This window comes from Rhamphochromis sp. 'chilingali', assembly GCF_963969265.1.
Source record: "Rhamphochromis sp. 'chilingali' genome assembly, chromosome: 22".
NCBI lineage: Eukaryota > Metazoa > Chordata > Actinopteri > Cichliformes > Cichlidae > Rhamphochromis > Rhamphochromis sp. 'chilingali'.
In genome coordinates this window covers 1,998,205-2,286,014 of record NC_137950.1, presented here as the reverse complement: position 1 = coordinate 2,286,014, position 287,810 = coordinate 1,998,205, and the positions used below count along the sequence as shown (strand labels likewise).

General features: G+C 42.6%; 6 protein-coding genes and 2 long non-coding RNA genes across 14 annotated transcripts; 3 read left to right on the top strand and 5 right to left on the bottom strand.

Annotated features, from left to right (window-relative positions):
* Positions 1-44,583: 44,583 nt before the first annotated feature.
* On the bottom strand, positions 44,584-46,172 carry LOC308391030. The gene is made up of 3 exons (XR_013970552.1): positions 46,045-46,172; positions 45,091-45,154; positions 44,584-44,811 (listed from the first exon to the last, which is right to left on the bottom strand). It is a non-coding gene; the product is annotated as an uncharacterized lncRNA (long non-coding RNA).
* A 1,032-nt stretch (positions 46,173-47,204) lies between these two features.
* Positions 47,205-53,658, bottom strand: LOC308390817 (NHL repeat-containing protein 3-like). Its single transcript, XM_080873112.1, has 3 exons — positions 53,127-53,658; positions 50,967-51,169; positions 47,205-50,873 (listed from the first exon to the last, which is right to left on the bottom strand). Exons 1-3 carry the CDS (start codon positions 53,413-53,415, stop codon positions 50,274-50,276), a joined length of 1,092 nt encoding a protein of 363 aa, XP_080729238.1. The 5' UTR covers positions 53,416-53,658; the 3' UTR covers positions 47,205-50,273.
* A 2,424-nt stretch (positions 53,659-56,082) lies between these two features.
* On the top strand, positions 56,083-62,116 carry nrbf2b (nuclear receptor binding factor 2b). Its single transcript, XM_080872793.1, has 4 exons — positions 56,083-56,296; positions 57,649-57,733; positions 58,288-58,328; positions 59,720-62,116. The coding sequence occupies exons 1-4, from the start codon at positions 56,204-56,206 to the stop codon at positions 60,419-60,421; spliced, it is 921 nt and encodes a 306-aa protein (XP_080728919.1). The 5' UTR covers positions 56,083-56,203; the 3' UTR covers positions 60,422-62,116.
* Positions 62,117-68,224: 6,108 nt separating this feature from the next.
* reep3b (receptor accessory protein 3b) lies at positions 68,225-102,704 on the bottom strand. 2 transcript variants are annotated; one of them, XM_080872614.1, is made up of 8 exons: positions 102,381-102,703; positions 90,637-90,709; positions 83,996-84,072; positions 83,142-83,262; positions 82,934-83,047; positions 76,298-76,460; positions 70,190-70,323; positions 68,225-70,082 (listed from the first exon to the last, which is right to left on the bottom strand). In XM_080872614.1, exons 1-8 carry the CDS (start codon positions 102,410-102,412, stop codon positions 70,011-70,013), a joined length of 786 nt encoding a protein of 261 aa, XP_080728740.1. In that variant the 5' UTR covers positions 102,413-102,703; the 3' UTR covers positions 68,225-70,010. The 2 variants fall into 2 exon arrangements, with proteins under 2 accessions (XP_080728740.1, XP_080728741.1); XM_080872615.1 differs by lacking the exon at positions 90,637-90,709 and having other exon boundaries at positions 102,381-102,704.
* A 5,156-nt stretch (positions 102,705-107,860) lies between these two features.
* LOC308390860 (uncharacterized protein) lies at positions 107,861-110,063 on the bottom strand. 3 transcript variants are annotated; one of them, XM_080873190.1, is made up of 6 exons: positions 109,670-110,063; positions 109,292-109,353; positions 108,923-109,013; positions 108,711-108,845; positions 108,477-108,554; positions 107,861-108,295 (listed from the first exon to the last, which is right to left on the bottom strand). In XM_080873190.1, exons 3-6 carry the CDS (start codon positions 109,002-109,004, stop codon positions 108,120-108,122), a joined length of 471 nt encoding a protein of 156 aa, XP_080729316.1. In that variant the 5' UTR covers positions 109,005-109,013; positions 109,292-109,353; positions 109,670-110,063; the 3' UTR covers positions 107,861-108,119. The 3 variants fall into 3 exon arrangements, with proteins under 3 accessions (XP_080729316.1, XP_080729314.1, XP_080729315.1); XM_080873188.1 differs by lacking the exon at positions 109,292-109,353 and having other exon boundaries at positions 109,670-110,062; XM_080873189.1 differs by lacking the exons at positions 109,292-109,353; positions 109,670-110,063 and adding an exon at positions 109,122-109,272.
* Positions 110,064-122,011: 11,948 nt separating this feature from the next.
* On the top strand, positions 122,012-242,457 carry jmjd1cb (jumonji domain containing 1Cb). 3 transcript variants are annotated; one of them, XM_080872433.1, is made up of 31 exons: positions 122,012-122,479; positions 179,100-179,291; positions 204,135-204,248; positions 212,790-212,895; positions 213,053-213,177; positions 213,736-213,879; positions 214,660-214,701; positions 217,506-217,776; positions 218,597-219,148; positions 219,218-219,560; positions 221,029-221,941; positions 222,045-222,245; positions 225,182-225,345; positions 227,044-227,206; positions 227,618-230,042; positions 231,063-231,264; positions 231,874-232,088; positions 232,172-232,324; positions 232,470-232,559; positions 232,685-232,809; positions 234,330-234,564; positions 234,679-234,896; positions 236,443-236,781; positions 236,879-237,047; positions 237,135-237,225; positions 237,336-237,466; positions 238,187-238,309; positions 238,566-238,705; positions 238,809-238,985; positions 240,278-240,409; positions 241,016-242,457. In XM_080872433.1, the coding sequence occupies exons 1-31, from the start codon at positions 122,324-122,326 to the stop codon at positions 241,106-241,108; spliced, it is 8,544 nt and encodes a 2,847-aa protein (XP_080728559.1). In that variant the 5' UTR covers positions 122,012-122,323; the 3' UTR covers positions 241,109-242,457. The 3 variants fall into 3 exon arrangements, with proteins under 3 accessions (XP_080728559.1, XP_080728560.1, XP_080728561.1); XM_080872434.1 differs by lacking the exon at positions 214,660-214,701; XM_080872435.1 differs by lacking the exons at positions 122,012-122,479; positions 179,100-179,291 and adding an exon at positions 197,372-197,526.
* A 16,392-nt stretch (positions 242,458-258,849) lies between these two features.
* On the top strand, positions 258,850-267,789 carry LOC308390982. 2 transcript variants are annotated; one of them, XR_013970539.1, is made up of 3 exons: positions 258,850-259,028; positions 265,189-265,315; positions 265,881-267,789. It is a non-coding gene; the product is annotated as an uncharacterized lncRNA (long non-coding RNA). The 2 variants fall into 2 exon arrangements; XR_013970540.1 differs by lacking the exon at positions 258,850-259,028 and having other exon boundaries at positions 263,602-265,315; positions 265,881-266,000; positions 266,667-267,789.
* A 6,649-nt stretch (positions 267,790-274,438) lies between these two features.
* Positions 274,439-280,984, bottom strand: cyp26a1 (cytochrome P450, family 26, subfamily A, polypeptide 1). The gene is made up of 7 exons (XM_080873016.1): positions 279,958-280,984; positions 279,527-279,751; positions 277,411-277,692; positions 277,104-277,253; positions 276,882-277,016; positions 275,508-275,654; positions 274,439-275,412 (listed from the first exon to the last, which is right to left on the bottom strand). The coding sequence occupies exons 1-7, from the start codon at positions 280,144-280,146 to the stop codon at positions 275,074-275,076; spliced, it is 1,467 nt and encodes a 488-aa protein (XP_080729142.1). The 5' UTR covers positions 280,147-280,984; the 3' UTR covers positions 274,439-275,073.
* Between the last annotated feature and the right edge of the window lie 6,826 nt (positions 280,985-287,810).

Genomic DNA, 287,810 nt, shown 5'->3' with positions numbered 1-287,810 from the left:
CATCTTTAAAATGTTCTTTGTCTCTTTTCAGACTAGTCTGGGTAAACCAGCAACATAGCTCACACACTGAAGTCCAATCTTACAATGAGCAGCATGTTTTTACCTGTCCTGCCCAAAGTCACTTCTACAGCCTTTCTAACCATTACACCATTGCCCACCAGGACACACACTCATCCATTTTTTCTGAGGTGGAAGTTCATTGCCCTCCTTTTTTCCCTGAGAGTCACCACTCTTAAATCCATAATTCTTCTTGTAAAGCTTTTAAAACTCCATGACTGTTAGCCTTTTGCACTCTCGACTGACAGCTTTCATCGCCTGCAGTGTGAAACATGAAAGCAAGTGGAAATGCTCTGATATCAGTCCAAAGCAGAAAAGAAGGGAAAGAGAGAACCCATACCAGTGGATAAAAGAAGAAAGCTCCAGTCTGCTGTTACACAGAGACATGCCTTGTCTCAAACAGCCTAGAACAGGAGCTTGGCTGGGATGAATTTGTCTGGGCTGGAATCGTACTGTCCTGATACTTCCTAATATTATTCAACACACCTAGGCCCATGTTTACTGAATGCTGCCACAATAACAAAAACTGATGGAAGAGAAAAACTGCTCAGATAATAGTCACCAATAAACTAACATAGAAACAGCAGCCAGTTCATTTTCTCTGCTGACAACTCACATCATTGAGAAGCATCTGATATCCCAGGCACAGTAGCTCTGTGGCTACTGAAACTTTGTTAGTGGTGCTGTTGAACCACCACTCCTCTATGCAAAACCCAGATACCAATAACGTTTTTGTTGTGTCCCAATTTCCACTTTTTGAGCATCTTTAATAACAACAACATTTTATGGTGGGTTGCCCTGCTGCATCTTTTAACCCAATGTTCACACAAAAACATTATCATGGTCTGAACGTCCTATTGATTACATTTGAGGTGTCAGTGAGTGGAAAACTTCTTGTTGTAACCAAGCCGTCACAGTGTGTATGTTTCTTTTACATATATACAAAGTCTCAAAGAATCAGGTCCCATCTTATCGGACCTCATAGTGCCATATCACCCCAACACTTCGCTCTCACACTTGTGTCACCCTCAGTGCCAGAGCCGACCTGTTCAGTATGCCTGCAGTAAACATAAGAGCAGACTGTAAGTAAATGTGGCCTTGATATTACATTGATATTCAATTCTGGATAGAAATATTTATTTATTTATGACTTTTATATAAATCTAACTTGAGTGACTAATTCAACTTTTGGAAACGTTGAAATCCTGGATGTTTTCAGATTTTCTTAAAAATAACAGGTGAACTGTTGTTTCTTCTTAACACTGGATTAACATGGCATGCTACTGGCTTTCTAACAGTGCACGTTAGAAAGTAAAAGAAGCGAACAAAGCAGAGATCACAAGTTTGTTGTATTTCGGTTTGTGCATGTATAGTCTGAGCAAAAATGATTAAATTAGTGTCATTGATCACAACAGGAGTTACATTGATGTTGGCCTGTTCATGCACTGTTCTTGACCAGAAGAATGTTGGAAACCACTTAGCAAATCCACACAGATCAAAGTCTAAACACAAAACCTATTGATTCTCTTATCAGTTCTCATTGGCTCCAATTTAGGAGCCACCACAACATAGTAAAGACATTACAGCCAAATTAACTGCACGTTGTGTGGTCAAATGTTTGTACATGTTGGAGCTACAACAAAACAGCAGGTAGAAACGGGGACTCCAGCCTGACTGCTCATCAGTTACCTGCTGAAGTCCTGGGTCTGGCTGCTGGACTGGGGTCACTCATCCCAGCAGAACATCATCACTCTGGGTTCTTGGCTAGCTTGACGTTAGCATGTTGTCTGTGCAGCTGCTTGCAAAGAGCCAAAGTTGTGTTAGCAACATAATGCAGTTGTTACCATGGCGCTCTCGTCTTTTTGTGCAATAGAAATAGTCATGTCCATATCAATAATTTGAAATGAAACATTAACAGTCCCATGAGTCTTTGAACAAAGCTGTTCCATCCTCAAGTACGCACAGTTACACTCAATACGCAGCAGAAATTTACACATCACTCAATATAAGAGTCATGACAAAATTCCTAGTAAGTAACTAGAATCCATAACAGCCACAATTATTTAATTATTTCATCTCATAAGAGTTCAGTCAGTAAATTAACTTAAATGTTTCATATTTGCGTACCCCTGGTTCAGACAATAGCTGTAACATTTTGTGAATGCAGGTTGGATGGTTGCTGCAGGGTTGACAAAACAGAAAGACTAGCAAAGCACAATCTCACGTGTGCTGTTTAGGAAACACGTAATTACAGACTCCATGGATGTAAACCCAAACACGAGGGTTGCCTTCAAAGTTGCATTTTATAAGCCAGCATGTATGAGAAATAAACCATAAATCAAATCTGTTCGATGTGAGATTCGTCCTCTTGCATGCTGCCTTCCTCTTGGGCACTTTCTGTTTAAACACCCATGTGGCAAAGGTTCAACATGATGCATACACATAACCCACAAGTTCACCACAAGAACACACAAAGGCATAACCAGACACACAGTGCACGGCTCCGCTTTATGTTTCTTTTACTTTCATGTTTCAGTTCATTGAAAAACTGCTAATAAAACTCTACCATTCACAATTTAAAACACTAATTATACCATGAACATAATCCGCTCAGCACAACAGCTGTTCATAGTCGACTGTAAGCTCTGTGTCAGTGATGACAGTATATGTGCTGGATTTAAGCATAGCTACAAGCCTCCCACCTTACTAATACAAACATGATGCCGCCCCTGTAAAGTTCCAGAAAGCGTACAGTCATTGTCCCCATCACCATCCACCTCTGCTGCACACTACACTGCAGTGCTGCTGTGGTCTGGCTCACTGTTCCACTGTGGAAACACTGCAGTCTGCCTTCTGTCCAGTCCTGTTTGGTAATGAATGTGTGCTTCGCACTCTGATAAGAAAATATATCGCTGAATAGATGGTGACACTTTGTCATTACTTTGTCTCAGTATCACTTTCTTGTCTCTTAGGAAATCAACCCTGAAATGAAGATGGCCAAACCTCAACCAGTGTGTAAGTGTGTCAGTGGCAAAAGCGATTCCTCAGGGCCTGAACAGATATTAATGAGACACACATGCTTTAAACATATACACATACATATATAGTTCCAGTGAAACGGTGGAAGGATGGCACATTAGCACACTGACACATACTGCCGTGCCATAATGAAAGCTGTGACTAATGAGGCTGGTCCACATTTTATAGGTTGGATTTATTGTGTCCCTCGTCACTAGCCATAGATCTCTGGCTGCCTGTGCTTGACCCTGGAGATGATCACCGCGGGGAAATTAACTGCCTGTTAACGTGTTCATTCGTAAACCCATGCACTGAGTGTATGCATGTGTCTCCGTACCACGGCCCAGGCAGCCTAATGTGGAGATGATCACTGGACAATTAGGTCGTTCAGTTCTATAAAGTTGGAAAACTTGGAATATAATTGGAATACTTGCCTGTGTCATATCCAGGCAACATTCAGTTAGTTTTGCTGCTAGTTTTCACAGTACTGATCCATCCAAGAAGCTCAGATTATGAGCAGAAGAGCTCCTACAGTTTATTAAAAGTGATCTTTCAGTGCTCAATTTAGGGAAGTGAAAAAAGTTGATGGGAAGCAAATCTGGTGAGTAACTGACAAGTTTATTAGTGCACTTTGTGGGAATATGCTGACATGCATGACAATTCAGTTTGTGATTGTTTTCTCTCAGATGACTCATCTGTCAAACTGCCTTAAAATTGCTTAAACCTTAATCATCACAGATGATGGCACAAACTCGTTTGAAACAGAACTTGATGTTTGGTGTCTGCAGAACCTTTCCTTTCTGGTGGGGGTGTTCTTGCCCTTTTTATTGGGTAGTGGTACAGTGGACAGCGAGGACATGCAGCAAAGGGCCCTGGATGGGACTCAAACCCCGGTCGCTGCATCTCAGCCATGCGGCCGAGTGTTTGCCTGCTAACAGACTGATGCTCAGGACCTTTCATTGCACAGTGGAATTACGTAGTGCATAGTTAGAACAGGACCTCCAGAAACTGTAATAACCGAATGCTGAGGTCAGTTTTTGTGTTTTTGCCCATGAAAATGTAATCGGGCTGTTCTGTAATTTAATCATTTTTGGTTATAATGTGCTTCATCAGCCTGGACAGACCTGGGCAGTACTCATCATTATACATGTACATTCCCTTCACAGGTACATAATAAATGAACAGACCAACAGGCCGTCATGTTTATGTAACTTTGGTTTTTGTATTTTTTCATCCTTTACTACTTTTCTCCTCTGTTCTGGCTCTTGATCACAGTTACAGATGTCCACACGATGCATTTAAAATGCAGCTTTTTTTGTTGCTCTGTAATATGTACGGGGACAAAGTAGTCACCAAACAATATATTAGTATACACATTATGATGACAGTTGTACGTGTAAGGCAGTATTGTTCGCCGTTCTGTTTGGCCCGAAAGCTGATGTAACTGTCATGAATGACTGAGGAAGAAGAACTCCTCATCCTCATCCGGGTCCTTCGTGGCAGTGTGGAGCTCATTTTCAGACAGCTGGGCAGTATTATTAGTTTGTATTCAAAAGATTGAATTTTTACCAGTTATTACATGATGCACTGATTTCTTAGACATATTTACACCAGTTTACACAATTTTGAATCTCCTGTGGACCATAAGGCTGGAGTCTGGTCATTAGGGAAATCAAGGGTCTAATATAACATTGTAAAAATCATTTTCAAAGAGATCCTGTTGAATATTGGACAAATCACCTTGCAAGCACTGCACACATCTCAATAAATGATCAATACCAGCCCAGATCATTCTGCCAGCACACAGTAAAGCCCTGGGAGTTCTGCTTACATGATAATATTTGACAAGCTCTAATTCACCAGAGGTACCCAGCCAATGCTGGGCTTCCTTTAACACATTTTCAAACATCTTTACTTTTTTCTCTGTTTTAGGGGGTGTTCAGGAAATTATCGACAGCTGTCTTAATCCGGTAGGTGAGAGAGGCAGAAACTGAAAATATCACATGTTCCACCAGCTCCAGTCACTTTATATTCTTCTGATACATCAATAGCTCTCTTTTTATTTTCTTTTTTTCTCCTTGTGAACATGTGTCCAACATCCCAATCCCAACACCCCACAGGGGAGAATGGACCACAATAAGATCCAGAAACCAAACACTCAAGCAAGGACAGAGAACAGGCAGTATGCTGGTTCATCTGGTGAGGATAATACCTTCTATACGTATCTATACACTATTATTAGTTTTACCTCTTGTATTTCTTTGTTCTCCCTCCTCGGTGATTGTCTGCCTCACACTAATTATGTGTATGTTTGTGAATAACATATTTGTTTAATATGTGCAATGAAGGACACATCCTGGTCAAACATGACTCCAAACTTCCAGGTTTCCACTTTGGAAACTTCTAAACACAAACTGCATCATTTAGCACTCTTTTGTCAGCGAGGAACTCTGACCTTTAAAGTGCAATACATTTCTGCCCTCATCCCCAACTGTTCACGGGAGATGGCTCTTTGTGCCTCAGAGTTCTTCCTTATAAAAGGAGTTTTTCCTTCTCACAGTTAATGCATAAGTAAAAGAAATTCCTATACATGCCCCTTCCTGATTGCTTATGTTTTAACATGTTTGTTACACTTACATGTTTCCAAATGTTAACACAGATGTTCAGAGTAAATACAGATTGTAGTTTTTTAAATGATGGTTTCATTTAGTTTGGGGAAACAGCTCCAACTTTACCTCATGTAGAAAAAGTCATTTCCTTCTAAACCTAATAAGTGGTTTTGTCATCTAGCAAGAACTGCAATCGAGCATTTGCAATAACTAATAAAAAAGCACTTGGGACAATTGTGTTGGTGACAGCTTTTGTTATAATATCAATAATATTCATATGAATATGGGATACTGTTACATGTTTGCACAGACTTTTGTGGAATATGGAGACACTCCTGGCATTATATGAGCAAAGTGAGACTCATTTATTAGGGTTGGTGGAGATGAGTGTGAAGATGCAAACAATCCCTGTCAGTGATGGAGAAGCTTTGATGGAAATATTTGGTAAAAAGTTCACCAGCATGAAGGAAATGAAGTTTCAAACTTTCCTTAGGAGGAGCCCAGCACGCCTGCTTAAAGAAAAGTGAGTGTGGCGATGTGGATGCTTGCAGTGACTGCTGTATAGAGGCCATCCTGCTACACATGAAACACATCAGAGTCATAATTGTTATTTTAGTCACGTGTTTGTTTATTATCCTTATTGTTTTATCTGGGACTGTTTGCAGACATCTCAGAGAGAGGAGACACCAGCATCTGAACAGAGACTCAAACCAGCAACCTGCAGCTCCCTGCTTGGCTGCTCCAGTTTTCTCCTCACTCATGTTGCCCACCAGTGATTTCTAGCTGCCCACCCACACAGCAGGCTAGAATATGCGCTGAGCCTCAGCACCCAGTACTTGGACATGTTTTCTTTATTAAATAATGAACCAGACCCCAAAAGTAAACAGCTGTTATTGCTAGGCAACGGGAGCAACATTTGGTGATGCAGCACCTGACATTCCTGACCATGTGGGCGGAGCATGCATGAAATGGAATGTTTAGTAGAACTGTGCAACACAAGCACTTAGTTCCAGCATGTTTCATTGTATCCAGACACAGCTAGAGACACATCTACAGCAGCATCTCTGTGCAGGACAAACGACAGTTGACGAAGAAACATCGAAAACTTCACTTCACTCCTCTACAAAACGTTGGCTCCTTTGTTTAAAAGGCCAAAATGAATCGAGGGAGAACGAGAAGAGGATCGGCGAGTGCTTCACCATGCATTACAGTACAGCTGATTCATTTTAAATTTCAAATGATACAGGCTGAAAATGTCAAATTAAAAGAAGAGGCAGAAAAATCAAGAGGAGAAGCTAAAGATTCAAAGTTTGAAACTGAAGTAGTATTGCAGGAATTACTGCATGTGGGTCTCAAACTTAAAGGAGAGAAAATGGGAAAACAACAGGCAGAAAAGGAGAATGAAAAGATGAAGAAAGAACTGTTGGAAGCTCAAAAAGCATTGGAGGAAGAGAAAAGCACAGCACAAGAAGCCAACAATAAATATCAAACTGCAAAGAAGGAGGCAGGAAATGTGATGCAGGAATTACAGGAGGTGCAGGAAGCTTTTGAAGAGGAAAGAAGGAAAATGCAGTTGGCAACTCAAGAAGCTGCAAATGTAACGGCTGAAGCTGAAACACTAAGGAAGGAATTACTGCATGTAAAGCAACAACTTGAAGAGGAGAAAAAACGTAAACATGAGGCAGAAAATGAGATTGAAAATATGAAGAAAGAATTGTTGGAAGTTCAAAAAGTGTTGGAGGAAGAGAAAATTAAAATACAGGAAGCAAAGAAAGAAATGGAAGATACAAAGAGTTACACTCAAAACATGAAGAAGGAACTGATGAAAGTGCAAGAAGAACTTGCAGAAGAGAAAATTGAGGTGAAGGTATTGAAGAAAGAAATGACGGTGACCAAGAAAGACTGCAGAGACGCACTGAAAGAAATGCGAAAGCACAAAAAGGAAGCTAAAGAGCTCCTCAAACACAAAGGGAAACTGGCCAAACAGCAGCTGAAAGAAACATTTAAAGATGCCGAGGAGCAGCTCAACAAAACCTTAAACGAACTGAAGGCAAAAGAAAAGCAAGGCGAGGACAGGAGGGGATTCTGGAGCAGACTGCTGAGGAAGAACTGACCCAGCAGCATCAATAGTTTCTTCCTCCTCTCTCCACCTTTCTTTCTCCCCATCCTTCTTCTTGGGACGTTTGTTTGTTTTTTAAAAACTCTAATCTAAATACATGCACTGAAACACACAAATAAAATTGCCATAACTTGACCTCATGTTGCCTGCTTCTTTTCTTGTGTGTCTGTGGATGTAAAACAGTAACACACCTCCTGCTCTGTGTCTTTAATTGTAAATAAATGCAATATGTTTTCATTTTAAAATGCAGTGCAAAAAACTTCTGCTCTAAATCTTTTTTTTAGCAAAAAGCTTTTTTTTGCCTGCTGTGGAAGTTTTCCATTCAAATAAAGCTGCAGACGAGCGGTGAGCGGTAGCTAACATTCTTTAATCAAACACACAAAGAACAGACAACCAAGCTTGATGAAGTCCCTGCATGACCGCGGGACAGACGGTCAGCAGAGTCTGAGCCCAGCATGGCTCTCAGTTAAATATCTCCAGGAACAAAAGGCTGTACACAGCTGTTTCACACCTTAAGCTTCACACTCCCTTGCTGCCTCCCAGAGTCCTCGAAGACACAAAAGACTCTTCCTGTGGAGTTCTGCTTCCCCCAGCTTCCTTACTACACCCCCACCATTTGTCTTACTGTATGAGTGTGAGACATGTTAAAATCCAGTGGCACCAAGGTATCATACAATAAAATAATGTGATTAAAAGAAGCACTTAGAATTTGCTAAGGGAAAAAATCACATAAACAGGAAGTAAACAAACGTCAGCTGGTCTACTGACGTTTTCTGCAAAATCCTGAACTCACTGTCACCTCAACAACATTATAATGAATGTGAAACATTACAGATCTGAGTTGTCTGAGTAACAGATGCATTTTCATTTGTCACTTTACTACAGGGAGTGCAGAATTATTAGGCAAATGAGTATTTTGTCCACATCATCCTCTTCATGCATGTTGTCTTACTCCAAGCTGTATAGGCTCGAAAGCCTACTACCAATTAAGCATATTAGGTGATGTGCATCTCTGTAATGAGAAGGGGTGTGGTCTAATGACATCAACACCCTATATCAGGTGTGCATAATTATTAGGCAACGTCCTTTCCTTTGGCAAAATGGGTCAAAAGAAGGACTTGACAGGCTCAGAAAAGTCAAAAATAGTGAGATATCTTGCAGAGGGATGCAGCAGTCTCAAAATTGCAAAGCTTCTGAAGCGTGATCATCGAACAATCAAGTGTTTCATTCAAAATAGTCAACAGGGTCGCAAGAAGCGTGTGGAAAAACCAAGGCGCAAAATAACTGCCCATGAACTGAGAAAAGTCAAGCGTGCAGCTGCCAAGATGCCACTTGCCACCAGTTTGGCCATATTTCAGAGCTGCAACATCACTGGAGTGCCCAAAAGCACAAGGTGTGCAATACTCAGAGACATGGCCAAGGTAAGAAAGGCTGAAAGACGACCACCACTGAACAAGACACACAAGCTGAAACGTCAAGACTGGGCCAAGAAATATCTCAAGACTGGTTTTTCTAAGGTTTTATGGACTGATGAAATGAGAGTGAGTCTTGATGGGCCAGATGGATGGGCCCGTGGCTGGATTGGTAAAGGGCAGAGAGCTCCAGTCCCACTCAGACGCCAGCAAGGTGGAGGTGGAGTACTGGTTTGGGCTGGTATCATCAAAGATGAGCTTGTGGGGCCTTTTCAGGTTGAGGATGGAGTCAAGCTCAACTCCCAGTCCTACTGCCAGTTTCTGGAAGACACCTTCTTCAAGCAGTGGTACAGGAAGAAGTCTGCATCCTTCAAGAAAAACATGATTTTCATGCAGGACAATGCTCCATCACACGCGTCCAAGTACTCCACAGCGTGGCTGGCAAGAAAGGGTATAAAAGAAGAAAAACTAATGACATGGCCTCCTTGTTCACCTGATCTGAACCCCATTGAGAACCTGTGGTCCATCATCAAATGTGAGATTTACAAGGAGGGAAAACAGTACACCTCTGAACAGTGTCTGGGAGGCTGTGGTTGCTGCTGCACGCAATGTTGATGGTGAACAGATCAAAACACTGACAGAATCCATGGATGGCAGGCTTTTGAGTGTCCTTGCAAAGAAAGGTGGCTATATTGGTCGCTGATTTGTTTTTGTTTTGTTTTTGAATGTCAGAAATGTATATTTGTGAATGTGGAGATGTTATATTGGTTTCACTGGTAAAAATAAATAATTGAAATGGGTATATATTTGTTTTTTGTTAAGTTGCCTAATAATTATGCACAGTAATAGTCACCTGCACACACAGATATCCCCCTAAAATAGCTCAAACTAAAAACAAACTAAAAACTACTTCCAGAAACATTCAGCTTTGATATTAATGAGTTTTTTGGGTTCATTGAAAACATGGTTGTTGTTCAATAATAAAATTATTCCTCAAAAATACAACTTGCCTGATAATTCTGCACTCCCTGTAGGTGGAAGATTCTGCGCGAAAGTTTTATTTTCATTTGATTTCTGTGAAGAAGACTGCAGTAAAAAGTAAACTGCCTAATGTCAGACCACTGCTCTGAATCCAGCCCAGCCCCTCCCACACCCACTCCTTATATATCACATAGTAAGTGTTTTCTCAAATTGTAACTTTAAATATGAAAATGAGTTCGCTGTAAACAAAGTAAGATACACACATCTGTGTTCTTTTCTTTCCTTTGATCTGAAAGAAAATGTTTTCTTCTAGAAATTAGAATCAAATGAATGAAAAAAGATATTTTTTATCTGAACATTTATTTTAAGAATATTTAAATTTATCTTTGTGTTACTTTTGAAGTACATTTTTTAAGGCACGACTTTTACTTTAAAAAGAATGATGGGGTTTACCACGAGTTCCACTTAACAAATAAAATTCAGTCATTTCAGTTTTAATGATTTCCAGATTGGCCATCTGTGAATGAGCCCCTGTCTAATTCCCATTAAGACTCAACCTTTCAACAATGAAACCACATGTATGAGCCCACAATAACAAACATCATATCACGAGCAGTGTATACGTGAGGTCAGTGACAGCAGCATACATCAGGACAAACATATAAGATGTGATTGTGTGAGCAGTATGCTGACAATAGCTCAGCCACCACAAAAGCTCCTAAGATTCTGCAAAACACTGAAAGCATTTGAAAAGCCCCAGCGTTATTAAGCCTCATCTGAATGTTTCGCATTTTCAGGAATGTTTCTCATCCGCCCCCACGAACTCAGATGAGGAAACCGTTTGGCTGTGGGGACGTCCTCAGATAATGCTGCCTGTTTTTCTCTTGTCTCGCCCACAGACGCAAAAATGTTTGCACACTGTGGCAGAGAAGCAAGCAAGCACTAAAAGCTATGCCAGATAAGGGAGAAGGAGAGGAAGAAGATGGAGCATTGTGAGGATGGAGGAGTAAATACAGAAAAACAGCAGAAAAGGAAGAAGAGGTTAGAATCACAAAGACATTCATCAGGAGAGACAAAAAAGGGGAAGGAAAAAAGTGAACTGAGCAAAATTGGGTTACAAGAAAGAGAAGAGAAAATTCCAGTTTCTCTTGGTAGGGCGCAGGAAGCCAAGGAAAAACAGGGAGCAAGAGGTAGTAAAAGAAAATACTGATGCAGATGTGCCGTAAAGAGAAGGAATGATCTGACAAGGAGTGACAGTATGGCAGGAGCAAAGGAAGAAGAAGGAAATGGAGAAGGCAAAGAAAGAATGACACAAAGGACAGTAAGACAACCAGAGGGCAGGACGGGACAGAAGTAGAGCGAGACGGGGGGTGTCATGGCTGAACACATGGCACACCCACACCTCGCAGGGCCTTCATTACCACTTTTGTTTCAACATCAGGTCCAGACTGAGTCAGAGGAGAACGCAGAACAAGTGCCTAGCTCTCCCTTATCACCACATCAATCAACATTTGTCTGCTGCTGCACCAGCTTACATAATCCCTCTGTGTTCAACTCTTTCTCTTTTTAACATCAAATGCAGTTCCAAAGCCCACTTGGAAATCTGGCCCCATATCTGCACGAACTTTATGTTATTTTATCTTTGTGCTGTTTCATCTTTCTTCTAAAACCCACTATGGGTGATGAAGTTATAAATTAAAGTAACAAGGCAAATTGTGCTTTATATTTAATGGGGAACTTGGGGATCAGAACGAACTGTTGTTCTGACACAACAGAGAAATGAAGTTAAACCGAACTTTGTATCAAATTGTTACTTCTATGTTTTCATTTAGTAATAGTTAGTGGACAAACACTCCACATACCAAGCGGATCGATTTTTTACTCCACAGCAGTGAAGAAAAATACTGACGTAAATGATTAGTATCTGCTTCTTATCTGTTATCTACTATTTCACGTATCAACACAGGCAACCATCCAGTGTCACAGAGCGTTTGCAACAAACTGCTTTAAAATCTCTTCAAAATACAGTGAATTGTGATCATTTTTTAATCTACCTCTGCTTTCATGGACATTTCCATTCTTTCCATGAAAATACTAAACACAGTTATCAGTCACACATCAGTCAAAACACAAACAGTAAAGTTAATCTTGAAAAGTCCAACGTTAAAAGTAGAAATAACACTTTCTGTTTTTCATCATCATCATAATTATGACCATTTATTATGAGCCAGTCATTTGTTTCATTTCCAAGTCAGACTCTGAAGATGCATTAAAACAAGACACTCAGGAGTGAACCATTAAATTCTTTGGATTCTTCTAAAGATTCACCCGAGAGCGCTGCACAGACCAGGAGATTTCAGCTTTTTAAGGTTATGCTATTTCAGATATTGGGGGAAACAAACACAACAAATTCTCTAACTCTAACTAAGCTTCAGCACAGTTCCTTTCCATCTTAAAAATGAGGCTGACATGTGCACGCTAAAATATTAACTAAAAATTTCTAAAGAAGTTTCCTAGAATGAAGCGTTAAATTTAGTCCAAACCACAGACAAAACAGGAAAACGGCGACAGCTTACATTTTCTGTATAATTAATACCAAATGATGTCACCATTTCCCAGAAACATGGTAGAGCTTCAGTGACTCTATGAAGTTAAAGAGAGCTGTATATAGGGCCCTCGTAAGTGTTACCACAGCAAAGAATCAAATAAACTGGAATTTTTAAAAGTTAAATAAGGAAAGTGCTGACAGTAAGTACAGTGTTGAAATCATTGCTTGCCACTTCTCCTTACCCCTCATTGTCTGTTTACCTTAATGCAACCCGTCACTGTCCGCCCACATCCTCAAATTCCCCCTGTCACCCCGCACTGTTAGAGTACCCCTAAGTTACACACACACTTGCAAAGAAAGCGGTGAGGGTGACCATGTGGGAGACGGCTGCCTGTTTGGCTCTTTCTTCTACCTTTTCTGTGGGAGGTTTCTATTTTTCTTTGTAAATTGGTGTAGGTGGCTTTTTCCTCATTGAGACTGACCATCAAAGGAATCGAAGAAGGAGGGCACTGAAATGATGTGACAGTGGAGAGGAGCGCACTCATTTTGTTGTGGCTATTTTAGAATATTGCTTTACTGAACTCATTCCTCTGATGGAATTAATGGTGAAATCCAGATGATCAAAGTACTTTTGGTGAAAGTGACGGTGGAGCTTTGTTTCTGTTTTACAGGTGGTCATCAAATTTACACCCAAACTGCGTAACACGCACGCAGCACTTTTTGATTTTGATAGTTGAAAAACAAGAACAATAGAATTTTTTTCTGCTCCTGATGACATGTTTAATTAATCTTATTACCCTGAATTTGAAAAAAGGTTCCCTAAATAAAATGCTAAAAAAACAGCAACCCAAAAGCTTTAAACCCACATAAGAATTTAAAAGAAAAGAATAATCTCATCTTTGCAGAGTTGTTGTAATCCAGCCACACTGGGAGCTTTTCAATCATGAACCACCTTTTAAAGCTACAGCAGCTCAGTCAGATTCAGCTCAGGACTTTGACTGGGCCACTCCAAAGTCTTCATTTTGCTTTTTTGCTCATCCGGACATTCTCCTTCAGGATGTTTTGGTAAACAGCAGAATTCCTGGTTCCATTTACACAGCCAGTCTTTCTGAGCAGCCAAACAGCCCCAGACCGTCACCACCACCATATTTTACTGCTGGTACGATGTTCCTGTCCTGAAACGCTGAGTTACCCCAGATGTAACGGGACACACACCTTCAGTTCAGCCTTTGTCTCGTCAGTCCACAGAGTATTTTCCAAGCATCTCGGGATCATCAAGATGTTTCCTGAAACTGAGACGAGCCAGCCCATTGTTGCCCAGTCTCTTTCTTATGGTGGAGTCATGACACTAACTGGATGTTGTTCTGGGTCTTTTATCACCTCTTGGATGAGTCCTTGCTGGGGTTCACCACTGTTCCAGGTTTCTGCCATTTGTGGGTAACGGCTCTCACTGTGGTTCGCTGGAGTCCCACAGCTTTAGAAATGGCTTTCTAACCTTTCCCAGACTGAGAGATCCCAGTTACTTTGTTTCTCATTTGTTCCTGGGGCAATCACTTTTTCACACAGGACCATGTAGGTCTGGATTTTCCCCCTTAGTAATAAATACCTTCATTTAAAAACTGCATTTGTGTTTACTTGTGTCATCTCTGTCTAATATTTCAATTTGTTTGTTGATCTTAAACATTTAAGTGTGACAAACATAACCAGTAAAGGGCCAAACACTTTTTCACACCACTGCATGTGTGAATATTATTGAGGTACAAGATAAAAATCTCCCTTTTCTGCCCATTCTGCGACCCACTCCATTAAAATGAGCCTCCCACTCCTCCAAAAGAGAAAATTTCCATTTGTTCTGCTCTCTGCACACCGATAACATACAGAATGTTAATACTAACAAAATCTTGAAATCTGCACTGATAAAGGAGAAAAAGTGAGCGAGAGAGAAAGATAAACTAATCATCTGACTGTAATTAATATTATTTATTAATGAAGAAATCTATATAAAAATATAAATGTATGTTTTAGATCACAGGAGATATGATTTTACAAAGGATACAGAACTGTACAGTCCACATAAAGAAACCAGTGCTTTCACTTTGACTGTCTATAAAGGATTTAATTACCACTGTCCCCTCTGTTAATTGCCATCTTAAACCATTGTGGGGATCTGTGTGTACCAGTGATCCCAACAACTATGTTGTCAGGGCTGTTTACCTCTGGTTGGGTCTCCCAAGACAAACCGGTGAGGGGCAGACAAGGAGTGATTCAGAAAATTCCTGTGAGGAAAATCTAGACAAGATACCGGCTCACCCTGTCCCCCACCTGGAGCACGGCCTGGGGAGGAGGTTTGAGGGACAGTGCCTGGTCGGGCTCAGCCCGGAGAAGCAGCACCGGCCTGTGGGCCAGCTGCAGGAGGCAGCATAGGGGCTGGAATGGGCCGGTCTTATTTTTGAGAAAAAGAGCATCCCTGACAAATCTTACGGCTGTATATCTTTAATGAGGGGCTGGTGAATATGAGGATATTTAAGTTCTAGCCTCACTCCTATTTTTAAATGCTACATAAAATATAAAAGGTAAAAGAAATTCCTTTTTTTAACTAAAAAATAAACGGATAATAAACAGTTTAAATAAATAGAGTGGTAAGTAACTCAATGAAAAGTATAAATTAAAATAAAATATAAAGAAACAATATATAAATTATATTAGTTACATGTGATGAGCCGTGTGCCTGACATGAGAATACGTTTTTCATTCATACCTAAAGCCATTTAAATAATTGCAGATGTGATATAAGAAACAAAAAGTCTGTTTATAGTTTTAGGATATTTCCTTTTCAAAGCTCTGGGGCAGATAGGATTTCTCACATATGAGGATCCCATTTTTTTAAGTGATGGCTTTACAATTTTGAAATGAATGCACTGGTTCCCATTTGTCATCCACCGCATGTGTGGAGGATCACCAGGGAGCAGCCAAAGATCAGCAGGTCAGACTTTATCGGCTTCCACTCATTAAAGCGATCCCCTGCCTCACTCATTAGACCAAGCTGGGCTCCACCATTGACATTTGACTTCTGGTCCATCATCAGAAAACATTAATGATAATGTTTTGTAACAGCAATAAAGCGTTTAAAAAAAGTCATTAGACAGCTATGGAGACAGCGCTAATGTGTGTCTGTTGTAAGCACGTATGAATGTAGGTACGGGCATCTGCATCTATATCGTGTGTGTGTGTGTGTGTGTGTGTGTGTGTGTGTGTGTGTGTGTGTGTGTGTGTGTGTGTGTGTGTGTGTGAGACAGAGAGAGAGTTAGGGAGAGAGAGAGAGTTGCTTGTTGTGCTTATGTTATTGGAAACACCTCATATTCAGTTCAATTCAATTTCACTTATACAGCTTCAAATCAAACAGACGCCTCAAGTTGCTTTTTATTGTGAGGTTTACAGAGAAAACCCCAACAACCATATGACCCACTATGACCAAGCACTTTGGTGATAGTGGGAAGATACAAGAGGGGCATCTGCCCCGACCAGTTGGGAGTGAGACGAGGGATGTGGAAGAGCGCCAGAGAGAAATAATAACTCATAATTAAACACAGAGAGTGAAGAAGAAACAATCAGGGGGGGGTTTAGGGTAACCTGATCAGGTGCTAACTATGTGTAAAAGAAAAGATTTAAACCTAATCTTAGAAGTGGAGATGGTGCATCCAAGCTGGGACCTGGTTCCAAAGAAGAGGAGCCTGAAAACTGAACCCTCTGCCTCCCATTCTAGGAACCACAAGCAAATCAGCAGTCTGAGAGCATGTGAGGTCTTTAAGATAAGATGGGGCCTGACTATTAATGACTTTCATATGATTAGAAGGATTTCAAATTCATTTCTGGATTTAAGGGAAGCAAAAACAGGAGAAATCTGCTCTCTCTTTCTAGTCCCTGTCAGGACTCTTGCTGCAGCATTTTGGATTAGCTGAAGGCTTTTCAGTGAGTTTTTTGGACATCCTGATAATAATGAATTACAGTCGTCCAGCCTGGAAGTAATAAATGCATGAACTAGTTTTTCAGTGTCACTCTGAGACAGGATATTTCTAACTTTAGAGATGTTGCACAAATGGAAGAAAGCAGTCTTACATATGTGTTTAATATGTGCGTTGAAGGACATGTCCTGGTCAAAAATGACTCCAAGGTTCCTCACAGTGTTACTGGAGGCCAAGGTAATGCCATCCAGAGTAAGAATCTGCTTAGATACCATATTTCTAAGCTTTTCAGGGCCGAGTACAATAACCTCAGTTTGATCTGAATTAAGAAGCAGAAAGTTAGCGGCCATCCAGGTCTTTATGTCTTTAAGACATTCCTGCAGTTTAACTCATTGGTGTGTGTTATCTGGCTTCATGGACAGATAGAGCTGGGTGTCATCAGCATAGCAGTGTAAATGTATGCTATGTCTTCTAATGATGCTGCCTAAGGGAAGCATGTATAATGTAAACAGAATTGGTCCTAGCACTGAACCCTGTGGAACTCCATAATTAACCTCAGTGTGTGAAGAGGACTCTCCATTTACATGCACAAACTGGAGTCTATTAGATAGATATGATACAAACCACTGCAGCGCAGTACCTGTAATACCTACAGCATGTTCTAATCGCTCTAATAGGATATTATGGTCGACAGTATCGAACGCTGCACTGAGGTCTAGCAGGACAAGCACAGAGATGAGTCCACTGTCAGAGGCCATAAGAAGATCATTTGTAACCTTCACTAAAGCTGTTTCTGTGCTGTGATGAGCTCTGAAACCTGACTGAAACTCTTCAAATAAGCCTCTGCAGATGATCTGTTAGCTGTTTGACAACTACTCTTTCAAGGATGTTTGATATAAAGGAAGGTTGGAGATTGGCCTATAATTAGCTAAGACTGCTGGGTCTAGAGATGCTTTTTGAGTAAAGGTTTAACTACAGCCAGCTTGAAGGCCTGTGGTACATAGCCGATTATTAGACGCTAATCATATTTAAGATTTAAGGTTGAAGCATTGATTAATGGTAGGACCACTTGGAGCAGTTTTGTAGGAATGGGGTCTAAAATGTTGATGGTTTAGAGGAAGTAATTACTGAAGTTAACTCAGAAAGATTAGTTGAAGAGAGTCTAAATAAATATCACTGTATTAAAAGTAGCTGTACATATTATTGATATGTACAGCTACTTTTATGGGGTGGCTGTGGCTCAGGTGGTAGAGCCGATCAGCTATTGATCAGGAGGTTGGTGGTTCGATCCCAGGCTTCCCCAGTCTGCATGTCAAGTGTCCTTGGGCAAGATACTAACCCCTAGTTGCCCTCCGATGCGTTTATCGGAGTGTGACTGTAGATTAAGTTTGCACTTGCATTTAGAAGTGCTTGTGTGAATGAGGCGTGTTGTATACAGCACTTTGAGTACTCTGGGAGAGTAGAAAGGCGCTATATAAGAATCAGTCCCTTCACCTGTAAGATGGTTAGGAATATTTTTTTTCTCTAATGGTTAAAATTTTATTTGTGAAGAAATTCACTCAGTTATTACTAGTTAAGATTAAATGAATGCTTTGCTCAACAGAGCGCTGGCTTTTTATCAGCCTGGCTACAGTGCTGAAGCGAAACCTCGGGTTTTTCTTATTTTCTTTTTAAAAAATAGAGCTGCAAACTATTTCTCTAGGCTAAATGATGATCTTTAAACAGAAACATTAACAAGTGGAGCCTGCAGATAGTCTCCTCGAGGTAAAGCAAATACGTCTGGCACTACAAAGCATTCAGAATTCTGCTGGACAGGACAGGCTTAAAGAAAAAAATAGGGACACACCATTTCCTCTTCACCTTACGATTATCTGCTTTAAGGCACCCATTTGAAATTTATACCAAGAAGTCAAGTACTTGCGATTTGAGGCGTTTTCAGCTACAGTATCCAGAGTCGTATGCAGTGAAGATGTACAATTATTAACAAGATATTCAACCTCTGTGGGAGTTCAGGTAGCTGCTCTGTATCGGCACAGGGCAGTGAAGAAGATAACAGTGGAGGAATTATATCCATAAACTTAGTTACAGCACTTTCACATCTACTGTGAAGAAAAGTATTTCCCAATTCTGTGTAATCGATTACTGCAAACTGAAATGTTATTTAGAAAATGATCAAACAAAGAGGGTTTACAGTCAGTCAGTGATCAGTCTGTAGTTAGTAAACGCTCCATCGCCAAGCGTGCGATACAAGGGACAAAGACACTAATAGACTTTTAATAGAAGCTTATGTTACAAGACTTACAAAGCAACACGTAGCCATTTCGCTGGTGGATAAATCACAATGATTAAGAAAAACCAACTGATAAAATAATCAAAATAAAGAATAAAAACAATAAAACATTTTGGGGGTTTTGAATCGATGCTGTTCTCGACTATACTCTGAATTTTCCTAATTTTTCCCAATTCTCCCCACACTTTACTTTCTTTGTGGTGAAAACACAGACAGCGAAGTAGACAGAAAGAAAACAGCAAATACATTAAGCAAATGGCATCATTAAAGCCAGTTAATCTTCACCTGTTGACTTCGTACTCGTGGAGCGCTCCATTCGTCTTCCAGGACCTCCCGAGAGCCGGTCAGGTGTCAGACAGGCAAACAAATGACTTCAACTAATCGCTATTTAATTTACTACCTGTAGTCACATAGAGACATAAGGGCTAGATCGAGTCCAGCTAACCATCGGGGTGTTTGTGTGTTGATTTGTGTACATTCTAAACAAGGTGGAACTTTCTCCATTAGTCAGTGCGAGCATTAATCATAGTATCAGGTTTCTCAGCAATAGCTTGTTGTCTGTTGAAATTATTTACCACTATAGTAGCCTTACTTAATGTTGGACATCAGCTTTATGTCTTCACTTGTCTTCTGCGTTGCTGCTGTTGCTGCTGTTGTTTGGAAACTAATGACTACTGGCAACGCAAGGGTTCAATCAAAATCAGGTTTTTAAAGACCCCCGCACATCATACGGGTCAATATCTGCCAGTTCATTAACATTAATGCGAAAAACCAGTGCGTGCTGCATTTAATGACATCCACTGGCTTCAGACTGATACATGAAGCTAATTTGTGGTCTTTTGTTCTGTTCCAAAGTAAATTATCCATCACAATCAGCAGCATTAGGGTCATTACTACAATAAAGGCAATATTACTCATTGCTCAGATAAAGTAATTTGTTATTCTACTCGTATTACTTTCACATTACCCTGTAACGTAAACTGAAATGCTGGATTGCATAATTATCAGTTAATAATATAAACTTGTAGCTACAGTCCCACAAGACCAGCTCATAGGCATGTTGTAATGAGGGCACACATGCAATCTATGTAACTGCAAAGTGATCATCACAGTGATTCTACTGTAAAAATATGTAGGCACAGAAATGAAGGTTACCGGCCCGACTGCTCATCACTGTCACAGCCAAACTGACCAAACTGCAGCACTAAAATAGGCAGTTTCATAGCTGTTGTTACAAATTCAAAGAAAATACTACAATGTAAAACTCAGGCAATGCGTGAGATTGGAAACTATCAAAATAAACAGAAAGCAACGCACAACACTGAGACCCAGACAGTGAACTTGACACTAGGACTGATTGAAGAACACGTCTGATGATGTGACCCGACTGATCTGTACGAACACAGACGCACACATCGACTGTACGTGTAGATCCTCGTCCAGTGAACTCGAATCATAAAATTTTACAGCCCTGATAATGGCAGACTGGCATTCAGGCATTATTAAACGTGTATCTCCATCATTCGATGACTTCAATGTTTTTATGAAAACTGATCATCTTCATTAACTTTTACTTTCACAATTTCATGCTGTGTTAAAATGTAAGATTTGCTTTTTAATTTGAAATATGACATCCTGTTCCTGTGTGTGTGTGTGTGTGTGTGTGTGTGTGTGTGTGTGTGTGTGTGTGTGTGTGTGTGTGTGTGTGTGTGTGTGTGTGTGTTCATGTAGGAGGGTGTCAAAAAGATGAATGACCCCGCTGTCATGCAAGAGTCCTGTCATTAGCAAACAAAGCAGAGAATTAAGTGTGTGTTTGTTTTACCTTTACTGCGTTGCTCCTTCAGTAATTCATGCATTTCCTTACAGTTCATTGTGACCAGGAGATGTCATTTAATATGCACAATATTTCGTTGGCTTTCTTTCTTCTGCGTAAAACTTGAAACAGTTTGTCTCAGAGTTAAAAAATTGGTTCATACAGTTTTTCATACTAGACTAGTACAGACATCTCCACTCTTACGATTAGACGAAAGCTTTCCTTCCTGATACATTTAGGACTGGATCAGGTGACTGGATCAGGTGACTGTCTCGTGCCAGACTGTGAGGAAACACTGAGCATCCCTGTTTCACTCCCCGACTTCAGCTATACATTTGTGGTCAACTTTAAAAGCGCTGATCAAAGGCATCAATATTGTGCTCATTTTGTACTTAAAACCCTTTAAAGTTAAAGGAAACAAGTTAAAACTAATATATTCAAATTAATATTTAATTTCGTTGTTTTTTTTTTGTCAGAAGGTTCAATAAAAATACAAATAAAAACCAGGGCTGAATGAATATTGTTTTTAAAGTCATCTTTAATGAGTTAGAAAAAGATGTTTTGGATTTTCTTTCATCCACACAGGTTCAGAACCAGAGATGGGCAGTAACGCGTTACTTGTATCTGATTACTTTTTTAAGTAATCAGTAAAGTAACTGGATTACTTTTGGGGGGAAGTAATCAGTAATTAGTTACTGATTACTTTTTTCAAGTAACTTGACCAACACTGCTCAGATCTGTACATTTACAGAAACCTCGCCACTAGTTTGGTCATATGTCTCCTAGCAAGTTACAGCTCAGCCACAAGCTTCTGGCATAATTGTTGGTGGATATTTGGTCAATCTGCTGAATTGGTTCATTTAAACTGGTTGGTTTTTAAGAAGGAATTTTCCATAAGGGTGAGGACAGACCTGCTTTATCAAGTCCCAAACCAGCTTTGATATGTAGCATTGTTCTGCTAATCTCCAGGTTTTAAAGTTGAAGAATTTTTAGGTACTTTTCCTTCTTCATTATTACAACAACCCTTTGTGCAGTCTCAGCCTCGGCGCATGGCGCTACCACCACCACGCTTGACAGTTTTCTTAGGTTTCAAAGCCTCACCTTTACTCCTTCAAATACACCTCCTGTTCAGTCTTTGTCTCATCTAACCATAAAACACTGGGCTTGTTCATGCACACAGTTGCAGTAAGATTTCGATTTTAGTCACAAAATATTCACTTCACTGTGGAGACTGAACATCACAACCCTTCCTCTCATCTCAGGGTAACACTTTGGGTCTTTTCCTGAGTTTGGCAAAGTATTGACACATCTGAATATGTTGTACTAACACAGAATTGTTGGAACTGATGATCAGACGTTGGCCTTATCAAGTTAAACAGCAGTGCAGAACATGGTACAGTGTAGATATGAATGACTCCAGCTGAGTGAGTCGAATCAGGAATGAGAGCTGGCAGACACCAAAAGGCTGTCATGTCACACCACACAGTCAAAGCTTCCACACACCAAGATCATGATTCGAACTATTCATAGAGGCATGATAGATAGTATCTACGCGTCCACCCTTTTCCAGACAATTTTCACTGTTTGGTTCTGTAGAACAAACCATGCACTACCACAGATACATTACACTTAACATTTATGAGTAATTCTTCTATTATACAACACAGTCAGTGTTTAAAGAAGGGATGTAAGATGTTTACTTTGTTTACATCAACAGCAGTCTTTGAGCGCTGGTAACCTGAGACTGAATCAAAGAAAAACATGATCCACCAGGTCCCAGGCCAAATGGGCCAATCAGCCAATTAAGTCTACTTATTAGCTATGTTAATGGACTTGTTGAGCAGAGTGAGTCACAGCAATAACATACTGATTGGATTAGACTCATTTGCAGGGAGGCAAAAAGAGGGGGAGGCTAGATTTGAATCAATGCTTGGAGCAAACTGAGGATCACAATTACCACCTCGCATTTTTATTATGTTGCAAATAGTTAATAATAATGTTTAGTCTTTAAACAAAAGCTTCAAACGGTCAGACCTGCTGAGAGCTGACGTTTTTTATGATCGTAACATGATAACAAATGTCTCTTAAGACTATTTCAAAGCCTCATCGGCCTTTCCAAGATAAACTACAAAATAAAGTCTTTTTTAATCCAACCAAACCTTGAGCACAATGTGGTTAAATGTCACCAGAATTATGCTAATAGTTCTTACTTTTAAAATGCACTTAGCAATGATGTTAGCATTTCAAAGTCCAAAGACAATTATTTGAAAGAGAGACAGAAACAAAGTCTGCCCCAAACCTGAAAACAAGCTTCTTAGTGTTTGTTTATAACTCAGACCTCCACCGTTTTCCTGCCAGTACTCCTTCACAGGATGTGCTGGGAACATTGTGAGTACTGGGAGTCTCAGACAAGTTATCTGACATTAGCCGTTTAATGCAGGGCTGTACGCCTTGACCAAGCTACGGTGTCATAAGCTGCACAGTTGACCAACACTGATTGGTGAATAACAGAAATGAGTTATTCCACCCTATTAATGATTACCTTTATCAAAATGATGATACAGGAGACTGTTAATGTAAAATGTGAAATTTGCATCTCATAAGATACGTCTACTGGGTCATGGATGCAGGTCGTGTTGTCGTCTGAGACCTTTTATTTAATAAAGACAACACGCTCTGTTTGAATATGTTAGCAGGGACAATTGAACGTTAAGGTCAAAGGTTAACTCTGATCTTCTTTGACCCCCAGAACTAAACCTCCAACCCTTGTTTGTCAAAAGCGGCCTAGACTGCTGCCCGAACCATATGTCAGAGCTTCTCACTGTCAGGCCCCCAGTATTGACCATCCATCAACATTACAACATGGCTGCTTTTTTTCCAATTTCCATCTTCGGGGAGGCCGGGCGGTTCAGCATAAATCAATTAGTCTCAGTTGATAAAATGACAAATCAAATTCACAGGCCTCATTGTGCAGTTAAATGATATGAATGAGAGAAATAAAGATAATATTATGAACTCTGATTGTGTGCCAATTTCTGGCATAAATCATATTTGTGAACAAAGCTGAGAGACAGGGAGAGACCACGATGACAAGCTGACAGAGGGTGGTGGAAGGGCTGTTTCTATGCAAAGAAAATAATCCATCCCAATTCTACGGTTCATCTTTATCAGGATGAATGTTCAGAAATATTAATATAAAGATATTATTCTACTAAACTAAATAATATGACATTTGTCATGAAAACTGGGACTTATTTCTGTCTGTAAATGTGGCTTCATTTACATTCCCCTCACAATCTGCTTTAGAAAAAGGCTCCAAGAACAAATGCAGCCTAAAACTGCCGCATGTGTGGAAACAGGCCGGATCAAAATCTATGAACAAATTTCAGCTCAGCTTACAATTACAGAAAACCATCCACATTTTACCAACAGCAAAAAAGTATCTTACAGAAACGCGTTAACATGAGGGGATAATTTGCACAGAGGTGAAAGCGTTCTGTGCGCTCAGTGTTTGTCTGTTTTAATCTGAACTTGAGAAAATATGGAAACGTTAAATTATCACTTTCAGTGCCGATGTGGGATCACAGCCACAGGGTTACGTTAATCTCTTATCTGATTTGAACCAGCTGAGCCAGCCTTGACAAACCCAGCCTCAGTTCTCAAAAACAAAGCCAATATAATTATGTCAATCAAGTGTCTAACAGGACGAAATGATGACACTTTGTGAGATGACAACCTGTAAAACCACTTTTCTGGCCATTATGAAGCACGATAGTGATGGACAGAAAAAACATATTGACATGCACAAGCATATTTTTAGCATCTTTGCTGCAACTGTTGCATTTGAAGTACTGGAACTGCTAAAACTTACTGATCTACCAGAATCAGCTTTATTGAAAGTAAACAGGCTTTCAATAAATACTTAATAATAAATTAAGATAAAAAATAAATAAATTCAATACTTTGGACCAGTGCTATGTCTAGGTTTAAAAAGTCTAACAATGGCCTTTTAAAATAAAGATAACACACTTAGTATGAGTAATAGTTTTATTTTGATAGGACTCTGGATGCTTCCTTCACCTACTCATTTAGTGTGATATACAGTATTTGGCTCATTTTTTCGGTTTCAGGGCAGATTTTGTGTTCTTTAAGATTTATTTGTTTTGTTCTTTGCTCACATGTCTGTCATGTGCTGCGTTAAAGCACCGTTTTGCACGAATAAAGCCTTGTTTAGCTTGTAAGCTAAGTATAGATGTGAAAACATGCATATGCATTCTCCACCCCCAGTTTACCTTTAATTCACTGCTTCGTATTACTGGAGGCCTACACCAAACTAAATGTCAATTTCAAGACACAGAAATGTGTGGATGCTCCTGTGCAACCACACAAACAACTGCACACGCGCACGCACACACACGTAAAGTTGTGGGTGGGAAAGGAAATCCCCTCTGCGTATTTGTTAGCTTCAGCTATGAGTGTGTGTCTGACATTAAGGCCATCGGTTCAGCAGCGTCTGGTCCAAGCTCGGGATTTTCCTTTCTGTTCACCAACATTACCGGACTTATCATTTATTAACATGTCATTTGGTGAAATAAGCAAATATAGAATTATACTGACAACTGAAGAGCCAATTAAAATAAGCTGTGCTTTAAGTGTAATCCTACTAAAAGAATTCCTCTACATTACATACTGTATATATAGTATCTGTAGCATCTACCAGAAGCTCTAAACTAATAAAGAAGAACCTGGAGGCCTTTTCAGCAGAACACCGACCTGAGCTGACCTGATTGAAATGTTACGTTTATCTCATATGAGCTTTATGAAACTGAGGCAGGCCTTCAAATGAAGTGAGCGAAGTTGAAAATGAATGTGAAAATGATTCGTTAACTTCTAACGTTTAATCGTGGGCCTCCAGAATGTTTTCATGGGGGTGGACGTATACGGCCTGCTAAAAATATTGGGTGGCACAGAAAACCAGAATTTCCAGTTTCATTATGCTGTTGTATACACACATGGGTGAATGTGGGTTACTTAAAAATATGGCAAATTACCAGGCATATAGTTCTTTTCTTATTCTCTAATTTCAGATGATATCACTGAACACATGACAAACAAATAAGAGTTTGAAATCCATAATAACTGATTGATTGATTGATTGATTGATTGCCAGAGTCCCAACCATCACTTTAATGATTCTCAGCAGAACCAGCTCTCCCAGAATGGGACAGTCTTGGGGGCTGGCAAATTTTGGTCACCCGTCTTGGTGTCGCCCCTGATCTTGTGTGTATGTGTGTGTGTGTGTGTGTGTGTGTGTGTGTGTGTGTGTGTGTGTGTGTGTGTGTGTGTGTGTGTGTGCGTGTCCCTGTATATAGGGCTGCCCCGTGCATAAATAAAGACAACAAAACAGATCTGGGGTCACTTATGCTGTATTGATCCTCCATCAATAAAGTCCTGACACACAGGAACATTTAGACCAACTCGTGTTACTTGTGATCCATTAGTTTCCTCACATTGATTCTGTCCTGACGTTAAAATGCTTTTCCTTTCTTCTCTGCCTCAGACTCTCTCGTTTACCAGGAGAGAAACCTTCACAGCTACACTTTTTATTTTTACATACATACTGCTTATGTATGTTCTATATATTTCATTGTGTTCATTTAGACGTTATTTTAATGCATTTTCACGCCTCATGTGCCGCATTTATTGTCATCGTCTTGTTGTTAAAAGGTGCTATAAAAATGAAAATGTCTCTTCATGAAGAAGATGAACTTCATATTTTAATGATTTGCCATTAATTATTTAATGAGCTAACGAGCAGACATATTTTTACATTTATCTTAAAAACACAAAAGTAAACAGAGTGCATAAAAGGACACGTCTGTGAACTGCTGACTGCCCTTCTTTATAGTCAGGGCCAACCAGGTGACCTGCACACTCTTCCTTAGTTATGTTGCAGTAGGCATGGGCTCCACTGACCTCTTTTTACTCTACATGTATTTAAACCACTGCTGGATTGAATCATTAGTTATTCATTTTAAACTCTGGCTTTCTTCCACGTGTTTCTTTTGTCATGTTCCCCTTCACTGTGTTCAAGAGCGTGGTTCAGCTGGAGGCTTCCTCGGGTTAAAGGGAGTTTTTCCATCCTAATGTTACCAAGTGCTTATGGGGGGGTTAATCTGATAAATGCAAACATATAATATAAAATTCTGATTTGGCACTATATAAATGTTTTTCAATTGAACTGAATTGGAAGTTTCCTGTTAAAATACAGAACATCTACAAATAAAACAAATATTACCAAAAAAATCTGAGTGCGTCTCAGTACCTGTACTATATAGTACTATTTAGTGCTAAATAGTACTATATAGTACTATTTAGTGCTAAATAGTACTATATAGTACTAAATAGTACTATATAGTACTAAATAGTACTAAATAGTACTATATAGTACTATTTAGCACTAAATAGTACTATATAGCAATAAATAGTACTAAATAGTACTATATAGTACTATATAGTACTATATAGTACTATTTAGCACTAAATAGTACTATATAGCAATAAATAGTACTAAATAGTACTATATAGTACTATATAGTACTATGTAGTACTAATACTATATAGTATGTGTTAGAGTGCTTCCAGCACTGCTGCTGTTTTAGATTGCTCTCAGTCCTGTTCTGACCACTTTTGTGAGGACAGGGTGCATATTTGTTGTTGTGTTACATATTTGATACACAATTACTGTCTTTTCGTTTTCCTAATACTTATAATGATGTTGTCTATGTTACCTGTTTATTAATGTTTACTCCTTTATTTTTGGCTTAGTAGTTGGCACTTTGCGTTAGCTCTGGGATGAAATGGTGACCTGAACATGGAGTACCCCCCCCCCCCCCCCCCCCCCCCCCCCCATCAGGGGCAGCAGGCTCCAGCAGCTCCTGAAACGGTGTGATAGGTGCTAGAGTTGCAACTTGAAAGCAGCAATTTGAATGTAATTGTTAGTAAGTGGAAAAATGTTGCAGGAAGTCAAACATGGCAAGCATTGTGTTGGTGTGAAAGAAAAGAAAAGAAAAGAAAGAAAACTAATTTATAAAATGTCTGGCTCAAAAAAATGTACACGGCAGCAGCCAAAGGCTGATGTTGAAGCTTCATGATGCAGAGTCTCAAACAAATGACTGTCACGGTGACTACTTCCACCATGATAGTTATGCTGTGTGCTGGTGACATTGCAGATTGAAAGTCAACATGGTCTCCTGGCCATAGCTTGAAATCAACTGATATCTGTTCTATATGTATGAATATTAGAAGCAGGCCATTTACAGGAAGTGGGGTCAGTCTGGCTACACATCCAATCATGTCGCTGATCAGGTCTCCTTTTTAAGTCAGGTATGGGCTCAACACCAGCAGTCGTGGGAGGATTATCTGAAACAATGTCTGTGTTCAATATCTGAGTCATAGACAACTCTATCTCCTCCACACATGTAGCAGCTTCATGTTGACCTGTGAACATGGACCATCTGACTCATGTCATATTTAATGCAAATAAACAGTGATATGAGTGAGTTAATGGAGCTTATCAGCGACGCACAACCACAGGGACAAAAGAGCCAGAGTACAAAATTGCAGTATGAACATGTGAACTGCAAACAGCCCTCTTCTGCAGACACACACACACACACACACACACACACACACATACACACACACACACACACACACACACACACACACACACACACACACACACACACACACACAGAGAGAGAGAATGGGGAGCATAATGGTGCATTGGAAGGATTTTTATGTATTATGACCTAATGCATCACACATAAAGAGGCTCTCCACTTTTGGTCACGCTTACCCTCTTTTCTTTCCTCTTCACACCTTTTTTTCTCCTCTTTCATGTCATAATTTTTCCTCATTTCCACTCCTCTCCATTTCTTGTACATTTTCAGTTCTCCCATTTCCTGTCCTCCTCAACACTTCCCCCTTCTGCTTTGTTTTCACTCCTATTTTGCTGTTCCTCCTCTTTTTGTCTTCTTTTCTAACTGGCCCTTTGTCCTGTTTACCTGTGTTCAGCCACCGTTCATCTCTTTTTCTTACTCATGTTTTATTCATCTCTCTTTCATTCATCCTGTTTTCATTTTTGCTTCCTTTCCTCTTCTAATTTCCTGCTTAGTCTTTCAGCTTCATCATAGCTGCCCCGTTCCTCTTTGTTTCTGACATCTATGATTCTTGTCCTGTCGTCTTTGCTTTCTTTCTCTTTGTTTTCAGTTAGAAGTGACTACTTCCACTCCCGTTTTTCTTCTGATTTCATGTTTTCACTTTTTTACATTTGTCACCCTTTTTGACGAAATAACTCAAAACATGTTTTACATTTCAGATTCTTTAAAATATCCACCCTTAGCTTTGATTACTGAAATGGTTTTCCAAAAGTCTTGGAGTTCCCAGAGATGCTGAGCACCTGTTGGTCCTTTTGCCTTCACTCTGCGCTCCATCTCATCCCAAACAGTCACAGTGACCTAAACCCAATGGTTTAGGTCACTGTGACTGTGGAGGCCAGGCTGTCTGGTGCAGCACTCCATCACTGTCCTTCTTGGTCAAACAGCCCTCACACAGCCTGGAGGTGTGTTTGGGCTCATTGTGCTGTTGGAAAATAAATGATGGTCCAACTAAACACAAACTGGATGAGGTGGCATGTCGCTGCAGGATGCTGTGGCAGCCATGAAAAACTGAAAGCTTGTCTTCCTTCTTCCAATATTGTCCTGTTGCTTTTCTCCTTTCATCATCGACTTGGTTTTTTGGTGCCTGTTTCTTTCCTTTTGTTTCCCATTTGGTCATTTTCCCAGCCTTTATTCTCTGTCGTCAGCTCATTTATAGTCCTACTTTCTCGTGCATTTCATCCTCTTTTTAGTTTACTTTTATTTATCCTTTGTTTGTTTGTCACTCGGCTAACTGCCACCTTGCTGTGATAAATGTGTGACCTCTGACCTTCAATCCCCTTGATGTCCAGGTCTTAAAACAGAAACGTCAACCTTAGATTAACAGGGCTGAGGATAAAACACACAGAGATCATAATGGGAAAAGTCCAAAAAGTTCACTTTTAATAATCGCTGCTGTGTAATATGTAATATAGGCCTATCAACCCCCTTGCCAAGCACACACAAGCACACATCTTCTTGGTCATGAGTGATTACATTATGTCTGCTCACTAATGATGCCGGTGAGTCTCGTGTTTCCTGCTGAATAAAACTGATAGGAAATCGTACCTGCCCCAACACTTTAATGCTGTTAAAGCAGCGTAGGAGCAGCTCATTCGCTCCCTGCTTTCATTTAGCTGGTGATGAGTTAGTGGGGGGTGGGGAGCAGAGGAGGTGGGGTAGACATCATTATCAGGTATTATTATCAGATTGCCAATGTGTGTAGTTTAGATAAAAGAGGAGAAAACAGTGGGCTGCGGGGGGGCAGGGGGGGTCTTAATGTTGTGACAACAGAGTAGGAGTGAATTAGACAGGGCTCTAACCTCCAGGCTGATAATAGCGCTTATAATTGAATGCCACTCAGTTGTACAGACACTAGTTAAACAACCAGCCCTGTCACAGAAGAGAAGAGGAGGAGAGGAGAGGAGAGAGAGGAGAGAAGAGAAGAGAAGAGAAGAGAAGAGAAGAGAAGAGAAGAGAAGAGGAGAGGAGAGGAGAGGAGAGGAGAGAGGAGAGAGAGAGAGAAGAGAGAAGAGAGAGAGAGAGAAGAGAAGAGAAGAGGAGAGGAGAGGAGAGGAGAGGAGAGGAGAGGAGAGGAGAGGAGAGGAGAGAGGAGAGAAGAGAGAAGAGAGAAGAGAGAAGAGAGAAGAGAAGAGAAGAGGAGAGGAGAGGAGAGGAGAGAGGAGAGAGTAGAGAAGAGAGAAGAGAGAAGAGAAGAGAGAAGAGAAGAGAAGAGGAGAGGAGAGGAGAGGAGAGGAGAGGAGAGGAGAGGAGAGGAGAGAAGAGAAGAGAGGAGGAGAGGAGAGGAGAGGAGAGGAGAGGAGAGGAGAGGAGAGGAGAGGAGAGAGGAGAGAGGAGAGAAGAGGAGAGGAGAGGAGAGGAGAGGAGAGGAGAGGAGAAAGGAGAGAGAAGAGAGGAGAAGAGGAGAGAGAAGAGAGGAGAAGAGGAGAGAGGAGAGGAGAGGAGAGGAGAGGAGAGAGGAGAGAGGAGAAAGGAGAGAGAAGAGAGGAGAAGAGGAGAGAGGAGAGGAGAGGAGAGGAGAGAAGAGGAGAGAGGAGAGGAGAGGAGAAGAGGAGAGAGGAGACAGGAGAAGAGAGGAGAGGAGAGGAGAGAGGAGAGAGGAGAGAGGAGAGAAGAGGAGAGGAGAGGAGAGGAGAGGAGAGGAGAGGAGAGGAGAGGAGAGGAGAGGAGAGGAGAAAGGAGAGAGAAGAGAGGAGAAGAGGAGAGAGGAGAGGAGAGGAGAGGAGAGGAGAGGAGAGAGGAGAGAGGAGAAAGGAGAGAGAAGAGAGGAGAAGAGGAGAGAGGAGAGGAGAGGAGAGGAGAGGAGAGGAGAGGAGAGGAGAGGAGAGGAGAGGAGAGGAGAGAAGAGGAGAGAGGAGAGGAGAGGAGAGGAGAAGAGGAGAGAGGAGACAGGAGAAGAGAGGAGAGAGGAGAGAGGAGAAGAGAGGCGAGGGGAGGAGAGGAGAAGAGAGGAGAGGAGAGAAGAGGAGAGAGGAGACAGGAGAAGAGAGGAGAGGAGAGGAGAGAGGAGAAGAGAGGCGAGGGGAGGAGAGGAGAAGAGAGGAGAGGAGAGGAGAGAGGAGAGGAGAGGAGAGGAGAGGGGAGAGAGAAGAGAAGAGAAGAGAAGAGGAGAGGAGAGGAGAGGAGAGGAGAGGAGAGGAGAGAAGAGGAGAGGAGAGGAGAGGAGAGGAGAGGAGAGGAGAGGAGAGAGGAGAGGAGAGGAGAGGAGAGGAGAGAGAAGAGAGGAGAGGAGAGAAGAGAAGAGAAGAGAAGAGAAGAGGAGAGAAGAGGAGAGGAGAGAGGAGAAGAGAGGCGAGGGGAGGAGAGGAGAAGAGAGGAGAGGAGAGGAGAGAGGAGAGGAGAGGAGAGGAGAGGGGAGAGAGAAGAGAAGAGAAGAGAAGAGAAGAGAAGAGAAGAGGAGAGAAGAGAAGAGAAGAGAAGAGAAGAGAAGAGAAGAGAAGAGAAGAGGAGAGGAGAGGAGAGAGGAGAAGAGAGGCGAGGGGAGGAGAGGAGAAGAGAGGAGAGGAGAGGAGAGGAGAGAGGAGAGAGAGGAGAGGAGAGGGAGAGGGAGAGAGAAGAGAAGAGAAGAGAAGAGAAGAGAAGAGAAGAGAAGAGGAGAGGAGAGGAGAGGAGGAGAGAAGAGAAGAGGAGAGAAGAGGAGAGAAGAGAAGAGAAGAGAAGAGAAGAGAAGAGAAGAGAAGAGAGGAGAGAGGAGAGGAGAGGAGAGGAGAGGGGAGAGAGAAGAGAAGAGAAGAGAAGAGAAGAGAAGAGAAGAGGAGAGGAGAGGAGAGGAGAGGAGAGGAGAGGAGAGGAGAGGAGAGGAGAGGAGAGGAGAGGAGAGGAGAGGATAGGATAGGAGAGAAGAGAAGAGAAGAGAAGAGAAGAGAAGAGGAGAGGAGAGGAGAGGAGAGGAGAGGATAGGATAGGATAGGATAGGAGAGAAGAGGAGAGGAGAGGAGAGGAGAGGATAGGAGAGGAGAGGGGAGAAATCTTCAGAGTTACTGTGATAGTAATCACAAGCATTTCTTTTTTGACTTTATAAATTTGACTTTAATTTTACATGTAGAATATAATATATAAACGTGCATCGTGTACTGATTGTGCTCTTGTCCCCCTCCACACTCTGAGTTTGGCTTTAGTAGATGAGGCTTTGTTTTCAGTGGTGAAGTAAAGCTGTTAAAAAATGTGTAAATTGTTTTTGTGAATTTTTTGTGAATGTCTCTTTTTTATGTTATTATTAAAAGTAAACCATTTAAAATGCATTTAGATGTTAACATTAAAGCTGGTATGACTCAAATGATTTATAAACTGATTAAATTAATTAAACTAACCAATTAAACTTAACTTGTGCAGACACTTCCTGGAAGTTATAGTGTTTCAACTAATTACTAATCACACCTTTTGCGTAGTAAATTACTGCAATAAATAAACTTCATCAAGTGCCAGTTATTCATTGTATTGATTATTTCTATTTAACAATCAAATATTGAGAGAAATAGATGTAATACCCATTCATAGGTAATAGTTTACGAAGGCGTCTGTTTTATTTTTGTTAAAAATCAGAGGCATGTGTTGACTTTTACAGCGACAAGCAGACAGAGTGTCTGCCCTGTGCCAGGTGAGTTTTTACAAATCAGCAAACAAAATCGTTAATCAAAGCCAGAAACACAAGACACAGGAATAACTACTTGGCAGGAACGCTCAGAGGTAATATGATGAGAAGAACCTGGCAGAGACCCAGAGTCACAGCTGAGCTTACATCCACAGCCTCCTGATGAGCAGACGACTCGGAGGGTGCAGGTGAGGCAAGACCCGCCCACCGATCCACCTGCAGGGGAAAATACACCCTGACATATACTAATGAGCATTACTGCTGAAGATGTTTAATGCTTGTCATGATCCTGGGTGTGTGAGCTAGCATTTTGGAGTTTTCTCATTTTACGTTCTTTTTCTGTTATTTAATGCTTCTGTCTGATTCTTAGTTTGTTGTAGTGTTTGCAGAGGAAAAAGACCCACTTGCTTTGTGCTCCTGTGGTCTGAGTTTTCCTGTGGTCACCTGGTTCACGCAGTACAGTTGTTCTTTGGGTTTTCCATCTTTTCCTGGGGTTGCAGGTCACACAGCAGACTGTGACAAGGCTCCGCTTATTTTAAACATTTCACACTTTTTTTACAGCTCATTGAACTTTGCACGTCAAGTCAACAAAGGGATTTCTCAAACACACGAACATATGAACTGTGATGTGATACAAAGTGTAAGATATTTAAAGTGCTGCGTTGTTTTCACTCGACATGATTTGTGACTCTTCCTTGCCTCAGTTGTAACTTTGTCACCTTCATTATGCAACAGTTAGGTGCAGTTAGGCACCACCAAGACACGTAGCTGTGTACGTGCACTCTGAGCACAAGAAAAACAAAACATGAGCAGAGTGATCTGCAAGGGAGAAACATTCCCAGCCTGAAACACTGTTACTAGTTCAGTGCGCTCCTGTTAAAGGCCTATAAGATTACAGAGAATAGTGTGAATAATATGATTCCTGATGAACAAGACGTTGGAGATGCTGGGGAGGAAAAACACGAGGCAGACATCTAACAGGTTGGCATCGGTCAGGAAAGGGCACAGGGATGTTTGTGTCCAGCATAAAGAACACAACAGGGAATTGAAATATATCTTCACCGTCTCAAAAGCCCGTTTTGCATACATCTCCATTTTTTCAATTAGATCCTCCAAATATTAAAATTGTAAATATACAGTCTTTAAATGTTGTTTTTTTGTTGTAGTGCTGATTTCTGGGTCATTCCTTATATTCAAACCTCCACACATAATCTTCAAGTCAGTGTCTTTTTCTGTAGCAATTAAGCAACTTTTTTTTTGTCTCGCATAAATTTTATGGCGCTCGCCAAATCAAGAAAAACAAATCACCCTGCACCTGTGTCTTGTCATTAAGGAAGCACAATTATAGCATTTATTGGATTTCAGCGCCACTGGAGGACGAATCAAAAACCACAACAGTGGCATTAAGCAGAACTCGATCCAGCTGTCTTTATGCTCTTTAGCAAGTTTTAATTGGTGGGGAACACGAGAGAGGAGTGAGGCAAAAACATCATTACAGCTGAAAGTACCACAACAGGGTATTGCTGAGATTTAATTACACTAGGCTATTGTTTAATTTGCCTCTCAATGCTTCAATTAAACAAAAAAGGGAATGTGAGGGTTCAGGTTTCAGGCTCATCTGGGCAGGAGAGCAGAGAGTTTCCCCAGTGAAGTTCATATAACATCACACAGTGGAGATCAAATGGATTTGTCATCGTTTGACTAATGACAGGAAAGAGGAATAAACCTGATTAGAAAATCATCAAGAATCCCTCTGTCTCTGCTGATCATCTTTGTGTGTGTTGTGTTTCTGCTGTAGAGAGGCCTCGGAGCCCGTGCTGATGTATTTACTGTTTTATTGAATGGTGCAAATGATGTGATCTGAGGTTGATGGAAGCCAAATATAGCAAAAGCTCTCCCTCTCTTCATAAGAAGGGAATGTAAAGAAACTCCTCAAACCATTTCCCTTATTAGTTTTGTAGTTATTCAATCTCCATTCCCCTTTCTTGTGAATAATACCCTTTAATCTGCATGCAAAGAAACAAATTCACTCAGGGAGTAATAGGAGAGAAACTTTTAGTTCTGTTGTGTGAAAGTGAAATTTCAAGAATCTTGCACTCGGAGTCACTTTGCTCATTTTCTGCTCAGCGCCGTCTTGTTTGCTCAGTGAATTTGTTTGGAACAATGGGGCCATCGTTCGTTTGTTTCTGTGCCATTAAAACAGCACGCAAGTCAACACCTTTAACTCCCAACTGCTTTAATCACAGCTGTAGATAAGAGTAGTATGTGGTGCAGTGCTGTCACCTCACACCAAACAGATTGTGGGTTTAGATTTGCTGCTACGGTAGAGTCTCTGTTCTCACAGTCCAAAGCAGGTATGTCAGTGATTATAAACTAGTAGATTTACCTGTGGTCAGAGATGTGAAGAAGAGAGACAAGTATACGAGTGATATGTGACAGAAAGATCTAGAAGATGGTAGTGAAGTCAGCATTTTGGACATAAATATTGTTTTTGTAGTGGTTGTATTAAAAAAGACTGAGGATGTTAACATTTTCATTGGGAGTGACCGGGTTAGGCAGCATTGAGCACGTTAGAGCGACAGGCTGAGGAGTTTGAGGAAAGAAGGAATAACACAGATGAGGTCATGAGAAGGCTTGGTGAGGATGCCAAGGCTAGGGCGAGTTAGAGGCAGATCATCTGCTGCGCCAAACCCGAGAGCAAGTAGCCAAGAGAAGAACGAGTACTCTGTGTATGTGAGTGCAAAGACAGACATGGGTAACGGTTTAAGTCAGAGTTTGGCCTTGTTAGTCTGCTGCCACATAAAGGACCCATACAGAGGAGACTTTAGGTTTTTCCCGTCTTAATCACCAAACAGATGGTCCTCCAGTTCATGCTTTGACGTTGTGCAGTACCTGTATGCTAAAATGACCACATAACACAGCCTGGCTTTGGGTGATACATGGTAGACAGTTACAGAAAGTTGTGCCATAGTTCAAGACTCAGTCTTCTCTTTAAATTGTCGACATCACTGCTTAAGAAGGATTTTAAATTCATACGTTCCAGGAAACTCTCAGACGAGCTTCACAGCGACGAGAAACAAATGCATTGGCTAGTTTTACATTTTAGCAACATCATGATATAAGTTTAATGTGTTTGTTACATATCCTGATCAAAATGACTGTAAGATGGGGTTCTCTTTCAGACGGGCCTTTAGTTCAAATCTAGCAGGGCATATAGAGACGCGTCTACTGTCAGACGCCACGAGAACTTCATTAATTACATTGAAAAGAATTGTCCAAGCTATTGTCCAAGAGCCAAGGGCAACTCGTGGAGACCTGGAACCAGCAGGTACAGTAGTAATGCATTCAGCCACCATCACCATGCAAGACTCCAGTGCTTAAGGAAAAACATGTTGTTGCTGCACAACATTTAAACAAGTCTGTGAAATACTGGGAGAATCTAGTTTGGATGCTATAACACACACCATGTGAGCCCCAAAGGCCTCGCCCCAACAAAGTGGACGTTTCAGCGAGGCAGTGATCCCAAACGCCAATAAAAATGCCAGTCACCTGACCTGAATCCAGCTGAAAATCTGTGGAAAGACCTAAAGCTCACAGAAGGGTCCCACGGAGCATGCAGAAGACTGTTTGTGTGGAGCATGGTCCCTGTCTCTGACCCAGGGTTTGGGGCGTTTACAGGGTTTCGCTTTTTGTTCTTTATTCTGTATTGTTGTCGTTCAGGCTCTTTGTGTCAGTGTTAGTGTTATGTTGCAGTAATCTGTGTATTATCTGTTCATATCCTGTACATAGCTTGTACTCACTACAGCCTGTACATACTTATAGTTATAGAATATTCACAACATACTTCATACCGTGTACATTATAACATACCATAATAGACCCATTTCTGTAATATACTCACATATCTATATTATTGCTAATATATATTGTAATATATCTATATCACTAAAGCACTTCTGGATGGATGCAAACTGCATTTCGTTGCCCTGTACCTGTGCATGTGCAATGACAATAAAGTTGAATTCTATTCTATTCTATTCTATTCTATTACCTTTATATCCCATTCTGTTCCCTCAGTCTGTGTTTCAGCTTCTGTGGGTCAAGCCGTGCACGTTGGCCACTTGTGCTTCATCTGTCCCTTTAGTCTTCAGTTAGTGTCGGCTGTGTTTGCATCTGTGGTCTGTTCCCTCATTATTCTCTTTGTGTGTCTGTGGTCTCAGTCTTCCCTGGTGGCTGTGTCCTTCCTTGTGAGTGTTTCCTGTGAAGAATGATCGTTTGGTTTTTTCCTCGCTGGTTTTCCTTGTGAAGAGATCAGCAATAAAACTGTTTCACCTTGTGTTTGTGGAGTCCTGTGTTTGGATTCTACCTGCCAGTCTCACAGTTTCACCGTACAGGAGGCCTCTTCAAACTGACAAGTATTAAATACATTTAAATAACCGTGTTCAGTATTTTCCCCTCATGTGATTTCTCATTATTACACATAACTTTTTCATGACTTACCAACAACATCACTTCCAGCTGCTGAACTCTAAGCACTGTACCATTGGTCAAATATTCTAAATCACAGTTTTGCAAATCTCTGAACACAAATTGCATCATTTAGCACATTTTGTTCACTTGCCTTCAAAATGCAACCCATCCATGACCACTTAGTGTTGTTGCACCTGTTCAAACTCAGTTGTGAGAATAATCCGATCGTGTGTCGTGTGCCCTCGAGCTCTGCGCTCATTTTCTGCGCTCCTCAGATGGAGATCGGCAGGAACACTGAAGAAAAGCAAGAGCGACGCTAAGAGGCGGCCTGGGCAGCACCTGACAGACGAGCACTTTGTATTACAGAAACAAAGATTTCTTTTCCAACTTTTTCTGTGTGCAGTGAGTTGTTTCCTATTATTCTAACATTGCATGGCTGGACTTATTCTACATACTTTATAAAACAGGTATATACAACATATACATATCATACAGTAAATGTTATTTCAGACAAAAAACAAACATGACATTTTATAGCTGTGTGTGTTTGTTTGGCTTCTCGAGTCATTTTAACCATTTATAATCCACATCATGCAGAGGGATAAGAAAATAACTTTGTCAGGTTTAAATTCAAGTTGAGGAGCACCAAAAAATCCCATGCCAGTCCCACTGATGAAGGTGAGTTACTCAGTAAGGAGCAGAGATAAAGGTGGAAATGTTTACCTGCTATAACTCCGACCAAAATGAGTGCAATGCTCAAGAACACACCGGCGAGCAGCAGGACGGAGACAACGGTGTCATTTCTGCAGGAGCTTCGCTCATAAAGATCAAACTGCAGATGAAAAATGCGGTGTGTGGGTGCTCTGTAATCACAGCACATTTTCAGTAACGTGGTGATGTTACATGTTACATGTACTAAGCTGTAATAGTAATAGTACATAATTTCCTCAGCGAGTAATAAAGTCTTCTGATTCTAATTACATTAAAGCTACCCTTATGCTGCGACTTGTGTTACTCTGGTTCTTCAGCTGTCGGTGCCCTGGGTGAATAGAAAGAAGGGAACATGCTTTTTCTCGTCCTGCACACTTGCACTATAACAGTCTGATTTCAGTTCGTGTCCATGGAAAACAGCGCACACGATGTGTCCTTTGGTTACGTGATGCACCAGTGCGGGCAGCAGTGAATATGGCTGTCTGTCAGCAACCCTTGGCTTAACCTTTAAATGCATTGGGTGCTCTTAAACATGATGTTTCAGTGTGTAGGGTTAATGTTGTCAAAGGCGTATTTTAGCCCAAACCATTAATACCATTACAGGCTAACAGCAGGTTCACAGCTGGTTTATAGTTTTACTTGTTTTAACATGTTTACTCTAAATATCAGTGGAAACTTTACAGCAACCCTCAAGACACAAACCACGCATTAACCATTTAGTAAGCTTAGAATTTAAATATCAGTCTATTAAGTAAATTAAGGCCACGTATGTAAATATATGAATTGAATTACATTCAAATGTACGATTGTTTGATTTTCTTGTTTTTTATTTAAATTTTACACAGTTTCTTACAAACACTAAGCAGGTAGAAAGCAGTCAGAGTTGGTTCAGTGTTAGGTAAAATCCTCCCAGAGAGCCAAGACTGCATCAGTGCCACGTCCTCTGAACTCACACAGGTTTGTTTTTTATTCTCTAAGCAGATTCATTATATGACTTGTTGGTGTCAACGGTTATTAAAAAGGCGAGTTTGCACCAAGAGCTTTTTAGGATTTTCAGAAATTACACTTGTCAGGCTGTGATGTTTCACTGAAAAGCCTAAAAGGCCCTGTATATGAAATTATATGTATATGTGTATGTATATATACAGTGCTTTCAATTGTCTTGTTTACTGTCACCATCAGCTTTCATTTTGTGTGTCATAATGTAACACTCTTTGTAGACAGACATGAAAAGGACTGTAGTTAATGTAGCCTAGTCCGCAGTGTTAATTGTTATTATTATGTTATTACTATGTTATTACATCATCTCTGGTGCTGGATTGTGAGCAGTCCACTAATAGATTGGCAGTGTGTGCTCTGTCCCTCCTACAGTCCTGTCCTGCCTTCCTCATGTATCTACCACACTGTTGAAACTGTGCTTGGAGACACAGAAAACCTTCTTGCAAACTGCACCTCTGAACGTGCCATCCTGATAGACTTCCTGTGAAGCGTTTCACAGTGAACCTAAACGTTGTCAAGCGCACCAAGACTGAAACGTAACTCTGCTGTTTAAACGTATCCAAACATCTTTAGGTCTGAAGCACCAGGGAAACATGCTCTGTGTGAGGGAACCCTTCATTTGATCACTGGCAGTTTTGATTTTAACTCTGTTATTTATGGCTCATTAAAATCAGAGCATGTTTGTTTTCACAACAAACTGGTTAAAGTTTTCTGTTTCTGTCTATTTGTTAACAGAATTAAAAGTTGAGGCACAGAAAGTAAGTGTGTCTTTACCGTTTAAGATTTGTCATTGCAAAATGAATCTCGTCGTTCTCTAAATTATGTCATTATATAAAAAGATAAAGTCTCTCAGCTGCAGCAGTGTTATAGCATTACCACACAAAATAAAGCCCCTCCATCAGGATGCACTTGATAAGCTCTGTGTTTGTCATTATATTGTAATTATAACAGTGAGTGTTCTGACGTTTGCTTAATGAATCAGATTATTACATTATTATTACACTTATTGAATTTTCACATGAAATAGAAAATAAAGCCAAACTAATAACAGCACTGATTAATTATATTAGAACAGCTGACCATGTTATTAGGTCATTTTATTGTTTTTACACATGTAACTACATTTTATTTCATATAGAAAAAATATGTTAAAACACATTAGATTTTATGTCAGTTAAAAACAACTAGGGTATTTTCATTTACTATTTATCATTTTACTATTTATTTGTATTAACTTTTACATTATTCATTATTACGTAAACTTTTTGTTTTTAGATCATGGAGAAAATTCTTTATTTTTATGGGATGGTACATTTCCAGTATAATTCTGGTGGCCCATGTGCCAGAATATTACAGGTTTTTGCAGTGTGGCGCATCAATGTGGGAGGGACTACGAGGCTGATTCTAAACATTTTAACGTCTATTATTCTCCAATGAGCAGTAAAGGAAAACATTCAGAATTCCCAGGAGTGGACATTCCAGTAAATCTATCCAAAGATCAGACGGCAATGATCAGAGAAACTGCAAAATCACAAGAGGTCTCAGACTCAACAGACTTCAGTTAGCATGCCACATGTTTAAGTTCTGACTGAACAGGTATGATGTGTTTGGAAGGCCTGCCACTTCTCTCTACAAAGCACAAAGTTGCATTTGAACAAAGGACCAAACGTCTGCAACGATGTTGTTTGGACAGCTCACACCAAAGTTTGTCCGTGATGCACGGCTGCATGTTTGGAGGAAACCAAACAGCACGTCAGCAGAAACACCTTAAACCAATACCGTGCACACAGATGATGATTTGGACTTGTTTTGCAGCACCTGGGCACCATGCAGTCGCTGAGTCAATCATGAACTCCTCTGCAAAGCACTTAAGAGGAAAATATAAAGACATGGCTCTGTGAGCTACAGCGTGGCTGAAACTGCATCATGTAATAGGATGTAAATCCCAGGCACACAAATCTACAAGAGAATGTCTAAAGAAAAGAAAAGCAACAAGGTGCAATGGCCCAGTCAGCCCAGTTGAAATGTGGTGGTGGGTCGTCAGCAGAGCAGTGGAAAAACAAATTGTGACAACAAGCATCTTGATGGAACGAGTCTAAAAGCTCAGCATAATGCTTCTCATCTGCCTCCCTGCTTCCTCTGTCACAGCCAGCCGCTGACTGAGTTCCTGCTATAGCAGAAAACTACAAACCAGGCTATTATGGCTGACATGTTGTCATCACTGTCTTGTCCTGTCCGGACAAACAAAGACGGATGTGGCTGAAGGGCTCAGTGGTGTCGAGACACCAGCAGTGTCCTGTCTCTCTCAGCAGGGCCTCAGGATGCAGCAGAAGAGCAGGAGCTACATTCAGTCCTATTCACAGCCTGTTAATGTTCAACCACAGACAGGAACTGATGCAGTGTTTCTGCCGGGGAACGATACTGTACCCGTTTCATTTGTGTGCTCATCACTGGGTAATCCGAGTGGACAGAAGATCTGAACAGGATCAGTGTTTTATTCTATTTGACAAACACAAATCAAAATCTGGTGTTTCTGTGTTCACAATTCATCACTTTGGCCAAAAACCAAAGCGCGACAGTCTCATACACACTGGCAATATAGAGCATCCAGAGCAGGTCGGACAGGCTCCTGTCTCCTCACAGAATCCTGGTAGTTTATTTAATCAACTGAAGTCTGATCTGTTTACTAAAGTCATCATTTATTTTCAAGTTTAACAGGAAATTTTACAAAAACTATTGAGACCATTATGATTACTAATGAAATGATAACTTTATGGTACCGGACCAAATCGCTAGATCTTTAGATATCATTATGCATCAATAGAACTTTATGAACCAGGAAATAATGAATAAAATAGGCTGTAATCACGAGCAGCTAATTGTTTTGATTTTTCAGGCACAAGTGAAAAACTCTCTGCCTCCTGTTTAAAGAGCCCACCGAAACATTAAAGCTTTTCTGAAAAAGTCAGCATCATACTGTAATACAAAGATAATCCTTTGGTACTAAACCTGTGAAACAGAAGCCATGAACCGTCTGTAATGAAGGTCAGGAAGCTCTCTGCAGGTGAAAGAATGATTACGAGGTTTACATACATGCTGAAAAAAATGTGTCACGGGTCTCATAAACTAAACCGACACAGCACATTTTCTGCACATGCCGTGCACTCTTTTAATGTGCCGGTGCTACGCTACAAAACTGCAGGTATCCATCTCCAAGGTGATGGTCAGTACACCCAGCCTCCGCACGGCCGGTAGCTCCATACGATCTGTCAGCCCCGACTGCTCCTTCTTTCTTCTGTCGGAGGTGATTTGTCCATCGTGTAGAACCAGATACCATTTCTGATGATATTTAGATATCGATGATTTACAGAGAACAGTTCACGTCTGCAGTTACGTAGACTGTCGTGTTATTACTGTCGGCTTGAGCAAGAGCTGGATCTCATTGCTCTGTTTAGTTTTGGAGTTTAGTTTCTTTGTGGCTCTGATGATAGTGTTGATCACTAAAAGCTTAATGTATTTACTGTGTGTGTGTGTGTGTGTGTGTGCGTGCGTGCGTGCGTGCGTGCGCGTGCGTGTGCGTGTGTGTGTGTGTGTGTGTCCAGACAGTCACCAGTGTACTCTTTTACCCCCTGCTGTTTCTTTTGTCCCCAGCCCCTCAGGACTGCTATTCCCAGGCTTTACATAAGTAAATTCAGACATCTCATTTCTCTGTGTCAAAGAAACTCTGTCAGTTTAACTTTTGTTCTGCTTTTAATCATTTAAACGATCTTCCTGAGCTCAGCTGACGTGTGCTGTGATTTTCCAGGATTTTTGCCCACAGTTGATCCAAAGTAATGTGTAAGACTGATTAAAGAACCAGCAGTATGTCTGCCTGCAGTTATCTGATATTTGTTTACCTCCTTAAGTGTAGAAAGAGCGCCATCAGTGTGCCATCACATGTACAATGCCACAGCTCATCCATCTTCCCGTGTCTTTGTGTATTTGACAGGACATGACAGGACTGACGACACAGCAGCAGTAATGTCCATGCATGCCTTTAGCTTTCTGCTACAGTGAGAAGTCAGTGAGTGGGTGTGAAGTGATGGGAAAAATAATCTGCATTTTCAAGATGACTTTATCGGAGCTCGTCGTGCTGTGTGTCAGGAGGTAGAGCAGGTGGCTCGATCCTTTGCTGCTCCAGTTCTACGCGTCCAAGAACAAGATACCGAAGCCAGAGTTGGTCACTGGAGACGCCGATAAAATGTGTGTGAAGGTTTAATAAACTGCATGTGTGGATGGGGGAATGAAAGCGCTTTGAGTGCTCGTGCAGAGCAGAAAAGTGCTTACCACAGACAACTTTTGTATGTAATAACATGAATAATGTCCCACTGCATCACACAGTGTGCTGAATTCAATGCAGTGTCAATACAACCTCCACATTCTACTGCAGATACATGTACAGGTAGAAATGGAGTTCACACTGCTATAAACTCATCACTGCTTTTGTTAGCAGGCTGCATTAGTGTGCTGTCTGTACAGATGCTTGCAAAGAGCTGCAGCTGTGTTAGTGATATAGCTGTTCCTGCCCTGCACACGGTTTGCACACATTTCTATCTGCACAATGGGCAGATAGAAGCTGTCTAATATTTAACTGAGTGAAAACAGGTAATGTTTGAATTCCTCAAAGTCTTCATTAGGCAAAGAGTGAGGCAGACATGTGGCATTTAAGTAAATTACTTTCCGTTTTAAATTCATGTCACATCTGTCAAATCAAGACGATAAAAACAAAGAAAGAAACCCACATACAGCTGTCCTGCATGGCCCTGATGCATCCAGCGCACGTTTCAGCAACTGAAAATAATTTGTCACACCATCAGAAATGATTACACCACACATATATACAAAATAGATTTTTAAAAAAGTAAAAATGGATGTTCTTTCTACCCTCTGCGAGATTAAGACATGAGCAACTTCATATTGTATCAATTGTAAAACTTTATAATAATGAATGCAAATTATATAAAAGTTTAGTTACTAGTTTTTACTGTTAGACGAGGAAATGATAAGAATAATGTTCACTAATAGATGTGAACCATTTATGATCATTATCTGGATGTTTTTAAGTTAATAATAGTCATTTAACACTCAGACACAAGCGTTTGGCAGGATTCTGATGAAGTTGTGTTTGATCCTGGTTACAAGATGCAGCCGCAGAGCTGAGCGCCACTGCTGTCACTGAAACATCAAACTAAACACTTTGATTTTAACTTGGTAACATTTTTATTCATTTTCCTGACCAGGTTTTTAAAAAGAGGGTGGAGGGGGGACTGCTCAGTCCTTAATATGACACGTTTAACAAATGAATAGCTCTAACAGGGAAGTGCCCTTTGTGGTGAGTGGAATCCCTCCTGGGTGTGCGTGGAAGGTGTGTGGGTGAACTGTGTGGGCTTTCCCCATACAGAAGGCCTCTAAAGACCAACCTACACACTCAGGATCCCGCCTCTCTCCGAGCCATGACATCCAGCTGGAGCCTGTCAGCAAAACAGCCAACGAGGCAGAAACCATAAAAGAAGAGGAGAACAAGGAGAACAAAAGCTGTATGAGAGTGAGAATGCCAAGCAAAAAGAAACGTGCATGATAAGGAAAGTGTGATGCAGACGCAGATGCACAAAGTGTGTGTCGGTGGGACCATCCTGGTGTGCAGAATAGGACAACTCCTACACTCACATTCCTTTATATTATATGGAAGTCAACAGGAACGACACACACATCCCCGACAGCTGCACGCTGATCGGGAAAAGCAGAAGTACCTGTCGCAGGAAGATACTCGCAGGGGGCGTGAAGCTTCCCCCGAGTGAGAATGCAGCGAGAAACCTGAGGAGCAGCAGCAGAGAGCGTTGTGTTTACTCGTCAGGCCGAGGTGGTCACGGGGCAAGAGCAGCAACGAGACTCGTCCACAGAGGATCGAAGAAATCCCACACACTCTCTTTCATGTTATTAAATGCATATTTCAAATACTGTCAAATTATATATTATACTTCATGTTTCTATTTACTTTACTAGATTCCAGAGTTTCAGGGTTGAACGTTTTCTTTTTGTTTTGTTTTTCAAAAGAAAAACAACAAAGACAACAATAATAAACCATAAAAATCCTCCCTGTGTGTCCTGTGTTTGTGCTCATTGTTCCACTGAACACAACATTAATTAGTGCATGCAGTCCTTTGTATTCTATGACTAGCTTGATGACACTGTAGAATTGTATGTATTCTATCAAATTAGCAGTTGTTTAAGTTAATAAAACCAACAGCATTACTAGCACTAGGATTACTAGTTAGCGCTGTGAGACGATTGTCCAAACTACTGAACTAGCAGACAGATCATATAGACTAGCAGGATGAAATATTAATATTACCCTGAAGAAAGCCAGCTGAGTTACATGAAGATCAAGAAATGAATGCAATAGCTCGTATAATTACCTGGCAGGGTAATTATACAAATTTTGAGCATTTACTGAGACTGAGATGCTTGACTGGAAATGAGGTCAGAAGGATGAGCTTTGTAGTTGCCTTCAAAGAGCTGTGTTTGTCCCAGAGGGAGAGGATAGGTCAGATGGCAGGGTCTGCAGCCTGCCACAGTCTTTATTTAAAATGTGCCGCGAACGAGACGTTGTCTATACATGTAGAAAATGTAATATCTAAATAAATTAAGATGAAATGATCAAAGTGAATCAAAGGAATTGAGACTCATGATTTCTGAACCCTGACCTTGCTGAGACGCTCTGGCTCTCCTCTGCGGTACCATCACAGTGCCCAGTGCACAGCTCCTAGCGCGGGGCTGCTACATCTCTCTGCGCTCTCCTCGCCCGTCTTCTCTTCTTTCATTAGTGCTCCTGTGTTGAGAGGCCACTACAACGGGGCAACAATGACCCCACTGTGTTACCAAGCTTTGTGTGGTATTTTATTCATCTGTACCCCTTCATCTTCCTATCCATGTGACCCCGTTCCCTCTCACACACATCTCGGTATAGTTCCCCTTTCTTCCCCGAGTCCTCCCATCTTTCTCTGCTCTTTTCCTGAATCTCTCTCGCTTCTCTCTTTTTATTCAATGAGGCATTAGTCAATTCACATTTTTCTGTTGTTTGCATGGACGCCTACAGAGTTCCTCTAAGACACTGGCGAGGGCAGAACAGTACAGAGAGCACTGTTCCTTATAGGTCAGGCTGTTATTCTGAACACTAACCTCAATTAACCTTTTTAAAGAATTAAACAGCCTGAACTTGGACTTTTACTGTTTGGCATGTTCTTTGTTTGTTTGAAAGTATTTTAGTTGAGCACACTGAGCACCGAGGCTCCAACAGCCCCGGGTTTGCTGCTGTTTGCAGAATGTAATTACAAATATTGCCAGCACCTTTATGTCCCTGTGTTTTATGTCCCCAATCATATTTTGAAACTTTTAACAACGTTGACATTACGTTGGTGAAACCAACAGTTATTTTCATTGAAAGTTTCTCTTACAAATAATTTTAATAACTGAGGATGAAATCAGTTGGGAAATAAGCCCAAATGAGCATTAAGGCTGAGGTTAGCACATTTTAATAAAATCAGCATTGTTCAGTTTGACCTACACGAGGTGCTTCTACCTCTCCTTTGATATCACATGTCCTGTTGCAGCTGAACAGTGTCTGTTCATTCAATGCGTCACACACCCATTCCTGTTTCTAACAGATTCCAGGCCCAACACAAAAAACCTTGCAAACGTGCTTAAACTGACCCCAGGACAGCTTCCTCGTTACTGAGAGACTCTCGTGTGTTATTCAGTCAGAGGAAAAAGGTTGTTTACAGGCCAGAGTGTGGACATGAATATGTTAGTTAGTTCCTTCCTTTCAAAGTGAATCAATAACATTAATGAAGGATGAAGAGATTCATCATGCTGTATTTCTTTATTGGCGTTCAGCTGTAGAAGCAGGAGAGACGTACAAACTATGTGGATACAGCTCCACCTAGTGGTAGCACCTAAACACAGTCCACCAAAATAAAAGCGCCTCAGACAGACAGACAGGGACCCTTACTGGATGCTACTTAAAGTGACCTGACACCTTTGTGTGTTGTTTGATGTGTTGATATTCTGCAAATCAATTTCCCAAATACGGACTATTATTGAACGTAAAGGATTTAAATTGTAGTTGCATTTAGAGCAGACAGTAATACATGTTTGGATGAACTCAGTATTGGAAAATGATCTTTTGAAACTACACAGACCGACTGTTTACATATTACAGCAGTCTCCAACAAGTCTGAAAATGTGCCTCATGGGATCACAGATTAATGTCGTAAACCAGTGAGTGGCAACGGTTCTTAAACACAATGAATATAAACAATGATTGACATTTATAATGAAATTATGGAAGAAACATAGGTGATCTACGAGTAACCAAAGCAGTAGAGGCTGAGATATTCTGACTAAGATTCAGACGCACTGATAGGTTTGTAGCTTGAACCCATCCGCTGGAACGTTGAAGGCAATATAATTACACTGCAAAGCAAGACACAAGTAGGCAAAGTTCTTCATGTTTCTCGTGCACGGGAGAGAACCGGACAGGCACCGTTCCTTCGCTTGACCCCAGTTGCTCTCGTCCGTTCTCCCGTACCACTGTTCTTTTATTGAGGTTACATGAATATGCATAGGTTCATTAACATATGACGTCTACATACACACAAAGAGTACCTTGTGTGTGTGTGTGTGTGTGTGTGTGTGTGTGTGTGTGTGTGTGTGTGTGTGTGTGTACTGCTGATCAAAGGGTCAAACATCGTTGGTCAGGAAGAGGGTAGCCTCCCCCTCCCCCTAGATGGTTCATCCTAGATAACACGGTGAGGAAGTCCTGCAGTTCATCTAAACAAAGAGCACTTAGACTAGAACAGACGCAACTACGTTAATCCTACCATAAAACAATAAGACACGGTATGACCTCTCATGCTCCCAAAGTGCTGTCTAATACACACAAAGTTTGCAGACTATCAAGGATCAAAACCTCTACCAATCTACAACTAATTACAAAACTCTAAGCATATATAAGTAAATATTTCTAAGCATAAATGACAATCAACAATACAAATCTAACACGCACTAAATCTGATTTCTGACCCTGCTCAGTAAACGTGTTCTGCCTGTTTGTCAGCCATGTGACTGTAGTCACCTGACTTATGCAGTCACCTGTTCCTCATTCCCCCGCTGCTCAGCAGTGTATGTTATAAGGCTCTTCCCATAACCAGACCCTTGTTATGGATCTGCATTATCAGGCTTCATACTTTAGGCTGATTTTCCTGATCAAATCCCGACTGCTGTCACGTTCTAATGTATCATTGAGTTGTTACTGGAAGAAGCCAAACAAACAAAGTCAGAACGTTAAACTGCCCATAAATCGTATTCCATTGCACTGATGTACAAGCCTCCACAAACAGCTGCGGTCGATGAATTTTATGAGGGGAGAATATATACAACAATCCCGTTACTCTAAACACTAAAGCATGTCTCATCTGAGCAAAGCAGATTCTTGCACTGCACGGTGATGATGGTGGCGGGTGACTATTACCGTGCAAAGCACAGCATAACTCAAAGTGAATGACTGTGGAGAAAAGTCTTTCACAACATTTAGCCAAGTCAGAAACTACAGTTAGGAAACACCTTGATTCTAGATGTACAATCCTGTTTCCAACAACATGCAAACCACTCGTTGTGCTCAAGGAACAGAGGCCAGATTAGACTCTGACCACGTGATGGACACAGCTTTATGGCTGCTCGTGTTCAATGATGAGTGCTGACAGCATTAGGATGGATTTTAATGTAAATATTTTGCAGCATTTTACACATCTGCTGTGTCAAAAAACACAAATCAATCATACATGAATTAACAACATTATCAGATGATATTATCAGAACAGCTCCAGCCTTTTGCCTGAACCAGATTCTGGTTCAGGCAAAACACACAAACTTAAAGTGTCTGCAGCAAAGAAGGAACACATCTCAGAGAGGCTCTGATCTGCTGAAACAGTGCAAAATCAGAACATTACAAATGGCACGTGACTACAGCGAGGACCGACAACAACAGCCTGATAAAACAAATCACCATGATACTCTGTTTCACCTTTATCTTATTTTGACAAAAGACAAAATCTGAAAAGTAGCTGAAAGAACAAGACGTTGTTGTAACGCAGGATCTAATCATCAGTGATTAACTCTGGCTCGAGTTTGTCTCTTTGCTCTCTTCTCCTTCAGCCGCCGGGCCGGAGGGGCCTGGTTCTGCCTGCTCAGAGGGGTTTCTGTCTATTACTGTCATATCGTTTTTACATCACAATATAAAACACTCTGAGGCAACTGCTGTTGTAGATTGGCACTATGTAAATACAACTGAATTCAACTGAAGTGAATCTGAGACCAGTCTTTGCTTAAAGGAGACCTCATTTCATCTCCCCTCTTCGTGCGTGTCTACAAGACTAAACTGTTTGTTCACATTTAATGAGGACAGGCTTCAACTAAGGAGGTAAAATTAACTCCACTGAGCAAAAGGCTGTGAAATTGTACTACTTTTCAGTTTTAAAGTTCACTTTAAAATAAAGGGCAGTTTCTTTAACCCTCTATTAGTGATTGGACCCCAAGTCTAGCCCTATATTCTAGAGAACGTGTTAGTTTGTTTTTGGTGAGTGGTTTGTTCCCTGATACTCAGCAGAACATTTTCTAAACCACAGAAATATCCGGACTGTCTCCGGTTAGAGTTTAAAGTTGGGGCTGTCATGGATTAAACTTGGGCCTCAGTGGGCTTACTGTGATCATGCAAAGCTGCTGTAGTGGAGTCCCAGAAAGAAAAAGAGTTGTAAAGTACACAATAGAGCCCCTTTTGATTTTTGATTCAAGCCAGCTAATTAAAAGGATTAAACATCCTGTTTGTTGACGCTCGATCATAAACCGTTTATGATCAGTCAGGCTGTTTTAGCTTGTGTCACAGGAAGTTTTCACCCAGACTAAAGGGGGTGAACTTCTGTGCTTGTTGAGCTCCGATCTCAGCCACATACAGAGCCCCAGTTTTCAGGTCTAGGTCTACCAAGTGGGGCTTCACATCATCAGCCAACTGGATCACACTGACCACTCTGCACTGGCCAATCATGCCTACAGGCGGCGCATCCAGCAGTGAAATCTGATTGGTGTTGAGCTGGACAACAACAAAGTACTTTTTGTCTGGGGTAAGGCGCACAGAATAGGGTGCATCTTCAGTAAAGCAGCTCCCCCACGTCCCCAGCCACTCCCCGGTGACAGAATTAAAAACCTGGATCCTCTTGTTTCCTCTGTCAGCCACCCACACCCTCTGGGCCGTGTCCACGGTCACGCTGTGTGGGATGTAGAACTGAGCTAGGCCTTGTCCTTTCTCTCCATGCATCCACATCACCTTCTGCTCTTTGGACAGCTTAATGAGGCGGTTGTTCATCCCTCCATCACCGTCCACAATATAAATTTCCCCAGAGTCGTGGACAAATATCTCGGCGGGCTGATCAAACTGCAGGGGGTCCAGTCCAGAACCTGCTTTTCCTGGCGTTCCAAGCACCTGAGACGAACAAATCGAGAATCAACAGGATGTTTTCTATTCCTAGAATCACACTAGATACTTCAGAAACAGCTTTACTTAGCACCAAATCACCTGTAGCAACTTTCCTGATGGCGTGTAACGTTTGATGCAGTGACCATACGGGCCGTTCCCCACATCTGTGATCCACACGGTGGGGTTCGATGAAGCTGCATCTGCTAGAAATATTCCATGAGGCTTCTCCAGGGTGGTTGTATTCCAGGACATGAGGTAATCTCCGTCTGTAGTGAACACCAGCACCTTCGGAGCGTTGTCACCTAAAGGAAAGTAAATGCAAGCACAGTGACATATATGCTGCACTGCATCAGACTCCACATGCAGCCAGCATTTAACAAAGCTTGGTGTCCTTTAGTTTTAGTCCCTGCTGAGGACGTATGGCTGTAAAAGGTCAATGATGTGAGCTGGTGTTTGTCCATGAGGAGCTCTACAAGTCAGCTTGATGCAGCGACTCTCTTACTAACAAGATCTGCATGTGAACTGTATGATGCTGTGCATGTGTGAGAGAGGGAGAGGTCGCAGCGGTGTGGGATAAGCTGAAAGATGTGCTGACATGCTGGGTTAAATGGACTGAGAGCTGACATGTGCTTCATTTAAAGGAGGAGAAGAGAAATAACTGCTGATTATTACACGACTGACTCCTGACCACAAAACTGTGACACTGCAGAATTTGTTTGTCCACAAACTGATGCACTTGTTAAACAGAGAACTGCAGCACAATGTCAAACCCCTCGTGTGTACTGACGTTTTGTAATTTTCTGAGTGATTTTTTCTTTTTTAAAATCATCTTCTTCTTTCGGTGTATCTACTCAGATTACAGATACCTTGATAATACATTCACAGATTCAAAACTGCGCTGTATCATGTACTAAATACCACACACAGATGTCCCTCCACACCACAGCTGACCAGCCTTCGGCCGATGGTGATTTTTCGTTTTTACGGGCCAAGGTTTTTTGGTTTTTGCTTATTTTGTAATGGCATAAACAATGAAAGGTGGTTGATTGGACAATGTGCCATGATCAATTCTGAAATGGACCAATTACAGCCGAGGAGGTCAGATGCACCCGCCCCCTTGTCTTATCACAGATACACAGAAGAAAATAGTATTGATTTGTCCCAGACTTCAGCTACAAAGCTGGAGTTATTCTGTGTCTTTACACTGTCAGCTGCCTCTTCTTCTCTCATTCTCCCCCCTCCCTCTCCTGTTGCTACTTCAATCATGAAACTGATCAATGATCAGCTGATCGGCTTTTCTCTCTTGTTTGTTTATCGCCCACTCTGTGCCAGAAAGAGGAAACCAGCGGATGTCGCGGTAAACAACAGCAGCACGTTTAAGCTTGATCAGCTGTTGTTAGAATTTATTTAATATTAATTTCTAGTATCAGCTGATGTTTGCTGGAGCCACAGCTGTAAAGCTGCTGGTCATGATATGGTTTGGTTATCTGGTGAGAGGGAAACATGAAGATGAAACCAGGAGATGTCCTTACTGGATCATCAGAGCTGTGATGGAGAAACAGGTTTACCTTTTAGGTGACATGAATGAGTTGAAGTTATGAGCTGTTTCTGAGAGACAAATAACACCAGGATCCTTTTCTAAGTAGCTGACAGCTGGTAACTGTGCAGGGGCGGGTCTAGCAAAGTTTTGCTAGGGGGGCAGGTAGGGCATTAACAGGGAGAGGGGGGCACAAAGAAATACTTTTCTGTCTTATTCTTATTTAAAATGTCTCACTTTTAATAAATATTTATCTGAATCTTTAAACTAAAGTGGTCATCTGATGTAACCTGTATAGAAATCATACATATACCAACAAGACTGTACATCACTGTCACTGCAGTGTTTCATTCAAAGGCTTTGTAGCTTTTCCTACAATACCTGGGGGCTCTACTCAAAATGCCTGGGCCCATTTTGTGTCCCAGTCCAGCCCTGCTCCACACTGGGTTGCGTTGGCAACATCTATAAAAGCATCGCTGCCACCTGGTGCCCTTACACTCTGATACAGTGAGCTACTTCATCTGACCTCAGCAGCACTGTTTTACTACCTTTATTATATTTGTTGTGTTTAAATTAACTTCTGTAATGAAGCAGTTTCCAAATGTCGACCTTATCGTAACAGATAACAATTAAGATCATCTTCATCTGCACTGACACACTGATGACGCAGTCACCATTATGATGTTTGACTCTGAAGTACTTTACCAACAGAGTGTGATTACCTCTCTGAGCCACATACACCACCCCAGCATACTGGTTGACTGCCACTCCAAACACGTCTCCGGTGTAGAGCTCCGGGTTCTTGGGCCAGCTCAGATCCAGTTTGTACAGGGGTCTGCCCAGCAGCTGGTAGTCGTGTCTGAGGCTCGAGCCGCCCGGCTGCTGGCTGCTCATGGTCCCGTAAAGCACCATCATGAGCAGGACCAAAGAGGCCATGCTGGAAACTATCAAACACGTATGACTTGTCTTTGTCATCAGCATCAGTGGTTTTGCTGTTGGCGTGTACTTCATTTAACACTCTCGTTTTAAAGCTGCCAGGATGCTGCGTACGTGTCCGCGCAGGACGCACAGGCGGAAGTCGGCTTAGCTACACGGGCTACGGAACAAGCAGAACCTTCGTACGATACCTGCTAAGATATTATACGGTTAAAAGCTCGCGATTGTCTTATATATTTGAATCCCACCGACCAAACAGAAAGACACTTCCTCTTCAGCACTAAACGAAAACAAAACAGGCTGTCACGTGAGACAAGCACGCGAAGCATTTCTGTTTATTATGTCGCAATAAAACCGCGTGAAGAAAAAGAAAAGAAAAAACTAGATTCATTCGAGTTCAGAAATAACCACTGAATAAAGATGAATTTAAAAAATAGACCCATGAGATTTAATATATAACGTAGCATAAACAAGCTAACATATGAATATCGTTGAGGTTTTATTTTTACAGAAACATTTCTATTTCCGGTCGCTTGAATCAGCAGCAGGAGGAGGAGGATGCTCGGTGATGCCTGTGTTTCCCTGTCTGGTTTTATGTGTAATGAATGAGCTGTAGTCAGCGGGATTTACAGACAGCGTTAAAGAAATGACCTCTTTTGCGTGTATCTTTATGACTCTGCGTTATTTACATATCTGTGTTACAGCAACAGAAGACCACAGTGGGGCCCCCACAGTGGGGGGCACAACTGTCAGCTAAGAACAGGAAACTGACGCCACACTTCGGACTCACCAAAAAGAAACAGAAGATTGAAAAACACTCAAAAGGCCTCCGCAGTAAACAGATCCGTGGGATGTGCTCGGAAGAGCAGCTCTCACACAAAACTGTGACTGTTTGTTGCAAGGAAACCGGGTGTTACTGTATTTGCTGTTACTGTTTAAGACAGGAAAAAACAATACAATTATTATCTAAGGACTACACTGTGAAACAGTAGAAGAATGTTAAATTCCAGAAATACTAACTTTCTGTCAAGGTCTGATGGCTCTTCGTGTATTCACTGTGGAATTCAATGAGTCTTGAAGCCAATGGACAAGAATTTTACAAAATTGTTTCAGAATTGTTAGAAACGCCTAATTTAATATGTATTCAAGAAATATGGTTGAAATGACAGTTTGATTGTGTCAGATATTGGTATACAATCAGGAGTCACAGACAGACTAGAAAGGTGAAGAATAGGACATACATGTGGTATGTCTTATCCCAGAATAGGACATGGTATAATATTATGAATGTAATCAAGGTATGGACAGATAAACATAGTGTGACGATATCATGTCATTGTGTGGTCTATTATCATAATCCTAGCAACACACCGAGAACTGATATACTGAATGACGTTGGTGTCCCCATCAGAGGAAATGTGATGTGGGGAGTCGTAGCAGAACTCGTTCATGTGAATGAAGAGATTGAAAAAGTTCATAAATGATCATGATTGTGTGTATATTAGTAAAGGGCACAAGCTATCCCAATCCCCTCAATCAAACCAAGCAGTTATAGTGTAAATAGTCAATTCAGGTAAAGACCCAACAAATCTGTTAAGCTATAGATCCATGGCATTAAGATCAGGGAGCATAGAGTTGATGATAACAGAGGCTCCTCATCAAATGTGGTGAGGGACTTCTGCAACTCAGAAAACAAGCAGTAAATAGCAAATTGTAAAAGTTGACATTAGAATTCCTGTTTGGTAGGACAAAAGAAGTAAAAATAGGTGCCGACTGTCGTATGATGTGTCGTATATTACTTAACATAAAGAATAATGACGTTTTTGAAAAGACTGAACAAATGTAGGAAAATTGCGTTATGCTAAAGATGGGGCGCACTGGGTAGAAAAATGGAATGTCTCTGAAATAAAATGCAGCCTGCAGGAAAGGAAGTAGAAGACTGTGCAAATAAGTCGGGATTTATCCTATATTTATTTATTTTATCAGTTAAAAAAATCATGTCTTTTTAAAAAAAATACTAAAAATCAGTACATTCATGGTTACAGGTGCACGTGGTGAGATTTCTACATGCTTGTTTGATGAGAAGCTAAACTGGTGTTAAAGAAAGTTAGACACAAGTCTAGTTTCTGCTTTGTGTGTCTCTCAAGTCGAAGTAGACGGGAGGAAAGAAGAGCTTATCTGCCCGTACGTGTATGTGTTCAGGGAATATAAAGGTGGACTTGTTGGCAAAAATGAATTCAGTTTATAGAAAATTAGCACCAAAGGAAAAAATATAATTCATAATCATATGCAGAAGATTTGATATGAATGTTGAGATAGTGGACACACAAATACATCTACAGAGAATCCATTAAGTAGTAAGTAGTTTTGAACAGCATGCAGGGCAGGAACCCAAAGCAGGAGATCATATAGGACTGACCCATACACTACACCCATTAACACCCCGTCTTTACTCTATTATGACAGAAAGTGTTAAAAATGCAATAAGTGCGAGTGGGGAGAGATTTAGTAGCGTGATTGAAAGGATCGTAATCAGAACTTTACATGTTAGAGGAAGCACCACAGATTATGTTATTATTACAGGAGCATCTTTGAACTACAGGATTGAGAATACAGCTCGTTTCCTCTGCTAATCTGTCCACACGCCAGTGCAGGCGGTGATGCTGCTGCATGCTTTACCGACGCCGTTAAAATAATTAACAGAAGAAGAAGAAAGCCGACCCAGCACCACAGTTGACCAATCAAGATGCAAGCTAGCTGTGATGTCACGACGCTGCTGTGGCTGTGCAGCGAGGCGACTCGTGCTTCCTTTACAGTAATTTTCTTGTAATTATTTTATTCGAGCTTTTGAATCTCAGTGCGAATGACAGTCAGTGAGGGACAGAGGCGCGTTTCATGTAGTGTAAGCCGTCGAAGGATCGACTCCATGGAGGTCGTGGACAGCCCGCTCAACCTTGTAAGTTTGATGTTGCAATAAGAGGCTATCTTTACAGCAGCTAGGAGCTAGCGGCTAGCCGCTTTGTTGTTAGCTTTGCTGCTGTTGTGCTGCGACCCATTTGCTTCGTAAGTCAGATGTTGGAGCAGAGACTGGCGTTACTCTCAAGGCGTAAAGTCGGGAAAAACAAGAATATATGGATCTGTTTTACTCGTTAGCAGAGCCATTCAGGCATCACTAGCAACATAGCGCAATGCTTTTATGCCTCATAACACACCGCTGCAGTCCGTTCACGAACAGAGGCTAACCAGCGCTCTGCGCATGGTTTATTTAGTCGGTGACAAATACACAACCGTGGCCGAACAGACCGGCACGGTTGGGTTGCTGTTTACACTCATTGGTGGAGCTACTTCGACTTTCTGAGTTGGAAATCCAATTTATGGGAACGTTTCAGTTACCTCGGAAATCAGAACCAGAGCCGCGTCATCCCCATTCACTCCAACGGAACGTTTCGTTTTTTACAGCAATGGCGGATCATGCAATAGTTAGCAATATACGCTAACCGCACCATAGAGATGCAGAAGTGAAAGAGAAGATGTTTAAAAAATAAAGTGCACCCAGGTCAAATTTACTCGTGGGGCACAAATCATCAGGAGATGTAGGTGCTGTATGTACACAAAGGATATATATCAGGATACTGAAGCAGTGGACAGAGCCTGGTCAGTTTCCTTCGTATGGTTTATGTAGTGAGTCACAAATACAATAGTGGGATTACAGATTAAAATCTTTACCTTCATTGTCACGATCCTTGTTTGTTAACTTAAGGTTCTTGTGGCTTCTCCGACTTTCCAAGTATAAATTGGTTGAGGAGGCGTTCCAGATGAAAACGGCACCTTCTGACGTCAGCTGGATGCTGACTCTGGCCCGCTTGTCAGCATTTAGCAGACACATCCATGTCAGCAATGCACAGTCAGGGTTTTAGATGATTGATCAGGAGCATGTCTGCGACACATGAAACCCTTCTCCATTTGATCTTAATATTTCCTCCTAACTTAGCTACAGCTCTGAAACTCGGTCATCCAGGATTACAGTAGAACTACCAGCTAGTGTAACATGTCAAGAACAAAAAACACAGTAAATCACATAAAATCCAATTTATCGGATCTGAAGACTTAAAGTCTTCAGATTCTATCGGATCATCAGTCTCATTTTCATAGCATTAATGTTCATGTATGACAAGAAGTTTTCTTACAGTAAAGAGGGGAAGCTAGTCTCTGTTTCGTATTTTTGCTTCATATATTATCCCTGGTTTCATTCCACCACCTCTTTAACATTCTCGTAACACATTGCATTCCCTGTCTTACGTTCTTCAGGCTCACCAGCAGTGCAGACAGGCTGACCGTTTGGTAGCTGCTGGGAAGTATGAAGAGGCCATCTCCTGCCATGGAAAAGCAGCAGGTAGTCTCAGTTTCACACACACACTCCTTACAGTCTTCTTCGACCACAGTCTTTCTCCTTACAGTCCTGCCATGTAGTGCATTGCTCCTCTGTAGATGCTCTGCAGAGCGGAGGTCGTTCACTGAATGTGCTTTGGACTCTTTCTGGACTTGATCTGCTTTTATGCAGAATCAGGAAGTAACCAAACAACGAGTAGAACGTTACAGTGCTGACTCTCCTCACATAAGCAAACTGCATTTCACTTCCTATATACTTTTATGTTGTAGCCATGGTAACATCTTATAAGAAAGCGTCTGAGGAAGGGTGGTGTTGTTGGGTTTGGGGTTTTTTACTACATCCACTTCACTCCAATCCAGCGCAACAAATACTGTCCCTGTCTTATTGTGATGACCATACATTAAACTGATGTTTAATCCAATATACTGTGTGTGTGTTAGGTGTGTATTCTGTCTCATCTCTCTCTCTCTCTCTCTCTCTCTCACACACACACACACACACACACACACACACACACACACACACACACACACACACACACACTGTCTCACTACCAGATTTTCTGACTGAGGCAATGAAGGCACCCGTGTGTGAGCAGGTGAGACACTCAGTTTTATCTTTTTATCTCTCTGTGTTTGATCAGTGATGGAGTGAAACATATTCTCTGTCATGTAAACATGCTGATTCAGATTCACACACAGTTCTAACACCACCTGTAGCATGCTGTAGATCATCTAGACCAGCGGTCCCCAACCTCTGGGCCGCGGACCGGTCCGTGAGTCGTTTGGTACCGGGCAGCGAGAGTTGAGGCTCGGGTGTGAAATTTATGGTTTTCAGGGTTTTTATCGTTAACTCTGTTTCCCCGGGTCTTTTCCCGTGTTGTAGTTGTGTCTTATTTTGAAAGAAATATTTACATGTTACCATAGCGACCAGAGAGCATTAAGGGGCAGAGAGGAGGATGTTACTCTCAATGTTGTTGGCGCATTTCAGGAGGACGCTGCTAAAAAAGTTACACAATTACACAGTGAATTCATGTTTATTATTATATTTACCAAATACCAGTTTTTGTCTCGGTCGTGTCATTTTATTTTGTTCTATTTATCCGCGACACCTTGAAGGCCGATGAGTGAAAATATTGTCTGACATTAAACCGGTCTGTGGCCCAAAAAAGGTTGGGGACCGCTGACGTAGACCCCAGAGGAAAACTGAAGCCATGACAACTCAAGTTTGTTTGTTTTTTTTAAAGCAGCAGCTGAAGTTAAGGGTCACTTCCTCTAAAATGTCCATCTTATCATCAAAGAAAAATTTAAGGGGAAAATAAACTTAATGTAATGTTGAACATGTAACATCAGGAAGACAGCGAGACAGTGGGTGAGGTGTAAAAGCAGGAATGACAGACGGAGTTTCAGGCAGGAGTACATCAGTAGCTCTGATGGTCAGTGGTCATGTTGACAGTTGAAGAAGAGCAATGAAAATCAGTAGACGTGAGACAGAATGCATGTGTGAATGAGACGGGTGTAACCGCAGACCCTGTACATCACACTGCTGTGATGTATGGTTTGGAGACAGCAGCACAAACAAAAAGAGTTGAAGATGCTAAGACTTCTCATTAGGCCTGACCAGGACGGACAGGATTAGACATGAGGGTGTCAGAGGGGCAGAGCAGGACCACAGAGCAGATTCAGGGGTGTAGTGACAGAGGTGACCTGCACATGTCTGCTGTAAATAAAAACTACATTGACATGTGGTCTCCGTGGCCTCTTCTTGGTTGGATATGCTGAGGATTTTTTTTATTAGCACTACTACTGTTAATCAGTCTCTGTGCAAATCTCAATAAGTAGTAATCTGTAGTAGTCTTAAAAACAGACAAATCTTAAACGTAGGAAAGTCAGAAGTCACTCACCCACCTGCCTGATCGTCAGAGTTTCAGAGCTGATTGTTTGTGTATGTCTTGTATCAGGAGAGTGATTGTTTGTTCCTTGGCTGTAGGCTCGTTTGTCCATGGAGCTGCAGAGGGACAGTCACATTAAACAGCAACGGTTAATCCAAGAGCGCTGGAAGAGAGAAGCTCGGCGAGAGGCGGTTAAGACACAACTTGGTCTAGTGCAGGCTACCGGGCCAGGGTTCTTTTCAAAATCTCCGTCCACGGGCAGCAGCCGGCCCTATGCCTCTCCAGGCGCCTCAGCTGCAGAGCTTGGAAGCGTCGGGGAGAGGGAGTATGACACCTTACTATACCAGCTTCAGACTCGGCAGACTGGAGGAACACAGATTTTAACTCCAGTGTGTTCGGGATCTAAGACCACCAAAGATGACAAAACGCGCCTGGAAGAACAACAGACGACCATCGAGAACTTGCGACTCCTGGTTGACGGCCTGACGAACGAAAACCAGCAGCTGAGAGCCGAGAACGAGCGGCTACGACTGGAAAACATGAGGCTGCACTCGGAGGCAGCCGACTTTGTGGAGCGCTCCGAGCTCTGGGTGCTCCCACAAGCAGGTGGTCCTATGGGAACCGGAGTTGGACAGGGAGGGGAGAGTAAAAGGAAGGGAAAGGAGATCGCAATCCCTCAGCTGCCACCGTTGGAAATGCCAGCTCAGGAAGACCTGTGTCTGGATGACCTGCCTCCTCTGGAGCTGCCAGAGGACATCCAGAATGAACTGCAGGAGCTACTAGACAGGGATAAGCTGTAATAGAACACATCACACACACATACATGTGGTTCAACCAGTACGACTTTGAGTTCAGATGCCAAAACGTTATACAGTGAAAGCTACCGGCTCGACCCACGAGGCCTCTGCTCAGGTGGAATCAGACGACAAACGGGAACATCAGAGAGGGAGGAAGTGATAACGCTACTATCACTGGTGCAAGGCAGTCCAAGCCACAGATAAAGGAAACGTTCACTAATCTGTGAGAACAGCAGCGAGGCTGTGTGTCAGCATGACAGGAATACGGGCAAGGTTCAAGGTTTTCCCAAAACTTTCACTTATGTCTCAGACTTCTACTGTGTTATCACATGACCCAGATCTCATACAGCATTCAACGACAGCTTAGTTCTGTCAGCAGCAGATCAGCTGATGTTTCCCACAGATTTAGACTTTATTTAAGGTGTTGTGGAAGCGGGGGTGTGTGCAAGTGTGTGCATTATTATGAAAGGACACACACACACACAGCTTTCCTACAAGAGTTATGACATAATTCTGTGTATGTGTGCTTTGTGGCTCCAAACTCAGCTGTTCTCAGAATAACTGGTCCTGCGGATGAACTCCGTCCTGGACGTTTTGTTCCAGGTGTTCGGCACCGCAGGCCTGAGCTGGATTTTAAGTGACATGAGAGGTAAAGACTGAGTGTCGATTGTCTGGATGAACTGCTCCTAAAATTCTTTTGTATCCACACAGATGCATTCAGATCATGTGTAACTTAATTATAAGAAAGCATACTGGTGTTAGGGAAAAGCTTGTAATAGACTCATTGATGTTTTTCTGAGCAGATACTTGAAGGCTTATAAAACAAACAAGCCTTCTGATGTTCTTCTTATTCCCCACCAGAAATGTAGAGACACACGGGTTATCAATGGGTGTCAGTGGGGATCAATAGGAATGAGGGCTGACGCGCACACAGTGTCATCAGCGAGCAGATATGTTGATCTATTCTGAAGAGTTGATACATTAAGGTTTCCAACAAACACCATGTGAATAATGACAGTGTTCTTCAAAGGTCAAAGGGCAGAGTCCATCAGATGCTTCACACAGTTCTTCAAAAACAAGTGTAGTTGTGGGTTGTTGTGTCTCAGGATCTTCATGTCTGTACTGTTTATGATGTTGACGTCATTCATCGTGTCTTGTTGACTCTGCTAACAAACTGTAGTCTGCATTTTATTTCCTGTTTTGAAACCAAGTAATTATTCATTAATGGAAATGTTTAGTCCTGAGCGTTTGCAGTACCATATCATCTGGTGGTCACGCATACATTAAACTACAGTGTGCTCTAATGGTAACATCAGCTGTGTTTACTGTAGACCACATGTGAATACAGTCAGAATACTTGACTTCTTGGACGGGTGCATCTCAGCAGGCCTGGTTTCCAACACACAAAGAGCATGAAGGCAGCAGAGCACTCAGCTCAAATAAACTCATCTTGACTGGGGTGAGCAGACGGTGACGGGCTGACTCTGTGTCAAGCCCCAAAGTTAAGCCTCACCAGTATCCAAATAGCAGAGGCATGAAAGGCTGCTCACCCTCCTTATAGCTGTGGCAGGGTAAAACTATTGTTTGAGGCCAGTGAACATGCTTTCTAAGATAAGATAACCTTTATTAGTCCCACACGTGGGAAATTTGTTTTCTAATGTGGGTAGCTGGGCATTGTAACGTGAGTCTAAGGGGAAAGAGTCTCTCTTGGCGCGAGCTTCAAGTGGCCGGTGGAGGAACTACAATTTATGTCAGTTACACGTTTTTAGTCCCAAATGTGGCAGTTTGTACATTACCTGCAAAGCCAAAAGAAGCACCTTCGGTAATCTGAAGCTCTCTTAAATGTTTGGCTCACAGTCATCCCAGGATGTGACTTTGTGAATTTCTTTTTGTTTGGATGCCTCAAATAACTGAAGATATTTTGATCCACATCATAAAATCTGATCACAAACATCCATGATAACAGAAGGAGCAGAATGCAGCATAAACTGCAGGCAGGGCACGTTTATATTATCATAGGCCGTCAGTGAACATCCAGCGAGGCTAGTCCAGCTTAATCACAAAGCCATCCCTTTAAAAGATTCTTATTGATGGATCATTGACGTCCCGACACTCACCGGCTCCTGAACTGAAGCTGTGGTGCAGCTTTAACCGAGCTGAGCAAGCGTTTAGTCCAGCATGTCTACGAGCAAAGCTGATCGTTTATGTCGGCACAACAGAATAAAGAGGACTCGAGGCAACTTGTTTACTGTGTTGCTTGCAGTCTAATGCATGCAGCACGTGCAGCACGTGCATGCATACTATCACATATTTCGAGGCACTTGTACAAACTCGTGTATTCACTTAAGAGAGTGCATTTCCTTCCTGGATCCACTATGATGAAGATGAAGACGTGGCTACACACAGGACACTTTGCTGCATTTCCCAGCTATGCAAAACTCATTCATTGTAAGCCACGTGTTTGGCTTAGCTGGCCTTTAAATCGATGGTGATGTGAACAGTTGTACAAAATGATGTTCTGTTTTTGAATAAAGCTAACTGACTGTCAGTCTCAGAGTGTCATTTGGACTTCATGTTATTCATGTGTTTTTGAAATGAGCTTTACAGAAGCTGCTTTATCATTCTCACAGGGCATGAATGCAGCATGACAAACCTGCCAGATGGTCAGCTATCAGAATCACAGCGGCTGAAAAAGCTTCAAGTTGTCTTGTTTTTGGACAAGTTTTTGACTCATTGACTGAAAGCAGCAGCTCTAAAACCACCTCAGTTCTTCCAAATGCCCAAGCGCTTAACTAAGGCCCACACATCTGTGTCCCAGCTCGCCACTTGTGGCCGGTTGGATCAGAGATTTGTTAAAACACCACTGAAGACATTCTTACTGCTGATGCTTCACTTTAAGGGTTTCACTTGCAAACCACCTAGAGCTGTCGAAGCAACTACAGGGAAATGTCAAGTAGTATTTGAGCAGTTCAGTAAGCACTGGTTCTGAGAATGGGCCACCAATATAGGTAAGTTAGTTGAGCAGGTGGCTCATATGCTGCTACTACAGAGGCCTGGGACCACACTGGGCCATTTTCAAATCAAATCACTTTTTATTGTCACATCACATGTGCAGGCACACTGGCACAGCACATGCGAGTGAAATTCTTGTGTGCGAGCCCCACAAGCAACAGAGATGTGCAAACACAACAACACAAACGAGCAAAATACAAGAATGGCCAACCTGAACCTAATAAATATATGTACAATATATAATAGTGTATGCATTTCTGGATGTGTATACTAAATATTTTCCTACGTGTGTGTGTGTGTGTGTGTGTGTGTGTATACACATTTTTACAAATTAAATAGTAAAAAAATAAAATAATAATAATAATAATAAAATATACAGAGTTGAATATGTGCAAAACAGTGGCGTTACTGTACAGTATGGAGTGCATAATGTTGAAGTTCCAGTAGTGAAGCTGAGGTGTCTATGACGTGTTCAGCAGTCTGATGGCCTGATGGAAAAAGCTGTCTCTCAGTCTGCTGGTACGGGACCGGATGCTGCAGAACCTCCTTCCTGATGGAAGCAGTCTGAACAGTTTATGGCTGGGGTGACTGTTTTTCCTGCAAGTCATTAAGCCCATCTATAAAGGCTTAAAGCCAGAAATAAAAATCTTATTTTAAATCTGGCTGATCTCCTTTTCAAGATCAGTGAACAGAAGCACATCTTCTAGAGCTCTGTGTGTAATCTCATTTGGTTCCATTGTTCTTGCAGCTTTGTAACTGATGTCATAAGGAGGCAGTTCTGGAGTGTCGTCCAGGTGCTGCATGCTCGCTGCATGCTCAATCATCCAGGTAAGTAAATCCTAAAAGACTGATTCTGTTCATCTGGACGTTTTCAATGACAGAAATGTTTCGTCACTCATCCAAGTGACTTCTCTGGCTTTTCAACCCCAAAACACGCTGCACCAAAAGCTGGTCCACCCCAAGGATCGGGTCCCCGACACAGACAGAGTAACATAGTGTACGCTGTTAAGTGCCAGGATTTATACATCGGGGAAACCAAACAACCTCTGGCTAAGAGGACGGCACAACACAGCAGAGCCACCTCGTCAGGCCAGGACTCTGCAGCCTATTTACACCTACAGGCCAGTGGACACTCGTTCAGTGATGAGGATGTAACATCCTGGACAGGGAGGGACGCTGGTTTTAGGGCGGAGTCAAGGAGGGAAAGACCATCTCTGAATGGAGGAGGGGGCCTGAGGGTACATCTGTCACCATCTTACAATGCTGTGATTGCAGACATTCCCCAACTCTCTGCGAATGGGACTCATGGCCATTGATCAGTGGTTGTTGATCAATGGTCATCAATTTGCATGATTAAGATTAAGGACCTGACCTCCCAGCCCATTGTTCCATCAGTGGGCTGGTTTCAGTCATTATGCAAATGTCCTGTTTATAAGATTGGAACCTGCAGTCAGCTGAGACTGAAGACGTCACCTGATGATGAAAGTTTCTCCCTCTGAAAACGTCCAGATGAACAGAATCAGCCTTTGGGATCAGACTCTTGGCTTTACTGCTGTCAGTGACGGGCAGTGTTCTTATATTGACAGAACCACATTCATGTGCTGTTGTCAGATTCATCTTAGCCCTATACAAACTCTGTACTGTGTGATTTGCACACACTTCTAATTGCTGTTGGTGTGAACTCTGAGCAGAGCAGCTCTGGCAAAACGGGTTTTTCTGGCAAAGGGAGAAGTCCAAAAGCTGCTCTGTGGGCGGCTTCAAGCATCAGCTTCTACGTAGTTTATTACAGTTTTTCTCAGTTGCTTTGGTGCATTTCTCACAACCGAATTAAACTTTGCACAATAGTCAGTTCAACCTCCACAACATGTAGTCGTTTTGGCACAACCTTGTGGCAGTTTCATGTTCATTTCGTCCAAAGGCAAATGCCTTTGGACATGAAGCAGTTGAATAAGTACAAATATCTAAAGAATGGTCACTTTTGACTTGCTGTTCATCACTATCTCCTTGCTTTGATCATGAATGTCACAATTATTTATACTTGTGCCGGCTGAATAGTCATTGTCCTTACAACTAATAGTCTTCATTTCATTGCTTGTGTCAGTGCACTCAAAATTGTTGAACATCTTGTCAAACAATTTGTACACCCATTTTGAAAACCCTATTTTTAAGGAGTTTCCATGAAAATCTCCATAAATTACTTTTCTCAGGTGAACCTTATCTCACACTAGTGAATATTGGTGTGTGTTACTCTTACTTGCAACCAATGAAAAGCCTCTTCTACCCAGTCACAGGTGAATCGCGTTACAGGATCCCCTACTCTACAAGTATATATATAATGTAAACCAACAGACAGGATTGGCATGAGGTGCATACTGAATCTACAAAACTGCAGAACATGGAACGTCAGCCTTGTGGAAGAGGGGTGAGGATCGGTGGAGGACGAGGACAAAACCGGGCAAGAAGAGGCCAACCACATAGACACGTCCCTGACGAAATCAGGGCAACACTTGTGGGTCATGTGATAAACCATGGCCTCACAATGGCCGAGGCTGGTCGAAGGGTGCAGCCAAATGTTGGGAGAACTACTGTAAGTTCCATTATTCAGACATTTCGTCGGGAAAACAGGTGAGCATACTGTAATGTAGTTATTCAGCACAAACTAATTTGCTCTGCACTTTCATAGTCATACAGGAGATTTGCATTAGGACATGACCTTATAGATCTTTACATATAGACGTACTGTAACTGAAGCGCAGACTTGGTGTGGCATAGTGTGCTGTGGTACAATACAGTAATGCTGTAAAGAAAGGAGTTTAGAATGATAGTCCTGTAACCATTACTGTAAGCGTGTTTGCGTTTAAAGGACTGCTAGACAACCTAGAAGAGGTGGACGAGGTCCACTTTTGACTCCGCAGCAAGAGGAAAGAATTTGTGCAATGGTGGCTGCAAACAACGCTTTGAGACTGAGAGAAATACAAAGAGCTGTCGTAGAAGATGACACCATCTTTGGAAATATTCAGTCAATATCAATGCCCACCATAGACGGAGTCCTCAGACGGAATGAAATGTCCATGAAGCAATTGTGCAAAGTACCATTTGAACGGAACAGTGAAGGAGCTCCGTCACCAGTATGTACAGGTAAAACATGTTTGCATATGTACCTCTGTTTACTGTAAAAGTTTAGGCCATGTACTGCACTTACATTTATGCATGTTACTGTAATCCTATTCACAGTTCAAACTGTACAATCTGTTGTGCCAAATGCACCATTACAGACTTTTTTTATTCTCATCCTTTGGATAGCGTATCCTGGAATTGGAGGCCAGGGAACCCCTGCACACGTTTGTATATCTTGACGAAGCGGGATTCAATCTCACAAAAGGCAGACGGCGTGGACGAAAGAGCCACCATTGATGTCCCAGGCCAACGAGGAGGAAATATTACAATGTGTGCAGCAATCTCAGAAAATGGCGTTCACACCCATATTCCTCACATTGGTGCATACAATACACAACACCTGTTGGCTTTTCTGGACGCTCTTTATCGGGCCCTAATCCCACAAAATGAAAGGGATGATCCTGGTGACAATCGGACAATGTATGCAGTGGTTTGGGATAATGTTAGCTTCCATCACTCTGCTGTAGTCGGGCAGTGGTTTGCAGCACACGACAGGATGCTTATGGAGTTTCTTCCTCCTTACAGTCCATTCCTAAATCCAATTGAGGAGTTTTTCTCTTCCTGGAGGTGGAGGGTATATGACAGGCATCCACGTACCCAAATGACCCTGCTAGCAGCTATGGATGCAGCTTGTGATGACATCACAGCAGAGTCCTGCAGAGGGTGGATTCGACACTCCAGAAGATGCTTTCATAGATGCATCGATAGAGCTGACATTCGCTGCGATGTTGATGCAAATATGTGGGCAGACAGACGGGAGCGTCTAGATATCAATGATTGATATGCAGCAGTGTCTGTTTTTCAGGTTTTTGTTTCATGACTACTGCAGTAAGGTTTACTGTCTAAGTGAGTTTATGTTTGCTGTAAAATGTTTGATTTGCTGTATTTCCCCAGTTGCACAAAGCTGTGAACAGTTTCAATTAAATATTATCAAGAGTGCAGAGGAAGTGTCTTGATTTTCCTTTACAATTTCTGGTTTTCAACATGCCGTGCATGCTGTCCAGACTTGACATGTCATTGGGAAGCACCTACAAAGAACTCCGTCACAATGAGAACATGTTCAAACCATTTGATTTTGTGAGCAAAGGTGCTGGTGTAGTGACTTGTAATTGTGACGCCCTGACACTTTGATATAAGTACTTGCTTTGGATGGATATATTTGTTTTGATGAAGTGACTCGCTTTTGCAAGTTATCCACCATGTTTTGCAGTTTGCACTAATTGTTTTGAGAAGAGCCTTAGTAGTGGTGCAGAGATCAATTCTGTTGTGAGAAATGCACCAAAGCAACTGAGAAAAACTGTAATAGTAGCAAATGAAAAATGATCTGTCCACACTTTGCTCCTGAAAAAGCCCGAGTGGCACCACACACTGAAATATGAATTATGACCATGGGCCAGAGTACTGTTACAGCGCCCAACACCACAGGAGTACAGTTCATACATTTGTATAATTTTGTAATAAAATGAATTGTCTGTTTCACCTGCGGTTCTTCTGTAATATTAACACTGTACAGTATTGTTTCATAGTCTCACACAAAGATTTTAACAGGAAATATGGGCGCTACATTAGATCCACTGCAAACTCTCAGAACTGAATAATAATGGACAGACCACAGGATCTGTTGGCCTGACTGCAGTCAGACAAACTTTCTTTTATTACACCTCCACACACCAGGTATCTTCCCCACAAAGGTCATACAGCCACAGTGCTTTGTGTGGATACATAAAGCTTTGGTATCATTAGTCAGTTACAATGGTTACATGGACCCGCTGATGTGAATACGTTTGGCTTGTTGTTGCATCAAAGCAAATAAAAACAGGCTGAAAATTCCTCTGCTTTAGGACGACCTGCTGAACCAGGAGCACGATGACACATCGACATCGTTTCTGCCAGAGAAACGCAGAAATCACAACGTCGCTCAACCAGCAGTGTGCGAGGAAACTAATGCTACGAGCAGCTGTTATCAGCATCCATCAGCCACCTCGTGCTCTGCATCCTCTCACAGCTAGTTACATTAAAATTGAGATGACAAGCAAGGACAGCATAAAGATAAAAAAGTATAAGAGGAGGTATATGTGCAAAACATGTGGTTGCATACAAAACACCTTTTGATCACCTCACAAAAAAAACACCATTCAGAAAGCAAAACTTGAGTAATAGCACAAAACACGACTTGAAATTTACAACCAGGGAGTGATCGGGACACAGTACAAAGTGCACCAATAAAAAACAGAAAATAATCATCAAGAGTGGGAGCTGCAGGCCTGCACAAGTGCTGACACTCTCTCTTATTCACGTTGTTTCCCCCCGACAGAAGAGTCTGAATATCAGCTCTGTCAGGCCTGCTCTCCTCAAATGTTCATGCTTTCACATTGCTCTCCACTGGTACTGTAAGTGGGTACCAATTAGGCCACAAGTCCAGACTCCAACAATAGTGGTACGAGCAGGTAAAACAGCTAAAAGGCAGCAAAAGCAGAACTAATGCCAAACTTTTCGAATAGAGTTTGAAGCTGAACTGCTAAATAAATCATAAAAACATATATAATAAAAACAACTTTGGTTATTCTAAATGCAAGTTCAACATTTTATATTCCACCACGAGAACAGTGATTTTTCACTCTGAGCTGAAAGTTGGAATGAAGTTCAATCCAAATCAGGATGATTTACTCCTGAATGCACTTAGTAACACAACTGTGTTGTTGTTGTGTAGCTGAATGTGCAGCTCGCTCATGTTTGCTAATAAGACAGACGTGTTATTAGACATTCGCCCTTCTTCTGCTGCTCTTACAACAACTGCCTGATAAAGCTTTAATTAAGATTTTTAACAAGCTATTTTAAAAGCAATGCAAATGTCTATGTAGAGTATGAGTGTTAGCCATTAGTGTCACGTGACTCCAGCCAAGCACACAATAGTTGAAGGTTCACTCAAACTTTGAGATTTTGGTCTTTTGCACAAGAAAAATCATTGATGCAAAAAGTTGACAATAGTGGAGAAACCAAAGCTTGTGCCTGTTGAGGGGTTACTGTTATGCTGTGATGCAACAGCATGAAAACTAGTGAAGCATGACTTTATGAACTCCTCACAGAGGACGCCTTAGGTGGCATGTGTCCTGTAAAATTACAAACAAATCAACAGCTCATCTAAAATCTAGACACACATAGAAACATGTCTACAATGCTAACGAAGAAAGAAACAAATCACACGTCCCACAACAAAGTCAGCCCGTGTTCGCTGAGAGCGAGCGCTCTTTGAGCCACTGCGTGTAATAAATATGTCAGCAGAAAGGTGATTGTCAAAGAGCTCAGCAGAGTGAAAAGTCAGAGCTAAAAACAAGCTGACAGTACCATCCACCAACCAGCAGCCTGCTCAGCTGTGTGTATGTATGTGACAGCAGTAATGTCTTCAGACTCCGTAGTTAACGGCGCTCAGCGCTGGTCTCTTCTTGCCTTTAATCTTCAGTGATCCGTAACGAGCCTGGTGACAACGTTTAAGAAAAACACTCAGAGATTCAGCACTACTGACTGTGGCAGAAGGATGTATCGACACACTAATGTGCGTACTCAGTGGAACAGAACACTCACGTCTTTGCGAACTCTGGATCGAGACAGTTTGACGCTCTGCGATCGCCTCAGTCCTTTCTGACTCACAGCCTCGTCTTCAGAGAAGGTTGGCTCGGCCTCTTCGTCCGTCCTTTCCTCCTGATCATAATAGTACTCTGGAGAACAGAAACACATACAGACGCGTCAGGAATCACCAAGACACACAATGTTTGCATCCATCTGTTCTCCTCCACTTAAGAGGTTCACCCTGCACAGGTGCCCAGTGCTAACACACAGAGATTAAGACGCTCACATTCACAGCTGTGACAGACTCAGAGTTGCATGTTTGGGACTCTGGGCGGAGCTGGAGTGCCCGGATTTGAACCCAGGACCTTCTTGCTGTGAGGCGTCCGTGCTGACCAACACGTCTGAGTTTCAACAATGATCACCAAATTCAACGTAAGACTTTTTATACTGTTCTTACTATTAAAAGGGCCCACAGTCAATAAGCACACTCAAACTGAAATATTCAGTACAGTAATATAAACAGGAAACAGAAGCACAAATCAAATACACAACGATACTAAAACAACAACGAGACACAAAACCATCACAAACTGGTGAGGTCCTGTGAGGACCAACAACAGGAAAACTGTAACACTGAAGAGTGTGAGCGATGACTGTGAGGCGCATGTGTCCCAGCAGAGGGCAGCACACACCAGAAGTGCCGCCTCTCTCTGGCTCCACTGTCATAAACACACAACAGCACAAGCTCATTATTAATAACATCTGCAGCTTCACTGCACTGAGCTTATCATTACGAGCTCGTGGACATCACATCATGGACAGGACTGCCTCACACTATCGCACTCTTGTATCCAGGGATAAATATCGATACATTGGAATATTGCGATGTTTCGTGTTACGATACTGAATCGATATTCAAAAGCAGTGTTATCGATTTTTTTATTGAGAATTTACTTGCATTTACTGTGTATTTCTTTTATGTGTAGCAATTCAAACTCCGGCCGCTAGTGTTTACCGCTTTCACTATGATGGAAAAACAAGGTCTCGCGATAACACTGGATGTGCCGTAGAAGCGTCTATTTTACCAAACCTAAGAAGTGGACCAGCGGACGTGTGGCAAACTGTGCTAGCTCACTGATGACAGAAGAGGAGAGGACACAGCAGCTTTCAAAGCAGATGTGTGGACTTCTTTTGGATTTAGGACAAAACAAGGCAGTAAAACTTTGACAAGAGCTACGAAGTCCGTAAAATCTGCACCGCCACAGTCAAATACTCAGGTAACACAAATTTACGAGTACCATAGCAACGTAGCATCAAATGCTAACCTTAAAACTACCAGCAACTGACTCGTGCAACAAAACCAGCGCAGTCGGTACTTGTTTCTATTTGCGCTGTCTGAGCGCAGTAGAGAATAAAGGATTCGGTGATATGATTACAACGCTGGAGCCCCGTTACACCGTTTCTCCGGACAACATATCGCAGACATCGCTCTCCAAAGTTGTACCAAGAAGTCACAGCGACAGTCCTGGACTCCCAGCTCAGCAGACAGCTGCTTGGACTTCGAGATCACAGCTCATCACATACTGATCCGTGGAACCTTCAGTCACAGACGAACAAACTCCTTTTCAGGTTGCACAAAAAGTGTTCCACTGGTGGACATGGCAGGGCTTCTTTTATTAGCACTTTATATTGTTTACTTGGATGAATTCTTCAAGCAATTTCATTTTTCATGTATAGTTGTTTATGTTAAGGTCACATAAAAGTGCTTCTTTTTGATGCTGCAGAGAGCAGTTTTTGGATTAGTATTTTAAAATGATAGTACTCACTAAGTAAGACCTCAGTGTTACATTGTTTACTTCTATCAGTAAAGTGGTTTTTGTTTATCTTCTGATAAGACATTTCTCCATTCATTTTGAACTTGGAGAGTGAAACGTATCCCTCTGTTTTAGTTAACAGCTCATTTAACACTTTGGACTGTTTACTGTGAGTTCTCATACAATCAACACAAACACAAATATCGTCTGGCTTTTAGTATCCCAATATATTGTATCGTGACACATATTGTATCGCCAGATTCTCGCCAATACACACTCCTACTTGTATCAACTGTATGCACTATACTTGAATATTAGTATGACGACAAAGTTGATTTGGACTGGATGAATGAATCGTTACCAAACACACTCACAATCAGTTACTAGCAGAAAGAAGAAACCACATCATGTGTTGTGACAGAGAACGACACTCACGACTGCACAGCACGGCTCCGGCGCTCGCACAGAAACATCCTGCAGAGCCTTCAGTTTTCAGGAACCAGCTTCCAGTTTGGATTCGGGAGACAGACACTATCTCTACTTTTAAAGCTTCAAACTTTCCTTTTTGCTAAAGCATATAGTTAGGGCTGGACCAGGTCACCCTGAATCCTCCCTTAGTTATGCTGCAATAGGTGTAGACTGCTGGGGATTCCCATGATGCACTGGGTGCATCATGGGAATCAAACACCCTAACCCTGTGGTCAGTGCAGATCCAGAACAGTGCACCATGCCTCAGCAGTGCTCTGATCTGTAGACTGTCCAGTGGAACATGTTCCCTGCTCTTCAATTAACTGACAGCAATTTTCATAGCAATGATGTCATCCTCAATTCTTCTTGTCGACCTTGTTGTTATTTCTATTGTGTTTTTGTGGCAAAGAACCACAGACAGTACAAACCGAGGCTGTGACTTCTGTAACCTGCATTCTTCCATAAAGACGATGGTTACACAAAGACTTCCAGTCATGAAGACGTCAGTGAGAAAAACCTGGCTTCTTATGGTCTCAGTCACTATTTTGGGTCATACACAGTTTGTGTACAGTTTACAGTCACAAACCATCCCTCCCCGTCCATATCTTTGCATCCTTCCAACAATGGAAACCAGTGGGTGATGCCACAGAAGCTCCACCCATCTTTTATACTGTGTAGGCTCTTAACACAGGACTGAAAGCTTTCAAAGTATGGACAGCTACATGCATTTTCCATCTGGGTGGGTCAATGTGAAGAAGGTGAAAACAGGTATTATTCATCGTTAAAGCAAAATTAAGTGTTACATAGCTGGTTTAAACAAACTACCACAAATCTTATGTTTTGTTGACTTGGACAGTGCAGGACCAGCTCTGGTAGTGTTCTCGTTTGTCACCCGATGTCGGGTAAACTGTTCCTATAGTTTACATGAGCCGCCACTGACAGCCGGGTCGCTGTGGAGAAGCAGGGATTGGTGCGAGCCTATAACGCAGGGTTAGGGGAGGTGTGTTCACGTGCTGGTACCGTACTCGACGCTCTCGTGGCAGCTTTAAGTAAAGGCTGATTAGTACGTCTCACACAGCAACTGTCTGGTATTTTGCTTAAGGTAAACTCAAAGATATTCAAAGGATGGCTGGAAGGCAAAGGGCCGCAGTACCGCAGCTCTCGAATCACGTGAAAACTATGGCTCAAGGTATTCAAGCTCATTCACCTCTACATCCCCGACTCCGTGCGTCTCATCCACACGTGGTCGTAACAACACAAAGGTTCTATGCAGGATTTATTAAGCATCAGATCTGTTAATAGTAAAATGAATGTGCAGTAGGGCTGTGCCCTTTGACCACAATCTCATATCCTGATATTAGACATTTATCGTCCCGACAACGATAGAAATCACAAAAACATTTTCAATTCTGTGAATCTCGGGCAGCTGAAGTATTTCCAGCCGGGCGTCGTGTACCTGGAGCTGAATGTTTTGACTGATGCATGAAACTATATATTTTTACACATAACTTATAACGGCCGTCATTTTCTTTGTGAGCATTTATCAGACGGCGTGCTCTAACGTTTAGTCTAAGGTTTATGTTGAGCACCTGACGGCTCTTCGTTGCTTCTCATCCGTAAACTCTCTCCACACTGTTTCACGTGATCCTTGCGTGGGTGGTAGAGGTTTGTCGTGTTTGAGTCTGAGGTGGGGACCTCAGTACGCTTTTCTGGTCCGTGTCAGACTTTTCATAACCAAACCATGTCCATGCTACAGAGGTAGCCCCTCGTTTTCACTGGTCCTTCTGTTTGTCATCACTTCAGTTTATTTTGAAAAATCTCAACAGGATCTTCAGCTTTATTGTGAAAGGTTTATGTGGAAAATAAACAAGCGGAGCCAAATGCAGGGTTTACCATTGCTGTGGCTAACGACGACGCGTAAAAACAGTCGCTTATCTGTCCGTAGTGTGGTTATTTTAAATATAAGCGAAAGAGAGAACCTTAAGAAATTAATACAGTCACTATAGCGACCATCAAAACCATGAGAAAATAAACCATAAACAGTTTATTTTGTGACACCACAAAACAAACGATAGTAATATTAAACGATAGACGTTTTCATATCGTCATCAGATATACACCGTTATATCGAACAGCCCTAATGTGCATCATCACCGGTCATTTTTAAGTCTGTTAAAAGGATGACAGACATATGAAGCCTCAGAGGCAGCGAGGAGCACACACAAAAGAGAGTTGTTAGGCATAAACATCTCCGTCTTCATCTCTCTGTAGCTCCTCCTTGTCGTCTGAGCTGAATACATAATACAGTCTCTCTCTCAGTATCCTGATGCTGTGTAGCAGCCTTTCTCCCTTACATCCACCCATCCGTCTCTACATCTCCATTCATCTTTGTCCTCGCCTCCTTCATCTCACCCCCCATTCTGTCTCTTTCCACACCTCACCTACTTGCTGTGTGTGTGTGTGTGTGTGTGTGTGTGTGTGTGTGTGTGTGTGTGTGTGTGTGTGTGTGTGTGTGTGTGTGTGTGTGAGAGAGAGAGAGCGCGAGCAGGAGAGTGTGTTTGACATTCCACTGGCATCCCACACAGCCTTATCTCATCCCCTGTGTCTGCTGGGAAGTCATCTCACACAGTGTTTTCATTGAAATCCAACCAGCCTGCAGTTGTCATCACGCTGAGGACAAACACACACAGAGAAGTGCAAAGGTAACAATGTAGCTGTCTAACAAAGTCCTGCTCATGTGTGCCTTATTGTTCTCTTCTGACCATCATCATCATCATTATTTATGATGGTTGTCATTATTCTTAATTATTATTAGTCAACATTGTAATAAAATAATGTTCTCTCATTCATCACCAGCGTCAGTCTTCATGGATTACTGCTTTGGCGTTTTTTGCCAAACTCATAATAAAATAAAAACGTAATATCACTGGAAAGAGTTTCACTGATATCTTTCCAGGAGTCATGTTTGGGATTCATCCCTTCATGGCATGTGTGAGGTTTGCATGTGCTTACATGACTGAGTGTTGAGCACATGTGCTCACTGCGCACATCGTTGCTCACACAACAGTCTAAACGCTGAGCTCAGGCTCTTCAGGGTCCTGGTTGGTTTTGAACTGTGCACAGCAGGGAGACACTTTTCAGGGGGAACATAAAGGTCCAGTCACCGGCTCACTGCAAAGCTCCAAACCCCAGCAGGCTTCCTCAGATACGAGACGTTTTGTAGTTGTCATGGAGACTGTGGCGAGAACCAGTGACAGACAGAACGACGCCACCTTCATCCACCACGAAGGACTGACCTTTGGCTGGAAATCTCATCTTAGCATTGTTTAGAAAAAGCTACCATATCAAACATGTTATCAATCAGCTGTCAGGGTTCTAGTCAAACCTCTAATCACAGATTTTATTCTTTTAGGTTTCTGTTTACGAACTGTTTTCTCTTTCTGTTTCCATCCATCCATCTTCATCCGCTTTATCCGAGGCCGGGTCGCGGGGGCAGCAGCCTAAGCAAAGAGGCCCAGACCGCCCTCTCCCCAGCCACCTCCTCCAGCTTATCCGGGGGAACACCAAGGCGTTCCCAGGCCAGCCGAGAGATATAATCTCTCCAGCGTGTCCTGGGTCTGCCCCGGGGCCTCCTCCCGGTGGGACATGCCTGGAACACCTCACCCAGGAGGCGCCCAGGGGGCATCCTTGTCAGATGCCCGAACCACCTCAGCTGGCTCCTTTCGATGTGGAGCAGCAGCTGCTCTACTCTTTCTGTTTCCTTTACCATGAATTGTTGTGATTGAGAAGTTGTGTTACGTTTATGAGAGAAGCGCACGAGTGTGTGTGAGTGTGTGTGTACCATCTCCATCCGGAGCGTCACTGCTGCGAGACCTCCTGACAGCAGGGTTGGAAGAATGGGAGCTGTACTGGTACAGCTGGTTTCCTCTGTCGTCCTGCTGGTCTATCTGTGTGAGGTCATGCATACTCAGGCTGCGCAGCTTCTCAGTAATGGCCCCCTGACCCTGCAGCACACACAACACTCAGCATTACACCACAAAAACATCTCAGAGATCAGCAGTGCTGATGTGTTACAATCACAGAAAGAGCCTGTAGTTTATCAATAATCTGAATCATGTGGTGATGCTTTTGTTTCCAGGTGTGGCAGTCATCTTTCACGTGAATGGCTACAGTCATACAGGTGTCCTGTTCCTGATCCCATCAGTTGTTATAACAGACACTGTAGACTTTAATTTGTCTAAATTAAAAGCAGACGTATTTGTGTGCTTGCAACTAGTGTCAGATATCTAGAGTTCATTACTCACCAATCAAAATCCTCATAATAACTATTTTGTATAATTGGAAATATTTCTTTGCTTATCTGTACCTTAGACACACGTCACATCTAAACAGCTACAATTCAAATTTGATGCATTATAATTCCACATATTTATGCATCATTGTATCCAGAATGTCATCGTGTAGCTGTGACTGATTAATATCAACACTGAGCTGTTCAGATTTTACTAGTTCACTGGGAACACTATGATATATTAATACAGGACAGATATTATTGGAACGGCAGAAATCTGACAGTAAAAACAGACACTGCAAACTACAGCACTGTGAGCTGCTGTTGAGCAACCCTTCACTTCTGGAAATAGATCCAAGTTTACTGAAGTATGGAGGTGGAGGAGATCGTTCATATGTTGGACTATCAGTATCTTACATGAAGAAGAGAATATTTACATTAGAGAAAACTAAACTTCAGTCCGCACTGCTGCGCTGTTACTGTACAGGGCTTCATGCAGCTTTAAAGACCTGTGAGACAAACCGACGGTGGAGCACAGAAATGCAAACATGTCGTTTAAATGACTTTGCTGTGACAACATTTTTACATTAAAAAGTTTAAGAAGCATTACATGTTTTTCCACAACACTCATTTCTTGTTGTGCTGCCGATCTGTGTTTGTCCTTCATCATTCATCAGTATTGCTTGAAATACTGGGAGACATCATGAAAGGAACCTTCTGCATTAAAGGATTAGTTCACTTGTTTTTCAAGCCTCAGGAACAAAGAAAGCCTGAAACAGGCTTCGTTTGCCTTCGTGATGCCTCTCATCCACACTGGACTCTCAGAGAGGGTGCAGAGTCATTAACAAGGCCCAAAGCCACAGTCACAGCACCACAGCTTCAACAGCAACAGGCTTCAGCACTCTGAAGCTGCATTTCCACTGTAACTAGACCCACTAGTGTAAATGATACCTAATGGAATTGATTAAATGATACCGTCTGCTTCAGATCTGGGAATTAAAGCTTAAATCAATTAAACATATAACGAATAATTGATGATGACAAGAATACGCTAACTGTGAATAACGAGGTACAGAATACATTCAGATCAGGGATGCTACTGAATGATGATGAAGATGTTACCACGGAAACACTTCACAAAGAACATGAACAGCAGGGGGGGGGGGGGGGGGGGGGGGTATTGTTGTAATGTACAGCAGTATATTTGGGCTATTACAGGTAAACGCTAATACGAACAAAATGATGAAGTCAGACATTCACAGGGACATTTTCACCCTGTAGCACCAATGTAAGCTCATTTATTATTATTCTTAGAGCTTTGTGATTTAGAAGGTTTTGATACATAATTCTTAATTTCTTTTTGTTTGTTGTTTGTAAACATAAAGCCCCGGCATGCTGCTGTAACAATGAAATTAATGTCAAACACATTAAGGGACATACAATGAAAAACAAACCGTGTCGTAAATAATGAGTGACATGTATCTGCAACACCACCAAGTCCATGTCAAAACCAAAACCAAAAAGAAGAATCAAATTAAAACTGATGTTCTCAAGCAGCAGGTCTGGACACAGACGATAATCAAAGGGTGGATGCTGAGCTGTACGAAACAGAACATTCTGTCCATGCTGCTTACACTGACTGGTTTTTACCTCCCAGAGCAGCCTGCTGAACCACCGAAACCCTGAAGACACAAGGATGTTAGTGCAGACAGAAAAGAAACAAACGTCAGAGGGAAGACAGGAGGCAAGTTGGTGCAGATGCAGAAAACATCATCTCAAAAGCAAACGTCCAGCTGAGATCTGCAGTGTTCCCCCAGGATCCAAAACATTCACAACCCTGCATGCTGATGACCAACAAACACACAATATCAACTCATATTTAGTCGAGTTTGTTACACTTGCAATCAGCAAATTCTTAAAAACACAACCACAGAGGAGGACCCTTTAATCTGGACAGTGGTTGGGTTTCTCTGGGGCACTCCGAGTTAACAATAATACAGTGAAGCAATTATTCTGCTTACATTTCGGGTCAATGATGCTACATTTTCATACTACAGTGTTTTCAACTTAAATGCATGTTTACTGCGTGTCTGCACCATCCTGATAGCAGTGACAGGAACATCAAAATAGTCCCTGTTTATATTGTTTGCATCTGCTTAAAACTAGCAAATTGTTAACCAAGAGTTGCCTAGATGATGGTTAGAAAGTACTCGGATCTAATCTGCTGTGATGTGACCTTCATTACCTGTTCAAAGCTAAACTATGTTTATGTGATCTTATTAGCAATAAGTTCTTCAGTCCCGTAGTTACCAAGAGCAATGCAAATGTTTTTATCAATTATCAGTGTGGATACAGACACATCTCACAAAAGGAGCACTGCGAGCTGTAATACTCATTTGGTAAACTGGTTGGTTACCAAACCAGCCAGGACTGCAAGCTTCCACATTACAACACATTTTAGATTTTACTTTGTTTGCTATGACTTCATTTATTGAATCTTGGTCCCATGCTGTGAGATGGACAAAGAAGCAGCTTTGAACTGTAAACTGGACGGAGGAAAAGCTCTGAAATGTCTTTTCTTCTCAGTCTGTGACAGCAGGTACATGTGGTGTAGGTGCCAGGTTTGCATGTCTAACCACAGCTCTAGGCTCAGCTAAAATATTTCAGACAGATTGATTTTATGTGCATTTCAGATGGTTTTACTGTAAAAGCCAAGGTCAATCAAATTCCTAGTAAGATGCAAGCCTATTTTAAAGAAATGAAAAACTGCTACTAACCCTGTGATGACAAAACATGCATGCGGAGAAAAGAAGAGAGACTGTAAAGACAAACGGGGAACACAAAGATGAAATATGTAAGAAGATCTTCATGTCAAGGAGGAACCATAGGAGACTCAAAGTGAGGCAGCGAGAGAGAAGTGAGATGCAGGGCAGTGACAGAGGCATCGCTTTGATTAACAGGGTGTTTCAGGTAAGTGGAGACAGGAGGCTGCACTGACACAGCAAGGACACAAAAACAACCAGACCTGTCGTTGATCCTGCTGAGTGCTGCCTCTTTGTGTTAGAATATGCACACCTGACCTCGTTCATTATGTGAAAAAGCAGGTGCTCTTTCTCTAAAACAGAACATAACACTGTTACTCAGCTGAAGTCAGCCACAAACTAATCCCACTGAAGAACTTCAGTTACGCTTAAATGAAGTATGGCCTGTTAAAAACTCCATTCAGAGTCGATGGGTAGCACGGTCAGCAGAACCTTGTTCAATGCAGTCGTGGAAATACCACTCAAGAACTCAACTTCCTTCAGTTTGAACTCATTAACAACATTCAAGTTGTTTAGTTTGACACGGCCGACACCGCTCCACAGGCTAAAGTGTTAGCAAGCACTGGATAAATGCTTAGGCTAAGGTAACATAGCTAATGTCATCTTATAGTAACACTAACAGAGACCATCCTAACATAATGTTAACATTTTCTGATACTTGAACTTTGCACCTGCTAAATCCTGGCTGAGCGGTCCAATCAATTCAGATTAATTCTGAGTCTTTATTTATTTACACACACAAACACACAATAGAATTGTATTATAGTTCGATATTATAATAACTACATACTATTAATCATTAATAATGTACTAGTTAGTCATTATTCCTCCATTTCTGAACATGGGCTTCAATTGTTCAGTCTTGCTTAATAAAGCTGCTTTCAGCTGCTCCCATAAACAAATAAAATTACTTAATACCAGACTAATCCTTGATCATCATCAGCATCATAATAATAATGTGAGCAGTTATTAATTTGTTACAGGGGTTCACTGTTTTGTAGTGTCTCACAGTTAAATACTGCTGTACTACTGTGGATCTAACCTGACACCATTCGCTTTTTCTTTGTAGTGCATCCCCACTGCTCAGGTGCTGTGAAGCGTGAGATCAACTGGGCGTATCTGAATCACTCAGGTATTCAAGAAATGCTGAAGAAACCAGTTCAAATGTCATTTATTTATACTGGCTCTGCAGGAAGACCATCTGAGGCACAGACATGCACAGAGGATGTGTGAGCATGTGCAAAGGCTATCAGACACATCGTCAAGTGAAGATCTCGTACAGGCTATCGATTCATCTCCTATGCACTCAGTCATGCACCAATGCCACAGTGACTGTCTATATCGGGGTCAGCAACCTCAACACCCAAAGAGCCATTTGGAGCCGGTTTCCACGCAAAAGAAAATACTTGTTGACATCTAAAATGAAGATAACACTGTGTATATTGTTTTTTACCTTTATGCTTTGTGTGAACAACTAAGGCGTGTTGCTTATGACATCCATGAAGTGCTACAGAGAAAACTACATTTTATTCATGTAATGAACACATTTTGAACTCTTAAAGAAATACAACAAAAGCTGAACTAAAATAATCCAGCAAACAAAAACTGCTGTGAGCCGCCCCCCTCATATCGCCTTTGTGCTTTTGGAGCCTTGACCTGACTTTTAATAAATAACTGGGGAAATAAGCACTATGCTGCTAAAAAATGAAAAATAGATATTTGCAAAATTCTGCCTAAATATGTATTTTACCTGGTTAATGTGTGTGGCGGGGCGTGGTCTGCAGCGCCGCTGCAGGGGAGGCGGACGCACCTGAGCTGCACCCGCAATCAGGCCTCGCCGCCTTAACGTCTGGTGGTATGTGTGGGGCTGTGAGCTGCAAAGCTACAGCCGGCTGTGTGTGTACAGCAAGCGTGTGTGTAAAGTGGTCAATAAAGAGAAGCTGAAAAGCGCGTTCATGCAAACATCGTCGGGTCTGCTGTGATATGTTTACAACGGGACTTCTGCTCCTGAACCTCTGCGCACAGCGTCTGCAGGTCGGGGCTGTACGAAGTCACTTTATCTCTACAGGACTGTAAGCTGTCGTCTGTGGGGCGTGAGCGTGTTTGTTTTAACATAGTTCACGGTGGAGCTGCTGACATAATGTGGATCCGAAGGTCCATAACTGGCCTACGTGGGGCTGAAAGTCTCGATAAATGCACGCCGTTTCAGCTTCCACGAGTGTGACGCTTATTTTGAGCGATGAAAAAAATAATAGAATTTTATTTTTATATTTCAATATCACAATAATCTTCCAATTTAGAACTACAAGTTAAAAAAGAACTAATATAAATAAAATACACTTCATCTAAACACTTCTAATTTATTTTCCCAAACCACGCGGAGCCGCACTGTAAGGACTAAAGAGCCGCAGGTTGCCGACCCCTGGTCTGTATGCTCTTACGTCTGATTTAGCACGCTAAATAAGGACATTCAGTGCCCACAGGCGCTACTGTAGAACACAGACAAAGGAAGCTGTTGCAAGCAAAGAGAGCTGAAGCCGCAGACTGGTATTTTATTCCTCTGTAGTAGGGCTGTTCGATATAACGATATGTATCGGATGACGATATAAAAACGTGTATCGTTTCATTTTACGCTATCGTTTGTTTCGTAGTGTCGCAAAATAAACTGTTTACAGCCATATTTGTTCATGGTTCTGATGTCACTGTAGAGGCTATGTTCATTTCTTAAAGTTCTCTCTCTAATATTTAATATAACCACACTACAGACGGACAAGCGCCTGTTTTTATGCGTTGTCGTTAGCAACAACGACGGTAACACCATCGTGTGTCCGTTTGTTTATGTTCCACTTAAACCTTTCACAATAAAGCTCAAGATCCTGTTGAGACCTTTCAAAATAAACTGAATCACATGAAAGAGCAGATTATTTACGGATGAGAAGTAAAAAAGACGCCAGGTGCTAAAAAATAAAGCTTAGACTCAAACGTTAGAACAGGCTTTTCCCCGCAGCACGCCGTGTAATAAATACTCAAAGAAAACGGCGCCGTTACAACTTAAGTCTAAAAATGTATCGTTTCATGCATCGTTAAAACACTCTGCTCCAGCTACACGACGCCCAGCAGGAAACACTTCACACAAGTCGAGCTGCCCGAGATTCACAGACTTTACAGAAAATGTTACATTTTTGTGATTTATATCGTTATCGGACGATAAACGTCTGATATCGGGATATGAGATTTTGGTCATATCGCACAGCCCTACTCTGTAGCAACGTAGTGAGAAAGAAGATGAAAACTGACTTAGCCATGCTATCTAACATAAAACTGTAGTGCACTCACGTGAAAAATTAAAAAAAGAATAACTTGCCTTGACGGCTGCAGTGACCGCAGCGGTGGCTGCAATGCTCAGGCCCTGCTTGCCAAAGTTCACCATGGTCTCATAGCTTCTCTCTTTGGCCTGCACAATGTACTCATCTATTTCCTAAAGGAAGACAACAATTACATTTTAGAACACAGTTGAACTGGGCACAAAGCAGTGTGACCTGCATTACACGTGGATGTACGGATGAATGTACCCTTTCTCTGGAGGACAGCAAAGGATGCAGACACTTCCTGTAAATAAGACTTGCTCCTCTGGTGTAAGGGGACAGCAGCCAGACCACAAAAGCTATCTTTAGCTCGTAGTAGAGAGGAAACCTGGATATGGAGACACACACGGTAAGTTTAACCCATGGTACATAATGATGCTTTCCACTGCAGAAAAACAGGTTAAGAGATATGCACCCACTCCCACTCCTGTTGTCAAGTTTTTGTTGCACACAGCTCTGAAGGTTTATTATGGTTTTTTGGACTGCACCGACATGTTCCAGCACTTTCTGTGACTGTCTGATAAAACATCAGCTGTAGGGCTGCAGGTATCGATTATTTTATTAATGGACTAATCTATCGAATATTCTATCGATTAATCGAGTAACCGGGTAAGAAATTATTTTCTCTTATTAATGAGTAATAATAAATATTCAAAAACTTCTCATTGGTTTTAGAAATGTCAGCGTTTTAAAGTTTAACTGCATATAACATCTGTAAAAAAAAAAAAAACATCGTTCTCCATCAATTCCTCAAAATCGTTACATTGTTCCTTCGAGCTAAATGTTGCCACATGAGAGATTCATAAAATCACTGAAACTCGACCTGAAGTTCCTGCAAATGTGACTCTGTTCCTACACAGTGCACATCCACATTACCACAAGTTTATTTTAGTTACACTAGGAAAGAGTACATTTCTATCATTATTATTCAGGGTAGCGAGGAAAACAACTTCTTCCACTCACACAGTCAGTGTAGATGTATCTGTACGACATGTGAGTTCACGAGGTTTACATAATGTTTGATTCACTGCGTTTGTGTTTAACATTCATGGCAAACTCACCATGCCAGTGTTAGGTCAGTGATCGTCTCCACGACAGTGTAGAGGGCAAATACAATCCAGTACATCATCCATCGCACCTACAGGCAGAGAGACATGAATCATCGTTTAAAAGGCTGGCTGAGCATTAAACCATGCATCACCTCTTAACATTACTAATATTAACACTAACATTAAAAATCTTTGTTATACGAGGAGGACAGAGAGGGAGCATGTCCACCGAGAGCAGCAGCGTCTGAACCAGCATGCTGATCATGAAGAAATGATGACATCATCCGTTTGTTTTAATTCAACTGTAATCTAAGCACCTCTGTCTGTTAGGATTTTTGAGATTTACTAAAATAAAAATAAAATCAGATTAACATCTGATTGTGTGGGGCGTGCTTTTTTATGTCACGTTACGTTTCACTGTTAGAAACTATGAAACACATCACACACTTCCAGAAGGAAACTAATACGACTGAAGGCAAGAAGGATACGAGCACCTACAGACTCATATCACAGTTTATAATACAGCCTCGCAGCAGCCCAAAGCAATGGGTGTGACTTCAGCACTAACCCCGCCCCTGACTTTGATGGGCTGAAATTCATTCATGAACAGCCACAGGGCCAGGACTGCCAAAATGAATGACATAAATACGTCATTAAAAACCGGAATAAATAATTAAATGTGTAAATAATTAAGCAATTATATAATTAATTAAACGTGTCATTAATAAAATAGGAAATAAATAATTCAATGTTTTAAATGGAATGATCGTGCCTTTAATTAATTATTGATAGATTTATTCATTCAATCAATTCCAATTTTTAATTAATTAATGACACATTTAATTAATTACTTAATTTGTGTATTTAATTAATTCATTTTGTCACTCCTGGCCCTCCATAGCCGTGAGGATTCATACTGCATCCCTCGTTTCCTGCGCACAGGAAGTTAAAACCAAAAGCAGCTCATATTTTGTATATTCTGGTCTGTCGGGATTAGGATTCCACTTTATTGTCATTGCACATGAATGAATACAGAGTAACAAAACACACTTCTGATTAGATGCAGACTGCAAGAGCAGCAAGTGCAATAAGAGCAGAGCATATCCAGATAAGTCGAGTAGAGATGAATACAGGTGATCTGTACAGCACACAGATGTTCTATCTGTGCAGACGGGCAGATATACAGGTGTACTATGAACAAATATAAAGATATGCTACATATATACAGATGTGCCGGTGTGTGGTAAACAGATGTCCTATGAATATATCTACAGTAGTGGAAGCGTAGCTCTGAACAGTTAGAGTTAGTTAGTTATAATAAGCGGCTCTGGAGTGCCACCATTTTGCATCATCGACCCAGAGTGCATCACTTTGTGTAATAAACACAGGCACACTTCCTGTATTTGTGACAGCGTCCTTCAGTAGAAGACGTTTATAGCATAGTAATGCCCACAACGTGACATACTTGGGGTTTCTTTTGACTTACATTACATGCCCTGAGGCATAATGGGTGCTTCTAAAAAGCTGCATTTTGAAAATGGGTAGAATTGATCATTTTTGATGATCAACCACCTCAGCTTTGACTGAGCAGAGCATTCAAAAGTTATTCTACTAAGAACCCTGCTCCACACTGGTGTAACAAGCGAACATGGTCACGAACCCCAGTGGACAGCTTTGAGCTAATAAACTCGTTTTTAAATGATGTTGTTCTTTCTCTAAGCCTCTGCCTCCTTCGCAGGCTGGCAGCAGTCAAACAAAGGTTGAGGACGTCTGTGAAGGTTCTCAGTCATCCAGGTCATCGTAGTCAAAGAAGCTTCTTCTAAGGTCTAAGTTCTAAGGTCATTTGCCCTTAGAACTGAAGAAGCTTCTCGGATGAAAGGTGAAACGTCTTCAAGCAACTTAAAGAAGTCCAGACGCTTTTCTTTCCAAGCTCCTTAGACAAAGGTCCCCCCCCCCCGGCGGTCTGGCTTCCTTCGTCCCTCTTTGACGGCTTTCCAGTCCCGTCTGACTGGATTTCCATGTTAAACCAAGCAGTAGGTGTGTGTGAGTAAATAAGTGATGCTTAATTGTGTCCCATTTGCCCACAGAGGGGGGTTTTCAGCTACCACTCCGTCATGCTGAACAGCTGTTCACCATGAAAAACATCCAAGATCAAAAAATGCAGATTATGGAAAGTCAGCCAAGACTTCTCATCGTTTTTAATGACATTACTTCACTCATCTCTGTGAGAGTGTGTTTGAAAGAGAAACAACAGGGAAACACATTCACCCATCTCTCACACTCACACTAAATGTAAAGAGTGAGCTGACACTGAGAGGTTTAATTTATACGTTCAGTCTCCCTCTGCTTCAGACATTTCAGCTCCCAGCTTCCTTCTGCTTTCCATTTCTGATAGAATATTTGCTCCTTTCCTCCTTCATTCATTTTATCAGTACAAAGGACATTAAGATGTAACCTATACACCAGCCTTTTAGCTTCCTGGGGCTACAGTAGACATTTACTGACCCTGTCTTTGAATAACTGCCTTCCAGGGGGGGGGGGGAGAAGAAACATTACATTAGACTTGCACAGCCACTACTGCTAAGGTTAAACTTGGATCAAAATTCTGGTGGCCCGACACCTCAGCCTCCTAGTAGATGCTCCACACTGCCAGCCCCACTGTGTGATAACACCCACGCTTACAGCTAAGAGGTAAAATGCTAAAAGGTGGGCAACAGTTACGACCACCCGAGCTTCAGTTGTGCCTCTGAAACAAACTCAAAGAATTTTGAGCAAACTTGCATCCAAGCAGCTGATTAACCATCCATCAATTCATCCTGACTAAATGAAAGAAACACTAAAGTTTTATCGATTAGTCATCAAATTGTCATCTATCATCTATCATACCAAACTTCTAAGGTGCACACAGAGCATCACAACACTTTTCTCAAGCACTGACCCACATCTTATGTTCCTCAGCTGCAGAGACTAACAAGCTTTTATTTAAAGTGTGTTTGCATCGCTCATAATGTTTGGTCTTAATTTATTTAGTTCTTGGGCTTTGCAGACAAACTATGATTCCTTATACGGAGGCTTTATGGCGGTTTTGAGTTCAATCCTCCGAAAAGGCTCCAGCATGTTGGCAATGACATTCAGTCCAAAGAACGCTGACTGGTTGAAAAGCCTGTAAGTGAAGCACAGACAGCGACTGCAGCTTTTTCTTTTACATCGGTGCTAAAAAGTTCTCTCTCTCTCTCATGACCTGTGCTGGAGCTTCTCCCAGAGGTTTTTCTCCCCACCTCACCAAGCAGTGCTGACAGGGCACCACTCGATCAATACGCTGATATCTAGGGATTAAAAAGAATCTGATGTATGTAGTTAGTTATGAGATTTGTGGATTACTTGTTTACACTCTGCCAGACTATACTTGGATCAGCTGATTTCTTTTGGTGGTATTCCAAACACATGCTGCCAAAAGGTAAGTTGCTTAAAACCATGCAACATGATTTAAGGCCATCTGTCACATCTCTGCTTTACTATGTTCATTGATCAGCCATCAAAAGTGCAGATACGCTGAACTGGCAAATAGCTGATACTGGCCGATATACTGGCCCCACTGAAGCACCATAAAGCAACATCTCATGTGCTCAGGTCTTTAGTCATCCTTCATTTCATCCCAGACCTTCTTAAAATGATTTAAGTGGTCTTGAGCAACAGCTCTCCAAGCTTTCTGGAGGTCTTTGAAAGCTGTTATTTGGTTATTGGCTGTTTTTCATACTCATTTACAGTTCAGTCCTTGTACCGGAGGACTGTTTGGGTTTTTGTAGCCACCTAACACAAACCTTTCTGAAAGTACAGCGTCTACAGCCATCTGTAAACCACAGAGTCCAATCCACCGTGTTAGAGATTTTGTCAAAATTAATGGAAATTTAAATCAGGAAACACCATCTGGAAAGCATTTGATGCACAACAGCTTAAGTTTTCCAAAACACACTGCAAAAGATATGTTGTATGTACTCACATGGTGGAGCAGACAGGCCTGCTCAATCATGGCAGGGATACACACGGCTGATCTCAGACCTGTTTATCTACAACTGAGTGTGGTCGACTGTACATGGATGGACAACTCCGACTACAACGCTGCTGGAAACTGAGCGACATCACTAACATCAGTCAGTGAGCGCAATGGTACGTGCACGTTTTCATAAGCAGTGAACAAAGAAGAAGGCTGGGACTTGAATCTGTTTCAAGTTTGTCATGAACTGGAGTAACCTCTGCAGGGTGAGCTGCAGCTACAAACAAGCAGCAACGAGACGCAGAATAGCTGCTGCGCTGCACACAAAGTATTTCTCCTGGTCAGCTTAAGTACAGCTTGCTTCATGAAACAAGAAACAGTACTGATCTTCATTTCCAACCATTCCTTTATGAACCTCTGCAAAAGCAAAGTAAAAGCAGAGGTCTAACAAGAAGAGCAGATAAGGATAAAGTAAGTGGGTGAAAGACGCAGCAGTCTGAGACAGGGTGTGTTAAAGCTGTATGTGACTGTGTTACTAACTCAGCAGACTGGAATGTCACTCTCACTGGTATTAGTTACATCACCCGACTCCTTAGCCAAAACACCTCTAGGGCATATCGTCTATATGCATCCAGCCGTGCTTCAAATGTGTAATCAGTCCCAAGACCTGTTTAACATTCTGCAAAAGACTTAAAGAAAGCAAGTTGGTATCTACCAGAGGGGCTAGTCCCTAAGACAAGGACAAGAATGTCTGAATCGAGATGAAAGATCAAATCATTCGAACCATCAAACGCATTTTTAAAACTGACAGAGAAGAAAATATTTCAAAGGATGGAGGACTGTAATCACAGATGAAAGTGAGCTTTGGTAGGCAGGGTGACTCTAAAGTCCTCTAATGGCACAGGGGAGAAATAACTCACTTCAAAAGAACTATTAACCTACCAATAGATTTAATAGTTAAGCAAGTCGGCTTGCTTAAGTTCAAACTGAGGTTCAGGCTACGTCCACACGTACACGGGTACTTTTGAAAACTGAGATTTACCGCTTTCTTTTTTTTTTTTTTTTTTTTATCCCGCCCACACGTAAATGCAAAAACGAAGGAAAACGCTGCTAGGAACATGCCAAAGCAACAGGTGGCGATATATTCCTAACCGTGTAGAAATGTTGGCCAATCAGAAGTCTAGAAGCCTGGGTGGGAAAGAGTAAACAAAGATGGCGCAGAGAAGCAGAACTGAGCCCTTTGTGTGGAGGGACTGAAACTGTGTTGTATATGTAAGCATGTAAACACTGCAGAGAGTCAAGTTAAAGGTCCGCCATTGTAGAAATCCATTTCTACATTTCTGAGGACTGCTTCCATCACCTCGCTGAATCTGCGTCGATGCAGTCATGAAGCAGTTCTGAAGTCAGACAGAGGCACACTGAATGATCGAGTCATACCTAATAAAGTGGTCAGTAAATAGGAGAATGTATACGGGAGAACATCATGAGCGCTGGCTGCTTTCACACCGCTAACCAGCACAAAGATGCTGTTGTGTAACGAGTGGAAGTTGTCAAGTCAAAATAAACAGCATCAGCAGCCTGAATGTAGAAAAATGTGACACGAGCTCCTTTTTCCATCAGTACCTCCTCGGATCAACTCCCCACGGATTGACTGGTCGCCCAATCCAGTACTACCTAACGAGGTTGTTGTCATAGCAACACGCCCGAGCATCCTGCAATGTAATTAATATGCGACACGAACGCTACAACAAAGTTGGACGTCGACACAATACCTGGTGTTTGGCCCGTGGCGTTTCGTCACTCTCAAAGATCATGGCCTTGTTTTTGTTGGGGGTTTTTGCCATTTCATTCAATGCAGAGTTTCAAAAATGGCCATTTTAATTTTCATGAAGGAGACACTGTCCGTGACTCACCGAGTGACGCTACTGACCAGCCAATCAGTGGCATGTAGTCTGATGACCTCACATTTTAGTGCCTGCTTGGATCGCCTGGAACCCCGGGGCAAGCAGGTACTTTATTTAAAAAAAAAAAACCCCACACCTGGTACCAGGTACTATGACCTAATGGAAAACTGTGGCACACCATACCGAGTCGATCCCAGTAGGTACTGATGGAAAAGGGGCTGTGCAGTCAATGTCACTAACAGTGGATACACAGCCTGCTCTGCATTAGTCCAACATGGTCTATTACTGTACTGCACATATCATCTCTGAGTTAATATCACCATTCAGGTTATTTTGAAAAAGGTACATAATGATGAAGATATATATTTTAAACTTACAACATCATATGTTCAGTTTCACTGACATATGCAGACAGCACATGAAGCACATGAAGCACGACGGCTGTGTCAGCAGGACCATGCTGGACGCATTCACATACAAAATGACGTCACTTGATGATATTATTCATTTGCATGCCTGCTGGTATAATTACTCATTAAGTGAAAAAGCTATAATCATGCTCCAGATCATTTTGGCCCACGTTACCTCCTAATTTGTCGAAGTTGTTGAAATGAAATGTTTTCTAATGTTTAAAAACAACATTAACAAATGTTAATAACTTAGACCCCCCCTCACCCCCCCACAGTGTGTCTGTGTGTGAGATGAAGTCATGCAGGAGAAGAGAAGTAAATAAAAAGTAATATTTCTGAACTTACATATTCCTTAACATTTTTGGTCTTGACAGCTTTGTAAGAGTAGTACGCAGGATACAGAGTCCCAAACAGCAGCCTGCATGGAGACAGAACACATGACAACTTCTCTCAAATTTAATCAACACAAATACAGTTTCTCTAGTAAAGTTTAACAGGAAAGTTCTCTGCACTGTAACATCGCTGGTATGTGGAAACACAGCTTTGCCTTTAAACCCACACCCTATTTCAACACGCTGATCAGCAGGCATACATAGCGAAGACGGGCCCGTACATGGTGTATATGATACAGTAGATACTGAGTGGTGAACCAGTGCTGCAGGTTTATACATTCTGTTTCACATGTATACAAGAAATTATTTTTATGTTGGTTTGTTTGTACCAATGCATACACTGCTGAAAGCCTGCAGTGCCACCATGCAAGCTAAGGCAAACGTCCAAAACTGCGTTTTTATTGTTAAAAACCATCATTTCTTGCATCTGAACAATGTGGGGACTCATTTATATCCCACTTTCCTCTGTCATATAATGCAACAGTTTGGTTTCTATGCAGTTTTCAACACTACCCCAAAATACTGCACTGTTCACTCAGGACTGTGTGCTAAGATTCAAGCAGAGAAAATCATATGAAGAATGTGAAGCTGGGTTTCTGAAGCTGAGGTGCTTTTGACTGTGCAGGCCTCGTTTTTTTAATTATATACTGAATTTCACCTGAACGAAAGAGAAACTGCACAACGAGCAATAAAGGATCAAGCGTTTCAGATGACGTTAGGAGAGCTCTCGTTACACACAGCAAAACAATGAACATCTACACACCCACACTAGGTAAACACCATATACTGTTCATGGTAGAAGCCTGTGAAGGAGTGACTCACAATGCAAGATAAGCGACTCGATAAATTTAAAGTGGGACACTCCTTTCCTCCAATCCCTCTTCCTTAAGCTCCTCTTGCACTGAGGTTACTCTGTCTACAGCACAGTGTGCAGGTCTCTCCAGTATGCACAAGCTAGATATACCCTGACTGTGCACCACATAAGAACACACAGCTTCTTGGGCGGCATTCAGTTTGTCAGCTGCCATCAACATTACTCAGCTGCACAGATTACAGGAAACACTGACAGACAGGAGAAGCACAGCATGGCTACAGCACAAAATAAGTGCTTTAGTATCATTGCAGTTTTTGTACGTCACATTTAACGTAAAAAGTGTGGAAATTGTCACCAGTCTTTTCTTAAAGCTGTCTGACTCGTCGATAGGACAGAATAAAACCAGTAAAGAACTTTTACTCTTTTAGCTAGTTAGCTAGTAGCCATCAGCAATGTTGTGGGTTACCTTGTTTTACCCTGCTTACCTTGTCTAGTTTTACTGGACTGTTTGGTTGTTCTTGGGGATTTTTCACAAAAATGAATAAATAACTAACTTATGTAGTGGCTGAGAGGTCGAGCATGGACCAGGATGCAACAGTCTCACCACTTTTGATCACAAAGCAAGGTTTAGGTACACAGCTGGAACATAGCTGTCTGATTGCAATCACTCTCACACAGATTGGCAAAGGTTTGCAAATAATGTCTGTCCAATTGCAATCAGCAAACTACTGCAATCTGGCTGTCCCAGTACCTGCGAGCGCCTCTCTGGAAGAGGAGACTAAACTAGTCGCGCTCTTTTTGTTCTTTTATAAAAGTGAATTTGCTGACATTATGTAGACATTTTGTAGCAACTGCATGGCTCTTTGTGGGGGCATTTCTGTTGTAAGTCTGAAGGTTCTGGCTAGACTCTGAATGGAATAGGGCTGAACGATATTATCGCATTTGCGATAATATCGCGACATGATCAAGTGCAATTTTCTAACCGCAAAGGCTGCGGTTATACTGCGATTATAAGGCTGTCCAAATTACTACCATATCCCAGAATTCATAGCGCGGCCCAGCCAAACTCCAGTTTCCAGCAATGGCGGCCGCTACTAAGTTTTAAAATTACTCATACTAATCTTTCTGGGTCACAAAATAAACTTTTAACATATTTTCAGGCGAGAAAGTAGTTGTGTAAACATCAAATATCTGCTCGGTTTATCAAGATATCCCATATTTGCAAAAGTGCTTCGACGTTTTCAGAGGCGTCTGCTACCCACCAGCTCGACAGCTAGCCGGGAGCTCGAGGGTTACTGATGCGGCCGAGAACGGCACAACTCCCGGCACATCATTTTCAGATCACCGCGGAGTTTCGCTGCTCGGGTTAAACGTAATATATAAGTCACTTAGACAACCTAAAAATGTTATTGTTGGGCTTTTTTCAGTGTTTTGTTTGTTCGTGAGTAAATCGGTTTGGCTGAGATTAAAGTTATTAGATTAGATAAAATAAAACTTTATTAATCCCCCGGGTGGGTTCCTCCTTGGTTTTCACACAGCTGACTAAACGTCAAACAGAAAACTTATTAAACAGAAGTATGAGACAGTCGAGAATTTACGCCAGTGTCTGGTTATATTTTAGATAGCAAGAAGCAGACGGCCGAGTTTATTAAACTCCACCGAGACAGCGGTGACGCTAATCAGAACTAGCCTTCTGATTAGCTAATCAGAACTAGCCTTCTGATTAGCGAATCAGAAGGCTAGTTCTGATTAGCTAATCAGAACTAGCCTTCTGATTAGCGAATCAGAAGGCTAGTTCTGATTAGCTAATCAGAACTAGACCGTCCAATTTCACGCCTTTAAACTTTAAAGGCGTGTTTGTGTGTGTGTTTATACAATTGCTATTATGTTTGCACTTTATGTGTAATGTTACTGACTGCAGAGATCAGTAAGATGTGTGTATTTTTTATTTATTAGTTTTATTTATTTAATATTATTTTTTAATTGAATGACTGTCTAGTAGTTCACAGATGTCGAAAAACTGAGTGTGGTAAAGCCACTGATTTTGTTTATGTATATTTCTGCAATCTGCACATTGTACTGACTTTCATTTTAATGTTTACACCAGGGTTCCTTGTCAGCACTTTATGCTCAGATGTTTGTAAGCTAAAAATAAACTATTGTGTATGTTCAAATATACTGTTGTGATTGAAGAAGTTAAATAAAAATGTCAGTCATCAATTCATGCATCACCTCATGTCATCATAACAGAGGTCTGTCTTCCAGGAAAGAACAGTTTAAAATTAATGTAATATAGTATTGGCCATACTATATGATGTATTGCTTGTCTTTGTTTAATAATACAGAAGACAAAGACCTTAAAAAATAATCGCATATCGCATCGCAATCGCAATATTGGGGCAAAAAATCGCAATTAGATTATTTTCCATAATCGTTCAGCCCTAGAATGGAAGCAACTACATTTGTGTAGTTGTATTTTCTATACATGTAGATGGAAACAGAATTGTGATTTTGTTCATTTTAATGGTTAATCGCTGTATTATAACAAACAGAATCGATGTAATTGCCAAACTAGCCCCATATCAAACAAAAACCAGACGAATGATAGACTCGCCGTGTCTTACTGCTGTCGTCTGAACGCATTAAAGTTGCTTTGAAGACTGCAGCTGACTGGGAGTGGTCATGGACCTGCTCCCTGTCTTGCAGAAAGTCCCAACATTTTTGTGGTCTTCAATTTGTGCTAACTGTGAGAATGATTCATGTTAACATCATAAAGATTTCAGTGCTTTAATTCTGCGGATGTTCACGGGAAACGATTAAAACACACACGTTAGAAAGACGGGCTTCATGAGTTTTACCGGACTGCCGCTAGCTACCATGACAACAGCAGCGGCTACAGCGAGTCCAGACATGCTCGCATAAGCGTGGGACGATCCTCTCCATCCAAATCAAATAATCCTGATCTTAATGCTGTAGTCTGTTTGTGCCTCCACTCAAATACACCTGACCAGTCTCACAACAGCACTGCAAACACCAGAGAAAACCAAATGATAAGAAGCCTGTGAGAAACTCTGTACAGAGGAAACAGCCAAAGCAGATTAAATGGTATCTGCTAAACACAGATTTGGACTAAACAGAATCTCTCGTACCCAAGTGTAGCCTGGATCCAGAGAAATACCATCATCCATATCAGTGCCATCTTCAACTTCTCCAGTTAGCACCCAACACGATACAGCGCTGCAGCCACAGACAGGCACACAGCCTCCTCTCACGAGCAGCTGGAACAGGAACTGATGTTCATAATACCGAACACGCCTCACAAGGAAGCGAGAACAGGCCGGAGACATCGATCATTCTAATCATCCAGTATTGGATCAGATTAAAAGAAAAACAAGACTCCGCCTTCCAGTGCCCGATCACTCTGATCACTTACATCAACAGCAGTGATGGGATACAACATAAATACTTTCATGTTTGCAAAATGTTTCGACATTTATAAAGACAAAAATATCAGATAATCTCATGATGGTGTAAGAATAAAGGAGCTGATTTAACCCTTCTGCTACATGTTGAGGATTTTACCAAGAGCTCAGCAACCAAGAACGGATCCTTTGAGTATTTACTGCCCCGTGGCTGTAAATAATCGGCTTATTTACTGATTAGTTATGAACAACTTTCAGACTTTTAGGAAACATGGAAGCCTTTAAATCATTTTTGCACTATAAAAATTCCATAAAAATCTCTAACCACAGACTTCACGGATACAGTATCGTACACAGACACACCGCCTCGGACCACAGTCCCCTCAGTAACCAGCGAGCTGCCAACAAACAGAGCTGTTTATATTCCAGCTGTCGCTATAGAAACATCGAGGTAACCAAGACTTCACACGCTCGTCACGTCTCTGCGTCATGTCAGTGCAGGTTCAAAAATGTGCTTTTTGTTCGATAAAGGGCAGAGAAGCACACAGCCGAGCCACCGACGGAAAACAAAACTCTGTACCTGAATCCTGTTTCTCTGTTCTGGTGCTGAATGGGTTTTGTGTGAGCGTTTAAAGCAGACAGGAAAGCTGCCAAGATCAGACCCTGGACTACCCAGACACACAGGGACAAGAGCCTGCAAGGACGTCCTGGTCTCGCCATACCAAGGGTGTCAAACATAAGGTCCAAGATTCAGAATCAGCCCAGAAAACACTGCAGTCAGGCCCACTGATTTCTTCTTCTTTTAACTGTATTTTCACACATTTTACAGCCTGTCCCACTGATAAAAATCTCCACTACAGCTATTGATGCTATACGAAAATAATTCAATTAAATGACTAGTAAATGGACTGGTTCTTATATAGCGCTTTTCTACTCTGAGCACATGCTTTACACAACCTGCCTCATTCACCCAGTCACACAAGCACTCTTCCTGCATGTAAGATATGTTCTATAATCTGACGGTGGAGCAGAGACACCTTGGGGTTAGTATCTTAGCCAAGGATACTTGCCATGCACTGGAGCAGACGGGGACCAAACACCAACCTTCTGATTAGTAGGTGACCTGCTCTACCGCCGCAGCTACAGCCACGCCTTGTACCGACTCCTGACAGCAGCAACGATTAGACGACTCGTCACACACACTCTTACTCAGAGATTAAATGTGCAGTTAAATGTTTTTAGTTCATTGGGAATTTACTTTCCCAATGAAAGTCCAGCCCACTTAAAATCAAAGAGCTGTATGTGGCCGAAGATGTAAAGTGAGTCTTCCACATCTGCTGTCACGTAGGATTCGGCTTTTCAGTTTCATATGATGGCAAAGATATTACTTGGTAACAAATCCATGAGTACCCATATTGGTGGTGAACGCTGTTAAACTTAAAGGACGGTATGTTATGCAGGAAAGTGAAGGCGGGTGTGGAAGGTTCCTCCAGGAAAGTAGGACAATCACAGGCAGGAAAATCAAACCTCAAGAGTGGATTTGTCTCAGCAGGAGTCACCTGAGCTATTTCATACATTTTATTATAAAAATATTTAAGCCACACAAAATCAAAACATCAGCAGCCAATCAATGCCCATTCCAAGATCAAGAGCAATAAAGCTTTATTTCAAACTTTTTTTAAGAACTGGAGGGAAAATAGTTCCCAGAGATTTTCTGGACAGGTCATGCACATACACTGTACTGCATGTCTGTCTATAAATACATGCTGGCCCACCCTTTGCAGCTATATCAACTTCAAACTCTTCTGGGAAGGCTTTCCACGAGGTTTAGGAGTGTTATTGGACATTTCTGACCATTCTTCAAGAAGCACATTTGTGTGTTCAGGCACTGATCCCGAGAATTCCTGGCTCATCTCAGAGAGGTTATATTGGATTGCGCCACAACTTCTGATAAACAACGCCACACCATAATCCACCTTCCAACAAACTTCACATTTGGCACAGTGCTGTCAGACCGCTAACCTTCTTTTGGCAACTGTCAAACCCAGACTCATCTGTTGGCCTGACAGAAGACGTCACTGCAGAGAACATCTCTACTGCTCTCGAGTCCAGTCACGACACGTAACACTGTGGATGCAGCTGTTGAGCTATGGAAAGCCACTCCATGAAGCACTGTTCTGAGTGACTGATGCTTGGCAACTCTGCACACGCTGTGTCTCCACATCAGCTGACCCCACTTTGTGACTGAGTTGCTGTCATTTCCCAGTTGCTTCCACTTACAATACCACCAACTGTGGAATATTTAGCAGTAAGGCAACTTCACAGCTGTACTTGTTGCACAGGTGGCATCCATCATGTTTGTAGAAGCAGTCTGCATGGTTAGGTGCTTGATTTATACACCTGTCACAATAAGGGCGATGAAACAGCTGAATTTGATGACTTGGAAGGGTGAGTGAATCCTTCTTAATGCACTTGCAGCTTGTTTCTCAGCACACTGTCTTACATTATTAAATTAACGCATTTTAATCTGTCTTTTCTGTAATTCTCTGCAAACTATTTATAAAAAAATAACTGAGTAATATACTCAGCCAATTCTTCGGGCAGTTTCTCATTCTGCAGAGTCACTGCTACTTCACCCTTTCAGACTGCAGCAGCCACAGTAGTCTTTGTTCTGCTCTACAACTACACTGAGCTCAGCGCAGTCGCACCAGTCGTTTCTTCACCTGGTGCAGGTTCTGGTTGGTGATGTGCAAAACAAGAAACTGTGAAGAAGCAGCTACCGTACGTGCTGCAACAGCAAACCGGCCAGTGAATCTGGCCTCCATCCCCATAGCTATCAACTTTGATACGTTACCTAGTAAAAGTAATGTTCTGTTCCTCTATCGACAGTTACTGTAAAGTGGGTGAATTTACTTATGACGCTGGAGTGCAGCCACTTTGATCTGACACGGCTCCTGACTTGGGAACTTTAGCCAATCGTCCTGTTTGAGGCTTGAACTGGACCTCTCCACTGTGTTTGCACCTTCTTCAGTATTTTTAAAGGCATTTTAAAATAGCTTCTGTATGAAACAGAGCCTCAGTCTTCGTGAATGAAAGTCTAGTGTTAGCACTAATTAGCACATGTGTTTGTGTTTCACAGCTTGCTAACAACTTAATACTGTACCACATCATCCAAATATGGTCCCTTCTGGTTTTAGAAAACTAACATGCTAACCAAGACATTATTATTTACACTTAAACTACAGTTACTGTGCAGTCCTTTACTCTGTTTAGCCAAAGACCTGTGCAAACTAACACCAGAGCAGAACCTGGCATAAGACGAATTGAGGACAAATCTGAAGTTTGAAAAAAGTATCAAATGTCCTCCTGTCATCGAGCTTCACATGGCCTAATTAGATTACTATGGGTCATGTGACTGTGCTGATTTATGTACTAATATTTATTTTAAACTGAATCATTCAGGATCAAAGAGATTCCTTTAGACTTTCAGCTGTGTCCCATCTACACGGAGGTCTATCGTTCCCAGGCTGGACTCCTTGTTTTGTATGTCACACCCTTGGCATGCTTCTGGTACAGACTTTACATAGAGGTTTCATCTTTACTGATGCCATGGTGTCTGACCTCTGTGAGTACCACTTTAGTACAACAACAGGAGTGTCGTATATTTTTATATTAAAAAAATCTATTAGGAAACATTTAGATAGTTACTATGGTAGCAAGAGCACGTTGACATTTTTCGTGATCTTAAACGTATCCTGTGCACGAGGATAAGAAAGAAAACTACAAATACTCACAGAAAACATGTTGAATGTCATCATGCCAAAACTAGCATCTGTCCATTTCTTTATATTCCCTCTGATTTCCTCTTAGCTTCATTTCAGCACAGCCCCACCCCTTCCTCTCTCTGCATGCAGCTGTGAAAATAATGCTTTCAGATGGGTTTTGACTCTGGGCGACAGGTCAGTTTCCCTGGCTTCCTGACATCGTACACCACCAAAAACCAGATGGATGGAGGTGGAAGGAAAGAACAGAGAAACACAGAGCAGTGTTTAAAAAAAAAAAAAAAAAACAACACAGAAGAAAAACACACAGGAGACACACACACAATGAAGAGAGGAGGAGTGGGAGACCCAGAGATATCCAAGATTTTAGCTCCCACCATCTGGTTTGAGCCTTAGGAATAAGAACTTGATTACATGACTTTTCCACTAAAAACACAGTCAATGGCTGTTTCTGGATCCAAACTCCTCTTAAGTTCCCAAACTCAAACACTGCTGAGTCAAAAACCGTCCAAATGATCAGTGTGGCTGCTCTAAAAGGTGTGACAATCCAGCTGAACACACAAGCATCCATGAAAAACAGGATTTAAGAAGTTTAACAGCGTTACAAGTTAGCACAGAGTTAGATCACTAGTTTCTATCTAAAGATGATGGACGTTTTCTGACTGAGGGAGTTCTGAAAAACTAAAACATACAGCTCTGCTATCACTGCATATAAATAAAGACACAACCACACAGCGGCCTGATTTGTAGGGTTACTGAAGTTGGCTAGCTGGCATGTAATGGTGCGCCACATGGTGGTTAGCTAGAGAGCTATGGTTAGGATAATACACACACATTAGCACAGTGAAGCTGGTGCATGAATATTGACTTTGTTCCCCTCAATACAAGTGAACGTGAGGGTCTCAGACGGGCAGAGACAGGCGAGCTTCTACAACAAAAACTTTCTTTTGAAGGAAAACTTTTTTGGACCTGTACAGCTGAGCATGCTGAAATCCCACTGTGTCTTTTAATCACTGCTTCCTTTGTTATATTATCGTTATCTCTGAAGCAGGTTACTCAAACATCTTTGTCGCTAAACTTAAAAGGACGCGGCAACTATGAAACAAGCTGAATACACAGACTTGAAGAAAGGCACAAAAATTTGGCACATTAACTTGCAGACTTGTGAGGGTGCTGCCTAAAATTAGAAACAGGTTGAAAATCAGCCTTTGATTTATTTTTCTACTGCGGCACAATCAGACGAGGGAAATAGCTGCTGAAAGGGAGATACACTGAAGTGAAAAGGAAACGCGTAAGAATGAGGTGCTGCTGCTCTTTTCCTCATGCTGAGTTCATCACCTTAAAATAGAACAATGTCAACTCTTGGATTCTATCCCTATGTTACGGTGACACTTCCAGGGTTTCCCTGTGCACTACAGAAACCGTTAGTTATACCTACATGTTCTCTTTGCAGAGTGACAGAAGTCCTTGATCTCAAATTGAAGACTTGCTTTCCTTTTTTGGTGGTGACCATGAGGACACTGCTTACAGAGGGGATGTTTTCCTGCATTAGCCTAAACACATAGGTCACTTGCACAGCCTAATGGGCTAAACCAACCAAAGCTCTAGCCTGGGGTTTGCCTTAATCAAACTGGGCCTGTGGCAGTGACTTTGACTGATTGCTGTTACTGCATGCTTGCCACGTCATCTGTGCTGTTGCCTTATTTCACAGTATTATATCCTTGTGTGCCGTTCTTTATGGCTTTAACATATAGATAACATTAACTCTATATGAAAATGAGTTAGAGCCAAATAAAAGCATAAGGAAAAAAACAGATAGGAAAATAGATGTGAAAAGTAAGCAATGTCCATAAAAATGGATATTCACAAGTAGGGACATCACAACAGCAAACATGTAATAGTCAGTACCAGTACCACACTGTTTAAGCTCTTTTACTAAAAAGTCGTTGTGAATCAGTCACATGCTGGTGCTGACTGTGGAGGAGGCAGTAGTGTTAAACGCTATTAGATACATTATGTTACCTTTAGCATTTCTACAACATTAGCAACTGCAAACATTTTAAGCTGTGGCACAAAGCTGATTCCAAAATGGTAACATGCATCTGAGGATACCAACACAAAGTCCTTCTATACACATTTCTGACTACCTGTTATCAATGAGTCGAGGCAGAGCTGCTGTGGCAGCTGATTGACACAACGTGCAAAGGAGAGTCTGAAACTTCTGTCCTCTTTCTTCTCATTTAATGACTTTCAGCAATTGTTCATCTGAGATGTTGTCCTCCACTTTAGATATGCTGAATGTTCCACCAACAGCTTTTTGGAATCATCTTGTGGGAGCAAAAATACAATTTGATGCCTGTTAAACTGTTACCGCTGGCGTTTCTTTAGCAAGTTAAAGTAAAAATGGGGTCTAAGTACAGAACTTTTTTAACAACAAGTTGTCTGTTATGTGTAGACACAACCTTATTTATTTCAGCTATAATAAAATACACCAGCTATGAGATTGTGGAGAGATGCAAAAAGATGGTAACACTCACCACATTATCTGTGTAGGAGATAACAGTCTCTTTGTGGCGATGCATAAGCATATAGCAGACTGTAATAAATGTGTGACTAAACAAAATTACACTGAATTTCAAACCAGCAACTGGAAAAGAGCATGTGTAATGGACCGCATGCTGATTTAAAGGCTTTTTCTCAGCAGGATTGGGATAAGTTATTGTCCAAGTAAAATGAAAATTATCACTCTAGCTACAATTTGTACAGGCGAATGTGGTTTGTACACTTGGCTATACAATTTTCCTTTTGTTCAAATGAATCTAAAATTAGAAGGAATGTGTGTGCATGTAATTATTGGTCTAAGACAATAACACACCTTCTTTCTGTACTTTCAGCACCGTCATAACTGCCCAAGTGCAGCACCGTCAGCCCATGACTGTGTTCATTATACAGTAACAGGCTGTACTAGTTAAAAATGAGGAGCATTTATTCTCTCCCCAGAGGGCTTTTGGTGTTCCTATCCGCCATTACCCTGTGGACGTAAGCAGACACAGGGAGGAGCAGACGGGAAGAAAGGAATTATGTCGACTCCCAAGTTACTGTTTTCCTTACCAGATCAACATGTCTCTCATGCTCCCAACACATTAAACACCTGCTTTAATCATACGTAATATCCAGTGATATGCCATTGGATATTTAATAACTATCCAGTAACCAAATCCGTCCCCCACTTATAGCAGCGCACTTCTTCATGCGTCTTGACAACATTGTGGATAACAGGTTGAACCGGGCATTGCTGGTTAGTTATATCTCCAGGTTGACAGCTGTACCTGACACTCCTTCACAGTGGAACATGTAAAGGCTTGTAAAGTTCCACTTCACAATAGTCACAGTTCCTTAGGACTGACTCACCAGCACCACGGATGGCTATGACTCTGTTAGCATTAGCTTCAGACAAGATTACATACCTTGCGTCCCCACAGCACTAGATTTCATAAACAGAACAACTTTGTAGCTCTGCATGGACGTAAGCGATGTTGTTTTAGAGCGAATGTACAAGTTTAAATGACTCGAGCCTCCACTTAGCTTAAGCACGACAACGGGTTAGCCAAGCAGGCCAGGCAAACAGCGGCTGCTCATAAAACGAGGAAAGTTCTCCTTGAGCGGTCTCTGTACTTACACAACGCATCTCGAAATCATCCAGGACACCATGTCTTCTGTATCTGTAGGTCTGTTTCAGCAGTAGAACAGAGCCAATAATAATGTTAAACGCCGATCCCGCACCGCCGTGAACTTTTCAGCCCAAACTTCGGTAAACAGAAACAGCTAGCTAATCTCGTCGTACATCAGCTAGCCAACACACCAGGAACACCTCACTGCAGTGTCCTTGGAGTCATAGCTACACGACGAAGCGCGTATCCTAAATATTCCTGCTGTAGTCGCTCCCTCCCATCAGATTTCCTCCTTCCTTCTCTGCTTCGCTGCTCAGTTCCTGGCACAAGAAAGGTGCTGTCGTCATTAGGGAAAATAAACACCCTCCCTCCGCATATGCTATTGGCCAGTGCAGTCTGTTTACGACGAACCTGAAATTGTAATTGGCTGGCCACGTTTGGCTAGCCAATCACATCCATTTGGTTAAGCAAGTGGCATTTTAAACTCAGTTACTGTGCTCCGATTGGTCTGCTGTCGATTCGTGGCGAGCTCTAGCCAACCACGAGGGAAATATTTTTCAGAGCATGAAAACGGCAGGTGCGCGCCCTTTGACCTCCACCTTACGTTCAGTCTTCATGTCTGTAGCTGTTATTATACAAAATACATTTTGAATAACCTAAAAGTGAAAGCACGATTTTTTAAAATAAACAATGCCTTTAATCGCATAAACGTTGGAAAGCAAAGGGTTAGGTGGTTACTGTACATCAGGGTAAGTAATATTGAAGCATTTCATAAAGTCCAATGGGCCAAATAAAAAGTGTCTGTTTCTTGTTGTTATGCAGAAAAGTGTTTTGTCATGTAATGGTCAATAAGCACTAGTGACCTGACTCCATAGGCACTCGTGCATGCCATAACAGATCATCAGCTGTTCTTTTCTTTCTTCAGTCTTTTTGGTTCACCTGGTACCAAATTCATCTTGGTCTCATCTGTCCAAAAATATTTTACAGAACTGTGCAAGCTCTGTTTTCTGGCAAAGCCTAATCTGCCCTTCCCATTCTTGAGTTTAACCAGCGGTTTGCACTTTGTTGTGAAACCCTCTGTGTTTACATTCATGACGGCTTCTGAAGTCATTTTCTTAACCACAGACAGAATTCCACACGTTAGCTGTGTTTCATCATCTTTGTGGTTACATTCATTGTTGATTTGGCCTTTTTTTTAGTGATGGCCTTCTTCACTTGCACTGACATCTATGTGGACCTCATATTGAGAGTTCCAGTAAACAGCCTCCAAATACAAGTTCAACATTTGAATCAACCCCAGATTTTTTTTAATCTGCTTAAGCCATCCTCAACCATGAAACTGCTTTTCGGTCAAATGTCCAATTACTTTTGATCACCTGAAAATGGGGACTATGTACAAAAACACTTTTGCCATCCCTTTGAATTAAAGGTAAGAATCTGCAATTCTTGATTGTTTGATTTAAACTCTACCGTGGTAGTGTACGGAGGCAATATAACACAAACTGTGTCATCGTGTAAATACTCACGGACCTAACTGTAATCAGTACACACAAACCCCATCTGTCAGCTTTCAGAATGGCGCTTCTTTGTGTGTGTCTGCTTTAGGTAATAATAATAATTTAGGTAATAATAATCTAAGTAATAACAGCATCTGAGCTTGTACAATTGCAGCTATGAGCTTGTGCCTTTCTGTATCAGGATATTTGTAAACCCATGCAGACATGTTAGTGTATTGTGCAGGTATGTTCAGGCATGTGGGTAAGACTGGGAGGGGGGTCTGGTTTTATAGCTACTTGTTATTCATGAAGGCGGCTGCTACAGCGTGTAGCTCAGCGAGGAGATTCCCAGAGGAGCCTGTCTGGTCACACAATCTGTCTGGGAAAGCATCAGAGGCTCAGGGCTGAACAGAAAACACCTCCTCACCCTCAGCTGCTCACTGGTCTAATGTCATAGAGAGCAACAACATTAATTAGAAACATACACATTTGCAGACAAACCAAACAGAACAAATATGCTGTATTCTGAAGATCAGCCTCTGGTAAAAGGCAATTCCCATTACGCAAGGTGTTTGGGTCTTTCTTTGTGAGTACACTGCAGTGGTGGCGGTTGAATTTTTACTTCTGCATCCCAGTAATTACACCAGGCAACTTTAAAATGAAATTAAAGCAACAATCTCTCTTTGTCCCAATCATTCAACTGAAAGAAGTCAAAATAGAATCATAGACATACATAATACATATTGTTTAGTGTGTGTGTTTTTATTCAGAGTGTGAAGCCTGTAAAAATGAGTCAGGAAATATTAGCAGAGCTTTGCTGCTCAGATCAAAGTGTAAATTTCACTTTATCATTACAATAGTGACTGCCAGCTGTAAGTGTTTATTCATCACATTTTCTCGGTCTTAGTACTAATCTGGCCTGAACACACCCTCAACCAGCCATCGTGGCCCCCAATATACAGGAGATTGCATCAATCTCATTGATAATAATTAGAAATTATACTTTAATTGCGTTTAATCTTTGAATGGCTGTGGGGTAGAAACTCTTTTTTTAGCCTATTTGCCCTTGATTTTATTGTCCTGTATTGTCTGCCTGATGGCAGCAATTTAAAAGATCTTGATATGTGTGTGATGGGTCACACAAAATTTGGGGCCTTTCCTGAAACAGTGGGTATTGTGAAGTTTCTCCAGAGAGGGCAAACTGACTTTTCTCTGGGCAACTCTGATAACCTGCTGAAGTGCTTTGTGCCGCTGTGCAGCTGGAAAACCACACACAGAGACGATGCGTCAGTAATCTTTCTATTGAGCAGCGATATCAGGATACCAGCAGTTTGAGGTGGATGTTGTTGGGGTTTTTGTTTTTGTTATCACACTCAGGAAATGAAGTCTTTGCTGGGCCTTATTCACCACCTCAGCTGTGTTAACACCACCGGTCAAGTCCGCCGTGATGTGGACTCCCAAAAACCAGGAAACTGAAACCTTCTCCATACACTTCCTGTTAACGAGTAATGGCTGAGTAACCTTTCCTTCTTCCTGAAGTCCACGATGAGCTCCAATGTCTTTGGTGAATTAAGAAGGAAGTTGTTGTCTCTGCATGACACCATCACTGATTCCAAGTCAATCCTGTAGGTGCACTGATCTTCCCCAAAGATGAGCCGCATCATCGTGGACATTTTTTATTACAGTTTTTCTCGATTGGTTTGGCCCATTTCTTGAAACCGAGTTGACTTTCTCAAAATAACATGGACAAATCTCCAAACCACCTTGCAATTGTTCACAACAGAATGTCATTTTTCATTGGTTTCATCAAATTGCTAATGCTTTAGTACATGTCTCAAGTGACTTTGTGCTTCTTTTCAAATGATTATGTACAAGTAGCTACAGTTAGCACAATGAGCCCACATTTAGCACATTTTCCAAATAAATAGATCTTGGCGATCTAAACTGGTTAGTTGATTTTTCAGTGAAATGGTTACTCACTCCAAAACATATCAGCATGGTTTCATTGTGTAAGTCATCATATGCACAATTGTCTGTTCAACTGTCAAAATTAGTCAAAGATATAATACCATGAAAGTATGTCTTGGAACATTTGATAAAGTTATGACAGTACTTGACAATCAATCAGGTGAAATTAGAACTAACGAAGGAGCAGTTTCCCACATCTCAGATGACCAATCAAACAGGTTGTTTAGATACCTGACAGGTGTTGTCTATGATTATGACTGCTGCCAAAAGTATATAGACAGAGCTTGGCCCGGGGCCAGTTTCATTTGCAGTGTGAACATGGAAGCACCTCGCCAAGTACAACAGCAACTTCCTGCTCGAGGAAGAGGAGGAAGAAGAAGAGGAAGAGGAGGAAGAAGAAGAGGAGGAGTGAGAATGCGTGGAGGAATAGGGGGAAGAGGCCAAGGAGCACGGAGGCACCATGATGTCCCAGATGAAATCCGGGCCACCCTTATTGACCACGTTATAAACCATCGCCTCACAATGGCAGAGGCAGGTCGCCGAGTGCAGCCTAATGTGCCTCGGTCTACAGTCTCCTCCATCATCCAAACCTTTCGCAGGGAAAACAGGTACAGAACTATGCTATTGAACTATTCAGTGTTGGTGTGTGTGTAGGCCTAGAGTACTGTAATATCTTCATGTCATGTTATATGATACTATAAAAATGACAAAGAAAAAAAAATGGAGAAAATACTGTGAATAGTATTCCAGTCACTGTGCAGTGCATCACACTTTTAGTACCATAAAACAGCAGTACAATTACATTGGTAACTCATTTTGTAACAAATTCACAGTGTTGACCTTTGACTTGTATGTCTAGGATTGGACGACAGCCTCAAGTGGGTGGCAGAAGAAAACTTCTAAATGAACAACAAGAACGAGAAATATGCAACATGGTCATTGCAAATACTGCCATCACACTGAGACAGATTCGTAATGCAATCCTGCTAGACAATGTAATGTTCCAAAATATAAACTCTATCAGCATCTCCACAATAGACCGGGTACTGCAGAAACATCAGATGACCATGAAACAGATTTACAGGGTACCATTTGAGAGAAACTCTGACAGAGTGAAAGGGCTGCGGTACCAGTATGTGCATGTAAGTCAACTACTTGTTGTCTATCATTGTAACACTATTACAGTAAGACATGGTTACCACTGTTTTTTTGTTTTGCGTTATCCTTTTTACCTTCAGAACCCAGCTTTGTGTGACTAGAGCATTTTGCCTAGAAATTGTCTTCAGTTTTCCACTCCCTGTTTTTACAGTACTTTAGATCCTCCCTGCAGTATCTGTCTCTACTTGACTGATTACACAGCAAATTCTGGTCTTTGGAATAAACTCTCAGGGAGTTCAGATTAACTACATTTGAGTGTACATGCGTGACCATCGAATGAACTCTAGTGCAGAGTTAGAGTAACTCTTTTCCGGGAGTTGATTTTTCAACTCTTTATAGGAGTTAAAACTAAACTCTCACGGAGTGAAATTTCTACTACCATATAGAGTAAAATTTAACTCATAACTAGAGTTAAGTTTGATATTAACTCTTTTGTAGTGTTACTCATCAATTGAAAAAAGTTTTAGGTTTTTGGTGCAAATTACTACAAAAACACAATAGTGATTATTATGAATGTATGGATTTTATTTATCAAAAATAACATATTCAAATATGAATGCTGCATGGATTAACATACATTCTGTGTAACAGTACTGTAATAGCATAATATCCACCATTATTGGCAGCTAAACAGTTGAGGTCAGAAAGGCCTAACATTGGGCGAAAAGAAAAAAAAAACAGAATTAAAGGAAAAAAATGACTACAGAATAAGCACTTCTTGTAATGCAGTGTTAACGTGAGGAAGACTCTGTAAAGTCTCCATCAAGCCAACAAATTAAGTAATGCAACTCTCTCACAGAACATAAAATTGTGAATCACACCCATATGACATTTGGGCATCAAAACATTTGAAATGTCCTACTTTCTCCCTTTCTAGGACCAGTATCTTCTTAAAAATGGTTTCATTTACCTGAAAAGCAGGACACTGATCATGGAAACACGTTTCATGGTTAACATGCATAACAAAAACAGAGAGAGAGCGAGAGAGAGAGAGCAAGTCTTATTACACACTACAGTTGCAGAGCAAACTACATGAAATACTATATTAAGTTATTTTTCTCTAATCTGTTTTATCTTCGTGTTTAAGCTTTTTCAAGTAATGGCAACTAAAGAGTCAAGTATAAGTCAATTAAGTACTGTATCTACATTTCTTTCATGTATGCTGTCCAATAGAGGCTGAACCATTTGAAGTCCGGCATCACTTGTGTCACTGCTCTGACTGCTGGTGGTTGAGACAGACAATGTATCTGTTAGACTTGGAGAGGAGGGCTCTTCCACATGTTGCTTCAGGACAGTCAAATCTGAGGGTGACAAATAAAAATATTAGAATACAAGGTATATACAATCAAAAACACAACACAACAAAGATACCATTTATGCACACAGGGCCAGTAAATTGCACGGTTTGATTAAATTATACTTTCTCCCAGGAGAACAGTTGGTTATTTTGTATTTTATTATGGTAATATACAATTTACATACCACAAGGTGTGAGTGTCACATAGTGTGTTAGGTCTGAGCAGTCACGCAGCTTCTTGGATGATTGTGTTTCCAGGATGTCTGAAATGCATGTGATAAATCCAACTTACTGTTGAGCCATGAAAACAGCATTTTGTGATTGTTACCACAGGATATTAGACAAATTAAAAATGTTTATTTAAGAGTAACTGTACAAATCAAATCCTTCAAAATCTATCAGAGCATATATTTACTTACCTTCAGCTGTATAGATGACAAAACACACCTCTTTGACTGCTGCAAGTTCAGGAAAGATATCCTCATCCACCTCTATACCCTGCTCATCCGTGACTTTCAGTGCTGCATTTTCTGGTATGAGAAACTTCTGCTGCACTGAAGTAAAATCATCACTTAGTTAATAACAACATTATCATTTCTTCTTTAATGACTTAGTACAAACCATAACTTACCTGCTCTCACAAAATCTGTGAAGCTGACTTCTTCCAATTTTGCATATTTCTTTGTCTCTCTGTGTTTTACTTTTATCAACATCTTGGCCACCTACGGAAAAAAATACCTTTACTACTATGAAACACAACACAAGAAGAAGAGGTTGTTTATGGTAACTCTGTAAACTGTGTATAACTTAATCAACGAACACTGTCTTACATTGAGTTAGCCTGTCCACACTAAATATTGCTTAAAATCTATTTAGCTAGGCTGGTTTAGCAGACAATGTGACTGCATGTTTGCTGTGTCCTTGTCTTTACAGTTCTGGAGACAGGGTTGTGTGCATGTCTCAGTGTGCAGCAGGACTAACTAACTGATGTTAATGGTACCTCAACATCTCATCAGTGCAGGCTGCACCTCTCTTTGGTTAAATACGGCCATTACCATGAGTCTAAACAGAATATTACTGTAGTTAGCTAACGTTAAATTAAACGTTGGTGTTAAAATTAAGAAATAGAAATAAACGTTTTCATTGACAACGTGAAATGTGTATCTTAAAATACAGTAAGATAAGTAAGTTAGCTAACTTTTGACTAGCATTAGCCTAGCTGCTATCTCCAAATCAGCATAACATACAGAAAACACATGTAGTGCTAGTTAGTTAACTTTATATTTTACTTGTGCATCCATGTAACTGAATATATATATATATATATATAACATCACTACACTCACAGAAAATTCCAAAGTAAATAAAGTATTTTTACCTCCTACATGTCGGAGTCCAAGAAAGAAACACAGGCGCTGTAACGGTCGACAGACAAACAACACCAGCAATGTGTTGAATTAGACTCCTTAGCACCCAGTGAATGAACACCTAAATATTACACCGCTTTAGAGTACTCCCCAACACTGACTGTAGTATAAGGTGAAAAATAAACTCCCGGAATGTAACTCTTGCGCACTTTTATGCCTAACTCCAGAATATTTAACTCCAGTGATTTGCTGTGTAGATTTATTTCTATTCTATTGTAGAGAATAATGGCATTAGAAGGCAACGAAACCCCTCACATCCTAGTGTTCATTGATGAAGCTGGCTTCAACCTGGCCAAAGGTCGAAGGCGTGGCCGTAACATCATTGGCCACCGAGCCACTGTGGATGTCCCAGGCCAGCGAGGAGCAAATATAACAATGTGTGCCGCTATATCAGAAAGAGGTGTGGCCACACACATTCCCAGTTTAGGGCCCTACAATACACAAAAGCTCCTCAATTTTTTGGACCACCTTTATACTGATCTGATCCCAGAAAATGAGAGAGGTGAAGAAGGACCTCAGCTACCACATTATGTCATTGTGTGGGATAATGTGAACTTCCACCGCGGCCCACGCATCAGAACCTGGTTCACCACCCATCCCCGGATGCTAATGGAGTTTCTTCCACCTTACTCTCCTTTCCTAAATCCAATTGAGGAGTTTTTTTCAGCTTGGAGGTGGAGGGTGTATGAGCATCAGGCTCAAGACCAGAGGGCCCTGCTGCATGTGAGGACATCACAGGGGATCAATGTAGGGGATGGTTGAGACATTCACACCGTTTCTTCCCTCGCTGCATCGCAAGAGAAAATATCCGTTGCGATGTGGATGAGAATTTATGGCCTGACAGAGAGCAGCGCGTCGATGGCCAGGGGGATGAGGATGGTGGCCAGGAAAGAGAGGGTGACAATGGCGACCACTGAAAATATTACTGTACTATAGTTCTGAAACTTTATGTACAGTATGGTAGGCTAGAGTTTGTTTGTTTTTTGTTTGTGTTTATGACTGTTCACATTTACAGAATCCTGTATATGTTTTCTTTTCACAGTATGTTCTCTAATGTTAACATTTCTTTGTACGAATAAAAATGTTTACAGTTTCCTTGAGTATGAGTGGTTTATTGGAGGCTGATTTTACTGTAAAGTCTTTTAGTTTTATTCATAGTGGTATTCTGTTGCTAGACCTGTGTCTCAGTGACAAAACGTCTAAGCATTTTGACTTGCAGTGCTTAAACAATGCCAAAGGTATAATGCATTTTGGGGGCATTGACTATTTATATGGGAAGGATATTTAGTTTTGACACATGGATAAACTCTTTTGGGAGAGATATGAGCTTTTGCAGGGGATCCATGGTGTTGTGCTAAACCATCCAGGTTATTTTGACAAAAGCACTAAATGAATGCACATGTGCCAAGGCAATTGAGAAGGATCTGTGCTATTTTGACTGTACTGACCTTTTATATGGGAAAGGAATATGCTTTTGAAGCATGGACGAAGAGTTTGGGGAAAGATATTTGATTTTGCTAGTGAGCTATAATGTTGGGCAGAACTGTAAGTGTCATGAACCGAAGTTCCGTGCGCAAGCTGGACCCAGAAGCAGAACACACACACCAGGGTAGGAGGGAATAAAGAAAGCAAATTTATTATAACTAAAGGTGTCCCGTGAGGGTAGCCGAAAAAACAACGTATGGAACCAGAAGAAACCGAGGGACTGGGGAGGTGAACTGCGCAGGGAACGCCGAGAGCGGGGCTGTGAGAAGCTGCAAAACAAAAAAGAGAAACAGATTACTGGGGTGCGGAAAAAAGGCAGCATACGAGGGAAGGTGGAGTATACGTCTTATGGAGGTAGCCGGGCTGAGTGAACCAGAGGGGGGGGGGCTCCAAAAGGGTCGAGACGGCGAGGCTGATAGTGCTTCCGAATCTCAGGCGGACAGGTGGACAGGCAGGTGGCTCGCAAAAACGCCGAGTTGTGATCGCTGAGAGGCGACTACGGACTGGCGTGGAGCAGCAGGTAGGGCAGGATTAAATAGTCCACCTGGTGATCGCCTGGGATGGGATGCAGGTGTGGGGTTAGCAGCCACGCCCGTGGGCGTGGGCATCCCAACAGCACCCCGGACGCCGGGCCGCGGACCATGACAGTAAGACTGTTTGGCCAAATGACCTTGTGGTTTTGAGAATGTCATCTCGGTTTCAAGAAATGAGCCAAACCAATCGAGAAAAACTGTAATATGTTTAACACAATCTTCAAGAAGTAAGAGAACATCTGAGGAGTGGAGAAAAATGTGCTGGTAGCGATTTTCAGGAACAAGAGTAATCTATGGAACAGTAGTAACTACAGAGAGATTAATGAGCCATGCAGCTATGGGAAAAAGCTAAAGCTAGGATAAAAAGAGTGGTAATGATTAGTGAGCATGAAGCTGTACTTGCCCAGAAAGAGCACTACCAATGCAATCTAGAGAAGGTCAGATGGAGCTGATCTGTGTCTTTGTGGATCTAGAGAAGCCATATCATAGGGTGCCAAGAGAAGAAGTGTGGTACTGGATGAAGAAGTCAAAAGTGTCAGAGAAGTATGCGAGCGTGGTGGAGGGCATCGATAAGGACAGCGAGACAGTGGTGAGCTGTAGGGTGGAAGTAACAGATGGGTTCAAGATGCAGCTGGGATTATATCACAGATGTTCTGAGAGCCCCTCATTATTTGTGATAGTGTTGGACAAGTTGGCACATGAGGTCAGGCATGGACTACAGTGATCTGTAAGGAGAGTATGGAGCAGATGGAACAGAGCCTAGAGAGGTGAAGGTATGCACTGAAGAGAAGAGGGATGAGTCAAGTGTTTGAAAGTAGATACATTTAAATACCTGGACATTATTATCCAAAACAACAGACAGTGCACAAAATCTGTGAAGAAGAGAGCAGGCAGTGCGGACTGAGTGTCAGGAGGACAGCAGAAAGAGTGAAAGGAAAAGTTTATAAGCTGGTATGGAGAACTGCTATGATGTATGGTTTGGAGATGGTAGTGCTGACGAAAAACCAGAAGCAGAGCAGGACCAGGCTGGTCAGGATTGGAAATGAGTATATCAGAGGGACAAAGTCAGAGAGGCAGGGTTGAAATGATTTGGATGTGTGCAGAGGAGGGATAGTGAGAGGCTTGGTGTGATGGAGGATGGTAGGGATAGGGCTAGATGGAGGCCGCTGAAAGACGAAGAAGACCAAACACATCCCTACTCAGCTGTACACTGACTGTGACTGGTCACATCTGACCAACTCATCTAGGGCTAGAAATCTAGAAAGCCGTTGAAGTATTTCTTTAAACAGCATGAATATGCACATGTCGAGGAGCGTGTCAGGCTACATTTCACTGTGTGTTATACTTGTATAACTATGCATGTGACAAATAAAGAACCTTGAATATGCAGTGAGTTCTTCTGCTAATTTAAGGAACTGGGATGTCTTTAGCAGAGCTCCCCAGCAGGTCTTGTATTATGTAAAAGCACAATATAAATGTGTACAGTACAGTATAGAATCCAATAATGTTCATCCCACAGTGTCATTTCTTCATAGTTATCACAATACTCTTGCTTTCAAATTGGTCTTACTCGTCTGCTGATACCTACCGCTGCTCTGTGCCTTCTTCGTACTCTTTTGTTTTCTCTTTCTTGCATTTCCTTGTCCGTCCGTTCTATGACTGCATTTCCTCAGGATCTTTTCCCTTTTTTTTTCAATGCCGCTCTTCTTCCATCGCTCGTCAAGCTCTCGTTCTCTCCTTATCTTGCATCCCACAAGCCTGGAGATCACTGCAGGCTGATTGCTACATGCTTCACGCATATAAACCTTGACGCTGTCCTTACAGTTTTTCTCAGTCGCTTTGGTGCGTTTCTCAGATCAGAATTGAAATTCTCATAACTATTAGTTCAACCTCCACAACACTCAGTCATTTGTGCACATCATAGTAGCAATTTCTCCTCTCTCTGAACAAACTGCAAATGATTTTGGACATGAATCAGTTGCTTCCATACATTTCCCTGCTGCTTTCTGACATTTCCATTTGCTTATGTCATGTCAGTCAAAAGTAATCATACCTATGGATGCTGAATAGTCGTTCCCAATAAAACTAATAGTCATACATCCATTGCTTGAGTCATCACACACAAAATTGTTGAACTAGTTATCACATGCCAAATATTGGCCATCTGTCAAGCAAATCCTATACCTTTCTGTATCATTGTTCCTGGAAATGTCTCCGAAATTGAACAATTGATCTCAGGTGAATTACAGCTGTCACTCATGAGGAGGCGTGTGAAAGTTTAGTTGTAACCAATGACAAACAACTTGTTCACTGTCAATTATGGATGAATCCTGTGAATCCCCAATTGGCAAGCATATATAAACTGCGCAGGAGCTAGTGTGTACCATTTCTACACTTCTGTGACACAAAATGGAAGGTCAGCACCGTGGAAGAGGGGTGAGGATGTGGGGAGGAAGGGGAAGAGGGAGAAGAGGCAGATATAGGCGGATTCCTAATGAAATAAGGGCTACAATTGTGGACCATGTTGTCAATCACGGCCTCACCATGGAGGAGGCTGGTCGAAGGGTGCAACCCAATATTGGAAGAACTACTGTCAGTTCAATCATTCAAACATTCCGTAGGGAAAACAGGTATGCAAACAGTAATACACTGTACTGTACTGTGCCATCTCAGACACATCACATGTTACTGTACTGTATTTGCAATTTCACAAAAAGTTCACTCTGCACCACATAGGATTGTAAGACAACCTCGCGGAGGCGGAAGAGGGCCCCTTTTTACCCCACAGCAAGAAGAAGCCATTTGTGCAATGGTCATTGCAAACAATGCAATAAAGCTGAGAGACATACAAAGCGCTGTCATAGAGAATTACACGGTATTTGGCAATATTGAATCTGTTTCAATTTCAACAATTGACAGAGTACTCAAGAAGAATGAAATCCACATGAGCAAATGGCCCTGCTAGCAGCCATGGATGCAGCATGTGACGACATCACAGCAGGGTCCTGCAGAGGATGGATTCGCCACTCCAGGAGATACTTTCCTCGCTGCATTGCGAGGGATAACATCTGTTGTGATGTAGATGAAAATATGTGGCCAGACAGACAGGAACGTCTGGATGTGCCAGAATGATTTACTGTACTGTTACATGTGCTGTTTATTGTTCACATTAGTGCACAGCTCTACCAAATGGGTGATTTTATGTTTACATGTATTCTACAGTGCACAAGTGACTGTAGCATATTTTTCTTTTGCACAATTCTGTAGGATTACAAACATTTCTACACAATGGAAATGTGAAACGTACGTATTCAGTGTCTCAGTTACTCCCAAGACTCCCATAACATCTACAGTGACTTTACTGCACATTTCAGATGGCTGTACAGGTAGGCCATAGTGCTGTCGTCAGCATTTTCAGGTGTCACCAATTGTTTTTGCAATGGGAAACACTGAAATTATAAACTGTCATAGTGGAAACATGACAATGCCATTTGACTATCTTGTTCATAAAGATGGTGTCAAGACTTTTCATTTTGATGGCACTGACAGTTTCATTGACATGGATACTTGCTTTTGAGGTGTGGATAATCAATTCTGTGCATGTGACGTGCTTTTGCAGGCTATCCACTAGGTTTTGCAGTTTGCACTAATTGTTTTGGGAAATGCACTAACTGCTGTGCAAATGTTAATGGTGTTCTGAGAAACGCACCAAAGCGACTGAGAAAAACTGTAAGATGCCTCCACTCCACTCCATTGAGACGTAAGCACATGAACGCAAAAGCAGACAAATGCGCAATCCTGGACAGGGCTACACATGAGTAGGAGACTCACACAGACCTTCCCTCTCTCATTCTGCTTTGCTCTGCCCTATTCTCCTCCTCTTGCCTTCACTGCTCCTTTTTTAGTCTTGCTTGTTTATAGTAAGTCGATGGAAGACGTGGAGTAAACCACACAGGAGAGAGATCAAACATGCCAGCTGCATTTTAAATTCTGATTGAGATAGATAGATAGATAGATAGATAGATAGATAGATAGATAGATAGATAGATAGATAGATAGATAGATAGATAGATAGATAGATAGATAGATAGATAGATAGATAGATAGATAGATAGATAGATATTTTAACCATTACAGAAAAATAACTCATAATCATCTCACAGATGTAACATTATCTACAGCTACTTTCATTACCATTGATATTCATTTAGTCTTTTTCTCCCATTGATCTTTCTGAGTTAACTTCTACCATTTTAATGCTTCAATCTTAAATATGATCAACCTATCTCTAATAATCAGCTATGTACCACAGGCCTTCAAGCTGGCTGTAGTTAAACCTTTACTCAAAAAGCATCCCTAGACCCAGCAGTCTTAGCTAATTATAGGCCAATCTCCAACCTTCCTTTTATATCAAACATCCTTGCCTGCACATGCCTGCAGCACAGAAACAGCTTTAGTGAAGGTTACAAATGATCTTCTTATGGCCTCTGACAGTGGACTCATCTCTGTGCTTGTCCTGCTAGACCTCAGTGCAGCGTTCGATACTGTCGACCATAATATCCTATTAGAGCGATTAGAACATGCTGTAGGTATTACAGGTACTGCTATTAGGAGTTGGTGGGGTCTCTCTGGTGTGGTTTCATGGGTTTTGCTTCCTTTTTCAGCACAGGTAGTTGGGGCGGTGTGTCACAGGATGCTGGCACACCAGCGGTACATCAGACGTCATTTGATAGCGCGTTCTTAAGGAGCAGCGCGACGGACGCCTGGTGTCGGAATGTTGTCGCCTCCCTGAGTTTTAATGTGTTGATTGAGCTCTGCGGCGTGCACTACGGCAAACCCATGTTTTGGATTTGGTCTGCTTATCCGCATTCCTGTATCCTTAGCTGGACCCATCACCCGCCTGCCTGCCAGGTGCTGGTGAAGCCACATTTCCTGGATTTCTATGGAGATCAACCTTGAGATCTACCTCTGCATCCCGGAGATTTTCGGTGTGACAAGTGAGCTCCCCAACTCTCCCCATGCCTGTTGCCGTTTGCTATCGATTGTTTGGTGTCTTCCCCTAAAACTTCGTTTCCCTTTTTCCCGTAGATCCACCCTGTGTGCGCTGATTTCCCCGTTCACTCCGAATGCGTGTCAGCTTCCTTCCCTGGTTTTCCCTCGTTTATTTTACAACCTCCCAGCCTATGTAAATACTCCGGGCACTGTAAATAAAAAGCACCTTTTGCACTTCTTACATCTCTGTGTGTTCTGCCATAGAGTCCTCTCCTTCAGCTTAACAACTGCGCTGCAGTGGTTTGTATCATATCTATCTAATAGACTCCAGTTTGTGCATGTAAATGGAGAGTCCTCTTCACACACTGAGGTTAATTATGGAGTTCCACAGGGTTCAGTGCTAGGACCAATTCTGTTTACATTATACATGCTTCCCTTAGGCAGCATCATTAGAAGACATAGCATACATTTACACTGCTATGCTGATGACACCCAGCTCTATCTGTCCATGAAGCCAGATAACACACACCAATGAGTTAAACTGCAGGAATGTCTTAAAGACATAAAGACCTGGATGGCCGCTAACTTTCTGCTTCTTAATTCAGATCAAACTGAGGTTATTGTACTCGGCCCTGAAAAGCTTAGAAATATGGTATCTAAGCAGATTCTTACTCTGGATGGCATTACCTTGGCCTCCAGTAACACTGTGAGGAACCTTGGAGTCATTTTTGACCAGGACATGTCCTTCAACGCACATATTAAACAAATATGTAAGACTGCGTTCTTCCATTTGTGCAACATCTCTAAAGTTAGAAATATCCTGTCTCAGAGTGACGCTGAAAAACTAGTTCATGCATTTATTACTTCCAGGCTGGACGACTGTAATTCATTATTATCAGGAAGTCCTAAAAACTCCCTGAAAAGCCTTCAGCTAATCCAAAATGCTGCAGCAAGAGTCCTGACAGGGACTAGAAAGAGAGAGCAGATTTCTCCTGTTTTGGCTTCCTGTTAAATCCAGAATTCAAAATCCTGCTCCTCACATACAAGGTCTTAAATAATCAGGCCCCATCTTATCTTAATGACCTTGTAGTACCATATCACCCTATCAGAGCACTTCGCTCTCGCTCTGCAGGCCTACTTGTTGTTCCTAGAGTATTTAAAAGTAGAATGGGAGGCAGAGCCTTCAGTTTTCAGGCCCCTCTTCTGTGGAACCAGCTTCCAGTTTGGATTCAGGAGACAGACACTATCTCTACTTTCAAGATTAGGCTTCAAACTTTCCTTTTTGCTAAAGCATATAGTTAGGGCTGGACCAGGTGACCCTGAATCCTCCCTTAGTTATGCTGCAATAGACGTAGGCTGCGTGTTTCTTCTTCAGTCACCTTTCTCACTCACTATGTGTTAACAGACCTCTCTGCATTGAATCATACCTGTTATTAACCTCTGTCTCTCTTCCACAGCATGTCTTTATCCCGTCTTCCTTCTCTCACCCCAACCAATCACAGCAGATGGCCCCGCCCCTCCCTGAGCCTGGTTCTGCTGGAGGTTTCTTCCTGTTAAAAGGGAGTTTTTCCTTCCCACTGTCACCAAAGTGCTGCTCATAGGGGTCATATGATTGTTGGTTTTTCTCTGTATGTATTATTGTACAATCTACTGTGCAATATAAAGCGCCTTGAGGCGACTGTTGTTATGATTTGGTGCCACTGACTCTGATATCCTAGGTGCTTACAATAATGCTACAGCAGTCATTTGGCATCTGCTGGTGCATGCCACATTTGGTTGATGTGGATAGGGCCCATGCCACTGGGCAACTTCAAGCTGGTGTTCTGCAAATCCAAGCTGCAGTATTCTCTGCATTAGTTGTCGGTGCTCGTCTCATCTCCCAAGTTTAGCTCATTAGTCCAAGTTTGAATTTTTATTTATCTTTTATTGTTCATGTATTTTGTTTCTAGGTTCATTTTTGCCAGCAAATAAAAGCTGCTGCTTTAAGTTAAGTTCTCCGTCTCAGAGTCCTGCGTTTGGGTCCAACCCCTGCCTGCCAAACAGCTTACCATAACAGCAATGCCATATCTCCACAGTCTGAGCCTGGACTCTATCCTCTAAAATGACAATGTTAATTCCCCAGAGAATGGGGTTTATTAGAGACTACATCCAGAATTTGGGAGTGGAGAGAATGGAATGGCCTGCCTGCAGTCCTGACCTCAATCCCACCAAACACCTGTGGGATCAACTTGGCCGTGCTGTTCATGCCAGAGTGACCAATATATTCACATTGGCTGACTTGTGACATTGAAGAATGGAATGCCCACAGCAGTGTGTGACCAAGTGGTGACTAGCATGAGAAGGAAGTGCCAGCCTGCTGTGGCTGTGTATCGTCCTTCCACATGGTTCTATGGCCTGTGTTTGTTAAATGAATAAATTGTTAAATTGCCAAAATGTCATGTTTCTTAGGACTTCAATCATCCAACCCAATAAACAACACCAAACAAACTCTGGCTATTGCTGATTCTGTTTTTGGACATGAAGCTGACACCAACAACCATAGTGAAGTATCTTCCAGTGGCCAAAGCAGGTGACATCGCAGGAGCTCTGAAACTGTTGGCTAAGGATAAACATAAATTCTGTAAAACTATAACTCCCATTGGCAGTAATACCAGTCAGCTACATCAATAAGAGGTCACTAAAATTTGAATTGAATCAGTATGTAACAGTCAAAACAATGTTGTACTAGGTAGTTTTCTCTGGTTCCCACTAATTGGACCAGGAGTGATGTGTTTAGCCACATGTCCTTCTTAAATTGCTGGTTGTCTGAACGGTTCCAAAAAATAATGTGGGCTTTATAGATAATTGGAAGACTTTCTGGGGAATACCTGGTCTTGTTAGGAGCTACAACATCCAATCCTTGGATGGAGCTAATCTCTTTTCTAGGAATCTGGTCAAACCCCCCAAACTATCCAGAGTTGAGACCAGGAAGCAGAGTTTCAGTCTGGTAAATGGATTGGTTCTTATATAGTGCTTTTCTACTCTGAGAACTCAGTGTTCATACAGTGCACAGTCTGGAGCAGACAGGGATCAAACCACCAACCTTCCGATTAGTAGGTGACCTGACTGCGTCAGCTCCAGACCACCAAAAGACAACAAAAAGTCCCAAAGAAAGAACAATGTGGTATCTACAACTATTGCGGGGTCTACCGTGTTATTGTATGGTCTACCTTATAGTATAAAGCGCCTTGACGCAACTGTTGTTGTGATTTGGCGCTATATAAATGAATTAATTTCAACTGAATTACAACTGCACCAAAGAGTAAAACAGTGAAATGCAGATTATTAAGTTTCTCTCTTAAGTTCCTATTGGTACATGAATTAATAATTCATCAACGTATTGATGTACTCTGCCTTACGGACACCTGGTTACAGCAGGTGGATTATCTTAGTTTAAATGAATCAAAACCCGAGTCATACTAACTGTTAGAATCCTTGAAGCTCAAGTTGAGGCGGGTGAGTGGCAACAATCTTCCACTCGAGGTTATCAATCAACCAAAGACCCAGAAAGTGTTTTAATTGTATTTGTTGATATTTGTCGTCCTCCTGGACCTTAATCAGAGTTTCTATCTGATGTCTCCAGGTATACCCTGGGCCTGCTCCTGGAAAGACATGCCCAGCCAAAACACCTAGCCCAGGAGGCGACAGCCTTAGCTGTCTCCTTTCGATGTGGAGTAGCAGCACTGCTCTGAACACCTCCTGACTGACTGAAGTCCTCACCCTATCGCTAAGGCAGAGCCCATCCACCTTTCTGAGAAAATTTCCACTGCTTGTATCTCAGTCTAATTGTGTTAACAAGAAGATCGGACTGAGATACAAGACTCCCCCAAACAACAACGCACCACCTGGTGGCGGATGGATGCATAACATTCAGGACACAATAATTTACTGACATTGGGCATCACATAAAAACATAACAATTAGATTAAACAAGTAAATCCAACCAGTGACAACAACAACAATTACTCGGCTAGTCATACATTGTGAAGTATTACATCTCCACAGCGCAATACCATTGATATTTATTTAGACTTTTGTTGTCCAATTGATCTTTGTGAGTTCACCTTCAGTAATTACTTCCTCCAAACAATCAATGTGTGTTTTAGACCCCATTGCAACAAGACTGTTCAGAGAAGCCCTATCATTTATTAATGCTTCAACATTAAAAACTGTAAACCTATGAATAGGCTAAGTGCCTGAAAATGCTTCAACAAGAGTACTGACAGGGACTAAAAAGAGAGAGTATATTTCACTGGTGTCCCTTCATTGGCTCTCTGTTAAATCCAAAATTTAGAGCACTTCGCTCTCGCTCTGCAGGCCTACTTGTTGTTCCTAGAGTATTTAAAAGTAGAATGGGAGGCAGAGCCTTCAGTTTTCAGGCCCCTCTTCTGTGGAACCAGCTTCCAGTTTGGATTCAGGAGACAGACACTATCTCTACTTTTAAGATTAGGCTTCAAACGTTCCTTTTTGACAAAGAATATTATAAGGATGACCCTTAATCCTTCCTTAAGTGTTTCTTCTTGACTCACCTTTATGTGTGTTTGTACACCATTCTGCATGTAATTATTAGTTATTAATAATCTCTAGTTGTGTGTCTTTTTCCCGTCAGTCCCTGAGCCTGGTTCTGCTGGAGGTTTCTTCCTGTTACAAGGAAGTTTGTCCTTCCCGCTGTCACCAAAGTGCTTGCTCATAAGGAGTCAACTAAATGTTGGGGTATTCGCTGTATTATTGTAGGATCTTTACCTTACAACATAAAGCAGCTTGAGGCAGACTGTTGTTGTTGAGACCCCCCAAGCACACTGGGTATGTTCTTTGTAGCCATTAAAGAGTAGAGATTAATAGTAATTTTGCAAGAAAAAAAACAAAAAACTCTCTCTCTCACACACACACGCACCAAAAAACCCCAACTTTCATACTGGGATAGTGATGAAAAACGTATACCTTTAGTAGAATGGATAAATGATTACATTATTTATAATATATATTAATATAAACAACATATTAAACAAAATATAGATGATATAAACATAATTTCCTCCTGAATTGTTACCTTCCTATATTAATGCTGCTTGTGATGGCAGAAATAGAAGTGCAGTCCCGCTAACAGAGCGGGAGCATAACAAGGAATTTGAACATTAGCCGTTCATTATATTAGCCTCGACTCGTGGCGGTAATAGTCGGTGTAGTATTAGCAAAAATAGTACCAATTATTCGACGGAGCGGAGGGACACCAGCGTGCTGCGGTTTGTGAATGTCTAGGGATCAGCGGAGAAACACCAATGGATGGCGGCTGTGCTGCGGTTCAATGTTCCACCGTTTTTTCAAGTGGAGAGAAAAGGCGACTGACGCTTGAACGGGTGGAGACTGCTACACGTTTAAATCCCCCGGGTCGGTTTTTCATCTTTCAGCAAGGCCAACTTTTCTTTTTTTTCCTTTTCCTCCCATCCGTTGGATTATTTAGAGCTGTTTTAATGTCGTAAGTTACAGGTCTGCAAGGGCGTCGTTGTTGGGAAGTTTATTCCGGGGGGGGTGGGGGGGTTTGACCAGCAAAGGGCCATGGCAGTCGAGGCTCGGCCGGAGCTGGTCGGGAAGCGGTTCCTCTGTGTCAGCGGTGACGAGCCGCCTGAAATCGGCGACATTGGTCGGTGGCCGTGGAGGTCCGGGGTTATACGGGCCGTCAACCATCGTGACAGCGACAATGCCGAGCTGACGGTAAGGAAAATGCTGACTTTGTCCTCGTAGTTGTCTGTTACATGCAAAGCAAACGGGAAAATCTCTGTGGTTGGTGGCTAGCCAGCGAGGCACTGTTGTAGGCTTGCCAGGCGGAAATTATTTTGCGGCTTTCTTTTCGGTCGCTGCGACTCTTCGGACGCAGGAGTCTGTGGTGTGTATGCACACCTGATTAGTAGAATATGTTGCATTGTTTACGTGTGAGTTTGGCTAGTTTTCGGACCGCTTAAGCCTGCGAGTCAATGCGTGGTAGCTTGGAAAGCAAACGGTTAGTTCAGGTCTAAGTTCTGCGCTTATTTACATGAAATCCTCCAACTTGTGTCTTCCATTAGGCACGCGCTGTGGCTCAGACTGATTTAAGTGGGCTGGTTATTCAGTTAGTGCCCAGATCATTTGAAGCGCGGTGTGCCTCTGCCAGCCTGAGGGATATTGTAAGGGTCGATTGACACATAATCAATGCGAAGCACCGAGTGACACGTGAATGGCTCATGTTGTCATTGGAGAAAAGCATGTGTAGGAATTTGAGTCCCTGCTTTACACTGCAGATCAGCTGACGCGTGTCAAGTTGGCTTTCCACAGACGTTAAATAGTCGTTATTACTTCGTGGTTACTAGTCTCCGTCCGTGTTATTAGGGCATTTCTTGTGGCCACTCGGACTTGCGCACGGGTGCGGGAATGCTAGGATTTCCAAACACACAACAGAAGAGGCTCGCTGCAGGCTGAACAAAGGCCATTTTGTCTTCAAGTAAAATATATGGTTTGCATTTTCAAAAAGGACCTTCTGTCACGCTCCTGTCACGCAGGTGCCCATACGTTTCCCGCTTCACGTGTAATAATTGCATTCGTAATAGTAGCCGGGCAGTAAATACACGACCCCTCCTTCCTATAAAGAGGCATTTTTTATAACGGGCTAACGTGCCAAAGCCAGCAAACAATGAAATATTTGCCCTGACAAGCCCTTGGCTGGCGAACGCAGTGTATAGTGCATTCTCCCCTTTTCTTTTGTTCAGTCTTTTTTGACTGCCTATGCAGATAACTGGCAGAAGCCCCAGCCCAGCTCTGATTTGATGCTTTAGCCTGTTGTCTTTGTCTATATGTTCCCTTTTTTGAGAGCAGTAAAGCGTCTGGCTTTAAAGCTTATGGCGAATTTAATCATGTGATTGTCACAGAGCTCTGTGGCGGATTTATTCTTTGTGTATGATTTTATTTGTCAAGTTAATTTCTTGCATATTTTCCAACGATTTTGAAGCTTAAACGTTTTTTTTTTCAGTGTTCTTAGTCCTTGGCAGACCATAGATGCAACTGATTAATACTGATGTCTTTTTGATTAGAGAGTGGACGAATTTGTGTTGTCACACCTTCCTTGCTTTCTGTTATTCATATAATCAAAGTATCAGGCTGGCATGGGTGGTTATCTTTCATGAATTAATTACAGTTTCATAACAAAACATTGTTGGTGCCTTCACTAGATCAGACATGTGCTTCTTTGTACTGGACAACAGCCGTGTCCCCAGATTACTAATGCCCAGTAGAGCTGGTCCTTGTCTGTGATGTAACTTAGGCATGGAGTAGTGTTCTACTTTAATTCCATACAGTGTGGCACAGTCTCATTAGCAAGGGGCTTAACTATCAGAGTGAATACAGTGGAGAGGGATTTGAGAGTAGATTAGAGGAAGTGTGTCAAGCCAGGTTGCCAGGCCTTTGTCAAGTGTCTCTGATCAGATAGGCCAAAAGTTCATATTTACTGTTAATGCTCACTGAGATTTATTACTCAGCAGATACAAATGTAGAAAAAAGAGAACGCCCCTTAATGTTTTTCACGTTTGTGGCTGAAGTAGAAATCAATGAGTGTGTATCAAAAATCCGTTGGACAGAACAGCACTTAAGAATTCCTGTAAAGACGATCCTCTTGGTTTCACTGTCGTAAAGTTGCATTTAATTCTAGGGCTGTTCGATATATCGATATATATCGGACGACGATATAAAAACATCTATCGTTTCATTTTACGCTATCGTTTGTTTCGTGGTGTCGCAAAATAAACTGTTTACAGCAATATTTGTTCATGGTTCTGATGGTCGCTGTAGTGGCTTCTTCTTCAATTTCTTAAAGTTCTCTCTTTCTCTTATATTTAATATAACCACACTACAGACGGACAAGCGCCTGTTTTTATGTGTTGTCGTTAGCAACAACGACGGTAACACCATCGCGTGTCCGCTTGTTTATGTTTCACAATAAAGCTCAAGATCCTGTTGAGACGTTTCAAAATAAACTGAATCACGCGAAAGAGCAGATTATTTACAGATGAGAATTAAAAAAGACAAGCCAGGTGCTAAAAAATAAACCTTAGACTCAAACGTTAGAAAGTTACAACTTATGTCTAAAAATGTATAGTTTCATACATCGGTTAAAACACTCGACTCCAGCTACACGACGCACAACAGGAAACACTTCACGCAAGTCGAGCTGCCCGAGATTCACAGAATTTACAGAAAATGTTACATTTTTGTGATTTATATCGTTATCGGACGATAGACGTCTTATATCGGGATATGAGATTCTGGACATATCGCACAGCCCTATTTAACTCTTATATGGAGTGGAAGAGCTTATTACTTGATTTGGAAAAAGAAAGAAAATATGTTGTTTCTCTGATTGTTGCAGTGCGGTCCGTGTGACCTGATCACAGACAGCGTTGATGCACTGAGATGTGATCGGTCAGACGTATTCATATCGTATTCATTTGGTTGCATGGTTAGCCAACCATGTTGGCTACTCAAAGTTTCTAGAGTTCATTTTGCATAAGACAGTTTAACAATTGTGTGTAAATATGAAGAGCTCCGAATTAAGTGACCATATACCCTGTGTGTTTACTCAAGGGTTGGTACAGGGTGCTTTGGAGGTCATTGTTGGTAACTGGTTGTTTATAAAGGTCTTCTAAGCTATATTATCAGGGTTGATTGAGTTAATGTAGAGTTTTCCCAGGTATGACATGAGAAAACAAAAAAGTGAAACTCGTTGGTATTTTGACTTCTGCATTTTTCACTCTAACACTCGTGGATTGAGTCAGTGAGCATGGAAATAATCATAATTGTCTTTGTGTGATTTTACCAGGTTAATATTCAAAATTCAAAGAGCCATGAAATGCTGTGGACTGTGTCTGACAGAGATTTTATTATGTCAAAATTATTTAAGATCTTAAATTTGACATCTGGCTAAGCTGTATATCAAGTAAAGTGGCAGAACCTGTTTTACCTTTAATATAAAACATCTTCAGTCAGGCGTGGGCGATATATCGAATATACTCGATGTATTGCTAGTTTTTGCATGTACGATGGTTAATGGTTATGATAAAGCCATGTTGAGTATAAATTGCCATAGAAATATTAAGCTGTCTGCATATGAGGTTTTCCTCTCCCACACGCTGCGAAGGCATTATTACTCCGTTATTACTCCGTTATTACTCCTACTTTCAGTTTTTATTTTGTCTCATGAATTCATGATGATGTTGAAAAAAAATGTTGAACGGTGTATGGTTCAAAATAACATTTGGCTTTGGAGGTTGTAAACATATCGTGATATATGTCGTTTATTGTGATATAGCCCAAAAAAATATCATGATATTAGATTTTCCTCATGTTAACCCAGTCCTACCTTGAGTGTAGTGATTTGGTCCTATATAAATAACACTGAATTAAACGCAGCACGGTGGTTAGCACTGTTGCCGCACAGCAAGAAGGTCCTGAGGTCAATTCCACCATCAGGCCGGGGTCTTTCTGTGTGGAGTTTGCATGTTCTCCCCGTGTTTGCGTGGGTTCCCTCCGGGTACTCCGGCTTCCTCCCACCGTCCAAAGACATGCAGCTTGTGGGGATAGGTTAATTGATTTATCCAAATTGCCACTAGGTGCGAATGTGCGAGTGAATGTGAGTGTGAATGGTTGTCTGTCCCTGTGTGTTGGCCCTGCGAAAGACTGGCGACCTGTCCAGGGTGTACCGCCCTATGACAGCTGGGATAGGCTCCAGCGCCCCCCGCGACCCTGAAAAGGATAAGTGGAAGCGAATGGATGGATGGATTAAACGCTGTTTTCTGTTTGTCTTCAAATCATTTGTTTTCAAAGTACTTTCTGACAAATAAACAAGTAACACTGATTGCTTCTCAGTGTCCTGCAGTTTAACTATGACTTCATTATGTTGGACTACAACCTGTAGGCCTCATTCATCTCAGTGAGCTTGACATAACGTGACATGAACCATTGTTCACTCCTCTCCTGGTCAGAGTGACCCTTGCCAGAGGTGTTTGTTTATCTCTTCACGAGCGTCTTTTTGCCCAGGAGCAGGCTTACAAATACATTGTAACTAAATCTTAATCCTGTTACACAGAATGTCATAACTGTTAGTTAATAAGATACAATGTATCTGTTTTGATGAAATAACAGTTTAGTTTGATACAGTTGGTTCTGCTTATAATGATATTTAATGAGTAGCCGCAGGGTTAGATTCAGTCTACGTGTGTTTATTTTCCATCTCATGTCATATCATGTCAGGCTCTTGTTACTTCCTAATCTATTTGCAGTGTCACTAGGTGTTTGCCACCTGAGAAGCCTAAAGTCATTTTAATTAGCTCTGCTTCGGTTCTGGCCAGTGGCGTGTCTAGAAAATTTTTGTTGGGGGGGCCAGGTAGGGGCACAGATTTGGAGAAGGGTGGCAGATTTAATTGGCAGATAATGTTTAAAAAAAAAATTCTACCAACCATTAACCATAATTCAATAATCCTATAAACCTAATAACCAAATGCACTTTTAACTCTTATTAGAATGAGATTTTAACCACTACGGTGCAAAGTTTTTAGATACTGCGTTGATAAAGTACAAGAGATACAATCAGTGCTTTGTCAGTGCTTACTCAGCATTCAAGGACATCAATATTTGCATAGCATTTTTACTGACATGTAGTGCACATATGTTTTGGGCAAAAACATTTTTGAAAATTAAAATACGAACATTTGTAACAAACAACTGACAAATTAGCCAATGCAAAACTTTATCTGCCTGTTAAAAAAAGAAGATAATCTTCTCACAAACTGGTGTTTGATTTTGAAACAGGAAAAAAGTGGAGAAACAACTGAAAAGACTAACATTTGAATAAAACCTGAAAGCAAGTAAATACTTTCTATGCTGCCTTATGGTAAACTTTGGTAATATTGATAAAGAACAACACTGGCTGATGATGAAATACAGTCAGCTGGCATGGTGACACTGCCAGTATTAACCTGCAGGGCTGGACTGGGACAAAAAAATTGGGCATTTTTACTACAGACCGACCCACCAGGTATTAAAGCCATAAAGCCTTTGAATGAAAACAAATGCTGTTGTGACAGTGATGTACAGTCTTTTTGGTATATGTATGATTTCTATACATTTTACGTCAGATAAAAACTTTGGTTGTAAGATTTAGATAATTATTTAATAAAAACTAGGTATTTTAAATGAGAATAAGAAAGAAAAGTATTTCTTTGTGCCCACCTTTCCCTGTTAATGCCCTACCTGGCCCCCTGGCAAAACTTTGCTAGACCCGCCCCTGCACAGTTACCAGCTGTCAGCTACCTAAAAAAGGATCCTGGTGTTATTTGTCTCTCAGAAACAGTTCATAACTTCAACTCATTCATGTCACCTAAAAGGTAAACCTGTTTCTCCATCACCTGTTCAGCTCTGATGATTCAGTAAGGACATCTCCTGGTTTCATCTTCATGTTTCCCTCTCACCACATATCCAAACCGACATCATGACCAGCAGCTTTACAGCTGTGGCTCCAGCAAACATCAGCTGATACTAGAAATTAATATTAAATACATTCTAACAACAGCTGATCAAGCTTAAACGTGCTGCTGTTGTTTAGTGCGACATCTGGCGCAAAGTGGGCGATAAACAAACAAGAGAGAAAAGCCGATCAGCTGATCATTGATCAGTTTCATGATTGAAGTAGCAACAGGAGAGGGAGGGGGAGAGAATGAGAGAAGAAGAGGCAGCTGTGCAGCATAAAGACAGAATAAATCCAGCTTTGTGCCTTTTTTCCATTCTAGCTGAAGTCCGGGACAAACTGCATCTCTTCTCAGCTCAATACGAAACGCGTAATATTTTCTCTGAATGAGGGACCATTCCATTTTTTTAAGGAGCCGTTGGCAACTCTACTAACCTTATGAATAAAATAAAGTTCACTATCAGTAACATCATAGCACCCACCCAGCTGTATAAAAACTCCGTCAAGCTGGCTAGAACGCAGTATGAGTTATTGCAACTGACAGTAAAAAGTCAGCAACATGAAAATAAACTCCACCTAAACGTGGTTTATATCTGACCCAGACAGACTGCAGCTCATAACTTCTTACCTGAAGTTCAGTTCACCTGACACTCGGACTGGTGGCTGCCTCGGGTCTCTCCTCCTGCCTCCCCTTCCCTCATCCACCTGTTGCCTCTGTGGAAGCCCCGTCATAGCCACCACCAAACAACGGAGTTATTTCTACACATCGACCTGCATCTGGCCAATCCACCACCTCTCATTGTTCATGCCATTACAAAAAATAAAATAAAATAAGTCACCGGGCACATGCCCGGTATGCCCGATGGCCAGTCCAGCTATGTTAACCTGCAACCAAATCTGCAGCTCCATACAGCAATGTTACGACTTAGATGATATCTTATAACTCATAACTCTTATGTTAGCTCCCCTCAGTAGCATACTGTCTGAAATATTCCACGGCTGCAATAATTCTTTAAGTGTTATTTTTTCCTTGGTATTCTAATTTCACCGAAGTTTACTAAACTCAACAAACTTAATATTACTTACCGGGACATTTATTCTGTCCTCATTTTCTTTCACCGAAAAATTGTTTCCTGCGGTGACGTCTTTCGCGCTTGGCTCTCCTACCTTTGCTAACGTGATGCACATAGCGCAGAAGCCGATGCTGCATTCACTTACACTCGGATATCTGAGCGTCACCGTGAAAACATAATCGGACATTTGATATTTGATTGAATTTTATTGTTTTGCCTTTGGGGTGGCACCTGGGGTGGCCAGTCTGGTTTGGGGGGTGGCCTGTGCCCCCCCAGGCCACCCCGCTGGACACGCCATTGGTTCTGGCAGGATTTTTAAAAAGAATAAAGTTCAGAAAATGAAAATAAATTACTCCATTGATGATTTTTGTGAGTTCCTCTGCATTTGAGCCAGTATTGGTTCTGCAAGCACTCTGAAACACAAACTGGTAGCAGGTTTAAATGGAACTGATATAAAATGATAAATATTAACCCGAGAGCTGAACATCTGTGAAGCAGTCATATTAAACAATGTCTAAACAGCATTATAGGCCCCCATAGTTTTCAGTTGCTTGAGAGACAGTGACACATGCTTAAAGAAAAGGCAAAGCTCAGCAGCAAAGCTCTACTCTGGCACATTAGACACAAAATTGACAAACTCATCTGGATTCACAGTGAATAGAAAGGGCAGGGCAGCCAGGTCATTGCCTATAGGAGCTTTTGTTTTTCATTACAATCCTGTGTGTGTGTGTGTGTGTGTGTGTGTGTGTGTGTGTGTGTGTGTGTGTGTGTGTGTGTGTGTGTACAGAACCTTTGGTGCCAGTTTGTTTTTAAGGCTGTAGCCTTCGGTCCATCACTGTGTGGCTAATCAGCAGAAAATAACAGGCTGTGAGTGGAAAAGAACCTTCCACATACAGAATCCATGCATGGGTGTTGCAGTGTGTGTGAGTGTGTGTGTTGGGTCGTGAATAACAACATTGTTTAGAAACAGAGGGAATAAATGTGGCAGAATAGATGCTGTCAGCTTCTTGTGTAGATGTAGGCTTAGTCCACATGAAATAGACCCATATACTATATCATTCTGTACAAGACACAATGGATTTGAGTTCTTTGCATTGTTGTTCGGTGCTTCGTCTGTTTTTCAGTTTTCACTTAAAATGTGTTCTTCAACAGGTCAGTCCAAATTATAGTCACATGACTGTACATATGAGTCACATGGTCTTCAATTCATTTTGTTACATGGTTAAAAAATATTGTAAAATTTCTGTTAATATTGTGAAGAAGCTTTGTATTATCTCAGGCCGAGCTTCTCACCACCGCGCACTCATTTCTTTTATGCTCTGTAAAAATCTCTCATAGAGCTGTCGACAAATACTCTAAATTTCATTATATAATTGAATAGTTAAAAAAAGATTTGGGAGAAAAGAAGCACTTGTGTCTGTTTCGTGAGCCACACAGGATGTAAAGCTGAAAAACGATGTTGTTGGGAGGTTAGCTGAGCACAGTTAAGACTTTAAATGTACTGCAAATTCTTCAGGATATTCTTGTAGTACTACGTTTCTCACATTAGTTATAGCATTCGTTTCAGTTCAATCAGGTAAATAAATGAAATGTGTAGACTGGATATATTTATTTATTAGGTTGGCATCAGTGCATTGAGCTACATTTTGCAATATGACATCCAAGCTGTGAGGTGTCTGTGCAGCGCGGTAACGAGATCCACCAAATGTTAGTGGTTTGTTTTCTGGTGCCTAAGGAAACAAAATGTAATCTGAAGCCAAGTTGGGATGGCTGGATGCACCCTTCCCCCATTGCTGTCAGACACACACACACACACACACACACACACACACACTGAACCTCATTGCTTCATACAGCAGCCACAAAGTCTTCTACAGGCTCTCGGGCTTCCTAGATATCCCTGGGAATATATTAGGCTCCTCTAGTCAGCAGCTGCTCTAGCTTCCTGCAGGACCTTGTCAGACCTCAGTGGGCTGTTCTTCTGTTCTTAGTGTGGCATGGTGTAACTGTATAATGCTAAAACGTATTATAACCTTGTGTATTGTTCCTAGCTGCAGCAATACATTTAATGTTAAAACCAAAGGAAGGCTGTCCATTTTCACTTTGTCTATTAAGCAGTAAGTGATTCTTCATTGATGGCTAGCTGCACTGAAATGAGAGAATGCATCAGGTAGCAGTAATGCTAACTGATGCTAAGGTTTGTAGAGCACTTTTTAAATGATGACTTGTTGGAGAGGGTGTTTGAGTCAGGTGCACTGTGCTCTGCTGCACTAAGCTTCAGTCTGATACTCTGTGGTTGACTTTTCCCTGTAATAGGTTGGGTGTACGATATTCCACCCATCTTATTTGCAAAGAAATGACTCTGCACCATAACGAGAGGGCCAGGTGGCACAATCAGTGGGCAGAGCAGAGGTCCACAACGTCCGATCAGGAGCATTTCATGTAATATTACGGTGTAATTTAACCCCTATATATCCTGGGGTTAAGTTGTTCTTTTCCCAGGCACACTGCAACCATAACAGTTTTTTTTTTTATCATGGCATGATTGGGAATCCTAATATCATCAACATCTGTGGAAGGAACAAAAATCGCCACTGTACCATCTCCTTCGCTTTGTTTTTTCTCGCTTGTAGTGGTAAGAAGTAATCTAGTTACTGAGATAATGTGGTCAAACTAGAAAAAAGCTCAAGTTTCCAAAACAGTTTTTAAACAAATTGAACTGGAGCACTTTCAAGGACTTTCTTGACAGACCAGAAGTAAAACTAATTTCTTTTCCCTGTGTAAGTAATGGTCAGGAGGTAAGGCAAAGCAACAGTAAAGCTGTGTATCATGAAAATACTCAAAAGTTCATTTAACGGCAACATTTTAAAATAGAAATACATCAAAGTGCAGCAGGAAAGCACTAATGAAGCTAAACAGAATGAAATAACTAACCTCTCATGCCTTACTGGAGAATTCCCAAGCTCTCCGAATCACCGTCCAGTTGAACGATGTGCTCTGCACAGTGTGCGAGGGCGGACACACCAAACAGCTCCCATATCAGGATTTTGACTGTGTAATATTTCAGCCAGAGCAGTGAAACTTCCAGTACTCCGCTCTCACAGCAGAGCATGTATAACTGAGTTATAGAAGGAAGATCCCAAAGCATCGTCCTGCAGATTGACTCACTTGCTATCATCAGTGTCTACGCCTTCATCAGGTGGTGTCATCCGCCCGCTCCAAACCTTGCAGTTGTTCGTCTGAGCTGCTTTCTTCCATTAAAGCTTCTCTTCCTCACTGACTGTTTGCTCTATAAGGTAAATGCCTCATCTTTTGGTTTTCTGTGTTAAAAACCCAACACAGTGAGTAATGAGTGATGCAGCGACGTTACAGTGGTGAGCTGGAAAATGATTATACATCTAAAGAAAAAGGACAGTCATTTTAATTTTTCATAAAATAAATGAGCATCACACAAACCACTCACATGATTTAATTTCTGTGTGTAGACAGACTGTGTAGTTTTTATTACATTTTGGCCTCATGTTGAATTTCACATCATCATCCCCCAAATAATTCAACTCAATTAAATCAAAACACAATGCAAAGTAGTATTAAACTGTCATCATATCAGCTAACCTCATGCCCTGTTTTCACTCTGTGGGAAGGCTTCAGTAATGGATCACAGCTCAGTGAGTGGGTTACCTTTGGAGGATAACAGTGCGTGGCCGAGCTCTTTGGAAAACCTTCTAAGCTCTCAGTGTAGGCATGAATCAACAGCTACGTGAACAGCTTTGTTTAGTCAGGATCTTTTTCTGTAGACGGCTTTGAGCAAACTACATAATGCACTGTGTAGGCCAATGTCACGGATAAATCAAAACATGTGAGCTGACCTGTGGGGTTTCCACAGCAAAGTCAGTGTCTCAGTAAAGCATGTAGGGAGGAAGCATAAGGAGCGAGTAAACCTGAGCTCGTCTGACTGCTTCAGCACCTCTGTCCTCACGCTTGGCTGATTTGGCATAAAAGAGGTAATGCAATACTACACACTGAGATGGTTTGACTGGACTTAATGTCTAAAATGTTTCTTCAATTTGTATATAGCTGGGATCCAAATAAGTAGTATAGATCAACGCCACCATGGGATGTCTCTCATAAAAGCAACTCGACTCAATAAATGACTTGTGTCGCACTTCAGACTCATTTCAGTCCAGCCCAGAGCTGTTCTGTGTGTTTTTGAACGCTGCTGTCAGTCAACCAGGAGACTGGCTGGGCCCTCTAACGAGACTGTTACCAAAGAATGTGAGCGAAGCTATTTTTGTGTAGCCAGTAATGAGGAGGTTGTACTCATTCAGTTTGGAACATCTCCCACATGGATTGATGGAGGCACTGTGGCTCGCATGCGTTCATCTTTTCTTCTGCTGCCGTCTTCAGTTTTGGAGCACAGGGTGAGTGGAGTGTTGTTTGTCTGCTACCTGTGAGCAGTGAGCTTCAACTTACCCGCTACATAATGCGCCCGACTTCTGTCCTAGCTGAAACCAGTCGGCCCTGAAACATAATTCACTTAATCTTGTCATCTACTGATTCGTTATATTAAACGTGGTTGCTCTGTGCCAGTGGGACACTACAAAGCATAGAGTGACAGCTGGCGTGCCGGCAGCCTCAGTAGATGAATTTTAAACAGAACACTTTGTTCTCTGTGAGCAAAGACACCAACCATTCCTACCTGATAAGACTGTGATGAACAATATAAATCTCCTATTATGGTTTTGTCACTACCACCACCATAGATGCTGGCTGTCATGGTTACTGAAGCACACCACCTCGTTGATTTCTCTAAATCTTACCATGTGTTTTTATAAACAACAATAAGGTAACACCTTAATCGCCTGCCTAATCCTGGTAGGGCTCACCGTGCTCCCAGTATGGCTTAGACCCACTGGGGCACCGTGCCAGGCTGATGCTGGTCACGTCTGTTCTGGTGATTGTTTTTGTCATGCAGGGGGATCCACTGTACTGAGCGGGGTGTGCTTTATACTAACATTAATATTACTGATTAATGTTCTCCTGATAGTCCTTTAATAATATGGTGAGCATCTAGTCTGATGGAGTCTGCTTTTGGCTTCACCTGTGGCTCCGGTCGGTGCCCTTATTGGACTTAAAGAAGCATTGCAATAATAATCACATCTCTAAAAAGCTGCCGTTATATTTTATGTGTTGGATGCTCTCTTTACTTATGTGGAATTAGTTGTTTTTCATGTATCTACCACATGATGTGTTTGTTGCAGTGCAGGGTTGTGTCCAAGGATGATGACGTCAGCAGTGTTGATTTTTAAATGAAAGCTTAATCTGACGGTGCAAACTCCACTGTGTGCTGGGAGGCCACCATTAAGGAATAATTATATCTCAGCTATTTAACTGATGAAGTCCACTTATGTTAATTCTGGTGTTCTAAATTGTTCATTGTTGTATATGAACGTCCACGTGTGTCTTTACTAGGGCTGCCACAAACGATTATTTTGATAGTCGACTAGTCACCGATTATTTTTGCGATTAGTCGACTAATCAGATCATCATCCACAAAAAATAATTTCCCCCAGGGATCAATAAAGTATTCTGATTCTGATTCTGATGATTGAACGTAAAAGTACAGCTTATTGCACCAGCAGCATCTGCTCTTATATAACTATCATTAGCTTACAGCTTTAAGTGTTTAAGGTCTGTGCTAACTAAAAATAAAGACAAGATGATAGTTTATTACATTTTAATGAAATTTGCAGATTCTTAATAAACTCCTTGCTATCTAAAATATAACAGGACACCGGAGTATATTCTCCAGCATCTCACACTTCTGATAACCAGTTGTTTATTCAGCTGTGTAAAAACTATAACTTTAATCTCAGCCAAACCGATTTACTCAGGAACAAATAAAATATTAAAAAAGCCAAACAATAACATTTTTAAGTTATCTAAGTGACTCATATATATTTAACCTGAGTAGGAAAGACGGCGGTGGGTTTGAAAACGATTTGGGTGAGCCTTGCCCCGGCTAGCTATCGAGCTAGTGGGTAACAGACGTCTCCGAAAACGTCGGAGCGCTTTTGAAAATATGCGGTGTCTTGATAAACTGAGCAGATATTTGAGGTTTACACAGCTACATTCTTACCTGAAAATATGTTAAACGTTTATTTTGTGACCCAGAAAGAATAATAAGAGTAATATTAAAACTAACTAGCTGCCGCCATTGTTGGAAACTGAGCTGGGCTGCGCTATGAATTCTGGGACACAGCTGCTTCTTCTTCTTCGGGGTTAATGGCAGCTGGCATCCTTGTACATGCAGTGCTGCCATCTTCTGTGTCAGGCCGTTATTACACTCTTAAATCCTGCTATTATTCCTGCGTCTTTTGTGATCTTACAAAGCTTCAAACGACGCGTCGACTATTAAATCAGTCGTCGACGATTTTGATAGTCGACGTAATCGTGACTAGTCGACAAATCGTGGCAGCCCTAGTCTTTACCTGAGTTTCTTCTGTTTGGGTAGCACAGAGTGTGGAGAATAAATGGTGCACGTTAACCTCCTCCTGCCTCGACCCGGCTGTGATACGAGTATACCGAATACTTCTTTGTTTAACTGCTGGGTATACCCAGATGGAAGTTATTGTATGTGCTGTACTCCAGTTTACCTCCGAGCTGTATGTGTAGATCCAGTTTCCAGGCGATAAACGTATAGTCCAGCAGACGAGGTGTAATCTAAGTTGATCGCTTGACCATTAAATGAGTTTGAATGCTAACCACTGAATGACGTTATAGCAGGAAATGCAAAACCCACTGTCGGTTCTTTGTCTCTTACCTCTGTCCGTCTGTTTGATCAAATAGCTCAAAAAGATTTCTGCACACCTAGGGCTGTGCAATATGACCAGAATCTCATATCCCGATACAAGACATCTATCGTCCGATAACCATATAAATCACAAAAATGTAACATTTTCTGTAAAGTCTGTGAATCTCGGGCAGCTCGTCTTGCGTGAAGTGTTTCCAGCTGCGCGTCGTGTAGCTGGAGTCGAGTGTTTTAACCGATGTATGAAACGATACATTTTTAATCTTGATGCTTGCTCAATCATCCAGGTAACTAAATCAAAGGCAGCCATTCCCCAACTCTCTGTCAATGGGACTCATGGCCATTGATCAGTGGTCATGAGAATTTGCATAATTAAGATTAAGGAACTGACCTCCCAGCCCATTGTTCCTTCAGTGGGCTGGTTTCAGTCATTATGCACATGTCCTGTTTATAAGATTGGAACCTGCAGTCAGCTGAGACTGAAGACGTCACTTCGTCCAGATGAACAGAATTAACTTTTGGAGATACATCTTTAGACATAAGTTGTAACGGCGCCGTTTTCTTTGTGAGTATTTATTACACGGCGTGCTGCGGGGAAAAGCCTGTTCTAACGTTTGAGTCTGAGCTTTATTTTTTAGCACCTGGCGTCTTTTTTACTTCTCATCCGTAAATAATCTGCTCTTTCACGTGATTCAGTTTATTTTGAAAAGTCTCAACAGGATCTTGAGCTTTATTGTGAAAGGTTTATGTAGAAAATAAACAAGCGGACACGCGATGGTGTTACCGTCGTTGTTGCTAACGACAACGCATAAAAACAGGTGCTTGTCCGTCCGTAGTGTGGTGATATTAAATATAAGAGAAAGAGAGAACTTTAACTAATGAATACAGCCACTGAAAACATATTGCTGTAAACAGTTTATGAAACGATAGATGCTTTTATATCGTCATCAGATATATATGGTTATATCGAACAGCCCTATGCACAGTTATGTGTAATATGTGCAGCACTGACTAAAGGGACAGTGCAGGTCATTTGGACGATCTCATTTATGGATGTTGCCGTTTGCTGTTTTCATTTAGAGTCAAAGACAGTTGGCTGCATGCACAGGACATGCAGGAGAATCAAAATACTGTTTGTCTGTCTTCAAAAAGAGCCTGTGTACACAGACAGTATGGCACATGACCAACAGCAGCAGGTATGCTTGCAGTAAAGAGCCAATGACAGACGGTCAGTAGCATTAAAAGATATGAATGTATGTGTGTGAGTGTAGGGGAGAGGTGGTGAATAGAATGTGATTTCTTCTATTAGGTGGTGCAGCAGTGGGTAAAACAGCTGTTTTCACGTACACCACAGTGTGATACTTGAATCACAGGCTGATATCAGCTATTGGCTGAACCAGACTCCCGATTCTTAGTTCTTTAGAAGCAGCGACACTTCATGTTTCTGAACTCATATTGTGCTTCATGTTCTTCAGCAATGAATCTGTTTGTATTTTTGAAAAATGTGAACATTTCAGCGGCTGTGGTAAGCTGCTGAAATGTTTCTGATCACAAGCTCCTTGATTTGGACCTGAAAATAAGAGAAACTGATAGATGTACACACTGGTACGCTGAGCCTGGCCCTCTGCTGTTGGTGCATGACTCACTAGCTGGCATTCAGAGAGACAGAGTGAGGGACGGAGGAGAGAGAGAGGATGTTTCAGAGGAGCTGTAAGAAAGGAGCGAGCGGCTGTTATTTGAAAAATGAAGGGACAGAGTAGAGAGAGCTGTGTACTCTCATTAGCCGTTTGGTTCTGTAGCCAGCCAGGCTCTCTGGAAGAGAGGGAACGAGAGCAGAGGAGGAGGGAAAGGGAACGTGAGAGAGAAAATGGGAATGTGAGAGAGAGGGGTTTCTTTCTCCTCTGTCTGGCCTCTCTCCCATAGCAACAGCGGCTTAGCCACGTGAATGGCAGTTCCTTTGAGTTCACCCGCTGCACAGAGCTTAACTCCTTCAGTGCCAGCTTACAGCAGAGGCACAGAGCACAAGACAACAAAGATCTACAAAGGATCTGAGCACACTGTATCCTTTCCAACTGTAGCGTCTTCAGTTGATTTCAGACAGAGATGTTCATTGACCACACAGTACTAATCACTGCTCTACCATCTGATAGAATATGTGCAATATAATACAGTGGTGTCCATGACATTTGCACAATTAAAAGCTAACAGTCCTGTAATGCAATGCAGACATTTTACACATGCAACAATTATTTTAGTGCAGCTGAGCAGCTTCTAGTGAAGACACACTGAAATGCAGGGATACTGCTCCCTAATGAGTGATCTTTAACATAGTTCAGCAGAGTCGTGCACTGAACATCATGCGGAGGAGATCAGAGTACGCTTGTGCACTTATGTTAAGGTTTACAGCACTGTGAGAGTGAAACGGTGGAACGACTGTTGACTGGAGAAAGCATGGCTCCCCTGTGGAGTCCAGCTTCACTCTGCCTGTGCAATACAGACATAGAAACATCTCTTTTTCTTCCAAGAAAAACCCCAAAACAAAGTGAAGGGCCGTGTATTTGAGTGTGTAGTGCTTTCAAAGCAGAGCTTCATCTCCGTTTCACTAAGAGTGCAGTCGAAACGTTAAAGAGCTTGTTTTTGCCTTTGCTGCCTTCTGTTCATTCTGTTCTCTTCGTTCAGCAGCTAGCTAACTCTTTCCAGATGGCGTAGTGCTAATGCCACTTTCTTCTCTGCTGCTGTGTCCATAAGCACTAAACCAAATGACTCGGTGACCCAATATTGGCACTGATGTCCACATCAGTATTGAACTGCTTCTGTTTATTTGAAATGCATTCTTAAACTAAGACATAGCAATGCAAGGTTGTAAGACATCTAATGTTACTAGTCCTTATACTGGAACAGTGATGTATTATTATGTTGCAAAGATGTCAGAGAAACACAAAAAGAAACAAACAAAAGTCAACAACAGTGAAGCGCTCTCCCAGCTCTGTTTCGTGCCATAAAGCTGAGAGTAACTTCTGAGATAGTTGAGTGTGTCTGATGGAGTCTTTGTGACTGTGATGTGTCTGCTCCTGTTGTGTTTGCCAGGTAGCAAAGCCAGTGGGTGAAGTGTAAGCCTCACAGTAATTCTCCCTGAAGCTTCAGAGCTTCAGGGTCTCTCCCAGCATAGCTACCCAAGAATTACACCGTTAGCTTGTGACCTGACAGAGAGTGTATCATGTGAACGTGAAGACTGACATGTGAGTTTAAACTGAGTTTAACAAAGTTTAATATGCTGTCCACTTAAAATCCTGTTTCATTTTGTCTTGATGGAATCAGAGCTGGGATCCAGCCTGATCCAGGTCAGACCTGATCCGGATCTTTGGCTGTGGGTCTCTGCTGATAATGCGTACTGATCCAGTACCAGTGTGAAATTATGAATCCATATCCCGCGCTATACTCGAGCGTAGTAAAGCTTAACAGCAATGTCACACCGTCCTTTCAGCTTCTCAGGCTCCTGCCTGAATATCATGACAGTGAAAGTAAATGAGTGAGTGAGCGAGAGAGGGAAAGCATGTCAGCTCACTGTGACCACAGTTTGCAGTCAAGTAAATAAACATAAGAAACATTGCTGTTCCTCTGTATTTAATTCTGTACATGCTGCTGTTGCTTGGTTCAAGAGAACAGCAGAGATCTGGCTTTTGTGCTCAGCATCGGATGGACACGGTTTTGTTTTGTCCTTGATCTCTCGTTGATCTTTGCTTTTCATCTTATCCCCCCGAAAACGGTCCTTTTCTATTGAGCCATAGCAAAAACCACTGCTGTTTAATGATATGCTTTAACTTTATGATAAAATCAAGTTCAAACTAAAGGATAACTTCCAATTTCGATGAGATGAGTATGGAGCTCACAGAAATGCTGCTTATGTTTGGAGAAAGAAGGAGAGGCGTACAACCTGAAGACCATGATCCATGAACGTGGAGTATCTGCTGTGGGGATGCGTCATGCATCTGGATCTGGGAGTCATGTCAGGGTGGAAAGAATCATGAAGAAAGAAGGACACGTGAAGCCAAAGTGACATTTTCATACAGGACTAATAATGCTTCGTCATCTAGAGCCTCGAGCTGCCGTCATGCTGCATAAAAAAACAGACTCACATGTAGAATCCCCAAAAAGTTGATCCTGTTCATCTGGACGTGGAGTTTTCAGTGAGACCAACCTTTCGTCACTCATCCAGGTGACTCCTTCAGTCTCAGCTGAATATACATAACGACTGAGAATCAGCCATGAGGTCAGCTTCACCATCATTCACATGTAGGACTAGGGATGGGTATCGTTTAGGTTTTATCCGATACCAGTACCAAACCGGTACTTTTGAAACGGTGCCGGTGCTCAAACGGTGCTTAAAGAATGGAGAACACAAAATTGGTCCAAAAACCTCTCATGTTCAGCTGTTTTTTTGTAAAAAGATAACAATGTTAGCCTTTTCTGCAGCTATGGGGCATATATGGTATCACTCTTGGCTGGAAGCAGTGCTTAATCAATGGAAAAAACACAAACTTTGTCCAAAAACCTCTCATGTTTAACTGTTTCCCACTTTTTCTTTGGTCATTTTAGCCTTTTTAGCCAGGGTGAAGGGAGTATCTGCCATCAAACAGGAAGACAGCCGCATGTAGCTATGATGATGTTTGCTAGTTCACCTTACATGCATTAATGTAATAACGTGGTTAAATTCAAATTCAAATTCAAATTTTATTTGTCACGTACACAGTCATACACAGTACGATATGTAGTGAAATGCTTGGACAACTGCTCGTGACCTAAAGAGAACAAAAAAGGAAAAGGCTATGAATAAGATAGGAAATAAATATGAAAAATTAAAAAGGGTAAATTTAACTAGGAAGGAATAAAATATAAATTAAGGTTAAAAATGAAATAACTGTACAACACAAATTAGAATGAAGGGTAAATTTAACTGGGAAGAATAAGATAAAGATAAATATATAAATTAAAGTTGAAAATAAAATAACTGTACAACAAAATACACAATATAGAACTATATAAGAATGTATGAAGGAATCTAAATATAAATAAATATATACACAATAACAGCAGCTGTACAAGTATTAACCGGAGATGAAGAATATAGTGACCAGTGTTGTGCAAAACCAAAGTCCAGAAAGTCCAGTGTGTGTGTAAGAACCATATGTGTGGGTCAGTACTGTGTGGTGGTGTGATTGAGAGACCGTATCGCCTGCGGGAAGAAGCTCCTCCTCAGTCTCTCTGTGTTGGTCTTCAGGGAGCGGAATCGCTTTCCTGACCTCAGCAGAGAGAACAGTCTGTTGTTGGGATGGCTGAGGTCCTTCACCATCTTCCTGTTAGCCTACTCAACGTAAATTACACACGAACAACATTAAGCTACTCACGCAGAGAAGAACGGCTGCTGCTGCATCATCATCTTCATCATTTCTGCTACACTGGCAGGGCTAGGGGCCAGGACTCTCCTCTTCGGGTTTCTGGGGGATGTTGCTAACTCTGGGTCCGATAACAGGCACCACACCCGCAGTAGATGTGCTCGGTGTGAGGTCTCGCAGCAAGCTATCAAATACGGCGCATTTCTGGGCTTTTTAAAAAAACGCTATGCGTCGCCAGGTGTTTCATCAGATTTGAGGTGTTACCTCCTTTGACAGTATCACAGTATCAGCTTAAAGCACTTGTTGCTGCTGAGTTTGCATCTTTTGCTGTGAAGTACAGCCAGACTTTGACCGCTTCGCCTTGGACATTTTTAATCTGTAGCTCTGCTCTAAAAGAACGTACGTACCTGGCCCCGCCTACTATCCTCGGAAACGTAAAATGATTGGCTAGAAGTGTATCACAGCTCAGGAAAAAAAAGCACCGAAATAAAGCACCGAAATGTGCGCTGCTTTTCAGTCTGGTTACTACCGTTTATGTCAGAACCGGTGCCGTCATGGCACCGGACACCGGTACCCATCCCTATGTAGGACTGATCATTAGAAGATACCAGGCTGGACCTCAGTACTCTATATCTTACTATTTTTGGACATTTAGAGCTGAAATAAATTGGTCTTAGATTAAAAAACATTAACATGCTGGAAATAATATTTGGAGACCTGCCTGTGAAGAGTTCATTGTACAGTTCTTTGATTGTTATAAGCTGTTACAGTACAAAGTGATTATTAAAACACTGAGTTTAATATAAGCTTGCTTTGGGATGGTTTCAGTTTGTGAAACCTGAATGGTTGTGCTTCAGTTACACTTATGTAATGTCACCTTTATGAATGGAGAGCAGTATTTTTAATTAAGTAGGCCCCACCACCGCCCCTGAACACTGCTGTGTGATTAGCCTTGAAAACTGCTTCAGTAGCTCCTGTATTTGACGTGTCTCAGCTGGAATGTGAATTGCAATTAAACAAGTTAACTCTTGTTTCCTGAGAGAGAAAATATTCCCTCCCAAAGAAGAGCTCATCATCATCATCATCATCATCATCAGCAGGCTGAATGCTGGTCGGCTCTTTCTTTCTTCATCAAAGCAGCAAACAGTACTATCCCCACATGCAGGCGACAATATTGATTTATTTTGGATTTATGAAATTCAAGAAAACTGTGCCTTTATAAATGCAGTAGCATCACCAGCAGCTCAGAGCTCTGCTGCCTGTTTTGTGAAATCAACAGTCAGAAGATACTTTTAATGATTAATCACTTACATGAGCTGTTACAATGAATCCTTTGCCTGATTATTGTCACATTTTCACAGATGTCTTCAGTGCTGCTCTTTTTCTTTTTAACTTTTGTGCTGCTCATGGGCTAAAATCCTGTGAGTTATTGTGGCATATTTTAGTTGTGCAGTGAAATTTGAATTGGATAACAGTCTGCTCTAGAAATACCAGTCGGTTAAGAGTAATATCTTCATTTAATGCAGCAGCTGCAGCTCCGACAGCCGTCTGTCTCTCTGAGTAGAGAATGAGTGTAAGATATGTCAAAATAAACAGGAATATAATCCAGATGTGTACCCAAGTTGCCTATAGCCCCAGTAGCTATATACTCGATAGTACACGATTAGTATTTCCCTGTTTGAGCAGTCAGACAGTGTCGCAGTCACAAAGCAGTAAAGCTTGTCAGACAAGTAGACTTTGTTCTGGCGGCCATGCAGCCAGGCTTCTTTCCACTGTCCTGTCAGTGTGTACGTCAGCCTGGCCCCCTGTGCTAGCACTCACACTTGAAAGAAAAGACACATGTGGACTCCAAATGCCTGCCCACACACAAGGCCCGCTTCATTTCTTTTGTAGTGTTGGCAAGCAGAGAAAAGAGAAGTGACTGGACTACAGTTCTACACTGACACACCTTTGAGGAAAACAGTGCTGGAGGTGATTCTGAGCAACACACACACTTGTCTGTAGTAGTGGTGTTGTTCATGTTGATGAAGATTGTGAATGGAGAGAGAGGTGATTTAAAACAGCAAAATGATTAATGGTGTAAAACGTGCATCAATGAAACCTGAGCTCTTTGTTCAGTTTCTGTGATCTGCAGCATGACAGTTTGATAATGTATTCAAACAGAATCATAGTTAACAAATGAGTTTTCATGGATTGATTAAACGAGCTCCTTATTGGATCATATTTAGATTTTCACATATTCTCAACTTTTTACTCTTCAGTTGAGCTCACGCTCGGTTCCATGTCTTGGGTACTGTAAGAGTTATTTCAGAACATTTTGTATTCTGTATTACGCTGTGAAGACTGAATGAAGCAAATACTATTCCAGTGAACTAGATGCATGATATGTAAATACTCTGCACACTGTCATGTGTGTGTGTGTTTGTCTGTGTGTGTGTGCATGTGGAGGGTGTGCTGTCACATTGTTACATCCTCTCTGAAAGACAACACTACTGCTAAAAAGCAGCCTTAAGCTCAACTTCTTTTTTTAAGCTGTGTGTGTGTGTGTGTGTGTGTGTGTGTGTGTGTGTGTGTGTGTGTGTGTGTGTGTGTGTGTGTGTGTGTGTGCGCACGTGCACAAACAGTTTTAAATGTGTACGTGTTTTCTGTTTGTCATGGTAAAGAGAAAAAAATGGAAATAGTTGATGAAGTGTTGAATCTTTGTTGGTGTCACTCTACCTGCACTCACCCTAACATGCTGCCGTATTGAAGACTGACACAATAGAAAATAACAAAGAGTGCTTTCCCTTTAACGGCCCGTGGTGATGTGTCCAATCAGAATTTACAGCTTCTTTTAACTCTTCAATAGTTGTTCAGTCTTGTTTGCTTTCTAAACTTTTTGCTTAATGACATTTTGCACACAGAGCAGGAGAAATCTCCAAACAATAGTATGCCCGCAGCCTGCACGAGTGTGATGTATTGTCCCTGCAGGGCTGAGAGACTGCTGTGCTACAAAGCCCAGTTAGACCGGAGATGTAACATGAGAGTGTTCCTTGAGAATCTAGGGCAAGGTTCCTTCTCCACACGTGTGTCGGTCTGTGTGTGTTAAGCCTGCCTGTTTGCCTTCAGTTGTGTGTTTAATGGCTTCTGAGATGCGTTTTCCAGTAAATGTGTAGGTTTCAGAGACCTGCTGAGTAAAAGTGCGGCTGTGTGTTTGTGGTCAGCTTGTGTATCCGTGATAACTTTGTGTCTGTACGTGTGCATTATCATACTTGGCCTGTGAATGCTTGCTTTCTGGCCATGTGTGTCCCAGTGTAGCAGATGAAAGGGAGGGGTGTTCTAGCGTTGGCTTCATTGATTGGTTCCATACAGACTGAAACTTGACCTTCACAGCAGATGTCTGTGCGGCTGCCAAAGACACGCACGCATGCATGCGCACACGCACACACACACACACACACACACACACACACACACACACACACACACACACACACACACACACACACACTGCATAGCTCTGCCATTACTGTGCTGCTCTTACAGTGTTCTGTGTTTTTTAATTTATGGGTCATCACTAGGGGTGGGGGAAAAATCGATACTGTGTAGTATCGTGATATTTTGTTTGCTAATAATTAGAGCTGGGCGATATGAGATTTTTTCATATCACGATATGTTTTTTTTCATTTCAGGCGATAACGATATCTATCACGATATGAGCCAAATAACTATATTTGTAAGATTTAAATGTGCCGTTGCTCACAAGTAAAATGTGAAATAATCAGCAGCTTGTTTTTATTTAAATATTTATTTCCCATAATAAGTTCAACAGGGTAGATGTACTTAAGGAACATGAGACTTTTTCAGATAGATAAAGGCAAATATTGCAAACTACACAAAAGGCAGCCACTAAAGCGTTTAAGTTTCAAAATAGAACAAACGAAACAGACTAAACTGTCAATTCCACTTAGAAACAAAATATTAATTCTAAAAATAAATCTTAGTTTGTTTTACAGAAGAACAGACAAAACTGACTAACTTTTGTCAATATCAAATAAACTGAGAACTAAAAGGAAATTCTCAATCTCTCCTTGTTGTATAGCTTAGCTTTTCAAACAGTTGTAACAGTTACTTTAGTCTGACAAAAGCCGAATGACGAATTAGCGCTTCCAGTCAGAGACTGAGGCTACGTCCACACGTACACGGGTATTTTTGAAAACTGAGATTTTCCGTTTCCGTTTTAAAAAATAATCCCGTCCACACATAAAGGCAGAAATGAAAGAAAACGCTGCTATGAACATGCCAAAGCAGCAGGTGGCGCTAGATTCCTAACCGTGCAGAAATGTTGGCCAATCAGAAGTCTAGAAGCCTCGGTGGGAAAAAGTAAACAAAGCTGGGGCATAGAAGCAGAACAGAGTCGTATGTGTGGAGGGACAGTAACTGTGTGTATATGTAAGCATTTAAACACTGCAGAGAGTAGAATTAACAGTATTGTAGAAATTCATTTCACTGAAACAATAACGTGGCGCACACCTTTGACGCTGCGTTTTCTCCGTTTTTCTAGTCCACACGTAAATGCAAAAACGGAGTTTTCAAAAATCTTCGTTTTCAGTGACCAAAAACGCCGTTTACGTGTGGACGAAAGGTGCAAACGCATAGAAAAATCTGCGTTTTCAAAAATACCCGGGTACGTGTGGACGTAGCCTGAGCATGCACCAGTTTATTGTATTTCCAGACTTGCTTTCGGCACAATTTACAGTGCACGCTACTCTGTTTTTTGTCAGACTTGAAATAGCCGAAATACCTTCACACTACGGAGCTTCTATGGCTCTTCCGTTCGACAATCTCTCCGGCGTTGGAACCATCATCTGTTTTCTCTTCGGTCACGCTCGGTTGATTTTTCTAGTCGGCACACTCATTTCCTCCATTACCCGCTGGCTGCTTCCCAAACAAACACACGTGCGGCTTGGCACTTGTGCTGTACGTAACAAGTCACGCGATGTGACGCTGCGGCTGTGATTGGTTCGGCTCTGCGCTACTGAATTTGGATTGGCTGACCTTTTTTTTTTTTTTTTTTTTTTTTTTGAGGACGAGCAGCGAGGTCTATCGCGATAGCTTAATTTCTCTATCGAGTAAAAGTTATATCGCGATACATATCGTTATCGTTCTATCGCCCAGCTCTACTAATAATGTATCGATACAGCGACAGCAGAAATCGATATTTTGTTACAAAAAAGGTTTTCGTGCTCTGACTTCAGAGCATGTTGATCCTTTTTCTGAGCAAGAATCCTGACACTGTCCAAATGTGTTTAACTTTTTTTTTGGCAGCAATAAACATGACAGTTTACTTATTTTAATTTAAGACATGTTTTATTTTAATTACGTTTAAAACTTTTTTATTTAACGTAAAATTAGATTTTGTTTTAATTTACTTTCAAATTCTTCAGTTGCTGAAGGGGCTCCATAGTTTTCATATTGCATAGTTCAGAATAGCTGTAGTTGTACCAGATGGTTGCATTCAGTTAAGTTGGACTAGACTGTAATACAAACCGTTCAATTTGTCAACAATAAAACTGAAATGAGAGAGAGACTGAGTGCGAGACTTTGATATTAGATAAAATGAATATTGATAAAGTTTAACTTTATGTACAGAATCTGAATATCGCAAAATATTTTTAAAAAATTGCAATAATATCGTATCGTGCGTTAAGTGTTGTGATAATATCGTATCGTGCGTTAAGTGTTGTGATAATATCGTATCGTGCGTTAAGTGTTGTGATAATATCGTATCGTGCGTTAAGTATTGTGATAATATCGTATCGTGCGTTAAGTGTTGTGATAATATCGTATCGTGCGTTAAGTGTTGTGATAATATCGTATCGTGGGATGTATGGTGATTCCCACCTCAGAATGCAATGTAATGTCTTTGATACGCTGCTTGGTGATGGGGCGACTCTCAAAGCGGAGCCAATGAGAATCGATAAGTGATATCCATAATGGAATTGGAATCTCTAAATTCTTATCCATCCCCATCCCCACTTAACAGTGATGATGTACTGGGCTGTTTTTCAAGGTGATGCTAAAATGCGAGCTGTCCAGTTCTTGTCACAGCTTTGCATGTCTCTCTGCTGTTTGCTAAATTAGAGGTGTTAGCACTCTGCAGTTTCCTAGAAGCACTCTCATATCAGCTCGCTTGTGTCTCACACGCTTGCTTTCTTTATCCTCTTTGGGTTGGGACTCATGACAGCTCCAAACTTCACATTTTCCAACACAATAACACAACACTATTCAGCTGCCTGACAGCACTGACAGCACTGACAGTGAGAGGAGGCAGGGTTATCTGTGGACTGTAGGCTGTGTCAGCACACATATCAATGCCACAGTACTGTAAAAACCTGTTTTAAATATTAAAAGTCATCATGGAAAATGTTTTTTTCCGTATGGAAAAGTTCTAGAGAAAGTCAAAGATTGATTTCTAACTTTTCATTTGCTAATTGATAGAATTGTACATTTTAGTCTAACCTCATTTGTGTAGTGTTGTTCTACTTGATTGTGTACAAAATATAATCCAGCATTTAGCCTAAAACCTCAAACTGTTTATGTTTTTGCCTCATTTCCTACCTGTTATTTATTTAAATCAGCCCCAGAGAATGATTTGAATTATTCAAACTTGACAGCGATGTTTTTCCATCAGATAGAAGAATGTGATGAAATGTGGTGGGAGTGTGCTGTCTGAAGGCGTTCTGCATAAATCACCATGTCTGGTGATGCTGTTCCAACTCTCACCACTGACGGTTGCAGAATTGCAACTACAGTTGCAACTCGAGTTGCATTAAAGCCCGTGGAGAACACTATTTGCACATCTGATACAGCTTTAGCATGATGGAGAGAGAGACAGCTGTCAGGGTGTCTGCACAGAAAACCCATTTCACATTTAGACAGAGATAAATCACAGTTTGGCTCATCAGCTTGGCTCAGTGTTCATTTGCTGTGGTCACTGTCATCACTACTACTGTTAATGCTGGCACTGCAGGGATGTAGCAACACCACAGGTTCTGTGTGTAATCTTGCTTGCAGCAGTAGTGCCTCTGCCACTATTTCATTGTGCACTTTTTAAAATTTGTTTGCAACTTCCATGGTGTACTTTACGCACAGGCTTTGGTTGATTTTCTTTGCTCAGTTATTAAACCGCAACCCTGAACACTGGCTGCCACTGCTGTCATGGTATAAACACCTTCTAGTCCTAGTAATGCTGCAAGCTTTCCTTTGGTGCTGTCCGCCCTAGGTCACATCGTATTGTCCATGATAATAGCAGTAGAAAGTGTCATATTGTGATATGATTGCTATGGCAATGCCAGTGTGTTTACTAAAGGGCCGGGCATGTCTGAGAGCGAGAGCCACACATCAGCCTCAGATGGTGATTTGGTACCTGAACAGGGAACTACATCAACAACCTCCAACAATGCGTACAACTTTGGAAAACATGCAAGAAAGTTATTCCTGCTGAAGGTGGAAACAATACGCTTGTTTTGCCACTTGAAGCAGAAACACACCATCGAGTGCAACTAAGCCACGAAGCAGGAGATGCTAGCAGCTGGTGATGTGAAATTGAAATGACTCCAGCAAGTTTTGCTGGGACACTTCGTGCTGGGCTTTAAGCTAAGTTTAGAGATAACATCCCAGGTAAAATATTTTCACCTTTTCTTTGTGACAGTATTATTTTATAATTTTTAATGAAACTTTCCAGGGAAAACTGTTCCTGTGGTACTTTTGAGCTTGTGCTGTGTCACTGGATATAGTGCTGTGCCATTACTACTGCCATGTACTGCTGCTGTGGGTGCTGGCACCTTGCTTCAGTAGAGACAGTATATTGTGACAACATTTTGAGGCCTGTGCTGACCGAGACAGGCTGTGGTGTTGTTTCAGTTGGAAGTACAGGGCGAAGGGGAACACAGTGACTGGCTGAGGCTCATAACCTCAACTACAACAGTGTATGGTCCTTATTTATGGGCATTTGCAAAGAGATACAGATAAGGTGTAGATGATTTGCATGGTCACTCACTGCTAGCAGCCATGTGTCTGAATACTAACTGACAAGGATTACGATGAATGAACACACAATCACAGACCCTGTTGAACTGTGGTAGCAGTGGTGATAAGGCTTTGGTGAACTCTGATTGGATGCTGTTCTGCACTCTGTTAAAGCTTTCTACCAACACAAACCCTAATCAGTGACTCTTATCAGCCGTTACAGTTAGGACTGGGTCATAACTCAGTGTCATTTATTTACTCTCAGTGGAACTGGGTCCTGTGATGGTACTGTGATGATGTGCTAAAACCCATAGAGGTGTCAAGTGTTATGCAAAACATAATGTTCAATCACAGGGTGTGGAGAAACGACACTGCTCAAAAAACATCAGAGCGCAGCATCAAGTCAGTTGAACTCCTGGGACGTTGATCTGGTCAGCAGAGGGGGGGGTTAATCACTTTCAGGTGCTTTGGTATTAATGAAATTAACAAACGCTGGGGAGAGTGTGGTGCTGCATGTAACAGGATAGGCAACGGTAACTCTGACTGCCATTAGGTGGTGCAGTGGGCCCTGCAATGCCTGGCCTCATGCAGGAAGATGATGATACCCCCCTTCTTTTTTTGATAATTATTATTTCCATCAAATGATGCGAACTTAAAGTGTTCCTTTAAGTTCTCTGAGCAGTGTACATACATGTGCAGGTATGTAGAGTAGTTAGTCGAGTAAATCCTGACCTGTGTGGATGTCTTGAGACTAAATGTCAGTTGATATCCTCACAGTAAGCATTAGCATATTTACATAAACAACAATACAAAATGTTTACATTTTACTAGAAAGATTTAAGAACGTGTAAGAAGAAAATCATGTGCTTGAAAGTAATTTCAAAATGAATGTTTTTCTTGATGACAAGACAAAGCAGTGAAGTCCTCAGTGCAGAAGCAAGAATGATATAAGAGTTGGGTAGTAAATGAACACTGAGCACCGACTAGAACCAGAGTGGACAGACTGTGCACAGCGCTGTGTTAAACACACTGTCCAGTATTTTGTCAGTACATTACAGAAAGAATGACGGTGCCTGATTTTCCATAACTCTGGAACTCTGAAAGGTCCTAAATGCTGCATACGGACACTGATATGAGTGTTGTCAAGTGTGTAAGAGATTACTACAACATACGCACAAATACAAGCTTATAATGAGCTTATATGAAAAGCAAGCTGGTTCATTTTAGTTATAAAAGGCTACAAAAAGTAATCCTGCCTGACTTGTTTCTGTCAACACTGAACAAACTGTTCCATGGTGATGTTACAGCCCCAAGTTGGGACATTGTATACATGTGACACAATGATTTTCAAATCCTTTTCAACCTATATGTATTTGAATACACTACAAAGACAAGATGTCTCATGTTCAAACTTTGTAGTTGTTGTCCAAATCTTCACTCGTTTTGAATTTGATGCCTGCAACACGTTCCAAAAAAGACTGGGAAAGTTGAACGGGTTAATTGGAGTCAGGTGTTTGTCCTGATTGGGTATAAATGAGCATCCCCAAAAGGCTCCGTCGTTCACAAGCAAGGATGGGGCGAGGAGGGCTTCACCACTTTGTGAGCAACTGTGTGGGCAAATAGTCCAGCAGTTTGAGAACAACGTTTCTCAACGTGCAATTTGAAGGAATCTATGGATTTCATCATCTACTGTCCAAAATACGATCAACAGATCGAGAGAATCTGGAGAAATCTGTGCACGTCAAGGCCGAATGCCAACACTGGATGGCCGTGACCTTCGATCGCTCAGGCGGCACTGCATTAAGAGCCGACATCATTCTGACATGGAGATCACCACGTGGGCTCAGGAATACTTCAGAAAACCATCGTCAGTTAACACAGTTCTACATCTACAAGCGCAAGTTAAAACTCTACCATGCAAAGCGAAAGCCATTTATCAACAACACCCAGAAACGCCACCGGCTTCTCTGGGCCCCGAGCTCATCTGAGATGGAAACGTGTGCCGTGGTCTGACGAGTCCACATTTCAAATAGGTTTTGGAAATCATGGCCGTCGTGTCCTCCAGGCCAAAGAGCAAAAGGACCGTCCGCATTGTTATCAGTGCAAAGTTGAAAAGCCAGCATCTGTGATGGTATGGGGGCGTGTTAGTGCCCATGGCTTGGGTAACTTGCACATCTGTGAAGGCACCACTAATGCTGAAAGGCACATACAGGCGTTGGAGCAACACATGCTGCCATCCAAGCGTTGTCTTCTTCAGGGACATCCCTGCTTCTTTCAGCAGGACCGTGCAAAGCCACATTCTGCATGTGTTACAGCAGCGTGGCTTCGTAGTGAAAGAGCAGCCTAACCTGCCTCCCGTGTGTGGCGCATTATGAAGTGCAATATACGCCGACAGAGACCCTGGACTGTTGAGCAACTGAAGCTGTACATCAAGCAGGAATGGGAAAGAATTCACCTACACTGCTTCAACAATTAGTGTCCTCAGTTCCCAGTGTGGTTAACAGGAAAGCTGATATACCACAGTGGTCAGCATCCCCCTGTCCCAGCTCTTTGGGTCGTGTTGCAGGCATCAAAGTCAAAATGAGTGAAGATTTGCAAACCAGTAATAAAGTTTATCAGTTTGAACATTAGATATGTTGTCTGTGTTGTGTATTCAAATAAATGTAGGTTGAAAAAGATTTGCATCGTATTTTGTTTGTATTTCTGTGTACAGTGATATGCAAACATGTCACTTTTCCTTCTTTCTTCTTTCTTGTTGTCTAGTCCGTCAGTTAGCAGGAACAAACCTGATTCTTACATGATGGCTTAACTAGCCGAGTAAACAAATGGCTGACCGTGGACGTAGGACTGTGAGCAGAGTCAGCTCATCACTTTGAAGTCTTTTCTCAATAATGATATGTGCCATGTCTCAGAAATGACTTCATTGCTTTCTGCCTTCACACTAGCAGGTTGTTGCTTATATAATGCCTACTCAGTTTTGTGTGTTCGCATGGGAGAGTGTGTGCATGGAAGTGAATAACAAGGGTGTGTGTGTGTGTGTGTGTGTAAGTGGTCTTTTTTTGCAGGAGGCAGACTGTGTGTGCAGCCGCTCTTTCAGAGCCAGGAAACATGCAATTTGAAACGGTGGGATGATGGAATTTCTAGCCCACATGCTGTAGCAGGAGATGAGGACACGTGAGCCGGTTGACCTCAAACCATCTCTGAGAGAGGGGGAGGGCAGCAGCACAGTGGTGCAACACAGACAGTCTGGAGGAATTAGTGTGTATGAAATATAAGCGGGGAAGACACCTTTTAAAGGGAAGCGAGCGGAGATAAAAGGAGACATCAGTTGGGGAGAAAAGGGAAAACAAAAGATGGAAGGCAGAGAGACGACGAGAACAAAGCCTGTTGGTGTGACATGTCCTGAGTGGGTGTTTCTCTGACGCTGTAGTGGACTACGATCCCTAAAGCTAGGGATGGGCAGGACCGAGTGTAGTTCGGTGCTTCAGTGAGCGTGCTCAGCAGTCCTGCTGTGTTTCTCTTGGCTTTCATGGATCAGTGCGTGTGACTGTTACTGTACACGAGATTCTTTTAGGCATGACAATTATTTGCATCTGTTAGACTAAAAGAAGAGCAAGAACACGAGTGAGAGGTTCAAAGACAGAGCTGAGTCAGGTGATCTGATTTATTGGATATTTAGATGATCATCAGAATCATGGTTATTTTCCCCAGTTTTATGTTTATGATCTTTAAACGTTTAAATGTTTTATGTTTTTTGCTGTCTTATTAATCGTATTAATCTTTGTCAAATATACGACTCGTACTATAAGATTTTGGCACATGAGCATCAAGTAAACATGGCTGATGGCCAGAGGGCAGTGCTCACCTCTGTCTGGGACCTTTCATTTAATAAAGTGTCACGAAGCTGAAGTTTAGAGAGCTGAGGGCTTTTTTCTAGCTTCCTTTTATATTGGCCCTGCACATTAACATTGATGTGAATAACAGGCGGTGCTGACTAATAAAAACAATCATCCAAAAATACTTTGTTTTAAAGGAGCGGGAGCGTTTGCTTCATACAGAGCATGAAAATGATGAAGGCCAAAGTTAGGAACACGCTATTTGATCAAAATCTTTTTTTCTTTTTGTGTAGTTTAGAGTATGTGACACACACTCTCTCTCTCACACACACACACACACACACACACACACACACACACACACACACACACACACACACACACACACACACACACAGTATCTCTGGTTGAGTCACAGCTCTTCTGCTCCTCCCGCCTTCATCTTATTTCTTCTTTTGTGTCAAGCTGTGCAGCTCGACTCAAAGCCACATGAAGACAGATGCTGTGCCCGCTGCAGCTCCAGCTCAGTTTACAGGCTTTTACATAATTTGGAATAAAAAGATAATAGATAAAACATCGCGCCCTCCTGTCATGTGTTAGCAGTTGGTGCTTTGTCTCTCGTTGAAACGTGGATGCAGCTCTCCATGCTTTGGGCTCCACACAGCCAACAGTAAACATGTCTTGTAATAGCACAAGCATTCTTATATTTTTGGGCGCCAGAATAGCACTGTGAGGTTTGAGTCTTGTGTGCTGTGTAATTAAGCAGGAGCTAAATTTAAACCAGACTGATTACGTTTAACAAGCAGAGACAGCACAGCAGTCTGCTCGTGTCACACTCACGCTGTTCTTAGACATGTTTGTGTTGTGTGTTTATGTTGCACAGGCAGTAAAAGATCCACGCTGATCATTTGCATACTGAAGACTCACATTTTGGGCAAATGTTACTGAAATGCTTGTTTTTTTGTATTTTCTGGGACAGTCGTGAAGTTCTCGCAGCTGTCTGAGGAGTCCTGTGGAAAACCAAGGACGCTCTTACTTTCTTCTATAGGAGTTAAGAGGCAAGGTAGCAGCTCTTTGCCCCTAGCCATGTAGGATTAACTTAATTAACAGTGTGAGCAGCTCCATTAAAGTAAAAGGTTTGGCATTTTGCTGGTCTGGAGCATTCAGGTGTGTATTTACGATGCTACACAATGCACAGAACCAACAAAAACATACATGCCAGACTCTGCAGGCTCGGTTACACGTAAATGTCTTGACAGCGCAATCAGAAAAAGAAGGTTCCCAGGAGAAAGTATCTTTGTTCAAAAAAGAACAGCAGCACAGCTTTGGTTTGAAAGATTGTTGAAGTCCTACAGAGAAAGATTACTTTAAGTTCCTGTTGTTGAATCATGAGGTCGCCATCGGCCCTGACACGAACCGAAAGACTCCATCTTGGTCTGGAACCATTAGTCAGACTGTACGTTGCCTTTTCTCGTCCTTCACCGCTCACTGTGCGTGAATAACCAGAGGAAAGGAGAAGATGAAGGCACATATAGGAAAATGAAAGACGAGGAGGAAGAAGAGGAGAAGGTCACAGACTGTAACGGTGAGAGCAGTGCGGTGAAAGTCAGGCCTGTCGTGTGTTCCCTCTGCTGTGCAGAAGCCTGCACACTTTCAGCTCCTGTCACTATCAAAGTCACAGTCGCTCCAACCAGGACGTAGCAAATGAGTAACACAGTAGAGTTCTTATTCTGACTTCTTGTAAAAGTCTGAAGGAATCTGACCAGGATTACTTGATGTAAAGCGTTCTGTAAACTGTCTTTCATATCAGTGAGGTTTGATGTTTCTGTCATGCTTAAAGGTTCCTTTTCAGTTCTGTGAAGATTCAAAGTTAACATTATTTATTTTCTGCAGCGGCACAAATGAACCAGCTGCTAGTGGACGAAAACCCCCGGTAATCAGAGCTAATCGAAGGCTGACAGTCCCGATCCACAAGAATCCCCAGAAGGGATCGGTCCCATCCAACTACCAGCCAATAACCTGCCTCAGTACCACCCGGAAGCTCCTGTCAGGCAGCATACTGGCTAAGACGAGCAGGTGCATGGCTCAGTACATGAGCGGGGCACAGAAAGGAGCAGGTAGAAGCACCAAGGGAATCCTACCGGTGGCTGGGCGAGGCTGGACTAAAGCTACGTCCACACTGATGCGTTTTCGTTTGAAAACTCATTGTTTTTTCGCCGTTTTCTCTCCCGTCCACACGTACCCGGGTATTTTTGAAAACGCAGATTTTTCTATGCGTTTGCACCTTTCGTCCACACGTAAACGGCGTTTTCAGTCACTGAAAACGGAGATTTTTAAAAACTCCGGCCAGGGTGAATATTTTTGAAAACTCAGTTTTTGCATTTACGTGTGGACGAGAAAAACGGAGAAAACGCAGCGTCAAAGGTGTGCGCCTTTTTTGACGTCACACTGTGCGCCACGTTATTGTTTCGGTGAAATGAATTTCTACAATACTGTTACTTGCACTCTCTGCAGTGTTTAAATGCTTACATATTGTCATGAATCGCTGTGCGGCAGGCATGAGTTGGACCCAAAATGCAGGACTCACAGACTCGGGGAGGTGAACTCAAAACACAGCTTTATTTGCTGGCAGGGGAAAAACAGACAAACTAAACTGGGAACAACAAACTAAGAACTCACAGAGAGACACAGGGCGATCCACACAGCATGAGGGACGACGCGACACTGACTCAGAGAAACACAGGGCTTAAATACACTGGGAAGTAACGAGGGGAATGAGACACAGAAGGAGGGCACAGCTGGGAGAAATCAGGACTGACGAGACAAGCAAAGCAGGACACATTCACATAAGACACGGACCTTCAAAGTAAAACAGGAAGTATCACACAGAGACGCAAACTTGACACAGTGGAGACAGCAACTAAGAAACACAGAGACATGAACCATAAGGCAGAGGACTCTAAGAACCGAGAGACACAGAGGGGAACTCAAACATGCCGACACAGACTTACACAGAACAGAGGGGACACAGAAACATGAAGGGCAAGGGATCGAAACTAGAAACCATCGAATAACTCACAAGTACAATAATGCAAACATCACAAGGAACTAAAAACGCTGAGTCAGGGGACCCAGGACCGTGACACATATACACACAGTTACTGTCCCTCCACACATACCACTCTGTTCTGCTTCTATGCCCCAGCTTTGTTTACTTTTTCCCACCGAGGCTTCTAGACTTCTGATTGGCCAACATTTCTGCACGGTTAGGAATATATCGCCACCTGCTGCTTTGGCATGTTCATAGCAGCGTTTTCCTTCATTTCTGCGTTTACGTGTGGCCGGGATTATTTTTTAAAACGGAAAATCTCCGTTTTCAAAAATACCCGTGTACGTGTGGACGTAGCCGACGGCGTTTTGAAAACGCTCTCGAAAACGAATACATTTGAAGACGGTGCTTTCGCGTCGCAGTGTGGACAGTCAGAACGGAGACTTTCTAAAACGATGACGCATGTTAGTCATGTGATGCAGTCATGTGACCAAAGATAGTGGAGGGCAGCAGCTGTTCTAACGATGAATATCAGTCTGTACGTGCTCCTGAGAGCTTTTCTTCAAATTCTTTAATTCTCACTCGCGTTTGCAACTTTGTACTTTTGTGTTACTCACAGCAACAACACCTCGTTGTTAGTCCATTTAAAAAACTCGGTGCTTTTCCTCGACATTTTGCCGCGACGTTTCAAAGAGCCGCAAATAAGCGGCAGACAGAAAGGCGCTTTCGGCTGTTTCAATGTGGACGCACGACTGAAAACACTAGCGTGGACATGGAGCGTTTTCCGACGAAAACGCCGTTTTCAAATCTACCCGTGTACGTGTGGACGTAGCCTAAGAGACAGGACAGAGGAGCTGATAACGGCTGTGCAGGAGCAAGCTCAAGCTCAAAAGTGATGAAGGCAGGGGTCTACCAACCAGGGAAGAGGCGGGTGCAGGCTGTGCAAAGATGCCCATGAGAAAACCCAGCACATCACAGCAGGGTGCAAGATGCTAGCAGGCGTACATGGAGCACCATAACCAAGCAGCAAAGATACTGTGCAGAACCCTCAAGCTCCCAGGCCTCTGGTGGACAAAGACTGCCCACAGGGCGAGTGGGGAACTCTTTACATTTCCTTTTTTCCACCATCTTGTCCCACACACTCCAAAATCCATGACTTTTACCCATTTTAGGAAAAGTCACGCAATATGAGCTGATGTTTAGTTACATGATTACTAAAAAGCAGAGGGTCAATGGTTGATGGCTCTCTGACACCTAAACCTTCTGTTTACACAGCAGGCATCAGCTCTGCTTACTGCCTTGTTATGTGAACTTTGCTTTGCTACAGAAAGATCTTTGATTGATTTTTGCCTCCCATTGTTCGCTGTCGTGAAACCCACAGTGGGGGAGTGCAGTGATTTCAGATTGCAGACACTGCTGAACAGCCTTAATCCGGCCTGTGTGTGTGTCTCTGTGTGTGTGCATATACCCATGTGATACAAATGCTGGTTTAAACCACTGTACTATTTAGGTCTGCTGTTGAACAGATGGTCGTGAGCACGCTGCAGCAGCATGTCTTTTCAGAGAGGCAGTGCTGTTGCATTACCACACGCACTGACTTCAGCTGCTGTAGGGATTTATGATGCTAGATATCATTACAGTGCTGATAACATTTATCAGAATATGCAAAACTCATACTCAACCGATAGTGCTGGTGTTAGAATAACAGCTGGAGGAAGCTGTGTGATGGGAAGCTCTCTGCACAGAATCCAGAGACAGGACTGTTTTCATAACTGTCTGTTGTTTGGGGCGTGTGGTTTCCCGCACGTGTGCGCACACACACACACACACACACACACACACACACACACACGCACACACACAGACACACACACGCACACACGCACAGACACAGACACACACACGCACACACGCAGACACACGCGCACACACGCACACACGCGCACACACACACAGACACGCACACGCACACACACGCGCACACGCACACAGACACACGCACACACACAGACACACACACGCACACACGCAGACACACACACACACACGCACAGACACACACACGCACAGACACACACACGCACACACGCAGACACACGCGCACACACGCACACACGCACAGACACAGACACACACACGCACAGACACAGACACACACACGCACACACGCAGACACACGCGCACACACGCACACACGCGCACACGCACACACACGCGCACACACACACAGACACACGCACACACACAGACACACACACGCACACACGCAGACACACACACACACACGCACAGACACACACACGCACAGACACACACACGCACACACGCAGACACACGCGCACACACGCACACACGCACAGACACAGACACACACACACACACACACACGCACAGACACAGACACACACACGCACACACGCAGACACACGCGCACACACGCACACACGCGCACACGCACACACACGCGCACACACACACACACGCACACACACTGAGTGTGGCTGGTTAGATAACTCTTGCTGAATATTGTTACAAAGGATGGTTGTGCTTAATCTTGTTTGTGTTTAATCTAACAGCACACATATTCAGAGCTGTGTGGTGACGTCTCTTTAATGGGCCCTTTGCTTTCATCAGGATATTTCATTGTTGCTTCTGCTTCATCCCAGATTGGACGTCTCAGTGTGAAGTCAGGATCTTGGATCTCAAAACCTTGAAGATGTAAAACTGAGGGATTTGTAGTCTTTAGAAGGAATTCTGCCTGGAAACAAGATGTACCAAGAGGCTGTCAGTGGATGTGCTTTCTGCTTCTGCGTCCCCCTTTTTGTTTTCTTAAAACCTGCACTCTTCTGGGTGCTTTAACATTTTTATAGTAACTTTATAGTATCAGTGGGTGTTTGTTGGGTCATGTCTTTGAGCTGAGTTTGTGTTTTGGTTCTTATAGAGCGCTTTTCTACTATCTTGAGCACTCAAAGCACTTTGCACAACTTGTGCATTCACCCAATCACACGATGCTTCCTAACATTCACACACACATTCATTCTCTGATGGATGCATGAGTATGCAGACTAGGGTGAAGCCAGGAATTGAACCACCAACCTCCCGATGACCTCAGTGGTCATATTGTAATGGTGGCTACGTTGATCTGAATACATCGTTTATGCTTAAGTGGTAGAGACGAGGCTGGTCACGGTAATCTCACTGATTTCCAAAATAGTGATTTTTTTCCTTCATTTCCATCAAAGAAATAGATTTTCAAACATTTGAAAATGTGCTCCAAAGTAAACACAAATAAACTATAATTTAATCTCCTGTAGTCTCCTGGGCACGTTTGGCCTTTGTGAAGCTTGGATGGAGATTTATTCTTTTTACAGATCTTACATTAAAAACTAGGAGTAACTGAGAAAATCCACTGTTTGATCAATAATAAAATGACCTGTGTTGAATTGGTTAATGTTGTACTTTTGGTCAGCTGTAGCTGTTACTTCCTGTCATCTTATTTGCCGTGAGCACAGCTGCTGTCGGCTGATCCCAGCACGTCAGTGTGTGGCCGTAAAGGGCGACTTGTGGGCAGAAGGATCTATTTCAGGTATTTTGCCCCTACTACAACAGATGTTAAGGGATTGTGTGAAATGTTACTCCCACAGTGTATTCACAGACGTGTACCATGTGTATGTGTACCATTACCCAGCTTTAGCAGCAGTGTCACTGAGTTCATTTTGCAGCTTCTCTCCCCAGGAGGGCTGAGCTGTGTGAGTGTCGCCACTATAACACACGCTCACCGCAACACTCACTTTTCTGTTTATTAGTAGAGCTGGGCGATATGAGATTTTTTCATATCACGATATGTTTTTTTCATTTCAGGCGATAACGATATCTATCACGATATCAGCCAAATAACTATATTTGTAAGATTTAAATGTGCCGTTGCTCACAAGTAAAATGTGAAATAATCAGCAGCTTGTTTTGATTTAAATATTTATTTCCCATAATAAGTTCAACATGGTAGATGTACTTAAGGAACATGAGACTTTTTCAGATAAATAAAGGCAAATATTGCAAACTACACAAAAGGCAGCCGCTAAAGCGTTTAAGTTTCAAAATAGAACAAACGAAACAGACTAAATTGTCAATTCCACTTAGAAACAAAATATTAATTCTAAAAATAAATCTTAGTTTGTTTTACAGAAGAACAGACAAAACTGACTAACTTTTGTCAGTATCAAATAAACTGAGAACTAAAAGGAAATTCTCAATCTCTCCTTGTTGTATAGCTGAGCTTTTCAAACAGTTGTAACAGTTACTTTAGTCTGACAAAAGCCGAATGATGAATTAGCGCTTCCAGTCAGAGACTGAGGCTACGTCCACACGTACACGGGTATTTTTGAAAACGGAGATTTTCCGTTTTCGTTTTAAAAAATAATCCCGTCCACACATAAAGGCAGAAATGAAGGAAAACGCTGCTATGAACATGCCAAAGCAGCAGGTGGCGGTAGATTCCTAACCGTGCAGAAATGTTGGCCAATCAGAAGTCTAGAAGCCTCGGTGGGAAAAAGTAAACAAAGCTGGGGCATAGAAGCAGAACCGAGTCGTATGTGTGGAGGGACAGTAACTGTGTGTATATGTAAGCATTTAAACACTGCAGAGAGTAGAATTAACAGTATTGTAGAAATTCATTTCACCGAAACAATAACGTGGCGCACAGTGTGACGCATGCACCAGTTTATTGTATTTCCAGACTTGCTTTCGGCACAATTTACAGTGCACGCTACTCTGTTTTTTGTCAGACTTGAAATAGCCGAAACACCTTCACACTACGGAACTTCTATGGCTCTTCCGTTCGACAATCTCTCCGGCGTTGGAACCATCATCTGTTTTCTCTTCGGTCACGCTCGGTTGATTTTTCTAGTCGGCACACTCATTTCCTCCATTACCCGCTGGCTGCTTCCCAAACAAACACACGTGCGGCTTGGCACTTGTGCTGTACGTAACAAGTCACGCAACGTGACGCTGCGGCTGTGATTGGTTCGGCTCTGCGCTACTTAATTTGGATTGGCTGACCTTTTTCTTTTTTTTTTTTTTTCTTTTTTTTAAAAGAGGACAAGAGCGGCGAGGTCTATCGCGATAGCTTAATTTCTCTATCGAGTAAAAGTTATATCGCGATACATATCGTTATCGTTCTATCGCCCAGCTCTATTTATTAGTCAGTGAAAGTCTGTCTCAACAGTAGAACGTCCACAGACTTGAACTTCTGAGTTGCTGCTCATCTCTGGTGATCCAGCACAGCAGGTAGAAAGCCGGCACAATACTCACCCTGCTCCTGCTTAAGGTTTAAGGCCCGTTGTTGAACATTGTAAGCATGGTGCTCCCAGTGCCAGGACAAAAAGAACAGCTTTGCTTTGTAATTTGATTTGTTATACTAAACTACACTTACAAACATTAACCACACAATTTGAGTCTAGAATAAAATGAAGTGTGTTGTGTATATAAGAACAAATGGATACACAAAGTATGCAGAAACAAAACACAGGAAACATGAGCGGATTGAGGAGAACTAGATCGAGTTTTATAAGGTCTGCAGCTGTAACACACTGCATATGTTGTGTGTATGTTTTTCTCTGCGTGAGCACAAACTTGTCTCTCACAGAACAATTTGAAATATTGATAAGAGGGGAGGAGAAACTGATGTGGGGACTGCTCGCTGTTAGCTCGGTTTCTGAGACGTGCAGCTGTCAGACGTGCTGCATCCACACCGCACAACTCATGTTCTACATACTGGCTTCTGCTGAATATCTGTAGGGTCTCTGTCCGTGACCACATCCTCTCTTTGAATCCTGTATCAGATCATATTACAGACAATTCTTGTCTTTCCCGTTATCTTTTTGTTTGCTTGTTTTTTGTCTCATGTCATTGTCAGCAACAAGCAAAATGAAAACGAGTCCAGGTCTTAATTTGCAACAGTAGTCACTGTGATTAAGGGAACTGGAGCTAAGTTGTCATTTGCTGATAGAAGAAGTGAGGCCAGCCTCTTATATTAAGAACGTGTGTGTAAATATAGTCTCGGTTACTCGATGCCAGTCATGTAATGGAGACTATGAGCTACACTACTCAGTGAGAATGACAGTAGTGTTGTAGCCACAGACTGCTGCTGTTACAGCCAGGTTGTCCGTTTGATTGTGGGGCCTTACTGCCACAGGTCAAAAACAGGTTGGGGGCTTAATTAGTGACTCCAAATTTTGAATATAGTGTATAGTTGTATGAATGTAGCGTAGAGAGCTGCTGCTGGTCGGTGAGACCAGAACACCAGGATGGTTGATTGGTGACCATGGAAGAACAGCAGTGGTGAATGTTTTATCAAACAAATTTAAATATTAGAGATAGACAAAGACAAAGATAACGCAAGTAAAAGACATCATGGCCACACACTGTAGATGCAATATCGTTTCATCCCAGCTGTATTTGTTACTTTTTCACAATTATGGAAAAAGTAACAATGTTTTTCTAAGCTGCTACAAAATGTTCCTGTTGCTACGGTGTGAGTGGGAAACTTTGGATCTTTTGTTCAAGCATGATGTTACTCTGACGTGCACTTCCCACATTCACAGCATTACAGACCAATCACATCTCCCATCGCACTGACAGTCCTCAGTAAAGGCCTTTCAAGTGCATGAAATGTACTTGATTGTGCAGCGATGCAACAAAAAACCTCAGGGTGTCGACCCTGCTGCATGAGGGATCTCCTGCTCACCTGAAGGGAGCAGACACCAAAGGAGAACCACCGGGCTCCGATCAGCGCTGGGCCGGCAGCGTGGGGACTAGTTTTCTGCTGTGCTGGATGTTACGCACTAATCTGTTCTTGTTCCACTCGGTCTTGAAGTAGTTCCGCTTGCAGACATGCTGTTTATATTGTACTTGTTTTTTCTAATGAATGAAATCTGAACCTTCTGCATGAATCACTAGTTTGTTTTGAACCGGTCTCATGTAACCCAGCAGCGCTGGATGTGTCTATCGTTACATCACTGCTTGCCTCTGCTTGTCTCTGGCTGCTTGCTAATTGCTGGGAGCCTGTGGACCACTCCTGTTTGGAGGCACTCACTCAAACAGTGCTGCTGTCACGGTGGTTCATGTGTGGAGGAGGAAAGGACACATGCACTGCTAATAAGAGTGAAATGAACACAACATGGATTTTTGGAAATCCCAGGTGTGTCAGTCATATTAGTGGTTAAGACACACACCCTATAGCTGTGTCGTCTGTCCTTCCACACATTTACTGGCTGTCAATGCCACAATAGATAAATCCTCTTAAGAGTTAGTCAATCCTTCACACATCCTCCAGTATGGTTTCAGGTCTGTGTAGCTGGGAAGAAGCCTTTACCTGAACACGTGTCATCAGTGGAAATCTGAGGCACTTTATTAGTCTTACTTACTCAGATCAGAGTAGAAGCCATATTTAATCTCAGCGTTCATGCAGGACTTTCATTTTATCTTTCACGGGAACCTCTGGAGCATTTTTAACAGGCGCAGGGCAGCGCTTTGGTGACTGCTGTGACGCGCTCGCTGCCAGGCTCGAGTGGGTCAACATCTCTGAATGTGATCGTGTGTGTCATGGTTACACAAAACCTTTTCTCAGGACCACTGAGTTTATTTGCTGGTGCCTTCATGCTCATATGAGGATAATCAGTCATCTAGTTATTAACTTCACCATGTGATAACAAGTGCCACGTCTGTATCTTTAACTGGAAATCCTTTTTCTACTGGGTCGTAACTATGCAGAGAGCACTTGCTTGCTTAGCTGTAAAGTATCGGATTCACGTACAAATGGAAAAGAAACTGGATTATTTCAGCGTCTTCGTCCACTAAGTGAAGTGATAAGAGAAGTTTTATGGGTCAGGCAGAGGACAGGTTAGAGGGCCAAGTAACACAATTACATTTCTCCAAGTGCCTCCACTGATGTCTTCTGCCATGAAACACGAGATTGTGTGTGTGTGTTGCTGGTTCATTTATGGTAATTTACACTACTAGAATAAGTGGAAACCGGCTTCCCACCCTCCTGCTGGGTGGGAGGGTTTGTGTGGAATCAGATTTCAGGCAGGTAACGCTCAGCCCGAGCATGTGAGCGAGCGCTTACAGGTGTTTTTAATGAGATAACTCTTCTCTGCCCTTGGACACACTTTATTACTACGGGTTACAAAAGGCTTTAATGTTTGAATGATTTGCTTTTCTGTTTCAAAGCAGAACAGTGTTCCTTTGTTGTGACTGAGTTTGTGTCTGAAACAAATCTGTGTGTTACCTGTTGTAAACTGCCAGGTATAAAGTATCTAACACCACACGTGTTCAAGGATTTCTTAGTAACATCTGCCCACGTGTAGTTCATGGCTGCATGTCTCCACAGTGGTGGCAGAAAGCAACAGTAGTGCAGTGTGGTGCTGCAGAATGACACCAAGTGATTTTCAATGATACGTTATGAGCATTGCCTCCACGGCTGGCTGCAGCGACCGGCAGCGCAGAGTAGGGCTGGGCGATATGACCCAAAATTCATATCTCGATATTTTTTAGCTGGATGGCGATATAAGATGTATATCTCGATTTTTTTTTTTAAAGCCATAAGTTAAGAACAAAAAGAGTTCTTAGTCACACTGTGTCCCAGATGTCACACGGGCACTTTTATTTACATACAGCGTAGATGTACATGAAGAAATTACTCAAAAATAAATTATCAGCATTTATTAAATAATCATGCTCCATAAATAAAAGAAAACAATGTTGTTTTTGTGCATAACAAAAAGGTCACAATTGTGCAGTCAAAATGTAAACTAATAGACGCTGAGCATAATAACTAAGAGACAGATTTCACAGCTGCACCACGTCTCTGAACAGGTGCCGTTTGTGGTCCTTATACACACACAGTACGTATCACTCCGCGAGGCTCCTCCCCGGTAGCCGTAATCCTCCGACAATCCATCAAGTGGTGCAGCTCCGTAGCTTAGCAAAGTCATATTAAAACATTTTTTGACAGATTGCTGAGCGCTGTGTTCCACATAAAATCGGTTCGCGGTCAGTAAGAACAACCAGAATTCATACATAAGGCGCGCTGTCGATTTTTGAGAAAATGAAAGGATTTTAGGCCGTGCAGCCCCTCCTGGCTGCATGTCGTTAGCGCGGTTAGCTCGCTAACACGTTGACGCCGACCAGCCCCACGCACGGTAACTCGCTAACGGAGATTTTCCGCTTTCATCTTGTCATTGCCTGCAGGTGAAGCTATGGGGGAGGCGGAGTTGTGTTCAGTGAAGGAGAGGCGAGGCTGAGTAGCGTTGCGTAGAGACAAAAGTGGACGAAAGAGAGGCAAACCTGCGGCTCCACAAGTATAATTATAACGTAACATAGACTATATCGATATAAACGATATTGTCACATCTTATATCTCGTATGAAAATATATCGATATTTTTAAAAAACTCGATATATCGCCCAGCCCTAGTGCAGAGTTAACTGATTGTTCCTGTTTTAAACTGAATTAACTCCAATGGACTGACTCAAAGAGACCCTACGAAGCTTGAAGATTAAATATGAGTGAAAGCGGTCAGCTATGGTCCCCAACATTTACAGGGAAACAGAGCAGAATAAAACAGTCTGACGTTTCATGTCTGAAAACACAATTCCAACATATTTATTAACACAAATATTAACACCTACCCACATAGTTACTGAGGGGAGACAGAAGAACTGCAAGAGTTACTTCAAACTCAGTAGTTACTCTTAAACTCACGGCTAAAGTGGCCTTTGCACACCGAGAACAACAATCTGGAGTCCAGCGCACACTATGAGCAGGCAAATAACAACACACGAACTTGAACTCATCTATGCTGAGGGCTGAAGTGCTTTTTAAGGTGGAAACACTAACAGTACCAGGGTGTTCGTCTGTAAGCTGGAGATTTGTTTTCTGCAGCACACGTGCTTCACACACAAACTTTTAGCTCTTCTAACTCGATGCAGACCTACTTGTGAATGCTCACTTGAATAGAGGTCTTCTTTGTTCACTGTATCAACCCCAGAGCTTGCTGTGTATGTGCATGTGTGGAAACTCCTGCCTACCTCAGCAGAGTCCCTCTCTCTGCCTCCTTTCTCATGGGCGCACACAGCTGAGACTCGGCGCAGTCACATGACTCGGTACTAGGAGCCCGGCTGATTAAGCTGGCCTGGCACTACAGCACAGGGCCGACCAGCCTTGGGTGTGTGTGACGCATCTCTGCTTCAGTTGTCGTGGTTTCAGCCAGTGTTTCCATATTCATACAGCTCAGCCTGTTGTTGTTGTGTGAAGACAGCAGCAGCTGTTTCAGCTACATTCATGTACATATACATACCTGACAACAATGAAGTTTTTGCTCCTGTGATAATTCCACCCACAGACAGATAAGCCTTTCTTTTTCCCTTTCTCTTCCAAAGGCTCGAGTCATTTACATGAATATTATTACAGTGCAGACTGCAGCTGGCATAAACACTTATTCTGGCGAGGAGACATTGGGCCAGCTTGTGTCTGTGTGACGGGCCCGTGCCATGTGCCATGTTGGCTTAAACTCCAGAATGCCTCGCTGCTAAAGCTAAAGCTACTTCCTAATGTGACAGAGGAAAAAACAGACGGCGTTATCCCCGAGAGGCTGCAGAGGGTTTGATTTTCACAAGGAAAAATCTCTCCATTTAAATTTAGGGATAAACCCTTGAAGAATACGTTATTTTCTTATACGCGTGGGACCATTAGCAGCTCACTGAACCCCTGACTGGATGACACTGGTTTAAAAAGTTCCCCATTAGGACGCGGTAACTAAACCCAGGCCTTACAGTGTTCCTGGCACAGTGAACACGTGTCTCTGAACTCTGAACTGGTTTCATTCTTTCTTTTTGCTCACTGAGTGTAATCAAACTACTTCAGGTTTACAAACACACTGTTGTTGCTGTTGGCTGTGTAATATTGCACAACTGTCACTTTCTAGCTGATAACAGCTGGAGTTTGACCCCCATATTTGTCATTACGTAACACGTAGAAAACAGTCGCATGGATGGAAGCTAGAGTGAGACTAGATCCCAGCTGGTGTCTCCAGGCACAGCACCAGTCTAGCCTAGCTCAGTTCTGTTCTTCAGTTTAGACATGCCCACGCAGTCGGTGCATCGACTCAGTGCCAAACAGAGAAGAATCCGACCCTCTGCATGCACTCCTTCACTTCATCCAGGAGTCTTCTCTGAGGAAAAACATAAAAACTTGCAGGTCACTATTTACCCGTGACATTAATGAGATGATGCTTAATGGCACCCCGTCCCCACCCAACTCCAAATCTCATCTCTGTGTTTGTCGCACAAAAGCTCTTCCCTGCATATTATCAAGTATAAAGGAGAAATCGTTAAGGCCTGTAGAGGGTTTCTTATGGAACTGAAGCAGTTTAAGCTTCGGGCTTTGACGGCTCTTGGTTATATTCAGGAAGCAGATCTTTGTTGGAGGGAATCACTGCTGAGACAGCGAGTAATTGTGGTTGTTCATACAATAAAGCCAGAACACAGTGACTAAAGATGTACTACAGATTATTAAACAGCCCTGAAGCACTGTGACACATCCACAGAGGTGGCGGTGTGCAGATGTTTGTCACGGTTGTTTATTCAGAGACCAGAGCTCACCCGACGCGTCACAGAGGAGCACGAATTTACAGCTTACAGTATGATGAATGCACATATATGTTGAGTCCATATATGCTGTTTCTATCCAGAGCTCGTCGTGCACAGAGGGCTTTATTTATTCATTACCCCCCCACTGTAGGAGGCTCCCACATGCCAAGGGACACATATTTGGGAGGCCACGTGTCAAAGAAATGGCTGAGTTGTTGGCCGATTTTCAGGATAAAGATCTTTAAATGTAACACAAGTGCTCTCTTTCCTCCTGTGCAGCATGAACTGAAAACACCCACACAGATGCAGAGGCAGGCATGCAGGCTGGAGAGGACAGGAGGGATTTTCCCATGCTGGCTCTGCAGTGGCTGCCCTAGATTCCACTGAACGATTGTCTCGCTGCAACTAGACTATTATTAGAGCTGTATTATCAGGAGACGGGGAGTGAGAGAAGAGGGAGGGGAGGCAATGCAGAGAAGAAAGCCCCGCCTTCTTTTTCCTTCAGTGTGTCCTCATATTCTGCTGAATATTCAACATTTAGTTCTTTATTTGGTTCCCTCAGAAGTCGGCTTCTCTGTTCCCATCAGGAGTTGATATTTCACACGAGGGTTGCAGAGCTGCAAGTGCAATGAAGTGTGTTACCTGTCTCACATCCATGGCTATGTTGTGTCTTTGCAACAACCCGTGCATTTTAGGCTTTGTTTGAGGTCTGCAGAAAGATTACCAAGTCTCCTTTGATAATTATCAAAGTTTAATTGCAATTAAAAATAAAATTCTTTGAAGTTCCAGAAAAGTGTGAAAGGCAGTTTAATAAAGTGTGACTACTGAACAGATCAGAGACAGGTGGCTTCAAGACTGAAGCTAAGAAACAAATTGGGTTTCCTGTCAGCAGCTCAGTTAGTTAGTTCATGTGGACTACACAGGTAAAAGGCTGCAGGTGCTTCTGGAGTTAAACAAGGGGTGTGTGTGTGTGTGTGTGTGTGTGTGTGTGTCCTCGGGCATGTAGAGAGATGGTAGATGGATGGAAAACAAAGCAATAATAATAGAAAAGCAAACGCATGCGAGTAGAGCAGGGCGATATGGCCAAAAATATTTATCACGATATATATTTGAAAATTTGCGATAACGATATAACCGACGATATAATTGATGCGAGACAAAATACAACTCCACAACATTACTAGCGCAAAAAGACAACCTTCCATTTATTTTCACTTAAACAAGAAGCTGGTTTTTATGTACATTAAAGCTTTATAAAAATGTAACAGTGCAAATGCAAATTCCTTGCTGAAAGTTTAACCAAAAGGCATTTCCAGTAGAAATGGGCTGACATATCCTGAGCATAACCATGTATAATATCCACTGAAGTTAAAAAGAGGTGCTTTGCAACATTAAACTGCAGTGTACAGTACGTGTTTTTCGGACCATAAGGTGCACGGGATTATAAGGCACATTAAGCGAAACAAAGCAGTCAGATAAATCAAACTTTATTAAACTCATTCTTCTTGCTTCCTCCACTTCTGTAACATTGATTCATTAGTGTTGAATTCTCTGGCAGCTGCTCTATTCCCATGTTGTTGCAGTATATTAATGACTAACCTCGTATTGTGGATGGATTATCTCAGTTGTTCTCCTGACTGAAGTTTGGTCCGTTTACAGCATCCTGCCATGCGATTGCATTTGTCTCTAACCATGAGGAACCTTCACGTTCACTTTTATAAGTGGAAAAGTGTTAGTGTTCGTCCTCCAGCTTCACTGTTTATGTTATGCTAACATAGCTGTGTCGCTAGCGATCACGTAGCACATCATTATATACCAGCTAGCCCAACTTCAGTAACCCTACAAACGTCACTGCTGTTTAGTTTCCTGTCTTCATTTATGTTGGAAGTGATAGCAGAGATGTACGTTTGATTTTTTTTCAGAAATCTCTCCGTCAGAACATGCTATATCATGCTTAGGTAACTAGCGAAACTAGCGAGCTAACTTCCGCTAGCTTCCTGCTAACTTCTAACTCCGTTAAATGTAATAACTTTTGTTTTCATGGATGCCTGGAAGTTAAACTTCATAGTTACACCTGGTAAAGCAGCAATGCTGATCGTTTTATTAAAGATGAAAGAATTTAGACAGTTTTTAACTCTAAGTGATGCTGCAGTGTTCGTTTGACCTGAAACATACGGAGTTTAGGACCCAGATTACTCCCAGATTTAAGAGCATCTTAGTCCGACAAATATGACAATAACAACGGCCGCTTGCATGTTCTGCAAAAAAATGTGCTTTGTCGTGTATCTGACGGACAAACACCAAACCAGTTCCACATCACTGAAGTTGCACCATTTTTACAAACCAATTCTGGTTCCTCAACAATCGGCCATGTGTGTATGAAAACAAAGGCACTGCGCATGCGCGTTTTACTCCCATTCTATCGCGATATTTCATTTTCCTATCGTTGCCTAACATTATACCGGTATTACCGTGAACGGTATAATATGGCCCAGCCCTACATGCGAGCCACCTCAGTGAGGTCGGGACACGTGCTCAGTCTCATGATGAGTCCAAAGAGCCAGCAGTTCATCAAGCCCTACCACAAACTGACAGATGATACTTTTATACATGTCTTTAATACTGACTACAATAATAAATGATGAATATCATTAAGATGTTTATACAGGTCATAAAATCTCACCTTCTATATTCATTGTGTGTAAAGTGAAATGTTTCAGGCCTTCTTTTATCTTCTACGTGGTTTAGAGTAGAGATGGACCGAGCCGATATTACGTATCGGTATCGGTCCGATACTGACGTAAATTACTGGATCGGATATCGGAGAGAAATAAAAAATGTAATCCGATCCATTAAATATCAAAAAAGCACCTCACAAAACTTGCGACATGGCGACTCGGCTCATAACCGTAGCACGTCGGAGCAGTGTGGTCACGTGATAGAGCCGCTGTGTGTGTTTGTAGCCTCGCTACCAAACCAGCATTTCATCTCCGAGGAAGTGATCCCAGAGAGAAGTAAAGCAAGTGTGTAAGTTCATCTCTGAATGTTTGTAAAGCATTCCAGCGTTAAGCTTAACAACCGATATATGGAGCGACTGCCTCTCTCTCTCTCCTGCTCCTACTTCAATCATGAAACTGATCACTGATCAGCTGATCGGCTTTTCTGTCGTGAGTCCGTCTCTCTTGTTTGTTTTTGGCCCACTTTGCAGCAGAAAGAGGAAACCAGCGGCTGAACAGCAGCAGCACGTTTAAGCTTGATCAGCTGAGTGAGGGGTGGTTCCCTATTTTTTTTTTTTTGCTGGGAGTTTGCAACCCTATTAGTCAGGTTGCTTAATATTTCTGCTAAGTTCTCTTTAAAACACCAGAACAGGGAGGATGGAGCAGGTTTAAGTTTATTAGATTGATCAGTTTTGCTGAACTATGAAATATTTTGGGTGCAGTGTGTTCTTTACATACAGGTGTAACAGAATAGCTTTAGTGTTGTTGTTTATTTAAACTTGAGTATGAACTTATCAAAATGCAGCAAGATATTAAAAAACAGTTTTATTGATTAAAAACCACAGTATATCGGATTCATATCGGTATCGGCAGATATCCAAATTTATGATGTCGGTGTCGGACATAAAAAAGTGGTATCGTGCCATCTCTAGTTTAGAGTTCATGAATATCATGAATCGAGTGTCTCACATTAGAATGTTTCGATCATATATTCACCTTTACCACAAATTACTGCTTCAAAGCGGCACTGCATGGAGGCAGTCGGCTGAAGTGTTACTGGGTTGGTCTTCCTCATCTTCCTCGTAGTTTCTCCTTAGGAAATGTAAAGAAACTGGCATCTGTGTATGTCAGCGCATAGAAAGATGAAGTGAATCCTCCTGCTGGACGGCTGCATTGACTGTAGACTTGGACCAGCAGCAGCAGATGACTCCACAAACAGACACTTCACACTGGTTCCTGTTTTGTGAACGACCCTCTGAAGGCTGTGGCCGTCTCTGTGCACCTCCTCCTACCACACGTTTCCCACACTGTCAACTTTCCTAATAATAATTAATAATTAATCTTCATCAGTGACCTTGTGTGGCTCAGCTCACCGTGACTGTGGTTTCCTGCGCTGCACTAAACCCAGAGGTTCATGCTAGAATATTGTATTCATTTGAGATGTTGTGTTTTCAGGAGCTAATGTTGAAATTGAAAAGAAGCAGGCCTATGTCGTGCCTCCATGAACACGCGTTAGGATGTGTGACTGTCCTGTAAGCACAACACTACGCAGCTGTTTTCTCCTGGTTGCATTGGATCATATCTACAAACGACAACAATGTGATTTGTCTTGAAGCGTCGGCAGCACCGTCCCTCCTGGCTCCTGGGCCCACACATCTTTCACGAGGAGAGGAGTGGATGAAAGAGGAGAGCGGCAGGAAAAGCTGGGTCACTCTGCTCGAGGACGTTTGCTTTCCTTTATCTGTCTGTTGCTCACTCTACATATTTGTCTCAACCTTTTTCCACTTTCTTCCACATGTTCCCGGTTCCAGTTCTGTTGTGTTGCATGTGTCTGCGCTACGCATCGTGTCTGTTTCCAGCGTGGTGCGAGCAGAGAGAGATGACCTTCTAGAAGAAGGGACGTGGCTTCATGCTGTCATTGAGCATTACTTCAACTCATCTGCTCTCTTATTGCATCTCTCGCCTTCGTGTTATTTCTAACCCAGTGACCTTCCACAAAAGAGACACTCTCACAGAGTGCTGTCTGTCTCTGTGTTGGAGTTCGTTTCATTGTGAAGCACCATGTTGTTCAGTTGGTGACTGTGAATATAGATGATTGTTATTGAAGATGCTCAGTGAATCAGACTAGACCCTGAATGTTAACATTTTAACACATGCTTCCTCACAGAAAAGCGACGAAGTTTTATTTATAACTTGGGAGATCATAACCATCTGTGCTGCAGGGTAGACTGACACGTTTCAGCAGCTGCTTCATATATCTATGTGCCTCTTGGGGACCATCTCTGTGAAAGTCACCGTGCTGATTGATATTCTGTAACTCTAAAATGCTCCAGCATCATCTGTTGCTACGTGGCACCTTGGCTTCAGTATTGTAAGCCTGGTTCATGCTCAGTAGTTCACCTCTCTTCTTAGTATTTTTATAACTCCTTGTTCTGTCACCACATACTGTTGACTGTTGATCATTGCTCTCAGGGGAATCCACAGTCCCCAGCTGATATGCTGTAGCTGATATGCAGATTTGTGTTCATGTAATGTGACACAGATTCACCTCTTCATGGTGCAAATTCACTGCCTTTGTATCTCTGCATTCTTCGGCCTGTTCATTCCCCGAGTCAGCTCTACGTGACCCTACAGTTTGTATGTAATGAGGCAAATAATGTCACAAACACACAAGTACTCAAAGTAGTATAAAGGATGGGCTTGTTCGTGGTGACAGATGTAACTTTTCTTTCTCCTGTTACTGCGGATGGAAAGGCTTGAGTTTAAATCTCCTTACTTGTTCTAAGTGTGTTTGTGTGCTTCCTCCTCTGTGTGTGAGGCCGTGGAGGTTCCAGGGGGGGGATAAAGAAGTCTTTTTAGCTTGACTAGCATGTTTTCTCTCCAGTCAAGCTCAGTAAATCAGATTAGACTTTTTGGCAAGCAGAATAGTAGTGTGTGTGTGTGTGTGTGTGTGTGTGTGTGTGTGCGTGTGTGTGTGGACATGACTGTTTGGAGGGTAAGACTGGAGCTCAGACGGATCTAGAGGGAGATGGAGAGGAAAGGAAGAGGGTGTAGCTGCTTGTGAAAGTTATGAAGTCATCAGAGGGGTAAAAACACTGAATCACTCTGTCGACTCTTTTCAAATGTTCATAGATAGTTTTCACTGTAATGAGAGAAAGGAAATTAAAGACAGAGTGCGTGATTTGTCCTGCAGTTACAATCACAAAACTCCCAGAAGGCTTTCAGTCTGCTGCTGCAGCTGTATGTGATGTTGTTCAAAAACATGAAGAGGTTGTTTAGAATGGTTTACCTGCACGTTCATGTGTGCTTCCTGCAGTGCACTCGAGCAGTCTCATATGAAGGCCAAACCACTTCCACTCCATGCAAGGATGTGCATGTTTGTGCTTTATGCTTATGCATCTCAGTAAGTCCACTGGAAACACCTTGCTGCTGTCATCATGGTCATGAAGTGCTCTCTCAGTCACAACCTTTGTTCTCCTCTCTGTCTTCTTTCTTGTGTGTGTGGGTGTGTTTTCCAGCTTCCCCTGGTGCTCAGTTTAAAAAGCAGATTTGACTGCACTCCCCCCATTGGTTCTACATTTTCATGACTTGTGCTCATTGGCTGCCAGCGGCCGTCGGTGCAGCCAGCCAGAACGCAGCTCTGCAGCTGTTAGTGATGGGCAGATTATACTCTGCTGCACTGCTAAACACACCTCCAAAACAATCAGACACTAAAGCATCTGTACAGAGAAAATATGTGAGATTTTGATAAACTTTGCTTGTCCCTCTCTGCCCCCACCCTGCATCTGCTGTTGTTCTTGGCTGCACGCTCAAAGCTCTGAAATGTTTGAAGCTGAACACTCAGCTGCACGTGAAAGGTGGAAACCAAGAAACACACACAAAGATTCAATAGGAAACTAGGTGTGTGTGTGTGTGTGTGTGTGTGTGTGTACATAGCCAGTGCTTAGTGCGACCTTCAGTTACTATAGCAACCAACTCACCAGACTCTCCATTTTCCAGTTTCTATGGTGTGTTTTCGTGACTGAGTTCTACATGTGTGTGCATCTGCATACGTCTGTGTGTGTGTGTGTGTGCATCTGCATACGTCTGTGTGTGTGTGTGTGTGCATCTGCATACGTCTGTGTGTGTGTGTGTGTGTGTGCATCTGCATACGTCTGTGTGTGTGTGTGTGTGTGTGCATCTGCATACGTCTGTGTGTGTGTGCATCTGCATACGTCTGTGTGTGTGTGTGTGTGTGTGCATCTGCATACGTCTCTGTGTGTGTGTGCATCTGCATACGTCTGTGTGTGTGTGTGTGCATCTGCATACGTCTGTGTGTGTGTGTGTGTGTGTGTGCATCTGCATACGTCTGTGTGTGTGTGTGTGTGTGTGCATCTGCATACGTCTGTGTGTGTGTGTGTGTGTGTGCATCTGCATACGTCTGTGTGTGTGTGTGTGTGTGCATCTGCATACGTCTGTGTGTGTGTGCATCTGCATACGTCTGTGTGTGTGTGTGTGTGTGTGTGCATCTGCATATGTCTGTGTGTGCCATGTCTTCCTTGCTGTGAACAGTAACACGTGCTCGCAGACGGATCGTCCCGACAGGGGAACAGACTGTGCAGCTCTCCTCCTCGGCGTTCCTTCTCCTGCAGCTTTGTCTAAATGCTCAGACGCCATGAGATGTGTTCATCTATCTGAGACGTCCCGCGCGTGAGCTCCGGTTTGTGCGCTGCTGAGAGACGCAGACGGGTTCTGCAGGAACGTCTCACTCTCCCCGTCGTCGGCACGTCTCTTGTGCTCGACTGAGAGTGAAATCTCCAGATTGTAGAGCTGGATGAAGCAGATCGCTGAGGAGAATGTGACCCATCACACTGATCCCGCACAGCGCACACACTCACATAGGTATTTGTTTAGAGATTCCAGTGGGTGAAGTCAAACAGGCCTCCCTGCTCCTCATTTGCTTGCTGACTGTTGTTCTCTTACTTGGATTCTTTGATGTTTATCTTAAAGCTGAGGTTTTACATACTGTAATAGTATTTAAATAAGTCATTCAAATGGAAACAGCTGTGGTGGAGACGTTTACCGATCACGCTGTGGACGGGAGGCGGGGCTGTTTAAGCTCTGCTGCCACGAGGACAGATACAAGAAATCTATAATAAATCTATAACTCTGCAATAAAACACTTTATTGATTTCTCGTTGTATTATTCCAACTCTGTGCTTTGACACCGTTTCCCCTGTGAGCTGATATCCTTAAATTCTATTTTGCTTTGTTTTGTTTTATCAATATTATTATTTATAACGATTGCTTTAGCTTATTATAAATGTACTTTTATATGGACAATTCAGTCTGTATGAGCTACTTACTACATGTTTTGTATCTTTAGAGGTGAATGTTCACTAGGGCTGCCACAAAACATTATTCTGATAGTCGACTAGTCACCGATTATTTTTGCGATTAGTCGACTAATCAGATCATCATCCATTGGACGCAAAACATATAGATTCTTGCACCAGCAGCATCTGCTCTACCATCATAATGATCACTATCATTAGCTTACAGCTTTAAGTGTTTAAGGTATGTGCTAACTAAAAATAAAGACAAGATGATAGTTTATTCAATTTTAATGAAATCTGCAGATTGTTTCGGTGAAGTTTAATAAACTCCTTGCTATCTAAAATATAACAGGACACCGGAGTATATTCTCCAGCATCTCACACTTCTGATAATCAGCTGTCTGCTTGACGTTTATTCAGCTGTGTAAAAACTATAACTTTAATCTCAGACAAACCGATTTACTCAGGAACAAATAAAATACTAAAAAAAAGCCAAACAATAACATTGTTAAGTTATCTAAGTGACTTATATGTTTAACCTGAGCAGCGAAAGACGGCGGTGGGTTTGAAAACGATCTGCCGGGAGTCCGGTGTTCTCACGGCTCTAGTTAGCCTAGCCCCCGGCTAACTATCGAGCTAGTGGGTAACAGATGTCTCCGAAAACGTCGGAGCGCTTTTGAAAATATGTGGTGTCTTGATAAACTGAGCAGATATTTGAGGTTTGCACAGCTACATTCTCGCCTGAAAATATGTTAAACGTTTATTTTGTGACCCAGAAAGAATAATAAGAGTAATATTAAAACTAACTAGCTACCGCCATTGTTGGAAACTGAGCTGGGCTGCGCTATGAATTCTGGGACACAGCTGCTTCTTCTTCTTCTTCTTCTTCTTCTTCAGAGTTTAACGGCAGCTGGCATCCTTGTACATGCAGTGCTGCCATCTTCTGTTTCAGTCCGTTATTACACTCTTAAATCCTGCTATTATTCCTGCGTCTTTTGTGATCTTACAAAGCTTCAAACGACACGTCGACTATTAAATCAGTCGTCGACGATTTTGATAGTCGACGTAATCGTGACTAGTCGACTAATCGTGGCAGCCCTAATGTTCAGTGTCTTTGTCTTTCTGTCTGTCTCACTTTAAAGTGAAAATAGGATCCTGATAGCAAAACTCGATTGAAGTATGATAGATTTAGCTGTTTAGGTGAGTTTAATTGAAACACTGTCACTGTTCTGATCAGGCCAGCAGCTCATTTTCTCTGAGCTTTTGGTTTTATTTCATTCTAAGCCTGCTTCTCCTGAAGTTAGAAGGATGACTTGCCGTCTTGTTGAGTTTGACTGGATTCGTGTGTATATAGAATATTGAAAAGATGAGGTGAGGATTAGATTTGAAAACGAGTGATGAGTAAAAATGGTTGGATATGAGGACAATCATGTAATTTCTTTTATGACTGTATCTTAGCAGCACTTCTCTTTATCTCACTCGTTCTTCTCTGATCTTGTCACAGCTGTAAAATCACACGTGTGGTGATCAGTGTCCTATAGCACGAAGCGATAACGTTTCAGTTTGCCTTGTTTAAAGACAAACAGTGGTGGGTATCAGAGGAAACAGCTGGAACGACGTTATCTCTTCAGTGGTGACAGAAGGTATGCATTTTAATGATCCTGATGATAATGACACCAGTATAATGATGAAACCAGTAAGAATGAATGATGACAGTGAGTAAACTGCTGCTTGTGCCCCAGAATGAAATGAAGGGAAAGCACTGAAAGAATCCGAAGTGGCAGACACACACCAGGATGGACGGATGATCACATGAGCAGGGAAGGGTGATGAGGGTGATGGTGTAAAGGAATGAGCACTACTCCACCAAACAAAATAAAGAAGGAGGCCAGTGTTGAATTTGAAGTGGAGGGTAAAAGTATGCAGCAATAAACAGATGAGTAATATGTGGCGATAAAACAGCAAGGGTAAACAAAGACGGCACGACAATGATGTCCTCAGCGTGTGCTGGCTGGGAGCTATCACTCAGTCGACTGCAGCAGTGCATTGTGGGAGACGGAGGGGGTGGGAGGCTGAATGAGGAGAGAGATGCACTCGCTGATCTCTCTTCCTCTGTCTCCCTGCTCGTGGAGGAAAGAGTGGGGGAGGAGGAGGAAGCAGATGAGAGAGAGAGGGAGTAAATGATGAGGATGGAGAGAGATGATCACTACACACACACAGACACACAAACATGTGCAACAGTCAGTCACTGGACTATCTTCTGATGTCAGCAATGCAGCGTTTGAATACTAAAGAGCGGCTGCAGACTGATCGCACGTGCTCTGTGTCTGCAGAGCTGGTCAGCGAGGCTCAGCTGTGCGACTGTCCTTCTACACTCAGGATCATGTTGCATTTGTCATGTTACTGTATGTCTTATGTTGTGTGGTGCCTGTCCAAATGTCTCTGCACTGCTGCTAAACATGATTTGTGTTGTTACCTGCCTTTTATGGAAACATGCTTTGGCACACGTCGCTCTCTTCTTTCTTCCTGTTGGATTCGTGGTCGTTAACTCTGCCACTGTCCATGTTTTGTTGCTCCCGGCGTGCTGGTGTGTACGGCTGCTGCGGCCCAAACATTAGCACGTGTGTAAATCAACCTAACCTGAAGTCTGTCCCAGCCACGTGATTGGTTCTGTGGGGGGCTATTATGGTTGTCATTGGTCTGTCACGTTGTCTGTCCAAACATGGGTGACTGATCGCGTCATACTTATATCGAGGTTAACTTATTTCATGATAATTATCTTTATTGTTTATTATCCAGCTGTAAATCCTACTTATTTACATTGTATGTGAGAGATATTACTCTTTGTCCTTTTAACTCCTCTTCCTCCTCTTCCTGTGTGTAGCAGATGCTTAATGTGGGTCTTGATGAGCTAAACCAAACGATACTGATTGCGTTCATTTTATCGGTTATTAACAGTTTTTTGTGTGTTTTCCTTCTGCTGTGTCGTGTACAGGTTTATGTGGAGTTTGATGACCAGGAGTGGGACAAGAGGGAGTGGGTGAAGGTCTATGAGGATTTCCAGCTGTTTCTACTAGAGCATCAGCTGGTCTGGGCCAAGAGGAAGGAGTGCGCAGCAGCAGGAGGAGGAGGAGCAGGAGGCCTACTGCAGGGATCCAAGGCCAAACACATACAGTGGCCTGCCCTGGTAAGACCTGTGTTTGCTATTTATAGGCTTGGCACGGTAATGAGACTGGCCAGCCAAGTTGACTCTGCTGCATGCGTGGAGCTCCAAGTATTCTGTTCTCTCTGCACTTTAATCTGCTGCTCTGTGGATCGTCTCTGTGGTTTTGCATAAAGGTGTTGCTGTTTACAAGCTTTTCTATAAACTTGTTTGGCTCTTGCTGTTGTTTGCTTGGCGTGTCATGCTTTTCCGTTTCCTGTCAATCATCAGTGAACTGATGAAGTTTTAAGTTCTTCAGCTGCTCAGCTATGATTGCTCACAGCCAACATGCGTCCTCTGCAGCTGCTGTCCAGGGTTAGGTTTTCTGCACAGTCACCGCTGCTGCAACTGGTATGAACCTGGATTATTGTCGTTATCCACGTGGTCTGATTGTGTGGCACAAATGATTCTGTCACCATAAAAACTCATGTTAGCTTTATCTCATCTGGCTCTCTGCAGCAGGCAGCTAGCAGGTGTAGCTGCCTGCTGCATGATGATGACTGAACAATAGTGATGACAAACTGTTTCTTATGGATTATTATCTGTTTTCTTCTAATAATCTTTACACCCCGTGATCATAGCTGTGAGTTAGTTGATACAGATCAATAATACAGCACCATATTATGGCACAGTGGATACTTTGTTACTATGTTCACTGTTGTTGTGTTTACTGATTAAAGCCACAAACAAAGGCTGATTCCAGTGATTGTGACAATATGTCAACTCCTCCAAAATCTCTTTTAAATGAACTAATATCTGATTTTAAATTCATTTATGATCAGCAAGTGTGACGATCTGTGTGGAAGCAGCGGGTGTGACAGTTTGGTGTGGAGCATTCAGACGTGTGTTTACACAGCGGGGCAAACTTTCCAGGAGCGGACGTCCCAGCAGATTCAGAGTGCAGTGCTCCGAAACATGGAAAGACATAGACCTGGATCTCTGGCTCCGTGACCATGATAAATGTTCATGACAGTACACTTAAAAAAAGAAGAACATGGCAGCACAGCGTAGGTTTGCAAAGCTGTGTCTGAAAAATCCACAGGAGTCCTGGAACAATGTCTTTTGGCCAGACAAGGTCAAATTGGAGATGCTTGACCATGATTCCCAGTGCTTTGTTCAGCAGAAACCATCCATCTTCATCCGCTTTATCAGAGGTCGGGTCGCGGGGGCAGCAGCCTAAGCAGAGAGGCCCAGACCTCCCTCTCCCCAGCCACCTCCTCCAGCTTATCCGGGGAAACACCAAGGCGTTCCCAGGCCAGTCGAGAGATATAATCTCTCCAGCGTGTCCTGGGTCTGCCCCGGGGCCTCCTCCCGGTGGGACATGCCCGGAACACCTCAGCCAGGAGGCGCCCAGGGGGCATCCTTGTCAGAGGCCCGAACCACCTCAGCTGGCTCCTTTCGATGTGGAGCAGCAGCTGCTCTACTCTGAGCCCCTCCCGGATGGCCGAACTTCTCACCCTATCTCTAAGGGAGAGGCCAGCCACCCTTCGGAGGAAGCTCATTTCTGCCGCTTGTATCCGCGATCTCGTTCTTTCGGTCACTACCCACAGCTCGTGGCCATAGGTGAGGGTAGGGACGTAGATCGACCGGTAAATTGAGGGCTTCGCTTTTACACTCAGCTCCCTCGTCACCACGACGGACCGGTGCAGCGTCCGCATCACTGCAGCTGCAGCCCCAATCTTGGTTTCTGTGGAGAATATGGTGGGGGATGATTTGGGTTGTTTTGCAGCAACAGAGCCTGGGCACCATGCAATCATTGAGGTACAGATGGGACTAGTGCCTGATGTGCCTGACTAGTTAACTGGAGGACTAGTCTTGTCAGTCGTTTGTACCAGACTTACTAGTCCTTTAATCTAATTGGTTTACAGTTAAAATCAGCACCAGGTAAATTGTTGTCCTAAATGTTATGCAGCCATTTGCCATCAGATGGAGCACTGTAGTTGCTGTTCTGATCTTTTTGTCTGTTATTGTTAATTGTTGAAAGGCGAAAGAATGAGATCGCAGATATAAGTGGAGCCACTACTCCACATCGAAAGGAGCCAGCCGAGGCAGTCGCCTACTGGAGCAGGAGGCCCTGAGATGAGAGAACGCTGCGGCGTTCCCCGGAATAAGCTGTTGGAGGTGGCTGGCAAGAGGGAGGGTGTAGGTTTCCTTGCTTAGGGTGCTGCCCTCGCAACTCAAATTCAGATAAGCAGAAGGATATGGCGAGCAATTTGTTGTTGTGTTATTTGATGGTTACCTGAAGTCTGCTTGGGGAGGAGTCTAGGTAACCGAGAACCCCGCCTCAGACTTGCAAGTGCTAATCCTCCTGCCAGCTGCTTCACACTCTACAAGGGCTCCAGTAGCACAAGCACAGGCAGCAGGTCATCACTGGATAAAGTCAGCAGGGTTAGGAGAGGACTGAGCCCAACATCCTCAGTCTCTCAGCCAATGGCAGAGCCACAGAGATGGGCTTGGACTCAGTTTCACCTTAGTCAAACTACATTTGTCTGTAAGTGGCCTTCAAAGTGTGTGTAAGTGATCACGTGAGGCTCGGTCTGCTCTGCGGCTTGCGTCACTCACACACTTTGGTGTGGTGGCAGTGTGGTTACCGTGGTGTTTATGCCGCTGTCTCGATGTCGCACCACTGTCTGAGGAGATGATCCTGTGGGTCTGCTCGTGTTTTTGGCTTTGTCACTTATTGGAGGACTTGCTTCGGAAATGTTTGGCACTGATGTCATTTATTTTCCGACTGTGCTCTTTTCTCTGTGTGCGTACGAATGTGATTCACTGTTTTGGTTATGTAATAGAGTGCACGGTGCCATCTGGCACACACATTGTAGATAAGAGTTCAAAGACACGCACACTTTTTTCTGCCTCTCTTACTGCTCCTCCCGTTTCTCACAGATTTATCACACCGTTGCTATTGCCATAGCAACAACATTGAAATATATACCTGATTGACCCGCTGCCCTCTGGTTGGCGCCTCAGGTCAGTCAGATCTGCAGACTCTCAAACAGCCACTCGGCCTGTCAGCAAACCTCACCAATCTGAGCCCTGGTCTGAGTAACCCTCACCACTCACACCGAGTCCTTTGCTTCCAAGCGCTTTGTTCTCCAGTGTGTGGCTTTGACTCGCCTTTAAAACCTCACGTGGGTCCTGCCTGAATTTTCAGCCCCAGCAGCTGCTGCTAGACAGAGACAGCATAGATGAGCAGGCCAGTGGACCCAGCAGATCGCTTTGTTGTTGCATAACTATCCGCACGCACACTTGGCTTTTATATCTCAGTGAGGACATGTAATTGACATAATGCCTTCCCTAGCTGCTTACCTGAACCCTAACCATAACCTAACTGTGACCCTGCTACTAAAACCACAATTTCAGCCTCAAACATGCCTTCAAAAGCTGTTTGACGGGCATTTGGACCATAAGGGACTGTTGGTCCCCACAAGTATAGTAACAGTTGAATTTTTGGTCCTCACAAGGATGTATAAGTGTGCACACAGACACACAGAGGGGCTGTTGCACTCATCAGTATTAATTCACTATTAATTACTGTCATTCATCTCTCTGTCTGGGCTTTTCTCAGTGTGGGTTTTTGGTTTCTTTTGAAGCTCACTCTGAGTTTACAGGACTGGACTGATTGTGTATTTGTGTGGTTCATACATGTGTTTGTGTAAGTCTGTTTGCAGAGCTGCTGTGATATGGGAGGATCTGCTAGTCTCACTGTCTCTGTGGGTGTCCACGTGTCCTCCAACCTATTGTACTGCTAATTAGGGCTGCACGATTAATCGTTAGAAAATCGCGATCTCGATTCATACTTATGTGCGATCTCATTTCCAAATGACAACGATTAAAAAAAAAAAAAAAGACGACGACGATTGTAGCGCATTTTGATCCGGGACGTGCTCTGCATGAAAACAAGCGCTCACTCTTCCTGCTCAACAAATGACGAGGGCGGAGCCTTATACCACGTGATACAGAAGCTGTGCCGTGTGATGCTAAAATTAGCAGGAGAAAACAACGGAGAGCACGTCAGGGATGACGAGAAAGTGACAGGAGAAAATCCGTCCCGGTCAACCACCCAAACATCAATAACGGGAACCTTATACAGCGCTTCCCTTTACCCGTCGACCTCCCGCAGGCACAAAGACATTACGGAGGCTATCACTTATCACCTAGGTTTAAAATGGAGCACTGTAACAAAAAATAATTTCCCCCAGGGATCAATAAAGTATTCTGATTCTGATATGGCTCCATCAACACTGTGCAAAACGAGAGATTTAGGAAAACGATCAACACCCCAGACAAACGCTACACAGTGCCGTCCCGCAACTATTTTTCTATTGTTGCACTACCTGCTCTGTACACGCAGCGTCGAGCAACGGTGGAGACGGGATTTCAAGCAGTACAACATTTTGCGGCAACAAAACGTGAGACATTTGTTGTTTTTATGTTTATTTATTGTTTTTATGTTCTCTGCTGCACTCAGGTGAATGTATGGCTATTCACCCTATGCAGCGAGCTTAACATAAGAGGAGATGGTTCCAGGAACGACAGGACACATCGCTTTGTCTTTGTGTCTTTAACTGAAGACCGTTTTTTCCTCTTTTAATTTGTAAGACTGTGAACATACAGTGAAATAATACGTAAGCATCAGTATCAACATATTTTGTAAACAAAACAGAAGTTAGCAACATAGCTTTTCTTATGCTTTACATTCATCACTAACATCTTTCCTTATACGTTCAAATAACCTTTTAAGTAACATGAAAGTAACAAATCTTACAGAAAATGAAGTTGGACATTGCTTACTTACAGATTATGGCTCAACAAACTCCCCAACGATGTAAACTGGGCTTAAAGTTGTGCAGCTTGTTTTCTGCTCCATGCCTGCGTGAACTTTGCCTGCTGCTTACAACCCATCACCAAAGGGGGCAGTGTAGTGCACACCAAATAACCAAAGAAGAAGCCACAAACTGAAGGGGTAATACTGCCCACTATTGGGAAACCTGAGAAATTCGCCAGCCAAAGAAACCCAACCAAGCAAAGAAACCCAACCAAGCAAAGAAACCCAACCAAGCCACAAACGAGGGGCAGAACATGTTCAGTCTCAACTGTTACGAAGTTGATGTGCAGTTAATAAGCGCAATAAATATTTATACTGGAAAAGAAAATCGTGAGAGAATCGTGATCTCAATTCTAAGCCAAAAAATCGTGATTCTCATTTTATGCAAAATTGTGCAGCCCTACTGCTAATATACTGAAATGCACATCTATACATAAGCTGCTGTCATCTCTATGTTTCATCTTCAGTATGACAGTAAAATGTGCATCAGTTTCTTCGAGGTCACTTGCAAGAGTTTGGATGAAGTTTGCAGATAATAATAATGGATTGGATTTATATAGCGTTTTTCAAGGCACCCAAAGCGCTTTACAATGCCACTATTCATTCACTCTCACATTCACACACTGGTGGAGGCAGCTACGGTTGTAGCCACAGCTGCCCTGGGGCAGACTGACAGAAGCCAGGCTGCCATATCGCGCCATCGGCCCCTCTGGCCAACACCAGTAGGCGGTAGGGTAAAGTGTCTTGCCCAAGGACACAACGACCAGGACAGAGAGCCCGGGGATCGAACCGGCGACCTTCCGGTTACAGATACGCTTCCCAACCCCCTGAGCCACGGTCGCCCCAGATCCATGGAGGTGTGTAATTATTCACTGAAGCTGTGGTGTGGAGACCTCCACAGACGCCAGATCGTTCTGTGAGCTGTCAGATTATTAGATGTAGAGAACAAAGGCAGCGTGATGAGCAGAAGTCGACCCAGCCGTAAAGGAAAATTGTGTGTGAGAGTATTAATAGAATATGAATTGCTGGTAGTAGTAACAGCTGTAGGAGGATCCTGCAGTCTGATAGCCATATCTCAAGTGTTAGCTCCATTCAAGGCTTAAATACATGCCTGTTTTTGTGTTAGAGAGCTGCTGAGTAAAAAAGCTCATTTCCTGCCTCCACTCTTTCTGATTTTATGATCTCATAGATCCCAAAGTTTCATTTGATGTTTCTCTTTTGTAATTTCTTATTTGCATTGTCTGATGATAAATGTGAAGAGTGTCTTTGTAAGCTCCACATTCGTCTTGCTTTCAGCCTGGGGGTGTAAACTCCAGGTCCACACCAGGTACCCTCTCCCTGTTACATCATTTGGATTTGAACCAACACTTAACAGAAATCCCATTTATGTAGTTGGATACCGTTGTGTCTGGGTCACAGCCCAGTTACTGACACACATCCAATTATACACAAGGACACAATGTCACGTTGTTGTAATAAACTTTACAATAACAAGAAAATGTTGCATATTCATTACATGCCATGCTGTTGACCTATTTGGCCTGTTTCCCTGTTGGCAGTGAAACAAAAAGCCAGCAATGCCTTTATGATCTGTTAAAGGCACATAAATGCATAAAACTGGTTATTTTATTCTATAATGGTAGGTTTAACTGTTCAGTCAGTTTGGGTCTCCTTTCAGAAGCGTCTCAGTAGCCTGTGTGTACATATAATTGTTTGAACTGATGAATCTGCAGTTGTTTACACGTGGCTACAAGAGATCCTCCTAACTTATGTAAATCTTTGCTTCTTACATCCTGCTCCTTGGACCCGTTGTTCTGAGTATTGGTCCATCAATGACTGCTGTCAAACTGCCAGCTGTTGCAAATCATGAACACTAATGAGAAGTTAATAGGCCTTTGTCTCGTCAAGTTACAAGACATGTTTGTGTAGCTATATGTGAGCCTGCATATACACTGTTGACTGTGTTGAGTTCAAACTTGTGCTCCTACTTCTTGAGTCTGTGTGCTGTACCATCGTCCACCCTGGAACAAAGAAATATGACAAGCCCAGAGTTAACTTGCATTCATGTTTATGATGACTGTGTGTAAACTTCTGACCACAACTGTGCATGAGGTGAACATGCCTGAGACAGGACCTGCCACAGGCTGCATGTTTAGGGTCTCTCATGTTGTAGAGTTCCCAGTGACCCCACCCAGCCCATAACTCACCAAGACAGTCCCATCCCCCAGAGTCGTCCCCCCCCCCACACACACACAGACATTTGGCTTTCATTTAGCTCTCTTGTGTTTACTTTGCTCTGTTTTCCTCTGGCTGTATGTTGCTCTCCTCTGGTCTCCCATAGATACAGCAGAACAACACTGTCTGTGTCTCTGTTGCGTCTCATCTCACCCCCACTCCCCTGTTTTGTTTTGGGTTTTTTTTTCCTTTCTCAAAATTACCTCAGTGAGGGCTTTTAATTTAGCATTTAGTGAAGAAAGGCGGAACACCACACATAAGGTTCATGGCTGTAGTGGAGGAGAGGGTGAGGTAGAGGCAGATGATCTGCAGAGGCGACCCCTCATGGACCAGCCCAAAAAAGGAGGTCTGCATATAGTGCAAGTATACAGCTTCTTATCTGAACCTGCATCCTGGTCACATAATCTTGGTAAAACGACAATATGGGGGAATATAGTTTGGTCAGATAAACCCAAATTGAATGCTGTGATACACACCATGTTTGGTCAAAGGCCTCAGCCTAAAACACCATACCAACAAGGTTTCAACGAGGCGTTGATTCCAGTTTGTAACTTTCAGAGACAGAACGTAAAGCTGCGACTCAGTCACCTGACCTGAATCTGTGGGAAGAACTACAGCTCATAGAAGGATCCCACGCTGGGACTGTGTGGTGAGTGGGTCACACCTGAGCTGGGACTGGTTTCTCCATACAGAATAAATGTCGGTGTGTTCAATACATTTTCCCTGTGTCACTTCTCATTCTTACACATTATTTATTTACATCTATGGTTTCTTTTCGTTACATGTGGATTGAAAGTGTTGTTACTGACATAATAATCTCATGTCAGTGGCACCTTTAGAAATATGTTTACTTAGAGAACTGGTGGCATGCAGCACGAGTCCTGACAGGGACTAGAAAGAGAGAGCAGATTTCTCCTGTGTTGGCTTCCTGTTAAATCCAGAATTCAAAATCCTGCTCCTCACATACAAGGTCTTAAATAATCAGGCCCCATCTTATCTTAATGACCTTGTAGTACCATATCAGCCTATTAGAGCACTTCGCTCTCGCTCTGCAGGCCTACTTGTTGTTCCTAGAGTATTTAAAAGTAGAATGGGAGGCAGAGCCTTCAGTTTTCAGGCCCCTCTTCTGTGGAACCAGCTTCCAGTTTGGATTCAGGAGACAGACACTATCTCTACTTTCAAGATTAGGCTTCAAACTTTCCTTTTTGCTAAAGCATATAGTTAGGGCTGGACCAGGTGACCCTGAATCCTCCCTTAGTTATGCTGCAATAGACGTAGGCTGCCGGGGATTCCCATGATGCACTGGGTGTTTCTTCACTCACTATGTGTCTGTCACTGCTTCACTTCTTCCTGAGGAGTTTCTCCTTCCCACCATTGTGACACTGCTTGATCACAGGAGGTCACCTGATTGTTGGGGTTTTCTCTGTAACATTGGAGGGTTTTTATCTTACAATATAAAAATCACCTTGAGACATTTGCAATTGATTTGGCACGAGAACAGCACAACTGAACTGAGATAAAATGTCATGATACATGGATACTTTTACGGTCTTTCTCTGCCTCTCATTGCAGTCGTACAAATGCTTGATTAGGTTCTTCTTGTGGACACAAATGTAACGTCACCCTGCTCAGCACAGTGATTTTCATGTGCCACAATCGTCACTTTGCTCTAAAAATACTGCTTTACAGTATCGCAGTGAAGACAGAGCGGACTAATGAGACTAAAATCTGATACTTCATTGTGTTGGTTCCAGTCTTTTACACGCCTGGAGCTCAGCACCATGAGCTCCTCCACAGTGAGAGTTTAAGACGTGGGAACAGCATTAACTTTATGAATTACTTCTGGTTGTACCCCAGGAGGTAGAGGAGGTCGTGGCTGGTGGTTTGATCCTTGGCTGCACCAGTCTAAGTATAATTGGGCTAGATACTAACCTCCTAACCTCCAGCTGCTCACCGATGCATCCGCTGGTGTCTGAATATTGGATAAAAAGCAGAGAAATAAAAGAACCACATACCTCAATAATTACACCCTAACATGGAGACATGACGAGTCAGGAACAGTTAATGATGAAATAATTAATCATTGGCAGATTTGAGCTGAAAATAAGAATTTTGCTGCAGTAAATGTGCCTCTTGTACTTGCATGTACTTTAGTAATTGGACCTGCTGTGCGACAAAGCTCATCCTCAGTGTCCAGCCTAAAACACGACCAGGAGATGATCTTTCTGTTGTTTTCCCTCCCATAATGGTCGTTACACATGGAGGTGTGGGAGAAAACAGCTTCATTCTGTGCCTGAATGCCTCCTGTTTGACAGAGATGGAGCACCGGTGCTGCAGCTACTTTGCAAATGTGCTGCTCACACTACACTTGTGTGCAGACACACATATAGTTTGTTCCTGTGATTGTTTTCTGCTGAGCCCAGAGAAAAGTGACCTTTAGGTGCCATTCCTCTTTGTCTGTGAAAGCATGCCTCGTCCTGCATGTCTGCTCATTACATGTAAATATAACAGCTGCTCCCAGGCTGCACTGTTGTATGGAAGAAAAATGTACACATCTAAATACGGTCACACACACATACAGCTGTGCATTCCTCTCACTTTGTTGTTGTTAGCAGGACTGTAGATGAAGCGCTCATCCTCCTGTGTGCATGCGTGCTGTGGGAAATAAGTCTTATGGCACATCGATGGCAGTTTTTCCAGGTGAACTTTTATGTGAGACAGGATTTGCTTTTGCCTCTTCTGACTGTACTTCTCTGCTTCCATACAAACACAATTAAACATTTTAAGGGTTGAACATCTTCACTATGTTGCATGTTTTCCCCAACCGTGTGTTTCTGTGACTTCACTCTGCTGTTTGCAGTTAGCAAACACTCCTAAACGCTTCTTTGAAACATGGTGCACAGTGTTGTAGGACGGATTATTGTGGACGGATTATCTCAGTTGTTCTGCTGACTGAAGTTTGGCCCGTTTACAAAAATCACAGAACCAAGTTAAACAGACAGACCTGTTGAATTCTACAGTGATATAATAATAATAATGATGATGATGATAAAGATGATGATGATGATAATAATAATAATAATAATGATGATGATGATGCTAATGATAATAATGATGATGCTAATGATAATAATGATGATGCTAATGATAATAATGATGATGATGATGCTAATGATAATGATGATGATAATAATGATGCTAATGATAATGATGATGATAATAATGATGATAATAATGATGATGCTAATGATAATAATAATAATAATAATAATAATAATAATAATAATAATAATAATAATAATAATAATAATGATGATGATGATAATGCTAATAATAATAATGATGATGATGATAATGCTAATAATAATAATAATGATGATGATAATGCTAATAATAATAATAATGATGATGATGATAATGATGATGCTAATGATGATAATGATAATGATAATAATAATGATAAAGATGATGATGATGATGATGCTAATGCTAATGCTAATAATAATAATAATGATAATGATGATGCTAATGATAATAATGATGATGCTAATGATAATAATGATGATGATGATGCTAATGATAATGATGATGATAATAATGATGCTGATGATAATAATGATGATAATAATGATGATAATAATGATGATGCTAATGATAATAATGATAATAATAATAATAATAATAATGATGATGATGATGATAATGCTAATAATAATAATAATAATGATAATGATGATGATGATAATGATGATAATAATGATAATAATGATGATGCTAATGATAATAATGATGATGATGATGCTAATGATAATGATGATGATAATAATGATGCTAATGATGATGATAATAATGATGATAATAATGATGATAATAATGATGATGCTAATGATAATAATGATAATAATGATAATAATAATAATAATAATAATAATAATAATAATAATAATAATAATAATGATGATGATGATAATGCTAATAATAATAATAATGATGATGATGATGATAATGCTAATAATAATAATAATGATGATGATGATGATAATGCTAATAATGCTAATAATGATGATGATGATGATAATGATGATGATGATAATGCTAATAATGATGATGATAATAATGATGATAGTGATAATAACAGAAGGATATTGCACAGAAATGTCTCAAATATTTTCGATGTACCTGACAGGAGAGAGCGTCGTGTTAACCACAGCACATTTCCATCCACCTGTTTCTATGCAAATTTTCAGTCTGCTGTCCAAAGCAGAGGCTGGAAATGCAAACAGCCCAAAGCCTCAGTAAGGCCAAAATTGATTTTATTTTTCATTGTGGTTTGATGGGCTCAACACGTCCAAGAAACAACTGTGGTTTCCTCCGTCAGGCCTGAGCTGAGGTGTTGTTCTTTGTTTGGTTTCTCTTAAAGGAGATGAAGCAAGAAGAAGGATATATATTATAATTATATAATTATAATATATATCCTTCTTAAATAATATATAATTTTATATTAATTGCTTCAAAAGAGGATTTATGGGCTTCATAGGTTTTATCACTTTGAAGCTGATCAGAGGTCATAAGTGACAGTAACTGGGCAGCCCTCTAGTGTATTTACTACCCATGGCCATTTAAACTTTAAGATGTGTGGTTTACTTGAGCACCTGCACATTTCACATTACTGTAAGGTGCTGAATCTCACTAACATGTCGTGGTCATGCTCGTCATCTCCTGTGTGTCGGCCTCTTTGCTGAGGTCATGCTTACTTCCTGGTTTTGCACTGAGCTTTGGTTGGAGCTCGTTAGTGCCACCATGTCTTTGTGTCCTTTCACTCTGTGATGTTTTAATAGTAAGTGTCAAGGTTTTAGTTTTTGTCTCAACTAAAGAAAATAAAAATGACCATTAATAGTTCTGTAAAAGTATTGTTTCTGTGTAAATAATAAATGACAGTGAATAGTATTGCATGGATTTGTTATGTTGTTGGTTTTCAGTGTGTATGCTTTCAGAGTGTGTCGACTGAACTTGTAGTTCAGCCTCTCAGGGCTTTTGATTATTGTTGTTAGAGCCGCTGGTCTGTAGTCCCTGAGACAGTTTACACCAGGATGTTGGGAGATGGCACTGTCGTGGATGTCCTAAGGCAGGTGGGGATAGTCCACTGTGATGAAAAACACCTGTGTCAGTTTCACAGCACCGTCCTGGAGGACTGGGCCAGGATCTGTGCATTTACATCACAGAGGGAGTTTGTGGCGTCCACAGTGTTTGATGAGGACATCTTAGACATGTTGTGCACACTTCCAGTGTCCCACTCTTAAACTGGTGTAGTAGAAGGTGTTGATTGTCTTTGAATAAGTTAAGTGGTAAATCGACTGGTTCCTATTCAGCACGTTTCTGCTCTACCTGAGCACTCGCAGCACCAGCGCAGCTTCACTCAGTGTGACTGAAGCTGTTCAGAAGCTGCATTTGGCCTCAGTTATTCAATTCAATTCAATTTTATTTATATAGCGCCAAATCACGACAAAAGTCGCCTCAAGGCGCTTCATAGATACAGAGAAAAACCCAACAATCATATGACCCCCTATGAGCAGCACTTTGGCGACAGTGGGAAGGAAAAACTCCCTTTTAACAGGAAGAAACCTCCGGCAGAACCAGGCTCAGGGAGGGGCGGGGCCATCTGCTGTGATTGGTTGGGTGAGAGAAGGAAGACAGGATAAAGACATGCTGTGGAAGAGAGACAGAGGTTAATAACAGATATGATTCAATGCAGAGAGGTCTGTTAACACATAGTGAGTGAGAAAGGTGACTGGAAAGGAAAAACTCAATGCATCATGGGAATCCCCCAGCAGCCTACGTCTATCGCAGCATAACTAAGGGAGGATTCAGGGTCACCTGGTCCAGGCCTAACTATATGCTTTAGCAAAAAGGAAAGTTTGAAGCCTAATCTTGAAAGTAGTTTGTGTTGTGTTAACAGAGTTAGAAACAGGGAAACGTGATTGGACTGGCACATTGTGGAAGAGGAGACACTTTAAAGACATTATACAGAAGATTTAAAAAATTGGTGCAATATTTAAACACAGTTTGAGAGAAATCAGATGAAGTTTCTGCAGTACTGTAGTAGGAAAGTCCATCAGTACACACACACAGCTCGTGGCGGCTGTGTTCATCCACAGAGGGTTGTACTGTTCTGGCTTCTCCACAGTGACACACTGCACCCTCCACCCCCTTCCCACCACACTCCTCCACTGACACGACCCTGTTACTGAAGCAAAATGCCAGCGTTACACAACAGCAGAGGAAATAATGAAGCAATCCTGTTACATGGCCTCTTGGCACACACGCGCCTGATATCAGCCATCTTGAACAAAACACACATGCACATAAAGGCTTTCAGCTGAACTATTTTTTGTGTTCGTTGGCATACGTGGTTACATTTTAGCTTTTAAAAAGCAGTTATTAGCTCCGTCATCCAGCTGTGACATGTTTTGATTTATTTGGTACAGTTCTGCTGTGAGCTCCTCCAGCTCTGACACGAAAACACATCTGACACCACAGAGAGATCCAGCCGGGAGCAAGACAGCATCACTGAGAGAGACAGACCAGTGTTTAAAGGGTGAGACAGGGACTGATGTTCTTCAGAGTCTTAGTTGTCCTGGGCTGTACGTCTGTCTGCTCAGCCTCTCTGTGTTCACATTAAACCCTCTGTTGCATCTCTGATCCAGCTATTACATCATCTCTGTATCTACCAGGAGCACTGTGTGAACTCATTAAAGAGCCTCACTGCAGACTGCCTTCAAAGATCTAGTGAAATCTATTGGCCACATGATACAAGAGGGAGGGGAGAGTTTACTGGTTGGTGGGGTAAGGAAGGTGAACGTGTGTGTGTGTGTGTGTGTCTATATAGAGAGATAGATGGATGTAATTTTTCTGAAGGCTACTTATAAGACACATACTTTGATAACTAACAGTTTCTCACATTTCTATAGCCAAATACAAAGACGTAAATGCTTAAGACGTTTTGCACAGCATGGTAGTAGTGGTGAAATAATGAGATGGAGGTCATGAAGCATGAGGTAGAAGTAGTGAGTTTGTGTTGAAACATTGTTTACATGGTTTGCCAAACGGACTGATCTTGTTGTGATTTATGACAGAAACCTGGAGGCACATTTATAAAGTGCGCTCTGAAGTCGTTGGTTATTAGTGTGTGGTTCACGACACTGGAGCTTTACTTTTGAAGCCTGTTTCCGTGTGAGCCCTTCAGATGAATCATCTTCATGAAGAATGAAGTTTAAGGAAATACGAATAGAGAAATGCTGTCTGAGTCTGAGTCTCATTTTTTTAATTGTAATGTTGGTCAAATGTTTTGAATCGTACATGTTGCACTGATGTCTACATGTTGCATGTTTCATGAGTCTGTTGAAGATATTTTGTCTAGTTTTTCTTGGCTTTAAGCTTCTTTTCTCCATCACTAACACTGCAAAGTCACCATATCTCTATCAAAACACTCACTTAAACATTCCCATATCACTGAAAGAATAAAGACAATAGTTGTTTTGACGCGTTTTATTTTACCACCGTTTTTAGACAAAGAACAAAGAAAGGACAGCGTCTGATATGAGAGGTTGTCTAAAATGAATGAACGTGTGTGTGTTAGATCTTTGTTTCACTCGACTCCTTCCTGGCTACAGACTGCTCAAGTCATGCTATGTTACCTAGCAACAGTTGCCCACTCTGCAAAACACACACACACACACACACACACACACACACACACACACACACACACACACACACACACACACACACACACACACACACAAATGAGTATCAGCAGGCATTCTTGTTATCTGGCAACTGTACTGGCTCTGTTCATCATGACATGAGAACAAAGGAGTGTGTGTGTGTGTGTGTGTGTGTGTGTGTGTGTGTGTGTGTGTGTGTGTGTGTGTGTGTGTGGTGCAGCTCTCTCCTTTGAAAGCTGACTCTCTAGCTCTGCCTGCCTTCATAGGTTGTCTGTCCTTCCACTCAGCATGTGTGTATTTGTGCGGCTGCATGCACAGACCTGAAACAGTCGGGGCCTCGTGCCTTGCTTGTAGGCTTGTTAGCCAGCCTGGAGAAGAACCAGTCAGCCGCGTCAGATGCAATTTTGGTTGAAATTGGGTCAATAAAAAGCCCCTCCTCTCCCTGAGCAGATGGAGCAGGGCTAGTGTAATCTCCTGCCTCCTGTGGGTCTGTGTGTGCATGTGTAATTAGAGCTTACCTTTATGCAGTGCAGGCTGCAGATGAAACGTTTGTCTCCTTCTGCTGAAGCAGTTCAGTCCACTCACTTTGATGAGCGATAACCGCACCACACATGTTTAGTAAAGCTGAGAAATAGAAAGTACAACTACACTTGGTTGGTTGTTGTACAAGATTTAATATGTGTGTCTGTGTCTCTGTGAGTGTGTGTTAGATGGACCAGTACCTGGACCAGTGTGTGCTGTTACAGTGGTAGAGGATTAACCTGCTGAGCAGCAATGGACAGATTACTAAATCTGGTTTGTGGTCAGCTGATAAAAGCGTGATGCTGTGGGTGGGTTCAGCATCGGGGCACTCAGCTTCTTTTTCATCCAGCTCTTTTTATTGTTTTTCCAGCAGTTAAACACATAAACATACGCAGGTAAACGTGCAGCGTTGCTCCCACCGCTTCCCTCCCCAAACACTGATATATACTCAGGGTGTGCACAGATCACTGTCAGGCAGTGGGCTCTACACATCAAACACAACATAATCATGAAACCATATCACATATTCTCAACATAACTGATGAATGGCTGCCAGGAACCTGGGATTTTCCAGCACAGCCTCTGATGGTGAACCTAATCGTCTCATCACGTCTCTAATCCGCTTCCCAAATGTTGGGGGTCGAGGGTCCTCCCACCTGGTCAGAATCGGTCTTCTGGCCAGCAAAGAGGAGGACGCAGTCATGTTCGATTCACGCGTATTCAGAGGTGGATCAGAGGGAATCAGACCAAGCAGTGAAGTCAGAGGGGTTGGTGGGTCTCAAAGATTGAACTCCATGTAACTTTGGACACTTTGTGGATGGAGCTGGGGTCCACAGTTTGTCCTTAGACCAGTGGAGACGCTGTGCGATATTGTGCCTAAGAGACACTGATGAGGTGGAGATGATCTTTAAACCCTGTAGCCAGGTTGTCTCTGGTATTGTTTGTCCCAGTTCGCCTCCCATCTGTGTTTAAGGCCCTCTAAGAAAGTCAACCTGGATTCATTAAACACGTTTCACCCAGGATCTGTTCCAAGTCCATTTTCTTTTCAAGTCTGATCCTTTAAATGATGGACTTCATGTCCATTGGAGAAGGTGAAGGTTAACATCCAGGATTAGATGAGACTAAACATCTAATCTGCAAATATCTTAAAAATACCTGAAACCTTTGAGACGACTCTGCAAAGGAAGCAAAGCCGGTATCTCCCATTGACTCCAGCCAGCCGTCAATGCTCTGTGTCTAACTGACGGTGTAAACAGGTGGGCTTTCCTTATTGGAGCAGCAAGCCACAGCTCAGGAAGATTAAAGGCTCTTTTGAATTGATTCCAGATTAGAAATGAATGAATAACCTGTAGAGCTGCAAGACAAGTTTGTTTAGTTGAGCCACCCAACCGCATCTGGCTCCATTCATCCAGTAAAGCAATGGCCGAATATTTGCTGCCCAGTAATGGTGTAGAAAGTTTGGAAGGGACTGGCCACTGATTGTCTGAGGTAGCTGCAGGGTTTCTTTCCTTATCAGTGGTTGTTTTTTGCTCCATAGACACTGAGATAACTGACTATCTGAGTTGATAAAGTTTAGGGACATTTTCATAGAGTTAATCGCTCCTCCTGCAGAAAGGTAGTGTTTCCTCTATTCTGTCCTTGTTTTGTTTTAAATAGTGCAGTCATGCAACCTATTTAATAAAAGCAACCTCTTTGACCCTCATTCTTTGGATAATTGTGGTCCCATTTCTAAACATCACTTTCTCTCCAGGGTTTTAGAAGCGATCGTCACTGAACAGCTGATTGCTTACTTTGACTAAATGAGGCTTTTCAAACACTCCAATCAGGTTTCTCAGCACAGAGGGACGAATGAGGCTGGCTGCTGCCTCTGCTGGTAGATCGTCTGTTGTAGTTTCATCATTGAACACTGGATAACTGTATTTTATTGATTTAGTCTTGTGTATATAAGGAGAAATGGAGTCATTTAAAATGTAAGAAACACTGTAATCATTAAAGAGTTCAAGTAAACTCGTACAGTCACATCTTGTTTAAATCACCTGGCTGTGTACACAGGCAGGAAGGCCAAAAAAGCCCATTTTCTAAATGCTGGTTGGTCTACATGAATACTGTAGATCAGTGGCACATTTGGCAGCTGTCGTTTTGCCTAATGTGTATGTGAGAAATAAATTATGAGCTCAAATATTAAGCAGCCCTGAGGGAGGGGAGGTAACAGGGTCGTTGCTGCTGTCTCCTCTGAGCACCACCAGGCACTTTCCTACACGTTAGACCTGCTACAGCGACTCGATGCTGGGCAACATTTTGCCAGCATCTGGTGAATGTAGCCGCCTGCTAATAATACTGAATGGAGTTGCTAATAATAGCAGGAGTAATGGCACTCGTAGTATTGTCTCCTTCCTGCTATGTTGTCATTTTGTAAACACACGATTGTCAGTAAACTTGTGTTGAACGGAGCTGAAGGGGAAGGAAGTGGAGGAGCAGAAGTGAGGCGGGTCAGTGGCGAGGGAACAATCTGAAAGGCGAGGGGAGAAAGTGAAAGACGCTCAGTCAAAGAGCGCTGTGAGGAAATAGGACGGTCCTGCGTCACACAGAGAGAGCGAGAGAGGAAGTGTGTGTCAGCTGGCCCTGCCTCTCTCCCTCCCTCCCTCCCTCCCTCTCATCTCTCTCCCTCCTTGCGTCAGCAGCAGTTAAAATGTCGGCTGTGTAGCTAGTCCTCCGCTCTGCTCTCTCCCTCTTGGCCATCTGTCTCTTCTTACCACAGGAGGAAACCGCACTCTGTTGCTCTTCCTCGCCCGTTCTTTTTCACTTCGTCATCCTTTTCTTTCTTCCTGTCTCTGCCCCGGTTGCTGGATCAGAGCTAGTTTTTCTCCAAAGCCATCGCCTCTCAGTGTTAGTTTGGATACGGAGGACAGAGGTAATGTTACACTTTTATATCCTCTGCTGTTTCGGAAGAACTGTTGTGGTTTACATTTTGAAGCAGGCCTGAGTTTGATTGATGAAGTAACGCATTTGAGTAACACATACTGGCTGTGAACTGTGGAAACTACCCACAGCTTCTATTCTGGGAATGCTGCTCCGTCCTAGGTGTTGTCTTCTGGGGTGTTTGAGTGTTGGAGAGCTGCTTTTTCTGCCTCCGCTTGTACCTGCTCCAAAAAATGTCACGTACTTTGCCCGTCCTACATGTGTAACGACTGCTGTGGAGCAGAAGCTGCCATTAAGCTGTAATGAACAAATATAAAAGGCTGTATTAACACAGATGTTCCTGTACACGACGCGTGTGATCCATAATCACATGGGATACTCAGTGGGAACTACTCTTACTAAAATGTGTTTAGCAGCAAATTCATCTGGTTTTTTGTGAACTCGGACAGAAATCGCAGTTGGAAGAAGTGAGAACTTAACCCGTGAGACAAACCGGGAGCATGTAGGCAGCTCCCTGATCCAGGACCGGCTGATCCAGGACCGGCTGATCCAGGACCAGCTGATCCTGTTTGCTTCTCCAAAACTACCAGAAAATCAGATTAGCATATCGCTGTGGATGTAAGACAGTAATGATGAGGCAGCTTAAAGAGCTGTGGATATTGAAGCTAAAGGTGAAATCCAGCCAAAGCATGAAAGGAGTTTATTAGAAACTATTATACAAATAATTTTATATAATAAATTCTACAGTTTATTAGATGCTGTGAGATTCTGCAATATTGCATATGTCGTCCTTGTATCAAATTGCAGGGCACATGTAATGAGTGTCAAAGTCGTGTCATTGTTACGGGCCTGATTGACACACAGGCCTCGACCTCCAGCAGCCGAGGCAAACGGTTCATTACTATGTACGACAGCAGTTTGGTTTGATGACTCCAGTCATCTACCATCAAAGTAATGAGTAGCTTTGAACACAGCCTGTGGATTTCTGGAGTAGAAACCGTTGTGTGTGTGACCCACTTAGACAGCACCGCTCGTCAGCGCAGCACTGCACCAAGATCAGATTCACAAATCTTATAAATCTTTTGCGTTTTTAGACATCGCAAACATGAAAAGTGCCCAACACGCTCTTGTGTTCGTGTAGAGAACCTACAGACGACGTTGTTATTCGGAGAGCTGAGCTGCTCGTTTGCTTTCAACGCCATGGAAGAATAAATCTCTGATACTAAGAGAGGTTTTCACTTACAGTTGAGCCTCATTTGGATTTAAAGGTCATTTCATGTTTCAGGTAGGATCATGTCTGTGTTGCAGAGTGTTGTTTGTGCGGTTGTGTAGAGCACAGTTGTGCCGTATTGTCCCCAGTGGAGGAAGATTCTTTGAAGTACAGCAGCCCCTCGCTATAACACGGTTCACCTTTCGCAGCTTTGCTCTTTTGCGGATTATTTTTGTCGATTTTGCAGGTTTTTTTTGTTTTATTACAGCACATTGTGTTCTGCGTCCCGATTGGCTGTAGACCATAGTCAATCAGTCTCGTGCTGTGTCTCCTGTACAGCACAGAGTGCGTTCAGCTTGTCAAATTTACATAAATCTTCGATCCCAGCAGTGTGACTCTGCTGCACTGTATGTTTGTACGTTTTCTCCCCAACAAACACAACAACGTCGATGAAACGTTTTGCACCATCAAAGGCTCCTGTGGTAGCACCCAAAGGCAGAGCAAGATGCTAAAGGAAGGTAGAAGTTACTAGGGTAGGGCAATATGGCCAAAAATATTTATTGCGATATATATTTAAAAGTTGCGATAACGATATAACTGACGATATAATTTACGTGAAACAAAATACTTTACAACTCCACAACTTTATTAGTGCAAAAAAAAAAAATCAATGTATTGTCACTTAAACAAGCAGCTGTTTATGTGCATTAAAGTTATATAAAAATGTAACAGTGCAAATGCAAATTCCAGTTTAACCAAAAGGCATTTCCAGTGGAAACTGGCCGACATATCCTCAGCATAACATGTATAACATCCACAAAACTTAAGAGGTTATACACACACAATACGGTAACATTATGTTGAAGCACAGCACGTATCACTCCGCGAGGCTCCGCCTACGACAGCTGTAATGCTCCGACAATCCATCAAGCGGTGCGGCTTCGTAGCTTAGCAGAGTCGCACTGAAACATCTGACGGCTTTTCGAGCGCCGTGCACATAAAATCGTTTCGGTAATAACGACGGCCCGCTAGCACACGCTACCAAAAAATGTGCTTTGTTGTGTATCTGACGGACGAAAGCTACACCAGTTCCACACCACTGAAGCTGCAGCATTTTTACAAACCAGCTCTGGTTCATCGTTTCATTCAACGATCCGCTTTCGCTCTTCTCGTTCTGCGTCGCCGCCATGCTTTTTCCGCCATGTGCGTATGAAAACAAAGGCACTGCACATGCGCGTTTTACCCATATTCTATTGCGATATCTCATTTTCTTACCATTGCCCAACATTATACTGGTATTACTGGTATGATATGGCCCAGCCCTAGAAGTTACTGTATGTTTTAGATTATAATATAATACTGGACTTATTTTTCCACGAATGTTTGAACTCTGAGAGAGTTTAAACAAGAGACAAATGTGTGAAGATGTTCACGCCTGTCTGAGTGTATAAAGTGTGTAGTGAGGTTTTACAGCCTTAAAACTTTATAATAATTGTAGAAAATAAAGCTGACTTTGCTGATGATCGTGGGTTATTTTTAGACCGTAACTCGCGTGATAAACGAGGGAGCGCTGTGCAGTGTACAGTTTCCAGTCTGTGATGATTGTAGATGCTGTATCATGCGCTTCGTTGATGCTGATTGGTCCATTATGTCTTATCAAAGTCAAAGACAGCGCAGCCATCTGCCAGGAACGTTTAGAGCATTCCTCTGCTGACGAGCTGGTCAAAGTGCCACAACTACTACCAGTGATTGGCTGACCATGAGACTGTGCTTGATTGGCCAACCACCTTGCCTAACCTGAAGCCAATAGAGAACCTACTGATTATTATTATCAAGAGGAAACAGCAGCAGTCTGATGCAGCAGACATGCAGCTCTGTAGTTCAGGCTTTGCCACAGTAATGTGGGATCACTGAGGGACAGTACTGGTGCAAACCCAGCTTTGCACTACGCTGCTTTTGAGTTATATGATGACATTTAGAATAATTGTTGACAGCGACAGTATAGTTTGTGAAATTATCAAATGATACTGTCCATGCACAGTATCGTCACCTGGTGTAGTCACCTGCAGATATCACCTGGTCCACTATCTGAATTCATTTACAAAGTGATGGTTAAAGGACGTCTCACTCTTCATGGGTTCATCGGGTAACTCGCAGTCACTGAGGGCCCTTACTTTAGTTGCTATGATACAAAATATCTCAGCTGTAAAAACCCTGCACTTCCCAAGTGTTCCCAAGAGCTCCCAGCTGGACGTTTCCAGCTGGTAAAAACACTTTAGTATGCATGCATGTGTCACGTGATCCAAGCAGATGAGATCTGTAAGTGATCATATAAGTTTGTTTATTCAGCACTCGTACAGTTAGCAGTGTTCTATAGCACAGACATAATGTGTCCGCTGTACACAGACCAACACTCTGAGTGCATTTATGTGGATGCTGTGGGTCATTACTTACTGTGGATTCAGGCTTTGATCCCTGAAACACTGACCCTTCAGTGGAAGCGTGCTAAAAACAGCAACACAAACAACTTTAATGAGACTCACTAAACACCAAATGTTTGAATGCACATCTGTCAGTGTCTCCTAGCAGCACAATTCACCGAGTGAGGGATGTTTGCACGTGTAGGTGGCGTTCTGGGCCCTGGCTGAGCAGTCAGGGCGCTCTGATGGTTCACTGGACATCTTATTGATACGGAGAGTCGAGAGGAAACTGCTCATGTGTGTTTCAATTTGACGCAATCTTTTTCTGATGCTCGTTCTCGCTCTGTCTTTGATGAGGCAGCGGCTTCCTTGAAGCTCGCGTGTGGTAACCTCTTGAGGTTTCTTAGCGAGGCATGAGCTCATAATCTCCTCTTCATTCTCCTTTACAATCTATTGAACTTCTGTCAATTATAGACACACAGCAGCAGAGATGTCTTTGTGCTCACGGGGACTGATCTGCTTTCCCAGCATGCCGCTGTGCCGTGTCTGTTCTCCCGAGATGTTCTGGTTCCCCGAGAGTTTTCATTGTATTTTTATCTCTAAATACAAGGACCTCAGTGTGTGTGTGTGTGTGTGTGTGTGTGTGTGTGTGTGTGTGTGTGTGTGTGCCTGTCTTGAATCAGTGTGCAGTGTCTTTAAGAAGATGGAGGAGCTGAAGTCCTTTCAGAGGGAGGCGATCAAGGTTTATTTAAAAAGTTCCACTCTTTAATCCAGCAGTCTCAGTGATTTACCACTGATGATTTAAAAACATAATCTCGTCACATTTTTATGACTCAAGCATTTGTTCATTTTTAAATAAACTCATTTTAGCATTAATTGTTGTCTTTAGGAGAACAAAGTGTTTTTTCTCCATGACCTGGACTAAATGCATGAACACCAGGCCCTGAGTTTCAGCTTAGAGAGCACCTGCATTTGTTTTACGAGCCAAACCCATCGTGGTGAAGTGGAATGTAGAAAAAATCATTTGATCTTTGCTTCTTGTTTTTGTTTTTTCTGATTGATGCAAGTCAAAAATGTTATTTCAAATATAATTTGGTGAAGTTTGTGATTCCAGTGTTATTTATAAAAATGGACCAAGCATAACCTCTGATGTGTAGGACAGCTCCAGTATCTGTTTATAAAACCTTTCCATGGGTTCTGTGTGTGTGGAAGTGACTCAGTGGGTAAACACTCACCTGAACACAAGACTGACGCACGTTTTGAGACCTGAATTTGGGCTCGATGTTCATTTTCGATGGCCGAGCTTTCTGAACTGTTCGGCCAGTTTTGAAATTCGTCTTGAATCAACGTGAAATGGAAAAATTAAATATCGTTTTTTTGGCATTTGCCTTAATTACATAGTGACGAGGAAGACAGACTCGAACCCAGGACACTGCTCTGTGGTTGCTGCTTACCCGCTGAGCTACGCTGGCACAAGCGACGTTGTGAAATTTTCTTTCACAATAAGCTGTTGAGAGTGCCGTGACTCATCAGCCTTGCACCTGTGAATTGCATATAACCTTTGCATTTCCTCTGCTGTTGCTAAATGATGTAGTCATGGAGGCGTCCACAGACAGATACTGAAGCAGTGGGGCAAAGGACAGAGACCAAAGAGAGGGGTCTGAGAGGACATGCGCATAGCTGTGGATGTTTCTGAAGACATTTGTGGTGATAATGAAACATAAGTGTGAAAGGTTTAACCTCCTGCTGCGTCCTTTAAACAACCTGACGGTGCACGCTGGGCAGTCTTGGTTTTTAGAAACTAGTATGTTGCAAATCATTTCCTGTACCTTTATAAAATGTCCTGACTCATGTGTTGACCATTGGTTTTGTTAAATAATAATTCAATGCTTCCCATAAAAAGGGAAGATTGTGAATTTGAGATACAGATGACGTGTTTCCTGCTACTGAGTTCTTCTTTCTAAGATCAGCTGGAGACGATCTTTAAATCCAGCAGAGTCGCAGAAAAAACAAGCAAGACTAGAAACGGCAGATCTGCTTGTTGGACCTGGGTAGACCTGCATCACCAGGGTCCAGAAGAACCCTGGATAGACCCTGCTGGCCAGAAATGCTGATGATGTATGACATCCTGGACACTTGTGACATTTGTAACCCTAACCCTCTTAAATACATACAATGCTAGCAATTGCATTCTGCTCGTAAATGCTGGAAATATGATCTGCATGGACAGAAATAGAGTTGCACACACACACACGATGTGCTTCTGCCTCCTGTGGGTGTGTGTTTGGGAGCAGAGCTTCACAGCAGCCATGGTTTTCACCTCTAATCTCTCCACCAGACTGGCCTCGTTATGTAACCATGAACCCACAGCAGCACAAACATGCACTCGTCCACTGCCGTGACCCTCGTTCTTTCATGTTTCCATTTAGTTTTGTGACTGGTCGACTGACGTCAGGCGCTGAAATATAAACGTATATATTTCTATTTAACGGGATGCAGCCGCTCTCTGCGCAGCATGGGCAGCTGAGCCATAGGCTGACATTGTCAGAGAGCGTGTGCGTGTCTTTGTGTAAAAGCGGGAACATCAAAGTGGAGTGTGCTGCCTTTCAACTGTCAGCCTTCCTCTGCTCATTAATTTATTCATCACTCTGGAGCTCCTCTTCATGCCCTGCTCTGCGTCTCTGTCTCTCTTCATCATGTCTCCGCTCGTGCTTTTCCTCCCTAATCTTTTCCATAGCTCTGTTATTTGTCTCTCGTTCTCCCCGTTTCCTCTTCCTACATTTCTGACATCTGATTTCGTCCCATTAGCTGCAGCTCCAAATGAATCGTACCTGAAATGTATTGTAGAATTGAATATTTCCATGAAACACTGAGATCTAAATATACTCTGGTGACATCTGAACGATTGCTCGCAGAAACGAGCTCCACCATAAAACTGCAGCTGCTGACGGTGATGTGTTTTCTTTACAGACATTTAAGCCGGTGGTGGGGGAGCGCCTGTTGTCTTCAGTGGCAGCAGTGGAATTCTTATTGGACCGGCAGCTGGACTTCCTGTCAGACCACTCAGCCTACCATCCGTACCAGGTATTCACAGCTGGACGGGCTTTTTTCATCTCAGTGTTGGTGTTTGCTGTTTCGATTACGCAGAGATTGAAAAGACTACACCAGCAGCTGTGCTTTTCTATTTCCAGATATTTGCTTTTACGCACATACTTTCATTAAAATGTCTGAAAGTCAGGTAAAAAAAAATCCTTGAGATGAATTTTTGTTTCATGCCACTTGTTCAGCATTCCTGCCTCTCGCTGTGATCACGCTTATTCGTGATATTAAACAAATTTATCAGACGTATTTTAGGATCTTGTTGCATGAGTCACTGCACTTGGCCCTACTAACCTAAAAGCAGAATTTAGCGTCTTCATTGTAGTTTCTACTACGTCACTGCACTTAGAGTGGTGCCATAGACGGTGATGAAATCGACCGTGGTCATAGTAGCAGGAAACAGCTTGATAAGCAGTGGAAGGAATTTCCTGCTGATGCAATCATGCATTACAGTTATTATTTGATTTCTATTCACTCTCTAGACTTTCATGTCTCATCTCCACATATGACAAACACATACGTGTCCAGGCACGCGTGGACACACACAGGACTTTAACCCTTTAAAATAATGTGAGTGTCTGCACCGATCCGTCATCATCAAATAAGAGAAAACAGACGGAGAGTGTTTCTGGTGGTCAGCCTGCCAGGTGCGCGGTGGCACAGATGGGCACGTTCGTGACGCTTGTTCATCTCCTGAACTTTTGTCCTGCAAGAGATTTCTGTCAGGAAGAGTGGAGGGAGACAGGGTGGCCCTTTAACACAGAGTAACACAGACTTGTTAGTTAGTAGTAAAACATACAGAGCTCCTGGGAATAGTGAGCATGTCACCTGTACACCTGCAGGTTGAACAGCATTACGTCATAAATGTTTTTGATGCTAGTTCATGTTGTCTGTTTGTCTGCAGAAACACTTGACAGGAACTCGGCGCTGACAGCGAGCTTTGAGTGGTCTGCTGTTACATTAGCACACAAACCCACACTGCAGATAGAAGTGGTCAAGTGAGGCTGATATATGTCTGATATCCATCTATTGTAGGCCAACAGTGGGTCACTGTGTTTGCAGCACCCAGGCAGGAGCCTTGGATGATGAAAGCTATACAGTGCACATCAGTAACACCTTGTTTTGTTTGACCAACAGTTTAAAATCCACAGTTTGTCTGTTTAATGAAGAAATGTGTCCTTCAGCGATTATGATGGGTTGGATATACAACTGAATAGCAGGTAGTGAAGGTGCATTCAAACTATTAGATAGGAAGAAACACTGAGTAGGCCCTGGACTGGATGAGCGGAGGACTGATCCACTGATCCGCTGATCGGGTTGTAGTGTGTGCAGGTGAAGAGCGTCAGCTACGATCATGAATCTAAGGCTGAATGTCAGGATGTATTCCTCATAGGCTGGGTGTCAGAAGAAAAAGACATTCTGGGGTAAGTTGGATAACGTGGTCGTGAGTAGAAATCGGTGGCTGCAGCTCATTGGACGCGTAGGCACAGGAAGTAAACAGACTTCTCTCTTTACGTGCCTCATCCATCCATCCATTCATTCAAGCACTTGTTTAAAGTGCTTTCTATGATTACACTGACAGAGGGAGACTGCTATCATAACAGTCTCCCTCTGATGGACCCATTAGAGAGCAGGTTGGTCTTAATACCCTGCCTAAGAACATTGGGCATGCAGACTTACCTTTCAGTGGGTAGATGGTCCCGCTCTACCTCCAGGGCTACAGCCGCCCCTGAACAGAGGTTGATTAGATGGTGTTGGGTCGATAAGGAGGGCAGTGGATGTTGTGAAAAGGCTGTGGTCAGTATAGAGTGACGTGCAAAAGTGGATGAACGTACACACAGGTGGACTGCATGATTTTCAGAAGCTGCAATTTGAAAGAGGGACTGTGAGGTGGCAGTAGCTGCCGGGGGAGTGGTCAGGGGCTAGTTTGTAGGATGAGTTTGGAAATCAAGAAGAGGAAGTGAACTAAGACAAAAGGCTTGGATTACATGGTGGAAACTAACGAAGAAAGAATGTTGGTGAGGGGAAGATTTGAGCTGGGCGATGAGTGGTAGGGACGAGTCACCACATGACTGATAAAGTACTGCTGAGGGGAGCTGCCAGGAAGGTGTTTGATCTCATTACTAACTTCTTCCTCTGGAGCCTACAGAGCAAGAGCCGCGGTTTAGAATGAGTAAAGAAAAGTCAGGGAGATGTAGACAGTAGACAGGAGTACTGGGAGACTAGTATGGCATATAGAGAGGTGGGAATGGTTTATAGTGAGTTATAGGCGAGGCTGGATACCAGAGAAACACAGTGGGACCTGTATCAGCTGGCTGGGCAGAGATCAGGGATACAGATGGAAACATAATGAGTGAGAGGATGCATGAAGAAGTGTACTGTTACTGGTTTTAAAGAGCAAAGGTGATGTGCAGCACTGTAGTAACTACAGAGGGACGCGCTGATGTGATGCTCACGGGGCAGCACTGCAGGTGTGCTGTTAGCTTTGCGAGTGTTTATGAAGACGTTTAGAGAAGGAACTGCACTTTGTCTCGTGGAGTTAGAGAGACTATGATGGTGCCAGGAGAGTAAATGTGGTGCTGCATGAGGACGTCAGGAGAAGAGAAGTATGTGAGGATGGTGCAGGGCATCCACGGGGATAGCGACACAGTGGTGAAGTGTGCAGCTGCTGGATTACACCAGCATCTGCTTCGAGCCCCTCAGATGAGGTCATGCAGGAGTGTGTGCGGAGTATGATGTTTGCAGACGGCAGAGAAGAGAAATCAAAGTCATTAGAAGCAAGACGGAGTTAGAGAGAGAGAAGCAGGTGCCGATGAGGCTCTTACACCAAGACAGGAGGCTGAGGATGCTCAGATGTTCATTGGGAGTGAGCAGCATTAGAAACGAGTCCATCGGAGCAGCAGTTCAGGCTGAGACGGTTTGGGCATGTGCAAAGCAGGGATGGTGGAAATACTGGACAAAGTGTGATGAATGTGGAGCTACTGGGCAGATTTCATGGATGTGGTGACAGAGGAGGATACGGAGGACAGGGTGAGATGGAGGTGAATGATCTGCTGTGGCAACGCCTGAAGGCTGTAGCTGGAAAGAAGAAGCAGCCTATAAAAATGAGATGAAACTGAAACAGCCTTAATAAAAATGATGAACAATCATAGTACTTTGTTACTTTTGATATGTGTGCCGCTGAGTGCTGGTGCCTTTTCTTTAATGAGCGGAAATGAAAATGGCCACGTCGTTCCTGCTTTACTCTACGCTCCAACCATACTGGTCCCATTTCTGTTGTGGCCAGAAGGCTCATTAAAGCAGGAATGTTGATTTGAAATGAGCCTTCTGGCTGTCCTGTCCTAACCTGCTCACAGCGACTGAGAGCAGCGTGGAAACTCAGACCTCCCTGCTGCCTTTATGCGAGTGATGATTTTCATCAAGAGGATTTCTTTACTAAGAACGTCAGATTTGTTGATTTTGAGCACATTTTGTACACATTGTAACCAAATTAAATGTGCTAATGAAAAATGAGTCATTCATAATTATGTTGGATACAGCAGCCATGGAGGGACGCTGGCTGTGGAGCGCAGGGAGGTCTGTCTGCTGGATGTAACACTGCCAAACCTGAACATGACCATAAGCTGCGTGTGCAGTCTGTCCTCTGATTGACATGTTTGCACGTGACTGACTCACACCTGCACATTAGCACACAGACACACTTGTGCTGTGCGCGCTTGGTGTTTGTGTTCGTGTCAGTGCTGTGCAGCTGAACGCAGCTTGTTGTATTATGTTGGCTGGAACAGTGTGTTCCTCTCGGTGCCTACCTAATGAGAACTGTTCTGCACTCACTGTCTTGGGCAGAAGTTCATATTTAACCCAAGTCAAAAAAAGCAACATGTATTGTGTTTGCAGTCACACAGAAGTTGAATCAGCTGCTGCCGTGATTTGTTTTATAGATTTCCACACACTGTACAACTTTTATGCATGATGTAGCGTGATTGTTAGAGTAAACAACACGGCCACTGAATGTGCAAATACAGTATATCAAAATTAGGCATGCAAATCCATCCATGCTCTTCCACTTATCTTTATCAGGCTCGCGGGGGCTGGAGTTTGTCCCAGCTACCATAGGGCGAGAGGCGGGGGTGCTCTGTGGACAGATCTGCTCACAGGGGAGAGAGACGAGCACCCACATCCACACCTGTGGACGATTTAGAATCACCAGGTGACCTCCCCTCACCCTCAGCTGGTGGCAGCAGATCGTAGGGGGCTGCTTGGTTGTTGGGGCCTCTCTGTATCAGTATAGAGGTCTTTACCTTTCAATATTAAATGCTTTGGGACAACTCATTGTGATCTGGTGCTGTATAAATAATATTGAAAGGAAGTCAAATGAATACACACTTCATGATAAACCACATGACTACAATATACACACTGACACTACACAGTCTGCCACATGAGTGGTGACTGAAACAGGAAGGAGTGTCAGGTTGGAGGGGGCAGTGCTGACTGCAGAGGAGTTGTAACACACACACACACACACACACAATGCAAATTCCTCTATTCTTAAATCACTCATGTTCACACAGAGCTCCCCGTTCTTTAGTAAAAACAGTCGTGTGTCTCTCACTCTCTGTGCGCTGCAGCCTCAGAGAGTTTTATTTCTTTCTTTTTGGAGTTGGACAGGAAGAAGAGAGTGGGAGGGGGCGGGGACTGCAATCTGTTTGGCATAAACGCTACAATGAAGTCAGTGTTTAGTGGGCCAACCCAGGCTGCTGCTCAGTTCTGTGTGTGTGTGTGTGTGTGTCTGTTACTAGAAAATTGTGGTCTGAAGCTGAAGAGCAGCAGCCAGATAATAAAACTGTTAGTGCTGACTCACCAATCTGACCAAACGATGCACACACTGTGTTTCAGATCTGTCGCTCCACCTTTCTGCAGAGATGCTCTCTGTTACTCTCACGTACAGCAGAGTAGAACTTTACTTCATGTGATCATTAAATGCTCCTAAAATGCTTCAACAGCACAAACACAGTGGACAGGAGCAAGCTTAGGAGGCAACTGCTAACCACATAGCATGCTTATCAGTCCAGTATCAAAACAGCCGAGTCATATAAACCACAGAACAGATGCTGTCCCGCTGCCCCAATTTATTACTAGAGCACCAAATACAGATTCATCTGTTAATAATAGAGCCGACCAAACACAGTTTCCTTCTGTTAAGTGTAAATTCACTTTGAAAAGTCGAGTCTGATGAAGGGGATATGGGGTTTAGGAGCTCAGCAGGAACATCCAATGGAGATGTGGCTGGAAACCACAAAGTACCAAGTATTGGGTTTCATGGAAGCTGCTGCCAGCCCGACCCGTTGATGGTGTCATGAGGGGACGTTCAGTATTGTTCACATTGCAGGATCACTTCTGTGTGTTTAAAATTAAGAAGTTTTCTTTGTTTTCCTCCATGAATGTGACTGTTGGGGGAGGAAGGCAGCAAGCAGCTGACACACCCATTTTAATAGTGTTCAGCTGACAGCCTCAGAGCAAGTTTCTGGCTTTATGCCCTGCAGTGTTCCTAATACAAAAGCTGCTCTGTGCTGTTGCACAGTCACCTGCTGTGTCTGACTGAGACTTGTGTGGGAGACTATGATGCAACGTATGTAAGAGCGCCGTAAAACCACGTGTATAGAGTCAGCACTCAGATCTGACAAAACAAAAGCTTTGGAAGTCTGCTCGTCTTTGCCAGCTTACATCACTCATTCAGTTTTGACTGCCGTCAGAAAAAGGAGTCAAATTGTTGCTGGACTCGAGTTAGTTTCAGAACATTGTTTCAAACTGACATTACTGCAGGTTTGAAGCTTCATACTGACTAACAAACCAGGCAACATCATAGCCCCGCTGTTCACACACAGAGAATAGTGTGTGCGCTCACTGGGATGGATTACGAGTTAGAGGAGTCTATTAACAGAGGTCATTAGTCATCAGAAGGACAAACTCTAGAATATGAGACATGCTGCTTTCCACTGGGCTATTTTTAGGCTACACTGGTTTAATTTGGAGTTAAAAAAGTTTTGAAAGTAGAGCACTGCAGCAGGATCAGAGAGGGAGGGGAAGGAGATGAAAGAGAAGGTGAAATGAAAGCAGCCTCACTTCCTGCCTCTGTGTCTTTTTGACTCCTGCCACTCTTTATCTGTGAGGAGACGTACACGGACGGGTGCTCACACCCAGTTCTTATCTCACAGTTTTGTAAACAGTAATTAACAATAGAGAAGATTATAGATGATCTCATATATGAGAAAACACTCAGAGATCAGAGCAGCTCTGAGCTGTCTCAGCCCGTCACCAGGATAAGGAGCAACTCGTCTTATTTGATTGAAACACCAGTAATCCGTTTTATTCTGGAACATCTCAGAATGGATCGTTACTACACGAGCTGTAGTGCACATAAGCTCCTGACTGAGCTGCACGGAGCTGTGAGACGGTGTGGTGTCTGTGGTTTGGTTACTCGTCGTCTTTTAGCATCCCTTTGTGTCTGTGATGTCTCTGTCTTATACCTGTTACCTTTTTACTGTCACAGCAGAAAATCTGTTGTTATAGAAAAACGTAATTATTGATACTTTGAATGTGTTACAGCGAAGGGATAAAGAATAAAAGAGCACGTAGTAGTGTGCAGAGTGAGGGCCTTATACTGTGAAATCAAAACGAGGTCACAGAAGAGTAAAAACTAACACTTTGTGGTACAAAGTGTACATTAATTCATGAGTCGGCTCAGAGGGATGAGCGGGCGGCCGTATGATGGTGAAGAGCGGCGAGCTGCAGCCCTTGGCCGCCCTTCCCCTCTCTCACTCTGCTGTCCTGTCACTCTTCACTGTGTCTGTAAATAAAGCCAGCAAATAATTTAAAAATAAATAACCAGTACACTAGATCTAAGAAACTACTCCAACAAGGTGTCATGTAGGGATATGTGTGTGTGAATCTTTCTGGTATTTGTTTCACTTGGTTGTGGCTCGGTGCCACTGACAGTAGAGCTTCACAGCTGTATGAAACATAATATCACGTCTTTCAAAAACACTTCATTTTTTCCTGGTTTCTAGTTTCAGACTGAATCTGGTTTTTTTATAAACATCATCAGATTTTGACAGGAGTTGGATTTTTAGATGTTTTCAGTCACTGCGGTGAGAATCCGCTGATGTCTCAGCCATGGTGGTAATGCTGGCGCTTTAGATGCTGCGTCCACACTGGGCGGGATTTGCTCTGATGATGTTTGATGACTTCAAGTGACGAAGAGAAAAATAACCAGCGGCGATGCGAGATGGTCCCGACTTTTCTCACCTTGGAGGTGTGCGGTGACTGCGAGCGCCAGGGCAGGATACGATGGCTGACACATGACCTGCTTTTACAGGATTACCGAGACAACCAAAGGATGACACGTGTGCAAGTAACTGCCATCTGCTTCAAAGCCACCTTTGACGAGCAGTTTGCAGCTTTATATAAATAGTTTCAGCGGTCATCGGGATATAAATAAACTGAATGCACAAAACAACAACAAAGAGCTTGTATCTGTGCCCCAAAATAAGGTCGTTAAAACCCTTTTTCCTGTGCAAGTTTCTGTCATTGTAGTTACTACTGCTGACTTCACCCACAGAGTTCAGCTCCCCGTGCTAGCTCTATCATGTTTCTGCTTTAGCTTTTACCAAGACAGGCCTTTGCACAAATAAACAAGCACTGCTACCCTTCCCAGAAGTCTGGACTGAGGGAGGAGACTGCATTAGTTAGTATTTAATCCTTTAACAGCCTCATGTTCAGTCATTAAACAACAATGCTGCTGTGCATCGTGCTAAAGCTCATGTAGACGATCAAAAAGGCACGTTTTTGTTGACACGACTGCTGTATGAACACGCATGAAAACATCATAAAACACTGAAATGTAATGCATTAGAAAAGAAGTGTGATGTGAAAACCTTTATTCTGTAGATATGAACTGAATTAAGCAGGAAAAGTGTCTGAAGATTATTCCAGGCTTTTTATCTGAACCCACAACATACTGTGCGAGTGACACATCCATCAGAGGAAGCAGGGATGTTAGCAGAGGCAAAATCAGTCTGTTATTACAGACGGAAAAATCCAGAACCGGAAAGAAGGATCATTGGATCTTTTCATCACCCACATTCCAGCAAGTACAGTATGATGATCCCAGTCTGGACTGAGCACAGGGTGTGAACCATTCATCAAGGAAGAGACGTCTAGATTAGACTTTGCAGAAGATCCACGAGCTAGCAGCAGCCTGTGCAAGAAGGACACGGAGGCTCTGACACACTGTGACGTGTGGGCTTCACTTACATAACTCTTTCTTTTCTTACATTTAGGACTTTTGTGGTCACGTTAATAAAGAAATGTAAACATTCTAAAGAGTTATTAGCTTTTGAAGTTGAAATGAACACGGTGGCACCGGTAGCTGAGAAACCATCGTCTGTGTCAGTCTGGTTGTTTCTGAGCTGGCTTTGACTCAAACACGTGTTTAATCATTTGCTGGTACTTGTTGGTGTCTTTAAGGATGAGGTGGACAGTCAAAGCCCAGTGTTAAGAGACAACCCTCAGCTCCACGAAGAAGTGAAAGGCTGGCTCAAAGACCAGAAGGTGCAGGAGATTTTTATGCAAGGTAAGTCTTTGTTTGGACTGTGTGGTCGCATTTTAGCATGCCGTCTTATTTCGCTAAAGCTCACCACGTCAGTGACATCGTTACTGTAATAGTTGTTGTATAAGGAACATGCAGTGGGACTATAACTGCAGTGGGAACTGTTTCCTGTGGCTCGCAGGTCCCTACTCATTAAATGGCTACCGTGTGCGTGTGTACAGACAAGACTCGGCCACCCAGTGGTTCACTGGTATCATTACACATCACGACCTCTTCAGTCGAAACATGGTCGTTATGAATGACCAGGTACGTGGATGCACTCACACACAGTTATGTGATGTTATTATTTAAGTAGTTTTACACTGTGTGAAATGGATCGAAAGGATGGGACGTGTGACCTTAACCTGAGACACACCCCTCTGTCTTCATCGTGTTTAAAATAATAATAATTTACAGACGTTTCATCTGATTTCATCTGCTATTAAGAGACAGAGGCAAAAGGAGTGGAGTTTGACTTTTCCCGTTAGCCTTCAATGAAAGCAGGCATGAATCTGACACCGCCCAGTTACTGATTTACACTGAAATCAGATTGATACCATAGATGGATCTACTCAGTCTCAGAAGTGTTTGAATCTTAGTCACCTCAGGGTCAGAGGCCGTTTTGGTGTATCTACTCTGAGGCTGAAGGATACCTGTAATGGTTGGTTAGCAGTCTGCAGATATTCTGTTCTTGCTATAGACCTGTACATGCAGAGTAACGTAAATACTCTAATGATGTTGTTTACATTTGCATCTGTTCATCATTTGATATCATTTGAATTCTCCAAGATACGAGTGTCGAATGAACCTGGTGTGTGTGCTCAGGTGCTAGAGCCTCAGAACGTGGATCCATCCATGGTCCAGATGACCTTTCTGGATGACGTTGTTCACTCTTTGCTGAAAGGGGAAAACATCGGCATTACCTCCAGGCGCAGGTCGCGATCCAGTCAGAACAACAACGCTGCCCACGTGAGTACAGACACAGAAGCAAATATGACATACAGTGATAAACTATCTGTCACCTGTGCTGTAGGTACTCAGTGAAAAATTAGAAATGAGGAATAAAGATGGATTGTATGCAAAATATTGAGTTGATGAGGGTGTGGAGTTGAGACGAAACACACAAAGCTGTAGAATAGCAAAGATTGGTGTACTCATGACTGTCGAGCTGAATGCATCCAGCACGTGGCTTTTGGTGTTGTTTCTGTTAGCGAGCAGCTGCTGCTTTTCATCTAATCTCAGCATCATCTGCATCCTCCTGTGTATCTGTCCGTGTCAGAGACATTGGTCAACACAGATCTCTGAACGCTCCGCGTCGTCATCCTTATCCTCAGCATTCCCTGAACAGGGCTGTGGCTCCGAATCTTCCACAGAGCTGTTTGACCAATGTCCTTCCTTATTTTCTGTGTTCACCGTATCTTTAAATTGCCAACTTTGCCTTTAACGTAAAAGTTTCTATGAACCTCGCCTAAGAGGTTAGACACTCAGGCGCTCTGTTGTTCTGCTCACCTCTCGGCTCCGTGTAATGTGCCTGCGGTGTCAGCAGGTGACCATTAAACTGTGGTGATGTAATGTCAAGTTGCCACGTACTCGTTTGAAGCAAGCTGGTGTAAGGAGCTAACGTTGAACTCTTAGCCAGTCCCGCAGTCAATAACAACATTTCTCCTTGTCCCACATTTTCTTTGTGTTCATTTCATTTTGTTATTTTTCTTTTTATTATTTTTTCCTGTTGTCGTTGACATTTTAAAGATGGCGGGAGGGAGACCCGGCGGGACCACTGGCAGCACTCAGGTACCCCAGAACCCCCACTGCTACACCACCTCCCAACCCTCCAGTCCTACACTTTCTGCAGTAGAACAAAGCTGACAGACGTCCTCTGTGCTCAACATTTTCACACACCCCTAAATCTAACTCAGGCCCAGGGTTGTACTTACAGTGTGAAGCGCCGTGATGCGATTACTGTTTTCATTTGGTACTTATAAAAGAACAAGCTGAGTATCTGCAGTGGAGCTCTAATTCCACACATCTGCACTGAGATGCAGTCTGGAGCCAGCGTCACACACTGGGACAAAGCTGGAAACACGGTCAGTGATCAGCTTCAGTGGAAGCGGACTGATCTGTCTTCTCAGTCTTATAGGTTCATTTCTGTAAGTCAGGTTTTATTAAATACTACTGGCTGCCTCAGCAGGCACTCGGTCACATCAACTATCAATAGTTTTACTCCATTGGTCTTTTGGACTGCTCGTGGAGTAATCGAATAAGCAGACAAATTAAACTCTGTGAAGGTAAAACGTGGAGCTCTGTGACAGTGTTTGTTAAATGAATATAGCTGACCTGCCTAAATCATCTGAAACGTATAATATTCGGCCATTAATTCAGTTTAAAACGTTTTCTGTGAACACAGATTGCATTAAACCTAAATCTGTGCTCTGCAACGTTTCACATGTTCATTAAAAGAGTAACCGGGCCAAAGTGCTTCTCACAGCGCCATCTACTGGCTGCTTTAGCCTCCGCCACACCCCGGGTAATATAGCTGCTCCCAGCTGTGACGGTGTGTGTGACCACAGAGGTCAGTGCAGCAGTGTGGGGTTGCTTTTTGCTATGCCTTTCACCAAGGATTAGATCACGTGATTCAAGAACTACCTCTCACAGACACTGAATGTGCTGTGCATCATGTGCCTGGCTGTAGGTTCTGTCCTTATCAAAGCCACGGTTTGACCGCTTTAGCACGTGTCCCTCTCACGGTCAGCAACGGGACAGAGTGAATAAACACACTGGCACAGCAGCCTCCAACATGTCAGTCAGAGTCTGTAGGAGTTGTGCTAACAGGAACAGACTAAGATCGACCACACGGCGCTGAATGTCAGTGTTTGTCAGCTTCTAGTGATTACGGGGAAATAACCACGGGCCCATGTTGGTCATGAAAAGTGGATAGGTGCTTAGTTCAATGACTCACTCTGAGGCAACTTCATTGACCTGCTGACGCTGGGAATTAAGGATAACGCTGACTAATGGGAGAGAAAGGAGCGCCCACTGCCACAAACAGGAAGTGAAGCCGCAGCCTGGTAATGAGGCCTCGGTGTCAGCCTTCACAGCGATGGAAACAAAAAACTCCTAAAGACCTCATTTCACTTATTTCACTTACAAATGGTGACGTGCAGCACAAATGTAGCCAGATCGGCATCACTGTCATCTATAATGAAAAACATGTCGTTTTCCAAAGCAGAGCTAAGCCTAGATAATCACATGCAGCTCGTTTATTGTAAATACAAATTGGACATTTAGCAAATTTAGTTCCTTGTAAACATCTTGTGAATTGCACTGACTGCTGTGTTGCATAGTACTCTGCTGCATGCGTACAGTAAATCGTATTGAGCAGGTGTGCTTTCAGGGACAGGGGTTATCAGCGTGCAGACCCCTGAACACCTTCAGCAGAAATAGATCAGCAGGTGCAGCATTGTCTTTTACTATACTGGTTACAATCATTTGAGCGTACTGGTTTGTAGGTTTTCATCTACTTTACAGACAAATGCACCTTCATGTTCTCTGCAGCTCTGGGACCTCGTTACCTAATATACCATAAGAAGCAGAATGACAGTGTCTTTGTTGCTGTGCGAGAGTCACAGTATCAGGATGTGCTGGGGCAGTGATGCTGTCACTGATGAGCTCTCTCTAGCCTGAGATCAGCTCACTGCCCTGCACTCTGCAGCCTATAAAACCCAAGTTAAGGACAGCTCCAGTCATCCGTGTGTCATCTTCCATCACTGCTGTGGGGGCATCATAGCAATATTGTCCTTCCTGTCTGCTGTGGGTCATTTGAATGACAGTAGGCAGTGACCCTCAGTTGCAGTCGGGGATGTTAACTTTGTGCTCTTTCACACCAACCCCCCAGCAGACTGATAGTGTTAGCTGTGCATCTTCACCCACCAAGTTAAGTAGTTTAAACTTCACTGACATGATTTCACATATTAAACTAGGCAACTGCATAATAGCTACTGTCTACCAGAAGCTTCTGTGCTGTCACTGGGACCCAAAGCCTGTCGGGTAACCTCAACACTGCACAGATGGAGGTTTGTTCCTGTCCACGTGATAAATAGGAACATTCTCTGAAACTAGAAAGTACAAAGTAAAGCCTGATGACTCCAGCCTGTTGCAGGGAGTGTTCGTGTCTGTGGACGTTCCTCTGACTGAAGCTAAACTCAGGCGTGTTTTAAATTAATTGCAGAAGTATATCAAGCAGTCATACATATCTGACTGTCGTATAGATACCATATAGAAGAACGGTGTGTTTGTAGTAGTTGTTTCAGTGTTCCTTTCTTACCTCATAATCTGTACAGTTGCTTCACACCCATGGTAGCCCAGTTACTTCTTTTGTTTGTTGATGTCATGTGTAAATGTGTCAGCCAATGCTTGATTGTGTGCAGCATACAGCCTGCCAGCCGTAACAGTGAAACCAGACAATAGAATCTGATGTAGGCTTTACTGATGTTGTTGAGGTGCACGTACTGGTGGGTAAACTCAGACTTGTGTTTGTGATTCTGTAGATTCTGTTCATAAATTGAATTTGTTATTTATTTCTGTTTTCATTCTTGCAGAGTCATTACACACGAGCCCAGGCTAACAGCCCTCGCCCCATCATGACATCAATAGGCCCCAACTCTAAAGCCTCACAGGGCATGCTGGCCTCCCAACAACTGAGCCAATCGCAGCAGAGTCAGCAACCGGCCAGCCAATTACACCACTCGCCTGGTGGCAGCGGGCGGGAGCAGAGAGAGCAGCGCATCTCTCGTTCTTCCAGGAGGAAGGGATCAGATAGCAGCGTTCCAGAGGAGGAAAAGGACCGAAGAGAAGAGCCCGCAGGGCGAGGTGAGTCGGGTTTCACCACAAGAGAGCTAAAACATGCACACACGTGAAGGCGTTTCATGGAAGCCACTTAAAACTCCAGTTAGTGGTTGTGGTAAAAAGCCCAGTTTCATGTCATATTGAGAACAATAAATCGAGTCAAACAGAACAAATATCATGCCTGTGTCTCAGTGAAATCACAACAGCATAAATGCTCACCTTTCACAAAGTGACTTCACCAGAATGTGATGTCACGGTGGCTTTCCCCATCTTTTATGTACAGTCTATGACCTTAACCTAACCTATGGAAAAAAGAAGCAATTTTTGGTCGCTGTGCAAAGGTTAGCTTAACGTAAGACTCGGACCAGACGTTAGATGTTAGATGTATTATGCACCATCATATTTAGTTTGTAGGTTTCTGTTCAGGAAAGTTTACTTTTGCGCCTCACCCATGTGTGTGGATCTGACCCAGTTTAGTGGCTAAACCAGTCCAACCTCTCACTGGCTCTGCGGCGATTACGGTCATGGTCAGACTGAGGTTTTACCTCCAGTGCTGAATATTAAAACTGTGCATTCTGACAGCCCCTAACAACAGGTGGGTGGACATGATGATTCAACAGTCCAACATATTAACAGAAAGTTGTGTGTGTTATGTGACTGTGCAAGTGTTCTTGTCTCTTTCCTTAACATCTGAGCAGCAGCTTGCCTTTGTTTGTGATACTGAAAATGTTTCAAATGTCTGTAAAGGAACCCAGCTACACGACGATCTGTCCAAAATAAATCTGTCGCTACCACGAGTCTCACACAGGTGCAGAATGATCCCACCTGTTTGTCGTTTGTTCAGAGCCCAAGTCCAAGGTGAAGCAGTCTGCGAACAAACGCAGGAAAGGTGACGAAGATGAGAAGAAGGCGGGTCCAAAGAAGCCGAAGACCGACATGACATCCGATCTGTCCGAGAGCAGCGACTCAGAAAATCCTCACAATAAGAGAGCCGCCCACTCCTCTTGCTCATCTTCTTCCTCCACCTCCTCATCTTCCTCCTCCTCCTCCTCTTCCTCCTCCTCAGAGCCCAACTCTGAGAACGAGCTAAAGACTCGCAGCGACGTGAAACCAAGTGCCATTTCTAAAATGGAGGAGGACGAGAAGCCGCTTCTGCAGGGACTCGAGACCAACGATTCCTCGTCTGTCATTGGCCGCCTGTCTCCATGGGCGGAGCTTCAAGCAACAGAGGATGTCAAAAAGAGCGTAGTGAAGGAAACGAGCAAAATGTTATCAAAGGAAGACGAGGAACTGGTCGCCGTAACGCAGATCACCCAGTCTCCACGGCAACAGACGCCGCTGATGTCTGATGTTGTCCAGGGCGGCGTTCTGGAGAACAGCAAGAACACTGTGAAAGGTGAGCTGCTGCAAGTTTCTCATCTCTGATGACGCTTCAGTGTTCTTACTTTGTTGTGTTTTGTTTTAGCGTCGTCTCGATCCCAGACGCCGTCGCTGTCCCACCTCCACAGCGCCGGTGTGATTGACATCACAGATGACGCCCAGGCCACCGTGCACCGCGAGAGCTCAGAGGCTGTGTCGGCACTGCTCGCTTCCGAAAAGGCCGAGTCCACGGCCCTTTCACCTTACCTCTCTCTCAACCCTTCACCCGTCTCATCGCCTCCTGTAGCGCCGTCTCCCTCGCCATCGGAGGGAGGCCGCAGGACGGAGATGGAACCTCCCGTGCAGCATCAAGGCATCTTGGGAGGCGGCGTTACGGCGACTAAGAGCGTAAGCAGCAGGCTGGAGTTTGCGTCCTCTGAGGTCATCAGGTGAGTGCAGACAATGTTTTAAATATTTCAGCTCACGTGTTTTTACCTGATGCTGGGACGGCGCCCGAGCGACATGGACGCCTGTGACAGAATGAAGCGACGTACGAGTTTACATTGATACAATAGCTGTTATCTCAAGGTCAGGGGTCAGAGGTCAAGGTTTCTGAAAATCTGGTGACTGCGATAATTCGAGATCAAGGCGACATATTCTATTGAAATTCATCCCGTAGGTGTGGTGCCTGAGCTGCGGCTGTAAAAACATTAATGTGGTGGTGATCCAGCTGTGGAGTGGGACTACTTTTCCCAGGGCCTTTTCCTTACTCCAAAACCAGGAGTTGGAATTATTTCCGGTGCTGTTTGATCGTAGAGCTCAACAACAACAACAACAACAACAATCTTTATTTATAGAGCACATTTAAAAGCCTTGGGCATACCAAAGTGCTTTACATAAAACAATAAAAAATAAAACAGTTCACACATCAAATACATAAAGGTAACGAATTATGTTCACAGATAAAAGCCACCAATAAGAGTAAACTGCAGCACATAGGTTATAGCAAGATAAGACTGTACCACCATGATAAAAGACACCAATAATGGAAAGAAAGCAGAGAATTTAATACAATAGGTCAATAGGTCACTGCAAGCAAGCTCAACCACTGCTGGATTTGTGGGCCTATTTTAGGAGAGTAAAACACCTTTTTATATTAAAATATTAGCAGTCAACACAAGTTTAGCAAACACAATGGATCTCTGGTCATCAAAACTAGAACCACATCTGGCACAGCTGTGATCGCGGCCTGCTCTGGCTCCTAGCTACTGCACATTTGTGGCTTTGTGATTCCCTAAAACCTGCAGATTGAGGGAGATACTGAACTTTGTTTTACCTGGTATGCATAAATATATATTCTTTACGTATGTGTTTATTCCTCCAGTGTGCTTTGTGTACCAAAAGTATTGCTCACTTAGCCAAGATGTAGGGCAGCGCACTGGATGGTGGATGTCACTGTTAAATAGAGCAGCCCACTAGGACCCCTCTGTGTTTGCATGTTTTTGCCATTCATGTAGACTCTTTCTGGTTACTGTAGGCTCCAGTGCAAAGACATGAATGTTAGGTTCCCACCTTCTCTCGCCTTTTGTAGCCTTGAGATAGACTAGCAGCATGTTTAGGATGCACCCTGCTGTTTCTCCTGTCACACTCGGATAGACCTGTGACTAGGCTAACAGGAAGTACATGGATAGATGGAAAATGACCTGGTCGGGTCAGGGTTAGACAAAGTGGACTGAGGATCTGAAACTGAAAAAGAAACGTGTCCCAGTCCTGGATCGTAACTGAATGCAATCACAGAAACCTGCCCTGGACCACATGGTGATCTGAGGACTTCTCTCAACGTTTAACTTTATAGTCTTTCAAATATGGTCAACATCATACTTGCTTCTTACTTTTCCTGCTGTGCTTTTTTCCCAGGCCTGTCACATCTATAGCTGAAAATGTATTGCTGGTGGAAAAGGAGAAAAATGTCCTTCCTCACCATCATCTTCATCAGCAGCAGCACCATACACTACAGTCGTTCCACGCTGGCATGAAGAGTCCCTCTTTATCTGAAGAGACAAGAAAGCACCCTCAGCAGCAACCAGCCCCCCACAAGATGAACACGGTGCTCCCCCCTGACATATCTAAACCTCAGATCAGCTCCAGCCCAAACCCCGGCTCAGCTCACCTGGACTCCCTGAAGCAGAAATCCCGCCCCGACAGCTCTCAGAGCCCCTCCTACCCCAACGCAAGTCAAGCTGATCTCGTCAAAGCTAAGGCCCACGCAGGCCTGGCGGACATCTCTAAACCTAAACCTAACACCTCCCCCGAGGTATCTAAACATAAAATGCTGAGGTACTCGGATACTTCCCCGCCTCCACCGTCTCGTTTGCCAGTTAAAATAGAGTTGGCAGAACCTCCGCGGTCTGGCTTCAAGCCAGTGCGGCTAGAGTCGGGCGCGGTCAGTACGAGCAGCAACACAAAGAGTCCGCTGATTATCAAGAAGAATGAGCCCTTCACTGTTTACAGAGACCCAGCTCTGGTTCGCTCCGACGCAGAGAACTCCGCCTCTGCAACAGTCTCATCCAATCACGTGGCAGCCTATCTCCATCCCCACCTGCACACGTTGCACTCCCCCCACTCGCCCTGCCTTACCCCTGCGTCACACCCCCACGCAGCTTCCCATCTCCTTGCTCCTGCTCACACCTCCGCCCTGCCTCACCCACACCTTTTGCCTCCCACTGTGCTCCCAGCCATGGCCCCTCCTGCAGCATCTCTCCACCCTCGACTCGACTCTCCGGGAGGTCTGGGTCACCTTGCTCTGCCCCACCAGCAGCAGTACCTACAGGTGTGCCTCCTGTGTGCTGCAGTCCTGTACTGTGGAGAAGAGTAGTGTCTTTGTCTTTTTACCCTCATTAAAGAAAAGCTAAAGATGCGTCTGTGTGTTTCAGGGCCAGGGCCACCATTCGCCATCTCTTCTAGCCCAAGCTCACAGCGGGGCTGCAGGACTTGGTCTGTACCCAATCCTGTGGCAGTACCCCAACGGAACGCCAACGTCCTACCCACCAGGGCTCAACCTGGGTGGACCCACGGCTAAGTGGGTCCACCCTGAAAATCCTGTTACTGTGAACTCTGAGGCCTCTCTCAGGAGGGTAGGTGTACAGGAGCACCCATGTCAGCGTGTTTGTGTTCATATTTCCACTGGTGAACAAAGATAAAGGATGTGGTAAAGGCGAAGGAAAGATTTGGTTGGCAGAAAGAAGAAGTGTCACCTTTAAGCTATAGTCTGTTTCTGTTATACGACAGTTCATTCAACAGGATGACACGTGTCCATATGTCCATATTTATTTTATCGAGATGTCTGTTTCCAGCGTGCTGACGCTTACAGTGATTTACCCGTTTTGATGTTCAAAAGTTCGCTGCTGTGGTTTCCAAAGGCTGGTTTTTTCTTTAACACTGGCAGATGCTGTTGCTCCCCTGGTTTCCTATAAGCCTGTTGGCCGTGAGCATGATGTGTGACACAATAATGAAATAAGACGCTCACCTGTAAAGCCCAAATGCACGTCGCTGAGCTCTATGGATGGATCTGTGAAAGTCTGCACCTTCCTAAAATGCCAGCACTACAACGCTACATTGATCCTAGTAATAGCAGTAGTACAGAGCTTTGTGATACCGAAGCCTGCCACCTTGTGGATTATATTTTAACAACATACAACTGGCTGGTGTGAAAGGAATTATTCTTTTAGTATTTTAATGGTGTGTAGCGCTTGTTCAGTTTTATGTTTTAGTCGTCTAAACCATTATTAACAGGTCAGGTGAGCGATCTGTTTCTGGAGCTGGTGCCAAAGTAACACCAGTTGTGTGTTCATTCAGGAACGTAGACTTTAAACTGACAGCCTTGAAATGTCCACTTTCACATTTAGCATCAGTTGCAGGCGTAGAATGGGTGTAAAAGAGCGATATAGCATCTGTTTCTGAGAAATGCAGACGATTACGATGCACCTTACACCTCCAGTTATTTCTCATTTCCAGCAGGAGCTTCACTGGTGACCAGAGGTTTACGTGACCTTTTGCTGTCTTGCTCTGTGACCTCAGTAAAGACATGTGACTTATAAATCACAGGTTGTTAGCTAGTGAGCGTGCAGCGTCCCTCAGATCCACAGTTCGTGTTCCCGGGATTGTGATGCGCTGACGACGTTTGGTTTTAAAAAGCTGAGCAGACTAAAGTCCTCCCTGTGTGGAGTGGGTTCACCAGTGGGTGACATCGCAGTGACTAGTCCAATCCAGGGAGAGTTTCTGGCTTCAGGTTGCATTAGTCATTATTCGTAGTCCGTGGAGGAAACCTGGGGTCGGACCCCTTCATGTGGAGGCTGATGACATCCAGCAGCTTGTTCCCTCCATCTGTATTCCAGAGTTTGGTGTGATTGTCAGAGTTTGAGTGTGATTATTAGAAAGTGCTGTGTGTAGGTGTGCGTTGTTGAATGTGACTTAAAACACTCAAAGCAACAACACAAATATGTTTTAGGTGAGCAGAAAAGTGGAATACAAGGCCTTTATTATCAGTCCATATCAGCCCATTAACCATTTCATGTTGATTAGAGGAAACGCACAATCAGCCGACAACACCTGCCACCTTCTTCTTTTATCTTTCGGCCGCTCTCTTCATGGGTGGATCGTTACCTTCATCTCATCCTGTCCCTAGCATCCACGCCCCTCCTTTGAGCTCCTCCCCTGATCAGCCCTGTATAGTGATAATACACAACCCTGCATGTGTCTCTAAAACGAGGCGCACTTCCAAAGGTAAAAACACATTCGTTAACCATGAAGTGAAGGATGGTCAGAGCTGAGGACGACTGACGTGAAACCTTTAAACTTGACTAAATATATTCAGTAGTTTTAGTAAACAGGCTGCACAAACATGTTCCAATCATATATATGAAACATGCTGTGAGAAAAAAACTATCTAAACATTTACAGTCAGTGTGATTCATGACATGTTTTAACATTATTGCTGTTAGGTCAGACAAACTGGCTGTCTGTCAGTATCTTCATATTCATAGCATATCATGTGATACTTAACGCACGATACGATATTATTGCAATTTTTAAAAATATTTTGCGATATTCAGATTCTGTACATAAAGTTAAACTTTATCAATATTCATTTTATCTAATATCAAAGTCTCGCACTCAGTCTTTCTCTCATTTCAGTTTTATTGTTGACAAACTGAACGGTTTGTATTACAGTCTAGTCCAACTTAACTGAAACCATCTGGTACAATTACAGCTATTCTGAACTATGCAATATGAAAACTATGGAGCCCCTTCAGCATCTGAAGAATTTGAAAGTAAATTAAAACAAAATATAATTTTACATTAAATAAAAAAGTTTTAAACTTAATTAAAATAAAACATGTCTTAAATTAAAATAAGTAAACTGTCATGTTTATTGCTGCCAAAAAAAAAGTCAAACACATTTGGACAGTGTCAGGATTCTTGCTCAGAAAAAGGATCAACATGCTCTGAAGTCAGAGCACCAAAACCTTTTTTGTAACAAAATATCGATTTCTGCTGTCCCTGTATCGATACATTATTAGCAAACAAAATATCACGATGCTACACAGTATCGATTTTCCCCCACCCCTAATGCATTTATAGTTCCTGTATCGAGTATTACTGGTTAAAAGTAATGAACTGTGTTACCCACACATGCGCCGAGAGAGCCTGAACCCTGTTCAGCTGGAACTGAAAGCTCATGTCAGGTTCGTTCACCCAAAGGTGAATTACAGCATCTGTTAAAGATACTTTCCACTCAGGACCCGAGACTTTTATTTTCATACATGTCCTGGTTGAACTGGATTGTTCGTCATACTAATCAAAGCTGAAATAAAGCTGCTTTTCCCAGCTGTGTTGTTGGACCTCTGTTGGACCTCTGATGAAGAAGCCTGTGTTAAAAAAGCTACCGGCCAATCAGACGCGAGTGTCTAAGGCACATAATAACCTCCCCCCATTATTGGTTGGCCACATGTTTCCTCACGTAGTTTTTTGCCATGAGCAGAATAACAGTGGTGTTTTTGTTTGTGTGTAGAATGCTGCCAGTCCATGGCTCCATAAGACTGCTGCTGCTGACAGTTTGGGAATGCTGAGCCACGTTCCTGTCCGGCCAGCCAGCGCCGATGCCCACCGCCCCCCCGTCAAGATCGCCCACACGAGCCCTCCGTTGTCAAAGACCAGCATGGATCTTCATAAAGAGTAAGCAGAAAGATCAGTGCTGTAGTTAAAGCTGCACCGTCGCTCTGTCACCAAACCCGCGTTAATACTGATGAAACCTGGAATCATTGTTTCTCTGCATTTCAGTGGAAACTGAAAATATGAACTTGTGAAAACAAAGAGCTGCTGATGTTTGATGGGTTACACCCTGCAACACCAGATGAATGAATGACGTCCGTGACACAGACCGACAGTCCCACAGTAGCTGATTTGTGTTTCCCACCTGTGTTTGTGTCCTATGGAGGGAAAAGCTCAAAACGTTAGAGGAGGTGATGGCGAGGTAAATCAGGCTCAACTTCTACAGATCAGAGGACAGATTATGGATGGTTGGATTAAGTGTTGACTTAAAAACACTTAATTAACATAAAGATCGTAGTTTGGCCACGTTGCCATTGTGACTTGTTGTTATTGAAGAGTGGAGAAAATCCACGCTGAGGAAAAGAACTACTTCCTGTCAAACCAGACGGTCTCGCAGGTCACGGTACTCTAAGGAGTCTTTAAGTTTCTTCATTCTCCGTACAACACAAATGTTTGTGTTTCACTTCTTACTGAACCTCACACATGAAATGAAAACGTGCACTGAGGGGAAGCAGGAAATTCTTTGGTGGCTTCAATATGCATTAAAAAGTTAACTACTGTGGGTAAAAAGAAGCACAAAATATAGGAGCCGCTGAATATTTGCTTTGGACATTTGAACTCCTCTTTACTTCAAAAGCTCCGTGTTCAGAGAGCTCTCACAGAGCAGACCTGAGGTGGCTCTGAGCTGCAGGGAATACCTCAGATGAAGTGGCACTAACGCCGTACTGAAGCTGTCATGAACCGTAGTTCAGCACACAAGCTGGACCCAGAAGCAGAGACACACGCCAGGGTGCACGCAAAAAACTTTATTTTAACTAAGGGTGTCCCGGAAGGGTCAAAGGAAAACACGCCAGGTAACTAGAAAACCAAGGGACCGGGAAATAACTCAGGAACGCCGTAATCGGGACTGTGGGAGGCTGCAACAGAAAGAGGAAGAGGCTTACTGGGGAACGGAGAAATAACAGCATACGTGGGTAGAGAATTAATCTTACGGTCCAGACGGGGCCGTGGGAACCGGAGGGAGGGCTGAGGGTCCGCGGGGAAACTCCAGGTGAATAGAGGAGACGAGTGCCGGTAGTGATCCAAAAACTCCAGGCGGGCAGGAGAGGGCTCCAAACACGCCGAGCTGTTACCTAAGCGCACAAGGAAAGGGTTAGCGTTTGTTCCAGCAAAAGAGAATTTCGCAACCACCTTCACGTGGAAGCATGTTACCGCTGAGAGGCGACTAACGGACTGGCGTGGAGCAGCTGGCAGAGCTGGGTTAAATGGTCCACCTGATCGCCTGGGATGGGATGCAGGTGTGGAGTCGACAGCCACACGCGTGGGCATCCCATCAGCTCCTTGGACACCAGCCGCGGACCATGACAGAAGCAGTCTACCCAGAATGCCATTCATTCAGCAGCTTGTAGCCACCTTACACAACCAACATCACTGACTACCCAACACAAAACATGGCTGAGGTTAAACCATCCATCAGTTGTTTCTGAGTCATGAACACTGACCTGCACACACACAGTTAGATCTTTCCAGTAGGAGCAGTTGTTGAAAAAGATGGTAAAAGCTTGTTTCATGAAGTTGAATATCTGTCCTGTCCGTGTGCAGAGATGTGGATAAGAAAGGCTACGTGGATCCCATGAGGACAATGACACTGGCACAGCTGAAGCAGGAGCAGACAGACAGAAGTCGCACTCCAACAGGAAAAGACGTCCATCTGCACCGCCTTTACCTGGATCCCCACAGCAAGGCCCGTCTGACGAGTCCACAGGTACGTGGCTGCTCGCACACTCTCCTGATAAACACTCACTTTTAAAGCAGATGGAAGAAAGGCGGGTTGAGAGTAGCGGACACATTCAGGCATCAGAGTCGTATATTTGTCTGTCATGTGTAAATATTAAAGCACATGGGCCATATCAGCGCGCTACCCTGTTGTTATCACTTTGTTAAGAAGCAAAGCTGATGCTGCACAGACACTTTCAGCTAAGCTTGCATGTCAAATGCCTTTGCAGACATTTATTTTCCACTTGATTAAAGTCTATGGATCGTCTGGCCCTTGCTTCCCGTTTCTCAGTGTAGCCCTCATTTAAACTGACTGTGATGGCCGTGGTCTCTGTTTTAGTGACAAATGTAGGAGAAAGTGTGAGAAGCGTTTCTTGCAGTGTTTCTGTTTTCTTCTCAGGAGGCGCTCCAGGCAGCAGACCGCGCCTGCAAATACAAAGAGGAAAACCGTCAAATCCTGAAGGAGAGCATTGAGGTCGCTCCCTTCACGGCTAAAATACAGCGCTCCGTCGACCCTGCGATGGACAGGGACAGAGAGAGAAGCAGAGATTCGAGCTTTTGTGTTCGGATGCCGGGTCTTCCCTCGCCAAGCCCCAAGACTAGCCACGCCCTCACTCATACCATGCAGTCAGAAAAGAGCAACTATTACACCACGCTGTCTAACAGTGTGGTGAATGAGCCTCCCAGACTCTACCCCTCCAAAGATGTCGGTCCTTACTATGACAAAGTGTCGATGGGGGCCCCGGGGGTCGTGGCCGGTGTTGGGGCCGCCGTGCAGAGCCCAGGAGCTCTGTCGATGAGCAGCTACCACACCAGCTCCAAAAACTCCCTCTCCAAGCCCCCTCCTCTCATCAAGCACCAGCCGGAGGGAGGAGAAGGTTTAGCGGGGAAAATCACGGAGCAGCTCAGTCAGCAGGTGACCCTCGTTCAGCCGCAGCATCAGCTCCACGCAGGCGTAGACAGGATAGACCGTCGCAGCCCTGCTATTTCTCCTCCTTCCTCCACGTTGTCCTCTTCATCTTCAGCCTCTAACCAACACCATCACCATCATCACCTGCAGCAGCAGCAACAGCTCAGGGCAATGCCATCTCTCCACCGAGCACCTGTCTTCCATCCACCCACACAGCACGCGCTGGAACGCAAAGAGGCTGCAGAGAGGGAAAGAGCCGCGCACGGTGGACGCCTCTCTCCTCCAACCCTCACTCCCATTCAGCCAGTAACTGGTAGCAAAACATCAGCAGAGCAGCAGAAGCCCCCCACGTTGCTGCCAGAGCTCAGGGACATCAAAGGTCACGGGACTGCTGCTGCCATCACCTTTGTGGCCTCTGCCACCCCCGGAGAGATGGCGGCTCCATCCGCAGATGGGTGCAAAGGCAGAGACTTGATCGAGGAACGAGGAGGGGTGTGCTCTGGAGATAAGGGGTTCTCTAAAAATAAGCCCCAGTCGGCAATGGCATCGGTCATTGTGCGATCGTCTATAAAGTACGACAGTCCCGTTGGTGCTAAGAAATCTGGTGCTCTTATCCACAAAGAGCTCCCCCAGGGGAGGTTCTACACATCGAAGTTTCAGGACGAATGTCCACGAGAACCTGCAGCAGGTAGGGTCATCCAGCCTAACTTGAACCTGGAGGGTTATAAAAAGACTCCTGTGCCAGGTGTGTCAGGACCTGTGGGAGCCGGTGCTACAAACTCTGTGTGCAGGACTGCCATTTTAGTCTCCTCAGCTTTTGGCTCTCAGAGTAAAACCAGGAGCGCTACTCCTGAGCCAGTTTACTCGGCTCGATGTGACTTTGCAGCGCTCAAACCTGGCACTGGGGGTCGGGTGCTCTGCCATATAAGACCAGAGACGGAAAAGGAGCTCCAGGAGGGCTTTGGCTCACACGCATCTCCAGGCGTCTCTCTGAATCCTGCGAGTGTAGCAGGAGCACCCCGCCCCAGCCCAAGCCTTACCCCAACACCTAGCTCAATCTCTGGCTCGAGTCAGCCTTACGCCTCTTCGTTTATCCACCTCAAGAAGCACAAAGCTGCTTTAGCTGCGGCACAGTCCAGAAGCAACCTTTCTACTCCTCCCTCGTCAGTCACAGCTGAAAATTCTTCCTTAACTGTGGATTCCACTGAGAAAACCCCCATTTCCAGCTCCCCGCCTCCACCTGCTACTAGTCAGGCCTCCTCGGTCTCGTTTGACAGCAGCAGCAATAGCTCAGCGAGCAGGAGTACCACACCAGGCAAGTCAAGTCCCCTGCTTAATGGCCAGTCCCTGGGATCAGCCTTACCGAGCTCTGCGCAGCCCAACAACTACCACAAGCTGAAGAAAGCCTGGTTAACCCGGCACTCCGAGGAGGACAGGAACACCGCTACCACTACAAGCTCCAGTATGAAAGTGGAGAAAAGTCCGAGCACCACTACCACAAGCAACACAGCAGCCATGTCAGAAATGATCAAGCCCTGTACCGTCAATCTCAGCGCCTCCACCTCCAACGAGGTCGAGATGAGCAAAGACATTGGAAGCAAAGGTGACAGAGACAGACAGCCTGAGGACAAGTTGGCCGGAGCTCCAGGAGGCGGGGAGGAGAGAAAAGTGGGGTCAAGGAGGGTGAACAAACGCACATACGAGTCTGGTTCGGAGAGCGGGGGAGATGATTCTGACACCAGCGAGAGCAAGATGGAGGGCCGAGCCAAGCGTCAGCCTAAACCGACCTACAAGAAGAAGCAGAACGACATGGCCAAGAAGAAAGGAGACAACGACAGAGAGGAAGACGACGTGAAGCCCAACGGCATCTTCAGATCAGCCCGAGAGAAGACTAAACTCAAACTGGCCAGCAGCAGTAAGTCCTCGCTCGTGTCTCGCTGTAGGTTTGTGTCACTGCTGTTAGGGAGCATGCAACAGTGTTTTTGTCACAGCAGTGCAACTGGGAGCTGTGGGGGTAACATTTACACAATGAATCAGTGTTAGCCAGAGTCTCTCACGTGTTCTCGGGAAGCTCGAAGGAACAAAACTGTGTAACAGATCAATGAATCATCCTCCTCCTGAACATAACACGGGCTATATTTGCAAAATGAGCAGCTGCGATCATAAACTCAGGGAGTAGTTTCGCCGTGCTCATACTCACGCACACTCTAAAGAGTCTGAATATTCTTTCTGAGCACAGCTTTAGTATTTCTGCATGGCTTCACTTTCCAGAAGCATCATCGTGCATGTTATACAGAGTCCAGGTGAAGGTGTTGTTTGATGTAACAATTACATTTATAAATGAGTATAGGTGTCTGACACAGCCTGCAGCTCAGCCTGGCAGGTGCAGTAAGGTTTCCTTCATTATGAGCTTCTGCCTCTTTTCTGTTATTATTCTTTTGTAAGTATATTTAAACTTGTCTTTCGTGGCACTGCAGGGACTGCTCTTAATTCTGTTGTTACAGTGACAGTGAAGATATTCTGATACACAGGAGTGACAGTTATGACCTCCCAGCTTTAGCTTCATTATCACATAAAAGGTTGTTTGTGTAGATGCTAAACAGCATGTGTGGCATGAAGCACCCATGTGACTGCTGGTCTCATATGTTCTATCAGAGGATATAATATTCATTCTTTCTGAAGGGAAACTGCTTGGATGCTTTTCTTAATCAAATGTTATTTATTGAAGTCACATTACTCAGAGTGATTTCTGTAACTTCAGATGAGAGAAAATGTGGCAAAGACGTGAGCGCGTCTCCATCTACGCCCTGCTTATAAAGAAAATCTCCTCTTTTATCTGATGTATTTTCTGTGTTTCTCTTGACGAGCAACTCTATGTTAATATTTAAAAATGAAGCGTAGTCACAGTTAATGATTATGATGTTATGCATGTTAGATGGGATCCCTCGCTCTGTGCTCAAGGACTGGAGGAAAGTGAAGAAGCTGAAGCAGACGGGAGAGTCCTTCCTGCAGGATGATTCATGTTCAGAAATTGGCCCCAACCTGCAGAAGTGTAGGGAGTGCAGGGTGGTCCGCAGCAAGAAAGGGGAGGAGCCCGCTCACTCCCCCGTCTTCTGTCGTTTCTACTATTTCAGACGGTAAAGCACTCACTCTATGAACTCTCCTGCTTTATCTGTGCACTGGCTCCTTCGTAGAGTGCCACACCTGCTGAGATTTACCTGAAATGATCCGTCCAGGTCATATTGATGTTGTTGTTTCCTCTGTGGTAATAAAGTCTTTGTTTGAAGCAGGCTGCCTGGGTGTTAGACAGTTTGACCCATCCTGGCTAACACGAGTCAGACTATTGAACTTTGTGTGTAACAAGTTAACAGTTGTTTGTGACATCAGGCCTCTTTCGTGCTTCTGTTTGAGAGTAAAAGCTGCTTTAGTGCGTGTGTCTGTTTCTGGATTCTGGCACTTTAATGCTGGATTCAGAGTAACGTCATGTTTAAAACTACATGCGCTTTAAAAACATGTCACACTTTTGGTTTTTTCTCAGCTATTTGATTAAGACTGTAAGGACAAAATAAGCAACATTTGTTTTTTTGTCACCAAAAACACGTCCGAAACCAAAATACAGTCACGCACAACCTTGTTTGAACATTTTTATAGTAGATGCGCTTCTTTCATCAGCTTCCTCTTTGGACAGCCAGCCTACACGTGTGCACCACCTTACTGAGATAGCCTTCATGTTTCTTCTCATCTAGGCTTTCCTACAGCAAGAATGGCGTCATCCGGATGGATGGCTTCTCCACTCCAGACCAGTTTGACGATGAGGCCCTCAGCCTGTGGGTCCCGGGGCCGATGGAGCAGAGCCACCTGGACCAAAGCACAGCCAAGTACATCCTGAGCTTCATAGGAGACAAGTTCTGTCAGATGGTAGCAACAGAGAATACTGCATCCAGCTGGATTAAGAAGGATGGTAAGTTTTCTCAAAAATAGTGTCAGAGTTTAGATGAACACGTCTTAGCGTGTTTTCCTCTGAACCTTTATCGTGTGTTTCAGCCAAGCTGGCGTGGAAGCGAGCAGTGAGAGGGGTGAGGGAGATGTGTGACGCATGTGAAGCCACACTTTTCAACATCCACTGGGTCTGTCAGAAATGTGGCTTTGTCGTCTGCCTAGACTGCTACAAGGCCAAGGAGAGAAAGAGCTCCAAAGGTCAGTGTGGCTTATTTGGACAGTTCACCAAAAGTCAGAAGCGGTTGAACCGGAGTCTTTTTCAGCAACATGCGCGTGTATGTAACCTTTCTCTCCACTGTGTCTGAGTGTGTTCACTGCGGGACTTTTTTCTCTCTATGATCAGATAAAGAGCTGTATGGATGGCTAAAGTGTGTTAAAGGCCAAGCCCACGACCACAAACACCTCATGCCCACCCAGATCATCCCTGGCTCAGGTACAGTCCATCCTAGCTCTTTGTGTTGCTATTTCCCTGAACAACAGCTGGTGTGTAGTTTTATGACTGAATGATACTTTGCAGCACAATTATTTAATATTGTGTGTTTGATTTTGATGTTTCAGTGCTGACAGACTTGGTGACGTCCATGCACGCCCTGAGAGAAAAACACAACATAAGCTCTCACTGTCCCTGTGCCAGCAAACAGAACCTTCTCACCAAACTGCCTGCCACCAACGGAGTCTCACAGGTACCACACCCTCTTCCAGTCAATCACATCCTGACTCACTGTCAAGACTTTCTGAAGAGGTGCTGAATTTAAAATGTGCAGAGTTCAGGTCAGAAAAACCTGTTAGCTGTGCTTTTGTGGCAGGTCGCTCACTGCTGAAAAGCAGCATAGTGCGATGCTGCCTGTGATTGTTAGTGGTGGTAATGTAGAGTGAGATGGGTGCATGGCCCAACACGCTGAGAGTTAGCTGAAATGATCATGACATGTATGTTGTTCAGTATCACAGGACCCCGGGCTTTGGCTTTCTTCAGGTTTGTAGTCACATTTCGATATAGAGATAAAGGCCTGTGTGTTTGCTCAGCAGTGCGTACACACTGCAGATCTACTTCCTCTGACATTGGATTTGTGTTACATTGAAAACGCTTGTTCTCTGCCTCTGACTCATTTCATTAATTTCCATGATACAGAGCAGAACATGTAATTCCACAGGATGGTGCAGCAAGTCAGTCTGGCCTTGACTGCAACACAAAATGATGAATCGCAGATGGTTTATTTATACAACAGCAGGCACCTCAAGGTGCTTTATACTGTAAGGTCGACCCTACAATAATACATACAGAGAAAACCCAACAATCATATGACCCCCTATGAGCAAGCACTTTGGCGACAGTGGGAAGGAAAAACTCCCTTTTAACAGGAAGAAACCTCCAGCAGGACCAGGCTCAGGGAGGGGCGGGGCCATCTGCTGTGATTGGTTGGGGTGAGAGAAGGAAGACGGGATACAGACATGCGCTGGAATGACAGCTCATAAGACAGATATGTTAAGTGGGACCACTGGAACATGAGTGCTGTCACCAGTAAACCACATTTGCAAAGAAAAGAAAAGATAAAATGGGATCAAGAGAAAAGAATAGCTTTCACCAGTGGGCATGACTCGTAAAGCAAAACAATAGATGATAGATATCGATCGGGCCATTCACAGCTGTAAGCACTGACCGTGTAACGTCATTGACAACGTTTTCTAAGTGATAGGTAGGGTGGGGGCAGTCTTTTATGACATTGTTATGATGCTACCTTTGTGGCACAGACTAGATCAACATGTGTGGGTCGCTGTGGTCCACTGCTGAGTGAGAGACACAGGACCTGCAGCCGACACCAGCCACATCATGGTTAATAGCTTTAACATACAGAAATGGCATCATCGGTCCATCAGTTCCTGCACTAGAGTTAATCATAGACTGTGGTTTAGTAGTAAGTGAACCGAAAACAGGTGCTATTATCTGGGCTCTTCTATCTAATGAATGGTGGACTTTAAGCAGGCTTAACAGTAGTTTTCTAACAGCTTTGTGGTTGAACTAATAATACAGTAGCTGTGTGTGGTGATCATAGCTATCTATTAACCTGTAACCCAGGGGATATCAATACTGTGGACAGGCATTTTGCTTGGTCACTGTTTAAATAAAGTTTATTCTTCCTCTGACATGAAGGCTTTGTGATTTCATGCAGTTAAGTGAGTTCATCCAACTGTTCCTTCTGTCCAGGTTCTGCAGAATGTTCTGAATCACAGCAACAAGCTGTCCCTGGTGAAAGCTGAGCCAGGCTCTCTGCAGACCTCTGACCTAGGAGGAGTTAAGTCAGAAACTAACGGAGGAGGTGGTGGAGGAACCAGTCCAGGTAACGACGGTGCAAATGCTCCCATCACCCCGCCAGAGTCCCAGTCGCCTCTGCACTTCCTGGCAGACTTGGCAGAGCGGAAATCCAGGGAGGAAAAGAAAGGTGAGAGGAACAGAAGCCACAAATTATTATTAATAATCCGTCCACACCATTAACTCTTTAAGTTTAAATGTTTCGCTGAATGTGTAGTTTGGCTCCGTCCTCTTTTTGTAACAGAAAACAAAGAGTCGGTGGTGCTGGGTAAATCTGTGAAGGAGGACAAAGAAGGGGACAGCCTGGAAGTCCTGCAGCAGTGCAAAACCCCCTCACTGGGTAACAGTACAGAGCAGGGCTCCACACTCAGAGATCTCCTCACCAGCACAGCAGGGAAGCTGAAGCTGGGCTCCACTGACGCAGGAATTGCCTTTGCACCGGTCTACTCCGCTGCTTCACAGGTACACAGAGTCTGCTGTGTTCAGTGTTTAAATATGATTCATACAGGTATAGCCACTTAAAATGGCCTAAACAGCAGATATGGCGATGTCTTGTGTAGCCACCAGGGGGAGCTGTGTGGAGGCACATGCATTTATGTAGCTTGTAAAGTGTACAGGCATTCTGTAATTATACCAGAATCATAACATTGAGCCTAAATACTGGTACAGACATCTGTGTGTAGCAGATCAAATACAGATTGTGCAAACTGAACAAGCAGGGTAGGAGACAGGAAGTGATGCGTGCACTCTGATTATTGGTGACTTCTGATAATGAAAGCATAAAGTGATTATTTAACTGCACTGCTAATGTTCTTGCATAAAATGCAGAAACTAAATGTGAATCATTCATTTCTGGATCCTGAATGCAGCAAGTTTTTTTCTGCACATCTCTGATAAATCGCTGCAATAATTTTAAGGCCAATATTTTTCAGGGACAGATAAGAGCCCAGACTATCATTAGGTCAGTGACAAATATGCTCTCCATGCCTGGCAGTGGTTCTGAACACTCGTACACAGCCCTCTTTGCAGGAAGTATTTACAGAACACTGTTATAAAAATCATTTTCCCAAACTTTATGACATTTTTAAAATTAGGCCTGTATAGATCCTCAGTCATCCAGGTCATGGTAGTCTGAGGAGCTTGGAGCAAAAAGTGACTGGACTGGAAGTTTCAGCCGAGAAGCTTCTTTAGTTCTAATCGGTTCTCTGACAGCGGTTTCACCCCAGACCTCTGCTGATAGTGACCCATGACTTTCACGTCGTGGTTCATTGGATGAGCCACATGATCAACAGTGGGTCAGCCACCCTCTGAAGAGAGGGCTCCCACTAGGACCTAAATACCCCGGAACTCTCCACCATTTGGTCTTAGAACTGAAGAAGCTTTCTGGATCAGAGATGAGACGCCTTCAAGAAAGTCAGTTCTCTTTTCTTTTCAAGCTCCTTCTTTCAGGAACTGAATCAGAGAAAGACCAACCTTCAAACTCTCTTATAGAAAGTTACAGTGACAGTCTCCCCTCGCTTAGTCACAATATAGACAAATGATGGGTGGCTCAAGACTTTTGCACAGTTTAAAGAAATTTAAAGGATACATTAAGTTGTAACCCAAAAAACAAATGCAGGACATGCTCACAATTCAAACAGGAGTCTGAACAAGTAACAAAGCAGCAAACGGTAGGATAACTGATCACCTCCACTTCTGTTTTTGGATGTAAGAGGATGTTTGTGTGCAATCATTTATTTTTTTATTTATTTAAGCTGCACCTATTCTTTTAGATTTTTGCTCCAAGGAGCCAGACTTTTGTGTAATTGTCTAAAGCGGCCTCGAGCCATAGTTCTCCCGTCTTTCTGAAACTCTTTAAAGTTTATCTTTGGACATGGGCTGCTTTTTCAGTCCAGTCCTACCCGACCACTTCCCATGTCCCAGCATAATGTAAAGAAAGGAAAAAGAAACAGAAGCCACAGGTTTTTATTTCCTGTAATATGTGTGATCCTCTTTCCTTTTTCTGTAGACTGGGAAGGGTGGGCGGAGCATGCCCAATATCCTCGATGACATCATTGCTTCGGTTGTAGAGAATAAAATCCCCGCCAGCCGCCAGAACATCACCACTAAGTTGTCAGCGAAGCAAGAGCCCATCACCCTAAGTATCAACAATAACGCCCCAGCTGAGGAAGCCAAAGCAGAGAAGAAGAAGTCAGCACCTGTTACTGCAGCAGAAGCGGAGGACTCGAGCAGTCAGCATCCAGACATCCCTCACTGCTGGCTGAACAACAGACGGCTACTGTGGCTCAGAGATCACCGCAACCAGAACAACTGGAAGCTCTTCAGAGAGTGTTGGAAGCTCGGACAGGTGCACATCCGTGTACAGCAAGTCGGTTTAGCAGTGCTCCACTAAGCTTCATCACCCTGGTGTTGAGATGCATTGTGTGTCTTGTGTGTTTGTGTAGCCTGTGCTGGTGTCTGGGATCCATAAGCGACTGAATGCCAGTCTGTGGAAGGCCGACTCCTTCAACCAGGAGTTTGCAGACCATCAGGGAGACCTCCTGAACTGCAAAGACCAGGTGCTGTCCAACTCTGGGATCAAGGAGTTCTGGGATGGATTTGAAGACATCACCAGTAAGTTCATCTGCATTTAGTCTTGTGAGCATTACTATGGTAAACCATCAGTGACCGAGTCTGACTGGATCCTTTGCAACTGTTCAGAGCGACCAAAGTCCAAAGATGGCGAGCCCATGGTTTACCGACTGATGGACTGGCCATCTGGAGAAGAGTTTATGGCCCTCATGCCTTCAAGGTACACAGCACCGGTGTTGATCCTCAGACTGCTTTTAAAAACAGGTCTGAAGGTACGTAAATGACTCAGTAGTGACGACGAAGCCGTCTAAATACAAGTATTCATTGCAGATATGATGACTTGATGAAGAACCTGCCTCTGCCAGAGTACTCTGATCCAGAAGGGAACCTCAACCTGGCTTCTCACCTGCCTTCATTCTTTGTCAGGCCAGATCTGGGGCCAAGACTCTGTTGTGCCTATGGTAAGAGGAGCCGTCAGTTTATATCTAGCAGTGCCAGATTCTGCTCATCAGAATCAACTTTCTGGGGCTCATCGTGACATTGATTTCTTTGTTCCTACAAAGAAACTTGAAAATGATGCTGAGTGTGTCAAGGTTGCCTCCACGTTCCCAGTTGGAGTCGAGGTTTCCCAGAAAACCATTTTCTTTGAGAAGAAAGCCCTCCCACCAACACTAGCTGTTATTTTGAGTTTCAGTCCCCAGGACATAAAAACTACACATTTAAAGGTCTTAAATCGCATCTTATTTACCAGCTCATTACTTTTTTGGCATAGATGACCACATATAATAATATAATGTGGGCGATCGTGGCTCAAGAGTTGGGAGTTCGCCTTGTAATTGGAAGGTTGCTGGTTTGAGCCCCGACTCAGACAGTCCTGGTCGTTGTGTCCTTGGGCAAGACACTTCACCTACCGCCTACTGGTGTTGGCCAGAAGGGCCGATGGCGCGATATGGCAGCCTCGCTTCTGTCAGTGCGCCCCAGGGCAGCTGTGGCTACAACCCTAGCTGCCTCCACCAGTGTGTGAATGGGTGGATGACTGGGTGTGTAAAGCGCTTTGGGGTCCTTAGGGGGGACTCGTAAAAGCGCTATACAAATACAGGCCATTTACCATAATACTCAGAACTATGTGTATAAAGTTCCACACATGCATTATTTTAAGTGCTCTTATGGTGTCACTGTAGGTGTAGCTGCATCTCAGGACCAGGACTTTGGGACTGCAAAACTCCACGTGGAAGTGTCCGATGTGGTCTCTGTTCTGGTCTATGTTGGAATAGCCAAAGGCAATGGAGTCCTGTCCAAAACTGGTAAGGCTGGTGAAACGTGTGAGGGCTAACAGGAGCTGTTAGCATTACCTGAATCGCTGGCTGAGAGAAACTTTGTCAAAGAGTCAAAATGGAGAAAACTAAACATGAGTTAATCTGTGGTTTGTTTACTGTATTATGTCATAAACTAAACGACTGTTAGTTTAGATTTTTGAGAGCTGAATGACATAGATACAGTTTGACAAAGGTCGTTGTTAAAAAATGATAATACATGAACGACGAGTTTGTTTTTCTGAAGGAGTGTTGAAGCGTCTGGAAGAGGAGGATCTAGATGAGGGGGTTCGAAAGAGATTAAAAGACTCGAGTGAAACACCAGGGGCGCTGTGGCACATCTACCTCAACAGAGACATGGACAAAGTCCGAGACTTCCTGCACAAGGTCGGCACTCGCAGAAACACACTCAAAACGTGAATTTAGTGAATTTCAGCGTAGCGCTGACCTAGAAAACCCTTTTCCTCCCCTTCAACAACAACCACCTCAGCTCTCTAAGGAGCAGGGTTTGGACGTGTCGCTGGACCAGGACTCCATCAGAAAGCACGCATGGTACCTGAGCAGGAAGCAGCGTCAGCGGCTGCTGGATGAGCATGGCGTCCAGGGCTGGACAGTCGTTCAATTCCTGGGAGACTCTGTCCTTATACCTGCAGGGGCCATGCATCAGGTATTTACCACACACACACACACACACACTGATCACTAACTGATAAGGACAACACGTCCAACTCTACCAAATGTAATGCAGCAGAAATGAAATCAGTCTAATAGTCGGCGGCCTCTTTGTGAAGCGCACAATTAAAATAGAGGAAGTGATGGTGTTTGATGTTTCATAGTTTAAACTGAATGCAGCGTAGTTGACATTATTTCTTATTATTCTTATTGCACAGTGGAGCTTTCACACAGTTTCACACAGTTTGGGTGATGGTGTGATTGTACGTAATATTGTGGCAGCAGATGGTTTACACAAACTAGTCATTTTGAGTGTGCCTGAGCTGCTGCTGGGTCAGGTTTCAAAGACGTCAGGCTCTGCGTGCGTGGCGTTTCAAACAGTCATCAGCTGTGAGGACTGGTTACTATAGTAACTAACTAACTAGAAACGCACACTCAGACACACAGCTGCCAAACAAGATTCAAGTTTTGAAACAACTGCTTCCCTACAGAAAACTCTCAGGAAACGTCTTTCACCGTGAGTGAAAGACGTTTCCAGTCTACAAAATATCCCGTTGTTACATTATCATATCTGTAGTGTTTATCATGGTGGTAACAGTGTAAAGACACATGGTTGCCTGTGGGGGAGAGACGGGGAGGAGGCTGCGCTTCATCTCTGAGAGATCCATACATGCTGTCTCAAACGTGACTGGGTGAAAGAGGACAATGGAGCTACGCTCTGATGTATATAATATACATGTAGAGCAAAAGGTTTGGGCGGGAAAGAAAGACTTCTGTTTCAAATGATTCTCCACGCCGTCTTTAGAGCAGGTCACATGATCATTCCGTGGCAGGAAAAATCTAATTTTTCTTAAAATTTATACTGATGTTGTGAAAAAACCATAAAAGCTATCGAAGCATGGTTTTAGTCAATAACAGTCCAAAGTCTTGTGACCCATGTGATGTTTGAATGATGTTTCTGTGATCAACTCTGGCCGAGCAGTAGGCCTTCAAAGTGGCCTGCGTTTATGCCTTTTTCAGATGTGTTCCCATTCAAATGAATGGGGAACAATTAAAAATCTATTCGTTTTGGGGAATTTTGCAAAAACCACCAAAATCCCCGGCACACCGTACCCAATCGAGCCGCTTGAAACGATATATGGAAGCGTTGTCTCAAAGCTACGACGCGTTTCGCTGCAAAGGTTTAGGCAGAAGAAGAAAAATAAGAAGAATATTAAATCTGCATAGGCACACTCAATTATCGATGTGTTTGGCTTATTTTTACTTGATATTCTGTGATTGTTGCAGGTCCAAAACCTCCACAGCTGTGTTCAAGTCATTAATGACTTTGTGTCTCCTGAGCACGTGGCTAACTCCTTCCACCTGACCCAGGAGCTACGACCCAACAACGAGGAGGTCAACTATGAAGACAAACTACAGGTAATACAATACACGCCACACAAAAAGCGTCAGCAGAACACCGAGCACAGCAGTCTCGTTGTGGTTAAAGCTCTGTGGCTGAGTTAGACTCCGTCTCCGTATCGTCTGTATTCTGCTGCGTTTGTGTTTGAAAACCAAAGCGAAGTCTGTCAGAGGGGCAGTCATCATCAGAGGGATCTTATTGTGTCAGATAACGACATGAAAATGCTCCACAGTGGGAGGTCAAGTTCAGTGACTCTTGGTGAAGCCTAGCAGCTAGCAGTTCTACACGAGTCAGTCAGAGCAGCCATACCTTCACTGCTGCTGCACGCTTGTTATGAAATATCCACACAGGGGAAAAAACATTTTGGGGGGGCAGACTGTGAACACAGCTTTTAATGCTAGTTGGTTATATGGCAACCTATGGGAATGGACTTGTTTGTGGAGCCTCAAGGGGTCCTCAGAGGAACGGCAGCTTCTCAGGTCCAAAGGTTGCTGCTTGGCAGTACTGGGTGTGTGTCTGCGATTTGACAGGCTGCTTGACGTTTGAGATTTGAACATAAGTCTTGTAAAAGAAATGGATGAGGTCCAGCACTTACACCGTGTCGCCTTGCTGTTTCCCTGCAGGTGAAGAACATCCTGTATCATTGTGTGAAGGAGGCAGCGAGTTCCCTTAGAAAGAGCGGCTCTGAGAAAGACGACGAGGAACACAACTCATGATGCCCTCTCAGCCTCGTTCATGCCTTCCACAGATGGCTGCGACTCCCATCAGCACCTCGCCCTTTCCACACCCTCCTCCTTCTGCCATGGAGGGCTGTGTCACGTGACCACAATAAATGGCTGGCTCAAAGCTGGTCATGTGATCCAGAGGACCTCACAGTGTGACCCACATTCATGTCACACATCCAGTGGCCAGTGAGAGGCACTGCCGCCCTTGTCATCACCCCAAACCTTTAGTGCCAAGAGGAGACAAATTGAAGAGCAGCTGGGCTGAGAGGGCTGAAAGCCCCACAGGCTCCAAACACAAAGCGAACGCTGGCTGGGAGCCTCACTAGAGCCAGTGTGATGGAGTGAATCAGCACTACAAACCTCCAAACGCGTCTGCATCCAGCTGAAATGCAGTTTCCACGGAGGCTCAGACTGTCGTAGCAGCACTGGTGGAGCCGCGCTCACTGCTTTGGACGATAAAGGCCAGGAACTCTAACCTATGGCAGCAGCTAACACAGCTGATGGCGTCAGCATCACCAGCAGCATTAGGATCAAAACTGGCATCTCTGATGTTTCGAAAGGCAAAAAGACACACGAGGGCGGAAAATGCAAACCAGAAATCTCAGCTGTTTTAGTCAGTAGCCTCTGCTGCTCCCTCGTTTCTCGTTCCTTCGTGTCGTTCTTGTCCTTTTTTCTAGTTTTGTTGTGCTTTTTTTTCAGGATTTCTTTCATCTAACCTTGTTTTATCTCCTCTGTGAAGATGTATTTATTTCATAGCTCTATTAAATGCAGTGTTATTGAAACAAAATGCATTATGTAAATGTGAGTTGTACAGTTTGTTTTCTTTTGCTGTTTTTCAGTTGTAATACGGCTCTACTGTGATGGAGGACACACACACACACACACACACACACCAGCTAATGCCTGTACTTTGGGAAATGTTGACGCTCTACAGTCCTCATGCCATAAATACATTTTCTGAAAATGACCTGCCAAACTATTGTAGACTGTGTAAAGTTGTATTATGTAAAGGAAAAAACAAACGAAATGGCTTATACACGTCAGCATTTTATGAAATAAGTATTTGCTGTAAAAATGAGACATTTACAGAAAAGATGTAATTTATTTAAGAAAAGAATTGATTGTCTTGTTTTTGTTAGGATTTACTATGGTGACATTTTGAAGTTAAAACATAAAATAAAGAAAAAATGAACTATAATATGTACATATATACATCCACTGAGGTATTTTTTTAAAACATGGCTTGCTTCAATTTCAAATTTTAACTTGCAAGTGTTACATGCTTTGTACATTGAAGTTCAAAAGGGTTTTACATTTTCCATTAAAATGGATTTATCTAAGATTTGCTTTTGTGTTTTTGATTGAGGGCTGAGGGTGAACGGGAGCTGTTCACAGGGTGCCGTCTCCTTTTCCCAACCTCTGGGTGGGAGAACTGATAAGGACAAACGACGTCACAGCGGTTTCCTTAATGTGACACAGATGTGTTGAAACTACAATGTGCAGAAGATGTGCATCTTAATTCGTTAATTCATTTTATGCAGGTCATTCAATCCGAGCAGCCTGTGAATATTTCACTGCTATGCTGATGACACCCAGCTCTATCTGTCCATGAAGCCAGATAACACGCACCAATGAGTTAAACTGCAGGAATGTCTTAAAGACATAAAGACCTGGATGGCCGCTAACTTTCTGCTTCTTAATTCAGATCAAACTGAGGTTATTGTACTCGGCCCTGAAAATCTTAGAAATAAGGGCGTAGATTTGGTGTTGGCGTTGGTGGGGACGGATGATTCGACCACCCAACCTGCCCCGTTTCTCTTTTTCCTTTTTGTCTTTGCTTCTTGATAAAAGGAGAAATATACTTGCCTACATATGCTATTCTACCTGCTTTTAAACCATTTAAAATTACAATTCATAGTTTTATGTGAATTATATAATGTTAAGTTACTATTAAACAAATGACTAAGTATTTTAGGCTTTAGTTTATTTCAGCCACATTCCATATAAATCAGGTATCATACAAAAGTAAAAATAGCTTCAAATACAGTCGTGACAATAAAAGAATATGACTTTAAGGACTTAACAACATTACTTCAGTTACACCAACATCTCTGACACATCAGCACTAAGGCAACACTGAGTGACCTGCTGGGTTTGGTCCATAAAACTGCTCGTCTAAGATGACCACAGAGTCAAAGATCTCTCAGCAAAGTTATGCAACATTTTGGGCTAGTGCATTTTTAAAACAATTTGTGCAAACTGCACTACAAGGTGGAATATTTGCAAAATCATGACTATTCATGACATTTTGTCTCAAAGATGAACCCTATGAATACGTCAGTGGCATTAGGATGAAATTATTGTGTCAGCAACGTTAGGCATATAATTCTAACAGCCTCTGTAAACTAATATCCGGGCTGCTCGAGGCTCCGTTTTCTCTGACAGCTTCAATCAAAATGAGAAACGCTGCTCTGAGACTGAGAGAACTAACAGTGCTGCCTGCTGTGCAGGTAGTTTCCCAAACACGTTCTTCATGGTTACATACAGTTTCAGACTGATGTGGGCCAAAGCCTGGCACAGCCTGTAACGTTATTGTGACACATTTTATGAGTGAGCTTGGCTTTAAGTGACTCACAGGTTTCTTTGAAAAACACTTTCTTGTATCCAGGTTCTTTGCTGCCGTCCTCCTCTCCTCCTCCTCGCAGCGCAGGTTTGCCGCTGCTGAAACAAAACAGAGCTCCCTGAAAGGCTCAGCCAATCACATTGGCCATATTTGTCACATGACGTAGGACTCCAGTAGAGAAGTAATTTCACTCTTTCTGCACCGCTGGGTGACTGAGACGCTGACAGATCGGTTTTTCTTTCTATCGGGTTTGTTTTTCTTTATTCGAGGAGATCAAATTATGGGTGGGGACATGTCCCTTCCGTCCATGCCAAATCTACGCCCATGAAATATGGTATCTAAGCAGATTCTTACTCTGGATGGCATTGCCTTGGCCTCCAGTAACGCGGTGAGGAACCTTGGAGTCATTTTTGACCAGGACATGTCCTTCAACGCACATATTAAACAAATATGTAAGACTGCTTTCTTCCATTTGTGCAACATCTCTAAAGTTAGAAATATCCTGTCTCAGAGTGACACTGAAAAACTAGTTCATGCATTTATGAAAAGCCTTCAGCTGATCCAAAATGCTGCAGCAAGAGTCCTGACAGGGACTAGAAAGAGAGTAACTCACCTCTTTCCCTGCGCCAGCTGAACTTTGACAGTTTATAATAAGTTAACATAATCAAATCACTGTGTTACACAACACTAACGCAAACAACAAGTTCAACTTCTGATGCAGTTGCAGGACGCATGGTGCAGCTAGTAAGACAGAAGCATGAGCATACACCCTGTGCGCATTAGTATACAGTACTTCCATTTCACCAGAAGAGGACGCTACGGGTCAATCCTGAAGTTATTTGGAGGTTACAACTGGATTTATGGAGGGTAACTGTACTTTTTATTTTACTCTTTACTATGGAGTGAAACCCACAAAGACACGGAGAATGTGGGAACCACAAACCCTTTGTTGTGAGGTGACACTGCACATGCTCAGTGGCACACGGCTCCACTGAGCACGATGAGAGTCTACAGAACTCTGTGTTCAGTAATTCTAGCAACTACAGAAGAACATTTGATTTCCACAAATCAGAATAAAGGGAATGAAATAAATTCATGAATCTTCACTAAATGAGGCTGAATGTCAGCACTGGGTAAGTAATTACCACAGTGATTACCATCGCAGCTAACTGCCCTGAGAGCGCAGACACGAGGAATCCCACACTCAGGTTCACAGTGGGAGCAGTGTCTTTTAGAGATAGTTATACTCATGCATATTCCTGATTAGGAAGGTGTTAAAATAAATTACTGCAGGTAAGAGCTTTGTCCTGGGTTAAACCTCTGCAGCTCTGATTAACATGTGGGTGCTCGTCCTCAGCCCGAGCCATGATTTCTACTCTGTGACCAGTTTAGTTTGAAAACTGAAGGTCACATTTGTGCTGAAACCAGTAGTGTGTGTGCGTGTGTGCGTGTCTGAGTGTACGTGCATGTGCGTGTGTGTGAGAGAGGAACAGTGCTGACTTGACTGATGCTGGGATCACCTCCTATTCATACTGAAGTGGAAACACACACGCGATCCTGCTCTCCATTACATAAGCTGAAAATGTGCTGTGTGTGTGTGTGTGTGTGTGTGTGTGTGTGTGTGTGTGTGTGTGTGTGTGTGTGTGTGTGTGTGTGTGTGTGGAGTACACTGAGGCAGGAGTTCATCACTGGGTTCAGAGAAAGGTCACTGTCTCTCTTGCCTTTTTGCTTTTCGTTTCTCGCTCTGTTTTTTTAAATTATTCTTTTAAAACGTTTTTTCCATTTGCAGTTTTTGGGGCATGCGTGTCATTACGGAGCTTTACTTCTTTCTTTCTTGTTTTGAAGCCTTTCCAAAGAGTCGGCCCTGTAACCAGAGGAAGTGTGTTCAGGGTTCAGCCACAGGTTACTTGTAACACAACTCCCCCCCAAAAGTGAGTCGTCCCCTATAGACAGCACTGTCAAAGTGCCTGAACAGCATTAAAAAGCACGTTTGCACACACAGATGAACAATAGTCGGGATTTTGTTTTCTTTTTCCAAATGATGAGTAAGACTTAAAAGTAACCACGAGTCATAACTTCCACTAATTCCGGTTACTGTCCGGACTTTTCCAACAGGATTGTGCTGCTGAGTGTCTGTCGTTACAAACAACATGCTGTGTGGTACAGACTATCAAGGAAGATTTTTACTGAGTGAAGCTATTGTGTTTTGTTAGTGTCTGTGCTCTACAGCTGATAATTTCCACCCCAGTTTATATCCAAATATGCTTGTTTCAACGTCATAAATGTTAACGTTCACCGCTGCCGGTACTTTAACGCCGAGGCTACACAAAGCAATAGGTGACGTTACAGTTGTTACATCCATGCTGTATATACTCAGCTGCTTCACATAGTTTGTTACATGTATAAATAAACATGATGCATTTCTATCAGCTGGTTCACAAACATTTTATCAGAGTTTAGTAGTTTCCAGTTCCTTATGCTCTGACCCTGAGCTTGTCAGGACTCATACTCCTAGATGTTAGTATTCGTAGCATAAGTGAAGGACTTTTAGTTTGATTTTGTGTCAAACTTTCTGGCTTTTGTTCCACAGAACTTTTTTATTCTGTTTTTCTTTAATAACTGCATTTGTATTTAAGCAGAAGTACATTATTCTTTTAAGTCTCCATGGTTTCCTCTTTTGTCACATGCACCCACAACAGAAAACCCTTTTTACTTACATTTCCATCTCCCCTCCAATCCCCAAACCCACAGATGTATTTAATGAAACAACATTTTAAGACTTATTTTCATAGTGTTTGGCCAAAACACTGTGACTTGTTTTTCCTTTGCTTTCTGTGTGTATCTGTGTGTGAAGTGCTTCCAACTGTCAGTGTGTACAAATAGCAGCTGTTCCTCAAAGTGAGGTGAGGTATCATAAATTGTGAGTGTTGACAGCAGGCAGCCTGCTGCTCCCCCCGTCTGTGCCTGCAGCACACACATGTACCTGAACATGAGGTCATCTCATACAGGCTGCTTCAGTCTGACTGTGAAAGCAGCAGGTAACAAAACCAAATCAGAGACGATGCAGATTAAAAAAGAGATGATTCAACCAAAACCAACCAATCATTGCTGAGGAGCCTTAATCGAGGCTCTGAACCCACCCGAGGCTCTGCTTGATATTGTAAATGTGGGCACTTCACCTGTGATTGTCTGTCCTTTCACTCCTCACCATGTTTTAACCTTTACTCTTCAAACATTGTGAGAACCTCTGCTGTCAAGACAAGATAACACTGTGATGAATTTCTTTTAATGAGTTGGAGCGGGCGATCGTGGCTCAAGAGTTGGGAGTTCGTCTTGTAATCGGAAGGTTGCCGGTTCGAGCCCCGGCTTGGACAGTCTCGGTCGTTGTGTCCTTGGGCAAGACGCCTCACCCGTTGCCTACTGGTGGTGGTCAGAGGGCCCGGTGGCGCCAGTGTCCGGCAGCCTCGCCTCTGTCAGTGCGCCCCAGCTGTGGGTACAATGTAGCTGCCATCACCAATGAATGGATATGTAAAGCGCTTTGGGGTCCTTAGGGACTAGTAAAGCGCTATACAAATACAGGTCATTTACCTTCTTTCTTTCTTTTTCTGTTTTTTTCTTTTTCTTTCTTCTATTTTTCTTTAATTTTTTATTTTCTGTTTTTTCTTCTTTTTTCTATTTTTCTTTAATTTTTTCTGTTTGTTTTTTCTTTTTTCCATTTTTCTTTAATTTTTTCTGTTTTTTTTTCTTTTTTCTTTTTTCCATTTTTCTTTAATTTTTTCTGTTTTTTTTTCTTTTTTCTTTTTTCCATTTTTCTTTAATTTTTTCTGGTTTTTCTTCTTTCTTCTATTTTTCTTTAATTTTTTCTGGTTTTTTTTTCTGTTTTCTTTTTTCTATTTTTCTTTAATTTTTTCATTTCTGTTTTTTCTTCTTTTTCTTTTTTCTATTTTTCTTTAATTTTTTCTGTTTTTTCTTCTTTTTCTTTTTTCTATTTTTCTTTAATTTTTCTGTTTTTTTCTTCTTTTTTCTATTTTTCTTTAATTTTTTTCTTTTCTGTTTTTTCTTCTTTTTTCTATTTTCTATTTTTCTTTAATTTTTTTCTTTTCTGTTTTTTCTTCTTTTTTCTATTTTCTATTTTTCTTTAATTTTTTCTTTTCTGTTTTTTCTTCTTTTTTCTATTTTCCATTTTTCTTTAATTTTTTCTTTTCTGTTGTTTCTTCTTTTTTCTTTTTTCTATTTTTCTTTAATTTTTTCTGTTTTTCTTCTTTTTTCTATTTTTCTTTAATTTTTTCATTTCTGTTTTTTCTTCTTTTTCTTTTTTCTATTTTTCTTTAATTTTTTCTGTTTTTTCTTCTTTTTCTTTTTTCTATTTTTCTTTAATTTTTCTGTTTTTTTCTTCTTTTTTCTATTTTTCTTTAATTTTTTTCTTTTCTGTTTTTTCTTCTTTTTTCTATTTTCTATTTTTCTTTAATTTTTTTCTTTTCTGTTTTTTCTTCTTTTTTCTATTTTCTATTTTTCTTTAATTTTTTCTTTTCTGTTTTTTCTTCTTTTTTCTATTTTCCATTTTTCTTTAATTTTTTCTTTTCTGTTGTTTCTTCTTTTTTCTTTTTTCTATTTTTCTTTAATTTTTTCTGTTTTTCTTCTTTTTTCTATTTTTCTTTAATTTTTTCTTTTCTGATTTTTCTTCTTTTTTCTATTTTTCTTTAATTTTTTCTTTTCTGTTTTTTCTTCTTTTTTCTATTTTTCTTTAATTTATTTCTTTTTTCCCTTTTTTTGAGCCTTTACCTGGTCCTACCTGGTCTCTTTCCTCTCATGGTTATGATGGTAAGAAAACCCTTTAAAACGTGGTGTCCACTGAAGCTTGGTGGTGTGAGATGCTGGGGTTTAGTGACACAAGACACAAATCACTGTAATGTGATTCAATTCAATTCACTTTTATTGAGAACATCAGTCGCCTCAAGATGTTTTCTAAGTTCTAAATTTGGATGTGAAAGGAATAACTTGGAATGGTTTTAAATCTGGTGGTGGATTTTTGGGACACCTTCATCTTCAGTGTTATTCATCAAACCTGTCAAATTACACACCATCAGTTTGCAAAGAAGAGTTTCTTAAATTTCTCGAGCTCTAGCTGAATTAACTTTGATGACATTGCTGTGACATCACATGAGTATTTGAAGTCATTTGTCACAGGATGCCTACAACAATAGAATAAAATCATGTTTAGCCACCTTTGTAGGAGCAGTTTTACACAATAAGATTGATGACGTTTCGTAAAGGTTTAAATTATTACTTCGTTTTAGGGTTAAATTAGAAATATTTTAGCTTATCATGGTTTGAGGTAGCACTCACATAGTTATGATGATTGAATTTTGGATAGGAAGGGATTCATTTCTTTACAAAGATAACAAAATTGTGAGTGTATTTGTGTGGCTACACTTCTCTTGGACTGTTTTTGCAGTAATCGTTGGCACATTAACCATTTGCACTGAAGCGCCTTCAGTTTTGCACCATTTCTCTCTGAATCTGAGCAGAAAGTAAAGGATTGTGCACTTCAGAATTCAATGCTGTGGAAGAGAGCCAGAGATTAATAATAAGTAATGATTCAGTGCAAAGAGGTCTGTTAACACAGTGAGTGAGGAAGAAACACCCAGTGCATCATGGGAATCCCCCAGCAGCCTACGTCTATTGCAGCATAACTAAGGGAGGATTCAGGGTCACCTGGTCCAGCCCTAACTATATGCTTTAGCAAAAAGGAAAGTTTTAAGCCTAATCTTGAAAGTAGAGATAGTGTCTGTCTCCTGAATCCAAACTGGAAGCTGGTTCCACAGAAGAGGGGCCTGAAAACTGAAGGCTCTGCCTCCCATTCTACTTTTAAATACTCTAGGAACAACAAGTAGGCCTGCAGAGCGAGAGCCAAGTGCTCTAATAGGGTGATATGGTACTACAAGGTCATTAAGATAAGATGGGGCCTGATTATTTAAGACCTTGTATGTGAGGAGCAGGATTTTGAATCCTGGATTTAACAGGAAGCCAAAACAGGAGAAATCTGCTCTCTTTCTCTAAACTTGTGATGTATTTACTGTTTCTTTTGAAACATCAGGGAGGTTAGAGGTGCAGTGACCTTTGGAGGCACTCCATGTCTCTCGCACTGAACTCATTTAATTGCTTAAAAAAGGTGGATTATATATATATTTACACCACCAGCTGAAATGGCACTAAAGCGCAAGAACAATGTCTGTGAGCATAAATTATCTGTCAGTTGCAGTAGGTCGATCTGTGCATGGATTCAGTATTGTGTAAATGCAGGAGCACAGAGATCCCAGACCGCTCAGTGGAAGATGCAACAAGTGGTAAAGAGAAGAAAGTCTTTGACTCTGAAAACCCTTCAGCGATGTCACAGTAACAAAAGCAGTTACTAATGGGTCAAACACAACTGGCTGGTGTGGTTGTTGCACTCGTTCTGTGGAAGCCCTGCACTGAAACATGTCAAACACAGACGCTCGCCCCACTGTTCTTGCTCTCTTTTCATAAAATGTGTTGACTCTTTGTGGCTCAGCCTCACAGATTAATATACGTGGAGGTTGCAGCCTCCCACCATGTCTTCACCAACGTGAACACGCACAAGGCTTGCCAGACACACCTGGGTGTGTGTGTGTGTGTGTGTGTGTGTGTGTGTAAGCATGCCTCCATTTGGGTCACTGAGGTTTGAACCAGAGGTGTGTTTGTCATTCATCACACAAACCAGCTCTCCAATACTCTCTGAAGCATTCCTTCTGTCACCATATTCCACAGTCCTTTAAAATTCAGCAGCATAAAACAGCATATTGGAAACATGCTAGCTGTACAGCTGTAGGTGCCAGGAAGAGCACTGTCACATTTCAAAATGACACGATCTCAGAGCAACCTTGTTCCTTCCCACTGTCGCCAAAGTGCTTGCTCGTAGGCGAGGGTTTTTCTCTGTATGTATTATTCTACCTTACAATCTAAAGCTTGCCACGACCGGTTTGGTCGTGGGTCAGTGATGGTCTGGGGGGTCATATCCATGGAGGGACACCCCACAGGGCTGGGGGGACTCCAGGCCTCGAGGGCCGGTGTCCTGCAGGTTTTAGATGTGTCCTTGATCCAACACAGCTGGTTTAAGAGAGTTCTCCTGAGGCCTGGTAACGAACTCATCATGTGATTCAGGTGTGTAGACCCAGGGTGAGATCTAAAACCTGCAGGACACCGGCCCTCGAGGCCTGGAGTCCCCCCCGCGCTCTACAGGATGGGAGACAACAACACCCTGGCTGCCATTAGGTGGTGCAGTGTGTTCCTCCTGCTGAGCAACAATGTCTGACCTCATGCGGTGAGAGCATGCAGGCAGTACCTGGAGGATGAAGGGACTGATGCTGTTGACTGACCCCCACGCTCACTTACCTCACTCCAATAGAACACCACGGGGACGTTATATTTCGGTACATCTGACACCCCCGTGTGGGCCAAACATACTACTGAGGAATATTTGGATTTGTTGCAATTTCTGCAAAATGGACGAGTTGGCTGCATAATTTTGTCTATTTACTTCCCGGGTCTTTAATTCCAGTCGTCTGCAGGTTGATCATTTCATTTCCATCAAAGGATGTCGCATCCTCTCACTCCTGACACATTACTCGACATCAGTACTGACAGCATGATTTCATAATGTTTTTCACCCCATTTACATCTGATGTGTTTTCAAAGTGCCCTCCAGTGCAGCTGTTGATCGTTTCATTAATACCAAAGCAGCTGAAACTGATTAACAACCCTGCTAATGACTGCTGAGAGGTCAGTATCCCAGAGGCACGACTGACTTAATGTTATACTCTGATTATAAATTTCACACACAGATATCTGAGAGATGGTTTTACTGTCAGATTTCGGCTGCCTCGTGCATGTCAGATGAACTCTAAAGCTTCTATTGCCATCTTTTTGTTTCAGACCATGTGACCATTTAAATACAGTACAGAGGTTCGTGACAGGAGTCATCAAATACACAATATTTCATTGCAGGCATTAACAACAAGGTACTGGTTCCTGTCATTTCTTAGCCATGTTAAGGCCAATGTCTTTGTTTTCTTCTGGGAAAGGGTGTGTGTGTGTGTGTGTGTGTGTGTGTGCGTGCGTGCGTGCGTGTGTGTGTGTGTGTGTGTGTGTGTGTGTGTGTGTGTGTGTGTGCGTGCGTGTGTGTGTGTGTGTGTGTGTGTGTGTGTGTGCGTGCGTGCGTGTGTGTGTGTGTGTGCGTGTGTGTGTGCGCGTGCGTGTGTGTGTGTGTGTGTGTGTGTGTGTGTGTGTGTGTGTGTGTGTGTGCGTGCGTGCGTGTGTGTGTGTGTGTGTGTGTGTGTGTGTGCGTGCGTGCGCGTGTGTGTGTGTGTGTGTGTGTGTGTGCGTGCGTGCGTGTGTGTGTGTGTGTGCGTGTGTGTGTGCGCGTGCGTGCGTGCGTGTGTGTGTGTGTGCGTGCGTGCGTGCGTGCGTGTGTGCGTGTGTGTGTGTGTGTGTGTGGGCAGGAGAAGCGGCAGAGGGAAAAGGCAGTGGGCGTTGGATGCTGGGTGGGGGTTAAGGTTGCGTGGAGAGGGTTGAGGTAAGATTGGGGTGAGGGTTTAAGTTGAGGGCAGAGGGGAAAGAGAGGAGAGGAGGCGTGTGCTGTAAGGGTTTAATTGGAGGGCAGACGGGAGACTGCCTGCGTGTTTCTGTCCTCTGAACGACCCCCTCGACTTCTTCACGTGAACCACGGGGGCCCGTCCCACCATGTGGAAGTATGGGTGTGTGCCCGAAAGCAGTACAGGTGTCATCATCTCATATGTGTGAATAAAAAACAGATGAAGCTGTGACAGGGTAGATATATTGTTACTGTACCCAATGTAAATGCATGTCCCAGTAATTACAGTATATTCATTTGTCCCTTGATTAAAAACATGAAAGCAGACGTTTCGTTATTTGAGTATGTCCAAGCTGGTAACTGCACCGCCTCTGTTAGGGTGTGTTAGGGTTAAGTAAGCAGAAAGTCTGAAAACCAAGTTATTGTAGGAATCATTATTATTCTGCTGAATCATTTGACATGTTTCTACCTTAATAAAAACAGGTAGGACGTTTCAAAACAAGCCACTGTTACAGGCGATAGATCCCACAGCCCACCAGCAGCGGTGTAAAGCTTTAATGCTACCATAGACAACAATAAACATGACTCATTACACCGTCTGTAATATGAAATGTATTATTGTCATGCTTGCAGTGTCATCAGTCCTAAACAATAACAAACCACAGATGCAGCACGAGTGTGAATGAGGTCAGGAGCTCATCTCTGTGATCGAGCTTTGAATAAAGCCAGTTTGTCCCCTGGAAGCCCTGCACACACACACACACACACACACACACACACACACACACACACACACACACACGCACGCACGCACGCACGCACGCACACGCCACACGCACGCACACGCGCGCACGCGCGCGCACGCGTAATCACTCAGAGTCACCTCAGCGCCTGCTGGGCTGGCAGCCATGGAGCAGGCTGTCAGTTTCATGCTCCACAATGTTTTACTGGGACTTCCTGCAGAAATGTGACTCCTGCTGGCACTGAGGCCACGAAGCACTGCAATGGCAGTGTGTGTGTGTGTGTGTGTCTTTATTTTCATTTTTATGTTTTTAGTTTTCTTCTGCTGAGTTTATAAGTTTGCTCACTTACAAAGAAATGAAGAGTCTCTACTTTTTAAGTCAGTTTCATTTAAATGGACGGAGACAGAAAATCAACCAAAAATCCAAAAAACCATTAAAGTTATAACCAGATTTTCACGTCACTGAGTGAAATTAGTGTTTGATCCCCAAACAAAACAGGACTCAGCACTTGGTGCAGAAACCCTTGTTGGCAGCACAGCACTTGTTTCTTGGTCATCAGCTTTGCTCACACATCACGATTCTGGCCACTCGTCTTTACACAAACTCTCTTAATCCTTCAGGTTTCTTATCTCGGCAACTCAAAGCTTCGGCTCCGTCCACGGGTTTCCAGGACTGAGGAATGAAGAATGGCTGGATCACTCTATGACCCAGCGTCAGAGTTCATAGCCCGTCCTGTAGTCGTCCTGTGTTTCCATCTCTGTGCCTCAGTACTGGGATGGTGGGTTTTTGAGTCTTACTCAGCATTTCTGTTTCTCCAGGCGCAGCGTGTTGTGTTGATACACAAGAGCTTGATTTTGGTTTCATCTGAGCAAAGCGCTTTCCCTCAAGCCTTCTCCTTTGATAGAAAAAGAACACAGCCTTCATATTTACACAGTAAGAGTACATTCATTAACACACTGACCGCAAAGTTCTGTTTCTTCAGCCGTTACACAGATTTCAGATTTACACAGTGAGATAGTTTGTAATAACGCAGCTCCTCTCTGGATAAATGCTGCACGCTGAGCCTCAGTGCTCATTTCTACCAGAGGTTCTCCTTTCACATGTCCTTCATCCTCCTCTCACTGTTTTCATAGAGAAGCACACGAGTAAAACCAGAGCTCGCATTGATATTATTTTGTTATTAGGCCTGCATCCCTCTCTCCATCACACTGTCTCACTTGGTCTGCTGATTTTTGAATTTGCTGCTTTTCATAGAATGCTAGTTAATTAATTAATTGGCTGGGATATGAATATATTTACATATATTATAATGTTAATAAATCACATACTTTGTAAAATACTGTCACTTTCTTTCTTTACATACATACACGGCTTTTAGAAAAGCCGTGTATGTATGTAAAGGCTGCTCCCGTCTGTCAGTGGGAAGCAGTTTTACGCTGGCTGCACTTCCTGACACAACTGCAAAAGGAAAGAAAATGTCAGCTATCACCAGGGTCTCACACCCTGTCTGTGTGTTATCATGCAATGCAGAGAGTTTCAGTTTTCACTGAGGTACAGTATTAAAGCTTAGAACTTTTATATGCCAGTACCTCGTTGAACAAAGAGCTGATATTGCTGTGATTATGCACAAGAACATATTGTCAATATTTGTGGGGACAGTGCAGTCCTGTTGCACACTGAACCATCAGCTATTATTCTGACCGCCTGTGGCAGCAGAACAGTAAAAATACATGTTGATTTTTAGACACAGCTCTGTTCCTTTCACTTTGCCTGCTGCAAACAGCTCTATACGCATTAATGTCCATTCATTTTCTTTCACTTATCCGATTCAGGGCTGGAGTTTATTCAAGCTTTTATGGTACAATGTGGACAGATCGCAGATCTATTGCAAAAAGATGTGGAAGTGAAAACTTTCTGTGACAAACCCTGTTAGAGGAGATGCCAGCCCACTTCAACAGTCTTATATGCCTCACTGTAACCTCCCTGCTGCTGCCATCCACCCAAAAATCAGTCTGACTATTGAATTGTTTTTGCATATAAATTTACTGTGAAGCAGGCTGACACTGAACTACACAGTTTTCTCTTATTGTCTTTCACCAAGTTTCAGCAAATGGAGGCTAAATACACAGATTTTTAGACAGATTATAGTCATAGGAGAAAACAGGTAATATGGACGAAACCACTAACAAACGCTACAGAAAGCACCCAATTGACCTGCGAGAAGATCAGCAACACAATATGATACAGAGAGAAGCTGAACAACGAGGCAAAAGAGTGTTACTAGGAGGGACTGATCCATGTGATTCTTCAGTTTAGACTGAATTTAGGAGCCACTGAGGCTCAACTTCTCAAAAACCATTCGGGTCAGGCCAGGCTCACATTCATGCGCGTGGCACTGAGCCATGGCATCTCTTGCCCTGCAAACACACTTTGCATATACTTTATTTTACTTATATTGAATACTATTATACTATATTTAATTATCCTCTAATATTTTTTGTCTTTTTCAATTTTGTATTTCACTTTATATTTTTTCATCTCACAGCACTGCACACAAATGTATAAAGCAAAACTTTGTTACCTGGTCTTTAATGTTGTAATGTAATGGTATATTTAAATATACTGTCCTTTAATTATCATCATCGGCTAATAACGTCCCTGGTTGGGCCTCAGAGGGATCATTTCCTGTGGCAGAATCACATCGCCTGCAAAACGCCAGCGTTTCTCATCAAAGGCCAGCTTAGATGAGAAGCACTGGTGTGGTACCTGTTATCACCAACTGGAAGTTTACGTTTTGTTGAGACAGCTAGCACAAAGAAAGCCTAGCTGGGATGACCATGGTTCATATTATAACCCCAGGAAAGAACAGAAAGACGGGAAACAGGTAGCGAAAAATAACAAACTTAAAGCAGGAAGTGAAGTGCAAATCAAAAATATAGAACTGGAACCTGCTGGAACAGTAAATCAACTAAGCTGATGGTTAAAGCTCCATAAAACTAAACGAATGAAATAATAAATGGACAAAAACATGGAAAAAAACTTTAAACACTAGAAAAATAAGATAATACTAACACTTTAATGAGCATGTTTGTCAAGCAGCTGGAGTGGACACTGTGTGTCACCGAATATGGGTGATTTATATTTATTTATAATGTTTTTCATTTGAACACATCAAGGTAATGTAGGTTCGTAGTGGTGTGCATGGTATTTTCCAAATAAGGTGAGAATAAACAATAAAAGACATTTAGTGAACATGTGAGATGAAGTTTGCAACATAACAGAGTAAATTATTATTATTATTATTATTATTATTATTATTATTATTATTGTTATTATTATTATTATTATTATTATTATTGTTATTATTATTATTATTATTATTATTATTGTTGTTGTTATTATTATTATTGTTATTATTATTATTATTATTATTATTATTATTGTTATTGTTATTATTATTATTATTGTTATTATTATTATTATTATTATTATTATTATTATTGTTGTTGTTATTATTATTATTATTATTATTATTATTATTATTATTATTATTGTTATTATTGTTATTATTATTATTATTGTTGTTGTTATTATTATTATTATTGTTATTATTATTATTATTATTATTATTGTTATTATTGTTATTATTATTATTATTATTATTGTTGTTATTATTATTATTATTATTGTTGTTATTATTATTATTATTATTATTATTATTATTATTATTATTATTATTGTTGTTGTTGTTGTTGTTGTTGTTGTTATTATTATTGTTATTATTATTATTATTATTATTATTGTTATTATTGTTATTATTATTATTATTATTATTATTGTTGTTGTTGTTGTTGTTGTTATTATTATTATTATTGTTGTTATTATTATTATTATTATTATTATTATTATTGTTATTATTATTATTATTATTATTGTTGTTGTTGTTATTATTATTATTATTGTTATTATTATTATTATTATTATTGTTATTATTGTTATTATTATTATTATTATTATTATTATTATTGTTGTTGTTGTTATTATTATTATTATTGTTATTATTATTATTATTATTATTGTTATTATTGTTATTATTATTATTATTATTATTGTTGTTATTATTATTATTATTATTATTATTATTATTATTTTATTAGCTTACTACTACTTTCTTACTATTTGTTACACGCTCTCGTCTTCTACCTGTACACGTACAAGTAAAAACAAACAAAGTGAAAAAGTGTTTTTTTGACTGAATAGAGAGTTGTGTGTCTTCACGTGTGCATGAACTACTTCTGAACTCACTGTGGCTGTAAATGAGCCACACACAGCATGCACGTGCATACTCACTGGCACATTTGTGTGTGTGAGAGAGAGCGAGAGAGAGAGAGAGAGAGAGACTGTTATGTACATGTGAAGTTGGTGTTTAGTGGTTGAACAAATGGTTCCTGGCCTGCTGTTCCAGGCTCTGACTGCATTCACCACACAATCAATCACTTGGTGAATGCTGATAAAACTGCAAAGCTAACATACACTGGAACATTTCAGGTGCTATAAAATAAAACCTTTTCTTAGAATTTAATCTTGTAGTTCTCTGAGTGGACCAACAGGCCAGCCTACTGTACCAACTGACCGACTGTACCTCAACAGTTTCATAGTGAGGGAGCTTAAACTTGCTAGTTACCGCTGTCTGAATCAGCTGTCAGTTTAGTAGCTGAGATTACTGGTCTGGTACTTTACAGTAACATGGCAGCCCCTCAGGTTATGTGTTAGATATAATTTTAAATAATTATTAAAGGTAATTATGGTATTGTCATAATTACCTCCTGCCCTGCATGTGAAACCCCATCAAGAACCTTTACATATATCACTCAAAGTAATGTAGTCCCATGACGTCATTTGTGTTTGACATGAACACTCCACCAACAATGGATGGTGTACTGCTGCCTGGTGTATGGCTTTTTCTCAGTATTGACAAAATGGCGTTTTTGATTTTTGTGAACGAGACACTTGCATGAATCTTCTTCTTTTTTTCTTTTTTTTTCTTCTTTTGACTCTTCAAGTAACGCAGCTGACTAGCCAACCAGTGGCATGGAGTCTGTTGATGTTACATTATCAAATTTCCTGGGATGACTTGGAAATCTGGCCAAGTAGGAACTAAGAACCAGGTACTACCACCTGATGGAAACCCTAAAAACTGAGTGAAGCCCAGCCGACCCGAGTGGAAAGGGGCTACGTACTGGAGCCACCTACCTTCATACTGTTAAATGACTCGTACTCACCTCAACTATACCAGCATCAACTGGCTTTTACTGTTTCTCATGTCAGAAGTTTTTATTCATATCATAACAGTTTTATTACCTGAACCTAAAGGGGAAGTTGCATTACATTTCAAAATAAAAACCCTGCTGCCAGTAAGATGTATAAGTGACATTTCACAGAGACAGAATGAATTATTAATACTATGAACCTGAGGAAAGAAATATAAGAATGAACGATGCAATTGGGGAGGGCGAAAGTTGGATGAAGAACAAACACATTTCATTAGAGGGCTGCTAGTTTGAATTTCTGAGGCCTGTGGAGTCTATCCCTCCAGCTACAGCCTGCTGTTCTGCTCAGATGTGTGAAGGGTGTAAAATCACTTCCTGTGTTGGAATGGTTTTGACCCCATTGCTTCGGTGGGAGGGAGGACTGAAGGCTGAGGCCAAAACTGAGACAGACATGGACAGATGAGATGAGACGGTGGATGGTCCCAACTGGAAAACCAATCAGAGTAAAACAGACTAAAAGAGAAACGAGGAGGAAATGTTCAAACACAGGTTTAGACGCTGCAAGCTAAATGTTAAAATATGGAAGTTATGAAATCTGGAATACGTGGTGGCAAAACAGCATTTCAAAGTCCCAGGCTGCAGATGTAGGAGCTGTGAGGTCGCAGTAAGTAAAATTAGCTCATCTAATTTACTCTATTTATGTCTTTTTTTTTTTTTTTACTAAACAAACAACAGCAACAACAAATGTGATCACTCTGTGACCTGCAGTCAACCTATGTCCTGCTAACTTGTATTTATTGGCCATTAAAGGCCAATAGTTCACACTGAGGCTGACACCTCTGATGTATAGGCAAATTGATCACACCATCCAAACCTTCCACAGTACACACACCTATTGCCCACTCCTGGCACAAAAGACAGGGATGGATGTGCGGGGAGATGGATGGATCTATGAAAGCTACAACCAGATTGGCAGTCGAGAGAATATCAGCATCAGTGACATGCTGAAGCACAGTAAATAACTCATGTAAATTCCATACATGATGGTAAATATGTGGGAATTTGTGTGTGTCCTTTTAACTGTGTGTGTCAGGGTGTGTGTGTGTGAGCTTTAAGTGGTGAGCCATTAGGCAGGAGTCAGGCCGTCTAGTTACTTCTATTGTTCTCTTCTTCCTGGTGACCTGGTGTGAGTGATGTAACAGCTCCTTCTTTTTATGTGCACAAGGGACAGGAAGGGTTTTTCTCTCATCTTCACTCCTCTCAGGACAGCGCTGACCTCTGTTCTGTTTGTGCACCATGTACGATCCTCCTGTGCCGTTTTACTGATTCATTCCCACCAAAACTCCTCGTCACAATGTCAAGGTCCCTTCAACTGTGCCACCGCTGACTCATAAAAGACATGAAATATACAGTATGTAGTGTTTTTCACTGTTACTGTGTTTCACTGTTACCGTGTTTCACTGTTACTGTGTTTCATTGTTACTCTGTTTCACTGTTACTCTGTTTCATTGTTACTGTGTTTCACTGTTACTCTGTTTCATTGTTACTCTGTTTCATTGTTACTGTGTTTCACTGTTACTCTGTTTCACTGTTACCGTGTTTCACTGTTACCGTGTTTCACTGTTACTGTGTTTCACTGTTACTCTGTTTCATTGTTACTCTGTTTCATTGTTACTGTGTTTCACTGTTACTGTGTTTCACTGATACTCTGTTTCATTGTTACCGTGTTTCATTGTTACTCTTTTTCACTGTTACTGTGTTTCACTGTTACCGTGTTTCACTGTTACCGTGTTTCACTGTTACCGTGTTTCACTGTTACTGTGTTTCACTGTTACCGTGTTTCATTGTTACTGTGTTTCACTGTTACTGTGTTTCACTGATACTCTGTTTCACTGTTACCGTGTTTCACTGTTACCGTGTTTCACTGTTACTGTGTTTCACTGTTACTGTGTTTCATTGATACTCTGTTTCGTTGTTACTGTGTTTCACTGTTACTGTGTTTCACTGCTACTGTGTTTCGTTGTTACTCTATTTCGTTGTTACTCTGTTTCATTGATACTCTGTTTCACTGTTACTGTGTTTCACTGTTACCGTGTTTCACTGTTACTCTGTTTCACTGTTACCGTGTTTCACTGCTACTGTGTTTCATTGTTACTGTGTTTCACTGTTACTGTGTTTCACTGTTACTGTGTTTCCCTGCTACTGTGTTTCACTGCTACTGTGTTTCACTGTTACTCTGTTTCACTGTTACCGTGTTTCACTGCTACTGTGTTTCATTGTTACTGTGTTTCACTGTTACTGTGTTTCACTGTTACTGTGTTTCCCTGCTACTGTGTTTCACTGCTACTGTGTTTCACTGTTACTCTGTTTCGTTGTTACTGTGTTTCACTGTTACTGTGTTTCACTGCTACTGTGTTTCGTTGTTACTGTGTTTCATTGTTACTCTGTTCCATTGTTACTGTGTTTCATTGTTACTCTGTTTCATTGTTACTCTGTTTCACTGTTACTCTGTTTCACTGTTACTGTGTTTCACTGCTACTGTGTTTCATTGTTACTCTATTTCGTTGTTACTGTTTCACTGTTACTGTGTTTCACTGCTACTGTGTTTCGTTGTTACTCTGTTTCACTGTTACTGTGTTTCACTTTTACTGTGTTTCGTTGTTACTGTGTTTCATTGTTACTCTGTTCCATTGTTACTGTGTTTCACTGCTACTGTGTTTCATTGTTACTCTGTTTCATTGTTACTCTGTTTCACTGTTACTCTGTTTCACTGTTACTCTGTTTCACTGCTACTGTGTTTCGTTGTTACTCTGTTTCACTGTTACTGTGTTTCACTTTTACTGTGTTTCGTTGTTACTGTGTTTCATTGTTACTCTGTTCCATTGTTACTGTGTTTCACTGCTACTGTGTTTCATTGTTACTCTGTTTCATTGTTACTCTGTTTCACTGTTACTCTGTTTCACTGTTACTGTGTTTCACTGTTACTGTGTTTCATTGTTACTCTATTTCGTTGTTACTGTTTCACTGTTACTGTGTTTCACTGCTACTGTGTTTCGTTGTTACTCTGTTTCACTGTTACTGTGTTTCACTTTTACTGTGTTTCATTGTTACTGTGTTTCGTTGTTACTCTGTTTCGTTGTTACTCTGTTTCGTTGTTACTGTTTCGTTGTTACTGTGTTTCACTGTTACTGTGTTTCATTGTTACTGTGTTTCATTGTTCTTGTAAAAGTGGCAATAACGATATATTTTATTCTACTCAGTATGCAAACATTTGAAACACCAGTCTAATGTTACAAAATAATAATAAAAAATGTTTTGGGTAAAAGAATGAAATTTAAGGTATTTATATTGTCAAATGCCAAAACAGGCCAAATGTGATGCGAGGTCTGTAAAGGTTAACTCTGTTAGACGAAATAAGGTGTTTTTAAAAAAATAAAACTAATATCACAGTTCAAGCAGGTGTAAAAGAAATGTCTTGCGTGTCTTGCTTGTTTTAGTTCCTGCATCTCTTTTATTCCTGATCACCTTCTAGGACCTTTTTTCCTGTCTTTGTTTCAACATCTTGTATCTCCAAACACTTCTTCCCCTTCACTTTAGTTTAATTTATTTGCATTTCGCAGCTCCAACACTGTCCTATCTTTTGTTGTTGTTGTGTATTAACAGCCTAAACCTGTGCCTGATCTTTTTATGTGTTTTTGGCAACAAAAACACACACAGTCGGGCGTGCTGCTACTCTGAGGTTAGAAGAAGGTGAGCAGGGTTCACGTGCAGGCCAAATGACAGTATGAGCTGGAGGGAGCTGAGGAGGAGGGAGGGGAGGACTGGTGTCGGCTAAAAGACTCATTTTGGTTCCTGCCTTGGATATTTGGCTGCATCTTCTTTGTACCATTAGTTTCATATATGTGAAAATAATAATATACTACATTATTTTTACACACATTTTTACACACATAAACACCAAACAACACATGCTCCATTTTGTTGTAGAATGATTCACTGGGCTGTTGTGTAGATATGAGTATGAATATGAATGTGGTTATGAAGTATCCTTATCAGGCGTTTACAAGCAAAGAATGATTTACCAGTGTGGCGTTCATATTTTACAGTGAATATTGGGATAATGAGTGCCACACACAAAACATGACTACGTGCTAAACTTTTTTTAGGCAAGGATTCAAGGATTCAAATTGTTTATTATTATTTATTCATGTGTCACAAGAGAAAATGCATTTCTCTGTGCAATGAAGTTCTTTCTTTGCTGTCCACCCACAGATCCCAATGAATATATATAAATGCAATCCAGTTCAGCACTAATTAAGTAATATTATCATATATTAATTATAAGCATATTATTATGAACATAAGCAGCTTCCTCTGCTGCACTGTGTGCACAAGTAGATTGCAGCAGCTCGTCCACACTGATGTGAGCCTGCTGAGGGATTTCAGGCATGACCAACTTGAAGGTCTGACTTGTCTGGGCAACTAAAGCTACATGCATCACATACTGACGTGGATTATCAGTGTTGTCACTAATCTAAGCTGGTCACCGAAGATTAGACTCACTGATTGTGGTTAGAATCTCTCTTTCTGCTCTTGATATGTGGCTGAATTTGCAGAAACATTTTTGCAAAACATTTTGTTACAATGACCTCTGACCTGTTGGATGTACTGTAAAACATGAGTCATTTTGTCAAAAATTCTTACTTCATATTTGAGTCCATGTGAATGTTATTTCCTTTTCAGAGGCCTGTATTTCAGACCAGAGACTCCACCTGAGACTAAGAGCAAAAGGTTAAAGAAACAAAGCTCAAGCCCACCAAACCAACCATGTCATACAGCTCTGTTACTTTCAGATAAGAAGAAAATGTTCTATAAAGCTTGAGACGCTCGCCTTTCATTGCTGAGCCTCTTAGTCTTATTCTGGCATCTGGCTTTCTTGCTGCAGCTCGTCCTGTCAAACCTGCAGCTCGAAGTCTTCTCTTCACAGTAGAAACTGAGACTTGCTCACTACAACCACTATTAAGCTGTGCTTGAAGCTGTTGTCCTGTGAGCTGCCTATCACACAAGCTGTTAACTCTCAGAAACTTGTCCTCTGATTCAGTCTTTGGGTCTGCAGACCTCTTCCTGTCACAGTTTGTTTCTCAGTGCGTTTGATGGTGAAGGAAACTGTACTCACTGACACTTTGATTTCCTTTGCAGTTTCTCTGTAGGACAGACCCACATTTATAAGTGTTATGATGGTCTCTCTCTCTTCCACTGTTAATGGTCTGTTTCTCACCATTTTTGTAGCAACACACTGCTTTCTGCAGTTGCTCATAAAGTCATATTGTTCTGTTGCAGAGCACTAGCTCTGTTGCTTGTAGTAGTTTAATGGTGCAAAAATGTGTTATGAAAAACTTCATTTTTTGTTTTCCATTTAATTTAAGGCACTTTATATTGTAAACACAATAATACAGAGAAAACCCCAACAACCAAATGACCCTCTGTGAGAACCCAACACGACACTCCACACAGTTTATGTTCATGATGTGAGTTTTCTTTTATTTACAATGTGCTTCACACACAGGCAGACTATTTTAGCCACATGTACCTAGATCCAGTCTCTTCGACTCCACGCACCACTGCACTCCAGGTCCACAAAGTTACAGTTACTGAGGTAGGGGAGGCATGATCACACAGTCAGGTCTTTGGTCTGATCCCTGGCAGTGCTTGTACGAATGAGGCATGTTGTATAAAGTGCTCTGAGTGTTCGGGCAAAGTAGAAAAGCACTGTATAAGAATCAGTACATTTACCAGCTAATCTGACCTTCTCATGTGCTAATCTGCTCACTCCCAATGAAATCTAAACATCTTCTCTGTCTTTTTTACTGTTGCTTGTTTACCTCCAGCCCATACGCAGCACAGATGTTTCTGTACACTGTGCCGGCCACTTGGTTATGGCGTTCCATGTATGCCCTGCTGCAAGCATCTTGCACCCTGCTGTTATGTGCTGGATTGTCTCATCTTTACACAGCCTGGGGTCTTGCCTGGATATATAGTTATAGATACATATGGAAAAAGTGTGAATCCAGACTCCTTAATTTCTTTGTTTGTGTGATTCTGAATGAAACAGCGAGGGAAGCATTGAGTGACACAAAACGAATGACTGTAGGTGTCGTCCTCTCTCTGCGTTCACATCTATTAAAATGATCTCCTTCTGTGTTCATGTATGAAACGTATGAACAACATGAGACCCAGACAGTTATTTACTCTTAGGTTAGTCATCCACCTAAAGAAAAGTGATATATTTGTAATGTATTAGGACTCACGTGGGGCCAGTGTGCCTGTCTAAACGACCTTATCCAGTGCAAATCACTCTCAAGTGCTATTGGATGTGCTTAATCAGATCTGTTTAGGATATTCTTCTTGTCTCAGCCATTTGGTCTGATGACCAAGGTCACCGAGAGTCAGGCTGTAGTGGAAAAGTCATTGTAAGAATGGGAGCACTTTGTTTGTCGACCTGCATTTACATAGCGTCTCACAGCCCCCAGTCCCTGCTGTGGAGTGGTATGAGTGCCCAGTAACAAATGTTAATGGTGTCTTTAACATGGCTGTTAGTGGCTCGGTGTGATTATTCAAAATCTGTGAGACTGTTGACGAATCCACGTCAGAGAGTTGAGCTGGGCGCTGCCTGTGGCGTCAACATTTATACACAAGTAGAACAGCTCTGTTTCTCCTACGTAATGAAGTGCAGACAGAGAGGATACATGAGCACGTGTTTCAGTCTGTGGTCACACTGATGATAATGATTCAGTCGTCTGTGAAAATCTTCTTGGTTCCTCCAGCAAAGCAAAGAGTATCTGAAGCAGCTTCAGGAGGAATCAGAATAAAGACGTGTAACAGTGATACAAAGGAAGTGTCTCCAGTATCAACAGATGTTTTTAATACGCTGCAAGAGAAAAATACAAAAAGGTAAATACTCCACTTATGTTGTAAAGTTACTTTGATTACTTGTTATAAATGTATCCTCTTATTTGTTGTTTTGATTATACATTCTTTTGTATTGAAATACAAATACTTAAAGTTGTAATTATTATTGTTAATAGATCACTGCCATGGGAGACATGAGTGGAAAAGTTACTAAATATTTTTACATTTAATTATTAAGCAAACGTATATCAAAATGTTAAAGCTGCCTATATTTATTTCTTTCTTTTGTGAAGCCTCTACCACGCACTAAAAAAAATAAAAGTCTTCAGTTTCTGGATACTGAGCATAAACATGAAGCCTTGTCTCATCGGTGTTGTCCAGTGGGACCAGAGGGCCTTCACAGTTTGGGATAAAGTAGATCCATAAAGGCTATCCCAGCCATCCAATTCCCCAACAGCAAAACAAATACTGTACTATAACACTTACTGCTCATCATGTGAATGAAACACTGAACATCTTTTGTGCAAACTGAAGTCAGCGACACATTAGACAGTTTGATTGATTCAATGCACTTTCAGCATCCATCGGGTTTCTTCTGGTTATCCAGCACAGGGTCGCAGGGCCCAGCTGACACAAGAACAGACCATTAAAACCAGCAACTGTGGACTGTGGGAGGAAGCCAGAGTACTCGAGGGAACAGACAACGGGGAGAACAAACACCACACAGGTGTAGTGGAAGTATTCATAATTCATAATGTCAATTATCATACAAAAAAAGAAAACCATTTATTTTCATGTATTTTGATTTTTACTTTATTCATTTAATTCAAAACTACAGTAAACTACAGTAACTCTACATAAAAAACATTTTCACCTGTTCTCTGATACTTTAATGTTCCTGACGTGGTTTGTAACACATTTACAGCATGTCCTGCTCACTCCACACTGTCAGTGGACTGAGTGGAAGTGTCTTGGTCTGTGATGGGGACAGCCTCGCCTTGTCACTGTGTTATATAGATTGCGGTGTGCAGATTTCCGTGGCTGCCTGTTGCCCTGAAACACACTGGGCCAAGTTCAAAGATCTCTGTCAGAGATCCTGGAGCAAGCTTTCTCCTGCACCCGAAACTCACAACAGAAAGTGGAGACGAGGCTGACGATGGTTGACCCAGGAGGCAGCCTGTGCACCTTCATGTGCAGCAGTTGTGTATTATGCTGAGATACAATAAAGTTTACAGTTTCAAATAATTCTTATCAAAACTAAAAGAAAGGATTTAAGTTGGGTAAGACCTTAGCGCAGTCACATATCTGTGTATAGACTATACTCTATAGTTTGTTATCGTTTGCAGGTGTTGCTGTTGTTTGGTGCTTGACACTTTTATCATCTGTTTCTTAGATGCTACGTTTGCTGCAGCGCTGGGATGTGACGGTGTGTCTAAAGCAAAGGTCCTTCTACAGTAGACCTGTGAGCCCTGAGGCTGAGACCTCGTCACTGTGGCTGTGTTACGACTGCAGATATGTGGGGATGGGAGATTCTTCCTGGCAGACTGATACAACGGTTCTATTGCAGAGTTCACAGACCGCAGCCTTTCGTCCTCATCAAAGGACTGATGGTCTCTGAAATGTGACATAGACCTGTTAGATCCTTCCTACGACCTCCTACTTGGATAATTAGATCATCTAAAGTGTTTATGCGAGCAGGTGGATGCGCTCTATGCATGGGGTGTGTTGGAGTAATGTGGCATGGAAAGATTCAGGATATGAGAAAGTTAAACTGGGATTGGCTGCTGACAGGGAGGGTCCCGTGTGTGTCTCCTTTGAGTGTAGACATCAGGGAGCCTTTCATCGTTTATGAGGCAGGGTGTGGTATTTGGATGTTAATGTTGTTGGGGAGACGTTAACGGCACTGGGGAACGAGCGCCATTTGTGCCTTTTACTTCCCTTTGTCTTTTACATGTCAGATTGCTCCTGGACTCATGGAAGTAGGGAATCCTTGTAAAGTTCAGGGATGTGACCCCCTGACCTCACCTCACCTGCTCCGTCTCATCATCTCCTCACCATTCATTCAGGCTGAAGCCAAAGTGTAACATCTTCACACGGTCCTTTGGATTCACCTTAAAGACATTCAGTTCATGTTTGGGGCCTGCACTATGGGATGGAATTAACTACCATCTTCTACTCTCTCTGTGTAAAATATACAAAGGCAGGTATATTCATTCACATCGTACTTTATATGATCATGTTTGTATTTTCATGGGGCTTCATGTCTGGTGATTAATTTGACATCACGCGTAAAAATTTAAAACAGCTCTCGTAAGCTGAAAATTCACTTTACAGTTACTCCAGTGCAGGAAAACAATATTGTAATATTATCCTAAGCTGCTTCTGCTCAGCTAAAGCGATGTTTGGGACTTTCAGCCAATCAGTCAATTAAAACCGATGATTTATTTATTAGTCAAGATTTAAAAATCTTACTTGGTTTTCATATGTATCTATTTTCAGTCATCTCAGCTTTAGTAGCAGGAAGTTATGATTGTAGGGTCCACCTTACAACATAAAGCACCCCGAGGAGACTGTTGTTGTCATTGGGTGCTGTGCAAATAAAACTGAATTGAACTGAAATTAATAAGGCCTGTAATTCTTTTCTTTCTTTGTTTTGTTGCCATATTTTTCATGTAGCCTGTATCTGACAACAGCATAATGAAACTGGGAATTCTGTTTTTGGTCTTCCAGCCGTAAAGATTTAGTAGCCCCCTCATGGCCACCCCTGTGTGCTCCATGGATGAGACGCTCAGCAGGAAGGATGCATGTGCGACAGCTATTTGCACTCTTCACATGGGCTCAGTAACACACTTCAGCAGTTTGTCTTTGTTTCCATTTTAGTTTCATGCCTTACAGCTGTGCCACAGTAGAACTGTACCGTGTAGCTGCTGCTCGCCATTACATCAGCACATTCACACAGAAAAGTGTTTAAATCAATTATGATTAACATGAACAATTTAAACATGTTAAGAAAAGGAACTTATTTACATGCAACTCGTGTTGGTTTCATGCAGCTTTTTCCAGGTTAATGAACAGCTGTCGGCCTGCTAGTGGACAAAGTCTTCCAGCTGAATGCAGCGTAACAGCCCCTGAAGATCTCGATCAAAAAGCAAATACACTCTCAAAACAGGAGCTTTTGTACCATTAGGCCTGAAACAGCTCATTAGTGGGGCAGTGACATTTAGCTGCTGTACTCGTAACAGGGGCTGTGATTTGTTCCCAGGTCAGTGACAATTCTGTACTTTCATGGTACAAAAATAGCTTCATGTCCAGAACTCTGCTGCCCGTGTTCTCCACCACATCACCCCCATCCTGAAGCAGCTTCATTGGCTTCTGGTCGTCAAACATGGCATCACTTTAAAAATACTTCTGTACACATTCAAGGCTATTCGTCTTCCCTCTGATTTGGTTCACATCACCGTCTCGGTGCCTCAGATCCTCTTCTTCTCTTTCTCTCTTCGTTGCTTCCCTTCGTCTTCGGGGGGCAGGGCTCTGCTCCTCGACCTTGGAGTCCCCTTCCTCCTGATCTGAGAAGGATCACCTCATCTTCTCTTTTTAGGTCTAGACTCAAAACCACATAAGCTTTCCACTCTGCTAACTTTTCATCTGTTCCTTCTGTTATGTTTCTCATTGTTGTGTCTATTCCCTGCTTTTATGCCGACTTTCACTACTTTGCTCCTTGAGTGTTCTGAAAGGCGCTTTTAAATAAAATGTATTATTATTATTTATAAACCACATCAATCTTCTTATTGCCTCCTCAAAGCTTTTTCTGTTTCATATACTGAAGAACCGCTACGGCCTCAGGAAGACTGAAACCCACAACCTTCCTTCTTTAATGCAACAGCACACATTTCTGCTCCACCAGGCAGGATACAAGACAGTAACAGCGCTGTGGATAAACATAGTTTGTTCATAGCAGTTTTGGGGAGTGTTGATCAAATTCCGAGTTATGTTATCCGTTTTCCTGGTAAAATCTGAAGAAAGGAGCGGTGACTGGAGATATTTGCACAGCAGTGTTCATAGTAATACGAGTAAATACAGACTCCTCCTGCCGTTCTTTGGCATTCTTTCCTGTTGTGTCCTTTTGCTTCCACACACACTCGTGTATTGTTCACGGTTGTTCAGTGTGTAAAGGTGCTGCCTTCAATAACACGACTCTACCAACTATTACAATGATTTACTTTGGACTGTTTCAGGCCTCGGGATCTAAATGAAAGCAAGCGAGCTTTAAACCTCTTTCAACGCTGTGTTGTAAATTCACTAAAATGGTCAAAAATGCAGACAAAATGCCCTTGGCCGTGCAGAGTTTTGTTTCTGCTGGGTGATGGCGAACAATGGTGGGGAGGAAACGCTCTTTAAAATGAGAAGAGGAGGCAAAGTTCAGAAAAGTTCATTCACATCGTTCGAGGGCTGGACCAGCAGCGATAGGATGGTCGGACATAAAGGTGTCAGCAACAATTTACTATTACAATTTGGCCATTAAGCTGAATCTCTTATCCACGGTGACTTACACTAAGTACAACAGTTCAGCATTTGTGGATCCAATGATTGCAAGAGGCACAGTAATAAACAAGGGCCAGGGACAACAGTACAAAGCTAAGAAGTCAACATGGTATGGAGGGAGGCTGGTTGTAAATCAGAATGGCACCAGAATAAGAATCAGCTCGTGAAAGAGGCCAAACCACATTTGCCAGTAAGGCTTCCATTGAAGTGCAAAAACTCTGGGTCTCATTTACCGAGCAAAGTGAAGACTGCAGAGTTACAGATACACGCAGCCCAAAGTTTCACACACTCGTCAGACTGACGACGCTCGTCACTGTCGTTTGTCTGACACGAACCATCAGGTTACTCAGAGAATTCGATTCCATTTGATCTACACAGCGCGAAAACACAGTCGCCTCGAGGTGCTTTATATTGTAAGGTCGACAATAATACATACAGAGAAAAACCCAACAGTCATATGACCCCCTGTGAGCAGCACTTTGGTGACAGTGGGAAGGAAAAACTCCCTTTGAACAGGAAGAAACCTCCAGCAGAACCAGGCTCAGGGAGGGGCGGGGCCATCTGCTGTGATTGGTTGGGGTGAGAGAAGGAAGACAGGATAAAGACATGCTGTGGAAGAGAGACAGAGGTTAATAACAGATATGATTCAGTGCAGAGAGGTCTGTTAACACATAGTGAGTGAGAAAGGTGACTGGAAAGGAAAAACTCAGTGCATCATGGGAATCCCCCGGCAGCCTACGTCTATTGCAGCATAACTAAGGGAGGATTCAGGGTCACCTGGTCCAGGCCTAACTATATGCTTTAGCAAAAAGGAAAGTTTGAAGCCTAATCTTGAAAGTAGAGATAGTGTCTGTCTCCCGAATCCAAACTGGAAGCTGGTTCCACAGAAGAGGGGCCTGAAAACTGGAGGCTCTGCCTCCCATTCTACTTTTAAATACTCTAGGAACAACAAGTAGGCCTGCAGAGCGAGAGCGAAGTGCTCTAATAGGGTGATATGGTACTACAAGGTCATTAAGATAAGATGGGGCCTGATTATTTAAGAGCTTGTATGTAACATGTGTATGTTACACCAGAGTTTATTGTCTTTGGAGAAATTTACCTTTAACAACCAAAAGAAACACGTCGTGTAAGATAAGCGAAGGAATCGTAATTCTAGTATTAAATCAGATGACCACATCTGACTGGTAGTGATAGTGGGGATACAGAGAGAAAAGGCGAGGGGAGAGCACACGATGTGCAGTGCAGGAAAGCATTCATAGATACATGACAGGAGATATGTTTGAGGCGTGGTCCTGGTCCTGTGAGCGTGATGTGAGAGGCGTTGGTCGGGTGTGTGGAAGTGTGAAAGGAGCCAGTGGCTGTGCTTCTTTTCCCCTCACGTAGTACAACATGAGAGAAAAGAGCAGCTGTAAAGCAAAGTCATGGATTAAACACATAAATGTACCAAAGTTCAAAATGTCTGCTGAGGGGTGTCAGGATCCAGGAGGTGAGGTGTGGCGATGCAAAAGAGCTCGAGGAGCTTAGAAAGAAAAGCGTCTGGACTTCTTGAAGTTTCCTTGAAGACGTTTCATCTGAGAAGCTTCTGCAGTTCTTAGAGCAGCTGGTCCAGACACTCCTCAGACTACGATCCTCTCGATCAGTGCTCAAAACGGTTAGGATTTGTTTTAAGCACAATGAACTCTCTGTGCTAACCAGATAATCTGATCATTAGCTCCTCTGCTAGCTCGTAATGTGTTCTTCGAACAATCGTCTGCAATGTCGGCTGCAGTAGCTGCTGTTTCTCACTTTTTGACATAAACACACTTAAACAGTAATCCTTTAACAGTCTGTTATCATGAGTGAAGACACATGAATGCTATGATACTGGACTGCTTTTATTCTTCTTCTGTAAATCTTTACTGGCTTGGTGCCCTGAAAGTGAACCGACCAGTATGAACTCTGGTTCACCCTCTGGCTGCTCATCTGCCAGGGTCATCAGGGCACATCGTTGCTTTGCCTGCTTGTATGGATTCCAGATTTTTCCTCTGTTGCTTTCCTCCTCGCAACAATTGATAAAGAGGTGTGTGTTTGTGTTATCACTACATTTACAATCACTCTTACATCACACTCACTGTTTCTGCCTTTAACCCAGACGTTTTACATTCCCTGGATTTCAATGTAAAAATATGCAATCTTACAATAAATTGTATCAGATGTAACTTTAAAAAATCGAGCCAAAGTAAAACTGTGTTCCTCCTGACGGCCAGCAGCAGGCAGAAACGGTCAGGTTTTAATAGAAGTCTGAAATCTGTGACTATGATAAACACTTTGCTGATAGATTTTCAGTCTCAATCATTTTGAATAATATAAGCGTAAACACACTCTGCTGGGTCCACTGCAGTAGCAAAAAAGGACAATACAGCAGGCGATGCAACACATCAGTGAAAGTTCCCGACCTCTCAGTGTGTTGTTTCATCATGTCCACTTTCAGAAGCTCTCAGCTGATGGGTGGCATTGTTGTGTCTGTGTCCATCTTTTATATACAGTCTATGAATAGAAAACACAAATAGTTAATTTTAAATAGTCAAAAAAATGTGTTTAAATAGAGATAAATAAAAATAACCACATTTTAATGAATATATAAAAATCTACATTTATTGTATGTAAAAGCAAAGCATTGAGGCAGCACTGTGTGTCAGAGGTAAACCAGCAGTGAGCTGGTATTAGTCATCAGTCTGGTTAAACCAGATGCAGAGAGCAGCTTTAAACTGTTTGTTGGAATAGGAGTGACTGGCTGTAACCTGAGGGAACTCTACAGGGTCTGCTGCAGAGCAGAGGGTACTGGAGGACCTGGTACGTGAGAATAAGTGTTGCTGCATTTGATCGCAACAGTCTACTTAGAGAGATGACACCAAGGCTCATCTCTCCAAGGGCCCCAGAATGTCCAAGACAAGGCAGGTGGGAAGTGGGCAGACAGGTAGAGAACTGGTAATACTAGTACATTAGCTGGTTTTGGCACCCAGAGAAACACTGGTTACACAGGGGGAAGCACAGGACACTGCAGAAATTCAAGGAGACCCGATTAGCACTATGTGGGAAAAGACAGGCTGGAGGAATTCTGCCTAGAAACACCATAAGTGGAAGGATGGCCATGGCAGGAGGGCTGCACCCACGGACGGAGCAGAGACTGTGTTGGCTGAGCGAAGTCACAACAGACGCTAACAAATGCAGAAAACACAAAAACTATGTTTTTAAAAAGTGTACATATCTGCCTGAACTGGGATATGTGGTGTTTCCTTTCTGTTCAAATGTCATTTCAATCACTTCTCTATGCACACGACGATTTGGAGGGTTTGGAAGAAATGACTCCATTTCTGTCTGAATGAATGACAGATGAAATCTCTTAGAAGTAAGTGTGTTTTGATGAACAGTTGATTCTACGCTGACGTCAGAGTCAAGTGTTTTCAAGGATAACAATCAGGTGTTAGAGAGAAAAGAGACTAAATCCAAAGTATGACCTAAACACGTTTAGAAAGATGATTTATGGCCACAGCATCTGGACTCCACCAGCCCAGAGTGTACGAGGAGGAAATTAATGACCACTGGACGGCAAGAAGACAGCCTCTTTGCAGTTTTTGGTGGAGAAGCATCCCAGCATAAGAGCAAATCAAATCAAATCACTTTTATTGTCACATCACATGTGCAGGCACACTGGCACAGCACATGCGAGTGAAATTCTTGTGTGCGAGCCCCACAAGCAACAGAGATGTGCAAACACAACAACACAAACGAGCAAAATACAAGAATGGCCAACCTGAAACTAATAAATATATGTACAATATATAATAGTGTATGCATTTCTGGATGTGTATACTAAATATTTTCCTGTGTGTGTGTGTGTGTGTGTGTGTGTGTGTGTGTGTGTGTGTGTGTGTGTGTATACACATTTTTACAAATTAAATAGTAAAAAAATAAAATAAAAATAATAATAATAATAATAATAATAATAATAATAAAATATACAGAGTTGAATATGTGCAAAACAAGTGGCATTTATATACAGTGTGGAGTGCATAATGTTAAAGTTCCAGTAGTGAAGCTGAGGTGTCTATGACGTGTTCAGCAGTCTGATGGCCTGATGGAAAAAGCTGTCTCTCAGTCTGCTGGTACGGGACCGGATGCTGCAGAACCTCCTTCCTGATGGAAGCAGTCTGAACAGTTTATGGCTGGGGTGACTGGAGTCCTTGATGATCCTCCCCGCTTTCCTCAGGCACCGCTTCCTGTAGATGTCTTGGAGGGAGGGAAGCTCACCTCCAATTATCCGTTCAGAGCACCGCACTACTCGCTGGAGAGCTTTGCAGTTGTAGGCGGTGCTGTTGCCATACCAGGTGGTGATGCATCCAGTGAGGATGCTCTCAATGGCACAGCATGTCTAACATGCTGGAGCAGGATGGCTCATCACTGAGAAAATGATGGAACATGGAAATATCCCAAAGCTGCAGAGTTTTGTTTCCAGCTCTGAGTCTCTAAATGTAAACCTTGAACCAGCACTGAGAAGTCAACCTTTACGAGACGCTGACAGAATACTGGTTTAAACGATGTAATCCCATTACATTTTAAAGTCAGACTTTTGGGCCAGGTTTTTAGTCTAACTTTATAAAAGACGACATTTGTCAAACTAAAAATCCACAGTCTACATATCCATGATGATTTTCAGTTGTGCTTCCATAGATTTATTTTCTGCCTCATTATGCACTCATGGAGGAGGCTGAACCTGTTCTATAATAACTCGAAACCAGAGTTACAACCAGCATCATGGACATTACAAAAGCCCATGTAGCATAGTGAGCTTACTGGTGCACAGACACTCAACAGCATCTAACCAGACATGTGCGATCATTTTTGGTTCAGTGAAAGACGAAAAACAAACACTTCTGCAAATTTGTTTTATTAAATAAAACCCAAACATCAGCTGAGGTCCAATAGAAAGGCATATTTATATTAACAGACACATTAAATATGTACAGTCCTGTAGACACAGCTCACAGGTCCAGAGTGCCTCTCATTCATTTTGCTCAGCTCAAGAAAAAACACAAATCCAAAGTATAAATAGTAGAATATAAAATTTGCTCTTGTGTAATCTACACTATGTACAGTTAATGCTTAAACACTGACACCAAGCTAAAAGGAACATCCTCCTGTTCATGTGAGTGAGTCTGCAAACAAATCTTTTATGACTTTTGGGGAAAATAAAAATAAATCTGAGATGTTTATTCGGTTTAATTTTGTACATAGCTGGTGAACTTGGTTGGCAGATTGTCTTCGGGATAGACAGTAGGTCCTGTTTTCATGGTTGGAGGCCCGTTTAAAAGAGTCCAGTGACACTTTGTTACCACCTCCACCAGGAACACCTTCAGCAGAACCTTGGCAAATTCCTTCCCAATGCACATCCTGGAGCCACCACCAAAGGGGATGTACTGAAACCTGGAGGAGTCCGCACACGGATCGGACATGAAGCGCTCTGGCTGGAAGTCTTCTTTGTCGGGGAAGATCTCTGCCACATCATGAGTGTCGCAGATACTGTAGACGACGTTCCAGCCTTTGGGAATCTGGTAACCCTGAGGAGGCAAGTGGAAATCATTAGTGAGCCGCTTCTGTCATGAGTCTAAAAGCCTCCGTGTTCATGTTACTTATGAAATTGTTGCCAGCTTACATTGAGCTCAAAGGTCTTGAGGGCCACTCTGAAGCCTCCAGGCACAGGAGGGTTGATCCTCAGCGTCTCTTTGATGACACAGCCTGTGTATTTCAGCTGCTCCAAGGACTCGATGTTCAGGCTCTGTAGGTCCATGCCCTGCGCCGCCTGAACACAGAAAGCGATATCCAACTGTTCTGTGAAGCTGCAAAGTCAGCTGCCCGTCTTTGTTTTCCCTCAGTTTTCTAAGCTTAGTCAATGCACACAACAAAGGAACCCACACAGCCACAGGAAGAACTCCACAGAAGAAGTCTCCAAGTGGGGTTCAAACCAGAAGCCTCGATGCTGTGAGGCAGCAGTGCTAACCACTGATGGCCACTTGAGGTTCTTCAGAAGCTTCAGTATGGATGGAGCTCCACAGTAGTTCTGTGATGTGCAAAATTATTGAAGTAACTTTATTATAGTTTAATTTAACCAGAAATACAAGTCTTGGGAAATCTAAAGCATCAGACTGGACAGCAAAGACTTGGGACTGTTATTACACAACAAGTCAAAGCTGCCATATAATCTGCATCATTATACCTGCATTAATAACATTCTTTACAGCATTATTTCATCTAATAATATTTCTCACAGTATTGATACTGCATTACAGCTGTTTATTGAAGATGTCCATTTGAGGATCCTTCCATTATGTTAACTTTTATTACAAGTACGGTCAGAAGTATTTCATACACATTGCATATCTGTGCTTATTTTGAGTTGATGTTCAGTTCATTAAGGGTTTTAAGCTTCACTGGCGTGACTGTCCAGGTGATCCATGCTGAGGGAAACTAGAACATAGAAGGATAACTGCAATGCATGCTTACAATACATATAATACATATAATCTAGGAATAGGCCTGAGCAGAGGCCCAAATGTTTCCAGCTTCTTGTTGCAAACCTGTTGCATTTTATTCTACTTGGTAACAGATGACTGGAGGCGATAACCAGCCCTCAGACGCTCTGAGGGCTTAAGATTATTACTTGTATGGAAGGTGTTATCAAAATGAGAAGTTCTATGTCTGCTTATAGCTATTAAAGATGTACGACTAACTGTGACTAATGCCTGGAACCTATTTTAATCTGTCATTGACGCCATGGGGGACGTGTACCCCACTGCTTTATAAGTGTCCACAACATGTATTTGGGTCAGAAGACATATGTTGATGTTTTCTCCGGGCTGTTAATAAACTCATCATTTGATTGCACTTTTCTGGGGCCTCCGTGGTTTGACACTGCTCTACCTTGATCGATTTTGTGACAAAGCTCAGCACCAGGTGATAGATGGGTATGAAAGTCCAGACCTTGTTTTTACAAAATAAGCTAAAAACAGTCCCTGTAAACAAGCTTTACCTTGTCCTCGAGCTCCTGTCTCAGTTTATGCACTACTTTGGGGTTTAGACCCAGGAACATGACCAGAGAGGTGGCTGTGCTGGCTGTGGTTTCATGCCCCCCAAACAACAGCTCTGTGGCAGACTGCTTGATGGCCTGCAAACAGAAATACACTTACAGTGGCTCATATGGACAGAAATCGGTTTTGCAGACGTGCGTTGCAGCAGGTGACCTCCTCATTACCTGCATGCTGATGGGCTCTTTGTTCTTGTTGCTGCTGTCTATGAGCTGCTGCAGGGCGTCTCTGGGTTTCCACTCCTGGTCTGACTCCTGCACCTTCTTCTTGATGTTCTCCTCAATCTTAGAGTGGATGAAGTTCCTTGCTTTCAGACCCTGCAGGAGAGGAAGCAGGAAAGGTGGGAATAGAGGGGAAAACATCAGATGAGGGTAGGCGAGAGAAGACCTAAACGATTTCATCTTGTCCGTAAAGTTTTGCTATTATTTGGACTAACTGTACAATTTTAAAATATTGGCATTTCATGCTTCTTACCCTGTACAGTCCACTGAAAGGCACATCAATGGGCAAAGAGAACAGGTTCTTGATCATTTCCTCGAAAGCCTCCACCAGCTCGTGCTCATTGGTTTGAATCTGCTCCGGCTCAAAGCCCAGCAGGACCCTCATGGCAATGCGGAACATCAGCCGCTTCATCTCTGGGTAGACCAACACGCAGGAGTCACTTGCCAGCCATTCCTGCACTGCAGCCTGAACTTCCTCCTGGATAACGGGGATATAGAGCTCTAAAGCCTCCCTGGAAAAGGCGCGCAGGATAGCCTGAGGGGGCACAGGAGTGATGATGGAAGAGCAGACTTAGTGAGACCATTTCACCTCAGTGCCGGTGTCAAAGACAAGTATTCTGTCCTTAAATGTTTTTAGTTAGGCAATATGCCAGAAATAACATTACAGCTCGACAAATCAGCAGCTGACATCACTTCATTTACACTGATTCCAGGTCAGTGTGTTAGCAAAACTTGAAAAAGACGATTTGCATCTGGAACCAGTTTCAGAATAATTATGCAGACAAATGCAAAGCAGCTCAAGTCCGACTTTTAATGTTTAGATATGGTTCCAGCTCAATGCACTTTATATTGTGAAAGACTGTCACATTATTCCCCCTGCCAAGCTCCTGGCAGATGTGCAAAGAAATCTTTTAACAGGAAGAGATCGCCAACAGATCCAGGCTCACAGAAGCAGCTACGTAGAACGACCTGCGACCAAATGAGGGGTGAGGGGGAAAGACTAGAGCAAAGAGGAGAGACCACAGCGAGACTGAGGACAAAGACGTGCAGAACATGAAAGAGGAATGAGTCTATAGCAGCATAACTAAGCTGGTTCAGCATCACCTGCTAGAGTCCTGATTTTAAGCTTTATCAAAACAGAAACATTCAAGCTGGGTTTCAAGAGCAGGGTGGGTGGTGTGGGGTGCACAACTCCGTGTGGGCCTTCTGCTCGACAAAATCCAATTGGTCTAAAAATGCTATGGTCAAAAAACCTCGACCACACCTCGCTGAATAAAGCAAAAACATTACTTCTCGTTACTCTTTAGTTTTACTATAATTATTTGCATGTTTTACATCACTGCTTGCAACAAGCAGTGATGTAAAAGCTGCAACAGCTTTAATGCCTCAGCACATCTGAAGCTTAACCTAAATTATAAGACTCCTCCGAGGCACAGTGCGTGCCGAAATGTGGGTCGCACGTGCGATTCAACGGGTTTCAGCTATATTCAGAGACTGCTATAAACCATTTTTATTTTATTTCTTGGCATATTTGCTTAAACAGAATCAATGTTAAATGAAAATTGCATTTCCCCCTCACATTTGAAAAAGTAAGCATTATTGTGAACTACAACTATAGACCTTTCAGAGACCATCACTGGGTGTCTTTTGGATTCTCTCTTTATTAGTATGTGCTCAAATGTGGGACTTTACAGGACACCAACTAGCAAAAACGTTTTGATACAGCTGTCCCAAAATACGGATCCTGATTCACTCTTTTGAGAATCTGGGGCTTTTATGTTTACAGTTTAAGATATTCATGTTCAAACACTGCCACAGATTTCAAAAACAAACAGAAACATGCAGGAAGTAGGTGGATGGAGCATTCTCTGGAGGATTTGATATGAAGCTAAGATTGCAAAAAACCAAAGTCTAAATTCTAAACGATTTTCGATTCGATTCTAAAACAAATTAGAGACAGAAAATGTTCTGAGAATGTGTTTGTATGGAATGACCCTGGTATTAGAAAGACAAACTACATTGTGTCAGGAGACATCAAGTCTCTGCTTTCATAAAATGACAGAAAGTTTCTTTAAAAAACAAAACAACAACAAAACTCACTACAATGACACTGCAGCAGTAGCTGTCAAATCTGGAGGTATAGTGTGACAGATATGACCGTGGCATGATGATATTGAGCTTCAGCACCTGGAGGTAACTGGTGCAAACTGGTGCCATGTCACAAACCTGAACAGAACCGAAGTGACCGAGCTCGAGTTTCCCGGTTTTTGTAGAGAGGAGACGCATTTGTTCAGAGTTTGGACGCAAACCTGATGTAACCCCCCCGCTGTAGCCAGTGCTCCCTCTACGGAAAGGTCAAAGTAACTTACTTTTTTTTTAGTCTTGTGCTGAGCTCCGTGCATGTTGGAGAGCGTCTCCGTGCCCAGGATCGCGCGAACAGAAGCGGGCCACTGCGCGGACACCAGCCTGTGCTCCCCCAGGAGGATCTGCTTGACGTTATCCGCGCCAGTCACGCGCACCGTGCGGTTCCCGAACAGGTGTGTGCGGTAGATGTAACCGTACTTCTCCCGCTTCATCCGAAGAAATGTTTTCCTCTGTGAACATATGGCCACGCAAACAAACTGTCACGTGTGGATGGTTTTACCCTCACGCACGATACATTAAATATACATGAACACATTTATGACAGTGGGTTCATTTTAATTCTACACTTCCCATAAGCTCCGGGAAACCCAAACTTTCACGCTTAAGTTGAATATAATATTTCATCCTCCGCGTGATGACAAGAAGCAGCGTTTACCTGGAGGAGGAGTTGCAGCGTCTCTCCAATGAAAGGCAAGCCCATGGACCCGGGGGGCAGCGGGAAAGGGCAAGTCGGGTCTCTGCATCGGAGCGTGTAAATCTCCCACAGCTTCACGGCCAACAGGAATAGCAGAATGGGAAGCGCTACGGTGCACAAGAACGTGGTCAACAGTGCATTCACGACCATGTTGCAGCGTCTCGTGGGCCCGGTGAAGACTTCAGGTGGAGCTCAGTCTGCGTCTGGGACTCCGGTGTGCCAAGCCGCAGTTTTTATAGGCTGGCAAGCCCGTGGGCAGCCCATTACCTTCTCCTCCCTCCGATAAATTAGTTCACGCAAAGTTCATCTTTAATTGTGGGTGTTGCTCGGCCCCGCCTCCGACCTGTGCTGGCCGACTCGCCTCACCATTTGTTCCAGAGGCCACGGCTTTAGTCCCTACCTCCTGTTGCACGCACACAATCCACGGCGGATTTCACTGAGAAAAGGTGATGATTCCCACCGAGACAATGGAAGTCCCAAGACGCCTTTGTTGGCAATAAGCAGCTACTTTACACACTCATTACCTTGGCTTAAGCCCCGCTTGTAGGAGCGGTAATCATGCGCCGAGTATTCAGGAGCAATGACCTTTCCAATTTTCAGAAAATGTAAAAGCGGCGCTTAATCCCTCTCCCCGTGGGTGCCGTGGGTGCCATTCATAGTTAAAAGTCCGAGTTGTTTTTCTTTCATAGCCTGTGACCGCTGTGGCTTACCCTCCTGCCTTAATTATAAATCAATACGTGAATAAGGCAGCACGTGACTATCAGAGATGAAGGTGGAAGCTGCGCTGCGCGGTGACGCGCGGCTTCTCTTTCAGCCGCTTTCTAATCTCGAAGAAGACTTTAACCTGCCGTCAGTCTGTCCTGCCGTGTGCGTGTTATAAAAATGATATCTCTCTGAGTGGGTTCAAACACGGGTCACACGCAGGGTTATTCCCAGGTTACGCTGCTGCACGCAGAGTAAACACCGAGCAGAGAACGTCCTCGTCAGCCGAGCCGCTGCGTTTGGACTCTTTGTTTTTACGAGCTGCCATAACTTCACAAGGGGTGTGTGTGTGTGTGTGTGTGTGTGTGTGTGTGTGTGTGTGTGTGTGTGTGTGTGTGTGTGTGTGTGTGTGTGTGTGTGTGTGTGTGCGAGCGTGCGTGTGCGCGCTCAGCCTGACAGAGACAGCTTGGCTGCTGTTTTTACAGCGAAGCATTACACGGATGGATCTTTCTGTTCTGGCTGACTGTGCGCGCCCTGAGGTTCACCCCTGTGGAAGGTGCGGCAGCTATCACCATTACAGCCAGGACGTATAATCGGATCTCCCGTCACGGCCTGCTAGAAAAAAAAGACTTTTTCTTTAACTTTTGCATGGCTGTAGCGCACCAGGTAAATCTCTAGGATACAATTAAAGACATACTTGGGTTGTTTTTTCAGCCTTGTTGTGCAGTAAGACCAGGATCAGTGTCTCTCTTCCCATGTCTACAGATTCATAAAGGTGCAAAACTGATTTGTTCTACATTTCTTTACAAGTGAAGTGTGACTAGTACAAACCAGGTGACACCACCTTAGCTGCAGGTGGGGCCAACAACAGGCCCTACCTTTGTTTCTTTTGACAAACAGGACCCTTGACCTTTACATTGGGATAAAAAAAAGGAATGCTTTATTACAGTTTCTCAAAATCAACAAGACAATATCAAATATATTGTTATACTAAAATATGAATACTAAAGACTACATTTCAAATTCAGTTCAAATTAATAAAAAACTAAAACAAACACGAGGTAATATTAGCGTATAAATAGCTGGATTTCCTGGAAGTAGCCTGTTATTTTGGGAAAAAGCTGAACAGTGAACAAGAAAATACCTGAAACAACATTTCCAGATGTTGTTTTGTGTGTCTGTGTAGTAGGGTGGGTCACATGGAATTAGGCACACAGCCTCAACAGGTCAAGTGGAGTACTTTGGATGCAAACGTAGGATCTTTATATCTGTAAAAAAATTTCATGGAAGAATATTTGTCTGTGCTGTGCACAGCTGTCACAGAGAAGTCTAGTCCAAGCCTCACCTCTCAGCTGTCATGTGCACTCTGTGCTCGGTGACAGAGTTACTGGGCACACTCTGCTGGTTTCCAGGCTCCAAGTCACATTTCCCCTGATAATAGTCTCTAATGTAAAACACTGTGACATATATCATATTGTGATGTACCTTGGGCACCAGTGTGTTGCTCAGCTTTCTGTTTAAAAGCACTGTGCAAAGCTGCTTTTAGAGTAAGTTACATTTTCATGTCATCGTTTGATCATTTGCAGAATGCTTCTGACAACCAGAGTTATCATGTATGAGAGAGAGAGCGCTTTGTGATGGACTTTCAGGGTGAATGGGTTTCCAGCTGGTCATGCTGTGGATGGTGAGTTTTTCACACGACAATGTGAATGTGTGAAACAGCATTCTGCTGTTGAGGTGTTATGAGGTGGGGAGAGGGGACAGGAGGTGAAGGGAAGTTCAAGTGTAAAGAATGATTCCTCCATGTAAACGCCCACACAGTGACTCTGCTGCTGTCAGTTAGTGCTGCATGCATAGCTCCCAGGCTAACACCTTCCATCACAGTCTGTTCTTATACACTTCAGCTTTAGCCACAACACAACTTTATACAAAGCTTCAGTTCAATTCAGTTTATATAGCACCAAATCAAACAACAGTTGCCTCAAGGTGCTTTATATCGTAAGGTAAAGACTTAAAGGATATAACTTTTAAATGTAGTTCTTCTGCTGTAGGTGGATTTTAGGCTTTCTTCTTTTGTCGTCCATTTGTGTTGTTTTTAAGGACACACTGCACAACAGGCTGAGATGTGGCAGGTTTTTATTTACTGATAGTTTTTCAACTTGTTGGTGCAAAAATGCAGTTTTATACATGCATATATCTTTGGCATTTTTCATACATTCAGCTAAAGAACTAAGTGTCTCTTTTTTCAATTAAATTGAATTTAAAGTTTTATTTATATAGCACCGAATCACAACATTAAATGCTTAGTAAATGCTTACTCTGTAACCACATGCTTAAAGAGTAGGAATCTGGTTAGATACCATATTTCTAAGCTTTTCAGGGCCGAGTACAATAACCTCAGTTTGATCTGAATAAGGAGCAGAAAGTTAGCGGCCATCCAGGTCTTTATGTCTTTAAGACATTCCTGCAGTTTAACTCATTGGTGTGTGTTATCTGGCTTCATGGACAGATAGAGCTGGGTGTCATCAGCATAGCAGTGTAAATGTATGCTATGTCTTCTAATGATGCTGCCTAAGGGAAGCATGTATAATGTAAACAGAATTGGTCCTAGCACTGAACCCTGTGGAACTCCATAATTAACCTCAGTGTGTGAAGAGGACTCTCCATTTACATGCACAAACTGGAGTCTATTAGATAGATATGATACAAACCACTGCAGCACAGTACCTGTAATACCTACAGCATGTTCTAATCACTCTAATAGGATATTATGGTCGACAGTATCGAACGCTGCACTGAGGTCTAGCAGGACAAGCACAGAGATGAGTCCACTGTCAGAGGCCATAAGAAGATCATTTGTAACCTTCACTAAAGCTGTTTCTGTGCTGTGATGAGCTCTGAAACCTGACTGAAACTCTTCAAATAAACCTCTGCAGATGATCTGTTAGCTGTTTGACAACTACTCTTTCAAGGATGTTTGATATAAAGGAAGGTTGGAGATTGGCCTATAATTAGCTAAGACTGCTGGGTCTAGAGATGCTTTTTGAGTAAAGGTTTAACTACAGCCAGCTTGAAGGCCTGTGGTACATAGCTGATTATTAGAGATAGGTTGATCATATTTAAGATTGAAGAATTAATTAATGGCAGGACTTCTTTGAGCAGTTTTGTAGGAATGGGGTCTAAAAGACACGTTGATGGTTTGGAGGAAGTAATTATTGAAGTTAACTCAGATGTTCACGCTTCCCTGATAAACCCCTTGGTCCCCTAAAAACATTAATATCGATAATATTTCTGCCAGAAAAATATTTAGAAACAGTATTAATAGTAAAAGTAACAATAATAAATAAACACTTGATGCATTTATTGTAATCACAGTCACACTTTGCTTCTTCCACATTCTGAAACCTGAACAGGACGATTAGTGTACGCGCCGTGGTTTTGAGGTCCAGATATATCATCATTTGCTTTTGTTCATTTAAACCTTGCAGGTCATGCACAGGCAGGGTTTTCTTCAAACTGGACCAGTGAAAATACAATAATAATAATTAGTCTACAACACTGATGATTAAACCTACTATAGAAATGTTTCAAGTTTGTCAGTCTACTGAAGAGTTGACAAATTCATGAGGAAAGTCTATTTTAAACTGTAGAATATGATTTTCAGACCTGAGTCTGGCTTGGTGAAAAGAGAACACGTTTTTTTAAACGTCTCGACGTTGTGTCTTGTCCGTAGAGCCAAACGTTGTCCCTCTTGGCTTTGCTGTTTGTGCTGTTGCAGATCATATTTAGATGATAAACCCCCAAAAACACAAATAGACTTAGCACAAGCTACTGAGACCCCTGATAGTTCAATTAATAAACTGTTGAACTGCCAGTAAGTTTTTCACGGGCGCAACCCACAAATTCATGTTCCTTACAAATGTGGCAGCATTTAAGACTTTCCAGTGGCCTCAGATTTAATGCCAAAAACACTGTTACAACAGAGGAATAACCAACCAAACATACATTTCCTCAGGTTTTGTGCAAAGTTTATTAATGTGTGTTAATGTGGCTTGGCCTTTTTGTGTGCAGTTTGTATGTTCTCTCAGTGCCTGCATGGGTTTCCTCACACAGTCCAAAGTCATGCATGCTAGCTTAACTGGTGATCGGAACATGGCCACACACACACACACACACACACACACACACACACACACACACACACACACACACACACACACACACACACACACACACACCTATAGAAGAGAGTGCACAATCAGCGAGCACCACATTTCACATTGGCTGACCTGCTTGTGACCTCGACATCTCAGTGAACTCTGGAGCACAACCAAGTTCACTGTCCGTTAAGGGGTTAGGGTTATAATGACGGAATCATTTCACTGCTTTACATTTGTTTAATATCTCAGTAAGTCAACTGAGAAGCGCTGGAGAGCGATTCTTGAAGATACTTACAGGAATAATAAGAATGCTGCCTCAGAGAGTTCAGACTGTACTGAAGGATCAATGTGTTTCTTTACATACTGTGTGTTTGTGTTATGTTTGCACGTAATCACTGCACCTATTTCCATCATCCTGTCCAAATTTAAAGCAAATAGCATTTATTAAATTGGAGGTGCAGTAACAGGCAAAGGACCCTTGCACAAATGCTTGCAAATGTTTTCTGCATCTTCTGCACTGCTTTACAAAACAGCATCATATCATTGTTTCCTGTGATGTTAGTGCACCGCAGAAACACAAGCTACCGAGCCTCTGGTTCTGGTCCTTGTCTCCTGTGGCTGTGGGCCCACTAATACACCTTTCTTTGAACAGACGGATGTTGAATCAGTGGACTCCATCAATAAGGCTCCAGTGGTTTGCTAACATTGCTCTGAATCTGAATCAGAGTACTTTATTAATCCAGAGGAAATTATATATGACTCTGCTGACATGTTAACCACAACATTTTATTATATGTCAGACTTTGTGTTTACAGTTCAACAAAGGATGAGTAAATGCATCTTTAATGGGAAACCTGCAGGACAGAGCTGGAAGCAGCCACTCTGGGTATCACAAAAACACTGAGTGTGAGCACAAATATTGTATTCAGTTTGAAACTACTTCAGTGAGGCGCACACTAATGGTCACTGGCGTGCTTGACTCTTGGGATTTCTAGTTTGAGGTGCAAATCAGAGGTGCATTCCCAGCAGGAGGAAGTCATAGGGAGTGTCAAGCTACTAATTCAGTATGCGCTCACTCAGTGTTTGTCCCCTGACATCATTGTTTCTGCGTCTTTGGATGTGAGACTTAAAGTCAGAGAGTACAGGAGACAGGACGAGGTCTTCTCGAGGCCTCGTCCTGTTCTTCATTAGACGTCCTCTAACACAGCAGACTTGTAGCACTTGCATGCTAATTCACTTCCATATTTGCTGTAGGAAACTCCCACTTATTGAGGTGATTTTGTGTTTCACAGTGGCTGTGTCCGGCTGGCTTAATTGATTATGCTTATAGTCTGATTATACTCCACATGGCAGCCACTGCTGTCACATATTCCCGTTTCTCTGTGCAGGCCGAAGCTTACTGCATGCTGCAGCTTGAAGGCAGCGCTGACCTGCCAAAGCTGGGGTGATTGCTGCCGACTCCACACAGGGTGGTGGGTCTAGAAGACGACTGCTGTTCCCTGTTGAGGCTGTCAGTGGATCTGAGAGTACTCCGAGCTGCAGTACATCTGGGCCTGACTTCGGACCGTGTTTTTCCTGCCTGGAAGTGTGACTCTGGAGCCCATTAACCTTTATGTGACACATATTGCAGTCAGGAGTGCTTCCCTTTTAGTATTTTGTAGAATAACGTTTTCATGAGTTGTCATCTTTTGCCCACAGAATTAACAGTGGCCATAATATGTGCACTCAGTTTGTGGAAAGGGATTATTTTATTTCCTTATTTCTAACTGTCATTAATATAAACCTGAGGAATTGTGTCAACCTTTGTTTTCAGTTCTGTCCTGCAGTTTCCCTGCATGTGCTTACAGATGGGTTCCTCCAAGCTGAACACAAGCAAATAACAAAAAGCAAACAGGATGGAGAGGAATAAAAGTAATCCATGTAGCATGTCTTTGTTGCAGTTCCAGAGCTCAGCAGCACGATGACTGTGGATGTTGACCTTTCTGACACCGACTCTGCCATGGATGCATTGTTTGAGTAGGTGAATGAACATTTCTTATTATTAGCTGCAGTCGTTCTCTGTACGTGTTGGTGGAAATGTGGTGACACTTGCACTAAAACACTTTTACAAAGATACCGTTCACTCCGGCAGCAACAAGCCAGACTGTTTGAACAGTGTCCGGGTCAGTGGAGGGATATGTGTCATCATCTCCTTTGTCTGTCTGGTTTACTGTGGTACTGAATGTAAAAATAACTTGTTGTTCCTGGGATCTGTTGGAGCCACTCGGCTAGCTTAGGAGTCACTGCACCGAGTGCTCCGATTACCACTGTTACCTTCAACCTTCACATAGGACCTCTGGATATCAGCCACCTCCTCTATCTGCCAGTGGTACATACCGTGAAGGGGCCTGTCCTTCCATGATGGTTCCTCCTCTTCCTTGGGTTGTTCTTACTGTTCAGCTGACTCCTCAGGACTTGCCTGACCCTCTGCAGGTACTTGGTGGTTGCAGCTTTTCTAGCGGCCTCTTCATGGTTCCCATTTGCCTGCGGGATCCCCAGGTACTTGTAGCTGTCCTCTATGTCTGCAATGTTGCCTTCTGGTAGTTCAATCCCCTCAGTTCTGACTACCTTCCCTCTCTTTGTTACCATCCGACTACACTTCTCCAGCCCGAACGACATCCCGATGTCATTGCTGTATAGCCTGGTAGTGTGGATCAGTGAATCGATGTCTCACTCTTGGCATACAGCTTGATGCCATCCATGATCAGAAGGTGGCTGACAACTGCTCCACGCCATAGTCGGTATCTGTAGCCAGTCTTGTCAACGATCTCACTGAGGGGCTTCAGACCAATGCAGTCTCAGGCGACTGCTCCGTCCACCAGTAGCCGTATGTATGTATTGACCCATGTGCTACACACAGACACACACTGTGTATATAATGAGAGAGTTGACAAGAAATAAGTACAACACACA

Coding starts and splice junctions, on each gene's coding strand:
- LOC308390860 (XM_080873190.1), bottom strand. CDS start 109,004: ATGTTGATAAAAGTAAAACACAGAGAGACAAAGAAATATGCAAAATTG. Junction 108,555..108,710: donor TGTCATCTATACAGCTGAAG/GTAAGTAAATAT, acceptor CATGCATTTCAG/ACATCCTGGAAACACAATCA. Junction 108,296..108,476: donor TGTGACACTCACACCTTGTG/GTATGTAAATTG, acceptor TGTCACCCTCAG/ATTTGACTGTCCTGAAGCAA.
- LOC308390817 (XM_080873112.1), bottom strand. CDS start 53,415: ATGAAGTACACGCCAACAGCAAAACCACTGATGCTGATGACAAAGACA. Junction 51,170..53,126: donor GGTGTATGTGGCTCAGAGAG/GTAATCACACTC, acceptor ACTTTCCTTTAG/GTGACAACGCTCCGAAGGTG. Junction 50,874..50,966: donor CATCAGGAAAGTTGCTACAG/GTGATTTGGTGC, acceptor TGTTCGTCTCAG/GTGCTTGGAACGCCAGGAAA.
- nrbf2b (XM_080872793.1), top strand. CDS start 56,204: ATGACAGTCAGTGAGGGACAGAGGCGCGTTTCATGTAGTGTAAGCCGT. Junction 56,297..57,648: donor TGGACAGCCCGCTCAACCTT/GTAAGTTTGATG, acceptor TACGTTCTTCAG/GCTCACCAGCAGTGCAGACA. Junction 57,734..58,287: donor CTGCCATGGAAAAGCAGCAG/GTAGTCTCAGTT, acceptor TCTCACTACCAG/ATTTTCTGACTGAGGCAATG.
- reep3b (XM_080872614.1), bottom strand. CDS start 102,412: ATGGTGTCCTGGATGATTTCGAGATGCGTTGT. Junction 83,263..83,995: donor ACTGACCTAACACTGGCATG/GTGAGTTTGCCA, acceptor CTCCATATCCAG/GTTTCCTCTCTACTACGAGC. Junction 70,324..76,297: donor TGACGCTCCGGATGGAGATG/GTACACACACAC, acceptor TCTGTTCTCCAG/AGTACTATTATGATCAGGAG.
- jmjd1cb (XM_080872433.1), top strand. CDS start 122,324: ATGGCAGTCGAGGCTCGGCCGGAGCTGGTCGGGAAGCGGTTCCTCTGT. Junction 232,810..234,329: donor CCACCAACGGAGTCTCACAG/GTACCACACCCT, acceptor CCTTCTGTCCAG/GTTCTGCAGAATGTTCTGAA. Junction 238,310..238,565: donor TGGAGTCCTGTCCAAAACTG/GTAAGGCTGGTG, acceptor GTTTTTCTGAAG/GAGTGTTGAAGCGTCTGGAA.
- cyp26a1 (XM_080873016.1), bottom strand. CDS start 280,146: ATGGTCGTGAATGCACTGTTGACCACGTTCTTGTGCACCGTAGCGCTT. Junction 279,752..279,957: donor CGCTGCAACTCCTCCTCCAG/GTAAACGCTGCT, acceptor ATATGTTCACAG/AGGAAAACATTTCTTCGGAT. Junction 277,693..279,526: donor AGCACAAGACTAAAAAAAAA/GTAAGTTACTTT, acceptor GTGCCCCCTCAG/GCTATCCTGCGCGCCTTTTC.